General features: G+C 41.4%; 1 protein-coding gene across 19 annotated transcripts; it reads left to right on the top strand.

Annotated features, from left to right (window-relative positions):
• The first annotated feature begins 70,805 nt into the window (after positions 1-70,805).
• On the top strand, positions 70,806-240,379 carry Arpp21 (cAMP regulated phosphoprotein 21). Of its 19 annotated transcripts, XM_052722488.1 has the most exons (22): positions 71,709-72,382; positions 113,431-113,527; positions 116,378-116,547; positions 118,306-118,469; positions 119,392-119,433; positions 120,131-120,220; positions 124,567-124,708; positions 126,023-126,101; positions 126,727-126,786; positions 127,476-127,616; positions 145,414-145,522; positions 147,761-147,862; positions 153,976-154,013; positions 155,760-155,819; positions 159,749-159,978; positions 166,841-167,074; positions 176,134-176,312; positions 177,093-177,197; positions 178,440-178,700; positions 184,137-184,263; positions 238,292-238,440; positions 239,593-240,379. In XM_052722488.1, the coding sequence occupies exons 4-22, from the start codon at positions 118,344-118,346 to the stop codon at positions 239,848-239,850; spliced, it is 2,532 nt and encodes an 843-aa protein (XP_052578448.1). In that variant the 5' UTR covers positions 71,709-72,382; positions 113,431-113,527; positions 116,378-116,547; positions 118,306-118,343; the 3' UTR covers positions 239,851-240,379. The 19 variants fall into 19 exon arrangements, with proteins under 19 accessions (XP_052578429.1, XP_052578448.1, XP_052578411.1 ...); XM_052722469.1 differs by lacking the exons at positions 71,709-72,382; positions 113,431-113,527 and adding an exon at positions 70,806-71,056; XM_052722451.1 differs by lacking the exon at positions 113,431-113,527 and having other exon boundaries at positions 71,711-72,382.
• Positions 240,380-288,358: the final 47,979 nt, after the last annotated feature.

The following is a 288,358-nucleotide window of genomic DNA, read 5'->3' as shown; positions in this document are numbered from 1 at the left end:
CTAGTTTTTTAAAATGTGGGCATATACTATGCATATATGCACATACATTCATCTGTAAATGTGGATAATGCTGGGATTATAGACAGTTAGGTTAAGTGCCTGGTTTTTTTAAATGTGGGATCTAGAAATGCAAGCTCAAGTCTTCACACATGTGTGACAGGCATCTTTAATTCACTGAGTCATCACCACCCAGTATTTAATCTTCTTAAAGCCCACTCCCATCTGAATGACAGACTTGGTTATTGAATCTTAGAGACTATGGAATCTCTATTTTCTTCTCACAGATAAAGAGAATTCATGTAGGCAGGAGATAAACAAAAGAATCTCAGTCCTGGTCCCTCATGACATCAACTCTCTTTCCCTTGGGCACCCCTGACTGGCTCACTACAGTGACAAGAGATGTTACTTAAACACTATATATACCTCTGCCATCACACTGTCTGAGACACAGGGCACTGGGAACTTCCTGGCTGCTGTCTCTCCCTTCTATATAGTTCTCTAAAATTCACATTCTTGTCCATCCATTTCAACATCATCTACCCCAAACTACCCCTGTCCTTTCTTGCCTTTACCCTAAGTCAACACAGTCCCCTTCTATCAGACTTTAAAGACATGACAGTGACTTCTTGTAGAAGGTAGGAGAAGGATGTTAGTATCCTCACCTCTTTTATTATTTTATTTTGTAATAACCAATAAAACATGGTTGTGGCATAGTGCCTTTTCCTTGCCTTTGCCTGTAAAATCCTTGAGGCTACAAAAAAAATTTGATATACCTTAGGTTCCTCATCTCCTGTTCCTGGATCTATTGACTTCTCAATAAATTAATATTAAATAAAACATGGCAAAAAGTTTGCTATGCAGCCCAAACCCAGTATCTTTGCTCTGTTCCTGAGAACAGCTTTTGTGCAAAGGCATCAAAGTGCAGTGATGAGGGCATAGCATCCCAACCATGACTGTTGAGTGCATCTCAATAATTAAATTCTGAGGAACAATTTAAAGCACACATAGCTTTCTCTCAAACCTTCCCTAGAGACAGCTGGTGCTTCTTGGGGTTCACAAGCTTCATTACCAGTTCATTTTTGTATATTGGCAGGATGAAATGAAGGGAGTTGAAACATGGGGCTCAACAGGTGAATTCTGGAATGTATCAGGGTCTTTACATAGTTTGTTTAACAGTCATCTTGGTGTTCATTTGGTCTTGGCCTGGCCAGGCTTTTTGCTTTAAATGAAATCAAGCAACTTTTGCATGAAATTAAGTTGGCATTTAATGACAAAAGTTCTACAATCAGTGTAATAAATAGACTTCAACAAGTCTATTATGAATTTCATGCCTCATTTTCTCTCTCTGGATAATGGAGCTTATAACTGCTATCCTGGTGTAGAAGGAGCTCTGTGTTCTTAACAACACATGGAACACAGTAGAACTCTAATCCAAATGGAGATTTGGCTGGCATGAGCTGGAGTTTGCTTAAACTAAGCCTGGGCTATTTTCTCTTCTCACCTACTCCAGTCTTGGAAGTCTTGCCATTGTGGTAGAATCACTTGGAACAAATGCCCTCACCCACCCAAAATCCAACATAGGAAATCTTTCAGTCTTGAACTCCTCAAGCCTATCTTTTACCCCTTCCAAGAAATCTTTCCCCAGTTCATCATGTATAATGTTACTTATCATTGGGAGTATAGCATTGATTAATTGCTGACTTTGGAAAAAAACACTGGGCATCCCAGGTGCTTCTTAATCCTGAAGAGAGTGAGAATTCCTTGGTGACATTCTTATACTTTGTAATGTGGACAGTAGAAAAGGAACATGGCCTGGACATAGAAAAGCAGTGATGGGAAGGGTTACCACCCAGCTCTAGAAAATATTTCTAAGCATGCTTAGTAATTGGGGATGCTTAAATAAATTTCATTTGAATAAGCAGCACTCTGTCTTTAAGCAAATGCATAGAATTCAATGTCTCATGCTGTATTCTTCAAAGGACATTTCACAAGTTATCTAATCTGATGCTCACTGACAGAGCCCATCAGATGCTGGCAGGATGAGATGTTCAGAAGAATTTCACAAGGTGAGTAAACTTGGATCTCAGAGTTTCAAAGAAGATGCTATTTTCAGCTTTCTTCTTGTTCTATTGGGAACTGATACTGTAGGGTTTAAGTGCTTACATAATGTGCCTGAAGGCTGTAGGCAGAAAGATTGGCATGACCGCCACACCTACACCCACAATGGGATAAGAGGCCTGTGGGATATCTGAGCTAGACCTAAATTTAAAATATTTCCTTTTGCTTTTTTAAGACAGCATCTCACATAGTCCACGCTAAGCTCAAACTCAATACAGAGTCAAGGCAAGTCTTGAACTCTTCTCCTGTTCCTCCTTCCCAATTGTTAGGATTATACGGTGTGATCTTCCACAGCTACCTTCTAAAATAGAACACCTTGACTCAGGTATATTTCTTGGTGACTTGGTTGTGGTTGCTTCCACATAGATTTCTTAACTTTTTTAAGTTCAAATCAACTCAAATAGTAAATCTATGAAAGCAAAACAAAACAACAAATTGGGTAGGTCAATTTGTTGATACAGCCAATAGTCACTGGGGTATGTCAATTGATTGGCATGGCCAGTCTTCATGGCACTTCCCTCTTTCTGTAACACCATTAACTTCAATGAGTGATGTATGTGATTCATATCAGAGCCATAAAGGCAGAGTTATGGTCCCCAACAGGAAAATCTGCCTAGGAAAGGAAATTCTGGGGCTGGAAAGATGGGTCAGTACTTAAGAACACTTCTTCTAAAGGACCAGAGTTCAGTTCTCAGCACCCACATCATACAGTTCACAACCACCTGTAACTCTGATTCAAGGGAACCTGATGTCATTCCTTCTTCTGGCATCCATAGTCATCTGCACACACACACACACACATACACACACACACACACACACACACACACACACACACACACACACACGATAGATAGATAGATAGATAGATAGATAGATAGATAGATAGATAGATCTTTTAAAGAAAGAAAATCCTAATACCTTTGGATCTAGACATACTAGGTGTACATAGAAGAAACTTTCATCTTTGAGTCTTAGATAAATGTCTACTATTTTATTGAAAGGCTCAAGAAAATACAGAATTTTCTGTTGATGTAGAAGTTATTTAGGGATCAGTGAAATTCTATTTTTTATCCACAATGGCCATCCCGGGGTTCCAAATGTTTAGTGCCAAAGCAAACAGAGATGCACATGACAGCGATCCCTCATTTCATGTTTACTTGAAGAACCAGTTTGACTTTCATGTCTGTTCTGCTTTAATTGCAGACTTGTTAAAAGACAGAAGCAGAATACTAATATATTTCCTCTGCTTCATTCATTGTGTATTGTCCATGAGTATCTGAACTCCCCTCATATCCACTAAGGGGGAATGGTATCAAAATATGGATGAGGAGTCCAAAGTAACTGAATGACTTAAGGATTAATTTTTAAACAATTATTTGTGAAACCCAAAGAACAGCAAATGTAGTGGACAAAGGTGTTCCTCTATAGATAGGATTTTCCTATCTAGTTTTCCTTTAATTGTTTTTCTGTGTATGTGTCTGAATGTCCATGTATATATGTGCATGAAGGAGAAGGCCAGTGGTCAGTGTTTGTTGTCATCCTTAATTGCTCTCCATATTTTTTTTGAGATATGATCTCTTCCTTAAACTGTACCTTACTGATCTAGCTAGAATGACGGGCCAGCAAGCCCAAGGGGATTCACTTGTCTCTACCTCTACGATGCAGGATTACAGGTGCATGCTGCCATGCCCAGATTTCTCTTTGGGTTCTGGAAATCTAAAGTCAAATCCTGATACTTATTCAGCAAACACTTTAATAATCGAACCATCTTCCCAATCCCATATATTCATTAATTTTTAGATGTGTTGGCTAGAGTCATTGCCTTCTGAGGAATATCAGTTAGCTATGCCTTGTAAGCCTTTTCTTGTCTAAGACTAAAGTTTAAACACATAGTATAGTTGGTTGTTTTTTACTCTTTAATTCTTTTGACTCTTTGGGGGCCTGCCACGGAGCTACTAAGTAAATACACATAGAATCTTATTCTTACTTATGAATGCCTGGCCTTAGCTTGGCTTGTTTCTAGCCAGCTTTCCTTTCTTTCTTTCTTCCTTCCTTTCTTCCTTTCTTCCTTCCTTTCTTTCTTTCTTTTTTTTTTTTTTTTTGGTTTTTCAAAACAGGGTTTCTCTGTGTAGCTTTGCACATTTTCTGGAACTCACTGTGTAGCCCAGGCTGGCCTCGAACTCACAGAGATCCATCTGCCTCTGCCTCCCGAGTGCTGGGATTAAAGGCATGCACCACCACCGCCTGGCTAGTCAACATTTCTTTTTTTTTTTTTTTTTTTTTTTGGTTTTTCGAGACAGGGTTTCTCTGTGTAGCTTTGTGCCTCTCCTGGAACTCACTTGGTAGCCCAGGCTGGCCTCGAACTCACAGAGATCTGCCTGGCTCTGCCTCCCGAGTGCTGGGATTGAAGGCGTGCGCCACCACCGCCCGGCTAGTCAACATTTCTTAACTTAGATTCTATCATATACCTTTTGCCTCTGAGCTTTTACCTTTCTCTATTTCTGTGTATCATTTCTTTCCTTCTTACTCCGTGGATTGCTGTGTAGCTGGGTGGTTGGTCCCTGGGGTCTTCCTCTTATCTTCTTTCTTGCTACTAGATCTCCTTTCCCAGATTTCTCCTCCTATTTATTCTCTCTGCCTGCCAGCCCTGCCTATCCTTTCTCCTGCCTTGCTATTGGCTGTTCAGCTCTTTGGTAGACCAATCAGGTGTTTTAGGTAGCAAAGTAACATGGCTTCACAGAGTTAAACAAATGCAACATAAAAGAATGCAACACATCTTTGCATCATTAAAACAAATGTTCCACAGCACAAACAAATGTAACACATCTTAAGATAATATTCTACAACACATAGCTTGTTCCATATTCTAGTCAATGTTTCTTTGGGTATCTGGGATCTTCTGTTCATTATTCATTGGCTGTCACATAGGAAGATAGAATGTCTCTATACAAGCCAAAGAGATTCTCTGAGTATTGAAGTCCTGTCCTCTGCTGCTAATGTTATGAATCAGTGAGCTAAACAACCCAAAACACACAAGAATAAACTTTTCACTCACTGGTTAAAAAAAAAGTCACTATAGACTTCCTTGTTTCTAGTGTAAGAGAAGGTTAAAAGTGAAATGATCTACCTTTCAAAACTGTCTTGGTTCAACTAAATCAAGCACATATGAGCAATAGCCCAAGATCTACTTAAGCATGTATTGTGCCAATTTTTCTAACCAGCCACACTTGTGAAAGCAGCTTTCTTACATATTAGGTAGCATTGTATTCTATTGGTTTTACTAAAAAAATCCAAAGCAAAATAAACAACAGCAAAAATTATTCTGTAGTGAACACCTTAAAGACAAAGATGTCGAATGACTGCAATAAGAGAAGCATAGAAGTTCAGATGATTCTGGGAGTCAAATGGTTTCCCACAACCCCTTCCTGAGTTAATGGTGTTTCCTCTGTGATTCCACTGGCATACTACAGTGTACTCTGCATATGGGTCAGCTTCTCCACAATGTCAGGATGATGAGGGCATAGCCTTATCTTTGAGCGGCAGAGGGAAAGCTTCATTCTTAGAGGGGACAGAAAACAAAATGTGTTTGGCTCAGCTGAAATGTTTATTCTACCCAGTTGCTATGAAAGGATGACCCCTTTGCTGAACACATGCTCCAGTAATCACTGTGCAGAGCAAGTAGACTTAGGATTAAAGGAAGGTGTTCTGGGTAACTTTAATAAAAAGATAGGACTGGAGTTTCCAGCAGCCATCCCTCACAGGAACACAGATCTGAACAACTTTTGAACATGAAAACACCTTCCCTTGGAGTTAAGAAACCCAAGTGAACCTTGGTGGAGCACAAAAAGATGGCTGCATTGGATAGGGCAGGAAGACTAGCCAGGATGCTCCTCTCTATATACACTGTGCCATTTGCAGAGAGATAGCTTCTCAGAAGAAGGAAATTGAAGTGGGAAAAAGTTCTCCATGGCTTCTAGAACCAAGTCTGGCCTACTTGAACCTAGAAATGAGCCAACGGCCTCAGATTCAAATTCTCAGAACACCTACCATCATGGGAGTCCTGAAAACTAAAATTCCATATAAGCATTTGTGGGTCCAGGTCCAGGCTCCTGACAATGCCAGGCTAACACCCATAGTCTTGACAAATAATGATAACTGAGGCCTCAGAATCCAGGCTCAGTCTTGAAGACTCAGGCTTCAACCCCTCCCCCCATCAGTAGACCAACAAACCAGGGCTTGCTTCATTTTAGTCACAGCTCTGTGGACCAGTCCTAACTCAGCACCAGGTCATTCACTGGAAACCCAGGCTTCAGATCATCTCCTGGAGACCCAGGGTCCAGACTCACTACACAGAACCCTAGTGAGATATTGGCCCACTAGAACCCATACTCTAGCCCAAACTATATAAACTAAAGCACTAAAACTACTCAATCAGACCTAAGCTCTAGAATTGCCCCATAAACCAAGGCACCAGGTTCCTTCTGTCTACAAATGTTCAAAAAGGCTGTGACAAAAAACCAGTTTGCTTTTCTAATGACGATCTCAATGAGTTAGCTATAAAATAATTGTAACTCAGCAGAATAAGGTATGATAAGCTTGCTATGGACACCATATTCTTCAGGGACAGTAGCAAGATGAGGGAAGGATACATTTGGTGGTGTCTCTTCTCAATAAGTTCTAGATATTCTAGTCACAGCAATTATTCAAGAAAGAAAAGGGCTGGATGGTGGTGGTGACAGAGGCAGGCAGATCTCTGTGAGTATGAGGCCAGCCTGGTCTACAGAGTGAGTTACAGGACAGCCAAGGCTGTTACACATAGAAACCTTGTCTCAAAAAAAAGAAAAGAAAGAGAAAGAAGAAAGAAAGAAAGGGAGGGAGAGGAAAAAAGGAAGGAAGGAAGAAAGAAACAAAGAAAGAAAAAGGTACCCTATTCTGAACTACTTTGATTTCTACTGCTGTGATAAATGCCATGACCAAGAGCAACTTGGGGAGGAAAGGATTTATTTCAGCTTACAGCTTACAGTCCATTATTAAGAGAGACCAAGGCAGAGACTCAAGCAGGAACCTGGAAAAAAGAACAAATGCAGAAGCCGACAGATGCTTATTGGCTTGTTCCTCATGGCTTGTTCAGTCTGTCTTCTTACACAGTGCAGGACCACTTGCCCAGGGATAACACCATCCACAATGAGCTAGACCCCCCCACAGTAGTCATCAATCCAAGAATGTCCATAGATATACCCACAGGACAGTCTGATAGAGGCATTTTCTCGGTTGAAATTCCCTCTCCACAGATGGCCCTAGCTTGTGACAAGTTGACCAAACAAACAAATGACAACGAAACAACACATGATTGAAGCAAATATATAAAAATTCCTATTTGCAGATCAAATCTACCTAGAATCCTAAAGACTCTACTAGAAGACAGTTAGAAATGAGAGCAAGAAGCTTGCAAGTCACAACATCAAAGTTGCATTTCAATGCAATAATGATCAGTTGTATGTTTTTACTAAAAGTGATGAAAAAGAAATTAAGAAAGAATTCCTATCTCCAATGAGATCAACAATTGCAGAATTCTTGTAAATAAATATAATTAGGAGATGAAATATCTTTTCACTGAAAACTGTAAAACTTTAATGAAAGAGGACATATACGACTGGCCAGACACTCATGTCCTTAAAGCAGTATTAATATTTCAAATGTCCATGCTACCTGGAGTTAGATGAAGTTCACTTCAATTCTTGTCAAAATCTAAATTTCTATATTTTCATATAAATAGAAAAACAATATTTATACAAACTCACAAAGGACCTCAAGACACAGAAGTAATTTTGAGCAAAAAGAAAAGTTGAAGGTATCATGAAACCTGATTTCAAGATATAATACAAAACCATACAAAACCGCTTAGAGGACTTGAAACAGAATATGGAATCCAAAATTAATGTGGGCATTTACAGACAAATGATACTGGACAAATCAATATGCCAAGAATATGTAAAGAGAAAGAAATAGTCTCTTCTTATGAAAGTAGGCTTCCAGTTGCAGTGCCCTTACCCCACACCGTACTCAAAATGCTTTAAAAACATACATGAAAAACCAGAAACTAAAACTACTCCAATAGAAAGCATTCTGAAAAGAGTTCTCAACACTTTTCTTGGAAATTTCAAAATCATGTGCACAAAAAGAGACATATATAAATGGGATTGCAAGCCGGGCGGTGGTGGCGCACGCCTTCAATCCCAGCACTCGGGAGGCAGAGCCAGGCGGATCTCTGTGAGTTCGAGGCCAGCCTGGGCTACCAAGTGAGTTCCAGGAAGAGGCACAAAGCTACACAGAGAAACCCTGTCTCAAAAAACCAAAAAAAAAAAAAAAAACAGGATTGCATCAAACCAAAGAACTTTTGCTGTGAGATGTTCTGTATGGTAAATGTGTTGCTAATTAGTCAATAAATAAAACACTGATTGGCCATTGGCTAGGCAGGAAGTGTAGGCGGGACAAGGAGGAGAATAAAGCTGGGAAGTGGAAGGCTGAGTCAGAGAGACACTGCCAGCCGCCACAATGACAAACAGCATGTGAAGATGCCGGTAAGTCACGAGCCATGTGGCAAGGTATAGATTAATGGAAATGGATTAATTTAAGCTGTAAGAGCAGTTAGCAAGAAGCCTGCCACGGCCATACAGTTTGTAACCAATATAAGTCTCTGTGTTTACTTGGTCGGGTTTGAGCAGCTGTGGGACTGGCAGGTAAGAGAGATTTGTCCTGACTGTGGGCCAGGCAGGAAAACTCTAGCTACAAACTTTGGCTCAGTTTCTGCTCGGTGAAATAAGTCAAGCAAATACAGCTTCATCTCAATCTGCAGATTCTGGAAAAGTCAAACTCTAAGAAGCAGAGGAAAGAATGATGGTTGCTGGAGCTGAAGATGAAAAGCCTGAAACAGTGATGCTTGGTATACTGAGTCCTGGCCAGTCTGCATGGATGCGTTCTAGAGATGTGATGGACAATGTGGTGAATACAGAAAATATTGTTTTGTAGACTTGACATTTACTAACAGCAGATCTTAAATGCTATCACCATTATCAAAATAAGATAGCTGTGTGACAATGTGAGGTGGTGGGTGTGTTAATTAGCATGGCCATATTGATGATCTGCTTCTGGGATATCCTGCAGGCACTCACATTGTGAGTGTTCATAGTCATTAGCTGGTAGCGCTAATTTGAAGGTTATGGGTCTTTCAGAGATGGACCTGGTTGCTGGAAGAAGGTCAACAATGGTGGGCAAAAGTAAACTGGTTGTGGCTTTGAACTCTCTACATGGTCTGCCACCACGTGGGCAAGCTTCTGCTCTACTTTTCCTCTGTAAGGGACACTTTCACCATCCACTCCCATCACCCACTCCCATCACCATTTCTTGCATGCTATGAGGGACTGAAATCTCTCTGAAAGCATAAGCTTTCCTTACATTTTTTCTGTCCAGTATTTTGGTTATAATCTTGCAAAAATACCAAATATAACCATGGTAATCATCCACATGTGTCACTTTGTATACCTTATACATGTATTTAAATTATATTTGTTGATTATATCTCAGTAAAGCTGGAAAATAGATAATAGCATCATTCTTAGTCTGTTGCTGCACTGAACACAGTATAAATTATTAGCTGCTAGTTATACATAATAATAGCAGGTCAATTATATAAATTTCAATAGCATGCTATTATGTTACAAAAGTTCAGTAAATAAGATTTCCATAAAGCAAAAGTAACTTGAAAAATTATCAGTTAACAGATATAAAAAAAGCAAAGATCTAAAGAGTGTTGTTAAGTAGACCTAAGATACCAGATGATGTTTGTTCACATTCTAAGTGTTGTTGTTCAATAAGTGTTGTTAAGTGGTGGTTATACTGGAGAATTACTGTGAAATAAATAAATAAATACCTCCTTTTTAAAGATAAAATGACTCAAAAGGGTGCCCGGCCAAAGTCTGTGGACTGAAAATGCTGCTGGCCTTGGAGACTCAAGGGAGAGGCTTAAGATTAGGCAGGGCAGTCAGGGCAGCCTGGTGTGGTGGTGGGCCATACCTTTAATCTCAGTACTCAGGAGGCTGAGGCAGGTAGATCTCTATGAATTCAAGCCCAGCCTGGTCGACAAAATGAGTTCAGGACAGCCAGTACAGTTACACAGAGAAACTCTGTCTCAAAAAACAAAACGAAACAAGATTAGGCAGTCACATTTCTGTCAAATGTCCCACTTTATGAAGCTGGGCACAAATGTCAATATATCAGCCCCAGAGTCACTTTCTTAGAACTACATCCTGGACAGCAGAAAATTTCTTAGACAATATTGATCATGCTGCCAATCTTAGTCTCTAATGAGTAATTGGGAGAACCTTCAGCAAGAATTTGCCATTAATGTTGATTCATAGATGAGGCCCTGTTCTGTTCTTTAGTCACTGTGTTAAATGTTTGTGAAAAGTTTAGTAATTTGTAAAACACAACTGTTGTATCTATCCCTTGTATCAGTTGTGGTTAAGCATCCCATTTTGTAGAAAATGAACGCAGCTCAATAATGGTGTCTGTAGTAGGGGGTGGTATATGTTATCATCTGTGTGCATCTTATATTTTCAAAATTATTAAGAGTCTAATTTCTGATATGGGTAGGAAAAGTCTATTAAAATGTGCTTGTCTATATTTTTATAAAAATTCTATTTACTGTTATGCTATAAACTGTTCCCCAATGACTGAACATCCTTTGGCTCATGTAGTAACTTCGAAGTCTTTATTTTTAGCATGCTGATGTGTATTCCTAACTGGTACAGTTGGTGTTTTGATGGGATAGGCTCTTTTGAATTTTCTTTCTGAAGCCTTAGGTAGATTCCTTTGTTGATCACAAGTTATAAATAGATTGCCCTAAATTACAAATTCCTCTTTGTCATCCGGTCTTCTCTCTCTCTCTCTCTCTCTCTCTCTCTCTCTCTCTCTCTCTCTCTCTCTCTCTCTCTCTCATTAAATTTAACTGAGAGCCCTAGATAAGACTTTTTGAAGCTTAGTATATCTTAAATTCTGCTGTTTCAGTAACTCAGTTTGAGGATAAATAGCGCATCAGAGCCTAACACATGTTAGAAGATGTAATCTTTGGAAAGCACAACTGTGAGAACATTTCAGGGAGGATCAGAGAGCAGGCGGTGGAGCACTGCTTGCTTCGGCCTCCTTCATTTATTCACACAAGGAATCTGCTTGAGGCGAGTCTGTAGTGCAGTCATTCTTAATTGTTAACGTCCTCTGCATCCCCACACAGAGCCGCCATTGGTTGTCCAAGGTCAGGACTCCCTAATCTAGTCACCCCACTTCCCCTTTCCTATATCAGCAAAGATGAGTCTTCCTTCTACCAGTCCAGTCAAAATCAAGTGTTCTGTAGACTCTAGGGAACTCTGTCCTCTGTGTTCTCTCCTGCCAGGGAGATGCACAGATCAATCAAAGGGCCCTACATGTTAAAGGGAAGTTTTACTGAGCATGGTGACTCACACTTGAAATCTCAGCACTCAGGAGGCTGAGGCAGGTAGACCACTGCAAATTTGGAGGCCAGCACTACCTATTGAGTTATATAAGTCAGCCTGGGCTACAGAGCGAAGTTCTGAGAAATCAAATTTTTTAAAAAATGAAGTAACTGTCTCCATGTTCTCATTCTGTTTTTTTTTCCCCTCTGGATGTTGAAAATGTCTTCTTTGTCTACTTTAATATAAGCAATATGCTTCCCCCATTGACTTTACACTAATATTGAAAAATCCCAGATAATACAGGAAAGAAATAATCACAGACTTAAGAAAATTTCAGTTTTGTATTTGGACAAAGATGGGACCATAATGAAACTCAGCCTCTACCTACATGAGAAGAGGCCATTATCTGTCTGTCTGTCTAGGTTGGTTATATAACTTGAGGTCAAATAGTTTGCAGCAAAGTCAGATGCCCCTTATCCTATGTCAGACTACCTCTTTGTGGGGTGAATTCTTCTAACTCGTGTAACCCAGTCTCTCATTTTTCAATTGTAGCAGACAAGTCTATCATCCTCCCATGGACAGTTAGCACTATGGTGGATAGCTTCTGGCTGGATGCAATGGTATGTGTGTTGTCTTTATGTGTGTGTGGGGGGGGGGGGATGTCCTCCCATGTGCCCATGTGAGCCCAGAGCAGGAAGTCTGGTGTCTTTATTGTTCTCCTCTCTATTGATTTGAGACAAGGTTTTTCACTGAACCCAGAGCTCATCATTTGGCTAGACTGGATGGGTGCTCAGCAAGCTCTCAGAATCCACCCATCTCTGCCCGCCAATGCTGAGGTTATGGGTATGCCTGACCATCCCCTGACATTGTGGATTCTGGAGACTCAAACTCAAGTCCTCACGCTTGCAGAGCAAGCACTCTTACTCACTGTGCTGGCTAGTTTTATATCAATTAGTCCCAAGCTAGAGTCATCAAGGAAAAGAGAGCCTCAGTGGAGGAAATGCCTCCATAAGATCTGGCTATGGGGCATTTTCTTAGTTAGCAATGATGGGAAGGCACAGCCCAATGTGGGAGATGCCACCCCTGGGGATGGTGGTCTTGAGTTCCAAAATAAAGCAGGCTGAGCAAGCCATGGGGAGCAAGCCAGTAAGCAGCACCCCTCCATGGCCTCTGCATCAGCTCCTGATTCCAGGTTCCCACCCTGCTTGAGTTCCTGTCCTCATTTTGATGATGAACAGTTAAGTGGAACAATTCCTCTCCAGTTGCCTTTGGTCCTGATGTTTCATCACAGCAATAGTGATTCTAAGGCACCCACCACGGAGTCAACTCTGTAGCCCTGATGTGTATGTTTTCCTACATAATAAAATGCTGCTATTCTATCCCCAGAGGCAGCACAAGGTAAGCAGATCATAAAAACACAGATTGCCCAGTAGCTATGAAGGAAAGAGAGATTTGTGCTCAGTGGTAGGGCAGTAGCTAATGCTTATTTTACTACTTTTTTTTTCATTCTATCCCAATTGCAAAAATAAGCTTTAGTACATGTGCATAGTCATAATGAAATATGTGAAAGAATGAGGTTGGAGGACTGCGATACACCTTCCCTAGACCCCGCGATCTACCTATCCCTTAATTTGTAAGTTACGCCGTTAAATAAATCTCCTTTTAACTACATGGAGTGGCCTTACTGAGTTTTTTTTACAAAGGACCAGAATTCAGTTTCCAGCACCGTTTTAGGCACTCCATGCATGTGTGTGTGTGCATGAACAGACACACATACTAAACAAACAAATAAATAAATAAATAAAACCAAATAAATAGGGTGGTTACTAAGATCTTCAGAGAATCCTCTGCATAACTCTCTGAACTGGTTAGGACATCTATTCTCTCACTCTCCATTTAGTTACCCACCCAGTCAAAAAAAAAAAAAAAATCAGGCAGGTAACAGACAGACTGTAGTGGATAGCCATTCCAGCTTTGATCTGAAGTTCCAACCCCCATTGAGACTTCGGCAACTGTCACGCCTACAAGGCGGGGCCAAGGGAGGCGCCTGGAGACCCGAGATCTGAATGGGCCAGAGCTCTCTCTCTGTTCCGGGACCCTGGATGGTGGAGGTGGGCCAAGCAGAGCTCCAGAGAACACCACTGGACTGCGATACACCTTCCCTAGACCCCGCGACCTACCTATCCCTTAATTTGTAAGTTACACCATTAAATAAATCTCCTTTCAACTACGTGGAGTGGCCTTAATAATTTCACCAATAACAGACAGCCAGGAAATTAATTATATATCTACCTGAACCAAAATAAAAAATTCTCTCTGGGAATCTTATGCATTCCCAATCTCATTTCATCATAGAGGCTATGGTTCTAACCTTAGACGTTTTCCATTATCTGTATCACAATTCAGATGGCCCTGTTGTTTTGAAGATAGGTCACTGAGAAAGGAATAACCCAAAAATAAGTGCTGACACCACTGGAAGAGAGGTTTTGTGTCACACCTTCAATAAAACGTGTTTACACCTTTTCAGAGCACCAACACACTCCTATGGGTTCATTCCTCAAGGCTTAAGCGATTCTTAAATATTTAAAAAAGTATTTCTTCCAAGACTCTTGTACTCTCAGAAGGTCCATCCATTTTTAATCACAACAAACCAAAGCCAAAACAAATACCACATATAGAAAGGGGCATGAGCTCTCTGATGTCTCCTCTAGTAGGAAGGGGCATGAGCTCTCTGATGTCTCCTCTACTTCCTACCATCTCCTCACCTTTAACATGCCTTGTACTTGGGCCATTGAGTTATCCCCTCCCATGGAGCATCATCATGCTTTTCCTGAAGATGGACGCTCTACCACTAGGTCCTTGTGAACTAGTCTGAACTTACATTGCACCATGCTTTCTGCTAACACCAAGCTTCAGCCATATAAACTCCAGAACCCTGCTCACTTTTACCTCTAAGTCCTTGGACATGGTCCCTCTTACTGTACTTTGTAGTCCTCACCATCACTTCCTAACTCCATACATTCCTGCTGTTGGTTCCACAGCAACATTCTCTATCTACAGATGGGTTTTACATAAGCTGTAATCAGCCTCCTGCAAGGTTTCTAAAGACTCCTGTCTGCTGGTAGTTAGACCAATCCATGCTTTTCAGATTCAGCCAAGAATGACCTTTTATGACTTCCAGACTAACCATAAAGGTGAGTGGATTTCTGTTGTATTCCTTCAGAGTGCTTTCTGTAGAAGAAACAGATACCATGATGAAGGACAATTGGGAGCATATGTGGAAAATAACCCAAACCCCTTGGTTTCATTCAGTTCCACTTATAAGGCACATGAAATTGTTCTGTAGCCAGGCTCTCAGGTTACTACAAGCCCAGGCAATATCTCAATGTGTCTCATGTCAAATCTTCAAGCAGTGCTGTCCAGCCACATCTTTTGACTCCTGGTTCACGGAAACTGTGCAAGGCAATACATGTTTACTTTTCTTTTAAGCACTCATCTTTGGACCTATTTGTTATGCAACAGAAGATAACTAATATAGCACCCTTCACACAGCTGTAAAGACTGTCCTAGAAAGTGCAAAGGGCCCCTCACTGAACTTCAAAGCCTTGGTTTCTTCCAACCCTTGCATTGACCTTACCAACCACTAGTTCTAGTTTACTGAATTCCCTTGTCTGCTGAACTAGCTTCAAGATGTTTGAATAAGAAGCCAATGGCCTTATCTGTGAAAGTTGCATGTAACTGTCGCATTTAATTAGCATGGGGAATATACATTCAATACCAGCAAGAATGACAGAATGCCCTCAATCTTGCTATGTATTATAAAGGAAGAAAGATGAAGTATCATTGTCTTCTCTGGAATGTAACCATCCATGAGGACATAATGTCTGATTGGAGTTTATACCTGTGTGTTTCTTGGACCTCCTCTCTGCAATTTGCAGGAGATGTGCTAAATTACCACATGAGAACACAACAAGTAAGAACTTCACATCAAACATACTTTTCGATCTTTCCCCACAGAAGTCATTGCAAGACAAAGAGAAGCAGAGAGCAGGCTGGGGACAAAACACCATTAACTTTGGAACAATGGATCAGGACTGATCTTAGAATCAAGTCAGTCCTAAACCTAGAGGGTAATATTGCAGCTTGTGTAAAGGTGGTTTGATACTCAATTCCTCTCATAAATCACTAGGACTAACACAATTTCTGCAAAAATACTGTGGAGTGCTGGCCTGAAACTAAACAGGAAGGGTCAGTCCTACACAACAATGTGCATATAATGGTTCATTATCATCTCACCACTAGGATAAGACAATCTCCTTTTCCTTTGCTGTATACCCAGAAAGTCTAGTTAAGTGCATAGTGTCTCAATCTCCAATCAAAATAATCATTAATCAAAGATATTACTACAAGCTTCCAATAGTAGCAATATTGAGAAGCCCAGAAAACTGAGAAAAATGTTACAAAATAAATAAAAGGCTATGAGAGAAAATAGAAAAATGTCTAGGAAACTGGACAAACTATCCAATTAAACTTTCCTCATCTATAGTTTTTAAAACAATAACCAAGGTATTGCAGTTATGAAAGAAAACAAGAATATAAAAGCAGAGATCCCAGCTCAAGAAGACATGTGTAGAAATCACCAACAGCAAAGTGATAGTAGATAAATCAGCTAAAAGTCATCTCTTCCTAAGTTGAACAAAAATATAAAGACTAGAAATGTATTAAAGTATAAAATTACAGGATTAATATACAAAGTACAACTTAAACCATGTTAATGTGTAGAAAATGTGAAGAAAACAAAAGAAAGTTAGTAAAAGTCCCTCAAAATAAGGTAGATAGAATATCTGTCATTACTATAAAGTCATGTACAACAGTGGGAAAAAAATCTGACTCTCAAGATTTAACAGAAGAGGCCAGTAAGATGTCTCCCAAGGTGAAGGAGCTTGCCACCAAGCCTGATGATCTGAGTTCAATTCCAGGAGTCCACGTGGTAGGAGAGACCATCTGTGGCAAGTTATCTTCTGACCTCCACACAGCAAATAAATGAATAAGTAAGTGTAAAAAAACTTTTTAAAAAGAATTAACATGAATATTTTATGAAACTGAAGATAAGGCAGAAACCCTAAAAGGGGGAAAATGGAAAATTAAATATTGAAAAGTACATTAACATCAACTTCAACATTAAAAACTGAAAGACCAGAAACAGCCTTAGAAAGCATACAAGGCTGTTTCTAACCTGGATCCCTACATTCTGGCAAAACAATAGTCAAATACAACACAGCCTCTGAGTCTATCAACACTAGAAATACTTGCTTTTGCTTTGTTCATCTTAAATGCTGTAAGAGTTCACCAAAGAGGATGGTGTGGAGAACAAGAATTCTTAGGTAGAACAGAGCAGAGTCTAGAAACTTCAGAAGAGCAGTGAAGGACAGACATCCAGAGACAGTGGAGCCACAGCCTGGAGCACAGACTGTCCTTTCTAGCACAGGGTGCTGAGGTCTGCAGCAAGCTTTCACCATGCAGCATGAGAAGCTAGATAGTGGGATTCTGAGACGTGTTGGAGTCAGGCATGTGCATACAACATTACTAACAGACACTTGAAAACTGTAGCTTTCTTAACATTAGTAGATCTAAAACTTTGCGTATGTAGGCTTCTTTTATTATTTTCATAAATTAGAATCCATTTCTATTCATTTATAGAACTGAATATACATTTTTACTCCTTGGAATTTCAACATTCTTCCTATATAGTGTTGTACAGCATTCATTCCGTTCTGCTGCACCAGCGACAAGTGGCATTTAATGCTTTCTTTTCATTTTAATTTTGTTGTGTTTTCTTACCTAAACTGTGCATAATCCTTGACTGCAAAGAGAAATTTCATTTCCCAAAGATTCATGTCAATCCTTCCTGATCCTAGAGGCTGTTTCAGAAGAGCCTTGGTTAGTTCAATCCTCAGCACCCACATAAAAACTCCAGGCATGGTGATGTGCTCTGTAACCCTGTCACTGGGGAGAAAGAGACAGACAGATTCCTGGGACTTACTGGCCAGCCAACCTAACTATGTGAGGAACTCCCATCCAGTAAGAGACCTAGTCTCAAAAAGTAAGGTGGATGATGTTTGATGAAGATCACCTAAGGATGACCTCTAGCTACTACTTATGTGTGTTGCATGCATGCTCACACTTGCACACACACAATCTCTGTAACAAATATCCAAGTGCACAGAGGACACACCCATGCTCACATGTAGATGTCAGTAGTCCTGCTTCTTTGAGAGGCTCCTCATTGTCACACTACTTAAGACAGTTACTGACAGTCAAGGCTAACTTTTTCATAGAAACTTAGCAAATTAAGATGACTTTAATTTAGAAAAAAAACTAGAAGGTGAAATTGACTCGAATATATACTAAATAGGTTCATAACAAGAAATCTAACAAAAGCCAACAGCTATTAACAGGTAACTTATACTGAAATCTTAGATTCTTAGCAAATTCATCACAAACATTACTATGCACTGCATTGGCACATTGAGGATGGCAGGTGTCCTAGACCCTGTAATACTGAGGTCAGTCTCTGGCATTCAGAAGAGAAACCCACTGCCCAGCTCTGGGCACCATTGGGCTTTGGCTGTCACAGCTGACCATCTAAGTTTGCCTTCATCATTCACTCACAGCAATAAACAGAAGGTCTCAACTGGAGAATCTCAAATGCCACTTTAATTTTCTGGGTGCATAGAGTTTGTTTAAATCCAAACCCTACACTATTGGCCTCCAATACCACAGGAAGGTCTTGCTTCATGCTGGATGAAATACCATAATGGATCTGTGATGGGAATACCTGTGTCTCTCCACCTCAGAAATTATCAAAGTTGAACATGATAAAGTCAGATTGACCCAGCAATTCTCATAGGGAATACAATTTTGGTAAATGACAGATGTCACCGTTTTGGCTGGGATAGCATCAAGGGAATGTAGTCTAAGCCCCTTGACCTTGGTATATTCAGATTGTGTTTTTCTGTGAAATTTTTTTACCTCCAGGACTCTTTCTGTTTAGCAGAACATTCTAGTGCAATTGTTCAGTGCTCATTCTCATAGAATATCTGTGTGCATAAATACTTCAGAAAGCATATGTGCTGTGATACTGATGCCCCAAGTTTTAGACCCCACAAAGATAATGGGCTAGTCTGACTGGTCGGCTTTGTTTATAGTTCAGCACAGACCTACACAGATACTCTCTGAAGGACTCCAAAGAACTTTGAATATTTCCTGGAAGTGTGTCTAAGTACTTCAGATAGGCTGTCTGATGGAATGAGCGTTTATGATGGAACGGTCTGAACTGTGGGTTTTGCAGAGATGGCTCATCATGCTATGTCATTTATGGCTTCAAGTATGGACCAGTTACCATCTTGTCTTTTTGGATGAACTATTGTGGGAGTCAACTGGAGGCTGGCCAACACATGCTCTGTGACTGCCGAGGAAAATGGATTGTCAAATAAGCTGCCCCTGCTCTGACAAGTTAGCATGGGGTGTTAATCTGTGTAACATCATGCCTCATTGTTCATTCCCCTTCCTCCCCAGTCATCTTTTTGTGTATTTTTGTTTTCTTACTACCTGCATCCTCAGAGCTATGGAGATGGGTGCTTCATGTTAAAGATAAAGCCCTTCATTAATTTGTCAGTGATTCACCAGCTAGAACAAGAGAAAAACAAAAGAGTCCAGACAGTGTTCTCCCAGATTGCTCACTGCAGCTGGTACATTCTGCTGGCTCCAGGGGAATTAACTGTATGTACGTAACAGCCTGAGCAGGTTTACACTGGTCCATGTCCATATCAAATAACTGTGGCTAATGGGGAGAAGTTCAAAGACTTCCGAATATAGACTTCCTCACAAGGCACCAGCCAGGCTCTACCAAGTTAGCAACTTTGCTTATGAGCAGCTGGACCCGTCAATGCTGGCAGGAGAGCATAGATAACTTTTAGTTACCTGTAGTTCTTCCCACTTAGCTGTCAGTGACACCACCAGCCAATCTACGCTTGAGCCTTTGGGGGTCACTTCACACCCAAACTGAAAAACACGGAACTTTTCCGTAAATTTGTTGGTCATCAGAATATCTTTTATGAGAAGTGTCTATCTATAGACTTTGCTCAATTTTGACTGGATCATTTTTTGGTGTTGAATTCTGTAATGTCTTTCTGCACTCTGAATTCTAATCCCAAATCAGATGCACACTATGCAATTTTTTTTTTCTCATCATCTGGATTGTGTTTTCATTTTGTTGATTGTTTCCTTTCCAGAAGCATTTTAGTTAGGTATAACCTTATTTCCTTTCCATTATTACTATTATTGCTTCTACTTCTTTTGATTTTAGTGTCTTATCTACAAAGCAATTGCTGTCACTGTCTTCCTCTATTTTTTTTCCGATCACTTTTTATACTTTCAGGCCTTATATTTTAGCGCTTTGATGCATTCTGAGGATTTTGTTTGGTTAGGGTTAGGTTTTTTTTTTTTTGAGTGGGGGGACACTTTTAAAATGTTTTTGATTTATTTATCTTCATTCTTTACGTGTGTGGGTGTTTGCCTGTTTGTATGTGTATACACTGCATGTTTGCCTGGTGTCCACAGAATTCAGAAGAAAGTGTTGAATCCCTGGGACTGGAGTTAGAGAGGGTCATGAGCTTCCATGTGGGTGCTGGGAACCAAACCTAGGTCTTTTTCAAGGATAGCAAGTTCTCTTAACCACTGAGACAGCTCTCCAGCATTAGCATAAATGCTTAAGCAATATTAATCTGTTTAATCCTTGACCTCGAAGAGATTTTCAATCTCTTCATGTCTCTTTGATTTCTTTTCTCAAGGTTTTGTGATTTTTCATGGCAGAGATTGGTTTTTAACTTCTTTAAATTTATTCCTGAATATTTTATTTGGTTGGAGGTGCTGGCGATGGGAACTCTTTCATACTTTCTTTCCTAGTAATTTTGGTATTGGTGTATGAAAATGTTGCTGAATTTGTCTGCTAATTTAGTATATTTTAGCATTACTCTATTAATGTATCAGTTCTAAGAGTGATGGCTTATTTTAATAGAAATAATCATCTTCTCTCTTTTTATTTTAAGAATTCTTTGTGTATTTTTCAAAAGCTGCCCTTTGTCTCATATGTCTTTGAAAATGTTTTTTCTGAGTCTATGTTTTATTTACTTTAAAAATACTCAGTGTAAGTTGACTATTTATAATCATGTGGATTTGACAAGATACAAAGTGATCTGCATTAGAAGAATGTAGAATTAAGAGAATTTTGCATTTATTTTATTTTATTTTAATTAACCTAGTTGACAGATCAATCACTTCAAAGTCTTAAAAAAACCTTTGTGATGAGGAATTTGCTATGTAGCCATTGTGCAATGTACATTATGCTTCTTAATTATCATTAACATAATGCAGTAGACATTAAGAAAATATACAAGTTACTGGCCTGTTTAAGACCCTCGTGTGAAGGAAGAGAGCACATCTCTTTTGGTGGAACTTTCTGTGGAATCAGAATTTCTATTCCTCCATCTTATTGATACTGCCTCTTCACTGATTGGCTATTTGTCCTATTACCCTTCATGTAGCAGAAGTTTATTTTAGTGTGTGTGTGTGTTTGTGTGTGTGTGTGTGTGTGTGTGTGTGTGTGTGTGTGTGTGTGTGTATGTGTGTGCATGTGTGTGAGCATGAGAGTGGAGGAGAAAGGTCAGCCTCGGGTGTCATTCCGAAGAAACTGCTTATCTTGTTTTTGAGACAGGGTTTCCCACCAAGACCTGAAATTTCTAGGCCAGGCTGGGCTGTTAACACGCCCCAGCAGTCTACCCTTCTCCACCTCCCTAGTGCTGAAAGCCCAAGCACACATCTCCGCTCTTGGCCTCTGAGGGGACAATGAGGGTTGAATTTGTGTCCTTGCGCTGGCATAGCAAACACTTTACTGAAAGAGCTATCGCCTTGGCCACCAAAGCTTAAGAATTGTTTATGAATTACTGCTTTTCAATTACTTCTTGCATTGATCATGCTTTTGGAATTTCATCTGGAAATCATTGCTGTACCCAAGATCATTTACATTATGTCGTCTGCTATCTCCTACAACATGCATAGCTTTGCCTATGATATTTATGTCAGTGACCAGATTTTGCTCAATTTTAGTGAAGAACTCGAGAACTGATTAGATCTCTTTGTTTGTGTGGAATTTCAGTTGTTCCCACTCCATTGGTTGAAGAGGCTGTGTCTGTGCCATTCTGGAGCCTGATTCATCATAAAAGATCAATTGACTAAGCTGGGCTGGAGTGCACACATGTAGTACCAGCTACTCCAGGAGCTGAGGCAGAATGGTGCTTGAGCTCATGAGTTCAAGAGCAACTTAAGCAATGTGATGAGATTCCATCTAAAACTAAACAGTTGGGTGTATTTATGTATGTCTATATCTAGTTTCTGTTATACGTTCCAAGAATCAGTTTATCTTTTCTTCCACCACACTGCCCTAAATATTATAGTTACAGTGGATCTTAAAGTATGACAGTGTCTATCATCTATCCTTTGACTTTAGTTTTCTCCTTTAGTACCATTGTCTATTCTGTATTTTAACTCTTCATATCAGTTTTAGAGTCAATTTGTTGGATCCACAAAATAATTCGCTGGGAGTTAGATTGGAACTGAATTGAAAGTGGAGAGGGGTTTAGGAAGAACTTGACAGTGAACATGCACTTTGCACAAACATAGGGTAATCTCGCCACATTTTATTATTTGCTTTCAGCATGTTCCCAACTTTTCTACTTTTGATAATATAAATTACATTGTATTATAATTTCAAATCCCACTTGATTCTTTGCTAAGAAGTAGGAAAACAATTTACAATATATAAGATCAGTTTACCCTGTGTTAGGCAACCTTTCCATAATCACAATAGTTTAGGGAGATTTTTATTATTATTATTATTATTCTTTCGAATTTTGTGTGTAAGCAATAATATTGTCTTCAAACAGACACTTTTATTTCTTCCTTCATAAAAACTCTAATTCTAATTATTAGTTTACAAAGCAGGGAACTGAGACATAAAGAAATTAAGTCACTATCTCAAAGTCATCTGCCTATTTACTACAAGAACCAGGATGTAAACTCAAGATTCATGATCTATCCGGAGCCTGAGGTCTAAGTCATTACACTACCAAATGTTTACGAATGTTCCTGGAATCTTCAGATCATAAATTCACAATGAGATCAGTCTGTGCAGGGGAACACTTTCCTGCCGCTAGCATGCATTGCAGGAGAAGGCAGCTGGAGCTTATGGGAGAGGGTAGTTGAGGAATAGACACCAGAACACGTCTGCAGTGATGTATCGGTACTAGTAAAACAAGGACATCATCTTTATCATCTGAAATACTGCTCATATTATATTTTTTCTTTATGAAGGAAAGAGCAAAAATTTTGTCATTAGCCCAAATTCAAGGAATCATTGTGTTTTCATTGTGTTCTGAATCACTACAAATCATGTTGAGGACATGACACTGTAGTGACCCCAAAACATTAAGAACTAGACTGCCATCCCGAGTCCAATCAAATCATTCTTATCTCAAAACAATCCAGTAGAATGTAGCAACATACAACAGCAAGTGAATTCACTGGGGTCTACTCTTTCCTTTATTAAATGAAAAGTTATTTGGGGATATAATGTCTGATTTTATGCACAGTATGAGGAGTCAGAAATTACTTTGAAAGTCACCACCTTGAAATCAACATGGAATACTCTACAGTTACTGACTTGGTTGCCAGGCTTATTCCATGCCATTAATGAGGCATTAGACTTTCAGACATTTGTAAAAGACCTAGAAAACCCTCATGACTTCCAGCCTCATTTCATTCCACTAAAAGCACCCTTCAATTTGAAGCAAACTTTTAAATATATATAAAATTTTTCGTTTTCTTTAATAATTCCATATATGCATACAATGCATTTTGATCATTTTCATCGCCCCTCCCCTCCAACTTCCCCCACAACCTCATGTCTCCATCTCAACTTCATGTCCTCTTTTGTTTATTTATTTATGTATTTATTTATTCATTTATTTTTTAGCCCATCGAATCCAATTTAGTGTTGTCAATATATGCTTGCACCAGAAGCCACTCATCCACTGGAGCATGGTCAACCTGTAAGAGATCAAAGCTCTAGAAGTTACTGACTGTCTTTCCCCACTATCAGTCAAATATCAATAGCACTTCAGTTACAGGTGAGAGTTAATGTCCCCCTCCTCTATCCCTGGTGGAATGTTAATTGCCTTGATCCCATACTAGTCTGGTGCAGGCAACCACAGCTGCTATGAGTTCTTGAAGGCAACACCCCAATCTTGTCCACAAAACAGTTTTGCCCTAGTCCCCACCAACCTCCAGCTCTTACAACCATTTGGCTCCCTCTTCTGCAAGGTTTTCTGAGCCTTGGGGAAGAGAATTTGTAAAAAAACCAAAATTGTTGTGTCATTTATGACTGAGCAATCCAGAGACACATGTTCTCTACATTTGGACCAGTTGTGATGCTATGTAACCACCATGGCTGCACAAAGTTCCTCAGGTGAGACCAAGAGCTGCACTAATCTGCAGGTAAAGAGAAACACACTTAAAACCAGTTTGGTACTCTGTCTACTTGGCAAACTAATAGTAGGTTCTGCCCTAGGGCATATAAACACCCTAGCCATGGGTTCTTCGTCAGATTTGATAATACAGGCATGAATTTCTTCCTGTGGTGCAGACCTTAATCCAGCCTGAGAACAGTTAACCACACCCATAATATTCATTCCATGAAAACATCCATGCGTATACCCCGCCATGTCGGCCATTGCAGTGCTCAGCATTATGTAAGACAGTTGGTGACTTTTCTCCCCCAGCAGCCTGGATAGCACCTTCATCTTCTAGCACTAAGGAAGCTAGCCAGCATGGTGGGAGCTTCCAGGTCAGTGCCAGCTTGACTTCTTCAAGTCCTGTGACCTAAGTATATTGTGTTTTCAACAATAGAGTCTTATAAACCCACTATTTTCTTTTATTTTGATATTATAATATAAATTACACCATTTTCCTTCCTTTTCCTCCCTTCAAGATCTCCCACATAACCCTCCTTGCTCTCTTTCAAATCCATGTCCTCTTTTTTCATTAATTGTTATTACATGTATATATGCATATACATGTATATTCCTAAATATAACTTTCTCAATCTGTGTAATATTACTTGGACATGTTTTCATGGCTGACCATTGAGACTGGGTAACCTATTGGTATGCTCTTCTCTGGGGAAGACTACTTCTCCCACTCCAGACATTCCTTACTTGCCTGTGTTCTTTGTGCTGAGTTGAGGCCTCATGGTCTTTTTCCTGTCCACTTTGGCATGACTATTACTGTTGTCCTTTAGAGAGTCATGTTGCTGAGACTTTATGGGTGTAGCTTTTGACTTTACTAAGAGACACAATCACATATAGGACTCCCTGATCCTCTGGCTGTTGCAACCTTTCTCTGTCCCTTTTCAAAAGTTTTTCTGAGCCTCAGGTGCAGGAGTTGTTTTATAGATATATCTATTGAGACTGAGCTCCACAGCTCTGCATTTTGATTGGTTGTGGTTTTGTAAAGTTTTATGTTTGTTGTAAAGCAAAATTTCCTTGATGAGGGTGAGGACTACACTTGCCTGTAGGTCTAAGGATGAATATTTTGAATGAGGTTAGGAATTATGCTGGTTTAGTAAATTGGTGGTTATAGATTCTCCTACAAGATTCATAACTTCACCAGTATTGAAGAGTTGGCTCTGTTTCTAGTACCAGGCATTATTTCCCTTTTCTCTTACTGAGCAGGTCTTGAGTCCAACTAGAGAGCTGTTGGTTACTGCCGAGGTAAGAATGCAACTACTTCACCCTTGGGGTTATTGTGCCAGCCACATTGGTCATTGTTATGGCTCGTGGACATCATAGACAAAGTCCACCATTTTTAAAACTATCGAGTCCTCTACTGCTTTTTGATTAAGGATATGCCATTAGATTACACAGCTTTCAGAAAAATTAACAGAAAAAATTGATTTATACTAGTATATTATCTATTCAAAGTTAAATCCAAGTAATATTCCAGTAAGCTAAGAATCATGAAATGTTATTTTTAGCTACAAAAAATAGACGGGATTTAGAAACATTAGTCATTGCACTAAGTAAGATAATAAAGATAATAATAAATAGTATCGAAGATAGTCTGAAAAAATAAGAACTGGTAATCTTTAATAACATCTACTTTCCCTCCTCATCAAGGAAGCGTATATGAGAGAAACAAATTTTGAACACTAAAAACATTTGTAGAAAAGACCTGAAATGTGAGGTGGATCTAGATTAGATTGCATTTTGGACCAATTAGTGTGCAAATGAAGAACAAGGGTGAACAACTTCCAGCATCATAGAAGGGTAGAAGTGTTGGTGCTTTGGATCCAGAACATCTGCTTATAATTACAGCATTACAGCGGGAACCAATGCAGCACATAGTGACTATTATGGAGAGCCTGCACTGGACACTGTGGTAACAATTATATGCACAACAATTCAGAGTTATGTTATTCAATTATGCAGACAGATAAATGGGTTGAGTACCACATATTTACCTAAAGTCCTAGATGGAGTGTGTTGTATTCCTGGCAGTCTGATTCCAAAGCTGGGGCATTTAATACTTCTCTACACTCATCAATGGGCGAGTCCAATGCTCAGGTGACCAAATGATATGAATGAGTGGTTCAAATGGATGTATAAAAATTAGGCATGGTGGGGTTTCTGTGAAGAAAACAGCATTATGATTGTCCTTTATGAAGGGTTGTTGTTTTCCCATTTAAAATCATCTAGTGGTTAAAGATAGAGTCTGTCTGCTAGCTCACAGTCTCCTGAATGGGAACTTTGTAAAAATCAGATCCCTACAGCCAGTCTTTTTATGTTTTTCTTCTGAGAAATAAGTGGGTCATTTTCAGTAACACCTGTGTCAACTATGGGAAAATGAAATAGGTGCTATTGCTCACAGAGTTGACTATTTTTCTTTGTCCTGTGCTCAAATCTTCCATTTATAGATACATCCTATAAAAAGAAAAAAGAAAAGTGCCAAGCTTAAAAAAGTGCCAATCTTTATTGTTGAGATGTCGTCCTTTAAACCTGAGAAATAGGACACTGAGATGTAAAAACATAGACAAGACCCTCTCAAATAAGCTCTATTATTTGATTACACAGATAGTGAAACATTAAGGACAGCATATAAATTGCCTAAGCTAAGTCCCAGATGGACCATACTGTGTTCCATACATTCTGAATCCATAGTGGAGACCCCTTTATGCTTCTCTGTAGTCAATAGCAGCTGAAAACAAGTTGACATTGCTCTATCAATGTCTGATAAATCAGACTTTAAATCACATTGATGCCACCACACACCTGCCATGTAGCTTTTCCCCATCATTTATCACTGCTTGCAGAGGAGTAGACTAGGAAGGAAGAGTAACTCCATTCTCATCAATAAATAAATAATCAGTGGAAATACCCCGCAGTTCTAAGTGCCCATTACTTACATTCCATGCAACTGTGTGTAAACTGTTACCCTTGTCCCCAAGCCCTCCTCTCCATCACAAAAAAAGCAGTACAGGGGGCAACTGCTAAAATCAGCTTTCCTAATGAGCAAGCCATGGTTCCATGCCCACACCACTCCTCCTTTTATTGTTTTGGTGTTAATTAGTGAAAGAGTAATGGTTTCATGATGGTAGTTTCACACATATGTGTTACTGTGGTTTTGTCAAATTTCCCTGCACACTGCCCTTCCCCATGCTTACTCTCCCTCCGTTTTCTGAAATGTTTTCAAAGTATTTCCTAATGATTTCCTGAAATTCAATGGAATAGGCAATAATGTCCTCTTTCCAACTTCTGTTTTATTAATTTGGTTCTTCTTTTTCTTTTAGTTAAGTATATTTAAGGGCTTTTCCAATCTTGTTAAATTTTCAGAGATCCAACTATAATACACTGAATCTACGCATCATATTCTTAATCGGTACGATTTTCTACCATGATCATTATTACTTCTTGCTGTCCTCTGCACTTGAGTTTGGATTGTTCTTGTTTTTATAGGACTTTGAGATATACCATTAGGTTATTTCTTTGATATTTTTCTTAATTGTTAGTGTGGGCACTCAAAACTATAAGCTCTCCTCTTAAAACTGCATTGCATATCCTGAAGAGTCTGGTAAGCTATGATTTCATTTCTATTGAAACCTAGGAATTTCAAATCTCCTCCCCAGTTCCTGCAAAAACTCATATAGTCTCTGTGTATTTATGGAGTTTCTATACTTTTTCTCACTATTGATCTCTAGTGTCATTCATCTGTGACCTGTAAAGACACAACCAGTTATTAAGATGATTTGTATTTGATAAGGGATTTTTGCTGCATACATATATATGTTCCTCTCCCACACACACATATATATGTGTGTGTGTGTGTGTGTGTGTGTGTGTGTGTGTGTGTGTGTGTTCTACTTTAAAGAATGTTCTATGAACTATGATATTATATATTCTGTACCCTTTGAGAGGGGTGTGTGTGTGTGTGTGTGTGTGTGTGTGTGTGTGTGTGTGTTCTATTTTAAAGAATGTTCTATGAACTATGATATTATATATTCTGTACCCTTTGAGAGGGGTGTGTGTGTGTGTGTGTGTGTGTGTGTGTGTGTGTGTGTTCTATTTTAAAGAATGTTCAATAAACTATGATATTATATATTCTGTACCCTTTGAGAGGGGTGTGTGTGTGTGTGTCTGTGTGTGTGTGTGTGTGTGTTCTATTTTAAAGAATGCTCTATGAACTATGATATTATAAATTCTGTACCCTTTGAGAGGGGTGTGTGTGTGTGTGTGTGTGTGTGTGTGTGTGTGTATTCATCCTGGTTAGTTTTTTTACAATTTGGCACAAGCTAGAGTCATTTGCAAGAGGGGATTTCAATTGAAAAAAATGTCCCCACTAGATTGGCCTGTGGGAATGTCTACAAGGTATTTCCTTGGTAGGAGAGAGCCCCTATGATTGTAGATGGTGCTACCACCAGGCAGGTGGCCCTGAGTTGTATAAGAAAGTAGAGTGAACAAGCCACATAAGCATCATTCCTCCATGGCTTCTGCTTCAGTTTCTTCCTCCAAGTTCCTGCCTCTGAGTTCCTGCCCTTCCTTCAGTGATGGACTGTGAGTGGAAATGGAAGTGAAATAACCCTCCACCCCCAACACACACACTAGATGCTTTTGGTCATGGTATTTTACCCAAGATAGTTTTCATTCCATTTAATCTATACTATAGTTTAATTATTAGGCTTCTTTGTTGATTTTAAATTTGAATGTATGTAAAGGTTATTTCTGGTCTCTTCTGACACTTTATGTCTATTAGTATTTATTTTACTAAATTGGGTGATACAGTGTTTGATGCATATATACTTATATTTATTATACCCTATAGATGAATTGTTCCCTTTATTACTATGCAATGGCTTTCTTTACTTCTTCTAACTAATTTTGATTTGAAGTCTACTTCATCAGAAACTATAATAGCTACATTGAGTTATTATTGGCTCTCATTTGCTTGAATATTGTCTTGTACTTTTTGATGAACAGTTTGTGGTGTCTTTTCCAGTAAGGTGTGTTTCTTGAAGACCACAAACAGTTGGATCCAGTTTTCCTTAACCCAGTCAGCCCATCTTTATCACTTAATTGATAAGTTGAGGCCATATAAGCTCATTATTGAGATAGGTTATTATTTTTAAGGTTATTATTGAGAGATAATAACTAATTCCTCTAAATTTTTTGGTTGTTTCCTTGTTGATTGGATTATTATTTATTCTTTGTCTCCTGTTAATGTTAAGGTTTATTGATTTACTGTGTTGAATATGATGGATTACCTTCCCAAGTTGTCCTCTCATCTGCTTTTTCTCCCATGAAATCTGTTCTTTCTTGGGCTTTTGTGTTAAAGACTCTTTCTTTTTTCTGAGCATATAATAATCCATTAGGTATCATCTGCTGAGCTGTCTTGATGGTCTTGAACTTCCTTAGTGTGTGCCAGAAAGAGTCCTAGTGGTTTGTTGATGGGTTTTTGTTGTTTGTTTTTTAAGATATGAAAGTAGGAGGAAGATTTTTTTACTTCCTCCCTTGTTGGTAAGAAGAAGAAAGTGGGAGGGAAACAAGAGAGGATAGCAGGGCTGAAAATAACCAAAATAAAGTGTGTGTGTATGTGTGTGTGTGTGTGTGTGTGTGTGTGTGTGTGTGTGTGTGTGTACTTTTCAGAGAATATTTTTAAAGATTTATTTTAAGTGTATATTTGTGAGGGCTTAGGTGTATGTATATACACCACATGCATGAAGGAACCTGTGGTGATCAGAAAAGGACATCAGATTCCCTGGTACTGGAATTTTAGGTAATTGTGAGCCAATTGATTTGGGTGTTGGGAATGAAATCTGGGTCTTCTGCAAGAACAGCACATGCTCTGAACCATTGAGATATGGGTTCCATCCCTGTAAGAATATGATATTTTTTAAAGAAAAAATATCCAAAAATATCTGAGCAATAAAGGAATATCAAATTACAAAGACAGACAAGCAAGAAGTCTTCAGAAATGTAACTTCAGTAGCATTACATTAATTTTATCAACAATCAGTTGTTTGTACTAGAAAACAATGCCCATGAGTATCTTTGTCAAAAAAGAAAACAAGAATAATTTCTATGTGCAAAAATACTAAAAGCTAAGAGAAAAATTCAGTATGGACTCAGAAATTAAATTTTCATTAGCATTCTTAGAAAAAAATAACTTAAACTCCAGTGAGCGAAAACAAAACAAAGTAAAAGAAGAAGAGAGAAGATATAGCAAGCCATTCAGTGTGGGGACCCCATCATCCAAGTCAGAGGAGCAGTGGAAACTCACATTGCCATATAGGTTTCCTGGATGGTACATTTCCTTAGACAGAAAAACCAGATGAGGCGAGAAGGAAGAGAGACCTGTTCTCATCCAAACCATCCACATGATGCCAGTAACCATCCAATGTGTGCAGCACAATGTTTTTATAGTCATCTTCAAAGCAGAATTTTACAGACAGCTTTTTGTCAGCACCTAAACAACACTTTGTTTTGAAGTCAAGAAGCCACAATCCTATGTTTTTCACAACTCCATTCTGAGGTTACCTTTGATATAAATTTCACATCCTCCGGGATTTCCATCATTTCCTAGGTAATTCCATGAAGCTGATTTAATTTTTAAATCTTGCAACTTCTTTTTCCTTTTTCTTCCTGATCTTCCTACTTTGCACTTCTTTGATGATGCATAGAGTTGCTGACCAGAAGATACCGCCCATGCCTTCAGGTTCTATCTCTCTGCTTATGCACCAATTAAAGGAATCCAACTTTGACAAATATGTAACATTATCAAAACAGAGATGTGTGGGTTGTCAACAAACCACCCCTTGACAGACACAGCAGCAATTCCCATTGAGAGGGACAATGACAAGAGAAATAAAGGTGATGTAGGCAAGCATAGAGATGGCTCAGCAGTTGAGATGCCTTCACCGTTCTTGCCGAGGACCTGAGTTTGGTTCCCAGCATGAACACTGTGGCTCAAAACCATCTCTAACTCCACTTTAAGGGGACTCAACAACTTCTCTGACCACTTTGGGCACCAGGCAGACATAGGCATATATGCAAGCAAAAAAACCCTATATACATAGAATAAAAAAACTCAAAAGAGCATAGTTCAGCAACCTGCTACTGTGCTTGGCTTGGAAAACACACACACACACACACACACACACACACACACACACACACACACACACACAAACACACACACACACTGAGTTGTAGACATCAAAGAGCACTTGTCCAAAGTCACACTTCTACCAATTTATACTAGGAATTGAAACATTGCTTTTTAGTTAAAATAACTTTAACATTGTAAACCAAAACATCTTTATGATGACAGCCCCTATGCCAGTCAAATATTTCTCAGTACTTCTGCTGTCTCGATGTCTCCATCCATGCTTTGAATCTTCCAGGAACAACACCTTCAAGTGGAGGTGACTGAGGCTCACTCTGCAAGTGGTTCTACAGCAAAAACATCTTATAGAGCTCACAGGTTTTTAGGAGCCTTGAGCATCAAAATAGCTGAAAGGAAATAGACTTGTCCAATCAGATGGTCACATGGAGAGCCCTGGTTAAACTAAGTGGGTCACAAAAAGGAACCAAAGTCATGAACATGGCAAAGGATTGGTGGGGTGAGGGGTGTTGGCAAAGATGGAGAGGAGATGAGAGTATGTGGAGAGAGAAGTCAGAATACATTGTATATGTTTATGGAAACTGTCAAACAATAACATTACTTTTAAAAGAGATAAGTACAAATAGAGTGTTGAGTCATGGATTCTGAAGGAGAGAGGTCCTGAGGTAGACACAGAAAGCAAGAAGTTCAACTCCTCAATACCCCATCAGCACTGGCACCAGCTGTTGATTCTGGAAGTTTATGTGCCTCTCTGTGGGGTTCCAAGTATCTAGTGTGTGAGTCACTGCCTTGGCATATGTCAGGGCCTTTCGTTCTGGTGAAATCACAGCCTAGTGACTAAATCAGCACTCACATTCTCGATTTGTAGACTAGTATTCCACAATGGAATGGAAAGAAGGGAAAAAACACACACAGAAACTCCATCCATTCTTCCGTGCAAGAAGGTTGCTCAGCTTAGCTGTGTGCTCAGTCTGATGGCAGAGAAGGATAGGTTCAAGGGGAAGTGATCATGTGCCCCGTTATTATTTGAGTAAAATGTGAGTGATTCTTCAGGATAAGGAAGGAAACCTGACCCAGAGAGGAAATTACATTCATTAATCATCATTTTTATTTATGATTATCATCAGATACAGTAAAAACCCAGGCTTGTGGGTGACACATTCTTCCTGCGTGAGATGGATGAGATCGAAATGGTTTCAAGAGGTAAAATCAAGGATCAGTCGGAGGGCATTCCCTCTCCCAAAGCTGTCCGTCTCTGAGTGCCACAGGAGCTGTGAGAGATGAGATAGCATTGTCCAGCAGCCATAGGTAGTGCTCTGCCTGATCTAGCCACACATGTATAGCATGGTAAGTCATGGGTAACAATTATTGAGTTCTAATCATGATTGTCAGCTTGTTTCCTCTGCTCCAGTCATTCATTCTGATAGCCACATAAATCACTGGGAAAACACTGCTGAAAGTTATTCTGATGGAGCTGCTGTTGACTCCTCCACAACAGAAGGCCTGCCTGTGTTATCAGCCATCTCTCTCAAGTGAGCTGTTTCTGGGGTAATTCTCTCTTTAATGGCTGTTTGTACAGAACCACTGAGCAGCAGAGCCAGGATTGGAGATATAATTTCCAGACTGTTGCCACTAGAGAATTTCTTCAGACACAATCCTATTGGACACTGTAAACAAATCAGAAGTGAGTGTTGGACTTGAGAAGCCCTGGTATAACATGTTCTGATCAACTATAGCTCACACTTGTACCTGCACTGATCCCAGAAGCTCCTCAGACAGTCACATGACAAAAGAAAGTGGAAATCATCCTCTTCTCTAAACCAACTTCTTACAGGCAAGGAAACTGATAGCCAGGATAGGCAGAGAAGTTAAGCCATGATCTAAGGCTATGTGGTAAGAGTTGACACAACTACCCAAGCTTCATGTCATCTCCTACTGTACCATAGCTGTTGTCCATGTTCCTTTAGCAATAAAAATCAGAGACTGGGCACAGCATTGGCCATGTTTTTTCCTCTTAATCACAAGTGTGTGTGTGCAGGCATACCCATGCCAAGGAGGAGCGCATGTGGAGGTAAGAGGACAGCCTCAAATATTAGTCCTTCCCTTCTACCTTATTTGAGACAGAGACACTCGTTTGTCACTGTGATCACCAGGCTAGCTCTCTGCCTACCATCTCACTGTAAGAATACTGGTATTGAAGACATGTGTTTCTGTGCCCAGCTTTCATGTGGGTGCTAGGTATCTGAACATGGGCTATCTCCCTAACCCTCATTCTGGATTTGCTTGTTTATTTGTGTGTGTGTGTGTGTGTGTGTGTGTGTGTGTGTGTGTGCGCGCGTGCGTGCACGCACCTGTGTGAACTCTAGTACTTGTGCATGTGCAGAGACCAGAAGAAGGTGTCAGATACCCTCTTCTATCACATTCTTCCTAGTCCTCTGAGACCAGATCTTTCCCTGAAGCTGTGGCTCCTAGTTCCTCAACAAGGCTTGAAGTCAGCAATTGTCCAGTCTCTGCTCCTCCTTGGAGCTGTGGCTGTAGTTGTGCACACGATACCTAGCTTGTGATGTGGGTGCTGGAATCAGAACTCCATCCTCATGGTTGTACAGAAAGTGCTCATAACTGCTGAGCATCTCATCAGCCCACGTTTCAGCTCTTTTCTTCCTCATGTCAAATAACCTGCAGAACAATGAATCTCAAACCATCGGGAGTTTGCTAGAAGCATGCTGTTAACAATCTGGATCCCACTGCATAATTAATAAAATAAAATTTCCTGGGATAGAAGGTTAGATCAAAACCTTTGTTAGACCTCCCAGTTGATTTTATGACAGCCTGCCAAGCAAGGGCCTTGGGATTTGGAACTGTGATTCTGGCTCTGGTAGTGTTGTATCATATAAAATCTTGGAACTTAGAACTTCATGTTCTGTGCAGAAGAAAATAGGTTTGTTATTTGACTTATTACTACAGGGATGAGATGACCATATGTGTGGGGAACTGTTTATGAAATCCATCAACATAGTTTGAGTCATCTATGTACATTCCTACTACCCTCATTTTATAGATTTCTGCTCAAAGTCCATTCCTATATGTTATCATGTGACCACAACCTCCAATAGGAAAGTTGATGGAAGCCTTATTGATATCTTCATTCAATTATCTTTCCATATGTAAACATCTGCCAAGAAGAATCTGCCAAGAGACTTGGCCTGAATATTAAAACTGCTTTCTGAAAGTCTCTTGGAAAAGATCAATATGCATATTTTAACTTCATAATATTTAAATTAAAAAAATGCATCAAGGAGGCAAAGAAGGTATGCCTTTGATTATAAAATAATTCATTTTAGGGACTTCAAAGGATCTTAGAATGGGCTATTCCATAATTATTTCATTTTTTATTTCAAGGTTTCATACACAACCATGATGTATTTACATATTTTCCACACTCTCTCTTCCCGATCCAACTCCTCCCATGTCCCTTCAACATCTTGTCTCTAATTCGTGACCTCTTCTGCTATAACATTTTCCTATGTATGAATATACATATTATATGTATATATACAGTCTGCTTAGTTCAGTTAATGTTGCTCTTATTTGCATCTGCTAGTGACTGGCCCCTTAGGCTCAGGGTCTTGTCCCTGGTTCTTTCTTCCTCAGCAAACATTGACTGTCCATATTTCTTCAAATAATGGTAGAGCCTTGTGATGTTTTTCTCCATCAGTGTTGACATATCTATTGGAGTGGTCTTTGTGAATCTTCACACATGGTACTTGTGGGAGTTCATGGAGACAACATCCCTGTCCTATTCAGATAAAAACTATCAGGCAGCAACTATCCCAGCTTCTGGCTTTCACAGCCTTCCACTCCCGCCTCTGTAATGCTTCCTGAGCCTTAGGTGTAGTATGGTGCTGTAGGTGTCCCTTTGGGGGCTGGACACACCAACTTCAGGTTTTCTCTGCATTTTTGATTGATTGTGGATCTCCATAATAGCCTCTGTCTCCTGCAGAAAGAAGCTTCTTTGATGATAACTGAGATTTGTACAGATCTTTGGGTATAAAGATCAATACTTAAAAGGCAATTGGAAGCTATTACTTTAGTAATATGAGAGCAGTAGGTTCTTTTCCAGGGCCTATAGTCTCTCAAGTAATGGGTTCTTGGCTAGGTTTACAGTAGCAGGAATGAGTTCCTTCCCATTGAGTAGGCTTTAGACCCCCAAGATCAAAGTGCCACTATTTCACTGTTGAGGATCTCTTGCCTGTCCTAGTGCTGTGGTCCTCGGGCACTCTACCTGGGTTCGATTGTTGGTTAACTGTTCTCCCTTGGTAGCTTTCACAAGCCATTCCAACATTATGAAAACTGACAATTGGGAAGGAGACTTCAGGGTCTTGTTGGAGCAGGTGTGGCCTTATTGCGGGAGGTGTGTCACTAAGGATGGGCTTTTACTCAAGCCCAGGCCTTGTTTCTGCTTGCAACTTGTGGGTCAGATATAAGCTCTCAGCTACTGCTCCTCCAGCATCATGCCTGCCTTCTTGCTGCCTTACCGCCACACCATGATGATCAGGGAGTAACCCTCTGAAACTGTAAGCAAGCCCCAAATCAAGCTTCCTTTTATAAGTTGCCTTGATCATGGTGTTTCATCACATCAATAACTAAGTAACTAAGACAACGATGGAGCTGTCTCTTTAGCTCTTGACTCATAATTATTAACAAAGGTATTTTTTACACTTCGGTATAATGTAGCCTTGCTCAGCATTTCTCGCCCTGTGTACATATGAGCTGGCTATTGTTTAAGCTGCTTCCTCCACCTCTTCCCAATCCAGGAGCTCTGGTGAAAGGGGTATGACAGGGCCAGCTCTACTACCTAATGAGGATGCCTTGGTTATTCTTCCTGTTGCTGTGATATATTCCCTTGGCATACATACCTTGATGGAGAGAGAATTGATTTTAGCTCAGAGTTCAGGGGTACAGTTCATCACGGCAATGGGAGCGTGAAGCAGCAGGGTCAAGTTGTATCCATAGTGAGGAAGGAGAGAGAGTTTATGCTCAACTCACTTTATTCCTTTTGTACAGTCCAGAGGATCTCAACCCAGGCAATAGTGCATCTTGTAACTTCAATTAACCTAATGAAGATAGTCTCCCATGGACATACTCAGGGGCTAACCTGATCAGATAATCCCTCACAGGTGTGCATGGAGGCATGTCTCCCAGGTGATTCCAGGTTCTATGGAGGTGGTAAACAATACTAAATATCACAAAAGAGAATGAAAGAGACCTGGCTATCTGCTCTCTGCCCTGCTCCAGGCTGCCTCTTTTTGCTAGCCCTGTCTAATGCAACGAAGAAAGAATAGTGTGATGGTGAGATGGTCTCAAGCTGTTGGCCAATATAGCGAGTGTTGTCTCTGGCACCAATGTTGGTAGATGTGAAACCTCGATTTGAACTCTGGGACATCCTGAAGTTTAGTGTGTGGCACCCAGAAGTCTGGGTTTCCTCCTTTTCACACTGACAAAGGTGATACCGTCTCCCTTTCAGAGTGCTGAGTTCACTGTTGTCCTGGTTTCCTCTCTGCTGCTGTGACAAACGCCATGAGCAAAAGGAGGAGGGAAGGTTGGTTTCATCTTATACCTCTAGGTCGCAGTCCATCTTTGAGGGAAATCTGGGTGGGACTTCGTAGCAGGAATGATAAAGGAATGCTGCTTACTTCTCTCTCTCTCTCTCCCTCTATCTCTCTATCTCTCTTCTACCTTATTTGTTATACTCATCTAGAGTTCTTCTTTTCTAATTTTTTCTTTCACTCTCATTTTGCCTGTATGAGTGTTCTGCCAGTATGTATATTTGTGCACCACATGCATGCCTAGTGTCCTCAGAGACCAGAAAGGGTGTGCTGGATCCCATGGCACTGGAGTTACAGAGCTGTGAGTTGCCATGTGGATTCTTAGAATCAAACCCAGGTCCTCCAGAAGAGCCTCCAGCACTCTTAACCAATGAGTCGTCTCTCTAGCCTGACAGCCAGAGTCCCTATACAGCCCAGTCCAGCCTCCCTAGTGATATTCCATGCACAATGGCTTGGGCCTTCCCACATCAATTAGCAATCAAGATGATGCCGCACAGACATAGCTATAGGCCAAGCTGATATGAAAAAGTCTTCTAATTGATATCCCCCCATTAACTCGAGCTGTGTCAAGTTGACAGCTAAAACAAGAACTAGGAGAACTACTTTATACCTGGAGCTAAGTGAATTTCTTTCATGATTGGTTTTCTTAAGTTTCACAACAGTCCCCATGCCAAAATATGTTTCCCCTGATGAGTACATCCATCACCTTGTATTGTTAATGAGCCACCCCCCAAACGATGACAGTCACTGCCATCTCCTGAGTGCCTGCATCTGCAGATTGGCAATTTGGACTGGATGCAGCTGGCTGGTTGCTATGGTTTGGATAATCTTGGCTGGCCTTGCTCCTACATCTCCAATCAGCTGGGAAGTCAATAGGGCTGCATGGAACATCTGGGCCCCTATCCACATGGAGAGCCTGGGTTTGTTCCCATGGAAATGATGAGGGTACCAAGAAAGCAGAATAGAGGCTGTTAGATGCCTTGAGGTCTGGATTTGGGACAAATATGCTATAGAATTTGGTCCTTGAGCAAAATAGCTGTCATTTTCATCATTAGCTATACCTTCTTGCAAAAGATCATCTCTATTAGGCCTGTTGACTGTCGATGTTCCCTCAGAGAAGGAGTGATTGGGTAGGGTCATTGGATCCTCATGTGAGATTCCCACCACTCCCTCCTCTACCTTTCAGTCATTTGTGTGCAATTCTACCTAATTGCTCATGGTTTCCTAATCTTAGGAGACACTTGAATATGTAAGCAGAAAGCAGCTGAAGTTCTTCTTTTCTAATTTTTCTAATTAGGTCCTGTTTTTGTTTTTTTTCTAATAGGTAACTCTCTATACAGCTATAAGAAAACCATCATCTATGCTATGGTAAAGGTTTTCAATGGTACAACTGTTGTGGGGTCACCACACACCTGTAAGTGGTTCTTTACCCCTGCACTAAGTTAACCCAATGATCTCATTTGTGCTCCAGGATAAATGTGGATGGGATGTACTTTGGTTTGTTGTTGGGGCTGTAGGGAAAGGGTAGACATTGCTTATGTCACCCTGGGGGTGGAATTTGTACAATAAAATATAAAAATCACCTCTACCTTATCCTTTTGTTTCAGTCACATCATAAGCCCTGTCTAGGCTGAAAGGGCCAAATGAAAATCTTCCTTTTAACATAAGAACACTTATAATTGGTAAAATTTTGCCACATATCATAGCAGGTCAGGTCTCTCTGAAGATGACACTAATTGACAAAGCTGTGTGACCCATGGCTTCTATGGTTTCTACGCACCTCCCTGGGTCATGCTATCATCATCTACAAAGCAAGACAGTTGGAGACGGCGACCTATTTTATCTTGACTTAAAATTGCTTCTCCTAGTGATGAATCCCAATGCTAAAACCTGCAAGAACTGCCAGGCATTTATTTATTTGGAGGGTAGGGGCTCCTCTTCTTCTCTCCTTTCTGACAGGTGTCCCCAGAAATCCTCTAGAGCAGCAATCTGGCCCTTCCTGTTTCACCAGTCTGATCACCCTGGGGTGGGATGGTTTAACAGGAGTAATTAATCATTGTGTTTGTGACAATGGGAATCAGAGGAACATTAGCTTCATACCAGAGAGCATGTGTGCAAGTGAGGGGGTGATGAAGGCGTGTGTGTAATGAGAGAGGTGAGGGTCTTATAATTAAGGAGGAGCATAAATAATAATGAAAGTCATTAGTGCCACTTGGATGAAAGAATGTCATAAATGTAATTGGGACATTAAAGTGAAATCCATTATGACAACATTAACACATACAAAGGAGGGGAAAATGTGGTTATCTTGGGTCTGACGGATGGTGTCAGCTTCCAGTGGGGCCCAGATGGCATTCAGGAAAATGTTATGAGCAGTTTATTTTAATATTTTTGGTTATGTGATATTTGGGAATCGAATGTCATCAACACATAAGGAATTTCCGCATGCCTGGCCTCTAGGCGGCTGGCAGAGGGGGAAGGTGACCCAGGCAGGGACAGGTTGGAGGGCTTCCATGGCGGATGCTCAGCAAGCTTTCTGAGGTACCATAGTAACTCAACGTGTATGGTGCTGTTTGGCATGAAGCCTGTGAAGTTCCCTGCTGAAGCAGACACGCAGCTTGGGTGCCTTCTTTAAAAAATAGCAAAGTTTGGGGAGAGAGACAGAGATGAGAATGAGGACATTTAAACAATTATGCAGGAAATTATAGGATGCTAAAATTGAACGAGGACAGACTGCTCAATGGCAGGATTCCCACTCGTGCTGAGCTCTGCAGAGGGAACGGGTGTTGGCTTCCTCTACAGGACTGTAATTTTTTTGAGCATGAAATAATTCTGAATGCAAAACAAAAGAAAGAAATTAAATATGGCTAGAAATGGAAGAAAAGATTAAAAAATGAAAGCAGTTAAAAAATAATTAAGCCGAAGGTAATTGTTTGCATTTGCACACCTATGTGAGTGCATGAGCATGTGTGAGTGTGTGTATATGTGTGTGTGCACTGTGCATGTGCATGCACACACACACACACACACACACACACAAAGAAAGAAAGCTTGATAAATAAGTGGTTGCTTGAGCAGGGAAATGTTTTATCCTGGGTTTTCTTTGGGGGACAGCATAGAATCAGGAGTCTCGTGGTTCTGCCACACAGGGGTATTCTGGGGACACAATGAATCTATCTATATACATCAAGAGCTTAGTACACTGACTGGAAAATGGTAAGCCCTCAATAAAGGAGAGCTATAATAACTATCATTATAAACATTATTGTTATCATATATCAAGGCTGATGGAGCATGCTGTGTATTTGGAGATCTAGAATTATTCACACATGATGAGGGAGAGGGAGGGAGGAGTTCCCATGGGTATAGAGCCCACTGCACGCAAAGAGAATTAGCAAATATGTTAGTTCATTGAGCACACATTGCAAAACTGCTCAGTAGGTATTATTACCTACAATCAGGAAGACAAAGTCTCAGGTGGTTAAATACATACAAAACAGTTAAGGTGGTCATTGGTACATAAGTACTGAGTAAGTGTTAGTTCCAGTGGCGGTCATACCCAAAGTCATAGGGCAGCTTGATTCTTAGAAGAACTCAGATCGAATTCTTCTCTTTGGTTCTCATTGTACCAAGTTCTCCCTCATATGAGTCATCTGGGGCAAGGACCAACCCCAAAGGGACAGCTGTGATACGGTGGGAAAGCGTTGGAGCCTATAATCAAACCCTTATGTTGAAGTCTCTGCTGTCATGCTTTAGAAGTGTGGGTTTTGTAGTGCATGTGTGGGCATCGTGCCCAGAGTTGAATACAAGGAAGTGGACTTGTTCCTGCTACTAGGAAGGCTGTCAGTAGAAAGTCTTCCTTTGCCAGCCTTCTGGCTTGTTTTGGTGGCCAAGAATCATCTCGTACAAGGTCATAGCCACACCTGAGATTGACCATACTTGATGACAGATGGCTGTGGGATTATAGAGGCCTAGACATCTCGACTCAATAGGAAGAACTCCAAAAGGTGATCACAGCTCTGGGCCTCATGACAGGTAGGGAGTGGCACAGGCTTACTTACGCTGTCCTGGATCAGCATTTCAGCTCACCTCCTCCTGACACTATGCAGTACTTTCCATTTGTGGGAGCGAGTGCCAGGTGTTCTTCCAGTAAGCATTCATGTCATATGACTTTTCCTGGGGAGATATAAGCAAATATATCCTCACCCCTAGATAGGTGGAAGAAAGACAGACACAGGAAATAATTCCATTCAAGTCTAACTTGATGAGCTGATTAGTTTATTAGAACCACTCTCAGGAGTTATGTGTGACTCAAAGGCCACTGCGTCATTCAAAAGCACACACACACACACACACACACACACACACACACACACACACACACCCATGCACACACACAATTTCAGAGAACCTATTAGAACAAGCAACTCCCTTTTTCCTGTGGGACTGAAGGATGTGTCTCTCTTTTGAGAACCACCATCATGCTATCCATGATGACTCTCTTTCTTAATCAAGCTTTTCTTCATAACCAAATGATTTCTCCTACCCTTTGGGGCTCTATGGAATCCTTCTCTAACTCTTCCAAATAAGGTCCTTCAAAAGAGTGATTCATCTCTACTCCTCTCTACCAAATGTGTAACATCTTGCGTAAGTTACAACACTACCTACAGTAGGTAGTGATCTTCAGGTCAACACTCTACACTTCAAGAAACTTCTGGTGTGAACAAAGGGGCTTTTCTCAGATTCCCATTGCACAGATATGTCTGCTTTCTTAAATGCATGCATGTGAGTGTGTACGTGTGTGTGTACGTGTGTGTGTGTGTGTGTGTGTGTGTGTGTGTGTGTGTGTGTGTGTGTGCGTGTTCATGTATATACTGAGTCATGGATACCAGGAGACAGCCTCCAGTGTCATCCTCAAGAACGTCATCCACCTTCTTTGGATAAAAACTCTCGTTGACCTGGAGTTCAATAGTTAGGCTAGACTGGCTGGCCAGAGAGGCTCAGGGATACACCTCCCCACCACTGGGATTTCAGGTGCAAGATGAAACAGTTATCTTTTGTATGTAGGTCTTGGTGATTGAACTTGGATATTTGTGCTTATAAGGCCTCTCTGAGCCTGGCTAGAGCTAATTCTCACAGACTTGAAGTGGTCTGATATTTTCTATGGTTACATTTTTAGTCAGTTAATCATTAAAAATATGCAACTTAATATCCACATATTTTGGAGAGTATTAGCCATGAATACATTATTGATTTCTAATTTGATTTCATCAAGGTTAGCAGACAATCTGAATCTCTTCTAAATTAGAGCCAATTCCATATTTCCTAATGTAGTATCCGTATGTGCAATGCTTCAGGTGCTTGAGAAGAATGCAGATTTTTTTCCTTTGAGGTCATAAAACACTTTCTAAAGCTATTTGGTCATATTTGTTATTTTTAGCACTTAACCTCAGTGTCTTTACCATGTTTCCTTTTAATCTACCAGTTTCTCTCATGAATTCTTCCATTTCAGGTATGTGTGTGTTTCCATACATAAAACATTTTTGCAACTCTCTCTTGCAGTTAACATTTCATCCTTAGGCATGGATTCATTTGTATCCAAACGTGCCTTCATTTTCTGTTGAAATGCCAGCTGCCCTGAAAAAGGTGATATTTCCAACTAGTCTGGAGAAGGTGTGTTCATCATCTCTCTTCCCTCCTGGGCCTTTGCCAGAGATCACTAATTGATGACAGTCTTCCTCCCCACAGAGCCCAGATGCTCTTTGGAACACACTGATCCAACATATCTCTACTGACTGATCACAGTGTACCCTTCAAGTAAAGCCTTTTTGCCTTCCCCCCTTAAAACATCACTGAGTCAAGAAAAGAAAGTAAAACTGATTGTCTACCATGTTGGGATAGAAGCATCAAATCTGTGTTTTCTTAACTAATATATTGGTCAAAACAAGTTGTTTTGCCCAACACTGTTAAATGTAGAAATATCAATATATCTTTGTGACCTTTTAGAAATAACTATGTGACAGAATCCAAACAACCAAGGAATAAATCAAAATGAACAATCCTATATTAATAACCATGGCAAATGGAATCCATCCAAATCTAATTAACCAATTATAGTTACAGGCCGTAATGAATACAAGTTCTACTTTGTTAATAGATATTATAAACATTACTAGGAAGAAGTAAGCCAGCTGACCCATAGTCTATATATCTCTAATTATTGGAAGGATGTTGTCACTGACAAAAAAAGACTAGTGGCCCCATGTGTTGCTTGTAAACATATTGATAAATTATCAAGCTGAAAACATACTGAGAAGTTTCATAAGAAGGAAGGTCTTTATCTACTGAATATTCTAAGCAGAATATGCCTGGGTTGGAATTGTTTGGGATAATTTGGAATGGGTAGGACTACTGTCAATGAATCAGTGACATAGGATTTTCAAAACTACAGTAGTCTGTAACACCTAGGGGTTCAGGCATTAAGAACATCAGCCCCAAAGAGCATAGGAGTCTGAGAACTCCTGTAGCCTGTAACTTTTGGCTACCACCTGTTATCCACCTTGCAGGTGCAAGTGTGTATTGTGGTATTTGCTCTCTGCCCTACAACTGCCTCCAAAGGCAGGTTCTCAGGGGACAGACACCCTCTTCTAACACACAGATTCTTGGAACTATATCTAGATCTCTTTCTTGTCTTGATGAAGTGACTGCTACATGTTACTAGGGGTCATAGACTTTGAAGTAACTGCCTGGTGCTGAAGACAATCCCATGAAACAAGAGAGTGAATAATTTTAAAGAAGAAATGAGATGATAAATGCTGAGTAGTGGTAGAAAAACTTTAGCTACTTGACTGAGAATCAAAAAGCATCCACAACTTAACCTAATGATTACTGCTTGAATTTATAGGTGATGCTGAAAACTGAAGTTTAATTAAGTGGGTCACAATGTAAAGACAATATTTTATATGTCAGTGTATAATATTTGCTTTTCTTGCCCTTTCTTTAGGTAAAGTCCACAATTTCTTGTTTTGTGAGCTTTTCAGTTTGCCTTAATGTGGTAATTAAATTAAATGTAGTTAAAATATACAGTATAGACACATGTAAAGTATAATAAATTAGAAAATGAAATAAGTGCACAAAACTCAAAAATATGAGTGTGTGTCCTCATGATTGTCATTTTCTCTCCCAAAGTATTCATAATTTGTTATTAAAATCTATAAGTAAAAAAATAAAGAAAATAGAGCATTTAAATAATTTGTATTATAATATTTGTATGACTCAAATCAGTTTTTAGATGTAAAACTGGGTATAATTTAACCCTTAAATATGTTGATGTATATATATGAATATATATACATATCTATATCATCTAGATTTTACATAAATATGTGAAATCAGAAAGGGATCTACTTACTGAGGGATGAGGAAATGAGAGAAGGGATAGAAAGGAAGAGGGAAATAGGAAGAGGGAATATGAAAAGATAATGAGGGTAGAAAATAAATATTGCATATTCTTTTTCCCAATGGCATCTGGAATTTTTAATACTATAATCATGTCAATTAATACAATGATACATGCAGATAAACACCTAAGGAGTTACTGCTTGGATGAAAACAAACAGGTACATCAATAAAACAGACACTGGTCAACTCTGGTAAATGGATCAGCATTATGTCCAAAGCCCTGAATTCATACCCAGGGGAAATACATCTGACCTGCAAGAAGTCCCCTCTTCTCTTACATAGGTGCCTCCATGGCTCAGATCCTGCCTGCACTCTGAAGCACCACCCACTGTCATGTTCAGCAAATCTGACATTCTCGGGATGCATGAACATAGTTGTTCTTTATATCTAGGTCATAGGGCAAAAGTCCTGGGACAGGCTCTTCTGAATGGGACCTGGAATGCTACTAGTCATGCTCATGCATGTGGAGTGTGACTCATACCTGTCTGCAATAAGTCCCTGACCCTGCATAGCACTGGGCTCTTAGAGTCTTTGCTAAGTGTATGGGGATTTACATGCATGAGTTAACAAAATTCTGCTTGCTGTAAAGTCTGGGACCCAGAGAAGACATATGTTACATCTTCACATAAAAACTATGTATTTGTCCCAAAGCTTCCCAATTCCTCTAAAATTGCTTTTGATGCTACAAGCTGTGGTCAGTGAACTGTGAGAAGGATCTCTGAGTGCCTTGTTTGGGCCAAGGCATTTCTGAGTTAGTACAGCACAACTTCAACCAACTGCAGCCAGAGACCCTGTTGAAACCACAACAGTGCAGATAACAGAGCCCCCTTAACTAAGCAGGGAAGAACTCGGCACTATTCCACATGAAAAAGAAAAAGAGGCTTAAAATTTCCTGTCAAAGCAAATCCAGTAACAAAGTGACATCCTTGCTAAATTCTACCATTCTACCAGACATCTTAAAGAAGAACAAATACCAACTCCAGTTCAAGTGCTGGAAGTCCTTGCGGGAGAGGAGATGTTTCGAGTATGATTCTGAATTCCGAGCTACCCTGGGAACAGAGCAGAACGGACATGGGGAGGAAAGGGCGAGAGGAAGAAGGAAAGAAATGAAGAGCAAGCAGGGAAAGGGAGGAAAGGGCAGAGAAGAGAGAGAAAGGGATGAAGGGAAAAGGAAGGAAGGAAAAGAAAGAATGAAGAAAGGGGAAGTAAATGGAGGGGAAGAAAGGGTGAGAAGGGAGGGAGGGGAGGAAGCAGAAGACAAGAGAGAGGGAAGAAGGGGAGAAAAGGGGGGATGAAGGAAGGGATGAAAAAGGAGACACATAGGGAAGGAAGAGAGCACTGGAGAAAAGAGAAAGGGAGGGGGAAGGAGAGAGGAAAGGATAAAGGAAGGAAGAAAAACTTCAGAAGATCTTTGAAGAATATGTATGCAAACATCCTCAACTAAATACTAGCAAACTAAATCCACATTACAAGACTATTCAAATTAAGTGAGTAGGAATCATCTCAGGAGTGCACAGACAGTTGAGCATGCATAAACAATAAGTACAACTAAACACATTTCCTGTGTTCTGAAGTACCTACCGCCCATCATCCCAAGGACTGGGACATAAAGACATAACTATATCATTTCAATAAATTTAGAAAAACATTTAACCAAATTCATCATTTCTTTGGGGGATAAAATGCTCAACAAATTAGGAACAGAAAGACCCAATACAGGAAAGGCCATGTTTACCAACTTACAGTTAATGTCATACTAAATAAGAATTTCCTCTATGATCCAGAAGAGGACAAAGTTGTGTAGCTAGAGTTTTCCTGCCTAGCCCACAGTCAGGACAAATCTCTCTCACCTGCCAGTTCCACAGCCACTCAGACCAATCCGAGTAAACACACAGAGACTTATATTGTTTGTAAACTGTATGGCCATGGCAGGCTTCTTACAAACTGTTCTTATATCTTAAATTAACCCATTTCTATTAATCTATAAGTTGCCACATGGCTCGTGGCTTACCGGTATCTTAACATCTTCTCATGGTGGTGGCTGGCAGCGTCTCTCTGCCTCAGGCTTCCACTTCCCAGCATTCTCCTCTCTCCTTGTCCTGCCTGTACTTCCTGCCTGGCTACTGGCCAATCAGTGTTTTATTTATTAACCAATCAGAGCAACACATTTAACATACAGAACATCCCACAGCACTTCCCCTTTTCTTTTTCTCAAAAAGGAAGGTTTTAACTTCCACACAGTAAAATTACATATAACAAAATAATTATCTAGCAACAATTACAGTTACAATATCTAGTCTATTTGTATTTGGCAAAATTAAAGAAGATATCCTATCTATCTTATATTTGTGAGTCTAAGGTTTCATATCTAACTTGTCTTTTATCATAACTAAGGAAAATTATAACTATCTAGTCTTCAACTACATCAAAGATCTCAGAAGGATATAATATTACCTGAGAAATGGTAGAAAGACGCAAACAACTTTCGGGAGTCTTGTAAGAGTAGACAGAGACAGCTGGCAGCCTGGACAGTCATCCAAAGTTCTTTTGTGAAGTTGGGGCATCTGTCTTCAACCCACAGGCCTAGAGTCTCTCAGTCACTTCTCTCTGTGTCCTGTAGAATATCTGGCAGTTTCCTCTGTGAAGCAGTAACCTGAAGGACCATTTCACCAAGCAAAGTTCAGTGGTTACCTTACTATGGGTCCTGTATGTCCAGTCGATCAAGCAGTCCAGGCAAGAACAGTTTCTTGTCCAAACGGCTATTTTTGCCAAGGTGAAGATAAACTCCATATGGAGTGTCTTTGATGCCCATCCTCCTCTCTGAAGTAAATCAGTGCTGCCAGGAACAGCATGTCTCACTATCCAGAAAGTCTAAATTTTTAAAACATTTTAAATGCCATATTCTGTAGGTCTTTGAAGTGTTTGAAGATTACCTATGTATCTGAAATATATCTATGTATACCTAGAAAACTTAACTAACATTGATACAAGTTTGACTATCATAGAAGACTAATTATTAATATGTATTTCTTAATTATCCATTACAATCTAAATGAGTTACATAAACATAATACCTCAAATGTTTTAATAACTTAGAAAATTTTTCTTTTTTTGTTATGACTATGAGACATGTTGGCTCCTGGCAGTACCAATCTACTTCAGAGAAAATATGGACATTAAAGAAACTGCATATGGAGTTAACTTTCATTGTGGCAAAAGTTAGCCACTAGACAATGAAGTGTCCTCGAATCAACTGCTGACAAACAGAACAAAATGGACAGATAGGACACGAAGCAAAGGACTACCAATTCTTGCCAAAACAAGTGTGGTTGTGGCTTTAACAAAAGGCATCTTCTAAGGTCAGGACAATACAGCACCATCCCTGAAGTGGCCTTTGCAATTCAGAAAAGGTACAGTGTCCTTTTGTCCAAAGGCAACTGAACAGGCAGTGGGCCAATGGCTTCTGATGTACAGTGGAACAGCAGCTGAAAGAGTTATTCTTGAAGAGTAACTAAGCTCACACCTCTCAATAGTAGACTGGCATTTAATAGAGGGATATGGAGAAGAACGGGATGCTGAGATGAAGACACACACACACAGCCAAGAAGAATGGACAGCTGAATTAAAAAAAATTCAACAATTTCAAGAATTTAAAATCCTGAATCATGACATGACACTAGTGGAATTCAGGTGTTTCTGGTACATGGACTGCTCTCACCCAATGTGAGGTCAAACTATTGACCTTGTGTACATCCTACTTCACAAATGAGTCTGTCAGATATGCTAAGCCTATAGGTTGAAGATGATGCCCCAACACTGCAGAAAAACCTCAGGTGACTGTCCAGGCAGCTGGCTGTTTCTGTCAACTCACATTTTCTTTTTTTGGAAGCTGCTTGCATGCACTCCCTGTTTTTATTTTTTATTAGGTAATATCATTTCCTTCTTGGGTCTCTGAGCGAGTTGAAGATTAGTTAGTTAGAGTTGAAGATTAGATAGTTATAGTTAAATTTAGATAGTTGTAGTTTTCCTTGTTAAGAATTTTAGAAAAGAAACTCACTAAAGAGTAAGTGTATAAATTTGAAAGACGTTATACGATAGTTCTGTTAGTAATATAAGTTAGGATAGAAAGTGAATCAGGTACATTTTGGACTTACCAAAATAGGATAGATAATGGAATTATTTTCTCTGAATTTGTCAAATACAAATGGACTAGACATTGTTTAGGTATTTATTGCTTTTATATGTGGTATATAGTTATTGTACTTTCATATATAATTTTTCTTATATTAGTTATAACTTTTTTCCTTTTATTAAAATAGAAAGGGGGAAATATGGTGATATTTTATTTGTACTGAAATGTGATTTTATTTGTATGTTAATAAATAAAGTTGCCTGGGCGGTCAGAGCTAATAGCAAGCCATAGCAGAAGCCGGGCGGTGGTGGCACACACCTTTAATCCCGATCACATGACAGGCAGATCTCTGTGTGGTCAAGGATACAGCCAGCATGGAGACACACGTCTTTAACCTCAATACCAACCATAGAAGACCTGGAGGTCTGTATAGACAGGCAGTGACGAGGAGGTCATGTGGTTGGGTTTACATCCAATGAGAAGGCAGAACAGAAAGTCAATAAAAAAAACAGATACACAGGAAGTAGGTCACTTTTCTGAGGGGAAGGATGACAGTGGCAATGAAGGGTAAGAAGGGTTTTTAGTATCAGCTCTTAGCTACTACTCTGACCTCTTGGGCTTTTAACTCTGCATTTGGCTCTGTGTTTCTTATCTAATAAGACTTACATCTACAAAGTTGCCAACTTTAAGCACTTCTCTTCAACATAGTTTTCAAAGTTCTAGACAAAAATGATAGGTAAGAGAAACAAATAAAGCACATAAATTGTAAAGAAAGCAGTAAAATTGCCGCTTGTGGATAAAACAGTTATCTAAATAAAATACCACAAAGCTGTCAGTGAAAACCTGTTAGAACTAATGAACAAATTCAATAAAGTTGCAGGATACAAAATCAATAGGAAAAATCAGTAGTGTGTACATTTGCTAATGGAAAATCATCTGAAATACAAATCAAGGAAATGATCCCACTTAGAGTGAGTATAGAAATGTCTTAGGAGTAAATTTAACAAATAAGATGATGAGGGAACACAGTGACAATCATGAATCACTGATGAACAAGGTAGAAAAAGACACAAATGAATGGGACAATATACCATTTTGTGGACTGAAAAAGTTAATACTATTAAAATACCTAGTCCAAATGTAGTTATTGTGATAGTCTGAATGAGAATGGTTCCCATAAGCTCATGTATTTGAATGCTTGTTCCTCAGTTAGTCGAACTGTTTTGGAAGGATTAGGAAGTATGGCCATGTTAGAGGAGGTATGTCACTGGGGTAAGCCCACTCCAGACCCAGACTCTCTGTCTCTGTCTGTCTCTGTCTCTATGTCTTCTCTGTGTCTGTCTCTGTCTCTGTCTCTCTCTCTCTCTCTCTCTCTCTCTCTCTCTCTCTCTCTCTCTCTGTCTCTCTCATCTGTCTTTCTGCTGCTTGCAAGTAAGGATGTAAGGCTACTGCTCCAGTGCCATGCCTGCCTGCCTGCCACAATACTCCCCACAATGACGGTCCTGAACTAACCCCCAAAACCATAAGTAAGCCCCGTTTAAATGCTTTCTTTTATAAACTACCTGGGCTATGGTGTCTCTTCAAAGTAATAGAATAGTAACTAAGACAGTTATTTAGAAATCAAATATCCTCTCTATAAAAATATCAGTGAAGTTCAGCACTATATGCTTCTCCACAACACACACCAAAAACATTTTTCAAAGAAGTAAAAATAAATAAATAATAAACTTAAAATCCATGTGAAACCATGAAAGTAAAAACCACAAAAATCCAAATAATAAAAACAAGCCTGGAAGCATCATACTGCCTGGCTCCAAAACACAGCATAAAATTATTCTAGTCTAATGTATGATTCTGTATTAACAATGGTCACACCATAACAATCAGGAGAAAGTATTTATTCCCTAGTAACTTGTTTTCATGAATGGCCAAGGAGATGTTATGAAGAAAAGACAGACTCTAATAAATGATGTTGGGGGGCAGCAATATTCATATGCTGGCTGAAATTAGGCCCATGTAGCTCATCATCTGCAGATCTCAGCTCAAATGAATTAAGGACTTCTATTTCAAAAACTGAACTGAAACTTCTAGAAGAAAACATAGGAGGAATACTTCATCACCCAGACCTGAGCATAGTCTGCTTGGTAAAGACCTCAAATGCACAAGTAACAATGATAGATCAATATCATTTTTTCAAGCTGAATTGCTTCTATATGGCAAAGAAAGATCTGCAAAGAGATAAGCCTATAGAACAGGACAAAGTGTGAGTGTGTAAAATATACAAGAATCCATGATGCTCAATAGGACAAAGTGTGAGTGTATAAAATATACAAGAATGCATGGTGGTCAATATCAAGAAAAAAACACATTATTTCTTGAAAAGTGGACAAAGGACTTGAATAATCAATTCTCAGAAAGAGACAGACAAATGGCCAAAAGATGGATGTAGAACTACTTGACACTGCTAATCAGAGAAAAGGAAATTAAAGCCATGGTGAGGTATCATCTGTGCCTGTCAGGGTGGGTATAGACAAAGGTGGAGAAAGTGTGACCATTATAAAATGTTGATGATGTTAGTGAACACTGAAAAACCATATGAAAGTTGCCAAACAAGCTACCATAGGTTTTTATTTTCATTTTTTACTAATCTTTTTCGTTCGTATGTGTGTGTGTGTATGTCTGTGTCTGTGTGTCTGTGTGTGTCTTTGTGTGTGTATCTGTGTGTGTGTCTGTGTCTATGTCTGTGTGGCATGTCTGGAAGTCAGAAGAAATCCAGTGGGAATCATTTTTCTCCTACTATCTGTATTCCCAGGATGAACTCAAGTCAGATTGTCACACTTGGAAACAAACATCTCTAACCACTTTAACTCTACCCAAACTACTGTGATTTTTAAAACCTAGAATGAGTATTCATTCTATGTGAAACAGAGTCAGCACACAAATGCAATAATAAAAAGGAATAAAGGGGGCCATCAGGGGGAAGACAATGTGAAACATTTATGTGTCCATAAATGAAGCTCCATTATAAATATATTTAGTAAAATATTATGTTATTATATTATATTATTATTATACACATATTTAGTTAAAAAATGGTAAAACTGAAAGAGTTGTAATATAACCAAATTTCAAGACCCTCGTCTTGATAGTTGAGAGAATACAAGGTGGCCAAGTAAAGAAGGAAGTGGAAAACTTGGCCTCGGTTAACACATCTTCTTTATGAGTGTATATGAAAAACTGACCAAGATGCCCCACATGCTGGGTCATAAAGCAATTCTCGGTATATATTAAAGCATTCATTTGCCTTCCACTCCAGGCCAGCCTGGACCACACCATACCAAATCAAAGGCTTTAGAAATTCATGCAGAGAATAAAAAGAATGGATGTTAGGATGAGGAGCAAAAATAAGGAAAAATCTGAAAGTGAGTGGTATGATAAGGAAGCTGTTTCTGAACGATGTAGATGGGTCTGGAGAGAAGGAATTATAGGCTGTATTTCTGTGGATTGCATATTCTGTTAAAAATAATTTCAAGTGAAGAACAGAGATTTCCTAAAATTGCTTTACCATGCTAACATAAGACCGCATAGAATATCTTGCTGAGGCTGTCCCCATAGCATTTCTAAAGAGACTATAATATGATAAAGTCCAGTATACAACTACACTGTCTTCCACCATGTGCCAATTCTTGAAAATTTCACATGTGAGTGGTGGTATTTTCTCTCTTCACAAATTCTTCTCTAAGTTTCTTTCAGCATAAAAGTCTCTTCAGAATTTTCCCAGTCAGTTTCTTTATCTGCCTTATAGTTACAGCCAGGTCACATGACCTCCCCACCACTTGATTGCCAGATAAATTTAGAAAATGCCTGTTAGAAGGTCAAAAAAGTATCGTGACATTTGTAGATAAATATGATTAATGTTATGTATCCTAGCTACCATAAAATAAATCTGTTTCATTTAGAGCTTAGCTCATACAGGACTAAAACCCCATGATCATCCTCAGTATCATACCAAAGAAAAACAAAGAATAAGTGGATGAAATTAAATTAAGTCAGAGTTTGTGAAAACAAACAAACAAAACACTAAGCATCTGTGATGGTGTTTATACTGTTCTGGTTTGCTTTCTGTTGCTGTGGTAGAAATTGCAACCAAACTCAAACTGAGGAAGGAAAGAGTTCCTATGTCTTCAAGTTCACAGTTCATCATCACGGGGAGTCAGGGAAGCAGCTCAAATTAGGAACTTAGAGGCAGGAGCTGAGACAGAGACCACAGAGCAATGCTGAAAACTGTCTTGGTCCCTCTGGCTTGCTCATCTAGCTTTTGTATACAGATCAGGTCCACCTGCTTAGAGCTGGCACTGTCCACTGTAGGCTGTGCCCTCCCACACCAGCCATTAATCAAGACAATGTCCTCACAGTCATGGTCACAGGTATGAACTAACCATCAATGAACTCCACACATGTATTCCTGAAGAACTTGCTGAGGAGTCAGTCCCTGAGATTTAGAGTGGTGCTGGCAGAACTTGCTGCTAAAAACAGCCAAAACCAGAAACAAATTGATGTCCTCCACAGTAACAAAATAACTACACACAATGGAGTATTACATAACAGGTAAGAAGTACAGTCCCTTCCTTCTGTGTATGAAAACAGATATATCACAGAAATGTGATTCTGGCCACAAAAGAATATATTTGAGAAATGACATATAGTTTATGTGCACTGCCTGACTTTTCATACAAATCTGAAAGAGAAATAAGAGGCAAGGCGACAGCATATAATTCTGAGAAACATGCACACAGAAACTTAGACCGCTGAAGAGGAGACAGAAAGGAAAATGAAGACAGGGATGAAATTTGAGGGAGAAGTGATGGGATGAGATTTGGAGAATTCCAGATATAGATTTCAATGTTGTGGAATGTTCCTTTACACTGTGTGAAGAAGTGGCACTGTGATTGGTTTAATAAAGAGCTGAATGGCCATTAGCTAGGCAGGAAGAAGTTAGGCGGGACTTCTAGGGACAGAGAGGACTCAGAGAAGAAGAAAGGAGTCACCAGCCAGACACAGTAGAAGCAAGGTGGGCAGTACAGAGTAAAGCTGATGGAGCCACATAATATATTGTAGATTTTAAAATATGGGTTAATTTAAGTTGTAAGAACAAGTTAAAAATAAGCCTAGGCTAAGGCCAAGGTTTCATAATTAATAATAAATCTTTGTGTCATGATTTGGGAGCTAGCAGTCCAAAAAAGCCTGCTACATTTCAACACCTACAATAAGATTTTAGGGACTTTTCTGTATGTTTACTGGGTGATGGATATGTCATATTAAAACTCATTTTGTAAGTTATTTTCTACACAGCAAGTACTTTTATTCAGGGGCATTGAATGGCACTCTGGTAGAGTGCTTGCTTAGTGTATACAAGGCTATGGGTCAGTTCCCCAGTGCTTAAGAGATGGCGGAAGGAAGGTAAGAAGTCCAAGGTCCTCATCTTTGGCTATGTAGCAGCTAATTGGGTGAAGAATTCCATAAAGTAATAAGCTTAACACAAACTTTTGATGACTAAAGGATGAAAGAGAAAGAAAACTAGCAAAGCCTAGAACATTAGATTTGTGTACAGTGTTGAGTACGGAAGAGTCAAACAGCAGCCATGTCTGAGTTGATATCAGGGAGGATTTTGTACATGAGGATGCTAATGTCTTAAATTCTTCCTGATGCCATAACAAAAATACCACAGATCAGATAGACTCAAAAACAGTATAACTTTGTTTCTCAGATATCTGGAGATGGAAAGTCTGAGACTAGGGACCTGACATGGTGAGCTTTGATAAGGGCTGTCTTCCAGGCCAGGTTATAGACTGAAAATTTAATTTGTTTGGTTGTTGTTTTGCTTGTGTATAGATGTGTTTGTATATTTTGCATGTGTGGGGGAACACATGGTGTGGATGAGCACACATTTGTGTGTGCATTCATGCGGAAGCCTGAGCTTGATGTTGGGCATCATCTTTGATCACTTTAATACCACATTCACTCAGGCAGGGACTCTAGATCAAATCCAGATCTCATAAATGTAGCTGGTCTTTGCAAGCCAGCTTGCACTTGAGATGCCCTGCCTTCTAAGTTTAGAGTTATAAGTGAACTACCATGAACACAACCCAGCATTTATATAGATTCAGAGGATCCAAATTCAGTTCCTCATGTTTGTATGGTAATCATTTTAGCCACTGAACCATCTTCCCAGCCCCTCGACTGCCAAGTTCTCTCCACATTCTCACAGAGCAAAAAGAAGACAAGAAAGCTCTCTGGGGTCTCTTGCATCAGAGTACCAAACTCACTCATGCAACCTCCTCTTACATGATATATAGTCATCTCCTGAAGGCTCTGCCTCCCTATACTAATCTCTCGGGTACTGGCACTGAGAGGACAGAGATTTCTATTACAAACTTTCATTTTCCTCATTACATACAGGTGCTGCAAAATCTCCCTCATTCCCCCACATATCAGAAATACATCAGGAAAAAAAGCCACAGCCTCTGAGCTTTGGGGTTAAATGTCAGAGCTGTGTTTTCCTGGCCAGGAGGAATCATCAAAGCATAGTTCTTCTGTGTGTACAAGGAAGTGACCTTCCATTGCAACCACTGAAGATGGGGTACCTGAGACACGTACTGAGCAGTCTTCAATAACATTGAAAATGAGAGAAAAAAATTAATCAATGTCTGATATTTTGTTGACAGCTCACAACCAACTCCAGGATTTACCACAGCAGGGGCTGTATTCAATGTCACCAGGTGTCATGTACTGGGGCACCCCTCCCTTTAAATAGCTTATGAACAGCTGTGCTGGCTGCTGTACCTCAGATCAGCTCACATTCTCTCCCAGTTTTAACTCGTGATCTTCTAGAATTGGACTCTGTGGGACAGCTGTTTGGTGTCCACTAATCTCTCCCATCTTCTATTTATCAATGCAATAATTTAAAGTTGTTTCTATTCTTTGGATCATTCCATACTTCATGTGCCTGTGCATGTCCATGTGAGTGTCTGTGTGTGTGTGTGTGTGTGTGTGTGTGTGTGTGTGTGTGTGTGTGTGTGTGTGTAAGAATGTACAGGCCTGCACATGTGGAGGTCAGCAGACAGCTTTGGGTGTGACTCCTCAAATATCATTTACCCTGTTTTTGAGAATGGGTCTTTCACAGGCCTGGAACTCCTTAAGTAGGCTAGACAGGCTGATCAATAAATCCCAGGTACCTGCTTGCCCCTGTATCCCCATTATGTTGATATGCCAGGTTTGGGGAATGAAACTGTGTCCCTTTGTGTGAAGAAAGAACTTTACCCACAGAACCATCTCCCCAGCTCAGTCCAAACATCCTTAGTAGGTAGCCTTTTCTTTTGGAGACTCAGACCATGTAGAGTGTGTCCATCATATTTCTGAATTTTCATATGTCCATTCTTTTGAAATCGAGAATTTTGAATATACCACATTTGAAACTGGCTCTAATTTTCTTTGTCAACTCATTTCTCCTGAAGCTTGGAGCTAGATAGAGGTAGAGTTTCCCAACTCTTAAAAGGTGAAGTCGGTATCAGGGTATACTGAGATTCTTCTAGGCAAAGGAAACTTTGGTAGCAGCAAAAGTGGCTGTGGCATCTTTCCTTTGTGCTAGATTTAAGACCAACATTGGGATCTTAACATACACATAGCTGAACACATCCCTTCCTCTCCTTGGAGGTCTGTTGGTTCTGTTCAAGTTATCTATCCTCATTGATTTTTCTAATCATGATCTTTCTTTGACCACAGCTCACATGAGGACAACATATCTATTTATATGTTCAGTTTGTTATTAGTGTTCTTTCACATCTGTCCTTAATAATATTGATACCAAATACCTGCTGTCTGGTGGTGACCTTGTGTTCCTCACTTCATTTTTTGAACAGCCCCTCTGCTTAGGTGAGGGACTTGTGTTCTGTAGTAAATGAGACAAACTCCCACAAAACAGTCTTGTATGATATACCAGTTATGCACAGGATGAGGCATACACCAATTTCTAAAAATCCATTTTTAGCTTATGTGTATGAATATTCTGTCTGCTCATTAGTATATGTACCATGTGTGTGCAGTGCCCATGAAGGCCAGAAGAAGGCATCGGATCCCCTGAAACTGGACTTACTGTCAACTGTAAACCACCGGTGGGTACTAGGAAGCAAACCTGGGTCTTCTGCTAAAGAAGTCGGTGTTCTTAACTGCTGAGCCATCTCTCCAGATTTCCCTCTATTCTTTCTGTTCAGTTAAGCCTATTGATATGTAAGGAATTTGAATGGCAATGACCAGGAGAAGAATACATCAAATTTAATGTATTTTAAAAGCAATTCCAAAATGATGGTACCTAAGTAGCATGTCTAACAAATTGAGCAGAAAAACCAGATTAGCTTTTTAATCTTCCTTGAATTAAGAACAAGATCCAACAGGAAGATGTTAATTTTTTTTCTCAAAAGCCCTAAAAAGAACTTTTTCTGTTATAAATATTTAGTGTGAGATTTTTCAAGTGCTTTTGCTATAAAATATGCCAGTTAGCTACCTGGATGTGTCTCTTTTCTCCTCATCAAACTTTATGGGGTGTGTCAACACATGCTTGTGCTTCAGAGGAAGATTCTGTTTTCAAATTTCTGAAGAAATAGGATGCAGCAGACAAATTTAGAAATCAAAAAGGAGGTGGTAGATAAGACAACAAGTGTCTATCTCTGTCCCTCATATTTACTGGGGAACATAGGAAGGGCACCATGTATCTGTTTTAGGCCCCCTTACACACGGGTATGGTGCTGGGCCAGCAGGTATTAGGAGAGCCTGGAGCTGTCACCTCTCCCGTCTCCAGCATTAAAGACTTAGGTGTGAGCATTTTCACTGTGTCATCTAATTTGCCTTTCTACCTTTTTGGACCCAAGGTCCTCTTGAGTTCCCTTACTGGTGTGGTTAAGCAAGCCCCCAACAGACAGACACCTTTCTGCGATGCTAACAGTCAACTTTGGGGAATAAAAGTCAGTAGATGTTTGAAGGAAACCGATCCTTGAATCAGAAGAACATCAGATAAGAAGTTAAACATTTTCACGGTTTACAGTTGGCCAACCTTCTAAAGTGAGCTCTAGGTGATAGCTAAAACCCTACTCAAAATCAAATAGGTTTGATCACATGATTCATGGAGAGCAGTGGACGATTTCCAAAAGGAGCTGTTCATATGGAGGAGCCCACATTCGTCCACCCCATCTGAAATCTCAAGTGATCCAGATCCTGTGTACACTGCAGAGTGAAGACCTTGCTATAGAAGAGAAAGATAAATGATCTGAACTGTCAATTATTGAGTAGGAAACTTGAGCCCAGTTATGTTAAGTGTCTCCTAAAGCAAAAATATCCACACCAGTCACTGGGCCACAACAGAATAAAAACTAGATACGACATTCAGTCAGCTTATAATTTAATGCAAAATATTACTAATTCTCAACTAGTAATTGTAAAATGGCATGTAGGCTGACCTTCAGATTGTTCTGATTTAGAATTAGTAACTAATAACTTTAAAGTAGTTATCATAATTAAACCAAATGAGAGCAATGAAAATATATTTTAAATGAATGAAAAGATAAGAAATATGAGAAAAGAAATAGATGTGGGAAAACAACAAAATTAATTCTAAACTGAAAACATCCAAATTTTTAAATTACAGCTGTTCTGAGGCTGAAGAGAATATGTATTGTTCCTAAAAGGTTTGAGCGCCGCTTCTACAAGGAATATTGATAGCAGATGAAATAGTTTTCTCCCAGAGAAAAACACAATTGGCTATCCAGTACCAAATTTTCAGCCCTTAAAACATACATACAAGTATGTTATACAGACTGAGAAGGTCGCATTAATATATTTAGGCATACATGTACACACACATGCGCACACACACACACACACACACACACACACACACACACACACATACACGTACACATGTGACAACAATTAATTTTTTTAAGGCCACAAATTTTAAAGAGAGCAAAGAGGCAAGGAGGGGTACCTGGTGGGGTTTTGAGGGAGGAAAAGGCAGAGGGAAATGATGTAATTGCGATACAATCTCAGAAACTGAAAGAAATATTTTTAATAATATATACGGTATGAAAGTGGCAATACTACTAAACTCATAGATGAAATAAATTTTCCAGCCAACAAAAAAAAGCAGTCACAAGTTTTCATGTGTGTGTATACATGTGAATATGTCTATATAATCATTCCATATACTATATATATGCTATATGTATATGATCTCTGTTATATGTCATAATGCATTAAATTTGAATGCATTATGTTTAAACTTTTTGAACATTCATTTGTTAAATAGACAGGCATTTAAAACAACATAATTTATGAATTGGTGCTAGAGAGATAAGCTTAATGCTTAAGAGTACATGCTGCTCTTACAGAGGACCCAGATCCAGCTCCCAAAACACTCGTGGCAGCTCACAACTTGTCTCTTCAGCTCCAGGTGATCCAATACCCTCTTCTGAGCTCTGTAAACACCAGACATGCATTTGGCTTGCATCCATACATGAAGACAAAATACTCATGCACATGAAATAAAATAAATCTAAAAAACTCAAACCTAACACATAAAACACTGTATAGACATATATAGTATAACAACATATACTGTGTACAATATTTGCTACATTGTGTTGTACAATATACTATGTATGCATCTTACATACTGACCAATGAATTTTTTAGGAAGCACATTAGTACAACCAAGAAGACAATTATGAAGTTGGATATGAGTGTTCGAAGCTATCATACAAACCCACTGAAAAGTCTTCCTCTATATTATACTTCATGCTATAATATACTATATAATATATTGTACTATACAATATGCTATAATGTATACACAGGCAATTTAGTCTATAAGCCTATATGTAAGAGTATACATGTGTGAAAACATTGGTTTATATGAAATTTTTGTCTTATTGCTATAAACCAGCCTTGCATTATTGTTTTCTAAGGACAATCTATGAAAAGTGTTATGTGTTCTAGTTTGTCAACCAACAAGGACTATGGACAGTTGACAGATTCTGAGGCAGGAGAGTCAGTTTCTTTAAGGTTCTGACTCCAGTAGATCAGTTATGTTCTACACCAAAAAGTATATAAATAGCATGAATTGGAGTTGATGGGTTATTAAATTAAAAAAGATTAAGACATACTAATATAACAACATTTCTTTTGGAATAAGTATTTAGTTCATTTTTCTATGGCCTGCTTAGTTCATACTGATGCATCTTTTCTAGTCGAGTTCATAAAAATGGCAAATTCACAAAAGAAAGAGCATCCTTGGAGGCTTAGTAATTATGAGAAAAAAGTATAGATTGAAAAGAAAATTAGATTGAGGAAACCATCCAGGTCCTCCTAAAATAGCAGGAAAGAGTCCCACACAGGTTCAAAATGAAGGGTGCAACCCTCAGTAGTCAGTGTTTTAGAAGCCATGGGAAGATGACACTATTCATTCCCAAATATTGTTGGTGTTGTGGTTTAAATGCAAAGTGTCTTCCCTAGGTGCCCATTTTGACCCCTTGGTTCTCAGCTAATGTAGCTGTTTGGACAGGTATCTGTACCTATAGACAGCAGAGCCTTTCAGGAAGAAGTGGGTCACTAGGGGCAGGACTGAAGGCTTTACAACCTGGACCCACTTCCTGCTTCCTATCTGCTTCCTGAGTACTGAGCAACGTGACGAACCAGCTTCTTGCTGCCATGGCATCCCTGACTGCTGCCATGTCCTTACCATGATGGACTAGATTCCTCTGGAATTACAAGCCAACAGCCCCCTCCTGTTCCTTCAGTTGCTTTTGTTGGGGCATTTTGTCACACCGATGGAAAAGGAACTAAGGCAGGCAACCCAAGGAGAGATATTTAAAAGTATACAGAGTGGCAGTTCAGTTGTTTGCTATGTTTTCAAGAAGAAAAAGAAACTGAACAGCTATATTCTAATAGCCGTGAATATGCAAATGAAAATCAATTATTCTGAGATACATAAAGTTAAAAACAGTACACAAATAACTAGGAAACATAAATATATGAAAATATTGAAATGAAACTGATCCTTCATTTTTAAAAATCTATCAAGCACAGGTTAAAGCTTTATTTTTATTATGTTTTAATTGTGTGTAGGTATGTATGCTTGCATGTGTATTTGTGTGCATCAGTACAGGTGCCAACAGAAGCCAGAGATATTGGATTCTCATGGGCTGAAGTTACGGGTGGTTATGAGCTGCTTGACCTATGATGGCAACCAAAATTGTGTCCTCTGGAAGAGCAGCAAGTACTCCTACCTGCTGTGGGATGGTCTGTATGTCAAATGTGTTGCTGATTGGTCAATGAATAAATCACTGATTGGTCAGTGGCCAGGCAGGAAGTATAGGCGGGACTAACAGAGAGGAGAATTGAGAGAACAGGAAGCTGGGTGGGGGAGACACTGCCAGCCGCCATAATGAGAAACAGCATGTAAAGATACTGGTAAGCCCGGCTAACTCAGTCTCTAGCAACAAATGGCATCCAACGTGGTGGCAAGAGTTTCCACCTAAAAACTGAGAAAAAAGATTCTAAAATGGAGCTAAAAACAGCTTCCTAATTGTCTCTCTCAAATGAGCGGCAGCTGCTGGTTTGAGCTACTGGCTTGCGTGCATGCTCAACCTGCCTTATGGCGGGAATGAGGCCTCTGCAAGTGGCACATTAAGCTGTGTGGTGGATTTAGCCTTTGCTAGTACAAAAAAAAAAAAAGAGGTTTCTGGGCTACACGATGCTTTGATAGAAGCATAGACCCACTATTTCTGAGAGTTGATGGCTCCCAGAGCTGGCGGAAAACGTATCACCACCATGTTGGGAAGCTGAAGTGGGCGGAGCCAGCAGCGCCAGCGCCGTTTCAGGCTTAGGAGGCTACAGTTCAAAGCAATAGGCTCAAACTAATATAAAAAAATAAGCCACGTAAAGATGGCTACCACACAGAGAATCTGGATTATGTTCTCTTTGATATTCGTAACTAAAGAAAAACATTTGATTACAAAAGCTGTTGAGTTATGCCAAAATGTATATTTTAAAGGTACCTTGACTTCAAAATTTGGATGTAAGGATATGTTGCTTTGGAAAGGAGGCTCTGCTTTTGTTCCCACAGAAAGCAAGAAGCTATGGATTTGTTCCAGATTAAGAAACATCAGGTTTGACCAGCCAAGACCCCCTGAAAGGTCTCCAATGACACCATGACCCAGATGATCCAACATCCAGAACTGTTTCAAGGCAACTGGCTCAGATGATACACCCTCATGGACTACTCCATAACCCTAAAATATTCTTTGTGTCCCCATAAGATACAGCGCCCCCCTCCAGCAGGAAGTAGTAAGAGAAGCTACGCCCAAATTCCCAAATATACCAAGCTGACTTTGGAGATGTGTAAAGGTTAAAACCTTCCTTTTTAAGAAAAGAAAAGGGGAAGTGCTGTGGGATGGTCTGTATGTCAAATGTGTTGCTGATTGGTCAATGAATAAATCACTGATTGGTCAGTGGCCAGGCAGGAAGTATAGGCGGGACTAACAGAGAGGAGAATTGAGAGAACAGGAAGCTGGGTGGAGGAGACACTGCCAGCCGCCATTAGGACAAGGAAGATGTAAAGTACCGGTAAGCCACAAGCCACGTGGCAAGGTATAGATTAATAGAAATGGATTAATTTAAGCTGTAAGAACAGTTAACAAGAAGCCTGCCACGGCCATACAGTTTGTAACCAATATAAGTCTCTGTGTTTACTTGGTCGGGTCTGAGTGGCTGTGGGATTGGCGGGTGAGAGAGTTTGTCCTGACTGTGGACCAGGCAGGAAAACATTTAGCTACACCTACCTGCTGAGCCATCTCTCCAGCCTCTCAAGATCAGCTCTTTAAGATAAAGGTGATTCACTATATTTGCATATATTCACATTATATTTACATAGAAGATCAAGAAAGATGGGAAATTAGCAGTTTAAATGATTCTGCCTGGTCCTCTAATGCTAGGGTAGTCCATAGAAGAACATTAATAGATCATTCTAGAATATGGACTAGAACATTAGAAAATGAACGTCCTGAAGTGGAACTTCTAAAAGTGTATAAATGGAATTATAATAAAAATTATTTAAGTGATGTAAATCACAGATTGAAAAGTAAAAGAAAAATATCAAAGTAAGACATAAGAAAGAGATAAAGAAACACATACAGAAAAATGAGACAATTTTTAGTAGTAAAAGCCCACAGTTCATATCTGATATAAGCCTGGGGGGGTGAAGAAGCATAGTCAAGAGAAAATTTTTCAGAACTAAATCAGGAAGAGATTTCACATTGAAAGCAACAGAGTGTATAACACGTGTGGTCGTGTACAAACGAAGACAGATCTATCAGATTAATCCCCATATTGTATTTTTTTAAAGACCAGTGGTTGCCTACCTTTAAATGAAACATAACCACAGTATAGATTATATAGTAGTAATAATACTGAAGATGTGAAATGAATGTTGTATATGTCAACACTTGCAGGTCAAAAAGAAAACTTTCCTGACTACATTAATGACAGGCAAAATAGACTAAAAAAATAGTAAAAAAAAATAAGCATAGTTAATGATTATTAAAAACTAGCAGAAAAACACATAATTTAATGTTTTGTCTCATATTCAGAGTGAAAGAAACCAAAAACCACAATATTTGTACAGGAAAAAATTAGCAAGCTTCTAGGAATAAGAGAGCAGGTTAGCATTTTTTTGTTTTGTTTTTCAAGACAGGGTTTCTCTGTGTAGCTTTGTGCCTTTCCTGGAGCTTGCTCTGTAGATCAGGCTGGCCTTGAACTCACAGAGTTCCACCTGCCTCTTGCCTCCCAAGTGCTGGGATTAAAGGCGTGTGCCACCACCGCCCAGTAGCATTTTTCATTCAGAGACACAAGACCAATGTAATAGAACTAAGGGATCATCAGAAGCTTTTTCTAAATAGTGAAAATGGTATACTCTTGTGTAATTGAACTAACAGCTTTACACACAACTCTGTTGTGTCCTAACACATAAACTATTAAAGGAAATTACACAGAGGCTAGGGGACAGCTCATCTAACCAAAGCCACTGACTGAAATAAAGCAAAAGTAAGTCTCTGTGGTGAGGGGTGAGGCAGCCTTTAAAAACAAGTCATTCTATGTTAAATTTAAGTGGTATAATATTTCTAAGTTGCCATGGGATGAAAATGATTTATAATGCAAATTATGATGTAGCAAAAAATGTTTATAAAATTTCAATGGTTAACAACCTTGGTTTGCAGTAAATTCGTGCTTAGGTGAGTCTAAGTATATATTTTAAGTGTATCCAACAGGGATAAACATGCAAATTTAATGAGCTAAGTTTACTCTTTAAGAGGTTACGATAATAATTAAACAACCCCTAAAATGTTAAAATGAAAAACAAAATAGTAAATAGTGTTTTATGTAACAACTGGGCTAGTTGGAGAACTATCAAAAATTCTGATAATATTAGTAAAAATAGGTCAGAGGTTTAACAATTAAATCTGGAAATGAAGGAGGTTTTGAACAGAAGTAACAGGGATGAGTAGTGAGAGACACTGAAAACCCTCACCATAGCAAAAACAGGGGAGCTAATTCAGATTTTACATTTAGAAAGACAACAAAAACTGGCACCAGCTCTCAGCAGTTACTCTCCTTCAACTCAGTTCTAACGTAAATACCTTTAAGATTGCTTAGGAGAACTTTTAAGCTAGTTCTAGAATTCAAACAAGGAAAAGAGTAATGTGATTATATTTCTGGGGTAAGGTTAACATACGCTAAGAATGAGCTCCTTCGGGCAGGTGCCAAACCTTACTGTAAAGTGTCAATAGAGCAGTGTGGGATTGTTTTGATGAAAACAGTCTCTTCCTTGTACTTCAGAAATTATATATATAAATAATGGACACAATGGAGGAGGTTCACAGATAAAAATGACTTGTTTGAGTCTCATGGTGATTTGGTGACAGATTCTATAGCAATATTCTGGCTTTGAGAATCCTACTCTTGGCTCTGTTTACTGCAGTGCATGTGTCTGTCTCACGTTGTGTGATCAATAGTTTATAAATCATGACAATCTGCATGGACTTTGTAGCACAGGTCTCAGTGGCTTAAACTACAGTATTAGTCCTTGCTAACTTATATGTCTGATTGGGTCACCATCGAAGCTGGTTCCTCAGAGATCCAACAAGTTCATGAAGATCTCATAATCCCATGCCTAGATTCTCTGCATGTCTAACCTATGTGTCATTATGGAGGATGAAGAACCTAGAACAAGACAGAGAAGTGTCATTTGTCAAAGTGTGATTCAAACCATTCCCATGGTATTTGATCAGTCCATTTGTCATGACCTCATCAGACTGTGAGAAGGCTGGGGGTTGTGAGAAAGATACATGCAGGAAAGAGCGAAGGCGGATCTGGGGGAGCCTGTGTTACAATTTCAGGAAGCAAAGAGAAGACAACTATAGACTCTTGCCTGGGATTGTTCTCATTGAGCCCTCCTTTTCTCTAATGTATTCTGAGGAGCTGAGAATGCCTATAATGTAAATCAAATCAGTGTCTTTGACTCTGAATGACTACAGCCATAAGGAAAAGAAATGATAACTTTAGAGACCTCAGGATCTGCTTTATTTCTGAAGGAGAAGGGGGCAGATCTCTGGTCCACCAAATCCTCACTTCTTGATCTGAAAGTGTTCAGTTTGATTTAAAAGTGTTTACCAAAGAGAAAGTGAGCATTAGTAAACTCATATGATTTCTTTTGTTCACTGCATAAAAATGATTTTATCTTAATTTGAAACAATTTGTCCCAGTGAGACGGCTCAGCAGGTAAGGTGCTTGCTGACAAGCCTGATGACCAGAGTTCAATCTCAGAGACCCACGTGGTGGAAGGAGGGAATGGACTCTCACATGTTGTCTTCTTGACATACACACACAAGATAAAAGTAATTAAAAATAGCTTGAAGATCCAATTCATGCATAAAATGTATTTAAATATTTTTGTGGTATGCTTTCATTTAATTCTATATAATCAATACCAACAACAAAAGACCAACCAACTACTCTATAATAAATATTAATAATAAGAGCAGATGATATTTAGAAACTAGTATAATAACTTTAATTTAGGATTGTATGGAACATAAAATACAGGTACTTTTTTGGATGAAGAGCTCAAGTTGTAAGAATGCTTGCCTGGGCCGGGCGGTGGTGGCGCACACCTTTAATCCCAGGACTCGGGAGGCAGAGCCAGGCAGATCTCTGTGAGTTCGAGGCCAGCCTGGGCTACCAAGTGAGTTCCAGGAGAGGCGCAAAGCTACACAGAGAAACCCTGTCTCGAAAAACCAAAAAAAAAAAAAAAAAAAAAAATGCTTGCCTAGCATATAGTATGCTCTCCATCTAATCAGCAGCATTGTATATGCTGCGTGTGGTGGCACAAACCTACAATCTAAGTACATAAGATGTAGAAACAGGAGTGTCAATCCAAGGCTATCCTCAGCTGCATGGTGATTTTTAGGTAAGCCTGGGCTACAGAAAATCTCAGGGAGGTAAATTCACTTGCTTTAAAGAGAAAAATCTCCCAAGTTGGAGCTCATGCATTCTATCACTTATAATGTAGGTATATTCAAAGATTTAATGGACTATAGTGTTATCATTAACATATCAATATAGTCGAAGCCATATAAAGAACTCTAATGTCTCATTCTAGAGTAGAGAGGGGAGCAGGGAACAGGGGAGTGGATTATAAAATAGCACATATTCTATAATCCATATGTGCAAAACAGATCCATGGATTTATGAATACATATGCATAAAGATTAGCTAAGCAAAAAAGCCGTGGCAGTTTGGGTGGTTGTATTCTGAGAAATTTATTTATTCTGTTCCCTTTGATTTTGATATCCTCTTCTTTCCCCCCCCGAATGCCTCTATACATTGCATAAATGGAAATTTTATTTTGAAAAGATAGGGGAGATGTTCTTTAAAGAGTGACTTTGGAGAACAAATTGTACATTTATGCAGAGAACTCTCTGTAATGTTGTTCTTCTGGAGATGTTGGCTATGAGACAACAGCTAGGTTTTCAGTAAGACCTAAGTGTTGTGTGTGTGCTTTTTTTAAGTATCAACTGTACAGACAGACATACACACATGCACACACACACACACACACACACACACACACACACACACACACACACATCTGACTTGCAGATTTGGAGAATAGTTTTCAAATTCAGAAGTCCTGCATCTCATTAGAGGTGGGTTGAAGCTATTTTTGTAACACCTAATTGATAGCCTTATCTCATGGTCAAGAAGCCAAATACTTGCTTCTGAGTTCTAAATAACTTACTGTCCCTCCTCTGTTTCTGTGTGAGGAAGGAACCAATGTCCATCCTGGGGATCTGTGACCTCAGAAAAGACTATAAAAGAGGCAGGCCACAGACCTGGCTAGGCCCAGGTTAGGTACTCTTCTGTGTCCTTCTTGGGTACGATATTGATCTCTCTTTTCTCACATCGTCTCCTAGCGCTTCTGCTTTTTCTCTATGTCCACTTTTAGGCTAAGTTTTGTTTTTATTTTTGTCTTTAAATCAATAACATCTTCAGCTGGGGAAATGGTTCAGTGGATGAAAGCACTCGCTGTGCAAACTTGAGGATCAGAGTTCAGATCCCCAGAACCCGCAGGCTTGGAAGGCGAGATGCCCTGGGCAAGCTGGCCCGTTAGACTAGCTGTATTGGTGAGCTCTGGTTTCAGCAGGAGACCCTACTTTAATAAATAAAAGTGAAGACCAATGGAGGAAGACACCAATATCAATCTCTGACCTCCACACACATGTACATACAGTTCATGTGAACTTCAGGTACGTGTGTACCCACACACATGTAAAAATGCACACTTATACACACCACACACATACAAGCAAAATGGAAAACAGTAATGCCTTTAGTGAGTTCCCGGGGGGACTCTATTTCTAGAAGAAATGGTTGGAGAATAGTAGATGACAAGGGCATGCTACCCCTGTTCTGCAGAGAGAATGTCTTCCTGCCTTTGTCTCCATGCCAGAGCCCCATAAGAACTGGGGCTTCTCAGGATGCTGATGAGCAAACACAGTGCTCTGCTTGCCAGGATGGAAAAAAAAAAAAAGCAGGTATGTTTTGAGTGGCAATGTATCTGGCCAAGGGATGCTGAAAAGAAACACGTAACTTATTCAGCAGCCTTCCTGGTCTATTGTTGCTCAGATCTTTCTGTGACAGGTTTTCCAAACCTCCCTTTAGCAGATTCCTCCCATGCCTCTCCACTTCCCCTCCTCTGATCGGAGAGGAAGCTCCATGAAAACCCCCAAACGCATTTATTTTTAAGAAATGTCTTAAGCAGCTTTGGCAACAGAGCATCACTTCATGGGTGTTCAGGTCAGGGGTCATTTGTGGTCTGCCTGCTCACAGGGATAATTTTCTCACATGCACACAACCTACTGCAGAGGAGACAGAGCTGGCACCAAGGGATCCGTGCCATCCGAACATTTGGTTTCTAATCTCCCAAGTCCTCTTTGTTTTTGATCGTGACATTTCTTCACGCTCAGATGCATACATGATGTAACATTCTTTGTTGATGTTCTGAAATGTGTTTTTAGAGTTATTTTGGCTTAGTACAAAATAAGAATGGGCCTTTCAACTTTTCTGGTTGAAATGTTAATCTTGCCATCCCCCCACCCTTTGCCCCTCCGCATCTTTCTCCTCACCTTTCTTCCTCATGTATATTTCTAAGGCTTGAAACTCAAACCCAAGACTGATATTTAATAGACCCTAGCCAGTTTTGCTGGAGAGAGGACAGATGAGAAGTCTCTCCAGGGAATATGTGGGCCTTGATGGTGGAGGGGGTGTATGCCCTTAAGTGGAGTTCCTCACAGCCTAATTGTTGAGAAATGTTGCAAGTTCAACAGCACGGAAATCCTACTTCTCGCTTCAGCTGAAAAGGTGCTCATAAAGGTAGCTGGGTTATTCTAGCAATTCGCCTTATTTTGAAAATCCAATTTGAGAGCTTCATTAAAGGGCACTAATTTAGCGTCTTCAGGGAATATGTGTTTAAAGGAGCTTGTCAACAGTCTTAGATGTTTGCCAGTGTGTAGGTGAGCTCAACTCCCTAAGCTGAGGTTACCTGGTTACAAGCATGCTCCCTCATTTCAAACACAATGCCAATGAACACTCAAGGGCCCTCAGACCAGGAGTAACAGTACATCCTGCCTCCCCCACATGACATCCCAAAATTGAGGATATCACTGCCACTGGGACCCAGAGCTCCAAAACAGAAGACATTGTTTTAGAGACTTCAAGATCTGTTAACATGTCAGGCCAAGGGCTTAAATTGTTAGGAACCATTCAAATCATTTAAGGAAATGCACACTTTCTGAGCCTACAATAATAACATTGCTCACTACCTGCCTAATAGTCCCAAGAGGATATTCCAGTCCCACACTGGAACACAAATTTTTAAAATTGGATATCTGAATACCAATTAGCAACATGGCCTCAAATAAACTTGAGCTTTCTCAGGCCACTGATTTGTTGGCAAAAATATTATAGGAAACGATAGAAAATGAAATTGAGTTTTAATGCTTTAGTTCCAAGTGTGCTTCTTATTCTCAAACAGAGCTTAAAAGTCCATAAGAGATTTTGCATTAAGTCTCATCGTCCACTTTGTTCATATATTCTTAAGATTTAGAATCTTTTTCATTGGTCTAAATGCTGGATTTTTTTTTTTAAAGAAAAATCCTCACAGAATTCCTCTCCCCTTTTCAAAGGCTGTAATTTCCACTATGGTTTACAGAATTGAATTCTGGATGTGGGTGGGTGGGTATGTGTGTATGGGGGGTGTTCCAGTCTAGGAGAGATTACCCATTCTGACTACCCTTCTTTAAATATGGTTTCAATTAGACAGGTATATGACAACACAATTTAATATAATTTCCCAAGAAGAAACACAGTGTTTTGTTGTTAGGAAGTCACTTAATTTAAAGACCAGGGATGTGATAAGAAACATTTTAATCTTTTTTTCTGTTACATCCCAAATGGCTGGAAAACACTTACCAAGGTATTTTGAGAGGCCTGAGTAGGAAAAAATGGAGTTACAGCTCAAAGTGGACATCCTGAAAGCTTTAGTCTCCTTTTGTCTGAAAATTTCTGCTGTGGATTCACTCTGCCAGAAGAAGTGGAACCCCAGGGGCAGAATCTAACAGCTGGAAAATAATTATCTATTCTTCAAGGGCCAGCCCAACCTTCTACACCATAGCACTTTCTAGAAACACACACACACACACACACACACACACACACACACACAGTTGGAGCTCTATAATCTGTATCTTAGTACCTGGGAGCATGATTATGGTGCAAATCACTCTGCTAGAACTCCATGGAAGTCACATGTTTTTATAAGCCTGATTTTTGTTTGTTTGTTTATTTGTTTGTTTAAAGTCTACCATTAGAGGCAGGTATCATAGAAGTCAAAAAATGAGATTTTTCATGGCATAGTTTATGGTAGTTATATATTTGTGGTCTGTTTATGGGGTTGCTAATGGCCACTGATAAGAGTTGCAGTTTTTGTTTTTGTTTTTGTTTTGTTTTGTTTTTTTCTTTTTCAATGTATTGTGTATTGCAGTAGATCTACGGTTAACCACAGTCTGGATTTCAGAAGCTCGGGCTCGGGTGTTGGGTATTGTCAAAATGATCTTTGGTAATTCCACGCAGAAGTGCACAACTATAATTTTGCTACCCATTAATAACAACCTAGTCAAGACGCCTGGAATCCAATGCCTTGCTCTCAGTTGGGGGTAGAAAGCTAAAATGGTCTGTCTTGGCTGGTGACCTATACTGTCAGGAAAGTAGGATGTATAGTTGCTCAGGGGTGGGCGGTATTCCGGAAATGTATTCACTCTCTTCACTGTACTTTTTCCTCCTTTTGGTAGTGTGCCCTTAGACAATAAAAAAAAAAAAAAAATGAATTGCAGATAATAAAAATAGTACATGTCTCCAAACAAATGGGTAAACCAGCGCTTTTATTTCTTCAGGTGTCAACTCTGCTCCCTGCCCCAGCCCTACCCCTCAGGGCTCTGCAGGGCTGGGTTTCTCTCAGTCAGAGCACCAGCGCTCACTCAGCAGGCGGGCGGCCGTGATCTGGGCGGTCTTGCATCCAGAAGACCAGCCTCGCTGAGCAGCTGGACTTGTGGTCTCTCTCAGCTCCAAAGCCCAGGCATCTCTAAGAGCTCAAGGCTGGGAATCATTTCGTGGGTGGGGTGAAGTGTTGCTGCCCAGGACTGTTCTCTGCACTTGGCCCAGGAGAGTGAGCGCGGGTTCCCGGAGCGCCAGAAGCTCTGGCCAACCATCCCTGGGACTGGAGGTGGTACCCCGGCAAGGTAGGCAAGGGCTGGGAGCCGGGGCGTGCCCGATGGCTGGGAAGGAGAGGCGGGGTGGCGGGGCCGGGGCAGCGCGCCAGTTTCCTCTCTGATTAATGATGCTCGCGCTGCCGCGCGCGTGGCTCATGCGCTTTGTCTCCAGCTCAGGGGTGGCGAGAGCGGTGGGGATGGCAGCGCCCAGCGCATCGAGCAGGTGCCGGCAGTGCTCAAGCGCTCAAGCCTCAGCCTCGCGTGGTGGCACAGCGGCCGGGCATCGCCAAGCATCCCCGCAGGGTCACCTCCCTTCGCGGAGGGGTCAGGGACACGGGTCTAGGACTGGGGCAGTTGAGGGGCCACGTGCAGTGCTCTCGGTGCCCGGCCGGACACGTTCTCGGCTGGCGGGGAGGAGATGGGCGCCGCCTGGGAGCAGTGCCAGTCGCGTGGGAGGGCACTGCCGGGCGGGGCGGTCAGGAGGGCCCAGCGAGGCTGCTGACTCCAGCGGGACTGTGAGAGCGACAGGCAGGTGGACGCACTCACACAGCCCGAGAGAGAACGAGTAAGCAAGGGAGAGAGGAAGAGAGTGAGGGAGAGAGAGAGAGAGAGAGAGAGAGAGAGAGAGAGAGAGAGAGAGAGAGAGAGAGAGAGAGAGAGAGAGAGAGAGAGAGGAGAGAGAGAGAGAGAGAGAGAGAGAGAGAGAAGACAGGGAGCACTCAGTGGGCAGAGAGAGGAACAGGACAGCCAGCTCAGTACACATGCTCCCTGCAGTCACCTCCGCCCACCCAACCCCAAGAAGTGGCCGGAGCGCAAAGTAGCAGAGACGCTGCGGGTTCCGACGATAGGAACCTGGTCCCCGCATTGCTGGTGGGACCGCAGGACGTGGAGGGACAGACAGATCAGCGCACGGACTGGCAACCGGAGAGAGTGGCTACTCCCGAGAGAGAGAGAGGAGCGGAGCAAAGCCGGGACCCCCCGGACACACACCCTTCCTGGTGCGGACAGACTGACAGACAGGCAAACAGACAGACGGGAGCTCAGCAGCCTGGATTGGCATGCAAGCTCTCTAGCAGCGACGACCTCCAAGCGTCCGGAGCGGAGACAGTCCGCCAGCTGCAGCCACGCGGTGCCCACCAGTGTTGTGTCTGGGCTGCGCGAGGACCCCTGCCTCCAAGCCGAGGGCTCCTTTCGCTAGCAGTTAAATAAATCGGCCAAACAACAGAGGCAGGCGAGCCACAAACCAAACTGACCCAAAGCATTCACTGAGAAACAATAATTATTCACAAAAGCCCCAAACGAAATCCAGTCAGTCAAGGCACCCGGACGCTGGGTAACTCCACTCTGTTCCTTCAGGTAAAACGCCAACTCTTGCGACTTGAACATCGCACCCCTTTTGTGTGTCACTGTTGGGGCTTTCTGTTTCCACTGCCCCCTCCCCTTCTTTCTACCATCTATGTGTGCTTTCCCGTGGAATTGTTTGTCTCTGTTGTTTCTCTTCTGTTTCCATGTCTCGCCGAAGGCATGGGTGGACTTCCCTTCCCCCAAATCAGGCAGAAATTGAAAGCTGAGAAGGGGATTGAAAGGGAGGATGCTTTCTGTAACAGAAGTTTCCAGTGATTTTATGTGGGTTTTGTAGTGCCAAGTTTGGAAATTCTCTTAGTTCAGTTGAAAAAGAGCTGCAGAGAAAATGGAAAGTTTTCACTTTCTTCTTTCACCGCAGAGGTCCTAGGTCCCAAGAGGTTGGGGCAGGGGGTAATAATATTTTTGTTTTAGTTTTAAAATCTTGAAATCATTTTCATAGCAGCCTCCAATTTAAAGTTAGAAGTCTCAGGTGATAAACGTGGCAATAGGATTGACTTTGAATCAGGCTAGCCTTTAAAAAAGTTTCCTGGGAAGAGAAATTATGACTTGGTATTTATGTCTCGGATGTGTTAAATTCAAACCTTGGTCCCCTTCTGCAGATACAGAATAAGGCCAGCGTGTCAGTGTAGAGGAAAAGCAAAGAGCAAAGTCCCGGGATGGTGAGCTGGGAGGTGCAAGGCAAGGCTGCTAGGACTGATCTCCTTGAGGATGTGTTACAGATGGAGACAATCAGTTCACTGCCTGACTTCCCAACGTACTCAGTCAGCTCTGCGGGCAAGAATGACAGTCTCCAAAATTGAAATGAATCTGTATTTTTTTTAATTTTTTGCTCCAATGCAGAATAAATCTGAACTGTGCCCACCCCTTCCTCATCTGCCTTAGAGATCAAGTCTGCTGTTACTGCTTTAAGTAAGCAGGAAGGAGACATGACAGGGAGACATCCATTCTGTTTTAATTCTGTAAAAGTCAGAAAGCCTTTGATACACACTTCAGCACGCGTAGACTCTCTCCTTTCTTCTTCAGTATTATGTTGCCATAGGGCGGGGATGTCTGAATAGCATTTTAGCTAATGTTATTTTCATGAAACAAAAAACAGTCATTTGGAAGGCACATGCTCTGGTTATGCGTCGTTCAAACAGCGGAGTGATCTTAACGTGGGGCTGGCTGTGAGAGACCCTGTCTCTTCAGGGTTATGTAGCTCTTCAAGGTATGTAACTGCTTATGTTTGATTCTCAATTTCCTTTGTCTTCATCTTCTTTTACTTTTTAATTGCTTTGACTGGCAAGTTATTTTTATGTTTCTAGAGAATAAGTCTAAATGCATTTTAAGGTGATAGATACACTTTGGTTTCATTACAAAGATTGGAAAAGATAATCTCTTGCTGTCTGTGCTTGCCTATATTATTATGATTTGGTTTCAATGTTATGGTAAAGACATTGTTTTATACCATCATGTTATACATATCTTAGTTCCTCTCTGGGTATGATTTATGTCATCAGAATGATAAAGTAACTATTACTCTCCGTGAATGCTTTTTTAACAGTACTTTGTTTGGGTGAGGCATATTTAAAGAAACTTACCCAGCTGTGGGGAATGCCTTTAGCTTTCTCGGTGATTTAATGTCCCTACATTTCTTTTTGGTGATATTCAGTTCAGACCCAGACAAGTAAGTGTGTGCATGTGTGTGTGTGGTTCTGTGTGTGTGTGTGTTATTAGACTTACAAATTGCCAATCTCCCAGAGACTGTTGTAGTAGATCCCAGTTGAGTGTGGTTACCTTGTGAACTGTAGCAATCGCCCTGTTGGAGCATGCTGCACTGGGGGGTTCTTTGCAGTCTGTTTTTAATGCTGTTTAATGAAGGAGCAGGCAGCTCATTCTGCGATGAAAGAAGCATGAGAAAAGGTAGAGCCCTGTGAGGCTGTGAAGACTGCAGAGCAGAGGAAAAGGAAAGGTAAAGACAGGCTACAGAGGTGGTCGTTTGAATCCAATCCTCATATCTTATGACAGGGAATCCATTGGTCTGAGTGAGAGAATTCTCTCTGAATGGCTGGATAGGTCTTGCTTTGACTTCTGCACTGGTTCTTAGAAAGAAGACTCAATAATCTGAGTTCCTTAAAACTTGAAGGAGATGCTAACTGGGGACTTCCTGTGTGTCTACTATTTTTAATACAGACTGTGAGAATGTTGGGTAATGAATGCAGAAATAATTTCAAATTCCTTAATCATTGTTCTTCTGTGGCAGATGGGTTGGACCTTATGAAACATTCTGAGATTCAAAGAACTACCATTATCTTCAGATGCGGGTGGTAATCTGAATTTCTGCCATGGGAATTGTTTAATTTTTTGTCATGAACTTGAAACTTTGCTCCAAAATTATGACAACCAAGGGAAGTGGGGAGTTTTAGATGGGTGTGATAGAATATTTGGGTTGTTTCTTCCCTTTAAGTTGAGGTAAACAACCCACACTTATTTTTCTAAAGACTACATATTTTAAAATGTGCATCTCAGAGGTAGCATTGATAACCTTTAGAATGTTATCCTTGGGGGCAAAGCATCTTCACATGATAGCACATAGATACAAGAAGCCGTCTGTCTGCACTGCTGTTGCCTCTACACCTGTCTGAAGGTACCAAGTGGGGATGTTCAATCAGAAAGGTGTCTTGCTCATTTTAGCATTAACAGCAAGCAATCATCAGGTCACTCATTTTTTCCTCAAAGTGAAACTCATTAGATTAGACAAAACACTTAAGTAGTTTCAAAATTAATAAACACAAGAGAATGTGTGCAGTTTATATGAAATAGGGGGCTAAGTCATATCATTTTGTATTAATGGCTCTATACGAACTTAAAAAGTCAATATGACTGAGACTAAGTTTGAAATAAAACAAACAACTAAGAATAATACTTTGCATGAAGATATTGAAAATTTTGTTTGTTTTTGTTCATTTGTCTTCCAACTGGTATTTCTAGAGGGGGAAACTACCACATTGGCTGTTAATAATCCCCTTGGGTCCCTGCCTTTTGCTCCGGAGTACTGGTGCCTTTCTCAAGCTTCTCAACTCCGAGGGCATTAGAATCCGAATTCAAAGTGCATTTTGTCTTTGGACAAGATAATGATAAGCTATTTGAGCAGAGCTTAACATGAATCAGCTTCTGAAGACACAATGTAGATGGTAGCCAGGCGTGGATATGATGGAGAATTCTTTTAGGACAAGGAGGACAATGTGAAGCCCACAGAGCTGAACACTGCAAATTAACTATTTGTTCATCAGTCAGTTTAATTTGAATCTGGTCTCTGTCAAGATTAGGCAAGAATGGGAGACCTAGAAGTGTAGTTGACACGGGAAGCCATTTCTCCAGGGGTAAGTACTGACATCATTTGAATGGGGTTGTGCATTTAGGAATCTGTGACTCTCCTGATCACAGAAGGACCTGGCTTCCATAACAATGCATTGGGTCACCTGGGAAGTCTCCAACATAACTTAAATTGATGATGTTGTATTTGTAAAACATCTGCTTCTTTAAGACAAAAGATCTTTGTATTTTAAGAATTGCTTAATTCAGAGGTTCCATGTTCCTGTGAGTTTTACTTTTTGTATTGTTCACCTCTATACTTCACATATAATTTGAAGAACACATTTTAAGCACAGTTATAGGTATATACTAAAGGATTGTGTAATGTGAAAAACACACACATACACACAGAGGCAACACAAACAAGACTATGTGATTGAACTTATTTGCATCTTTGCTTCTAAGTTCTGAGTTTCTTTTAAGATGTTTTCATGGTAAGTTCTTAAAAATAGATTTTTTTCCGTACTCCAGTCTTAGATTAATTTGGATCATGTTAGATTATTGTTGGCCATAGATATTGAAGTGTTGATTATGTATATTTACATCAGAGACATCTCATATCTGTAAAGATCCAATATGAAATGAGATATGACATAAGTCACCATGCATTTACTAAGCTTGATAAAGAGTAAATTCCTTAAGTATCAAGCTCATGCAACAGTTTTTAATGTTGACAAGATTATTATGCTATGGTCCCCAATCCTTTTCTGTCTGGGGATATTTTCTTAGTACATAAAACATATGCATAGCATCTTGAGTGTGTCATTGCTGGGGCACATTTGTGTGTTAGAACAAAAGAGCAATGGAAGCAAGGCAGAAAGTAAATTGAAATAGTTACACAATCGAAGAGGCAATGAAAAACAGAAACGGGTGTTGTCTTGACTATATCTTCAGACTGGATCCTTAGCTTTATACAATGCTGCTGCTGCTGTTTCCTCTCCTCCTCCTCCTCCTCCTCCTCCTCCTCCTCCTCCTCCTCCTCCTTCTTCTTCTTTCTTTTCTAACTGCCAGCATATCTCCTGGCACTGCCAGGTGGAGAGAGGAGAAAGTTAACCATCATCTGTGGTCACAATAGATTGATGCTTTAAATTCCATCTATTCATTTTTCCCATGAAAATCTCTCCCAGAAGTGTTTATAACCATAACTTAATGCATATAACAATATGACAAACTTGCAAGGTGTTTATGCTCTGTAAAATCAAAGTTAGGATTAAATGGCTATTGTAACTTATTGAAATACTGATGATCACTTAATCTAGGAGTGTCTCATTCAAAGCATATATTCATAATTGTTCCCTATCCATAAATTCACATCACATTTAAAAACATTACCACCACTTCTTTTATTTAACAACAGATAATCATTAGCTTTTTCTTCAGGAAAGGTGAGACACAAATTGTCTCTTTTATAAACAGGCTTCTAGCACGTTCTCAATTTTCATAAGACTTCAAGATGATATATGCAGTTATTGAATTAAAAATAATTGGGTTCAATATATAAATTATTACAGTTCTGCTAATGTTAAAGTCTACAACCCCTTAAGTGGCATTCATTTAAAGGTAAAATCATGCAAAATTTAGTTCTATTTTAAAGAGAGGACTCAAGACTTTTAGGAAGACAACAGTGACATCATTTTCAATTTCAAGTATTTTAGCAAATTTTTTAGAGGTTCACTGGACATATCGTGGGCTATATTTTGATGCAGAAACACATAATGTGTTGAAATATCAAGTCTTCTCTTCATAGCTGTTTCCTAGAGACAAATTCACGAAGTTTATCTACCTAAATGAGTCTAGATTGATTTCTTGTTTGTTGCCCTCATCATCCAATTTAGTGTTGGTGTTCTTAATAATCTGCATTCTTTTATTTCCAGGTCACTGGTTGCTTGTTTATTATATACTAAATACAGGATATAGAAGCAGAAAGCATAACCTGAAAACAAGCCAGGACGGTGGGTTTTCTGACATGTAACAGATTTCCTTCGTATTGCCTAGATAACAAGCCTTACTTCAGAACATTCCAGCACACAAGATCTTTACAGGAAGAGGAAAATGAGCTTATTCATCCTGGCATTTTGATTTAGATTAAGAATCACCACAAAGAAGGGGCTGGAGAAATGGTTCAGTGGTTAAGAGCGCTTGCTGGTCTCACAGAGGATCTGAGATCTGTTCCCAGTAGCCACATGGCGGCCCACAACTACTCACAGGCATGCTTGTGGTGCACATACATACATATATACATACATAATACATACAGGTAAAACACTCATACGTACAAAGTAAATAAATTTGACAGTAATTTAAAACTATGGAAAAGGAATCAACATATAAGAGATAAAACATTTCAATGTCTTTAAACTAACATGGAACATCAATTTCTAAATGCTTTTGTTTCTCCCAGTTTAAATAAATTATCTTTTGATAAGTACAGAGACCACCCATATTCTCAACATTTCAAGTTGCTTTCAGATTTCCTCAATGTTACAGCAGTTTAGAAAAATCTAGACCTGGACCACAGAATTTAAAGGAGGGGTAGGTTAACTCGTTGACATTCAGAGGTTAGTCCTGGTTCTTTCATTTTGAATTTGCCTATAATAAGCTCAATGGGAAAATTAAAAACTGTCAATGATGTTCATGTTTCTAAAACCACAGACAAAATTCTCACAAGAAGTGCTAGCATTTATTTGTAGGAAAACACAATGAATGATGTCTTCGCTTCATGTTTTGCTTGTCACTATGTGTAACTTCGGTGGGAATTCCAGTGCAGCTGGCTGCTGTGGGGTGACTTAATGGCATCATCAGCTGAGGAGAAAACAAGCCGATTCCGTCCGCCGCAGAATGAACATTTCTGCAGCGCTTGCCTTAGCTACACACTGCTTCTCTGAAACAAATTCTTAAATGAATGTTAAGCAACTTTGTAGCTGGAAATGGTACACTTTACACTTTGATTTATTTATTTTTAGGAAATGAGTCTACACAGTTTATTGTCAGATCATGACTCCTTATGGTACAAAGTCAAAACTGGTGTTGAATTCTCCCAAATGAGTTGTGAGAATTATGAGGGGAAATGGCTGAGCTAACACACTCACACTGCATAGCTTCATAGCTTTATATGTTTATGTTTTATTTATTTTAAATTTATTTAGCTGTACTGGTGTTGGAAAAATTTTAGGAGGTCTGTCCAAAACTCCGCTGCACAGAGTTGATCTAATGATCTCTTATTTTATTCATTTCCTGACCCCTTTAATATTTCCCTTAACACATTTCTTTTATAAGGACTGAAATCCTTTTCAGTCTTGAGGTTTTCACATACTCACTACGAATGTTCTGGAAACATTCGGGAATGGAGTGTTTATCAAGCTGCAGGAGCTTGCTGTAGAAACCTGCTCGCCCCAGAATGTCATGTGTGTTGTAAGGAATGCATGTGTCGTCTCACAATTGCTGCTTTTTCCCAGAACTATAAATAACTTCTGCTTAGGAATTCTTTTCAGCATCAGGCAGTCGGAGACTAGACATGATGTACCGGTTCATGTGTCACAAAAATGTTAGGCTCAGTGAGATGACTCAGCTAGTGCAGGTCCCTGCCTCCAAGACTGACAACCTGAGTTCGATCCCTGGGACCTACACGTGGAAGGAGAGAGCTGACTCCTGCAAGATGGCTCCTGAAGGCCACTCACACATGGTGACATGTGAACACACATGTACAACATACTAAAACAAAGAATGTAAACATTTCTAAAAACTACACATCTTCTAGGGCCTTGATATAATTATCCTTCTACAAATGTTTTCTACATCTGTATGGAAGTTAGAAGCAAATATATTTTGACTTTAGTGGAGTTTGGGATTAGAATTCAGGTTAGAACTAGTGGAGAGGATGTGCTCACAGGTAGGCTAGGGCCTCCTGTGACAAGAGCAGAAATAGCTCCCCAGGAAGTGTTTGTGGCCTCCCTCAGATTCTGTAAACAGAATTTGCATTACAATCAAAGGTTCAGTGAGATAAAGCCTGCCTTCTGCACACCTCCAGGTATGTTCTCCACCTCACCTCCAGAAATGGAGTTGATCACTTGAATTGGTATTTGGTCTAGATAACTGGCTTCAGAATAAGGAACAAATTATGGGACCCTAGTTTAGTAGTGAACCCGTGCACTAGCTCTCTAATCTTAGTACACTAGTTAACTAACTTGCAATTTAGTTGGCTACTTACTGCTTCGGTTCCCCATTTAGAAAGTGGATTGAGACTCTGCCCTCCTCCCAGGCTCGCCTTCTGGGATTAACCATCCCTGACAGGAAGCAGAATCCACTAAAAGGAAACCTTTATCCTTTCACATAAGAACACTAGACAGATTCATTTCATTTCATAAATGAAACACAGCTCTCTTATTTATTTTATTTTTTATGTGTATGCTTTGCCTGCAAGTATCATTCTGCAGAGGCCAGAAGAGGGTTTCACGTCCCCTGGAACTGTGAACTGCCACATGTGTGCTGGGAATTGTACCTAGGTTCTCTGGTAGAGCAACCAGTGCTCTTGATCTAACACACTCCCTTTAAAAAATGTTTTAAAAGGAAGTTAGGGTTCAGAACCTTTCCATTAATAGCTTTCTTTCTTTCTTTCTTTCTTTCTTTCTCTCTCTCTCTCTCTCTCTCTCTCTCTCTCTCTCTCTCTCTCTCTCTCTCTCTCTCTCTTTTACATTTTTGGTTTTTCAGACAGGCTCTTAGTATGCGTTACAAGCTAGCCTAGAACTCATGATCCTCATTACTCCCAGATGCTGGAATTGCAAACATGCCACCATGCCCAACTGCCAAATGTGAATACCAATTTTGGTGGTTAAAATTAATGAGCAGCTTAATACTTCTGTCTACGACTCGTCAAAGCCAAGTTAGTAACTAAGTCTCAGGGTGTTGATTGTGGAAAGAGCACAGTTTTTCCTAAGGTCCTATCATTTATCGGTTCCTAAGGGAAGGGATGTCTGCCTAAGTGTTCCCCAAACCTATTGTTTGTTCAGGGCATTTTATTTGTGCAATTTCTAACAACTAAAACAGATGGCCCAATTTTCAAATCCTTGAGCAGGTTGGTGGTTGGGATGACCCCATGAAGGCATAACTTTGCAGTCAATCCTAGGTAGGGGGAGCCAACTCAGCAGAGTTCAGGTGTCATGGGAGATAAAAACAAGTTTCTAACCTAGGAAAAAGAGAATAGACTATGGGGGTTTGCAAGCAGCTTCTGTCATTCTCCCAGACTCTGGCTTCCTGTCCCCACGCTGTTTGGACAGAGCAGCTGAGATGGCCTCTGATCCCAAAGTGGCTGTGGATAATTTTGCTCAGTGAGTCAGCACTGGGCCTGTGAATATGGCCAGAGTAGAAAGGACACTGCTGTCATGACGGGGTTCCCACTTAGTTCCCCTAACAGGAAGCAGAGAACCACAAGCAGCACTCAGGATAGAAAAATGAGGGCCTCACAGAGCAGCAAATACATCTGATAACTGCACTGTATTTTCTACTGAAATTTGGATATCTTACATTTTTCTGGGGAAATAATATGATCTGTTATCCAACGAAAATTCTCAGAAGCCTGAGGGTATGCTTACAAACCTTTCCTATTACAAGATTTGCTGTGAAACAAATAAAAGAAATACATAGATACATAGATGCATACAAATACAGAGAGTGTGTGTTAAAATCAACAAAACACACTTAACCCCCAAAAGCTAACTCCATCAAATATTTTTTTTCATAGTCCTAAGCAGTTTCAGGCTAGTATAGTGATTCTAGATGGTAGTTACTTAACCAAAGCTTACTGAATTAAACTGAATTGGACCTTTGTTATTATTGATTGCAGCTCATATTTGGGGGTTTCTAATCAGTCCCACATGAAGTTTTAATTGTATTTCCTTCATGGAATTTCAGCCCTAGCAGATCTGACAGCTATCTTTCTGTAAAAGAACACAACAATATCCTTAAATGTAACATATAGCTGCACTAGAGATTTCCTCTTTCCTTTTCAAACAAGTAGGAACTCTGTGGCAATCATAAGGCCCTCCAGTGTCAGCATGTTTGAACCCAATGAGTACCTGCATGGGAGAAAGCTACAGTTAATACTCAGTTACCAAGTACTGGGAGATTGTGAGGCAAAGGCAAGCACACCATTTTGAATTCTTGGCTCACAGCGCTGGAGACATCTGGCCTTTCTCGGATGTGTGCTTAGGAAGGGATTAAGTCTGGCTTCTAGGGGAAGGGTCAATCCCAAGGACTGGGCAAGTGGGCAACCGCATAGCAGAAGGCAAGCTCAGTGGCAGAGAGCAGAGAGCTTTGGCCAACCAGGGCTTCCACAGGCAACACCACCTTTTCTAAACCACAGCAGAGCTGATCTCGATAGAGTTCACCTGGCTTGAATGCCAAGGGATGTATTAATCCTCCCAGGACCACTGATGACTTCTTTACTCTCAGCTGTAAGGGTGATCTTGCGATAGAGAAATACAGAGATGGCAGATAGATACACATGTGATAGATAGATATAAATGATTGCATATTTATATATAATGCATGCTTATATATAATAATACACATATATGTACATATATGTACATGTATACATATGTATGTGTGTGTGTGTGTATATATATATATATATATATATATATATATATATATGAGACTATTTCAAGTTAAACTGTAGGTTGCTCTAAGAGAGCTCAGTCTTTAAATTTGTTGCAAGTTTTTATGTCCACGTGTTTGAGAACAGACATTGGAAAAATGGGTCCACCAAAAAATTGTCTAACTGCTCTCAATAGACAGCAGCTTGCTGTCTGTGGTTAAAAGGAGGTAGAATTAGATACAATTCTGTAGGGAATCCCAGAGGAAAGAATAGTCTAACCTGCAGGTTACCTGCCAAGCACACAGTCACATCAGATAATTGCATTGTATTTTGTACTACAATGTGTGAATTTGACATTATTCGTTTTAGTTTTTGTGTATGTGTTCCTATGTGTGTACATGTGTATTGCTGGTATGCTGTGGGACTGAGATTGGCACTGGGATGGCTGATGTTTTGAGACGGGGTCTCTGTCTCTCACGCTGAGCCTCGAGCTCCCTGATTCAACTAGATTGGCTGGCCAGCCAGCTCCTGGGACCTGCCAGTCTATCTAATCCAGCAGTGGAGTTGCAGGTACCTGCCACCATGCCCAGCTTTTCACTGGCATCTGACTTCCTGTTTGCCTCACCTTACCTCACGAAGGTCCTCACACTTAAACAGCAAGTACTTGACCAGCTGATCCACTATGCAGCAGCCCCCCCCAGACCCCCTCCTCCTGGTTGTCCTCATAGTTGTTGTTGTCCTAGTCATCATCCTCCCCCTCCCCCTCCTCCTCCTCCTCCCTCTCCTCCTCCTCCCTCTCCTCCTCCTCCCTCTCTTCCTCCCCCTCCCTCTTCCTCACCTCCTCACACTCCCTCTCCCTCTCCTCCCTGTCCTCCTCCCTCTGCCCTCCTCCTTCCTCTTCTCTTTTAATGCAGTTCTTTCCATAGGTAGAGAGAAAACATCCAAGCAGGAGTCTCCTTCCTGAACTCATTCTCTGGGTAGAACTTTAGGGTGATGCTTTATTGATATGAGGCTCACAGGATCAAGTAAAAGTAGTGACCAAAACAAAACCTGGGAGTGGGAGTCTCAGATGTCCTCACAGGAAATGGCATCTTGATTCACTGTTCCAGCTTGGTTCATGTCCAAGTCCTTATCGCAGAACCTTACGCTGAAGAGAAAAACAAACAAACAAACCACGCACGCACCTATTTTGAGGAGTACCTATAAAGCACTTCGTGATTTCTAAGATCTCTTTTAGTTTATCATTTCTGTGACTCAATACCACTTCTTGTTGTAATAAGTGTGGGTCTGTTTTTATATCATATTGTTCATGAATTTTTATTGTAGTTTTCCCCTTTAGGCTGAAAGCAAGCAGAGTGCTGGGAAATAGGAGTAATAGTTTAGGCGGTACTCTTATCAAGATAAGTCAGCAAAGAAATCGGGAGGTGAGGTCCCAAGAACTGGGCTCAGGTCCAACTCTCAAAGTTACTTGTTCATTTCTTAAGCATTCTGCATTGGCTACATCATTTCTAGAGTGGGATTGCTGTGAGAATTAACTATATAGTGTTTATCCCAGTGATGGGCTTACTTATTTCTTTCCTGATCCTCATATTTTCGTGCTTTGCTTGGGTGCTTTGGTCATGCCTAGCGGGAATCCATTTTTAATACAGCCACACTCACATGTTAGGGGCTCGGGAGTCTGTCTTCTGTGGCCACCTGAGGTCCAAATCATCTTTCTAGCAGACCTCCCCGCCCCCTGAGTGGATGGCATGCCCTGTCCTTTTAAAGCCAGCTCGACAGAGACATCTTGAAAAAAAGATCCGGGTGAGGATGATTCAGAAATCCCGACCCACACAGAATTCCACGCAGCATTTCATTACCTGCTAACCTGACTCATCTGAGGTGAGACCATGTCTTTTTGTTAATTTACAAAGGAAGTTAACCAGGCTTCCTCCCAGACACATCTTGTGATAACATTGAGTTCAATTCTAGTACCCTTCCAGGAGTGATTTGAGTTACTATCTAAGAACTGGAAACGATCTCAAATAAAACAGGCCATAGGTTTGTGACTCATGCCATGGCAGAGAAAACCCATGAATCTATCTAGCACAAGTTGTTTGTAAAATCAGATTCATCCATTGGATTTAGCCAGACAAGAGAGCTCTAAATTTATATTTTCCTAAAATCACCAGAAAACATGACCTCATTGTGTTGACCTCACTGTGCAAAGAGACGTTCTGCTGTCTTAAGATGAGAAACGGTTGCTTTTTTCGTTGCTGATTGATTAGATCTTTGGGTCTACACACGGATCAGTCAGTTTGCTTGCTTTGCCGGTATGTGTGCAGCATGGAGAGACAGACCCCGACCTGCAGACCTGGGTCTCAGGTTGTTTTTCACTGTGTCTACATGAATTTATTTACACTTGGAGTATGGAATCAACAGAAAGCCCATGAAGTTCATGGATGAATACTGGGGAAGATTTAAAAAAGAGAGGAAAAGAAAAGGAAGAATGTGGTGTTTTTCTGGGCTGGTTAGAGGAGCGAGCTACCTGTGGCCATTTGCAGTGGCCATCACGCTTAGCTCTGCATTGACTCGCTCATTAGAAGCATTTGTTCTGCTCTGTGGGAACGGCTTGCCTCTGTGCTCTGAATTACCTTATTGCTCCAGGCAAAAAAAAAATCTTGCCAATATGGAGAACCAAAAAATGTTTATAGGCTGTTCGAATTGCTTACTAAGGTCACATGGACAAAAAAAAGAAAAATTCCGTGTTTTTTTTATTGATTCTGAATTTGCTTTTTAGTCATTTGTGGTCACATCTTTTTACAGAGTCATCACTTGGCATAAATCATTGCCTCTGTTGTTCTGTGTTCAAGACTCTGTGTGTGTGTGTGTGTGTGTGTGTGTGTGTGTGTGTGTGTGTGTGTGTTGTTGCGCGCATGCGCACAGGGTTGGGGTAGATATCATAGCTGCCCTGCCTTCTGTTGGGATCACAAAATACTAGTATCTCTGGTGTGATATTTTTTTTTGAGGTAAATAAGACAAAACCTTGTTTTATTCCTTTAATGATCTTTCTTTGTGATAGGAACTATACTGTATTATATAACTGTCATTTAAAACACACACACACACACACACACACACACACACACACACACACACACACAAACACTTATGTGGTATAATCTAGAAGGGAGACATTGAAAATCCCAGGGTCAAGGAAGGTTATGTAACAGAATTTTGGTACAAAAAGAAAGCAAAGAAAACAAGTACAAGTGGGTTGCCTTTGCCTGGGGTGGCTGCCATCCTGGACGTGTGTACTGTCCTGTGCCATTGGCCGCTAGTTTCACCTGTCCTTCTGCCATGGTTTTTCCTGAGCTTGTGGACAGGTCATGTGCCCATCTGGATTTGAGTCTCAGCCCCTCCTCTTCCTCACCTGCCCAAGATGGCCACAGGGAGCCTGTGGGTCCTTCCACAAGTTTTGTGTATAAATACTTCCCACGTAGTTAGGATTACAAGCTCCTCTTTGGTTTTACTGCTCATGGATTGTCTGCCAGTGAAAGCAGAGCAGCATGTAGCTCCACTTGCTGAGCATGTTCAAGGCCACCTTGGATTCCATCCCCAGCACCACACAAAAGAGGAGAAAAAATAAACTAGAAGATCTGAGAACTCAGAGAACAATGTGATGTTTTATTGTTTTAAATGCTATAAAGTTATAGTTTGAGAATGCTATGCGGTTATCTGTCCATGGATAAGTGAAAAAAGGAAGTGAACTTAAGGAGTGGCCAGAGCTTTGTTTCTGAAAAGTGTTAGCACTGTATTATATAATTGCAATGATAATAATAATAATAATAATAACAACAACAACAACAAAGGAGAGGGAAAAGACGCTTACACTCCAAATCAACATTTGAAGTTGTCCTAAATACTAACTTGACTCAGGCTTCTGGTTTAGGGATATAACAGTTTGTACTTAGGAACAAATAAATGCCCACAGAATAAGGAATTATAGAAAAACATTAACTTTTCAGGGGGGGAAATGAGCAAAATTTGAAAATAAATGGTTTTGTAGATTTGTATTAAGTAATATTTAAAGAAAAATGACCTTTTCAATTTTTCTCCCTAAAGGGTTCTCACACTTAAGACTTTCAAGTTCATGCCTTGAGGTACCACATTTTGGTTCTTTCCAGTGAAGGCATGTTGCCTGAGCCTGGAGATATACATTTCAAACAATCCCTCCCTCTAGTTTGAAAAAAAGAGCTGGGCTGTTGATCTCTCACCTGCCTTCTGTCCCCTGCAGGTTGATGAATTTATTTTTTCTGGGTACCAGCATGTATGGATGCGTTTTATTGATACTGGGGGTGAAGATACCTGTTTTAGATGACCTCCTTCTCCCAACGTTATCCTCCAGGACATTAACTGAGAATTAACCAGCACGATCCTCTATCAGATGTTGTTGGTCCTCAGTGTGTTTACTGCCAAGCAAGCCCCCCAACACCTGGGATGCACCTGTGCTTCTACAGAGCAGCAGCCTTCTGCCTGTGTTTGGCACCGGGTGACGGTTACTCTGCAGATGTTCAGGGTCAAAGTGGTATTTTTCTCTCCCTTTCAACCCTCAGGAGTCAGTTTCTCAGACAAAGGAAGTGGTGAGGCTAACAGAAGTCACAGCATGACCCTGAAGTAGAAGTTAAGTGTAATGGGTATGGTGAGCCTGTTTATCAAGTATTTGCGAAAGGCAGTGTTATTAAAATAGTCTAACAGGGAAATTCAAAGACAGTGCTTAATTTTTGCTAATGAGATGTTAAATCTTATTTCATGACCTGAAGCAAAGGAACAACTCAAATAATCTTATTTATTTTTCCCACTTAGCTAAGCTGAAGAAATACAGAACTGTAGAAATATTCATTAAGGGTAAATAGATTTATTTTCTCCAATATACTTAATAAGATATACAGATAACACATTGCTTCAAAATTTTTCATTTGTCTGTTTCATCTTGGCATTAGCTAACACCGCTCACATAAGCATCAACCCAATATGAGGAGGTTAGTTTAATTTTAAAGTAAAGAAACTCTTTTTGAAGGGAGAAGAGAAAACACAATAGATATATATAAACGGATAAACACACATATGTTGATATCTACACACGCATGTGTAGATATGTAAATTGCATATAAACTACAAAGTAGAATTTATTTATATACATGTATAAATTTTAAACTTCATTATATTATGGACATATTAATCTCTGCTATTCTAGAGTCTGTGGTATAGAGCTCACTGAATTTCGGTTCCTTTTGCATTTATTTATGTGATGACTGATGAATAATAGCCCATTAAGAAGAAGGTCACAGAACAGAATCAAGGAGGGTAGAGAGTTCGCATGTTCCAAATCCTCAGCCCAGTAAAGTGGAAAACCAAATAGAAGGTGGGAAATTTCACACAGCAGCTTTGGGTTATGCCCACATGCCATGTTTGATTTTACATCCCCAACCCCAGTGACCAACGCGAATACCGTTCTGTCTTTTATGCTCACTGCTGACCTGGGGGCATATTTTAGCCCCTGTGAGCTATGCTTTTCCTTAAGTGAGTCCTAGTGCAATGGACCCATGTGTGTTTCCTTCTGTTGTCTCCAGGGGAAAACTCAGACTGCAACACTTCGTCTTCTGTCACACTCATGAGAGTTCTTGCCAGAAGCAGTGTTTCTCAAACCTGCACAGACGTCAGCAGACACGAGGGGCTTTATAAAATACAGGGCATTCTATCTCAGTAGGTTGGGCGGGACTCAGAGCTGAGCTTCTAACAGGATCCCGAAGGATGATAGTGTTACTGGTCCAGGAATTACAAGCTGAGAACAAGTTATTTAAAACTTGAAGTTTCTTCACAGAATGCAGAGTTTGCATAGCCCATGGAATCCTATAACTTCAGGGGCTGAAAACTTAAAGAAGTAATGTAAAAACCTCAGAAACAGACCAGCTTCTAGCCTGGCATGGTAGCTCATGCCTGCAAACCCAGGAACATTCAAAAGACATTTTCCAAAGGAAGCTAATGCCCTTGTGAAATAACTGCAGTATATGAAGCCACTGGGATCTCTAGAAATGCCTAGAAGGTAGGATCTCTTCAAATTGGAAGGGTTTGAAGTCCATTGTAACCAAAGCTGTAATTACGGAATGGGGACACACAACTGCTGAATGGATGCATGCAGTTTTCTCGGTGAAAGACAGGCTGTGGCTAAGCCGTATGCAATGCTACCCAGGCAAGATAGGAACTCAGGGTTCCCATCTTCAGATGAGCAAGTTGAGGCACAGAGGGCAACTGCTAAGTCAGAGTTGGAGTTAGGCTTCCGGTCCTGGGTGTCTCACTTGAGGTTTGAAACTGACATACAACACACATTCTCTGCATTCTTCTCCTACGACTTAAGCCTGATATCCTTGTTAATCTCCCTTCCAGTTCACACACAGTCCATCAGATCTGATGGCACCTGTAAGCCCTTGTCCAGAACTGATCTTGTTGACGCCTTGGGGGGAATTTTCAGACACTCTTGTTTGAACCTATCACACAGGAAGCTGGTGGACAAAGTGGGTCTGCCCGTGCATGCACCTGTGTGGCCACAGCTACAGCTGTGACAGAAGGAAACACCCAGTAACGAGGGGGCTCCACGGTGGAGGAGCAGACGCTACAGGATGTCCTGGGATGCTCTGTCTTGTATAACCAGCAGGGCACTCTCTGCCAGCCACAGCAGACGCTCCATGACAGAGTAGAGAGTACATCCTAGAGGAAGCTGGGCAAGAGACCTGTGAGGCTGCGTCTTCCTCTTCACAATTAGTGATCAGGTGGGACCTGAAGGCACGAGACAAGAAGGCCCAGCTCTTCACTCCCTCTGACACATCTGGTGGAACAGCTAGAAGGAAATGAAGCAGCTATCCAGATGTTAGTGTCAGACAGTTTCTTTAGGCTCAAAGCAAGCCAGTGGTTTCTCTTACGGTCCCACGGAAGCCTGTTCATCAGACACAGCTTCGGTCAACCCAATCCTTGGGGATGGCTATGGACTGAGGTCAGCTCCATCTTAGGGTCTAACTCTTCAAAGAAATCGTCAAGCTTGGTGGTCAAGGTAAGACATGGTGAACCTTAGAAAATCTTCCCCTAAACATGGTTGCGTTTTAGCCTAGAGGCTCTGCATGCGTTTAATAGTAGCAGGTGTTTGTGACTGACAACTTCTTATTGTTACCCCCTTCTACAGGAGATGCAGGTGTGTGCTTCAGGTGTGTGTGAGAGAGAGCCTCACTCGTAGAAGCAATTGTGTGTTTCTTTAGGTTGCAGAAATGACACTGGTTAATAAGACATTGTGAGGTGGCTTCCTCTTTCTGTAGTACGTAATGATGGCTGTGTGTGTGTGTGTGTGTGTGGCCATTGCATTCATTTTGAGAAAATACACCCCAGGTATGTACATGGAAGGAGGTGGTGGAAAGCAGTGGACAGAGCATGGGTTTCCAGACCACAGTGGGTGATGTCAGTTTCTTTTGACCTTGAACAAGGACTCTTACATTGTAATCTCAATGACTCCTTCCTTTTCTCTCCTTTCCCTACCTCCATTTCTCCCTCACCTCCCTCACTCCCTCTCCTCCTTTCTGGTTTCTTCTTCCTACCCTCTCTACACATTTCTTTCCTTTCTACCCCCTTTCTTTGTCTTAAATTATATTCATTCATTCATTCATTCATTCACTCATTAACCAATTAATTGATCTGTGTGTGGCATAACCTATGCATGCCATGCATCATGAGGAGGTCAGAGGACAATTCTCAGGAGTCAGTTCTGTCCTTCCCCCATGCACTTCCTCAGGATGAAACGTGGGTCATCGGGCTTGGCAGCAAGCCTCTCCACCCACTGAGTCGTCCGGTCAGCCCTCTTTTTGTTTTCTTGCTCTTTTTCCATTTTCCTTTCTTTATTATGTATAAGTAAGTTGTACCAAGCACTAAAAGCATCGTATATAAAATGATCCTTTGGGCACTTGGCACATGAAATATAAATGAAGCCACAATAGCTGTTATTTTTACGGGATGTGTAAAGGCTTCTGTGCTGACGGTGAAGCAACTATGAACAGTCATGGGGGTTGTGATCACCACCGTCGAAACACTGACCAGACGCTGTGGTTCACTTTGTCACGGATATGCAGCATCCTTTTTTCTTATGTAGGAAGAATGGACCCAGGTTTCTTTTCCTTAGAGCAAGCACATCAATGAGTCTGGTGAGGAACAGAAGTGACCTAGTCGAGCTTAATTCCAAGACTTCCATAGAGGTAAACGCATATCTATCTCTGAAGGCTGAGAGCATCTAAAATGTGGTCTGTTTTGAAACTATCCTTGGCTGTGACTCTAGTATGCATGGCTCATGTGTTCTGTGCTGATGTTCAGGACTCTGCAAATGTTGGTCACAGTGTACGTGCTGAGAGAACACCCAGCCAATCTTCTGCAGCTGGGAAGAGCAATTAGCAGCTTCGTGAATTAGGGTCTTGTTGATGCTGCTGTCCAAGATAATCATCTGTTTGTTTTCACTAAGATGTTCTGCCTTCATCAGCAGCATCCAGCCTCATAGTTTAATGATAAGGCCTTTGAATCTCACAATAGTGTTTGGATTTCACGGTGGGAACCCCAACATAGTTCGCATTTTCTCTTGATGACTCTGGAAATCGACACACAATGTGCATATATATCTTCCATCAATTTGCCTTCATATCAAACAGAAAGGGAAACATGCTGAGATCTACAGCGAAAACTCTTTCTGGACACATCCGTTAAAAACAAATCTTTCATTTGGAATCCCGGCACACACACACACACACACACACACACACGTACACACGTATGTGAATCAAAACCCTATGACTCACAGCCTTAGCATAGGTTAACATACTCTAACTCTCATTCTGTGGTCAGACTCCCTCTATATCCATATGTGGTTTCTATTTACTTCATTGTAAATACCCAGCTGGGGATGTAGCTCAGTTGGTAGATGCCATGAAAGAATCCCCGTTCTGGAATCTATCCCAAGCACCCAGTAAACAGGGCATGGCAGTCCCAGAACTTGGAAGATGGAGGTAGGAAGATCCAAAATACTACATCAACCTCAACCTCGGGTTTAAAGCTGTTATGGGATATGTGAAACACATTTTTTGTTTTTTTGTTTGTTTGTTTGTTTTTTTTTTAAGTGAGTGAGAGAGAGAGAAAGCAGGGATGTAAATTAAAACATAATTAAGTAACAGCCAATCTTCATGGCATGTTCACAGCCACACCTAACTGAAGCACAGTGACCCACACATGCGTTTGCTCAGGGTCCTTCTGGTCTCCCACAGTTTTCAGAACAGAACTAATCTGGTCAGAAGAGGATCTTAGTCTTGATCAGAATTGTTATTTTCTCAGGGAGTGAACACCAGTCTTTAAAGACAAAAGTCACACCTAGTCACTCAATCAGTATTTATTGATGAGACTTAGTAGGACTTATTTGGGGAAATTTGGGTGCAGTAAAGGATTTCTTGTGTGACTGGGTCCACACATGCCTGAAATATATTTCATGCTTCCAATTCTGTTCTTCAGTCACAGCATCAAGCTCAGATTAGTTTATCTCTTTAAACTCCGTCTTACTATGTGACAGCAAAAATTACAAATAGCCAAAAGGTAAACAAATGCAAAACCTTAATTTTTAGAAACATCTAATTTCCTATTAGAGTCCAGATTCTTCTCAAGTCCTTGGCACCCAGATATAAGAAAGCCTGGTTACTGGCCTTGGGAAGCCTATGACCTCCCTGATGACTCTAGAGCCCTCTCTCTGAAGCAAAGTAGAGATGTGAAGCTTGGTGGAGACATTAGGGTGAACCCAGGGACAGGCAGGGGATTTGTTAGGGAGGTGACTCCTGAGTCACTCTGTGGGTTAGCATAGGTTCAGAACAGCCATCTGTCACAAACAGTGGGATGGATTTATTAGAGAAGGGCAAACTGGAGGTTGGAGATGGATGGGGTACAGTTCTACCTGGCACAGAGACTCAGTGCCTTTCCCCAAAGCCTATACCCTCCAGGGGCAGCTCAGTCAGGATGCCCTGGGGGACAGGGGGACAGTGGGGGGGCACAAGGACATTTGTGTATATAGAGACTCACTCATGTAAGGTCTTGTAATAAAACAAGATTGCTTTATGACAGGTGTGTATTGCTCCATCTGCTGGCACAGGAAAGCAAGAGACTCATTGCCAGGGACAGAACAGAGTTCCTGCCAGGACAGGCCTTCCTGGCTTCATTCTCCCAGACTCGGGCTCTGGACCTTCTTCCCTACACAGCCTTTTCAGAGATATTTTCAGAGGCAGTCATGATGCATCGCTCCCACATGAACAAAGATTCTGTGAAACATTTGCACGGAAATGGTTGTTTTCATTTTCTCCAGGGGACATGGGACACTAGTCAATTCGCACCTCTGAAAAAGGAGCATGGTGACATCTGTAACAGGTGGCAGGTCACCAGAGGACCTCCTGCTCTTGGCTTCACCTTGCTGCTGGCATAGTCTTTCTGGAAGCCAGCAGCCTGAGCTCTGACTGATTCTTTCCCACAGACCCTAAGTTTGAGTGTCAGCTTTGACCTCCTTTTTTCTCTTTAAAGCCATCTCAGACACTGCATGCAGCCTGTGCCCTCACCACAGGACGGCCACACCATCTCGAAAGAAAGGGCTAGGGCAGGAGATTCACACTTGGACTAGGTGTAAGGGGTAGGAGGATGGACACCACCGACTATTCAGCATATAATAACAGGTCACACCATTTTCAAATTCTCTTTCCTGGTGGGATTCCAAAAACGAATTACTAACCCCCGACTAAGGATGCTGAGTAACTGTTCATGCTATTAGATGTAAGAGAGATTCTGTTTTTATTTATTTGAATCATGGATTAGTCTGTTTCCTTGAATGTTGGGAACTATATATGTGTGTGTATGTGTGTGTGTGTGTGTGTGTGTGTGTGTGTGTGTGTGTGTGTGTGTATAATAAGGATTTATTTAGAATTTTTTCTACAATACTTATTAAAAACAAAATTAGTATGAGCAAAGTTGTGTAATTGTTTTAAGCTGATTTTATTTTTGAAAAAGGACTCATTTTTGTTTTATGTGTATAAGTACTTTGCCTGCATGTACACATGTGTACATGTGTGTGCCTGGTGCCTCAGGTGGCCAGAAGAGGACATTAGAATTCTCTGGAACTGGAGTTACAGAGAGTTGTGAGTAGCCATGTGAATGCAGAGAAGCAAACCCAGTGCTCTTAACCACTGGGCCATCTCTCCAGTCCCGAGTGCAAATTTCTTAAAGAAAGCATGCCCCTTACAACTTGTGGGACACTCACTAGGAGCTGATTTCGCAGCCACTTTTCACTGCTTCCCATATTATTGGAGTCTGTCTACATACATACCGATGGGCACACGGGCTGCCCTGATGGTTAAAGCCAGGTCCTTCTCAATGCAGTCTAAAGGTGAACCTTCTCGGCCTTGTAAAACACCAAATACTGCCTCCGACTTATTTTTCTGTGAGTTCTTTGCCATGTTCAGGACATCAGTCATTGAACTGTGAGGCTGAGCAAGATGACTAAACTGGGTGCTAAAGCTTCCTCACCCCTAGGGGGAGCCACAAAGAGAAGGGTAGCAATGAGTGGGAAAACGTGAATGTGGAGAGAGAAAGAGACTCCAGGTCCTTAGCAACAGTGTCATGATCTGAATGTCAGTTCTGCTCAGCGCCCAGGAATATGGCATAGTAGATGCTATTAGAGTTACTTAGGCCATTTCTCCTGGGGAATTCTGGAGTGGTTCTGTGCATATTTTTCATGGAATACTGAAACTTGGAAATGCATACAGAATAGAGGGAAAAAGAATACATTAATGTCAAATTATCTATTACATATTTTAAAAAAATCAACAATATTCAATTTACGTTTGTATACCCTGTTTCTTCCTGGTAATAACACTGGTGTCTCCGGAGAAAGGGTGCTTTGAACTTGTCATACCTTTGTTGGGAAAGGTATTGGGCCTGGCAGTGTTTGTGTGAACTCCTGTAGAATGGAAAATTAAAGCTCTAGAGAGACTAAATGAAATAATTCTATAAGCCAATGATCATTTAGAGCAGTGGTTCTCAATATATGGGTTGCAACCTCTTTTGCAAATCTCTAGCTCCAAAAATATTTACATTACGACCCAGAACATTAGGAAAATTACAGTTACAAAGTAGCAATGAAAATAATTTTATGGTTGGGGTCACCACAGCATGAGGAACTGTATTAAAGCGTTGCAACGTTAGGAAGGTTGAGAATCACTGCTTTGGAGTATTGATGGTTCTTCTTAAATGTTGACTTGGTTTAGAATCACCTGAGAGATGGAGAGAGCCCTTTGGTTGTGTCTGTAGGAACCTTTATTAGCTGAGAGACAAAGACTGTCCTGAATGTAGGTGATGGACCATCCCATGAGCTGGGGAGATCAGAGTGAACAGAAAAATAAAAAGTGAGAAAGCTAGCTAACTGCAGGCACTCTCCTCTCTCTGCTTCCTGGGCAGACACGTGGTGACCTGAGCAAGGCTGCCACACTCTCTCTGCCGGGAAGAACTGAGCTCACCAAAACTGTGAGCTGAAATGTACCTTTCTTCTGTAAGGGCGGTTTGTGTGGGAACCTCTGACCACAGTGATAATGTTAACTGCCATGCTCCCCAACAGGCACTAACTCATGTCATTCTTATTCCTCTCAATCTTAGGTTCCTGTTATGTTTTTAATGGAGTATTATCTGCTGGTGGTTCGGAATTGGGAGTGTAATTTTTGAGACATCTGAAAGAGCAGGGTTTAAATTTATAGTTAGGGCATTAAATACCCTCTGAATGTTAAGGTGAAAACAAATGAAACAAAAACACACAAACAAAAAACCAGAATAACTTTGCATATGTAGATAAGAATTCATACCATTAAAGGAAACCATACTTTCTATGTGTTTGCTTGTTAGTTTGTTTAGAATTAAATATGTAGTCACATGAGAACCAATAGCCAGGAATTATGACAGGCAAACAGGAGCCTTCAGTGTTCCTTTTGGGACCCTTATAGACAGAGTACAACTCCTGTGTTTTATAAGTACTGAAGAGTCTTTGGAAGGGTATTTTGAGAGACCATAGATAGGGTCTCTGGAGCAGGTTTTGAAATGGAGTTCAGTGTGCAGTTGTTTACCAAGGAACATTCTAGAGATAAACATGGTCAAGGGGCTGAGAGGAGAATGAGCTGGAAAGAGTGAAAGGGCAAGCTGCAGACTTAATACGAAGAACATGACCTCTTCCAGGCCCACAGGAAGATATGGAGCTAAAATGGCCTCTGGACTGCGGATTCCCAGTCTCTGGTACTCGCTACTGGATTAGTTATTTTTCTCATTGCTACGACAACAGCAACTTAAGGAAGGAAGGATTCAGTTGGTTCACTGTTGAGGGTGTAGTCCATTCTGGCAGAGAAGGTGTGGTGGCAGGCTCAGGAGACAGCTGACTTTACTACATCCATAGTCAAGAAGCAGAGAGAGATGGCTGCCATGATTAGCATCATTTTCTGCCTTTAATTCGGGGCAAGACTCCAGTCCATGGGATGGAACTGCTAACATTCAGGATGGGTCTTCTCCAGTCAGGCAAACCTTTGTGAAAAGCCTCTCACAGAGGTATCTCCTAGGTGATTCTCAATCCAATCAAGCTGACAACAGAGGAAAAGTTGGCTTGAGGTGAACTGACTCAGAGTTGGAGAGGCTCTTTCAACAGACACAACTCAGGAAAGAGCTGCTGTGCAAGCCTGAGGCTGGTCATTTGAACCCCCAGAACCAAGTAAGGAAGAGTGGGCACTGTGGTATGCATTTGGAATCCCAGCACTGGGCAGGTGGAGACAGACATGTCATTGGGACTCACTGCCCATCCGACCTAGTCTGATTGGCAAGCTCCAGTTAGTGACCTTGTCTCAAAAAAAAAAAAAAAAAAAAAAAAAGAAAGTGAACAGCACTTGAAGAATGAAACTCAAGGCTGACTTCTGGTCTCCACATATGATCACACTTGTACAAACATGTACTCACATACATAGTCACACATACATTCACTCACATGCACATACACACACACACAAGAGCACACATGATCACACATCTAGGGACACTTGTCCTAGAAGGGAGATTTGTGTCTCTGACCTGAACTTCACCAGAAAAGAGAAAACACCAGGTATTTTATGACATCTGAGCACAAGCATATCTCAAGCCAATGTTAGATAGCACTTCCTTTACATGGTTACCAGGAAGAACAGCCTTGACTGGGGAATAGCAGGCTTCCAGAGCACCTGTCTATGAGAGGTCCCCAAGACTCTCACACTTCCCCCGAGCATACTCACTCACCTGCAGAACAGGGCTTCCCACCTGGCCTGCAACTGAGCATAGTGTATGAATCTCTATAATTTAATCTCAAAGATTAAATCCTTTTATTGTGGAAAATGTCAGCACATGCACAAAATAGGATTATCTATTCTGAATGTCTGTATGCACACAAGAGTATCACTATTTTGCCTCTCTCTGTTCTAGACCTATTTTTAACAGCACCAAGCATAGCCACCATGTTGCTGGCTGAATGACACACAGGGTGTGGTTTCAGAGCAAGGAGAGGATTGCCAGTGTCTGAAATCAGGCATGTCTCTTAGTTGCATTGACCTGAGTAAGGGTAAAGGCGTGGGGGCCACGGTTCCAAGAATTGGGAAGTCTACCTCACAGCCCTTGGGCAGGGCAAGCTGTCTACTTTTGTTTTCAAGGTTCAGACTCTACAGGAGCCCTGGGAAGTGGATCTGACTGTGACACTTGAGGCTGCCTCAATGTCCTGCGGCCTCCAAGACATCATGCTCTGAGTCTTAGAGTGCACAAAGGCACAAGACACCCTGTGTGTTTTATTTTGACTGTGTGTGCATGTGTTCTTGTCTGTGCGCGTGCACGTGTGGTGTGTGTGTGTGTGTGTGTGTGTGTGTGTGTGTGTGTGTGAAGGCCAGAGGCAAACCTTGGGTGTCCTTCCTCGGAAACTGTCAACCCTCTTTTTTAAACAGTCTTTCTCACTGACCAATAAGTCACTGACTAGGATAGACTAACTGACCAGCCAGCATAAGGCATCTGCGCATCATTACCCGCCCAGCAGTAGGATTTCAAGAATGTGTTGCCATGCCTACCTTTTTACATGGCTGCTAGGGATGAATTCAGGTCCCCACCATTGCAAGGCAAGCATTTTACCAACTGAGCTATTTCCCCAGTCCCGTGTGTGTGTGTGTGTGTGTGTGTGTGTGTGTGTGTGTGTGTGTGTGTGTGTGTGATTGTGCTGCATAGTAGAGAGGCCTCCTTTTGGAAATAGATGAACCTAGAAGTGACTTGAACAGCCTCCTATGTTTCTGGCAGATTTTCATCCCAGCACAAAACCAAAATGAAAATTTCTGCTAGGGAAAGGAGTGTAGTGTGTTATGGAAAAACCGCAGGGAATATTGAGAGCAGTGTTTGGAATCTCACATGAGCCCTAGCACTTGAACACATAGTTCTGACTCCCCACAATTCAAATCCACAGATGTTTGGCCAAAGTGTTCAAGATGACCTCCCATGCCCAGCTCTGTCCTCACTGCGAAGGGCCCAGGCATGCCTCCGAGGGAACCAGCAGCTGCTGTACCCATGAAAAGGGAACAGGCTGCTGCTGGTTGGTCCTCTGTAGAGCAGGTGGCCTGGGGTGGGGGGCAAGGCTATTGCATTTCCTCTTTAAGGTGGGAGCTCAGCTGCTTCCTTGGTCATGTGCCCCAGTGAGTGCCTGGAGGAGGCAGGAGGCCAGGAGTACAGCTGAGACTCTGCAGCCAAGCCCCAGCAGCTGCTTCTCTGTTCTCTGAGCGGAAGCAGCTTCAGGCCTTCATGTGGCCTGATCTGGCATTTGGGGAGGGGCAGCAGAGGAGTGTCACTGGAATACTATGACTTAAGCGACTTAACCCAGCTGTTCTCCTGTTCTCTCTCTCTCTCTCTCTCTCTCTCTCTCTCTCTCTCTCTCTCTCTCTCTCTCTCTCTCTCTCTGTATGTGTGTGTGTGTGTGTGTGTGTGTGTGTGTGTGTGTGTGTGTATGTGTGTGTGTAGCTTAAGTAACACTACTCAATATTCAAATTCTTGAGAAATTTCTGACAGTGAAAAACAGAAAGGACATTCAGGCTGGTGGAGGTCAGTGAGTCTGCACATCCTAAAAGGCTGCTTATAAAGAAGAAACTGAGTCTTCCATCCTAACCCAGAACATGTGAGTTTAACACACACACACAGCTTAGCTTCTGTCTGTCTGTCTCCATACAAGCAAAAGCAGCTTGGGAAAAAGCTGGGCCATCAGTAATGAAAAAGAGACTGTGACTCTGGACAATGACATTGCTTTTTTTTTTTTTTTTTTGTCTTTTAAGAAAAATATGATTGTGTGTTGTGGGCAGTGGGCATGCCAAGGCAGATGTGTAGACACCAGAGAGAATTTTGTGGAGACAGATGTTTCCTTACACCTTCATGTGAGCTCTGAGAATCAAATACAGGTTGCCAGGTTTGCCTGACCAGCACCTTTAGCCACTTACCTCGTCTCAAGGGCGAACACCACTGTCCCAAACAGTTCAAGCTCGTCAACTGTCTCACTTATCCAGAGGGCCTGGTCCAGTTCCACGGAGGCTCCTTAGCCATTGGTTCACAGTTCATGCGTTTCCACTAGTTTGGCTATTTGTCCCTGTGCTTTTTCCAATAATGGTCTCAATACTCTCACTCATACAATCCCTCCTTCTCTCAACAATTGGGCTCCTGGAGCTCCACCTGGAGCTCGGCCTTAAATCTCTGCATCTACTTCCATCAGACACTGGATGAGAGTTCTATCAGGACAGCCAGGGTGTTCGGTCATCCAATCACCAGAGCAGGTCAGCTCAGGCACTCTCTCGACCATTGCCAGTAGTCTACAGTGGAGGTATCTTTGTGGATTTCTGGGGACCTCTCTAGCACTCTGCTTCTTCCTATTCCCCTGGGGTCTTCATTCATCATGGTGTCTCCCTGTCCATTCTCCCACTCTGCTCCTGATCCAGCTGGTTGTGAAAGAGTCCTTCAACCCCAAAGGGGTTGTGACGCACATGTTGAAAAACCACTGCTCTAGAAGAAGAGTGATGGGAAAAGGGGAGAGGACCAGAGGTCAACACTGCAGAGAGAGGCTGGACTGCCTGTATGTTTCAGAAGAAGGGACCAGCCATTTTATATGTTTAGTTATTTTAAATCATTTAACTGCTGTACACAGTATTAACTTTCATTATGGCATGAATCTAACAAAATACGTTTTCATTAATTCTCATCCCTCCCTTCTCTACCGGACTCCCCCTCCTTTGTACACCTCCGTTTTCCCTAGTCTCCTTCCTACTTTATGTCACTCGTGTCCCATTGCACAATCCCCCATGTTCTCAACACCTTTTCTGTTTGGCATCTCATTTGCATACATACGTAGAAGCCTTCCTTGCTGGCTTCATCAGGTTGCTGGAGTGGTTCTGGGTCTGGGGTTTTCCCATAAGTCATAAGGTTGGCATTTTCCTCATGTAAGATACAGATCAGTCAGCAAGTTTGTCCTTGGAGATGTCATGCCTCTGCCCTGCACCTGGTGGGTTTTATCTTTGTCATAGGGACAGAGACAGCGACCAGCGTTCCAGCATTCCTGTGATGGTGCATTCCACACATTATTAATGAGAAAGGATTTTCCTGTAGTGAGGAACAGATTATGACTGAAGGGCTGGAGGACCTATTGTCTTTTGTTCCTGTTAGGGTTTGTGTCCACTTCAATAAAGAGGTAGTCACCCTTTTATGTGTAATTATGAAGCCTTACATTAAAATGTATATAAGTGCATGTGTGCGTGTGTGCTCATGCACTGTGTGCCATGATACATATGGAGGTCAGAGGGCTTGCAGATTTGACCCTCTCCTTCCAGATCTTCAAACTTAGCTACAAGCTCCTTTACCTACTGAACCATCTCACTGCCTCCAAAAACTTGCTTCTAAAATTAAAGAAACTAAAGTAAATGGTGAGCTCCAGGCAAAGATCCCATTCATGGATGTCTACAAACCTCTGCAGACTCAACATACAGTCTTAGACACACTTCCACGTATTGTTTCCACTCAGCAACAGTTAATACATCTCGGGACATCATGCCTTAAAGCTGATTTATGTGGTATCTACCTCATTTGGAGAGAAAGGGTTACATTAAACGTCTGAGATTCCCTCTGCCTTTTGTTGGAGATGACTCCACAAGTCCACAGGCCCATCCCCCAGTCAGAAATGCTTCTGTCAAGGAAGAGGTGTTTAATCCGCCCAACCCATCTTCATAGAATTAATACAACTCCTAGAGGCCGTATTCTAGTCGTGCCTGTGATGTCTACTCCCGCCAAAGTCCTTAGCTTCAACTGGTTACAGGTGCCACATGTCTCTTTCTTCTAAATATGTCACCATGTACACTTCTAGAAGCTTGTTTTTCTCTACAGTTCTTACATCTGTATCTTACAGAAGGAAGTCAACTTAAAATATTCAGATCACTGGCCAGTCACACTCACAGCAGCTCTCCTTGCCTTTTTCTTCAGTGTCCGTGCGTTGTTCTGGTTTGGATATTCACTCCAAGCACAAAAACATATTTTATGTTAATTTAAGTGATTATTTAATAACTATGAATATTCTTTGGGCATTTCATTAAATAACTCAGTTTGTGTATAAGGCGTTTTCCTTTAACAATTATTTAAAACATTGCTTTCTATTAACAAAATTTCTTTTCTTGAACATTTGATTACATGCACTTATATTTCACTTTAGCTCTATTAATGTTGTTTTAGATTGAGCTCAATTTATTTCTCTTCTTTGTTTTGTGGGGTGTGTGTGTGTGTTTATTTGTGTGCACACTGGTGTGTATGAGCACAGGCACAGGGAATACAACTGTGCACCTCCACACCTGGACTATTTTCATGGGATCTGGGGCTTGCAAGCCAAGCACTCTAACAACTGTCACTACTTAACTTTATTCCTATGTCAAGTATCAAATTGTACAAAATAAAGCCAGTGTGTTTACAGATGTGGTTTTGGTAGTGATAATGACAATTGGTTTGGAAATAAGATGACAATGGATCATCTATGGTTAAATTTCATAATCTCATCGAGAACTTTACCTGTTAATTCACTTAGTAACTTAACTAGCCATTACTGAAGGTCAGGTACTCTATTATCTGCTTCAGAACAACAATATTAAGAGTAGTCTTTGCTTTAAAAATGACTTTATGGCTGGTTGTGATGGCTTATTCTATAATTCCGGCATAAGTGGGAGTTTGAGGCCAGCCTGGGCCACATAGTGAATTCTAGGCCAGCTTAGGCTACATAGTGAGTTCCAGGACAGCCTGGGCTACATAGTGTCTCAAAAATCAGCCCATCAGTCAAGCAATCAATCAGCATGGGATAATTATTTGAAAATAGCCTAAGTCATCCTGAACAAACAGCAAAGGAGTTTGCTATGGTTGTTGGAAGTTGGGCTCCATCTGTGGTCGGTTCTGCTTTCAGCCTCCTATGGCGAGGCAGGGGACGAAAGTGAGAGAGGAGCATGGGAAATGCCTTGTAGCCAATTAAAGAAAAACGTGATTTTTCTTCAATAGGCTTATATTTCCTGACAATTTCATTTCTAATGGCATTTCAGAATAGCATTATCACAGGACTACCCAACAATGCACTTCAAGAGTTAACTGTGGCACACACCTCTGGACAACATGAACATACCCTGGCTTAAAACAAACAAAAGCCGTACTAAATAGGCCTTCCTAGGATGGCCTTCTGGCTTTAATATACCAGTGCCTGGACCTGAACCCGCTCTGGCAAAGCGAAATCACCTGTAGCAACTCCTTTCTTAAAGAAGCCTGAAGTCAAGCAAAGTAAAATAGAGTCTTCTCTCAAGGGATTAATGATGCTCCTCCCTAGAATGCCCTTCTTTGTTTTCAACCTTGTTCAGTGACCGTGTCTTAAATACTGAGGTACATGTTCTTAGAAAAGGAATCTATGAGTCTAAACATCTGTGTTCAAGGAAAACCAAACGCGTCACTTGCTTATAAATACTGTATTTGTTACAGCCTTTATTTAGATCCCAGGCGTGAGGATTTGTCGATGGATATCTGAAAAGGAGGGCTATATTAAAATGTCCAAAGGTTATATAGGCGAAGGTGATGAACACTGTTTCAACAACTTACTGGTGTTCTTTCAAGAAAAGACCAGCTATGCAAATATCTTTCAAAATCTACCAGAGAGATGCCAAACCAAAAAAAATCTACTGTTTTAAAGTCGGGGACATCAACAAACAGTAAAGTTATTCCTGATTTCTGTGTGCTGATTTAAAAAAAGAAAAGAGGGTTTGGGAGGTGGCTCAGTGGGTCAGAGCAATTACAGCACAAGCTGGAGGATCAGACTTGAGACCTTCAGCGCACCCACTTGATAAACAAAGCCAGCAGGGCTGCAGCTGTGGTGTGCCTGCAGCCCCAGAGCTGTTTGCTGCAGGGAAAAGGCAGAGACAGGAAGATCAATGCAGCGTGCTAGCCACCAGACTAGCAGCAGGTTTCCTGAGTGAGCCTTTCTCGAGGGAATAAGGCAGAGTACCAGAGCAAGACCCAAGACATCAGACGTTTTGCTCTAGGCTCGTTGTGTGTGTGTGTGTGTGTGTGTGTGTGTGTGTGTGTGTGTGTGTGTGTGTGTGTGACTATACATGTGTGTGTGAGACTCTGTGTGTGTCTGTGTGTGTGATTGTGTGTATGTGTCTCTGTGTGTGTTATGTATGCTGCACACACACAAATGTTGCAACATAATACCTTATAAGAGGAAGCATCCTAATTTCCCAGCTAGTTTCCCTTCAGGATGCAAAATTCAGAAGCAAAACATACCTGTTCATCCGGCCATGAAGAGAAAGCACTTTATAAAGTGAATTTTGTTTAAATGAGGGTATTTTTAAAAAATTATTTTGTAAACATTAATGGGTTTGTGGATGCGGAATACACCAGGCACTGTACATATTTGTTCTTAGTTCCACAAAGTAATCTTGAGTTTGGTGCCTTAGGAACTCAGTGGCCCTCTGGTGGCACCTGTAGCAGATGTGCTCCTCTGGTGACCTGCCCTCATTCCTCTTGCCCTGCTGAGGCTCTGATGTTTAGAGAAATCTTGGTATGAGCTGACCCTCATACCATCGAGCATGCCCAAGTCCCACAATGAGGAGAGTCAGTGACCCATGCCAGTTACCTTCACACAACTGAAGCCAGGACATGCCAAGCTCTGAGGACAGTTTTAGATGACACAGGATTCCAAATACCTTAAGTCTGACACATCTAGGTTTGCAAAATAGACAGGATTCAAATTTCACCCACATTTTATGCAAATCCAAATAATTTAAACTAGGATTCCAATAATGGCTTATGAGCAAACTGTAGTCATCTATGTAAAGGAGCTTAAAATTCTTCAGTACTTTTAGATTCAAATTGCTTCCCTTGTCGTCATGGAGAATCCTATTATGTTCTTTGTTTCCCTCCCACGTCAATCTCTTCATTAGTAATAAGTGAATTATCTAAAGTGCCGGACACATGCTCCTGTATCCTATGTTTTAATAGCTCGGTGGCAACTGAGTTCCTACCTCGCTTCTTATCTATAATTATGAACGGTGTCTTTTCTGCTGGGTGGTGGTGATTAGGCCCGATGGCTTCCTTTGTTGTCATCATTTTAAATCTCCATAAAAATTACATTTGGGGACTGGGGAGATGTTCTGTCAGTAAAGTACTGCATGGGCTGAGGACCTAACTTCAGCTTCTAGCATCCCTGTAAAATGCCACGTGTGGTAGTGCGTACCTGTAACCTCAATGCTGGGAAGTGGAGAGAGGCAGGTCCCTGGAACTCCCTGGCCAGACAATCAGCCTAATCTTCAAGCCACAGGTTCAGGAGGGACCCTGTCTCAAACAGAAACGTATGGAATACTGAAGATATTCACCTCTGACTCATATACACACCAATACGTACACAAATATACATAAATACACACACACTACTAAGTAAAGACTAACAAAATTTAACACTATTAACAAAAGTTAAACAAAAATTTTTGAGACATGGTTTCACTAAGCAGCACTGGGTAGATTGGAACTCACAGAGATCTATCTGCCTCTGCCTTTCCCTCTGCTTCTCTCTGCCTCTGCCTCTGCGCTGGGATTAAAGAGTTACCTGGCTTGATGAACTTCAGTTGAACTTAGTTACAGGTTCCATCACAAATTCATCATCTAAATATTCCTCGTTCTACTTCTCTGTAGGAACTCTGCTGGGGAAGTGGGCCAGCTGCCCTTCCTGCTCCCCTTCTTTTTTCCTCCCTTGTGTCCTTCACCTTCTTCATTTCATTGTTATTTCTCTCCCTCATCACATAGGTTTTCCTGTGTTCAGACTTTTCAGTTAGGATATAGTAAGTCACAAAACGGCTCCACATTGGGAAAAAAACATAGATTGGAGACTTCTCTTTTTTGATCTATGCTTAAAATCTCAAAGGTTTTACAAATAAGCCCATAGTCTAAAAACTGAGCTTTGTATATCCTTCAAGATTGACAGATAACTCATTTCTGTGATGTGTCTATCTGGGTAATCTAGCCCTGGAACTTTCCACTACTGTAGCCTGGATATGAGGACTTCCAAACTTTAAAAATTGTGCTGTCTTACGTACTGCTCCATGATGGAGGGTCAGCTGCTCAACCTCTACTGGAGAGGCCGGGAGGCCTTGCCTTATGGCAGGGATTTCACATCACATTTGGTGAGAAAGGGCATGATGGCACATTATGGATATGGTAGAGAGAGAGAGAGAGAGAGAGAGAGAGAGAGAGAGAGAGAGAGAGAGAGAGACAGACAGACAGACAGACAGACAGACAGACAGAGGAGAGACAAGTACATGTATTTCTTCCTGAAATATTGGTTTTCAGAATCTTATCAGCAGATTATTTTAGTTGAAGACTTAGAGAAAAAAATAATACATCATAACTATTTAATTCATTTATGCCACATGTGTGCAAGGGCAATAGTTCTTTCTAAGCCTTTAGCTTGGGCACAGTAAACTCTGTGATTACATGTCCTCAAATATTCAAACTTATCATCAGGAAAACCCCTAGAATCCCTGAACACATCTTAACTTGTCCATCAGTAGTCCTAGGACCATTTAGCCATAACCTGGACACCAAGATCTCCAATACAAGGCCTGAATTTGAGGTCCCTGGCTGGGTTCTGTCAAGCCATTGCTATCACTCACCCCAACAGGAATAAAAATAAATCTGATGAAAAGAAAACAAATGAATTGATTCACAGTGTGGTCAAACTTGGAGAGCAGCTAACCTGACCTTCCCAAACTCAGACACGTTTACAGGAGGTAACCCAAAAAGTATACATAGAAAAGCAGTTCAGCCTGGCTGTGAGCGGGAGTCTAAGGAAACCAGACATTGAAATTCTAGTTTTGTGATTTCATTAACTGAATTAACCAGTATTTGCTGTGATATGTGTTGCTGAACTCTCTTACCAGTTCAGGTGGCTGTGGAGCCCAAAGGTTGACCTGGCTAGCTTTCTCAATCACTTCTCCAACTTTCTAGTTCTGAGACAGGGTCTCTCACTAGACCTAGAACCTCATGGATTTGGCTATGCTGGCTGGCCAGCAAGACTCCAGGATCTGCATGTCTGTGCCCTGAGCTCCTGACCCAGTGCTGGGGTCACAAGCATGTCCCACCAGGCCTGGCTGTTATGTGTGTGCCAAGGATCTGCACTCAGGTCTTCATGCTCGTGCATCGAGCATTCGACCCCCTGAGCCATCTTCCCACCCTTGGCTTTGTGGTTTCTGGGTGTGGTAGCAAGGATCAGAGAGATTTGGGGGAGCAGTTTCTACTCCTGGAGGGATATTTCTTCTCAGGAACTGAAAATGACATTTTTTTTTAAAGTCCTAATTTCAAGGAAGCTACACACTACACACACTCTAGAGTCACACACCATTTTCCGTTGCCCAAGGCCAGGCTGACCTTGTGCTTCCTGGTGTTGTCCTGACTTTTGGCAGTTCCTTCATCTAGAACAAAATGAGAGCCAGCTTTCCCGTGTCTTTAGTACCAGGTAATGCTATCGGGTTTTAAAAGCTTACAGAGCTTGTGCAAGCTGTCATTTCCTAAGGTCATTAACGTGCGGTGTTTAGTTTGAGACATGGAGAAGAGCGAAGAGCAAATGTCCATTTTCCTAGGCTACACCTTGTCAGGATAAAGGAGCTGCTCAGAAGTGGTGCACCTATTTTCACGTGCAAACACATCAGCTTTGAATGCCAACTCTTAAAGCAGTAACATTTGCTTAAAGAGAATTACATAAATTCAGGCTTGGAGAAGGGAGGGAATGATGTCACCACACTCAGTCTTGGACCATGTGATTACAGTTCTGGCACAGAGCGACAGGAAACAAACCAACTTTTACTAGGAAATGACAAACCAAATAGCCCTCTTGTGTGACTTTCTAAACAGGGCATCTAGGAGCCTAGCATTATCTCCAAGGACAGCTTCAGGGTTCAAGTACTAATTAACCCCAATAAATGCACACCATGTAGCACCTGAAGTAGGAAATACCTTTTGGTTAGGCCTTGGGTACATGATGCTGATCCTGATTCTTCTCCATGAATGTGCTGCATATTTCTTAAAAAGGTGTCCTTACAGAGCTGTATCTAATTTTCCTCTCAGACAATTGGTATCAGCTGTGGTCCTGCTCAGTGTGAAGCAACAGTTGAAGGATACACTGGCCAGAGTACCTCTTGTCCAAGGAACTTAGAATCCAATGCCCACATACGTCATTGGGAAATTTTATTACAACGTTTATATTTAAAGAGCAATACAAGTATAAGCTAAATGCTTAATGATGTAGAAATGAGGACTTAGAGAAATTCTTCTGCATATCTGCTTTCACAAAATGTGCCCACGTCCCACCAGAACATCTACATCACAACCTCCATCCGAAGACACAAAACTCTCCTGCCCAGCTATCTCCTAGGACAGGCAAAAAAAATGCCCCATACACCACCCCATAACCTTTTCGCCGGAACTCAAGGTCTTGAACTGAACCTTTTCCTTTAGTGCATCCATAGGCATTCTGAGCTAGCTCTCCTACAACTGTCTTGCAGCTACCACCTGAGTAGATTTATAGAGGTTTAACTGTGATGGAAAAATTCCAACATATGCCGCTACCCATCGGAACAAAGTTAAATATATAAAGCTAGTCAATGACAAGTACATCCAAGTATCTTGAATTTCAAATTGCACTTTCTTATAGGATGTCTGAGAAAAGGAATGACTTTTGAATATGATTTATTAGTACTTAAGTTATTTCTAAAATTTATGTTGATCCCAGTACAATGGCTTATGCATTTTAATGACCATGTATATAGTATCATCAGTGTGGAATTTTAGGCAATGGTGCATTGTGTGGTATAGAGAAAAAGGAAAAATTACACAGAAAGAAGAAAGATGTTTCTTATCTTCCATGCTCTTATTATTGCCTCAGCCCTCCAGATTGCTTTCTTATTTGTTCAATGACCCCTTCAAGAGTACACTGTCTCTTCCTTTCTCTGGTGTCCTCTTCCAGGGCCATATAATTCTCCATGCAGTGGGTTCCTATGAAATACACTTTTAAATCAGTGCCCAGCACTACAGAGTTTGCCAGATAATGCATCCATGGATCCAGGAGCATGCCACGGCTTTGTCTCTGAGTACATTCCAGTGTTAGTTAAACTCACCAAGTTGCTTCTCAGGTGTCTGAGAGTGACCAGAGATCCTCACTTACAGGTTCAAGAAGCACAAGCATGGTCCAAATATGCCTGACCATCACTGACTATGTTGCCAGGAAAGCTTTGGAGCCTTGCTTTATTCACTAGGAGAGCAACTGCTAATGTGTGCCGGGCACTATCCCTTTGGCTAATGTAGAGGTAGACAAGGCAAGTGCAAACCCCTGTGACTATCAGCTTACATAACAGTGAGATGAGAAGGATTTTATGCCTGAGTTCGAATTTTGAAATTTGCTACAGAGTGATCATGTGTATTGGGACCCAGAGGGGATCCAAGTCACCTGAATTAGGACTAAAGAGTTAGGGTATTTCTTCATGGAGACTGGCAAAAATAGATGGGTTGATACGGGATAAATTGATTGTGAACTCAGTCGAAATTGATCATGTTATAACACTGAATCAAAGGTAGTTGCTTCTGTTGGTATTGAGACTGAATTGTTTGCAAAGAATTTTCTGTCTGTCTGGGAAGATTGTTCTGTGGTTAAAGATTTGCCATGCAAGTGTGAGGACCAGAGTTCCAATTCCTAAAATCCATGCTAATGCTAGGTGCACATCCTGGTCCCTCTGTAATTCCAATACTCAGGAGGCAGAGAAAGAGCAAGCTGCCTTACCTAGCTAGCCTGACTAGCCACATTGGTGAGCTCTCACATTGAATGAGAGATGTTGTCTGAATGAATAAGGCATCAGAGAGTCAAAGAATATTGTCCACATGGGTTTTCCACATACACATGCATACATGAATGCATACCTGCGCGCGCACGCGCGCGCACAGCGCGTGCACACACACACACACACACACGTACACATGCAACATGTACATAATAAAAAAAATTGACTGACTTTCAAAATGCTAACACAAAACTTAGTAAGAGCACCCTATGTGATCATCCAGAAGTCTCATATGATATGCTGTTTGTGGGATGGTATCCTGCATCCCTCTGTTACACTCAGTACTCTCACTCTCTGCCCTGCCCCTTCCTACTCTGAGAGTGGATCCCATCTCCACCATGAGAGCTTCCATAACCAGAAGAGTCCCTTTGACCTGCACTGCATCTGTTCACTTCACGAAGATGCCCTTTCATTTCCTCGCTTCTAGGGAACCTTCATTACTTTTGCTGTGGGGATGCGGATGAAGGTTTTGGGTGCATGGTTTAAAGTCCCATATTGAAGCTTTGCAATGATATTTAGAAAAGACATGTTTGTTGATACTAATTCTGAAAATGCAGCATTGAGGCACAAACAACTCATTTGTGATACTGAATGCTAAGTATTGCCATAGCAAAAACATGACTGCATGCTAATGGAGTTCTCCTATTTCTTCTAACTTACAAATGTGGGGAAAAAAAACAGGACTATTGTCATTTCAAACCTCCAACAAATAACAGCTCATTGTGGCTTTCTTGATTTTGCTCATGCTGTAGAAGTCTCTCTTCCTTCTTTTTCATACTGCAAACGCCCCGCCCACTCCCTCTGGAGCAGCATCACATGTCCCAGGCTTCATTGTTCTGAAATGACAGGTGCTTTGCACCTTATGTAGAAATGCAGGAGAAAAGAGTTCATGTCAAACATGCTAATGATTGTTAAAATTAATACTTCTTCTCCTTTTAAACTGCCTTTCCTCTTTGTGATGATGAATTTCATATTTTGAACTCTTTAAGCCAGGATGGAAAGCATAGATTTTATAATAAATCTTTGTTCCAAGATAAAGTATCACCAATAAAAATAACAGAAAAACATTTTTTCTTAGTCTCTATATAAAGGGGGTTATTTTAAATGTTGTATTGGTCTGAACTTAGGTCTATGACCTAAGCGGAAGCATCCTTTCTGGTCCTCATCACCCCTTCCCATCCCTAAGGTGACTGACGCTTTGTGCAGGAGATCACAGTACAGTGACCCTGATAACTGTTTAAGAAAATACTTGTTTAAGCAAGGTCATGTGATAGCATTAGACAAGTTTTTAGGAAATTTGTTTATGTTTACTCAGAATAATAGGGTGCCACAGAAGTCTGAGATCCTAGCATTTTGCCTCAAGATTAGGTTGACACTCATTTCTAAATGGTGCACATGGCCTGCCGATATAGAGTTTAATGTTTACATTAGAAAAGTGATCATGTCTTTCTGAAACCTCTGTGCCTACTTGATCTGGATATCAGGTAGACATATGATTTCCTACACGACCTCTAGAGAAAATGGTGTTGGGGTTCAAAAGATGACTTACTGCATAAGGGTGTTTGCTATGCAAGCATGAAGACTTGAATTCCAAGTCCCAGCACCCACTTCAAAAGCTGTGTGTGGCCCAGGTTCATGCCTGCAATCCCAGTGGTGTTGAGGGCAGAGAAGGGAATATTGCTGAGACTTGCTGGCTGCTAGTCTAGCTCCAAGTTCAGTAAGAGAACCTGTCTCAGGAGAATAATGGTGGAGAGTGATAAAATGGAATGCCAACCATTCTATTCTGGCATCTACACATATATAAGCATGTGTATTTACTCATATATGTATGCATGTATTATATACATGTACTACATGTACATATCACATACACACCCACAGGGAGAAAGGGGAAGAAAGGAATGAAAGAAGGGAGGGAGGGAGGAAGGAAAAAAGGAAGGGAGGGAGGAAGGAAGGAAGGAAGGAAGGAAGGAAGGAAGGAAGGAAGGAAGGAAGGAAGGAAGGAAGATGTTGTGGACTCTGGACATGGAAGGAGGGAAGTAGGCAGGTTTACACACAGACATTAGGGCATTCTGATGCCTGCGGCATATGGCTTCCAAGATAGTCAGAAAAAGACTGAGCAGAATGTTTGGCCCAACTATGCCTGTGAACTCAGGACAAAATAATGGAAGAAACTGCTATTATCAGGAGCTGAGGTGCAGTGTCCATGTGATGTTGAGTAGCTCACTTATGAGGTAGAAGATAATGCCACAGGGAAAATATATGTGAGACTCTCTGTTGCCATATCCTGTGAGTGAATTGTTTTGCTTGAGTAAATATGGCTTATATTGCCAAGGCAGCCAGCAGTATAGGAACAAAAGTGATTGAAAAGATCTCTGACACCCCAGGTCAAATGATTGATGTTAACTCAGTTCTGTTACTGTTTGGTGGTGAGTCCTGTCTAAGCCCCTGGATTTGATGTCTGTTAGATGTGCTTTGTAGTATCTCTATTACTTTCTGTATAATATAATCTTTTAATGAAAGATTACATTTGCTTAGAAGTCAATGGACCAGTGCGTCTATGGATATGCCATGCTTACACTCTTTTTTTTTTTCTTTTTTTTTTTTTTGGTTTTTCAAGACAGGGTTTCTCTGTGTAGCTTTGCACCTTTCCTGGAACTCACTCTGTAGCCCAGGCTAGTCAAACTGAACCCAGCCTCAATGCTGTCAGAGTCTTGATAGCAGGGCCATTGATTCCAGTTTTGTTTCAATAATTTTTGTCTGCAATTAAAACAAAAACTATTTTTAAAAAAAAAGCTTGGGTCACAGATATAACAAAGCTACTGATCCGTTGCTTCACTCCACCCAGCTCTGTTTGCCATTCCTGACAGTTTGCACTACACCAAGACCCCTTGGATTTGGAGGAGAAGGGAACTGCAGAGCTGTCTTTTTTGTCAGAGTAGTGCTTGGTCCCCTGGGTAGGTAAGAGCACAATCTAATTTGCTTTCTATTGATGTAATAAAACACTAGCGAAAAGCAAGCATGGAAGGAAAGGGTTTATTTCAGCCTGCAGGTAGGAGTCCATCATTAAGAGAAGGCAGGACAGATGCTGAAGGAAGGAACCTGTAGGCAGGAACGGAAGCAGAAGGCATGGAGACCACTGCTCACTGGCTTTTCTTGATGGTTTGCTCAGTTTGCTTTCCTATGCAATTCAGGACCTCCTGTCTGGGAGTGGCACTGTCTACAGTGGACTGGGTCAATCATTAATCAAGAAAATGCCTCACAGACTTGCCTACTGGTCAATCTGATGAGACAATTCCACAATTGACATCCCCACTTCCCAGACGACTCTAGCTTGGGTCAAATTGACAAAGAACTAAGAAGCATAGCACATGGGCGAGATGGCTAAGGTAATGAGGATGATATACTTTTCAAGTCCCAGGCAGGGCAGGTTACACCACAGAACTGTTTTATACATTTTTGTCACTCAGATGCCTGAGGGAACTTTGAAAGGCAGGACGGCAGCTTTCCCTCTTGTACTTGGTTTTCTGCCTTTGATCTTTCATGATGGATAGCAATTTGCTTATTGTTTATCCATATCATATCCAAAAAGAAACAAAAAAAAATTTTCCAAGGGAACCTGCATCATTTGACTTGAATAGCAGGTCTTACTGAAGATTATCTGCAGACATAGTGGGAACTTGATAAAGGCTTGTTTGATGTGAAGAAGTAAACACTCCATACTTGACTTTGCTCCCCCTAGACACTTTCATTGACAACAGATCTTCCTCATTTTTTCAAGACATCCATGTGTTCATAGGGCTACATTTTAGTCTCCAAAGCTTTGGCATCCACTCCTTTCTCTCTTAGGTGAACATACCCACACATGGACATAGATCTATACATATGATGTTGTATGAAAAAAATTAATAAAAATAGGTTCATGAAATAAATCCTTGCAAAAAGGATATTTGTAGAACACTTCAATTTCCTAAACTTCTAGCAGGAACATTTCTTTTCTTAAATGTAGAGGTATTCTTCTAAGTTTATTTTCCAAAATGTTTTCTCATTTGTGTGCAAGCTTAATCATCTTAAAATATTTTTTGTGTTTTGGCTCAATAATAACAACAACAAAACCAAAAACAAACAAACAAAAAACAAAAACAAAACAAAACAAACAAAAACCATTTAACCAAAGGCTCACGTTCCTGGTCTAGTGCCTCTCACACGTATATTAGAACTTAGGTCTATCATTGGGAAGTTAAATTTGTGGGACAATTGTTAAATTTATGAGACAATTCCACATTTCTTTCAACTTTGAGAAGATTTTTCAGACTTTCTGAAGATATTGATATATAAACAGCTTCAATTTTGAAGTGCTTTCATTCCAAAATTTAATCATCTTTAAACTTAATCTGAAATGCCAAAAATCCTTTATAAGCTTTAACTAAGTGAGTCTTTGGAGAGTGGATCATGTTTCAGTCAGTCCATGTTTCTACCCTACAAAGGAGACCAACAAGTTACTGCTGTCACTTCCAAATGCAAGTCGTCATTTTTATTTGCAGATCTGGGACCCCGAGAACCGGAGCCTGTGGGAGGGACCGTTCGTGCCACTTGACTGTGTTGTCTTGTCATGAAACACTTACGCTAATTTAGCCTCAGGTTAGTCATCGCTGGGTTAATTTGTCACATATTGGGAAGGAGTGACTAATGAAGTGAGCATCGCAAATTGTAGACAGGATTCAGCTTTAATTTCCCGTTTAGATAGACCCTGACATGGAAGATCCTACAGGAATTCTATGTGGTTCTGCAGTGATTAGAGTATGTAACACAAGGATACATACAACAGGACACATGCAATTTGTTGGTGGGGATAAAATACAGAATACACATATGCCTTGAATTATATTATTCTCTTCTCCACCTCTTTTTCTCCCCCTTTGGATCCCAAATGCTATCATTTTTTTTTAATTCTAAAGCAAGCTTGAGACATAAGAAAGCAGTATTAAGACAATTTGAAATGATCATTGTTTTATTTGATGTTTTCTCTATAAAATAGTTGCGAGCCTTGTGCCAGTTTCTTATAGGTTCATTACACTGATGGGTTCTACTAAGGAATACTTCCAAACTCATGATTAAAATAGCATTTCTGGGCCTCTGAGATGACTCAGCAGATAAAGGTACTTGTGGCAATCCTGACAACCTGAGTTCAGTCCCCAGCTCACACCTAGCGGAAAGAGGGACTCAATGCCAACGAGTTGTCCTCTGACTGCCCCAGGAGTGCTGTGGGACATGCATGTCCATATACACACCTTTGCCTAAAAGTTATTCAATGTAAAGTAATAACAATGGCAATAAAAGAACTCCAGTAACTTGTCTTTTGTGTATTATATATACTACATATTACATAACAAAGCCCTTTTTGTCTTTTTATTATATAAATTAAAATTTGATAAAATTTATTAACAAAATTTTGCCAAGAAAAATATATTTGTTAAATATAGTTTGAGTTCTTGATAAAAAGGCGAGCACTTGGACCCGATCCGCATGAAATGGCAATGCATGAGTGGGGTTGTTTGGCCCGCAGGAAGCTGGAGTAGGTCTGGATTGCTGGCATTGCTTCCTCAGCAAAGAGAACAGTTTTAATCAGTTACAAAAATATTTGCAATCCATATGCTCCTCTCTGCTCACTCCCATATGCCCATATTCTCTTTTATCTTGGGAGATGATGACTTCATGATTCAGCCGTGTAAGAATAATACCTCGCTGACTTTAGAGTTCAGTTCTATTTCAAAACACGTCCTGGAAATTACACGCACACACGGAGATCCAGGCTGTTAGCACTTGGGTAGTTACGTGAACAGGAGTTTGTTCCGTCTTCTTGGGAAAAATTATATCTTACATCCTCCTACTGAAGCCAGGGTGGGTATCTGAGGCTTAGCGTTGAAACTCCATTGTCATTTGCCTGCTGGTTTAAATGGCCCTGTGCAAGCTGTGAGGGACAGGAAAATGAGGCAAAGCCTTGTGATAATTCACAATAACTTCATTCACTTTGGGAAAAGGAAAACCACACAAAAAACACTTGGTAACTTTTTCTAACAGGAGTGTTTGTTCTAGATAATGGGCTTGCAAGCCATCGATCACTTCTTAGTTTTTATTTAATTAAAATTGGGCATCTGTCATAGTAGCCATGGCACAGGAGGTCAGAACAGAAAAATGAAAACTGACTCTCAATTAGTGATCTATTTTGTGGGAGATGTGTGCTTGCCTACTCCAACAGCTATACGGTTTCTAACAAAAAGGTTGATATTTTTAAAACCAAGATATCCATTTGGTATAAAAGATGAATAAATCAGAAACCATCGATGGGATGCTTGGTTGTATTTTCAACAGTTGTTTGCCACTGTACAACAAATGGCTTTGTAACCCGATATGCCATTAACAGGGCCACTACCAAATCTGAAAGGAACCAGCCAGGCTCATCTAAGCTCGTGGGGAGGAGGTGGCAAGGAGAGAGGGTTTCTAACCTTGGGTGCAGGATTTGGATGCAGCTTGTGTTTTCACAGACTACAGGACTCAAGAGGTGTGTCTGCTGCTGGACTCAGCGGGTGTACTCCCCCCCCCCTCCCCGGAGGCTGAGTTTGGGCTGTGGTTTGCTTTTGGCAAATGCTATCAGGAGCCCGACTCTCTGTTTGCATTCAAGCTGTCTGTGTAGCTGCTCCTGTAGGAGTTACTAGAAAAGAAAGTGTACATTAGAGCGTGGATTGTTTGCAAGGGGCTTGGAGTGTGCCAATCTGTTGCTTGCTGCGACAGCGATTCTTTGCTGTCACAGGGAATGCTCAGCTGGCAGAGTTGTCCCGGTAGGGAGGGAAGGGAGGGAAGTGGAGAGTTGTTCACCATGAAGGGGGGATGTAAGGGATGCTTTGCAAACTGTCTGGAATGAAAAGTGCTGTCTCAACTGCGCCAGTGCGAACGTTTTCTGCTTTTTTCTCTCTCTCTTAAACTTTACAGACAAGACCTCTTTAAAACAAAGCCTCTACATACACTGCATGAAGATACCTCTTACAGAAGAGTCATAGACAAAGAATTAAAGCATATCACATCCACCTATAATTTAGACAAAGGCTTTGGTTTAGAAATAAAAAAGACAAACCTTTGGCATGTAGGTGACTTTGATTCTCATTGAGGCAAACACACAAACTTGTTTTTTTTTTATAATACAAAGTGCGAGATTTCACTAAAAAAGGTTAAAATTGAAGTGAGTAATCTTCGGTGCATAATTCAGTTGTTAATTTTAGCTCCTTGCGTGGGTGCCGCTCTGACTTGAACAGCCGGCTGTAGCCTTCATTGGAGAAGAAGCCGGCAGCTTGGGACAGGTGGAGCTGGAGCAAGCTGGGAGAGGGATTTGCTGGAAGCTGGTCATTAGTGTTAGAAACCCAGTCTTACTTATTGTGTGCTTCTCCCGACCGCCACAACTGTTGCCATGATGATTTACTGTTGCTCTTTTTTCAGGTTGTCGACCATGTGTCAAACCGTGTAAGGAAACTGCCTGGAGATGGACATTCTGAACTGCTAATGGGGACATGGGACGGCGGTCACCTCTGATCACTTGTGTGGATTCTCCTGGGGCAGAACGACAGAAGCCGCCAGTCCAGACCTACAGCTGGAATTCTGCGTGAAAGGTAAAGCATTTGTGGGGCTGCAGCTCCATATTTTCTTGTTGCTCCCTTTGAACTGCCATGCCTGTCTGCATAGACTGGTTCACCACATGCAGCCCTTAGAGTCAGGACCTGTCTGCTGGGGTGTCATTGGGCTTGTAGTTTTGAAAATTGGAGCTCAGTTTCCTCACTGTTGTCTTTTTTTTTTTATTTTCTTCTTCTTCTTTTTCTAATTGAAGCACTCTGAAAATTGAGTTAGGACAACAGAAGTTCTCTGTCCTCCTGTTCTAGACACTGTTCAGAGAAAGCAAGCTGTTCACCAATGGGAAAACGAAACTTTAATTTTGTTAGCCACACACGCTGGCTGACACGGAGATAGAAGAAATGTACCCAAAGGCGGCAAATCCTAAAACTTTCCCAAATTTAAAACCAGCAAACTAACCAGCTCAAACCTCTGCCTCCTTTAGGGAGCCTTTTCCTTCTACAATCCCACAGTCCTCTGCCAAATAGGTCCACGTACTTGAAAATTTTTGTTACAGGCCATCTGCTCTGGCAGGGTAGGTTTTAGCAAATTAGCAATGAATTTGCTACGGTGTTCATTTGTCTTCTGCTTCTAGCAGAAACTAAAGTTACTGAATGAGCAAGTGCTAATGCAGCCCCCCTCAGAGACATCAGAACTTCGGCTGTCCAAGGCCAGTTACCTGTAATGGCTAGGATGGGACAGTGAATAGTGGGGACATTTGCAAAGAAAGGACTTTCTGAGCTGCCTCTGCCCCTACTCTGCCCCTCTCTTCCCTTCCTCCCTCCTTTCTCTCCCTCTCACTTTTTCCTTCCTTCCTCTATCCCTCTTTCCTTCCCTTTACTTTTTCATAGTTAAAGAAAGGAGCAGGAAGTAAATAAGTAAACAATAAGTGATTTGTGAGCACATCAGAGGGAAAGAAGTGCCAGGGATTTTTAGGGTGGGGGAAACAATAATGGAATTAATGTCTGAAAAGCCACTTCCTGTCTGGGGAGCAATGTGCTGTGAGTGTGGAGAGGCAGGGGGCAGCAGCAGCAGTCCTTAGTACTGCCTTGCAGGCAGCTCAGGAGCTTGCAGCAAGGGTACCTGGCAGGAACCTGAGCAGAGGGGTGGCTGCTGCTGCTGCTACCACGACTACTACTTCTGTTCGTTGTTAATTTGAAGCCTAAATGTGCTGACCCTGGGAAGTTCTTGGTTAAAAGTAGATCCCAGGTTTATACCAAATCATAACTTTTCCCTCTGACTTTTGTCCACTTATTTGTCCCTGAATATGGTGCACTGTATCCCTTGCTGCTAGGGATGTGTTTCCATAGTTGAAACTTAATAACAATTTTCTGAATTACATGTGAGGTACCACCTTCCATCAGTAAGACCTCTTGACTCAGAAGTTAGAGGTTACCTGTTGAAGCGCTGGGGGACTATCCCCATTTTCCTTCTTTCACTCTGTTAGCAGAATGTGGGGACTAACCGTTGGGTGGGAGCAATGTGTCTCAGCTAAGATGAGTTGATTCATGTTGACAGAAGGTGCATGCATGTGTGCCGGTGTGTGCGTGGCAGGGCTGAGGCTGAGGTGGCGCGCCTGCGTCCTGTGTGTGCATTTGCTGTTTGATGTTGTCAACTGACTCCTCCTGAGTGTGTCAAGTTGGTAGGGATGCTGGGCTGCACCTCTGGATGTGAATTCGCAGGGAGGCACAAGAGAGCTCAAGAATAATTGGAAACGCTTCCCTGCACTGATACTGTTTTCTGATACTGTAATCTTTTAGGGCCTAAAACCTCATTGTTTCAATTTGCATCTGGGAGAATGTCTGAGCAAGGAGAACTGAACCCGGCCATAGTGGAGGAAGGACGGACTGAGCCAGAGTCCGCCCCAGAAAATGGCATCCTTAAATCGGAAAGTCTGGATGAAGAAGAGAAGCTGGAACTCCAGGTAAGCCAGAGGGACCTGTCTTGGCCTTTCACCTCTAGGATGTATCTAAAACTGCTTTAGGAATTTGGTAGTTAAGGATCCAGGAGATCAATGGAAAAATCCTCATCCAATTGTTTTTTTAATGATGCCATAAAATGCCTTTAGAAATGAAAACTAATATCATCAAAGGAGTGTATTTAATTACTGAATTTGCATACAGGAGCCCAGTATCCCTTGCTAGACCATCACAAGCTGTGCATGCAGGGCCTTTGCAGATGGGGCTGGAGGCTCTTGGAGTCTTGACACAGATTCCCTTTCTCATGGAAAGATGGAGATAGAGCTCATAGCTGAGAAATGTCAGAGTCATGTATTCTATAAACCATAGACATGTTAAGGTTCATATCTTCTTATACCAGTCTAAGCTCAAGAGTCCCCAGCTGAAGAGTCAGGACACTAAAAAGGATTGAGGGAGGGGTGGGTACTGGCAGCAGTTGGAAGAATCAGGAGAGAGACAGGATTAAATATGGAAGTGAATTACAAAGAAAAAGTATTGGTCCAGGGAAGGCCAACTGAGCTTGAAAATGCTACAGGTTTTCCTTTAACTGATTTACGAATGTGTTAGCATTTTCCACAATCCAGTCTTGTCCAAGGTCAATGATCCCATCGTGCCCCATCAGCCAGGCTGTCTTCTCTTCTCGCCTGTTTCTGCGCTGGGGAGAAAGGGCTCTGTCAATGACACATGTCAAAACACTGGGACTTTGGCCAGGAGGGTGTCCTTCCTAGTGGTCAGAATACCTTTGCTTCCACTGAGGAGATGTCCCTGGTCAATGATGGTGTCTCCCCCGCTTTCCTTTTCTCTCCTCCGCTCTCCTGCATCCCTCCCTGGCTTCCTCCCTGCCTCTCTGGAGTTCACTGTTTGTTTTCTTCTGTTTCTGCCATGCAGCGACGACTGGCGGCTCAAAACCAAGAGAGAAGGAAATCCAAGGTAGGGATCTTCGGGTTCCAGGAGTCGCCATCAGTTACAGTAAATCACACACTGCCCATCAGAGCTGCACATGTGCCCACAGCCCAGAGGCTGGGGTGGGTCCTGCTGTCCTCTTACAGTGTGGTTGCGATCCTCAGCCTTTCCTTCTGATATGGGTGCTTGTTGTTCACAAACCGAACACCTGTAGTGTTGTAATCTCTCTGTTTTTTACACCCAAAGGTGCAGTGGTGCTTTACACAATTTACGTCCACTGGAACTTTTGTTTGTTTGTTTGTTTGCTTGCTTGCTTTTGGATAAAACTTAGAGTAGACATTTCAGTCTTCCAAGTGATTTCTACCTAGAGATAACTGGGCAGTGTTGCTCAGTGCTTGGAGCACCTTCTTAGTGGAATCTTTTAATTTAGTTTTAATGGAAATTCATCGTGGGGTGTTTCTTCTGATATTTTCACAAATGTGACATCCGTTCACCCTTCATGCACATGGGTCAAGATAGTGAAAAACTGTTGCATAAGTTTGTGTTTTCTCCTTTGGCATGGGGCTTTCTTGTTCTTTCTTAGCCCTTTGCACACAGAATCACGCAGCACTTTCCATCCTGTCCTGAGAAATCTGGTTTGGGAATGTTTGTGCAAATGTGGTGGCCATGCTTTGACAGACTGAGAATGTTTTCTGTTTTTTTACCCACCTTCCTCAATCTCCAGTCAGGAGCAGGCAAAGGGAAGCTGACCCGAAGCCTGGCTGTCTGCGAAGAGTCTTCAGCTAGACCTGGAGGGGACAGTCATCAAGACCAGGTATAAAGTCTGCTTTGAGAAGGACTTGCATGACTAGATCTTGGTGTGAATGACCAATCGCTACTTTGACATTAAAGGAGGTTTCAGGGGAGAAAATGGAAATTGGAGAAAGATAGCATTTTCTTGCTTCATCCCCTGTTTCTGAGATATTCTGCATAGTTAGACATTTGGGGCTGGGTCCATAACCTAGCAGGTAAACTGCTTGCCACATAAGCATTTGGGCCAATGTTCAACCCCCAGAATGCACTTAAGCTGGGCATGGTTTATCATCTCAGTATGGGGGAAACAGAGCCAAGTAGATAGGTTCCTGGGGTTCAAGAGCCAGTCAGCCTGAGGTCCAGCCAGTGAGCCCCAAGTACCAGTGAGAGACTGTATCAAAAAGAAAAAAAAGAAAAAGAAAAATGATAGATGGCACCAGAGGAGAAACAGCTGCAGTTGTCTTCTGATTCCACGTGCACATGTACCCATACACCCTGGTGTGCCTCCCACAAATATGCAAATATACCCACACCCACATACACACCCACCCACCCCCATACACAACTAGTTTAAATGTATAACACAGGATATTGCATTTGTTTCTTTTCCAGACTCTCTGAAAACTGCAAATGGAAAGGAACTCAAAAGAATTTAGATTAAAACTTAATTTTAAAAAAGATAAGTAAGCACAATAGTGCTGGATGTCCACCAAGGCTCTCTCTTGATAAGGCTGAACCAAATATACCCCAAACACCCTGTCTTTAGGGAGACAACTTACCTCTCAGCTCCCCAAATGCACCTGCCTATAAAAACAAAAAACAAAACACACCACTGTTGGCTCCTATGAGACTTAAGAAATAGTGGCTAAGGTGCCCTGAGCTTTGGAGAAATACCCTTATGGCCTTTGCAAGAGATTTTTTAATTTTTTTTGGGGGGGAGGTGAATACTGCAAAAATGGTCCAGAAAAGCACCTGAGCTGGTGGTGAGTTGGAAACTGATCAGTTGCTGCATATCTTCATCCTGATCTTTGCTCCTTTCAGCAAGATGAGTAGGCACCCCAAAATTAAAAGTCCAGGAAAATGCTTCGTGACCAAATGAAGCCCTTCATAGCCTTTTTTCCCCTTTAACCATCATATTTACTTCTGAAAATCACAGTCTTGATGCAGAAATGTTACTTATTGTATCAGAGGCCAAAGGCAGTTAAGACAAAAGTCAGATGATCTGCCTGAGCCCAAGAGAGGGAAAATTGATTACAAAATCATTAGTTTTTGTTGGGATTTTTTTGCCTCTCTTTCATCTCCACCTCCCTTTTCACATTAATTGAAAGCCTCTACATTCTCCTTACTGACACAGAGAACATGGAGAGCACCTTCTTTAAAAGAACCAAAAAAGAAATTCCTTATAGATTTTTGTTCTAAGAGTGTTTTCTTTTCTAGTCTCATTTTCTTAACACGCCACTCATGTGGAGAGGCACAGGTGAGCTGTCATTCAGTAGCCATTACTGTGTTTCATATACAGCCTTTTTTTTTAAAAAAAAAAAATCTTGGGCTCTGAGAAACATGTGGCTTTTCTTCAGCATTTTATGTGTGCATCTATTTTTAATGGAGATGGAAAAGGTGAAATGATGTGAATATTATGCCTTGTACTATCAATGTGGATTGATGGCTTCTAATGTACGGCATATGATTTGGGTGAAACCCAGTAGAATGGCAGACTCTGGGAGAATTAATGGCCCAGTTGTCTCTCACTCCTAAGGCCAGGCAGAGGAGGCCAGCCTCGTTAGACTTCATCTGCTCTTTGTCTCCTTTGACAAGGAACAAGAAGAGTTTTGGTAAGGGTCACCTGTGTCATAGCACCCATTCCAGAGGCAGGTCTAGGTACTCTCACACAGTGGGTGCAAACGGTGCTTTGTTCCTGCTGGCTCTGAACCCAGAAAACAAGGTTAGTGTTGGAGGAGAGAATTAGGGTCCTCAAGCTTTCTGTTGGCTAGCCAAAGGATGGTGGGAATAAGGGGTTGGTAGAAAACCAATGGATACATGCATAAGCAAGTGGTCCCATCTTAGAGTTTATATGCAATGCCTTCACTGGATACCACCGGACACTTAGAAAGTGTGTGGACTGACTCCCAGAGAAGTATACAGTATATGGAATGTATCGCTTCCCCCATGTTTGTATATTCACAGTATTTGGAAAACTGCCTTCATTTTCTTGTGTGGGGAAAACTCTTGTTCCCTGTATTACTTGATCTCAGACCCACACCAGATGGATGGTTCAGTCTGTCTTTGAGTTAAAGGAAGCGTGCTTTTCTAATGTTATATTATTTACTGATCAGTGTGTTACTGCAACTTGAATCATTCTTTTACTGTTGTTGGGTATAAACTTATCCTGTACCAATGTATTTATTAACACTTGTATTTTAATATTGAGCATATCAATAAAAATATTTAAAAAATAACAGATTGTTTTTTACCAACTCTACAACACTTTTTGTGTGTTCTTTCTACACCATACTGTATATTTATGTGTAGAAAATATATTTTTTTATTCTGAATGTAGCATTTGTCAACACAAAGCATCGATTTGTACATTTTTCTCCAGTGGATGTCTTTGACCTCTGTTTTTATGTATAGAATATATTGCCAACATGATGATTTTTAGATTCCAACTTAGAGAGGGTTGGATGGTTCCAACAGTTCTGAAGAAGGAATGGGACCATTCTCTTATGACTCACATGCTCACTGCTTCTCTCTGAGTCTACTGATGGACTGACTCTTCTCATCCCATCCTGAGACACATCTCAGCAGGAAATGTCCCAGGGATTTCCTGAGAAAGTAAAAGTAAAATCAAAATCCTAGATCCTACTTGAACCCTCACTGATTGCAATAGTTCTGTCCTTAATCACGCAAAGAATGACCATAATAGAATCTCTCTCTGCTTTACATATCTTGTATATATCCACCCACAGAATAAACTCCTGGGAATGAGAAAACCCAGCTTAGTTAACAATTTATGATGGTAGAATGTTTTATCTCATCTTCTTTATTGTGGAGGTTAGAGATCTTTTTGTTTTTGTGTTTTCTTCTGGCCACCATGGTGACTTCCCTCCAGTTATCATTTCCAGTGAGGTCCCTCCCAAAGCATACAGCTCACTTTGAGGAATGCTACCTTGTGCTTATTCAATTAGCCAGATTTGATCAGAGCCATTATGAATCCCAACCTGGGTACAGCTAAAGGCCAGAGTCACAGGTCACAGGTCAGGTGAGCTTGCAGGAAAATTTCTGTGAAAAACACTCTTCTTCACTGGAAACATTATCCACCCCGTGCCCCACATCATGAAGCAGAGCCACCATGTGATCTCTCACATCTGCACAACCTAGCCTCCTCCTCCCTAAGTCACTGTAACTCCAGTCAGCATACGCTTTGCAGAAACTAAAATCCCCAACAAAATGTCATTTGGCACACTGTGCTTCAAAGAAGCAAATGTGCAATCAAAGCAATGGCTACTGCGTGGTTATCAATACAAGCAGATTGGATTCCAGAAAAAAAATAATAATAAAATGAGGGAATGCAAAAGTAGATCCAGCTCAACACTACAATCTGTATCAAGCAGCTGCTTCAGAGAATCTGTTTGGGAAAGAGTTAATGCAACTAAATTGACCCAAACATAGATTTATAGATGACTTATGAAAGCATAGCAGGATTCACCACATTTTCTAAAAGGCAATGATTTTTGTGACTGAATCATAATAAAATACTAATGGCATCCATAAGCAATCCCCATGACCCTAGGCCTAGGATTCACACAGCTGCAGGGTTCAGTTTTCCACAGCATGGGCATTCTTCCTGACCTGGCTCCCATGATAGGATTTGTGCTGTAAATTGGCTATTGGGTGTGTTCTTTCTCTTGGTTCTAACTGTAATTATGACTCCTGGAACCTGTCTGTCTGTATGCACGTTTCTCCTTATAAGGAACTCTGGAAGGAAATTGGAGAAGCCTTTTTTAGACATGACAGTGCCTCCAATGTGAGTAGATGGAGGAATTTTTTCCCCTACACATTTAAAAATACACCTGTAGAGAAAATGAGAGTTGTGATCTACATGAGTTTAGCTTGATTAAAGTTAATACTCATGAGGCAAAGTTTAATACCAGATGTGTCTTCTGACCTCCTGCTGACTCCTGGATTTCAGTTCACCTTAAAGGGCAAGTGTTCTTTTTATCTGACAGGCTTAATTGTTTTTAACCACTTAAGAAACAGGAATTCATACCTGGCTCTCATTTTCCAATACCTACTAACTTCTGTGCAAAATGGAAGCCACGCAGAGGGAATTACATCTGGCCCTAAATTATTATATTTTTTCCCCAACAGGAATCTATTCATTTACAGCTTTCCAGTTTCCCCAGCCTGCAAGAGGAGGATAAATCTAGGAAGGATGATTCTGAGAGAGAAAAAGAAAAGGATAAAAACAGAGATAAATCTGAGAAACCCAAGATCAGAATGTTATCAAAAGGTGAATTTGAAAAACATTTCCTTACCTTGCTTAATTTGGGCACATGCATCGCCAGATGACATTGCAAAGGGAACAAGTCTTAGAGCCCCGGACACTCTGCACCTCATTTTCTAAGTGGTCCTGTATGTGCTTAAAAAAAAAAGTGACCCTCACTGTCTTTTTATTCCTGATCTCTTATTTGTAAAGCTAGAGAGGTTATTTTTAGAATCACTTGTTTCTTTGAATTCACTCTTGAATCTCCTGTTCTCCATGACAAGCTGAGGCAAAAGAGGGAATTCAAATACATTCTTGCATTCAGGTTCATTGACAACTGACTCAGATTAGTGAACAACGGTGACACACAGCTTTATAGTTTCATTCACTCTTACCTCAAAAGAAAGACAGCAAGGACCTCAGCACCTTCCCACAGTAAGCCACACATGTGTGTGCAGGGCAGTAGACTCCCTGGCACAGAGGACTTTGATCTGTGCATTTGTATACTATTTTGTGTTGTTTCATGTGAAAACAAGAATCATATTTCCATTTGGAAAAGAGCCCATCCTTCTAAAGCCACAGGCCTACAGTCTAGAACTTTGAGACTGCTGATACACTTTTAATTGCACAAAGCAGATGTAAGTTAAGCTGTAATGAAGAGAGTCAAGCTGGAGACAGCTCAGGGAATTCCACCAGCCTAGGGATGGCAGCTACTCTTAATGTTATGCCCTGCAAATATATCCCTGCTTCAGATGGTTAGCTTTTGTCTGGATGAAAACCTCATGCTTATGGTGTACAAGAAGAAAGAAGTTAAAATTTCTAAAATGGCTGTATAAACCTGGATTTATCCAACACCTGGAGATCAGAAAGACTTGAAAATATTTATCCCCTGCCATATTTTGTAGTGATTAATTTTTAGATAGCTTCATTTTTTTAAACTGCTTTGTTTGAACCAAAAAGGTTGTCACGGGATGGAAAGCTCTTGAGGTCTCTGTGGGTTGGATGTACCTGTCATGTGGAGGCAGTGCCCCACTGGTTTTCAGCATAGTGAGAACGCATGGAGTTTGACACTCCACCACCACCAGTGTGCACACTTCCCCTCCCCTGACACCAGGATCTTCCCACAGTCAAGAACCTCTCAACCCCCAAGTATCATCTTCATTCTGATGTTATCCTGCCAGGTAGTGGGTATTTTCACACCCGGGGGCTGGGGGGGGGGAGGGCTTCCTTTAAAATTGACCTAAGTGGGAAGGAAATCAGAAAGGTTGCAAATGCTTTCCCACCCCTGCATTCCCATCATCACCAACCTTGACAGCTCAACTTTGTCCTGCTCTGTTTCAGACTGCAGCCAAGAGTACACGGATTCCACCGGCATAGACTTACACGAGTTCCTGATTAACACTCTGAAGAACAATTCCAGGTAAATGGTGACACAGGCCCTTTGTTTGGGGGCAGGAGATTCAGATAGAATGTTACAAAGTGATCAATCAAAATACCTCTAAGAAATCAAGCATACAACACAGACGGCCTTCCCTGATACCTCCGCTCAACTTTCCCTGTGGATGGCTAGCCCTAATAGTTTCATAGTTACCCACTGCCTAAGTTAGAGTGTGCCAGCTCTAGCTCCCTAAACCCAAGGAAAGATTGAAGGAAAAGGAAGATAATGGAAATGATCAGTAGTACATCAATCAATCATGCCTCAGTGCAGGCACATATCCACGTATATTCAGTACTCCAGCTTAGCGTCATTCCAGTTTCTTTTGACTTTAAGTTTTTATCAGTTGTATTTTTATTATTAAAAAATTTACTTGTCATAATTAGCATTAAAATGATAACATTTAACAATACCAAATACTTAACAAGTGAGATTAAAACAAAATCCTAAGTTCAAAGTCATGGTATGTAAACCAAGGAGTTGACATAGCCTGAAGATGAATTAGATAGACATTGGCCTTCTCTTTTTTCCCTTGCATTTGATGAACTGTATTTGCCCTTTGGAAACTGAAAAGTACATGAGACCTTTCCTTTGAACGTTTATTTTTCAGGGACAGGATGATACTCTTGAAAATGGAGCAGGAAATGATTGATTTCATTGGTGACAGCAAGTATGTTCAATGGCAATGCTAGCTAATTTGATGACATGTCTTAGTTCAGTATCTGAGTTAATGATTCATGCCAGAGAGAGTTGTGAAGAGATAAAACATCCGTTCATACGGTTCTTGGTATATTAAATGGAGAGGTCACTGGATTTTCGAGTGGTCATTGCTTGGATCATGTGTGTTCCTGCCTGTTAAATTTGTGACAAAATGGCCATAAACAGGGGGACACCGATTAGCGTGGAGGAGGTGTAACAAGAAGCGACCCTTTTCATTTTTGTTATAGTTTTTTAATGGGCTCCAGCTGGCTGCAGTCAGTTATGCCTGGAAATAATTGTGCTTCATTTGGTGTCAACTGGGTAATGACACATCTCCAGATAGACATCTACAATCTCTCCTAAGTCATGTAATCTGTCCTCTGCCTGCCTCTGTTGATAAGGTATCATGAACTAAACCAGAACACTTTGTAACAGATGAGACAAATGTGGGGCTGCAAAACAGCCAGGCCTAGTGCAGCTTGATCAATAAATCTATGATAGCAGAAATTTGTCTGTGGGAGAGAACATCGGGTAATGCTGAAATGAAATGCGGCCAGAGTTTCTGGATAAAAGGAGACAGTGACATGTAAAAACCTATAAAATGTGCTACAGACATACAATGAAGATGCCGATTTCACTCCTCCTGTAATCCTGTTCCAGTAACCACTATAAAAAGTTCCCGCAGATGTCATCATATCAGAGAATGCTGGTCCATCGGGTGGCAGCCTACTTCGGATTGGACCACAACGTGGATCAAACTGGAAAATCTGTCATCATCAACAAGACGAGCAGCACCAGAATGTAAGTCCCATATTGGAGTTTGTTTGGAATTTTCTTTTTCTGTCAGGGATTGGTTCATAAGATCACAGTATACATTCCAAAGTGTATGACATTTAATACGTACAGCAGTGCTGGTTATCTTTCTGTGCTTGCAGCAGTGGGGTGACGTAGATCAGTAGAAGGCTGCATGAGAACCAGCCAAGTGTGCAAACTCTAGGCAGTGAAGCAAACACATTTCCTGTTTTTGTTTTTGTTTGTTTGTTACAAAGCTCATGATTTTCTTCGTTCTATTAGCATTCTGTGAAATTACACATAAAAATGGTGGGGATTGATTACAAAAATAGCATTCAGATGAAAATAACAGGCATTGCGCTGGGAGTGTAGCTCAGTGGTAGAGGACTTGATAGATAGCACGCACAAAGTTCATTAGGTTCCCAGTACTGCAAATGGATAAAGTCTAAGTAAGTAAATAGATAAATAAACCCTTCCTGCAAAGCCAGGCAGGGTGGCATCACCTGTGGTCCCAGCACTCTGGAGAGTGAGGCAGGAAGATCATGAGTTTGGGGATAGTCCCAGATACATGGAGTGATTCTGTCAAAAAGGAAGGGAGGGTGGGGGGAGGGCAGAAAGAGGGAGAAGGGATGGGTAGGGATAGGATTCTTAAAGCCGTGACACACAGAGACACAGAGACATTTGTCCTTTTCTTCTTTCCTTTTTTCTGATGCGGAGACATGAATTCTGTAAAAGCTCTGAACAGGATACAGAAACCCTGCTTCTAAACCCTGTCCTGCTGCCTGGGCCAAGCAGCCTGCTGCATTTGCTATTTGCCACCTTGGTGTCTCCACCTGCGAGAGGTTTAAGCTTGACAGATATCTAAGTTTTAGCCCTAAGAAGACAATGCTTGCTTTTTCTCAAGATCATCGTAGTCTTTCATTTTCGCATCTTTTCCCGTTGTCCCATCGAGTCATCAAGAACATCATAATAGGAGATGAAATTGCCTGGACACTTGCAATTGTCTCCTTTGAACTCATGTAGCTTTTGAATAGAGCTGAAGCCACTTCTTTAACAGAAGGTGTGGCATCCTCAAAAAAATAGTAAATCATCTTTTAAAAAAAACTTTCTTCCTTTGAGGTGTTCGGTGAGCAGTGAATCACATGGTCTTCGTGTCTGGATGTTAGTGCGGGGCACTTTTGTGTTGAACAGAGCTCTCACGGTTAAACCATTTTTATTTTCTGCTCACCACAGGTTAGGGCAAGCGGGGTGGCCTCAAGCCTCCTCATCTCCTCAGAGATCCGCCTGAGCTCAGTAGAGGCAGAGAGACAGTTAGGAGGAGGAGCACAGAGTAAGGAGCCGAGACCAAGAGTGTCTATTATCTCAGGGACACTGAGTGCTTTGCTTTTTTACTCTGAGTTTCAAATTGCTTATATATCTGTAGAACAGTTTGAAGTGGATAATGTTTAAGGGCTCTTGAAGCTGCAGAATTGTTGGGTCCTGCAGTTGCCTTCTACTGCGCTGGCAAAACACATCTCAAAATTTAGCAACTTTCCACTTCAACTGATTGTTGACTCTAGTGCCTCCTGTTTTGACTGTCATGGAAAGTAAAGGTCACTCTGCTTTAAGCCACCACATCTTTGTTTTCCATCAGATGTACCCAGCTGGTTTCGGTGTACTGTTTACGTTTTTCACTCTCCATTCTAGCTTTTCTGTGGCTTGAAGGTACCATAAAACAGGGACAGACTCACTGAGAACAAAATAGAGAAGTGATTGACTTCCTCTTTTAAGTGGTCTCTTATACTTCCCTCTGAGGCCAAGGGAAATGTGGATCAGTACATAGATGGAGCAGATTCTGCCTGATAGATTTACAGCTTGCAGATAGTGGGTTTGTGAATAGTTCCAATGGTTTTACAGTCTCCTAGTCATGAATATCAGTCCATGTTTATATACTAGTTGCTGGTGATGTTGAGCCTCTGTGAATACTCCCGATAGCTGTTTAACAAAGTGGCCTTTTTCACTGTGGTAGCTCTATATGACCACTTACATTTAAATTTAGATACAATTGGAGTTTTAAAATTCAGTTTCTTTATCAGGTTAGTCATATTCCAACTGCTTCCAGAGTCAGAACACATCTAGAACATTTCTATGACTCCAGAAACTTCTTAACTCTTCAGTAGATCCTTGTGTTTCCTTCAAGTCCTCCAGCACCACTGCAGGATATAATCTGTCTTGAAGGCTTCCATTAACTGACTAACAGAAGTCCTAGCACTAAATCTTTTCTCTTCCAGAGAAGCACAAACTTGGGTCACTTTTAGAAAGTTTTCTTGTGTGTGTCTGTGTGCTTGCAGAGGTGTGTGTCTATCTATGTGAACCACATGAATGCAGTTGCCATGGAGTCCCGAAATGCCATCAGATCTCTCTTGTTCAGGAGTTGTGGGCAGTTGTGAGCTGCCCAATATGGGTGCTGGGAGCTGAACCTGGGTCCACTGCTAAAGTAGCAAGCACTGTTAACCTCTAAGCCCTCTCTCCAGCCCCCAGCTTTATTTGTCCTGGGCATTGTCAAATAGACTGTGCATGTTTACACCTTCAGAGGAGTGCACAGTGAGTGTGGGCGGACAGCACCTCTTGAGGGTTGGTGACTGCTTTGGTGGCAGCACCAACAAATCCTGTCTGACAAGCCCATCTGCCCTTCCACCGTCCATCATCCTTCCCTGAGTCAAGCCATGCCAACCCCACTGTAAGCTGTGGAGTTTCTAGGCATTAGCCGGAGCATTAAACCCTCTTGCTTCATCCCAGTCACCATGTTTCTAACCCTCTGTCATTTAAGTGACTCTTAGAGGGAAGGGGGCTAGTGGCAGAGTTTGAGGGTAAACTGCTATCCTTGGAAAAGGAACAAAAAGGGAAGAGGATGAAATAAAGGCTCTCTCAAATAGGTAGCATATTGCAATTTCCAAGACATGCATCATATTAGTGGTGCTGGTAAAGCCTGTTGTTTCATGAGGATGTATGTATGCTAGAGCTGTCTACTGGGTTTGAAGGTAGACATGGGCCATTCTCTTCACAGCACTGTGTTGAAGATCTAGGTGCCTTGATGGGGAAATTTGGATTCTCTGCAAACATGAAGAGCTGCCTCACCAGAGCAACTGATAGTCAATAAGAGCCAGGCTAATTCTGAAGTATTCTTGGATTCAAATACATTGACTCATAGAAGGGAGAGAGCTGGGATGGTACCCTGTAAGTGGTGTGTTTGAGGAGTATTTTTCTAATGTGTGCAGGTTTCTGATGCTCCCATGCAAATTCCTGAAAACAAACAGTTTAATTACCATCATGGCTTAGGAGAACAGGTCCAGAATGTGACTGATTGGATGGATTATGGAAATGGGTTAAAAAGTTAAAGAAGAGATACGCTTTATTTATTTATTTATTTATTTATTTATTTATTTATTTATTTATTTATTTATTTATTGGTTTTCAAAGACAGGGTTTCTTTGTGTAGCCTTGGCTGATTCTCACTCTGTAGATCAGGGTGGCCTCGAACTCACAGAGATCTGTCTGCCTCTGCCCCCAAGTGCTGGGATTCAAGGCGTGCACCACCACCGCCCAGAGAAAGCCTTCTTTGTGTTAGTTTGTTGCTTGTTTTCTTCAGTGAGTCCTTCCGGTTCTGCAAGGTGCCCCTGTCACATCGGTGCCTGCATTACCACCACACTACGGTATCGGAGAAAACACAGTCAGCAGCTGCCTTCTGCCTTAGCTTTCTGGACGAGGTGTGGTTTAAGATGTTCCAAACAGTGACTTGAGACTGTTACACTTTTCACAGAAAGAAAATAGTTCTATGTGAAATTCAGACTTCTTAGGTCATAAGTACAATCCCTGAGTACCATGTGGGAGAATGAATGGCCTCTGTCTGCCAGTCTCTGTCATATCCTCAGTTATCATCCATTAGCTCTCCCATGACGGAAAGAATTGGTCTCAGGCCACACTCCCGAGTGAGTGAACTGATACCATCTCCTGCTTAGAATCATGACACTTACTATGTGTTCACTGTACCTTGCACTTTAATTCTTGGTTTATTTATTACATCACATCTAATCCTACAAAGAGAATTTCAGTTTGGGGCCTACAGAGAAAGAATAATTAACAGGACTCAGATCTAAACCAGTGTGTATAATGTGATGATTTTTTTCAAGCTGAATCATCTTAACTTTTGAGCCAAGTCTTCAAGATGTGTGCCTGGATTAAGTAGGGATCCAACTGTTTAATTCCTTTGTTATCTGATAAGAAATAGGTATTGAAGAGCTGTTATTTTAAAGATATTTTGAAGACTTTCTTACTCCTATCAGTAAACATCAGAATCTTCTTTAATTTCATAGTCCCTGCTATCTTGTTCTGATAAGAAATGGGTATTGAAGAGCTGTTATTTTAAAGATATTTTGAAGACCTTCTTATTCCTATCAGTAAACATCAGAATCTTCTTTAATTTCATAGTCCCTGCTATCTTGTTCTGGTTTGTCACTACTAACATGTGCGGCTTGTTGAACGAGAACATCCATGAGTTATGCTTATCAATAATGTTAGTACAGAAGGTAATCTATTCATTGTGTTCTTACAAAACCTCTGCCACCAGTAGCCCTAGACTCTCTTTAGATGCTCAGGAGCCTCAGCTCTACGGGGAACAAGAAAACATGATGTTAAGAGTTGGAGTCACGTCACTAGAGGCTTTGCATTAATACTTTTTCAGTACTCTTGAGATCCCCAGAGAACATGTGGCTTTGTAGCAGAGAGGTTGTGTTCTCCATGCCCTGTAGCAGTGGACAAAACTGAGGAGAACCAACAGTCAAGTAAATGCAGGGAAGGGAGGATTCATCCAGTATATCTAAACAAATTTCTGCTAATACTCTTCATTTATTGAGCAGTGGCAAAGAGCTGAGCTTTCTGCAGAGATGGTGGCATCTAGCTCATATAGCCATCTAACAAAAGACTATTTTAAACATCACACTAGTGCCTGGAATAGAGAGGAAATCTGCTGAGAGGGAAAGAGAGAATCAGCCAAGGTTATGCATTAACCACTACCATCAGGAATCCAGCTCTGATCTTGTGCCCTCCAGGCTGAGGACTTTGCAAAGATTCTTTGCTTCACAGAATGTCACTGGGAGATCCCCTGGCATGTTATATAAAGGGGACTTTGAAGGTAGAGAGCCCTTAAGGCTTTAGGAGTGTTGATAGGCAACCTTGATGCTTTAGGGAAGTCAGTGTGGTGTGAACAAGAAGAATGTGTTCAAGAGAGGAATAGTGACAGGGATAGGAAGGCTTGGCCAAATGTTCCCATCACCAAGTTGTAGGGCTAGAGTTAGGAGACCTAGGGAAAGTAGAGAGTTATCATGGAGTTCTTGTGGGAGACAGTCCAAAATGGCACTGCTGTCTGAGCAAAACTATGTATATTAGAGAACTATAAAATAATCTTGGCCTGTAGTGTTGCAGGTTTTCTAAACCTCAGAACTAACCAAGAAAGAACATGTGAGAGTATGTGACCAATTGCTGCTAGGCACACTTTTTGGTACATCAACTGGGTCTCCAGGGAGGCCTCCCGTTACAATTGTCTGGATTTTTCTTAAAACAGCAATTTCTGTGTCTGAAATGAGGCCCTATATTTTTGTAGTTGTTGTTATCCTTGTCTTTTTCACATTCAATTGGTTCCATTGCCCCGCCCCTCTGAATTTTGACAGCAACACTTTGTATTTCCCACTGTTGGACTTCTGGTTGACTGTGAGGTTCAGTAGTGTCACCCACTCAACATCCATGATGCAGATCCTGGGGTCTGTGCTGCTTGACTACCACCAAAGATCTTATAATGTGCTTGTTCTCTATAATGCTGCTTTTATTCTTCTGTGATGTTTGAGGTGGAACCCAGAGTCTCATGTTTGCTAGGGAAGAGCTCTGCTCCTGGGCTACGGTAGGCCCCGTCTCCAGCCTCTTTCTTTCTTCCTAGTATTATCTTTGTCTTTAGACAAGATCTCACTGTGTGGCCTCAGCTGAGCTTGAGTATGTGAGCTCCTGCCTCAGCTTCCCATGTAGCTGCGATCATAAGCATGAGACTCATTCCGGACTGTTAACTTCTGCACATTTAGGCAGAAAACTAAAACTCTGAAAGTGATTTTGTCAAGTTTTTCTATGTTACAAGTATGTGCCTGTTATATTAGAAGTTTTGTACTTATCTTTGTCTCCCTGATCTCCATTTTCTCTCTTTCAATTATTTTTCTACATTTAGCACAAAGATGTTCATTGTTCTTTTTCTGGAGGTTCCCCCTGCTCTTTTATTATCTCCTTCTTCTTTTCTTCATCCCAGAGATAGAATGTGGATCTGGAGTTTACCATTTGGAGACTGGAAACCATCTGCTTACACTAACATTTCCCACAAACAATGTGATTATTACCCATGCATGCCTGGGTATCTTTGCATACTGCAGATCAACTTTTAACTTGTCTCTGATAATTTTCATGTTAAAAGGTTGTCATCTCTTCAACAATTTCCATTTCATCTTTCACATCCGCCCACTCGCCTTGCCTCAAATTCCCTACCCTTAAGAGTACAGAGCAGAGCATGGCAGTAGCAAATGCATTGGAGGACTGTACTTCACTCTCCACAATCTGTGAGATGGGGTAGTGGTCCAAAGGATACTCTAAATCACTGGAGGATTTCCGTGAGCTTGAGGCCAGCCTAGGGTACATAGTGAGTTTCAGACCAGCCTGGCTACAAGATGAGTTTAAAGGTAGCATAGGCTGCAGACTGAGCCCCTGTCTCAAAAACAAATCAAAGCAATACAAACAAAAAGAGAATTAAGTGCTTAGGATTCAACCCCAGGATTCTTGCGGTGTGGGGTGTGGGATGACTGCTCCAGAAAACACAGTTAACTGAGACATCTGTTCAAGAAATCAACAACAACGAACCCTGTTCTAGCTAGAGAAAGCTTCTCTAAAAGGTGACATACATGACATAAAGGGCCTTGGCTAAGGATCCCTGAAGAGAAAGGTCATTACTGTCCTAGCCACAGGATGCTGGGCCTTCTACCTTCTCAGGACACAGACCCAGGACAGAGAGTCTGGGCACAGGCGAAGGACCATGTGCTCTGCTGAGTACCCTGAACTACTGAGACTTAACATGGGGGTTCTTGGGTGTCCACTATGGGGAATTTCATACTTTCCAGGTGACTGTTTTCACTGAAGCACAACAAAACAAAGAACAGACATGGGCTTCCTCCCATGTTCATGGAGTTCTTGTCCTTGGTTTAGAGCTGTAAGGGGTGCTGTAAGCACACTGGCAGCATGCTGAATCCATATTTACTCGGGGTCTCTGTAGAGAACCAAGCATCCATCTATTTAAGTGCATCTTGGAGTGGTTTGTTAGCACCCTGCCCTTTCTAAACATGGTGAATCTACTGTTAAGCTTTTTGTTGGGATGGTGCTGCCAGTCATCTGACTAGAATCCAGAGATTAAATGCCTAAAACTGCATTGCTCTCAGTAAAACCCTGAGGCTTGTGGACTGAACACATTCCACTTCCTGTTCCTTATCTGATTGGCAGAGATGCTGTGCTGTTTGGACACTTGTATCTATTGTTTAATGATAGAATCAGAATCATTAGCATATTCATCTCCCTAAACATTTTACCCTTTCTTTGGGAAGACACCTAGGTCCTTAATCATCTCTTAAGCTCAAACTCAGAGCTGTTTGTTGACCTTGGTCCAACTCTGTGCCAACTCCTTGAAACATTATGTTGTCTCCATAGTATTGTCTTGCTTTTTCCTCTGAGAGTATAAGGTTCTGTGCATGAGAGAGGGATCTTGGAAACAGCAGGAGGAAAATAAGTTTATTGTGTTCCCTTTTCCAATTGTATGATAGAGTTTACTATTGAATTTTGGAAACAAAGTGAGCACAAACCTTGTATACAGACAGAATCTGTATTATGATTATTTTAAGGAGATTTTACATGACACAATGATGCATCCCAGGCATTCATTTATTTATTTATTTATTTATTTATTTATTTATTTATTTGACTATTTATTCAGTTAGCTCTCAGCATTGTAGGATGTCAAGCCGGTCCACCTCATAGGAGAGGAACCAAAGCCCAAGTCTGTCTTACCTGGTCAGTTCACAGAAGAGCACGGTCAAAGGTCTGGAGCTCCTGCCTCTCAGCTGTTAACCTTTCAAAGGTTATGGGAAGAAGAATTACCGTTCATAGAGTCACTAATGTCAAGTTATGCTGAAAAGCAAGAGAGTAATTAAGCAGTATTCTTTCACTGCTAGGCATTGGTTCACTTTCAAACTCCTAATTTGCATTTGATTATTTTTAAAGCCATGCAGAGGCATTTGGAGGTGGCTCAGGCAGTAAACTGCTTGCTAGGCAAGCATGAGTACCTGAGTTTGATCCCCAGGATGCACATAAAAAGCCAGCCTTGGTGATGCATGCTTTTATCCCCAAACTGGGAAGATATGGACAGGAAGCTCACTGAGGCTCACTAGACAGACAGCCTGGCCAAAATGGAAATTTTTAGGCCTGTGAGAAAACTGTATTAAATAAAACAAAACAAAACAAAACTCCAGGTGGATCATGTGCAGAGGAATGATACCTGAGGTCGATCTCTGATCTTCGTACACACATGCACATGCAAATGCACCACACACATACACATATGCACATATACACACCACATTTGAGTATACATACAAAAATGTTAAAGGAGCCAAAATAAAAAATGTTAACAATAAAGTCGATGGTAAAACTATGAATTGTCTTAGCATACTTATTAGTAAGTTAAGGCCTGACTTCATGTCCTTAAAATGTTAGGAAAAGAATTACTTTCCAGGTTTTCAGTACTGTGAGTACCATGCTTTGAAAATCTAAGTACTTAGCCATCTTCTGTTCACTGTGTGGCAAGTCAGCTTCACTAAGATTGAATGTGTAAGTGTGCAAGCACACCCACAGGGCATAAATCTAAGACTGTATGTGTGTGTGGTTTAATACATAATGCATACTAAGTGTTCAGGACAGCCACAGAAAGTATACCACACAATGCACACTACCTATAATATTGGCCCAATTGTATAATAGTTCTTGAGGAAACTAAATTGCTCTGACTTGACTCTCAGAATGCACAGATGTTCACTGCAGACAGAAGGAATAGGCTCAATACTGAGGGCTCACCTTGCGGCTTCTAGATTTGACTACAGAATTGACAGTTGTGTCTTGAGTGATTTGGGGGAACACTTAAAGACAAGCGTGTCATGGATGTGGAGGTTAAATATGCTGTAAAGCTCAGGAGACTCTTCAAACAAATTGGAGTCGACCAAAAGAAATGAGCACATACAATATACCTTCAATCCCATGATCTGACTTCTCACCTCAGCCCCTTTCAGATCCCACCATGAATGCAGAGGAGCACAACCCCAGACTTCCCAACCTCTATTTCCCCTGCCCTCTCCTTCAAATTAGGCAAAAGAAAAATCATAGCTTTTCTTTGTATATGCAAAAAGCAAGCAAACAAGAAATATGGCAGTTCTTTGTCAACTGAATCACAATGCCAATTCTTCGTTAGTGGAAATACAATATTTACCTGTAAGTTTTAATGGGCTAATTCACACAAACATTATAATGTACAAACAAAAAGCCCTTCATTACAAGAAACACCAATTATTTTTCACACTTTTCAAAGACAGAATTATTTTCATAATCACCTGACTGGCCCATTTGGACACTCATGAATCAAACATTATTCAAATATCACAATACAGATCGGATCTATCATAATTTATATTATCTCTAACCCCAATGAGAATGTTTGTTAAATATTTTTGGTGTTCTCTGGACTGAAGGGATATCTCAGTGCATAATGACACTCGCTGCCATGCCTGACAACTTGAGTGCAAGCACCAGGATCCACACAGTGGAGTGAGAAAGCCAACTACTACAAATTGCCCCATGACCTTCACCCACATGTGTACACATACACATATACATACACATACACACACATATGTACATACACATACACACACAATAAATAAACTGTAATAAAACTCAAAGTATAATTTATTGACATGTCTACTAATTTTGCATATTTATAAAATATAAACAGTATAATAAGATTTTCTAAACTGGTATTTTAACCCTCACTAGTACTGGGCAAAGCACTTCAGGGTTCACCAGGATTGCTTGCATCTACTTGTCCCTCTTATGCATGTCAAAGTATGTATTATATTTTTCAATTTATGCAACAAAGCAAATGAGCAGGACTCCTCCTTTATGGAGAGTGTATTAAATTGTCAAGTAATAATAATAATAACACAGTCAATAAGATACACGACTGAAAAGACTCAGGATGTGTTAGGCTTGTTTTTTCAGTGTTGTCTGTACAGTAAAAGCATTTTAATATCAACGATACCCTACAGTAAATATGTATGATCGTTTCTTCTGCAGCCATTGGTGCATTTTCCAAAATGCACTGGGATTTTGTTTTAGGGAATGGAAGTTAGAGTCATTGGATATATTACTATAACAATATTTTTAAAATGTATTTATTAAATCTTTGAGAATTTAGTGCTGGCTAGTTTTATGTCAACTTGATACAAGCTAAAGTCATCTGAGACAGGGAACCTCAACTGAGAAAATGCCTCTTTAAGATTAGCCTGCTGGGCCAGCCTGTAAGGTATTTTCTTAGTTAGTGATTGATCAGGGAGAGTCCAGTCTGTTTTGGGTGGTACCCCTCCTGGTATGGTGGTCCTCGGTTCTATAAGAAAGCAGGAATGAACAATTCAGTAAGCAGCAACCCTCCAGGGCCTCTGCCTCAGCTCCTGCCTCCAGATTCCTGCCCTGTTTGAGTTCCTGTTCTGACTTCCTTTGATGATGAACAATGATGTGGAAGCACAAGTCAAATAAATCCTTTCCTCCCCAAATTGCTTTTGGCCATGGTGTTTCAGTACAGCAATAGAAACTCTAACTTGAACAAATTTCAGACAACGTAATTTGATCATATTTACCTCAAGTTCTTCTCCTTTGCTCCTCCCAGATTCTTCATGTAAGACAGAAGTGGATGGATAAGGTACACCCAGGGTCTAGGCATCTTATAAGTCTATTACCACTGAGAAAAAGCTTAGAATTAGAAAACTTTCAATAAATTAATGTGATGGAACTGAACAAAAAAAGTATCATTAATGAAGTGTTGAAAGGAAAAGCATGTCAAAGTCACATGCAGAGGGTGTCTTAGGTCAGGGCAGAAGCTGGGCGAGGGAGGAAGGACAAGTAGATTGAAGCATGTACTACATGTGTCGGTGGACATTACCTGATTGTGTCATAGGTTTACTTAAAAAAATACCACTGAAATTTTTGAAATAAAAGAATCCTAAAGTTATCTTCAGCAAATCCTGAATCTGAACCAACAGTAACCCTAAAATTGGCAATTTTTCCCAGTAGAAGTCATCTTTGCAGAGTCTTTGGTACTTATGGGATAAAAGCGTAGGAGTGGATGTATAGTGTCAAGAACCTGGGTGTGTATTGCAAGTTGCCTTTGTATCTGAAGATAGTAGTTGACAATACTTCATAGACATTGCATGTAAAATCATCCATGTGCCATTTTTGAAGGACTTTTTCTTCTGTATTATAGATATTATTTCCCATTTGTGTAAACCCTTGATTTCTAGATAAACTTGAAGAATGATACCAATGTCTTTAAGCTCAGTGGTCTGATTGTATCCCTATTTGGCAGCTTTGAAATTCCATGCTCAATACAGTTCATGAATAACTAGCCACACAAACTAAGAATACCATATCAGATCCTAACTGTATGTGATTTATTTCACTTTTTAAATTTTTTTATCATGTCCTTCTGAGCCCCTTAAGTCTTTTCCTATATTATTTTTTCTCTTCTTTATAACATCTTTATAAAACACACACACACACACACACACACACACACACACACACACACACACACACACACATACACACACACACACACACAAAATCTTCTTGGTGACTGTTACATTTGCTTGTTATTTTGTCATTGGTAAAATTTCTACTCATACAAATCAAGAAGAACATACCAATAAACATGGGAATTTGGTAGTATGAGATGAGTTTTCATGTACTAGAGGATCTTAGTGTAAGAAATCTGACTGGGGCAAAGAGCAAAATTCAATCTTACATTTCTAGAACCTTGCATTACAATAGAAAGATTAAAAAATAATTTGACAAAACAAACCATTTAAATCCCCAATTCAGCAGATTATTAAATAATACATTTAATGAAAGAATAACATATTCAAAATATAAGAATAACTTTTTATAAGCCAATGATTTGGTATGAGTCACTATTAAGTTGCTGAATTGTTTTGCTATCTGTCTGAGATAATAGCTTTCATTATTTTGTTGTTATAAAATAATACGTGATTATTATAATTACAAATCCATGAAAGGTTAGAAGTAAAGCTGCCTGTCAGCTCACCATCCATGGATAAGCCTCCTGCTAATGTTATTCCTGTTGCCACGTGTTGTAGTTTTAACATCAACATAGTCAAATTGTATTTGTGTTTTTATACAGTGTTTTTACTTGCTGGTCAATATTATTGGATATTGTTTTAGAGGACTTCATGTTACTCTAACAGGCCTCAAGTTCTTCATGCAGTATAGGACAGATCTTCACTCCTCTATTGTTATGAAATGGAATTTGGTGTTCATTTACACCCATTTCCTTTGGATTCCTTCTTAGAAATAGAATCACACTATCAAGGCAAATTGGCATGTTTAAGCTTCTTCATCCATATAGCCCAGTAATTTTGCCAAAGCAAAAACATCAACTGAAGAGTCTTACAGACCCAAGTTGCCTTTGAGTAGTTTGCTGTGTCATTTGTGGCAGTCCACGGTACCTTGTTAGCCTGCATGTCCATTAACACTTAACCACGCTAAAAGAACTTGGTAGAAAATGGCTAGCAAAATGGTTTGATCTACAAAAAGCAGGAGAAAATCACTTTGGATCTCCAGAAGTCAAATAAAAAGACATGAATGGTTCCATACCTATAGTCTCAGTGTTGGGGAGCAGGAGAATGGAGGACCCCTGGAGTGTGCTGATCACTGAATGCTAGATGCAGAGAGAGATGGTGTCTCAAAGTATAAGGTGGTGAGCAATTGAGGGAGATACCCAGTATATACCTCTGGCCTCCAAAAACATGTACATAAGTGTATGTGTAATCTGCCACACATGAATACACACAGACATGTATATACCTACACTATACATATATACAAAAGAAAAAAATGATTTTGCAAAAAATACAAATTCTAAACACAAATTTGAAAAATTCTAATAATAAAAGGTACAAAAAGCTGGCAAAATGATTCAGTCTGTAAATGACCTGAGGGTGATTGCCTAGATCTCACATAGTCAAAGGAGAGAAATGACTCCAGCAAGTTGTCCTCTGAGCTCCACACAGGCACTGGGGTACCCACGTGTACATACAAAGGAAATAGTAAATAAGTGCAAAATACGTATAAAGCTAACTAAAAATACTTCCACTCCTTGTACTAAAGTATAGCATATAATATCATTCAAAAGGAAATGAAGTGGAATAAAATGACAGACTGATATGAGAAATGGTGAAATCTACTTATTCAATAAGGGCACAGGACTTGTTTATTTATTTTCAGTCACAGATCCACCCCTGTGAACATTTTAATGGACATGTTCACAGTTTTCTTAGGTTTATTTACATTTGACAATCAAAATCCTTTACTGTTTACTTCACTGTCCAGCCGATCTCTCCCTCTGTGCAATGGTATTTATCTCCTGTCAGATCAGCTCAACTTTTCCTGTAGGCTAGGTGACATGCCAAGGCCTCTGTTATCCTACCCTCACTACTGACTGTCACCCCCTACCAACTATCACCCCCACTCCCACCCCCATTCAAGAGAGTTCAGTGCTTCCTTTCTGTGTAGGGAGGGCAAGATTCAGCAGAACTATTTGGAAGAAGAGTGACAAGTTTGGTCTTAAGAGCCTAATAGTGAGGCTAAACTTTTTAAAATACTTAAAGATAAGCATAAGATTCAAAAGAGGAGTAACAATGAATGTTCACTTTTTAAAGCTTCTTGGAAAAAATGTTTAACTAAGATTAGAATTGACTGAGTAGAAGAGAAATTTGGTTATCTTCACCAGCTATCCTCTTTTCCAAGAGTTCCATCTAAAGGAGGAACAATGTAGAATCAACTTAAATATTCATTTTTTTCCCCAGAGGCCAGGATGATGGCAGGAGATGAAGGCATATTCACTATACAGGAGCAGGGGATCTGCCATATGTGCTATAGATTGTGGGAAAAGTTTTTTTTACCTTGTGATAAGGAAGTTATTACTCATATAAACTAAGGATTAATTTTATTTCCTATGCATTTTAGCAATGATATATAGAAAGGTAGACATGATATCTCATGAAGCAAATTCTAAAACAAGAGACAAATTGACACATGTCCATGAGGGACATAGCAAAGTCCACTTATCATCATTTAATAAATGTGTGGCCTTTTTTTTTTTCTGTAGCTTTGAGAATTGTTTTTGAACTGCATCCCTGTATTCACAGACTAAAAGTAATTCATTACCATTTGAAATACCATCCCTAAATGTATTACTTTAGTGTCATTCATCTTATGACTCAGAAATAATACTTGTTCAATTGGTTGTAAACGTGATTTTTTAAATAGCTGTGATTCAATGGCCCATTGTCAGTAGTTTTAATTCAATTACTGTAGCATTTCAATTTGTACTTTGGTTAGGTCTAAAGTCATGAACAGTTCTCCATAAAGCCAACCTGGAAAAAAAGTTACTACACTTGCTTAATTATTCTTAAACAAATTTCAATATTACTTTATGAGCATTTAAAATATTTTTCAAGAAACCTTACAGAGCTAATATTTTTCTAACTTTTGAAAATATAATTAAAGAAGATAACTTTCCAATCAATCACTGAGAATACATTTTGTATAATATATATCAAAGTATGAAATATTCTTCATATTTGTTATGAATAACAACACACCTTCTGATTAAGTTTTGTCATGCTATCAAATATTTTTCATCACACATACATATATGTGATAAATGTTGCTATAAATAACAGCACTATGATGAAATGAGATTTCAGAAGGAACGCTGAAATAGAACTCTGTCACACTTTACACTAAAATGTTCTTGGAATAAGGAGCCAAAAATGAGGAGGTTTGAGATTTCTTCCCTACCCAAGAAACTCGGACTTTTGTAAGAAGATTTTAATGATTAATAAACATAAATTCAATGTTTAATGATCTTTCTGTTTTCAATTTGAATTTATGCTCCAGTGAACCAAACTCTCTGATGTCCTGTTCTATAATTACAGAAATTGTGACTTCATATCTGACTGAGTGACTCTTGATCAGTCCCTGAGCTTTAATGATTTGTACACAGCTAAGCGAAATTGTCTCTCCTCCATACATTGATTGATTGATTCATTCAGTCAAGTGTTTCCCTGGCACCAGGTTTGGATATGGCCACTAAGGATTATGGTTTGTAAGGAAACAGTGTCCAACCCACATAAGCTACCTACCAGCTAGCATTCTGAATTCTCACTCAAATACATTTTATCTTGAAAGAAGAAATTAGACTAAACAAATTTACCTTGTGACCATGCCTCAAAATGTCCATCTTCTCAGGTCCTCTCATTTGGGTGTGAATATTTGCAGGCTGTTAGAAGCAAATCCAAAAAGGATAGCTGTAGATTTAGGTAAATAATTTCATTTATTAGGGCTTAACAGACTAGTGCCTGAGGATAGCAGAAGAGATTAATTAACATTGATATGATGTAATCAACATTGATGTAATCAACATCTTTATTTAAGTTGACATCCTCATTTCAATTTCTATGGGGGAGAAAATGATAGAACAGCCAAAGAAATGTTGGTTGGAAATGCCAGGACAGTAAATCATTTGGGGAAGTTGTCATTTACCCCAAACTGTAACTGTAACATGTTGCCATCATAAGACTTCACTGTACAGTAAGGGACCCATGTATTCATTGACTACCTTATATTAGCTTTGTTCATTCCTAATGTCCCATTTCCACTTCCGGATTATTTGTTATATTTTATTATATTTTAAGTTTGGTGGAAAATGTTTACATTGATGGTCAAGATGATGTGATGAGGCTCCTTGGTTCTTTAAGTTGAGGGGTGAGACCTCCCCCCTAGAACTCACTTCCAGCCCCTTGCGCACGGTATAGTCAGAGGGACTACACCATCATGTCCATGGGGATGTAACCACACAGTTCGATGACTGTGGTTTCATGGACAAATCTATAGTTATGGAATCAAAATAATCACTGAGGGATGCTTTCCTCATCTTAAAAAGGCCATCTCCTTCTGCACTCCATTTTATCAACACAGTGGGACATGAGGATGGCATCATTTCATAAATCTTCTGCACTGTAGCTGGCACAAGCTGAGCTTTTCTCCCCTTGCCTGCTTATCACTGCTGTCCTAATGTATGGACCAGTGTCGAGGAGAAGGTGCTTCTCATTCTGACTTGAATTAGACACTTAATTCCTTTTGTCACCAAAGTGCTGTTTGCGAGGAGAGATTTTCTTAATTGCTGGTCACCCATTTTAGAATGTAGCCACTATAAAGTGGCTTCCTCTGTGATACTAGGAACCCAGCAGAGGCAGGAACTCCAGAAGTCATGAGACAGCTGTTCTCAACCCAGAGACAAACACTTCAGGAAGTCCTCTGTGATGACCCCCAAGCCTCAACTCAATTGTTGGGTGTAGTGTGTGTGAAGTGCCAATCATGGGGAACTAACCCATAATAATTAAGAGATTTGGCAAAATCAATTGACCAGTCAGTAGTATGCAACTACTTAGAGCCTTCTCTGAACACTAATCACAAACAAATTGTTTAAACAAAATGTCGTCAGTTTTCTTAATTACTGACCTGATCTAGAAAACATGGACCAGAAGGTCAGGGGCTAAAGAAGCCAAATTTCAGAGCATTCATTATCAGGAGAAGAGGAACAGCTGTAAACAAAACTCTCAGAGTGGACCCCAAAGATTCTCAGTGTGTGCTAAGAGGCAGTGGCCAGATGTGAGTGAGAGGACAGATGCTGTGTTTTAAGTCTGTGTAGTTAGCTGGGCCTGGTGGCACAACCTGTAATTCCACCTACTTAGGAGACTGAGGCAGGAGGCCACTGGCTCAAGATGAACTTGAGCTACAAAGTGAGTTCAAGACCAGTCTATGCAACTCAGTGAGATCAGGTCTCAAAATGAAAAGGAAAAAGAAGGCAGGGGATGCAGCTCAGAATTAGAGACCCTGCAAGAGTCTCTAGATTCAATCCCCAATACCAGAAAATAGGAGCACTAAAAATAACTGCATATTTGCTTGAGGGTATGCATGGGGAAATTCTATGTGTTGGAGAACTACCAAAGGTCAAAATAACTAAGAAAAGCATCAAAGCGCTGTATGTGTTGGGAGCTTTACTGTTTCTGTAAGTTCATCCCTGGTGATGGGCATGCAGCAAGCAAGGTTCTGAATTGGAAATAACAAAAGGTATTGTAACCCACATGTAAAGTGACATGTTATGACCTACCTGTATATTGCCAGCAATTCCAATTTCACAACCAAGTATAAACCCCTGTCCTCTCTCTCCTTCCCTCTCTTTCTTTTAAGTTAAATGCCACTGTGGGGGAAAACACACTAAGAACTAAGTTTAATCAGATGGGAAAAAAATACTTTTTTTTATTGATATGTTTTACTTTGCTGGCAGACCAGAGCAAAGGTTTTGTGAACATTTAAAAGATGAAAAAAGTGAAGAATCCCAGAAGCGGTTTATCTTGAAGCGAGATAACTCTAGTATTGATAAAGAAGACAATCAGGTTGGTTCTCAAGTTTGAGAGTGACTGACGTTGTTGTTTTTGAAGGTGGGCTGATTGATGTTCTTGTTGTCCCTCTGTGGTCCCCTCCTGCTTCCCAGCCCTCCCCTCTGCCTCTGACAACTGCTGCCCTCTCTCCAACCCCTTGGCCTCCATTGCCTCCCCTTCTGGCATTCAGTGGGTAGCCACATGGTGTTGCCCCAGTTGCTTAGCAGAAGCTCTGTGTTGGGCTGCATGGGTGGTGCTTGGCGCAGTCTTTGCTGCATGTTGTGGTGGGGGTTGGGATGCCGCAAGCTCCGAGCTGTGGGGATAAGCTTGTCAGCTGCATTTCCAGATGTCTGTGTAACTCTGCCAGTCGCTCCACTCCCTACAGCTCTGTCCTTCCGTTGTGCACAATTTGAGCTGGATTATCAATGAGGACGGATGAGCCACCGCTGTAGCTGTAAAGAACATACCTTGTTATGGTGAGGACAGGAGGATTTTGCAACTATCCTAAAAATAAGTCTTCACAGAAAAGCATCATGTTTACGTTCTAGTCTCCCACCCTTCTTCCCGAGTTTTATGGTCTGTGTAATGTGTTTGCTCGTTTGCATGAAGTGTAGCAAAAACTGATCCCTGTGTATTTTGCCTGTGACAAAACACTATGTCATTCTATCTATCAAGAACCCTAATCATGGTCCTTGAGCAAAGGTAAAGAGACCTCACTGGATCTCTCCTCTGCGTGGGTAGGAAGGAGGGAGGTTACAAGCAAGACAACTAAGTAAATGACAGAATCAAAAAAGAAAACAATAATAATGACAATAAGAACATCAGAAAGTCAGGAGAGTGCCCTGACAATTGTACTTGGTGCCTGACAATCCAAATAGATATTTTTGAAACATGCCTTTGCTTTAAAATTCATAAAGGTAAGACAATACGTATCTTACTCAAGATCTCATATTAATTACTCAAAGTGAGTCACCCTGAGCCGGCGTGTGCATCTCTGAATGTGATTTTTTTAAAAAATAGATATATGAAAAGTCTATTCCTCATTTGTACCTCCTTGTCTCCCACCACTGCTGCCCCCAGCCCTGAGCTGCACCGGGGCTCTTGTTGACTCCGAAACATGCCTGTGTTGTATTCTCTGTGGGTGTCTGATGAATGCATGGATGAATGCACTGAGTGCAGAGAGTGTTTTGTCCAGAGTGGGTCAGAGAGGGTGAGGACGCGTGGTTCTCAAATAGGTGGGAGGGCAGCTGAGATGCAGGGAGTGGTGGGTCAGAGAGGGTGAGGACACGTGGTTCTCATGCTGGGTCCTTTGGATCGTTATTTTAGCTTTCTTTGCACTGGCATTGACCATTATCAACAAACAGGTTTTCTAGGCCAAGCTTATGTTCCCCAGGCAGTTCACAGGTCAGCCACTGAGTGAACAAAGAAACCTTAGGAGCCAGAGACTAGCCACAGGTTCCTTTCAGATTCCCACTTTCTCTGTTTTCTTGTTCTTTCTTGAGATCCCAAATATTCACAGCCACTTCATCCCTCAGGCCCCCTGTACTCACTCTTCACTCTTTCCATCAACAATTTGCCTCCTGTTGTGGTCAGATACATACAACAAAGGGAAAAAAGACTATTCCTGGCCGTCCCATCTCTGGACCAAGGCATATGCAAGGCTGCTCATTTTTATAATATTCATTCTGCTTTCCTTCATAGAGGATTAACCAGGAGTAGCACATCCTTCTTATGTCAACATGTCACACACAGATATTACATCCACACACATATACACACAGACATATCTGCATACACACATACAACCACACACACAAACACACACATACACACATCACACATACATGCATACACACATACACACAGGTCACACACACAGATACACTCACATATATACACACCATACACACATCACATACACAGATACATACACATATGAACACCACACACATGCATACACACACACGTATCATACACAGATACACACAGGCATACACATACACACACCACACACACATGTGCATACACACAGGCACACATAAATACACACACACACACACACACACACACACAACACAGTCACACAAACACATGCATATGTAAGTTCATATCCCATGGCCTAGCCTCCTCAGGGAGCAGAGGGAGTGGGGCTTGTCAGGCTCCAGTTATCTAAATGAGCATTTATTATTCTCAGTTGACAGTTGCTTAACAGCTCAACATGGATAACCCTCCTGATTTCTTTTCTCTGTTCAGCAAAACAGAATGCATCCATTTAGAGATGACAGACGAAGTAAATCAATTGAAGAGAGAGAAGAGGAATATCAGAGAGTGAGGGAGAGAATATTTGCACATGATGTGAGTAGTTGTTTTAATTGCCTCTTGAGTACGGTCCTTCCACTAGCAGAAAGGCCCCTCCTTTCTCAGATAGGAAGTTGTCAGGGAGTACAGAGGCTGGGACCAAGGAGAGAGTCACAAAGCAGAAAACACAAACATTTCTGGGAAAGAACCTGGTTCAGGGATGTGATGGAAACAGGCCAAGAGTCTGCGTGTGCTCCCGGGATAGAGGTGGGATTTGGGTCACTGAAAGAGACAGTCAATGTAGAAAGGGTTGTCAGTTTCTGAAATTCCTTTACATCCATAGTAGGCAACAGATCACAAGGAGGTACAAAAAAAAAAAAAAAAAAAAAAACCCGTTAGGGACACAGATATGGCTCAGTGAGTATAATGCTCACTGTGCAAACATGAGAGAGCCTTAGTTTGGATCCCAGCACCCCTGTTAAAGGCAGGCATGGGAGCAGACTTCTGTAACACAAGCACTAGGGAGGCAGCAACAGGTCAATCCTGAGAGCTCATCGGCCAACCAGTCTAGTTAATTTGTAAGCTCCTGGTTCATGGAGAGACTCTGACTACAAACAGCAAGGTAGAGAGCAATGGAAGAAAGTATCTGTGTGCATCTCTGGTCTCCTCACGAGGACTCAGGCATACACATGTGCAAATACCACACAGGCTTGCTTGCACAGATGCCTGTGTGTGTGCTCATGAGCACATACAGAGTATCTTCTGAATTCTTGGCAAATATGTACACTTCATTATGCAAGAGCTAGATGATAATGTTCACTCCCCCTCTTGATTTCAGATCAAATCAAATCTATGAACAATTTGTCAAGGGAATAATCACAACAATCACAAAACAACGTCTTTTAATTCAAAACAAAACAAAGAAAATGTGGTTAGGATTTTAAAAAACTGTTTTTACCCATTATGCTCAAGATCAAGTACAATTTAGTTAGATAAAAATTAAAATATAAAAATTAAAAACTGGATTTTAATGCAAACAAGTTAAAACACTGAGAAATTGCCACAGCTTTCTATTCTATTTCTTTCTATTCTTGAGAGCTTCCTCGGGTGTTAGGGAGCCAGATCTCTGTAGGCTGTAGAGGATGCTCCAGTGTGGTCCTCTGTAGTCAACACTTCCAGCATGCTCAGTCAGGCCGAATCTCTGTTGCTGTGGCTTGTTGCTGGAGGACACACCAAGGCAGCAGGACACTTGGACTTTGCTCCTCAGTTTTGGGGAGACTGCTTCAAGCCAGGGCAAGTGTCAGCAACCCCCACTTGCGGTAATTCTGTAGCTTGAAGCCATAGAAGAGGCAACATCTGCCATTTAGGTTTCACCCTTATATCCCTACTCTTCTTGAAACACCGAAATAGAAATTGAATGATTGCATACTCTGGTCCAGAGCTCTTAAATTAAGAGAGCATGAGAGAGGAAAAGGAAGGTCAGCATAGCTGGAGGGGTGGGTGCAAGTCTAGAAACTATGTGTGGCCTACTTACACCCTTGTTATGGTCAGAATGTACCACGAGACATATTCTCCCTGGAAGAGAAAATAAAATGATGGAAAGTTTTGCCCTTGTCATGAGAGGGCAAGAGAATGTAGTGAGCTGGGCGGCAGCCCATCTGCTTCTGAAGACCTTCGTAGAGACAAGTTCTCCAGAGTGTTCGTTTGACTTTCAGTCTTTAACTCCCTCCTCTTTTACGTGTCCTTACCTATATACAAGCAGTTTTCCCTCACGCTCTGGTTCTGACAAGTCAAGGGTTTTGACAATGTGTCAATATATTGAGAAGCAAATGTCCATCATACAGACATGGCATAAACAACCTTGTTTTTGTTATTATCTTAATAAAGTTATGCTCCATTGTTGGAGCTAGGTACCAGGAAACACCATCTCAGATGCCTGTCTGGAATAAGAATGGAACCCATGATTCTTAACTCCTCTTAATAGTTGGCCAGGAAGATGGCCACAGGGAAAAGGGGCCTACATGACTTTCTTTCACTGGGGAGAGAGAGACCAGGAAAAATATTTGAGGCACTCTTGGCCACATTAAGCTTCACTGGCCACAGGGATGGATAACACTCTTTTCAACTAAAAAGTAGATCTAAGTACAACAGAGCTTTGGTGCAAAGCTACTGCCGGTCCCTCACTAACCCTCGACCCACATCATTTGCCAGTCTGTTTCTGGCACTACCTGCAACCTGATAATGCAGGGCAGGGTTTTAAAATGAGTGTCCTTCAGTCAAAACACACTCACAGATACTATATAGTTGAGTGACACCCTTAATATCATTAGTAAAATGATGTTGTTTGTGTTTCTAAGGGGGAAAAAAATCTTCCCATTGTTTAATACCTTTCTGTAAGTTCTCTTGATCCTTCAAAGCCTAAAAGGGGAAAACTTATGCCCACTGTCATTCCCTTAGCTCACAGAGATACTCCTGTCTCTGGCACTCTGTGGTTACCTCGTTACTGAATAGGACAAGTTAACCCCAAATTTAGCAGCATAAAGCAAACAATAACTACTTAGGACCCCACTGTCTCTCTGGGTCAGGCATCAGGTGCAGCTTGGCAGGTGGTCGTAACACCTAATCTGTAACAGAGGTCTCCCTTCAGCTCCTAGCTGAAGGTTTGACTGAGTAACTGCCAGCTGCTTTCAGATCTACTCATGTGGTGACTGGAAGGCCACCCTTGTTCCCTGGGACCAGTCTATAGTTGGTCATTTTCTTTGAGATGAACTTCCCTGGAGACTGCTGCATGTCTCCAAAAAAGGCAATTCACTTCCCCAAGAGAATGTGAGTCATGAGGCAAACGGAAACAACAGTCTCTTACGATGTCATCGTGGAGGTGACCGTTTCCCACTGCATACTGTCGGATACATAGACCAACCTCAGGTCAATGTGGGAAGACTGTGAGTGTTAACAAGGAAGAAGAGGTGACTCAGTAGTCACAAGAGGCTGTCGCAGCATCTATCAACTCAAGATTTCAAGGAAGGAACATGGCCAGACAAACTTTCTTGAACACATATACACCTTAACACATCTTCCTCACCACTCCCACATTGACAGCCCACTTCATGGGGCACTCATCTATGTACTTGCAGTTCTCTAGCTGACTGATCATTATTACACTCAGACTGTTGATCGTTTTTCATGAAAAGATCATTTTTCACAAAATAATAGTTACTTTACATTAAGCCAACTATTAAACCAATACAAAGGATCCAGCATAAGGACCCTGTGTTTTAGAAGTCTAATCTTTATTCCAACTATTCTTTGATTTTATTTTCTTATAATTAAAAAAAAGCAGAATGAGCAAACTAGTTTTGTTCAGCAATTATTACTTAAATAGTGGCTACTCAAATATCGAATATGTGTATACATTTTCCAGAGCTAACAATAGAGAATTCAGACATCTTATTTACACTTTAGCAAAACTCAAGTTTATTTTAAAATTAGAAATGTTCTCGAGTGTTTTGAGGAAGTGTTTTGGTGTCTCAGATGTGAGTGTGAGTGTTTGAGAAGCAGTGTGCATGTGTGTCTGTGTGTGTTTTTATATATGCAGCCACATGAACAAAATAGGCATGTTACCAGAAACAATTTCAAATACGGTTTCCAAAGCTTGGTATCTTGAGATAAGACTGCTACCTGAGAGCCGAATAGTTGTAAGTGTGCAGACAAATTTAGCTCTAGAATAATAAAGCAATGTATCTCCATTGTCAGTAATATTTGAAGATATAATGATTTCTTTGGTGAGAATTTAATCTCATTTTTCTGGTCCTTTCCACCTGATGTTACTAACCTTGGGAAGACTGGTTAACAAAGCAGGGTATTTGAGCAAGGCCTGTCTTGCCTGGAAGGAATTTTGCTGAAGACATTGGTATGTTGATAGGGCTCCCAGAAGGCTCCTGCTGGACCCTCCAGCAAGTGTGGGGTCTGTCCTCTGAGAGCTGCAGAGAGGGCACAGGCTGTGAGCACAGTGGGGGTGGGATGTGGGGGAGAACTCTAATCCATTAAGCAAAAGCATTTTCTTCTTTGAAAAAAAAAAAAAGAGTCTTTTAAATATTCAGGTATGCACATAAGTGACAGCTTTAAATGTTGTACTTAATTACTGTGACACTTTCATCTTTCTCTGCCATTAAATGTGCAAGTTATTAATACTCCCTTTTCCAAAGTTTATTTCCACCAGCCACTGAGTCACAGCCCATAGCTGTCTCACTTATGAGAATGTGGGGACCCTGGGGAGGCTGCTTTTGAGGGTCTTTCTAAACACTCAGGTGCAGACTCTTGAAGGATGTTTGGGGGACAAGTGTCTTTGACGTGTTGGTGTCTTGCTTTTTCACTCAAAGAACTGAAGTTGTTGGATTTCTCCTCCCCAAATACTTGGTGGTTAAAAAGTCTGAAGATGTCAGACTGTCTTTGATCAGCTTCCTCAAATAGATTGACTCTCCAGTTCCAGGCCCCTGTGGTAACATTACAGAGCCCACTGACTTCTTCCCAACCATTGAGGAGACATCATGTCTAAACATAACCTTTGGCTTAGTGGAAGAAAGTGGTTTCACTGTCAGAATGAGAGCGGGAAACAATATCTGGCTTGCCTCTCTGAGTGCTGGCTTCATGAACTGCAAGTTTAATTTGAAGAATTGCTGACAGGGACTGGGGAGATGGTTCAGTGGGCAAAGCATAGGGGCATGAGTTTGACCCCCCAAACTCAACCAAGAAACTGTGGGACATGATATCACATGTTTATAACCCCCCTGGGGAGGCAGAAACAGGTGGATCCAAGGGTCTCCGGCCAACTAACCTAGACTTCTTGGTGAGTTCTAGGTCAATGAGAGACCCTAGTTCTAAAAGGCAAGGTGGAGATCTGTGAGATGGCTCCCAGGTACAGGCACCTGTCACCAAGTCTGACAACCAAATACACACCTGAGGAAAGGAAAGAAATGGCTCCTGCTAGTTGTCTTCTGAACCCTACATGTGCACATTGGCATGCACACAGACTCGAAAATTCACACACACACACACACACACACACACACACACACACACACACACACACACACAAAATAGTTTTTAAGCAACAAGCCAAGAGAATACAACATAGACAGCCCCTGAGGAACAATGCCTGAACTTGTCCTCTGGCTTCCACAAATGCACATACTTATGTGCACAGACATACATGGATGTGTGCACACATGCACAAAGAGTTGCCAAAGAGTCATTGCTATTTCTGTAGTGCAGCGGATCTCTTAGGTTCCTATTTATCCCTTCTCTAGGTCACTTATTCATTTTACACACAGAAAATGGTGCATAAACAGATAAACACCTAACACTGAATACAGTTCTGAATTATTTCCCAGGCACAGTGTGCTGTTACATGAGCACGTCCCTACTCTACATAGACTTCTCTTCTTTGTTTAAATTTAACCCAATTCATCTTTTCTCAGCAGATAAAAATGGTAGAACTTTATCTTCCCTAGAGTTGGGTCAGTAAAGGAAGTAAAACAAGAAAGCTGTTGGCTTTCTCTGTGAAAAACCAGAGAAAAAAACACTGGATAGCATTTTTTAAATTAGTTTCTATTGGCCAATGTTTGTCTTCTGTTCTGCTCCTTCCCTCTAATTCAGAAGAATAACTGATGACATTTCTCCAATTTTGAGAGACTTGTAGTCTCTGTCTTCCATGAGGATGTATCGCACTGAGACAGGGATTTCAGGATTTGGTTTCCCAGCTCTGCCGTCCCTAGGAGGGTCATGTTGAATCTGCTTCTCCTGTCTTGATTTGAACCTGCGCCCTTGACTGGTATATGATGCGGCACGGCTGCTCAGGACTCAGCCGTCTCCTGTCTCTCCAGCTGCTTCACTCACATTTCTCTTTTGACCTTGATCCTGACCTGGAACTTAATCTGTTCATTCTTGAAGAGTTCCTGATGGGAAAATACCCTGTGCTGCTGAGAGCTGGTTACTCTGCCAACAACACTAACCTATTTTTCTCCCTTTAAAATACTCATCTTTTGTACATAATTTTCTTACTCTTTTTCCCCTAGGAAGGGAAAGTAGTTTTAAAATCAGGCAAGGATTTGAGAGAGTTCGGCCAATCCAGCACATCTGACATGGTGCCTTTTTTTATTTTTATTTTTCAGTCAGTTTGCTCCCAGGAAAGCCTATTTTTGGACAACAGGTAAAATGAAATTTATGTTTCTTGTGTCTTTAGAGGAATGGTTTGTCATGTGTCCTATACATTCTCATGTTCATATGTATTGCATATATAAGTGTATACTTGAATATATGTATGAGAACATGCATATATCTATGTATACACGCATATATATCACATATATGTTACTTGATATGTTTAAAAACAGTTTGATTATGTGGAAGAAGTTTTCTCAGTTACTTCCAGACAGAGGCGGAAGCATTTTCCATCAAAGTCTCTCTTTCCGGCTCTCCCGATGATGTAATCCCTGCAGCCTTGAAATGAGATAAGAGCTGAGACCATGTGGGCATTCAGCTCCTCTGGCTTACTGGCCAGGCTGCTGAAAGTGTGTTCAGCCATTTTGTATGTCTTATCACCTTAAATAGCTATGAAAGAAAGAAAGAAAGAAAGAAAGAAACAGATTACTATGGTTTTAAATTTCAAATTATAAAAGTCTCCCTGTCTCCCTGAAAGGGCTGATATGAAAAGTTCATCTAAAGCACTTTCACATTTATCGGTCAGGCTTGCTTAAGCCTTAGCCGGGGAGGTGCTTGATAAAGAGAGTGTTATGGAGTTTATAGAGTGTCTTGGGGTCAAGGGCAAACATTTTAAATGTAACCTTTCAGAACGTACCCCCCTGAAACATTTTAAAACTGTCACAGCTATTAAAATGTCCCCATGATTCAATTTTTGGAGTTCAGACAAATGAAGGAAGTGACATGAGCTTACTAACCACGTTTAACATTAATCAAAATCTGAACTTGATTTAGAAACACAGGATTCCTAAATAAAGCAGCTGTTAATTGTATTTCAGGTGTCAGCATAATGGGTGTCCCTATAAGACTGATTAAAATTGAAGCTGATTAAATGCTAGTATTCAGAATTTAAACCCGACATTAGAGATAACTAATAACTAAAAGAAAAAAGTCACTGTATTAGCAGTTGGCAATGTTGAGAGAATTACATCTTTCAGGTGGAAAAAAAGGTAAAATACGTTCATTCTAAATTAAAACATTTTGAGCCACCTATTTCCCATTTTTAGTAAAACTGAGAGTCCATAATTTGGTTATCTTGGTGATGACCTAAAGCATTTCAAAATTTTACATCCATACCAGAGACATTGAGTATAGACAGTACACTTCCATGGAAACATATTTCTAAGTCATCTAACCGATCATTTCCCTACAATATTCCCTAATCCTAGTCACAGATTCTTAAATGCCCTAGATAATCTAGTTGGATCATAGTCAGCATTCTAATAACTGGTCATATATGTCCATTGCCTATATGAACATGTCCTGATAGTCCAAGAAGGAAATAGCAAGTTGAATGTCCCTTCAGGAAAAAATAAATTGTATTTTGGACACTTACTTCTGGAACATTTGTATTTTCCATGAATCCAAATGATTAACAAATAATTTTATACTTATCTTAAGGAAAATCTCAACCAATGTGTCTAATAAATTTCTATCCTGGGTCTACCAGGCTCTTGTATCCCCTTTTCTGTTTCCACATTTCTCCCTTACCCTTTATCTTGCATAGGATAGGGGCGACAGCCTTACATGCTGCCATGAATTCATTCATACAAACTTGAACATCACACAGATAAATCCTAATTTGTGGGATTGATTTACAAGCAAAGTGTGCTGCGGTGAAGTGCACACCCATTCCGCACAGGGCATTGCATACCTTTAGGCTTTGTGTCATAAATATCATGTTTTTCATTCCCAGTAGGCTCCAAGAAGGCGTTCACATATGCAATGAGACCTATAAGAAAAGACAGCTCTTTCGGTTGGTATGGTTTCCTTTCGTAAACTGTGTTTTCAGACGATGTGACAGAATCCGTGTGAAATATAAGTGTTAGTATGCAATAGTTCTGTTCATGGAATAAAACTTGTTCAGTTCTCTTCTTGTAGCGTTTGATGCACAACTAGACAGGGTGAGAAGTAGCACTGGGAAGCCATAACTCTGTGTATCCTCCTTCTGGGTTCTTCTCAGAAGTATCTCCATGTGGATGATTCTCTGTTTAAACTGGTTGAACACTTTCAAACCCACTTTGAGAAATTAAGCAGAGTTAAAATTTCTCTGAAAGGCTATAAATATATGTACATTCCCAATACCAGAAACTAATTGATGATAACTCTGCTAGGGTGGCTGGTGGTTTTCAAACATTATCTTAAGCACCTACTTAATTTCTAAAAGGAAATTATGAGGTTTCTTTCAGTTATAATAGACTATTTAAACCAAGATCTGTGGAGTGAGGGGAAGGAATTAATTATTATTTTTTTATGTGTGTTCTATGTTAGGCTGACACCTCTGTGCGAGCAGATAAGCCATCCCCTTTTTCACCACTGTCTTAAGTGTCTTCCTGACATGCTTTATAAGGCCAGCTGTAAACAGTGTTATTAAAAACATTCATTATCTGGTCCTGCAAGATGACTTAGGGAATAAAGGTGCTTACTACTAAGCATGATTACCTGAGTTCAATCCCCAGGACCCGCATGGTAGAAAGAGGGAACTTACTCCTGTATGTTGTCTTCTGAGTTACACACACAGAACTTGGTACATGCACACACACACATGACTTAGTACATGCACACAAACCAACTATAATGAAATATTTCAAATAGTCAGTATCTATTGTGTATATATGGATACACTTCTAAATACAGGGGTCAACTCTGTTAGAAGAAAGCTAAAACACCAAACAAACTCTTACCAATTTCAAAAAAGAAGAAAAGTGGACTAACTGTGTGCTTCTGCTAAGCCTTTTGTTAGGAGTTTGAACTGAGGTCTTCATCATTAGTGGAGGTATCTTGTTCCATCACGCATTAGTGGAAAAAGAGAAGTGGAACCTTGTTTTCTCAGTTCTAACTTTCCTAGGCTGAACACTGCTCTAGCAAATTCCTTGCACATCATTAAATATTCCACCTTTGTACTTTTAAATGTTTAAGAGAGTGACCTTGAATTTTTCCATTGGAAGCCCAGACCCTGAGCTCACACACTTTTCAATACAGCTTAGACACAAACCTTTTAAAAGCCGATTCCTTTGACACAACTCCCAAGTTACCTTGTAGCAGAGCTCTGGTATAACCAGGGAAGCAACCGCAATATGGAACCCATCACTTACCCCAGTCACTAAGTTCAAGAAACTCAGGGCACATAGAGCCTTGTAAAGGTGATTCTGAGTACATATTACCCCTCATTTTGAGAAAATAAAAACATAATTTTCACAAATGAAGGAAAATATAAGCAATTATCAATAATCAGAGAAACAGAATATAAAGTGTATATCTGCTTTATGACTATTGTGGAATAGAATACTAGTTATCTACAAAAGGACCAGCTCCAGTGGCCATTATTTTCCTAGAGGTTGATTAGAAAAGACCAAGCTGAACTTTAAAAAGTGGGAAAGCATTTGAGTAAGTGCTCTTCTGTAATGTTTATGATTCCAAGTAGACTTAGAATTCATTTTAGAACCCAGGTTGCTATTATTGGGATAAATAGCCAATAGATAGAAAAAATAAGAGTTATATTTATATTTGTACATATCTAAAAACCATAAAAGATTATGCATCTTAATTTGAGTTCTATTTATGGGATTTCCTAAAAGCAGAAACTTAAATTCCCCCCTCTAAAAAATGTGTAGATCCTGGCTTAGGATGATGCGTTGAGCTGGTATCGTAGAAGAGTATCTTAGGTCACTTTGTGAATTAGGGGATGTAGTTCAACTCTGGTGAGCTCATAGAGTTGCGAGAAACAGCTTTACCATGCCAAAGGGTGTCAGCTGCAATCCAGGAAAAATGGAGGTCTCCTCCTTTGAGAAGACACTCTCAGCCACAGTGGCACTCTTGAAAGTCTACATTGCTGCCATGGAGGTGCAGAAGTCACGAATAGAAGGGTCAGTGATGGAACAAATGATCACCCCCATCTGGAGGGTTTCTTTCTGCCTCATTCAGCATGTTGAGGATCAGGAGCACCCCAGAGTTTCAAGCCAATGTTTCCCTATAATGAATCTCCCAGATCATCTACAGAAGAGGTTATTGTCCCATTCCTGGTTCATTCACAGTTGTTAAGGAATGGTTTGTCTGTACTTTGTCAAAGATGTGTCAACATAATCAGAATTATACAAGAAAAGAATAGTTGAATTTGGATTTTTGAAAAACAAACTGGACTGGAGAACCAATTTCTGTCCAACAGCTCTAATAGCTTTCTTACATTTCTAAGAGTGTGTAAATTAAAGGCACCTGGCCATTGATGAGCAACTTCCTTTATATATCATGTCTCCTCTTTGGTGCCTGTTACTTCTGAAACCAACTATCCCAAGACTCTGACAATAGACATTGGAAGAAAACATTGATGAGGGGTATTTTCATCCCCCATGCCTCATGAAAATGCTTTTTATTCTCTGATTTCTCTATTCATCCCCTCCCGTGCTTCTCAAAGCTCCTATTTGCCCTGACTAATTCTCAAATACATTTCCCTTCTTAATCTTCCCAGACACAAACCAAAGTTTCATACGTTGAAACAGGAGCTAAAACTTGGGTGCTACTTCTGCTCATTGGCCAGAGTATTTCTATCAGATATCTACACACACTGCTGGTGGCTCCACAGGACATTGTTGGCTTAAAAGGACTGTTTTTAAACAGAGCTTCTGACTGGGGATTGAGATTTGATTCAAGCATTGATTGCATCACATCCCATACTGATGTGAGGTTACAATTACACTTATTATCTGTGACTAATGTCCCCTTCACTCATTTATAGCCAGGAGAATTCCAGGGTACTTTAATGATGCCTTATTTCCACAGGGGGAAAAAAAAAGCAAAAGCTTTGTAAACACACACAAAGGTATTCCTTAAGGAGATTGGGAACCAATGAAACTCCAAATTTCCTCACAAAACAAGTGCCAATTTGCATATTCCTTGAAGAAACTCTGGAGTCCTCGAAATTCAGCTTTAGCTGTTGGTTAGCTTTCATTATATTAGCTGCATTTTGAATGAATGTGTGCCCTCACTTCAAGAGGCATTTGAAACTTCCGCTGATGCCCTTGGAAAACGTCATGCCAAAGTAGTGTCAGCTCTGGTGTTTTCATAGCCTTTTCTACCCGAGAAGGATAACAAGTTGTTTCCTTAGACTTCTATGGCCAAACTCTCAAAGCAAATTCTTAGTGTGTGTTCATGTGGTAATTCTGTGATAGCTCTTTTGTCAAAATCTTGCTGAACAAAGATATCACACAGAACATAAAGTTAGAAAATGAATTAATAAATAGCTTTTCTCCAAGGCCAATTACCTAATGCTAAAGAAGAAAAAAAACTTCTTTCCTGGGAATTATTTTTAGAATTATGTAAGATGATAATTACTTCTGAATATGAATTCATTATTGATTCGAGTCAGGACAGCATACCCACTTTCCTCTCAGAGAGAGAAGCTAGCAATTATATTTTATAGCACTTGTCCTCAACTGTGTCTCCTTCACTGGCAGAGGGATCATGGTGTCTCTAGGTTTGGTTTTCCCATGTATAATGTGTGCCATGTGTCATATGTTATGTGTCTTTATGTCATTCAGGTATTTGTCACACTGTTGAAGGTGTGGGGGGGTCTGTTTAAAGAGTCAATGAGAAGAGTGTAGGAGACAATTCTACTAAGGGCCCCTATGCCCACCCACCCCATCATGATGCGTAACTCTGTCCCCATTAATCTCTCTGATGGCTGTGCAGGGGTAACAGAGACAGTTCTGGAAGAACTTCTGGGAGCCGACAGAGCAGTTCAGAGACTGAGCTCAGGTGGTCCGACCAGCAGCGGGCCTGGAGCAGCACAGATTCTGACAGCTCCAACCGCAATCTGAAGCCCACCATGACCAAGACAGCAAGTTTTGGGGGCATCACGGTGCTGACCAGGGGCGACAGCACATCCAGTACCAGGAGTGCTGGGAAACTATCCAAAACAGGTAGGTATTACTGCACGGGTCCCTGCCCTGGTGCTTCTTGGATTCTACACAGGCCATATGCTCTCCATTTCTCTTGACTTTGAATTAACTAGTGGCAGGATTATGAATTCCATTCCATTCTAGGAACCAGGAGGTGTATTTAAGTGGGTTACTGTGTCTTTCTAGCTAGCCACACATCATTAAGCTTCTTACTGCTTACCACATGTTATCACAGGATGTTCTTGTAAGCCAGTTTACTTATTTAAAGGTGATTACCTTAGCAAATACAGATGACAACTGTGTAACAAAAATGTTTTTAAATGTAGTGCTATGACATACCCATTGCAACTGCCTTGTAAGGTCATTATAATAGTAATAGATTCAGTTCCTGTATTAACACATTGTTCCTCTGATCCTGGACCTGCTATTATTTACACTGTATGTACCTATTTCCTCCTCCGAGGTATATAAATGATAACATCCCCACATTTAATGGTTATTAGAAAGACAAAAAGCTTCAATATGTGCAAAGCAATTTGTATAACTGGCATGTTGCAAGTGCCCAAGTGCCCAATCAGTGCTCATTTACATTTATTATGGCCATGGGATGTTTGTGTCCCTAATTTGCAGATGAGGAAGGCCAATCTCTGGAATGTTTAGTGTTTCCAAACTTCACTGAGAAGTGAAGGTAATTTTTTTGTTTCTTTATGATTTCTCCATTATTCTACCTCTGGGGGAACAATGGTTTTTTAAGATAGACAACTTAAGGAACATGCAAAGTGCTTTGGAAGTGATGATGAGTGACCTAGAAAATTCACTTGAACCATAGCTTTAGAATGCGTAGAATCACAAGTTGTTTCACTCCAGAAGAGCAGACTCTCAGCTGGGAAGACTGGCTTCATCTGTGAATTGCTTATTGTGCAAGCATAAGAACTGGAATTTGATTCTCAGACCCAGTAAAAAGTGGGACTGGTGGCCTGTGCTGGTAATCTCAGCAGTGGGAAGGAAGAAACAGGTGGCTCCCTGGGGCTCAGTAGCCAGGCAGCCTAGCCTGCTTAGTGAGCTCCAGGACACAGAGATACTGTGTGTCAAGAGGATGGTGGATGGTGCCTGAGGAATGATAACAGATACTGATTTCTGACTCTTACACTCAGAAAAAGAGGTCGTGTGTGTGTGTGTGTGTGTGTGTGTGTGTGTGCATGCTCACTCTCACACACACACATGTGTGTACATGCACATGTGTGCAGGCACGAGGCTGGGGGAGGGGGAGTACAGCACTGCCACTTGAACTGTCACTGGGACTTGAACTGTGATTCCAAAAGGCCCTAGGTGTCAGGACTGGGGTCCAGGAGTGGAAGATCGAGGCAGAGGATGGAGAACCCCAGTTGAGACTTAGACATTGCTGCTCTGCACTGACTGCTTTTCCACATTCATGCGGAGAAGGAGTTTGCACAAAATGTGGGTCCCTTATGCTGATAGTTTAGCGTAATTACGTTGTTGACAAATTCCTCCTAAGAAATTATCTCATGTTTTCCTACATAGAAGGCAAATTAATAGCGTTTATTCAGAGCTGTTAGTATATACATATCATGGTGTTCCTTGGAGAGCGCAGGTGGGTGGGTGCCCTCTTCCTGAGAGCTCTGTTAAGCTCTTGATTCCGACTCTAATTAATTGCCCTCCTATCACACTATCACAGCATCTGAAATCCACACAAACCACTGCGGTGCACTTGAACTTTGGTAAACTAAGAAAGGTTAAACAGTTTCAGTTCTTAAGAAGCAGAAAGCAAGTGCCTTAAATGGTGCACTTAAAAATTCCAGCACCCCAAAAGAGCTCTTACCATTTCAAAATTAATCACCATTTTCCACGAACCAAACCCCCATCACTTCCAAAGCGTGGCTCTTCGGAAGCATTTAAGACACTTCAAGGATGTTAAAGCGCCACACTCTTTGGAGAACCATTAGTGATTATAAGAGCTTCAGACGTTTTTTTTCTTCTTTCAGTTTAAGTGTCTGCCTTCGAAAGCTTGTCAAGGTACAGGCATGGAAAGGAGAAAGGGATTTTTCTTTTTTTAAGGAAATCAAGAGAGGATGTCAAAACAATCTTAAAACTTCCCAGGATGGTTTGATGAAGTAAACCTGCCAGTTTGGCTGTGATCAGCTTCAGCACAGGTTTCCGATTTATTTTCTCATTGTTGTAGCAGAGCTGAAAACTTTTAAGGTCTTTCAGAGACCGAATGTGCTTTCTGAAAATGGGACGTTGAAGTTGCTCTTCTCCTTGCATAGGTTCCTGCTCTTTCTAGGTGATAAACTTTTTCCATGCTGGAGACATAGTCCTGCATCAGCACACAGCATATTACTGAGTGCAAACACGGGGTCGCTGGAGGCTGGAGCACGAGTCTACGGAGGTTGAGGATGCTGCTGTCACACTGACCCTGGGTATATTCTTGTGATGGCCCTTGTACTGCAGCCTTGTTGTCCCCTTGGCTTGGCAGTATGGCTGAGCTTAGGCACACACTTCCTCCTGGCTCTGTCTCTGACAGACCACACTGGTCGTCATTCTCCCCCATTGTTGAGCACCACAGCGATGGTTGTTCTCAACTTCGGCATAATCCGAGACAGAAAGACTAGTTACATCACAGAGCATGCCTCCTCCAAGGCTTTTGCATCAGTAGGTGTCAAGGTGTCCAGTAGAGCCTGGCAATTTGCCTTTTTAGCAAGTTTCCAGGTAACAGTTGATACAGCCATCTATACTTTGAAATAACCTCTCTATAGACATAAGACATCCTTTCACTTTTATAATTGGAGTGTCTGCATGACTTTATTTTCTAGATGTCATTCACTTTTGCTGCTGACTCCATGTCAACCTCCAAGAATTGTTTCTGATATTCTTATATTAATTTTAATGCCCTACTTTTGATTTTCTAGTTCAAATGCAAAATATCTCCTCTTTCCACCACCTCCTCTTCTTTATTTTGGTTACTCCAAGGAACAGCCTGAGTATTTTCTTTCTCCTAATAATTTTGGAAGTTTTAGATAATTCTGCTGAACTCTGACCCCCCCAAATCTAGAAATATTTTTCTAGAGTTATTAACTAAGAAACAAGACTTTTGTGGCTTGGGATGAGAGGAGGAAAGTGCTCAATGATGATTGAGAGGAGGTTGGTCATTATGATGAGGTCATCCCTGAGACATGATTATTAATTTGTACTAATTGAGGAAATGTTCTACCATCCCTTACATCTTGATTTGAAATTTGGGGTACAGAACACTATTAGTTAGAACACTATTATTTACTTATTCATGCTTTTGCCCATGTCTGCAGTACCAAGAAGTAATTTCCTCCCATGGAGTGAATCTCAAATCCAACCACAAAGTGGTTGGTTACTTCATAGTAGTCATGCCACTGTTACACCAGTTGGTACATCTTGCCAGGTGTGTTGGTAGTATAGCACACAGGATGAAGAACTGGGTAGGACACTCAATATCTTCTCTCTGTTAGCATCCTGTATAATGCCTTCCAACCCTATAAAAAGCTGGCCAGTAGGAAGAGACTCTCCAGTTCACTTCCAGTTTGTCTTCTCCATGGCCTGCAGCTAAAGTATGAGAATATCATCTTTCTTGATGACTAACATTTATGTTAATTATTTACATTTAATCATTTCACAGTGTATCAGAACCAGCCTCACAGTGTATGCCATACATACATATATCTACTCTATGGTTTTTATTTTTCACTCTGACCTTAATAGAGCCGAAAGAGGAAAAGAAATGAAGTTTTGATGCATAATACAGTGTGTATGTGCCTTGATCCTTATTCTAACTGCATCAAGGAAGATGTCTATACATGTTTTACGATTGTGTTTATGAAAAATATCCAAACAAACAACCTATAAAGGCAGGCTTTAGATCAGGCATTATGTATGTAGAGTTAGGATAAGGATTTGGAATTGACTAGTGACTACTAAAACCTATTGACTTCCTTTAGGGTAATGAGAATGTTCTAAAATGGGGCAGTAGTAGTGTTTGTACCACTTCAGCAATATACTAAAATGTATGAGATTCCCCACTATAAAAGATGAACTGTATGGTACATAAAATATATGTCAATAAAGCTGTGGACAAAATAACCTGATGGAACTAAAAGGAAGTTTTACATTGTATATTGTAGGTTGGTCACTGGGGAAATGTTCGTGTGTGTGTGTGTGTGTGTGTGTGTGTCCATCTGTCTGTCTGTCTTCATTGAGCAGCTAGAGCACTTCATTCCCTCTGTCTCCTCCAATCTCTCCTCCTCTTCTTTGTTAATCTTCCTCCTCCTTCCTCCTTTTCTTCCTTCCTTCCCGCCCACTCTCTTTTCTTTATTTTCCTCCTCTATCACTTCTTCTTCCTCCTTCTGCATTGTCCTCTGCCTCCTCTCCATGTTTTCCCTTCTTCTTCCTCCTTCTGCATTGTCCTCTGCCTCCTCTCCATGTTTTCCCTTCTTCTCTCTCCTTCTGCATTGTCCTCTGCCTCCTCTCCATGTTTTCCCTTCTTCTTCCTCCTTCTGCATTGTCCTCTGCCTCCTCTCCATGTTTTCCCTTCTTCTCTCTCCTTCTGCATTGTCCTCTGCCTCCTTTCCATGTTTTTCCCTCTTCTTCTTTCTCCTTCTGCATTGTCCTCTGCCTCCTTTCCATGTTTTTCCCTCTTCTTCTTTCTCCTTCTGCATTGTCCTCTGCCTCCTTTCCATGTTTTTCCCTCTTCTTCTTTCTCCCCTCCTTTTTCTTCTACTTTTTCAGGTTTTTAAGCACAATAGCTTCAAGTCAGTCTAATATTTCAAAGCATCCAAATGTTTCCTGTTTTGTGTAGAGTAAAATTCCAACCTTCAGTTCCTGCCGATCTAGCCCCTCACTTCCTTGCAATGTTTTCTGAAAATGACTCCCCCATCTAAGAAAGGCAGCCTGGGTTGTAAAGCAGGAAGAAACTGAGATTTACATCTTAAAGGCACAGAAACACTCTGAAAATGAGATTAAAAATAGAAGTCTGTCCGAAACTTGGTCAAGTATGGGAAACAACGCCATCTCCCCCATCTTGCTCCCAGCCATCTCCCCCATCTTGCTCCCAGCCGGTCTGGAGGATTTACAGCAGAGAGCTCTGAGGTTGAAGCAACAAGCACTTCCTGGAGAGCTGGGGTGTGTTAATGCAGACTGGAGCTGAGGCCCCTTCCTCCTGTGCTTACCCTTCTGCCGCATACTTCCAAGTTCTGCATTTTGCTTTGCTTTGTGGTTTTCCCTTTTCTTCTTCCCAAATCTCTCTAGATGGGAGGGTACACCGAGTTTCTCTTCCAGCTGTCCTGCTGTCTATTACTTCTCCTGCTTCCTGGGTGCTGCTACACACCCCTCTGGGACTAACTTTGTATCTAGCATCTTCTAGAACTTGGCCAAGCTTGGTCAGGGCCCAACACTACCTGGCTGCCACTTGAGCGACACGGGTGAACTGGATGTGTGGCCTGCAGGCTTAGAGCTTAGACTACATGGGAAGTCAGGTTGCCTCAGTTGGACTCAGATCATTCCTACACAGTAATCAGGCTCTGGAAAATGTATCTGACAAATCTGGGACCCATTCTGATTTCGAGCTCCAGGTTTCTGTAGAAATGAGACCACTCACAGTGCTAAGCACAGTGCTCGTCACACCAACATAGTGTTTAAATAGTTGCCCTACCTTCCTTTAAGCCCCTGGAAAAAGGAAGCCAGAAACATTTTAAACTCTTGGAACCTAAAACTCTTAAGTCTTCAAGTAGCAATTTCAATATGATTTGAACCTTGGAACACTTCTCACCCTGTGCTTTTATCATTCCTGTGAATGTTCATTTTTAGTCAGGTATTTCAGTGGTGCAGATGTGTAGACTATCACTGAACCTGTTCCAGATGACCAAGGCTCACAAACTGGCCCAAGCAAACAATAAAGCTAACCTTAAAGAGCTTCTAACACTCACTGGCTTTGTGGCTAATTTTCTATCAGTTTATTTTCTCATGGCTGTGAACAAATATTTGGACTCACAATCTGAAGCTATGGTCCATCATGGAAACTGATTGTTTCGTTGAAATAATTAACATTGAAAGTTGCTCCCAGGCAGAAGGTTGGAAAGATGTTAGAATCCAGGTGTGGCTGTTTCTCCTCAACTCCCGATTCTATACCTGTTCTCCTAAGTCACCCCTTTCCTTATAGGAAATACTATTTTATTTTTAATTTGTTGTGGCTACAGGTTTAGTTCAGAGCTACAGCTCTTCTGGATTCGCTCTCCAACATCATAAAAATAATTCTGACTCGTGCAATGCTGCGTTCTCAACAGTAATTGTCCACTTCTCTACTTATATAGGGAATAAATATCAGTTTCTATAAGTCCCCTTCAAATTTAGATGTATGGGGGCTTGAGGAATGGAACTTCAGAAACATGCATGGGACATCATGACCTAAGACCCCCCCAAATTGACATCTCTTTGTCTTCCACCCTGTCCCTGTTTCCTACCAGTCTCACTAAGAGAAGTATTTCACATAGCATTAAATACTCAAGAGACGGGAATTTGTAGGCATAGCTTGAGTCCCATGTACCAGTTTATCTTCTAGACTGTACATGCAAATATTGAAGGAATGTTTGTCTTTAATCCACCCTTCCCTAGAAAAATTGGCACACCTGAGAAATAGGAAGCAATTTCTTCCTATTATAGGAAAAATTTCCATAAATACAAGCTCAAGATGTGGAATAGACACTGGCTAACCCTATCCTTCAGCACACATCTCAAACTCTCCAATGTCCCCTTATGAAGCAGTCAGTCTTTTGATGTCTGGCTATTATCTCTCTACTTCTCTGGGTACCAAATGCTTTGTTGATTCCTCTCTTTCTGCCAGGTTCTGAGTCTTCCAGCAGTGCAGGCTCCTCAGGATCGTTGTCCCGCACTCACCCGCCTCTACAGAGCACGGCCCTGACCTCTAGTGTGGCAGCTGGTTCTCCTGGCTGTATGCCCTATTCAGAGAATGGAATGGGGGGCCAGGTCACTCCCAGCAGCACCAGCTACATCCTCCTTCCACTTGAAACTGCAACTGGCATCCCACCTGGAAGCATCCTTCTTAATCCACACACAGGTCAGTCCTCTGCTCTACTGTGGACACGAGTTATTAAAGGTTTGTTCTTCTGTTTGATAATTGAAATCTGCTATCAAGGTTTCTGAAAAATTCTTGAGTAGGGGGCAGAGTGTGGGGACCACTTGGTGGTGACTTTGGGGAAGTCTGGATTACAGCTATGTGTGTAAAGGCATCAACACTCATATAGATCAGAGACGTCCCAAGAGTGACCCTTTCTCAAGGGTTAGGACTGGGGCTCCATGGTGGATCACATGCCTGACATGACTAAGGCCTTGGATTTAATTCCAAGCCCTGAAAAGGGAGAGGAGAAGGAGGAAGTGGAGGAGGAGAGGAGGAGAGGAGAAGAGGAAAGAAGGAGAGGACAAGGGAGATGAAGAGAACACCAGGCAGCAGCTGAGGCAGCATCCCCTTCTCTGGATCCCTTCTGCCTTGGCTATGGAGAGTTTTATCCCATTCTGAGGACCTAAGATCAGAGTCAGCACTGTCCTGAGCTGGTATATACCACCAAAAACTTGGTGTTTCTCACTCTTAATGCTCAGTATTACATCTGATATATTTTTTACTCAACGGCATTCAAGAATGCAAGGCATCCCTTGAATCCACCCCAGCTCCCTGATTATAGAAGATTAGAGAACTTTACCCAGTTCCTGCAGAGTTAGAAGAACCCACATAAGTAAAGAGAATAATGACAAGCCATTAAATAGCTCCTCGTGGGGAAAATAGACCCAGGCCACTTATAGTAGGGTTGGGAAACTGTCCCTTCCATAATTATGGCTCATTCTATGATGAATAGCCAATTTCCCTAGGGGACTAGATAGTTCCATGTTAACAACAAAAAACCTAGGACATTGAGGATCCAACCTCAGTAGATAAACTGAAGAGAATCCTGAAGGAAATCTGCCTAGGCCCCCTCCAAGACCTCATTGTCAACACTCTTTAGGATCTCAGGAGAGAAAAGGACTCTTTTGGTTGAAGTATGCCAGCCTCCCCAAGAAACAGACCAAAGTTCCCCCAGCACAGAGAGCTGGGAGTCCAGAATGTTATTAGAGCTACGCTGGCACACTTAACATTAGGAGCTTTTTATTTGTGACTGGAAAGAATGGAATTCTCTGGAAAGGAGTCTGAAGTTTAGCTCTGGTATGTAGAGTATTACTTCAGTTATCTAAGCTTGAAAATACAACAGCTGAACATCTCACGAGTGATCTATCTGGCTGGGTCTGCTCACACAGAGAGTGGTACTGGCAATTAGGATCCTCGGTGCAATATGAGAACTATGGTAAAATAGCTCCTGGAGTAACTGCGTGTCCTCATAAAGCATATGGCCTGTTCTCCGAGCATGGGATTTGATGGAGACATTCTAAAAGTGCTGTAAGTATGAGAGAACAGAAACCATAACCATTTTATCGAAAGCCACTTGAAAGCCTCCGACTGGCTTCTTCTAAAGAGCATTTCTGAATGGCTCCAGTTTTATTGGGATTATTGTAAGCTTCATAAGAGAAATTAAAGGACACCAATATCATATCCACTACTCTGCGCTCTGACTGAAGGATGATCTGATTGTTGGAGAATAGCTTTTGCTGTTGATTAGATAGAGGGCTTTCAGAAAGGAGTGGGAACGAAATTTTCGGGGTTTGTGTGTGTGTGTGTGTGTGTGTGTGTGTGTGTGTGTGAGAGAGAGAGAGAGAGAGAGAGAGAGAGAGAGAGAGAGAGAGAGAGAGAGATTTGTTTTAAGCAGAATTTCAGAGTGTCTTTAAAAAGGCACAACAGTATGTCTTGTAGAGTATTATTAGCAATGATAGCATGGCTTTGCATCTGTGTATATATTATCATATGTAATCTCATTTATTTAGCAAAGACATAGAATTCTGCTTATGCCAAGTTCTGATTCTTATTCATTGGCTGGAGTCACTTAAGGCTGTTATCAAAACATCTCTCTTTGAGAAAGGCTTTGAACTAGAGGGAAGGCACTGCGGAATGGCCTCTCTACAGGCCTTAGTCTGCTCTGACAGATGCTAGGCATTGAATTATCCCTCAGGAAAATACCACAGTTATTGTATTTTATAGTACAGCTGAGTGATGGGCGGTGAGAAATCACGTTTCCTGGTGAGGCAGATGGCTCAGTGGTTAAAGTACTAGTTTTGAAAGCCGGGGACAGGAGTGAGGATCCCCAGAATGCCTGTGATTGCCTGGAAGGTGTGGAAGTTTGCCTGCACTTTGAGAGTTGAGAAAATGGAAACAGGAGATGCCTGAAACACACTGGCTAGCAAGACTAGCCAAACTGCCTTTGAGTTCAACTGAGATATCTGGTCTCACTGAATAAGGGGCAAGTGATTAAGGAATACTCCCGACATCCACCTTGGCCTCCACCAGCACATGCAGTCATGAACTTGTACTTACACACATGTGAGTGTGTGCACACACACCTGTGCCCACATATATGCAAACACAAATATGCACATACCACATACACATAAAAAAAGAAATTATATCTCTTCTTTCTAGAGTGCCTTCAGTTCCATTGATTGAAAACATATACATGCAGGGTTGGGGAGATGGCTCAGTGGTTAGAAGCACACATTGCTCCTGCAGAAAGTTTGGTTTCCAGCACCCAGGTCAGGTTGCTTGCAAACATCTGTACATCTGCCTCCACAGGATCTGACATCTCTGACTTCTGTGGGCACACACACACACATATATACACGCATAGGCACATGTACACACACACACACACACATATACACATGAAAACTAGTAAAAGGAAAACACATGCATGTGTTTAAAGTATGTAATACATAATGCACACCTATCGGTGGTATGTGTATGTGTGCCTGTAAGTACACAAATGATACATACCATGTGATTCTTCCATGACCTCTACTGTACTCCATGTCTTCTGGGCTGAAACCCATCCTTTGCTGCTGTCACCATGGGCGAGGAATCTCTCTTCATACCTTCCCAAGTACATGACACAAGTACTTTCATGTTAAACACCAGCGGTACCTTGTTTCCCATGCCCTTGGCAAGTTCCCTTGTTAGCATATTTGGAATCAATTTGTGGGGAAAGACTGTACTATTAATTAATTAATTTGTAAATCCCTAGAATGAGTGACAGACTTCTAGGTACAATACAAGTACTGGATGGTTACTGGTGAAATAATATCTACCAGCCATCACATGTGTTTATCTAGATAGCAGAGTGATTTCCCACCCAATGTCATATATTTAAGAATGGGCTTCATGTATGAAATTAGAATTGGCTGAGCTTGCAAGTTTGGGTCAGTGGGCAAAAGTGCCTGCTTCCAAGCCTGACCATCTGAGTTTCATCCTTAGAGCTCAAATGAAGGGAAGGAACTGACTCCTACAAGTTATTGTCTGATTTGCTGATGGATGTGTGGTATATGTGTGTCCTACTCATGTGTCTACTGCATAAAACAGAGTAGAACATCCTTTGCTTGTATAATGGACTGAACTTTTGCCATATCTTAGACATAGGGCATACTAAGAACTCTCCTGTGTGTTCCTGTGGCTCCCCCAGGACAGCCACAGCTATGGAGGAATTTCCTGTGTATATGGGAATACAAGGTCGTATGTGTGTGGGAGGGTATGTGTGTGTGGTGTGTGTACCCATAGGTGGACAGAAGTCAGAGGGGATGTCAGATGTCTACTCTATTGATCTCCACTTTATTCCCTTGAGACAGAGTCTCTCTCCCTGAGCTATGGTTAGACTAGGGGCCAGCAAGCTGCCACCATCCTCCTGTCTTTACCTCCCAAAGCAGCTGATGTAAATGCAAGCACGCAACCACCCCAGCTTTTTGAATGGGTGCTAGGGGTTCAAATTCAGGTCCTCACACTTGTTTGTCAAGTGCTCTTACCTACTGAACCCTCTCCCAAAGCCCCCAGAGATTTGAATTTTGTCTTGACCACAGACATCTCTCATTCAGCCTCACTCAGGTGCTTTCTGATTCCTCCTGGCTATTTTCAGGTACCTGGATGAGTGGGTAGTCACAAAGTGACTGTCTCTGCCAGGCAAGTCCAGATCTTTGCCATGATCTTCCTTTAGCTGTCCTGAACCCCAGCTTCCTTTGGTTGGTTCTAGCAGAAGCTTCACTGCAATCTGAAAATACCCACAGGCAGCCTCACTCACACTCCAGCTGATGTGTTGTCACACTGCTTTCTCTTCATCTTGTGCAAAACCACGACTGTGTAAGGGCGCAGCATTTGGGGAGATCCTCACTCTGGAGAAGCTCTCAATACTGTCTCTTTCAGATGCTCCTCCTGGGCTTCTACAATCCTAGAATTTCACCAGGATTCCCAGCTTCTGTTTATCCAAAGTGCTTCTGCATTGTGCTCAAACGTGCCCTGAAATGTTGGTGCACTGTTTGTCAAGATGTCTTGTAAGGGCTGAGTTAATCCTTACCTACAGGATTTGTCAACATTTGCATACACAGCGTTCTACACAGTAGGAAAACAAAAGCCACCCCGTTACCATTCTATGAAGTGGAGAACAGACATGCTTTGGTTTCAAGAGCTGATGACATTTTTCTCTCTTATGTGACTTTCCTTGTGTTTGTTTCCTTGTTACTAAGATATTTATAACTCTTTCTATGGAGGGGGCATTTGCATTATGTTTTACTTCCTAACACTACTCGGGGACACAAGCATGCCACACCGTGCCTATGGAGGGCAGAGGACAACCTGTGGGAGTCAGCTTTCTCCCTCCACTGTGGGGATCCTTGGGACTGAATTCAGATCATCAGGCTTGGTGGCAAGAACCTTTACCTGCTGAGCCATCTCATTGACCTATCGTCAGTTATTTTAAATGTATTTTTGTATTTTTTGCTTTCCTGCAATAATAGCAAAGTGATCTGCCTTATGTAATTATCCAATAATTACCTAATATTGAAATAATAGCTGATATGTTGATGTGGACTGTGGAAAACTTGCTAATATTATGTGGTTGAAAGAAAATATATTTTACATCCAGTCCCTTTCTCTTCCCCTGCTTTGAACTAAAAGCACTCCAGCTTATCTCCGACATCAAGCATTTCCTCCCTGTGCCCAATGTGCATGCTGTGGCCCACTGGGCCTGCTCCTGAGGCTTCTGCCACCATCGCTTCTATCAGACTGAACAAGCTCAGGCCCAGCCGGGCTTTTCTTTCCCTTGCAGTCTGCAGCAGCTGTCACTCAAACTAATTGCTTGTATCAGTGTAGTTTTGTATCTGGATTGATGGAATTCGTCAGACACAGAGGAGTTACTGTCGCCTGACTTGAAAGCCAACAGCCGTCTGGCCCAGGTGTCTTTGGGAAGTCTCTTTGGTTCTCTTCTCTGGCAACCACAGTGACTTTCCCTCAGCTCTGCCACCTTTCCTTGGTGGGCACCTGGGTGCTTTACTTCTCCTGCCCTGTCCAGGCCCGGCCATTTCTGTCTCAGGGATCATTAGGACTCTCGTAGGCAGCTATTTTGAGCTTTCTCTTTCTTTTCACCATGGTGCGCTGATCACATTTCAAGCTGAGACTGTAGAGTTTATCTATCACAAAGGACATCTGAGCATTTGGGGTCATATTCTAACTGGAACTATAGGTAAATTTTCATATGTCTCAGACATGGTGGCTAAAAGCTAGGTCATAATAAAAAAAAAAAAAAAAGGATCCATTCACGTGTGTGTGAGAGAGAGAGCTAGTGTATGTTCATAGATGTGTACTTTGGGTAAGTGTTCCTATAGGGACACATGTTTGTGCAGGTGTAGGCCCATGTGTGTGGGTGAATGTGTGTGTGTTTGTGTGGGTGTGGGTATGTGTCCTGTGAGACCATAGGTAAACAGCAAGTGTATTTCCTCAGTGGCTATTCATTTCGTTTTTGAAACAAGGTCATTCATCGGCCTGAGGCTCACCTGACTGGTCTAAACTCACTGTCCAGGGAGCCCCAGGAATCCTCCTGACTCCACCTCCCCAGCACTGGGGTTACAAGAAAACTGAGTGAGAACATTCAAAAGACTGATAGACATGTTTTTAAACTGAAGTAATTTGTTTAGCCTTTTCCAGATTTCTGGCTTTGGGGAACAATGGATTACATGTCTAGAATCTAGAAAAAAAACTTAGTTTTTAAGAAAAAAATCATATAACAAAATGTAGCTAAAACTAAATGGAAATAGTAAGAATCGTGTAGTAAGCCTTCTTGTCAGACTGTCTTTGGACCTTCAGCCCATAAGTAATGACTCGGAGACTTATTGCTATGAAAGCTTGGTCTTAGCTTAGACTTTTCTTCAATAAGCTCTTATAACTTAATTAACACATACATTTTTGGTAATCTTCATTCTGACACGTGGCTTGGTTAGCTCTTGCTAGTAAGGCACATCTGATTTGCTCTGAGTCTGCTGATGAAATTGCACACCTAGATTCCTCCTCCCAGTCTCTCCCTCTGCCCGGAAGTCCCGCCTGTACCTCCTGCCTAGCTATTGGCCATTCAGCTTTTTATTACACCAATCACAGCAACACATCTTCATACAATGTACAAATATTCCATAACAAAATCAGGTTCCTGGAACATTAAGAACTTAAAAAATGTTAGGCGGATCTGGTGGTGCATTTCTATAATCCTAGCATTCAGGAACTTGGACAGATTCTATGTCCCAGTTTTCCAGACCCAAAAAGAAATCACTCAACTTAATCAGCATATTTTCTGTGAGTGTATTCCTGGTTCACTTTCTGTAGCAGTCAGTGGTTTCATTATGAGACTACTGTCATAACTTCTTTAGTCCTGCAAGATATACTGGTTGATATGCCATGATTCAAGTTTCCAAGTTAATTTGTTTACTCCTATTTCATAACAGTACATTGTTTTATGGGGGTCATATGTATACTCCCCACCTGGAATACTCTGCTTCCTCTGAGTCAGTTTTTAAATTTTATCTCCCATCTGCCACCCCCCTACCACCACCCTGTCTATCTTGCTCTCTCTCCTGCTCACTTCTTGTTGGCTAAATTCTCTCCCATGAAACTGCCAATCCTAGCTTGTTCTGCCTATATATGACTAAGACTGTCAAGGCAGAGTTCCTATATATGATGCTTCTAGTTTTGAATAAGCATGCTCCTGAAAGCCTTGTGTACTCAGTAAAATGCACAGACTCAGGCTTGGCATACATGCTGCAGGGGAGCTCAACTTTCTGCTTGCACTGTCTGCCAACACCCAGTGGGGAAGGTTTCTCTCCAGAGCACAACACTTGTCCAGGGCATCTTTCTCCCTCTAGGCATTTTTCTTAGGTTTTTGCAGTGCACTTCTGAGTTCATCTCGTAGAGAAGCACACACCTCAGCTCTCTCTTCCCCAGGGGGCTGCAAGGTATGGGAAAGGGAAGCAGTCGCTTTCCTCCTGTACCATTTCTTTTCCCTCCTATTTTGGCAATATTGCTGTGGCCCTGCATGACAGTAGAGCTTCCATGGCTTCCACCTTCCCTGCCTGGATCCTTGTGCATTGGCGATGTCTTTCACTTCTCACTGTTACTGTCATGGTTCAGGCTGTGCTGTGAACTCTTCGAGTATATTTGATAAGTCAGTTGTATTGGGCAGGTAAACTGATTTGGAGTTTCACTACGCAGAGGCACCTCCTGAGGGCTCTCTCCCTTACTGTTTATTTGTTGCTGCTGATGCTGCTGTTGTTTATTTTGCCAAATAAGTTGCCTGGTCTCTCTGAGTCTAACTTTATTTCTGCTGAGGTGGAACTGAGAATGCATATTCACAGGGCTGTTGAAAGATCTGTGTGCAAGGCTCCTACCTGCCACACTGGAAATGTGTTCTCTGTTCACCCCTCATGTCCCATTCCCTCAACTCCTGCCTTCTGCTCTCCACAGCATGACTCTCACTTCCATGTCCTTCTTGTGAGCCTCCATCTTTTCCTAAACTTCAAAGCCACATAGTCACTAAGCAACCAACAACATCACAGTGAACATGCCATTATCTCAAAAGATGATTCTGTGAGTTTGGATCCAGCCTAAGATAGTTTTGGTCACAAGTCGTAACACTGTGTCTCCCAAGCTAGGTCCACATCACTCTAGAAGTATAAAACTTTATAAAGAAAAACAAAATTACAAAATCTATAGGAAAATGGATGGAACAGGGAAAAAGTATATTAAGTAATGCATCCCAGGCTTGGAAGGATAAATACTGCATTTTTTTCTCTCATGTGGACCTGGCTTTCACTTGTAATATGTATATATCTGTGTGGGAGTAAGTGTGGGTAGATGTCTGGCAAGTGGAAAGGGCCCATGAGATGTGAGAAATGATATTTTAAGAGAGGGAGGTGGGTGAGGTAATAGAATACATGTAATTTGTAACTAGAGAGGGGAATAAGGAGGACAGGAGGGTACAGTGGGGATGAGCATAAGAGAGATGAGGGATCGGTCAAAGCTAAGCATGTAAGAAAATGCTATGGGGAAACTTGTTCATTGACTAATTAAGTAAATAACAAAGAACCTCAGGTTGTATGTGCTTAGAGAAGTGAGTGATGGATCGTTTCATTCCCTTGCTTTGTGTATGCATTTGTGGGACTATAATAATTCTTGTTCGGTGGCCAGACCGAGTAGAAGCAAAATCAGTGTTTTGGCAGATAGCTTGTGACTGGATGTAGTGTAACTGGAAAGTAGCTGCTGTTGCTCAGTGTACGTTATCTCCCTGACGGCTGTGAGATACAGGGGCAAATCCTAGGGCTGCATGAAGACTGCTTCTGCACAGGCCTTTCTACTGGTTTCCACTGTCCACACTTTCCTAACCTTGCCAAATCGCCCTAAATGATGTGAATTTATTTGTGGCTTCTTAAGTCACTACATGCTCACCCAGTCATCCAGTTCCGACTAGTTTGGGTCACAAGCAGTAACACATTGGCTGTGGAGCAGGATCCGTGTCTTGAGTTCCTATTGCACACCCTTTCACTTCAGGGTATTTTCAGAGATCTAGGAGAGTGCTTTCTTTTCTGCAAGAAAAATGGTGTCTAGGAGAATGCTTTTTTATCTGTGGGAAAAGCAGCGAGACATTCATCTGAGCCAGACTCTGTATGGCTTCATTTCAGGTCAGCCCTTTGTGAACCCGGATGGAACTCCTGCAATATATAATCCTCCTGGAAGTCAGCAGACGCTGCGTGGCACTGTTGGTGGGCAGCCCCAGCAGCCCTCACAGCAGCCATCGCCTCAGCCTCAGCAACAGGTCCAGCCATCACAGCCCCAGATGGCAGGGCCACTGGTCACTCAGGTGAGGAGCTGGCTGGAAGGAGGGAGAAGAAGGGATGGAAGATGAGACCTGCCTAGGCTTCAGGTCAGCAATCCATCTTGGAGACAGGATGTCTTGTGGAGGCTCACTACCCATCAGGCTTTGGGGGAAATCTTCCAGGGTATAATCATTGGTTGACACAATATTATGAGCTCATACCCAATTCAAGTGTCTACTGAGTGAGAGTAGGTACTAGGGAAAAATGAATGGACAGTGTTTTAGGTCCAAGTGCTGTTTGATGTAAAGCTACAGATGCAATTTATAATCCCTTCCTGGACTTTGAGTTAATTCATTCCTATCCATCACAGATCAAATGTTCATGTCTGTAGAATCAGTGCAGAGCTCTTCCTCAGTGAGAAGAGCAGATCAGCCAAGTCGCAAAAGACCTGGATTCTCATCCCTGGGCCCCTGAGAAAGGTACCGAGATGCCTCCTTCCCTAGGGAGGCACAATAGAACCTGGTGTTCTGAGCAGGCTCCCTGGGTGAGCCTCCTTTTTATATGCTTTTACTTCTTAGTCCTTGAACAATGTATGTAGGTCCAGAGCATCTAACAGACATCAAGTGCCCATCACTGATTTTGTAAAGGCGTGCTTTCTTGAGCTTCCTCGAGACCAAGGCTACCTGGCTCTGGCGTACATAGCCTTAGGCTTGCCTGTGTGGTTGATTTGCCTCTCTGCAATGAGTGATCCGAGAGAACCTGTTAAGTGTGGAATTTCCGCCCCACACTCTCCTGTTTACTGACCAGTGTTTTCTTCCCTCTAGTCTGTCCAGGGCCTGCAGCCATCTCCCCAGTCTGTGCAATATCCAGCGGTCTCTTTCCCTGCCCAGCATCTCCTGCCTGTGTCGCCAACACAGCACTTCCCCCTGGTACTGTATCATATGCATAACATACACACATGTGCACACACAGAATTTTCATGGCTTCTGCGGTTTTCCTGTTCAGCTATAGATAACACTGGATGCATGGCCTGGACTGACTGTGAAGTCATTGAGTATGTGTAAATGTCTCATGCCTGACTGACAGTCCATCCCTCCAAGCAACTTTCTTTCTTTTTTCACCTGTTTTCCCTAAGTTAAATGCTTCTGCAATCTGATACCTCTTTTAAAGTTTACTGTGGAAATGACTCAGTCAGTAAAATTCTTGCTGAGCATGAGGAACCAAGTCCAGATACTCAGGACCCATACAACAAGGTAGGCATGTGATGAGTACCTGTAGGCTCGGCGCTGTGGAGACAAAAATTAGGAAGACCCTTTCGGCTTCCTAGACAGCCAGTCTAGCCAAACTGGTAAGCTCCAGGTTCAGTAAGAGACCCTGTCTCAAATCATAAGCTGGAGATATGTCAGGCAAAGACACCCAATATTGACCTCTGATTTCTCATGCATGTGTACACATGTATACCCATAGCCATACATGAACATGGACACACACACACACAAAGTGTACTAGCTAAGCATGCTTGCCTACATTATCCTTAGAGTTTGAGGTCATTAGCAAACAGGTTATATGATCTTGCTGCAAAGTTGTCAGAATCATCTAAAACTCTGAGTCAGGATACAGCCATCACTACCCCCAGTTCCTGATGCTGGTCCCCCTGGGAATCCAGTCCCTATTTCCTTTACTTGTTACCCTGACTAACAGTGGGTCCTTATGGAGACAGCACACATCCATAGGTATCAGGTTAGGTTCTGTGAGATGGGTATGTGGATCCCATTCCCATTCCGGAAGGAGGGCTTGTCTTCTCTCAAGCAGGCAGATCTAGGTTTGACACTGGGAGACCAGCTGACAGCCAAACCTCCCCTTACTGCAGTGTCCCCTCTTTGGAGCCTGACCCCTCAATGATAAAGGAATAGTCTCCTTCCATCGAAGGAAGAAGATTCTGGCCAAATTGCTTCCCATCCCTGGACTCTCCAGCTGAACGAAACTTGATTTCTTGCATGATTTTTCTTGTTATGTCTGACTGAGGAATTCTTTTGTTTCTTTTTTTCAGTGTGTGCTTCCTCCTTCTTCCTCTTCTCTCAAGTGTGAATGTGTGACTGTCCCAGTTTGCTTTACTCACGGCCAGGTTCAGTTTGCCTCACCAGCGGCTCCTTTATTTCCCTGGGTCACAGAGAGAAGAAGTGGCCGCACAGTTCAGCCAGCTGAGCATGAGCCGGCAGTCCTCCGGAGACACCCCTGAACCTCCCTCCGGTACAGTCTACCCTGGCTCCCTCATGCCACAGCCAGCTCAGCCACCAAGCTACGTCATTACTTCTGCAGGCCAGCAGCTCTCCACCGGGGGCTTCTCGGACTCTGGCCCTCCAATCTCCCAGCAGGTCCTTCAGGCCCCACCCTCTCCCCAGGGATTTGTACAGCAATCTGCACCTGCACAGGTAAGTGTGGGCTTTCCTTCCCTTCTTCACCACAGATGGCCCGTGGCCCTCTGACGTCTGTCACTTGTTCTGTCATCTTGGTCACATTAATGTCACCATCACCAATACGTTTTGTCCACTTCACCAGATAGGCAGTCCTGGGGTCCAGAAAGTGAGTCAAATGAACCTCACAGAGGGTATAACCCAGAGATGACCCATTTTCCATTCTGCTGGCCTAAGGCTATGGAAAGAATTGACTCGGGTTAGGGAGATGGCTCACTTAGAATAGTACTTTATGCACAAGGATGAGGACCCGAGTTCAATCCCCAGAACCCACATTAAAAAGATGAGTGTGGTGGGGTACACTTGTAATCCCAGGCCTGAGTAGGCAGAAGCAGGTGTATCCCTGGGGCCTACTAGCAGCCAGTCTAGACAGATCAGCCAGTTCCAGGCCAGTTAGAGACCCTATCTCAAAAAAGATAAGTTGGATGACTCCTGATAACTGACACTTGAAGTTGGCTCCTGGCCTCTATATGTGTATGTGTATACACACACACACACACACACACACACACACACACACACACACATACACACACACACACACACACACACACACACACACACACACACAGAGAGAGAGAGAGAGAGAGAGAGAGAGAGAGAGAGAGAGAGAGAGAACATTGGGTTCTATGTGATGTCGTTTACATGGGGGAAGCCAGAAAGGGAATATCCTGAACCAAGACACTTTAAATTCTCTCCCTTGCTGCTCAAAAAATTTGTTTTCCCTTCTCATCAATTCATACCCACCTTCTGGATCTAAGCGGCAGACAGACCTGTCTCTGTGAGTACAAAGGACAGAGGAAAGCCAATACCCACTGTCCTTTCCTCTTCCCCAGGGGAGGCAGAGCCCATACCCAATCTCACAGGTAGCCATTAATCATATTTAATTGACTGGAGCATGTAAGACACCACAGATCACTGCTTTTTACTGTCTTCTCTAAGACTGATTACATGTTCCTTTTCAGCCCCAAACATCTCTGGGACTCTCCTGGGTATCCCTTGCAGAATATTGGAAGTGATTACTGTCAAGATGGAAAATGCACACCAGCATTTTCTGGTCCATTTTCAAGGCATACACATCCCAACCAGCTTCCGTCCTAATTATGAAGTATAGCCTGGGAGGTGCTGTTTAAAGTGCATGTCACCATGGTGCCGTTTGTTCCGCTGCCTTCACGTCTTGAATAAATTATTTTCTCTTCAAGCCACACAAAATCCTACACCAGAAAATGATTTTCCCTCAGTTGTTCATTTTGAGTGGTTAATTAACAGTGCACCTCCAGTCACCATCTCAGGAATATTTCTTCCCTAGTGGGATTTAAAGTGATGTTTAAAACAATTTTAAGTAATAGAAGAAATGATTTCATTATTATATTAATTAATTTACTAATAAATTAAATATTTCAAGCTTTATTATTGGGAACAAACAGACCCATAGATACAGATGTAGGTCACAACCCATAGTGACTTCCGATGTATATTTTAAAGTCTAGCTAGTCAACTGTGCAACATTGGGAAGAGTTCAACCAAGTCAGTCTATAGATGTTTATGGAAATGTGTTCAGTTTCTTCAGAGGACAACCTCTCAATGTTTGTTTCCTATGGCTTGTATATTATTCCTTAAGGCCACTAGAAGGATTCATCAAGATGTAGGAGTGAGGCTAAAAGCAACCTAAGGACCAGACATGGAAGAAGAACTTGTTACTCCTGGTTACTTCTTCCTACGATTTATTTCTTTCCTATTTTTTTGTTTGTTTTTGTTTTTGTTTTTCGAGACAGGGTTTCTCTGTGTAGCTTTGCGCCTTTCCTGGGACTCACTTGGTAGCCCAGGCTGGCCTCGAACTCACAGAGATCCGCCTGGCTCTGCCTCCCGAGTGCTGGGATTAAAGGCGTGCGCCACCACCGCCCGGCTTCTTTCCTATTTTTATCCACTTTTGGATTCCCCACATCTTAACAGGGTCAGTTCAAAATGTACATTTATACCCCTTGAGGCCATCTTTATTCCTTTCTCCCTTCAAAATATTTCTCTGGGCTCAGTTCACTTTCCTTCTGCTAGAATGGAGGGATCAGGACTGGTCAAGTGCTCATTAGCTTCTCATGTTTGATGTCACCATTCCTAAGAAGTAAGCAATGACCTACCCACCATGGAGAAGTGCTAGGTACAGCTGTCCAAACTTCTGCTAGGTTCAGAGAATAAGAATAGGAAGAGGAAGAGGAAGAGGAAGAGGAAAAACAATAACAATTCAACAACAATAAGCAACAACCAAAAACAAGTAGCTTCTAAATATTACACATGTGAAGTTCAACGATTTTCAAATTATGAATGCTCTTTGGGAATTTTTCAAGCATTGGACCTCCATCCTTTATCTCTGAAAATGTTTTTGTTTCATATTGAATGCTAGAAGACTACAGAATAGATATCGGCTGGCAAGATAGCTCAAGGTGTAAATGTTCTTTCCACCAATCCAGACTGAGTTTGATCTGGAGACTCACATGCTGGGAGAGAAGAACTGACTCTCACAAGTTGTCTTCTCACCTCCACATCCATGCCATGGCATGCAGATGCCCACATCATTCTCTACTTTCCCGCACACACAAGCATACTTATGTATACACAGTAACAATAAGTGTTTTTAAAGAATGGAAATTGTATTCATGAGCTTATATTTAAACAACACAATCTTTTTTCTAAAGAAACAAAAATGGAAGAATAACAGATGGGTACATACAATGATGATGGATAAGTTCGATAGTGTTGCCCTTGTTCTTAATATTGTGGGGGCATTTATATAATATGTAGTATGTGACAGTGACTTTTAACTGCATCAGTTTACTCAGGAATTCCTTATGTTTTTATTGTTTTGAATTACCTTATAAAAAAGAGCAAACAGCTGTGGAGATGGCTTAGTTCATAGCATGCTTGCCATGACAGCGTGAAGACCTGGGTTGGGGTTACCAGCACCTGTAAAAGATGGGTGTGGCTATGCGATCCGTCACACAGTAACTGGGGAAAGGCCAAGGGCAGGAGCAAGTGGGTCCCTAGACTTTACTGGCCACCCAGTTTAAATGAGCTGTTGACCTCGGGGTTTAGTGAGAGACCCTGTTTCAAAGTAAGGTGGAGGGACTAGAGAAATGGTTCATTGGTTAAGAGCACCTGCTGCTTCTGCAGAGGACCCGGGTTCAATTACCAGCTCCTACATGGTGGTTCATCACTATTCATAATCCCAGTTCCAGGAGATGGGATGTCCCCTTCTGATCTCCACAGATACAAGACACGAACATGGTGTGCATACACATATGCAGGCAAAATGCTCGTATACAAAGAGCAAAATAAATATTTTTTTTTTAAATGAAGAGCTGCTGAAGAAGATACCCAACATCACACTCTGGTCTCCACATATACGCAGGTACTCCCATTCACATGTGCATGCACACACATCCACACACATCCCACCACCACTACTACCATACTCCCACACAGAGGGGGCGGTGGGAGGAGAGAGAGAGAGAGAGAGAGAGAGAGAGAGAGAGAGAGAGAGAGAGAGAGAGAGAGGCTAAATCACCCTGCACAATGCATGCAATTAGTAAGTTGCCAGTTGGGGCTCAGTCACTGAGGCAGAATAGTTCCAGGCTCTTCCAGCCCCTTCCTTTGGTCATCTACAATACTAGAAAGTGACAATAAATTTCATGTTGATTCCATTACATTCCAGAACCACAGTCATACAGTGTTTTCTTTTCTTCTACCTTGAGATAAAGATAGGGTACATTTGACACACTCTAGTAGAAAGATGGAAAATTGATATCTCATTGACATAAGCATATCAGAAAATAAAATAGCCATAAAAATCAGAGCTATGAAACAACTGGTTCATAATCTTTTTTGTTGTTGTTGTTTTCCAAGACAGGGTTTCTCTGTGCAGTTTTGGTGCCTGTCCTGGATCTTGCTCTGTAGACCAGGCTGGCCTCGAGCTCATAGCGATCCACCTGGCTCATAATCTTATTCTACATACACAGCTTGTAAACTCTTGGGTGTACAGTGGTCAGCCACTGTTCTTCCTTTAAGGAAGATGATAAAAGAAAAGCCAGAGGCCTGGGGATAGAAGAAGTTAGCTGAAATCCATAAGAAAACAGCATTACATAGCATTAATAGGTAGGCAAAGAAGTCTTCTATATCAGAAAACATTTGATCCCAATGGGGAGATTTAGGATGTTTTCACTAGCTATCAGGCATTAAATGGTATATGGAAGGTAGATAGGCCTAGGGTTACAGACCAATATCCCCACCCTCTGAGGGAATGAGGCAGGAAAATTGTGAATTCAAAGCCTGTTTGGGCTACAGAATGAAACAAAGACTGGGCAACTTAATCTAAGACTCTCTCAAAATGAAAAGTATAAAGATCCCTAAGGACAGCTGGGGAGATCAGTCAGTCAGTAAAACACTTACCAGGCCAGCATGATGGCCTGTGTTTGATCCCCTAAACCCACATTAAAAAGCCAGACATAGTGACTCACTTTGGAATCTCAGAGCTGGGCAAGTGGAGGGAAGTAGGTTCCCTGGATTCCTCTTGCCAGTCACTCTCAATGAATTAGCGAGTTTCAGGTCGATGAGACTCTTGTCTTAAAAAAGATGAATAGTGCCTGAGGAATGACACCTAAGGCTGACCTCTGGCCTCTACACCCATGCTCACACACATGAACATGTATGTATACATACACACCTGTAAGATGCCTGGGGATATAGCTAGGTGATTGCTAGGGCTCTTACTTGGCAAGCATGGAGGCCTAAGTTCAATCCCCACTACCAAAAATAAGTTTGCAGAAGATACATAAACAATATCTTAACACAGGTTCCATTTGTGTTATATATGCTGCATATTTTGAGACAGGTTTTATGTAAATCACTCTTTGAAGCCTTTGCTAGACATCAAGTGGCCTTTTGCTGCTCATGACACAGTCATCAAGTGGCCAGGACTCCTCCCAAGAAGCTCATTTCTATTCCATAAAGACTGAGGGTCGCCAGTAGTGGGGAGCCTCTGGCCTCTTCCTGCTGCAGGGTAGATATGTGTTTCCCTGGTGACTACATCCCTCCTCCAGCAGTCAGATTGCAAGCCTCCTTCAAGATCTGGCTTAGGAATCCCAGACTTTACATCTGCCTCTTTGCAAGGATCAAAGCAGGTCATGGAGGTTCCTGAGCTTCCAGAGCATGGACAGGAGCTGTCTCCCATCATGGGAGAAAGAGACTGTACATGGAAACAGGTGTGAAAGAGGAAGATGATGGCCTACCTTTACCATCTGCCGCAGTTAAATGACACTGTATAGCAGAAGTAGGTTTTATGATAAAAATATGTTTCCAGTGCACAGCTCTCATCTCTGCTTTCTCTCTCATCACTTCCCACAGATGCCTGTATATTACTATCCATCCGGTCAGTACCCTACCTCAACCACACAGCAGTACCGACCCCTGGCCTCAGTCCAGTACAGCGCTCAGCGGAGTCAGCAAATACCACAGACAGCACAGCAGGCAGGTACGTGAAATCTGTTTCCTTTCTGTTCTCTGGCTTGGTTATTTTTGATGGTGAATTTCATAGATGTACTCATTGGATGAGTACCCAAAAGAGACAATTTAAGTCACATGTTTTTCCTACCCAGGGAAGCTAACAAAGCATTTGATTCACTGTGTGGGAAATTAACAGGTACGAGGAGGAGACAAGGTGTATGTCTGTCTATGCATGCGCAGTGATTCCCCACAAGCTATTCTTACATCCTCTGAGTTTATTTTCAAGCAGCAAGACAAGTGCATCCCTATCTTCCCAGCCTGTGCATTCTTGTTTCCTTTTCAATTTAAAGAGAGTATTTCTCTAGTTCTCAACAAGCCAATTAGGGTGTTTTGATACTGTCCTAAAACTCAGCACCGTCTTTAGAAGAAAGCTCCTGACTATGCAGCATGCATTGATGGAAACTCTGACTCCGTGGTTCACTGTCGCGATGGCCACATGCCTGCCACCCAGAGCCCCGGCAGCCACTGTGCAGTGGGAAGGGGGGCCGATGCACTGTAAGAGAGTGAGTAGCAGGTCTCACAGTGAACCGGTCTCTTTCCCTGCTGTGTCGCACGCCTAAGGAAGGCCGTTATCCAGAGAGCAGCAGGCGCCTGGCAGGGCTGAGGGAATTGCCACTAGGCAGAATTCTGTATCATTCCTGCTGACCAAACTGCAGGGGGAAACTGCTAATTGTCATGCTGAGGATGCCTGCTTGGAGACTCTGCCTCTGTAAGTAGGTCACACTAAAGAGCTGGCCTCCTGCTGTGGTGCTCCGGTGAATGCCTGCTCTGAGATCTGATTTCTGCACTGGATAAATGGGTACACAAATATGTAATACATACAGACACATATGGGTGACATGGATAAGATATGTGCCATTTTTATAAGCTAAGAAGCCAAAAACTTCATAATCCTTGACAAGGATTAGTCACAGGCACAAACATCCCAAGATCTCCAATGCTGATGATGTTAAGGCATTGCCGGATCCAGATCGGAGACAGAACTCTTCTGCACCTTGGATGGCCGTGTGTTCTTAAGTTCATATAATGACCTATTTAAAGTCTTTGAAGAGAAATTAGAGGAACCTACAACCACCAGTTTTTGTTTAAATGCTGTATTCCTTTGAAACCTCTGAGTGGCCCTTGTACTTCTGTAGAAGTAAAAACTGAAGAGTTTGAAGTTATTTTTAAGGGGAAGCCTTGGATCATGCATTTTTTAATTGCCAGGAAATCTCCAGGGTTAGGTAGGGACTGTGCTGTCTGTCCTGCTCAGTCCTGCAGAACTGAACTGCATGCTGAACTCTCCCATCTTCCTCTCCTAATGTCTCCTAATGTTTAGTTTAAAATTATGTGTTAGGGCTGTGAGAAAGCTTGGTTGTTAAAATACTTGCCATATGAGCATAAGGACCTGAATTTGATCCCTAGAACCCAGGTCAAAAATAAAAAAGTAGTGTGATGACTTGAGTTTGTAATCCCAGCCCAGGAGAGGCAGAGACAGAGATAGGTCGATCCAGGAGGCTCACTAGCCAGCCAGCTTAGTCTACTCAGCAAACACCAAGGCAATGAGAGACCCTGCCTCAAAAACCAAGGTGTGTGGCACCTGAGGAATAAAAAAGTTGTTCTCTAGCCTCCACATGTGCATGGATGGACACCTACACACACCCCGCACTTGCACTCATGTGAGAACACATATTCACACATAGTTACCTTTAATCACCCAGAGCTTAGTTCAGAAGGTACCACAGGGAAGGTTGCCTTTGGGTCAGGGATGTATCTGGAGGAGGCACAATGCAAGTCATTAATTTTATTGATCTCATGTTTATTTAACATAGTGTCAGTGTGTGACTTTCAGATTCTAAAAAATTATATTAGTCCCATGATAGCGTGTCATGGTAGAAAGGGATTGTAGCTACAACCATGTTGGACTCTGCGGAATGCAGAGTTTGGGTCTGTGTCCCGGTGCCAGGGAGTCAGGTGCTGCGCTGTGCTAACAGGGCCCCAGAATTAGGTTTATAACAGTCACTGGTCACGCCTTGTCCGTGCCTCTTCTCCACTGTCTGCTCTGATGACTGACAGCATATGAGAAAGTAGCTGTAGCATTTTCATTTTTTTGTAAGGCCTAGTGGGAATATTGAGAGATGTAGAATTTGCTCCTGCATCTCTAGAAGATACATGGAGATGGTCTTTAACCACATAACTTGGTAACCTGGTGCCTTCGACTTGTCCCAGGTTTCCAATAGCACCATGGATACGCCATCTTTAAGGAGAGATGGTAACCCTGTGTAATAAAGAGCAAATCCTATGGAAAGTTCATATTCAGAGTGGTGACAGGCAGGTTCTAGGTATCCAGGGCATAGGTGACAGTAATTGTGGTCTGAGAGTGAGACCAATGATTCAAAATGATTCAAAAATGGTGTAGTCCCCAGAAGGGCCACCAACAGCACACAGATGCAGAACAAGATCTTTGTGCTCCTAGGTTTGATGATTGGTTGCCCCTGACACCTGGTCTATAACCCCAGCAGAGCTTCCTGCAAGGCTGAATTTACTGTGGACTGGGGAAGCCAGATGTTAGCTCAGACTCACAGAGACTCCAAGTGACCAGCCTCCCACAGCTGTTCTGTGATGAAGCATGTGTGTTCTACATTCTGTGGGTAGGAAGACCTTTGCTGAGCCCAGTGAAGCCAGCAGAGCTACACCTGCCGTGGTTGGTTTATTTGTGGGAACAATCCTATTATTTGGACATAGTACCTTTAGACCAGCAGTTCTCAACCTGTGGGTCGAATGACCCTTTCACAGGGGTCACATATCAGGTATCCTGCATATCAGATATTTACATTACGATTCCTAACAGTAGCAAAACTACAGTTACAAAGTAACAATGAAATAATTTATAGTTTTATGGTTGGTGATCACCACACAAGGATCTGTATTAAAGGGTCCCAGCATTAGGAGGGTTGAGAACCACTGCTTTAGATGATTTGTGGCAGCTGTGTTTTCTGAAGGAGCTGTGAAATGCCACCCTGGCCCTCATCCCCCACTGCACCCCCACCATCTTTGAGGAAAACTCTGGACTAATTCTGACCTAGTGCCACTCTACAGACATGCTCCCTCACCCTTCCTCCTATCTTCTGGGCACTCGCATAATGGAACATTTTGGTCCATTAAGGCCAGCGGGATTCATCCCCATTCTGCTTCCGGATACTCTGCCACTCATATTTAATGGTAATAAAATCATCTCTCTCCCTTCCACATTCATGGATCCTCCTGACAGTTACTATGTCTTTCCTAGGCCTTGAAACTCCATGTAGTGATTTATTTTATCTTTTCCCACTTACGTGTGTGTATGTGTATGTATCATACATGCATGTGTTTATATGTGAACATATGCATGTGTGTGGGCAAACTGGTGTGTAGGTGCATGTGGCAAGCAGCGACTCAAGGCTGATGTTGGGAGTCCTTCATCACTCTTTTGCCTTATTCTCAGATATGGCTAATCTTGCTAGCCAGCATCTGTTGGACCCCACATGCCAATGCTGAAATTACAGGCAGGCCTATATGGCATTTACTGGAGAATTGGGCATCAAAACTCTGGTTCCAATACTTGCCCGGCGGGTGTGTTCTGCACTGAGTTATCTCCCCAACACAGGCAATGAATTCTTATAAAGAGAACTGGAGTCCTTACAACTGGCTGAGCAGGACACTGAGTGCACAGATGTTAGTCACACTGGGGACAAGATTATTCTTGGTGATTTCCCTCATTTTGCCCTGTTGATAGGCATGATTAAAATGAAGAATCCCAGGTTAGCCATGATGAAAAAGGCAGACCAGGGACAGTGAGCAGTTTTGGAGAAGACAAAGGGGATATTTGCCAAATGACATTTGGATCTCACAGTTATTTATATTGGAAATTATAAACCTTTACTATAGACTCTCTCATATGGGAATATTATGTGTTTTGTGCATGTTTGTAAATGGGCATTTGAAAAGAATCTGAGTTCGGCATTTGAGGAGCATTGACCTGCTAAAAGGAATTGAGAACTGAACCTCCTCATCTGTTTTTGTTGTTGTTTGTTTATTTGTTTGCTTGGGGCTTTGTTTGTTTGTTTTGAGGAGACTATGTGAGTTTGGTGTTATGTTTTCTTCAAATGTTGACAGAATTCTGCTGTGAAGTCAACTCAGTCTACAGGTTCAAAACTCATTTCATTATCTTTTCCTAATAATTTTATGAGAAATTCCAGAGCATTTAAATTACAAATTGTATCTCTTTTAAAAATTTTATGTATATGTTATGTGTGCATGCCTGAGTGTATGTATGTGTACTGTGTGTGCACACAGAAGCCATAAGAGGATGTCAGATCCCCTGAAGCTGGAGTGATTGTGAGTCTCTGATGTGGGTGCTGGGAACCAAACCCAGGTCCTCTGCAAGATCAGCAAGTGCTCTTAACTACTGGGCCATCTCTCCAGCTCTGTAATTGTATTTGTTTGTGATTAGAGGGTTACTCAGATTGTCAAGTCTTTACACACTTGATTTTGAGCTTGGGAAGTTTATTCTCAAGGAATCAGCTCATTTCTTGAAAGCTATGGAATTCAGGAACATAAAATTGACATTGTTATTTGTATTCCATTATTATTATTATTATTATTATTATTATTATTATTATTATTATTATTATTATTATTATAGTTTGCAGCAGTAGGGATTGAGTCCAGGGTCATGAGCATGCTGAGCAAGCTCTCCAGCCATGAACTATATCCTCACTCTCACTCTCACCGTTCTCGTAGCTCCGCTCATTCCCAACTCCTCTCTTTAGTTTTGAATATTCTTTCTATATTTGCCAAATTGACCCAACTTGTCATTGTTTCATTGATTTCTTTCTCTATTATTTTACCATTTCAATTTCTGCTCTCTCTGTTTCTTTGCTCTGCTCATGTCAGGTTTGTTCTGATGTTGTTTTCTGTTTTCTTGAGACAGGAGACTCAACTAATTGGGCACATTTCATTCTCTTTACTATAAGCATGAGGTACTCTGATCCCCTCACAGTGAAGCACTACCTCTGTGTTCCTGTTTTCATAGGTTATATTTTTCATTTTCATGGTTTGATTTGGTTTTGGTCTTTCTGCATGTTGTTGGGATCAAACCCAGGATCCTGTGAATGCTAGACAAGCATTCGATCAGCAAGCTGTACCTCTAGCCTTGTACAAATTTTTAAAGTTTCTTTAAGCCGGGCGGTGGTGGCGCACGCCTTTAATCCCAGCACTCGGGAGGCAGAGCCAGGCGGATCTCTGTGAGTTCGAGGCCAGCCTGGGCTACCAAGTGAGTTCCAGGAAAGGCACAAAGCTACACAGAGAAAACCTGTCTTGAAAAACCAAAAAAAAAAAAAAAAAAAGTTTCTTTAGTATTGCCTCTTTGACCCATGCATTAATTTGTGTCATATTGTTTAATGTACAAGGGTTTGGAGTTCCTTCTTGACTTTCTGCTACTGGTTGTAGGTTGATTCCATTACAGTTTGGTGGAGATTTTGTGTGATTCTGCTAGAATTTTGGGGTGGCTTTGCTATGTTTTTCCATACTCTGCCTTCATGATGCTCTGTGAACTCTTGGGAAAACTGGATAGCCGATGTTTAGGTACCACGTTCTACAGATGACATCTAGATCTTGCCAGCTTGTTTTGCTGTTGTGCTCTCTCCCATGTGTTTCGTGTTTCTTGGCTTTGTGTTTGCTAGTTCTGACAGTTCCTGGAAGGTGGAATCACACAAGGCATAAAACTTCCTACAGATCTGAAATAAACCTCCAGGGGAGGGCTACCCCGTAGCCCCAGCATCCAAGCACAGGGGAGAAGCCTTCAAGGTACACGGGGCTTGCTGTCAATTGGCTTCTTTCCCAAACACATGAGACGTGCTTCATCCCCTTCAAAAAGAACATGAGAATATTCCAGGGAGTCTAGAAGGGAAAGGCTCTGGTCAGCGAGGTTTGAGAGAGCAGTTCTTTTAAACTGGTCTCTCTGTATGTGTCTCTCTCTGTCTCTCTGTCCCTCTCTGTCTTACTCTTAGTATGTGTGTCAGACTTTTGAAAATAATTTTTATTTATTCTTCAAAAATTTCATACATTTATACAACATAGTTTGATCATATCCAACCACCACCACCTTTCTCCCTCATACCTATGTTCTTCCCAAGTTAATATCTTTGTTGTTTTTATTCATGAAGCCCTGACACCAATTAATGCTCATATACTAATAGGTATAGGGCCATCAACAATGTGGGAGGGGAATAGCATACCCACAGCACATCCCCAAAGGAGAGAGACCCTGCTCCCTCAGCTGTCGACTGCTAATAGTGCTTCACCATTTGTGGGGCCCATCCATGTTGCCATGTTCAGGTCTTTTGCAGACAACCATTGCTGCTATGAGCTTATGTGTTAATCAGCCACGTCATGCCCAGGAATCAGCATTGCACAGCTCTCCACCTCAGTCACTAACACTCACATCTTTCCACTCCTTCCATAGTGTTCCCTGAGCCTTGAATGGGAACTATTGAAAGACATAATTGATCTGCAGCTGAGTACTTGCAGTGACTTAATCTCAGTACTTTGAACTGTTATGAGTTGCTACAGTAACTACTGTCTACTGCAAAAAGAAGCTTCCCCAACAGAAGCTAAAGGGAACCTAAATCCGTGGGCACAACCATAAATATTTAAAAGGTAGTCCGACAGAATGAACACTTAGCAAAACAAGTCTCTAGTCTCTCATAGGCTTTTACACACTGTTGGTTAATGGCAGTAATGTGCTTCAGGGTTAGATAAAATAATAAAGCTGACAACAACAGACAGTCCACAGTTCTGCCCACCTAGTAGACCAGGAAAGCCTATATTCTTGCATGTGATGAAACACAGGCTTTCCTGGTTGCAGAGCAGAAAGAGAAAAAAAAAAAAAACCTGAGAGATTCCTAGATTATGTTAATATCCACTGCAGGTGATTCCCCTTGGATTTTCACAGCTATGGAAATGATTCTTTTTTTCAGGTTTATTTTTGTTATTTTTAATTATCTGTCTGTGTGGAGTATGTTGCATGTGAGAGCAGCTCTCTGTGGAGGCCAGTAAAGGGTGTTATTGTGATTTCCCTGATGTGAATGCTGGGGACTGAACCTGTGTCATCTACAAAAGCAGTATATGTTTTTAGCCCTTGAGCTTTCTCCCTTGGGAGATACTGCCTGCCTGGTTTTTATTTTGTTTTTATACAGGGTCTCACAGATCTCCACCTCATTCATTAGCTCTTATATTTTTTCATGCCTCACTTTCCGTGATGCTCCCTGAGCCTTGCATGGGAAGTATTGATAGACATTATTTATAGCCTAGGCTGATTCCAAACTCACTCTACAGCCTAATATGATTATAAATTCCTAATCCTCTTGTCTCCATCTTCCAAATGCTGAATTCTAGATGTGAATCATCACACACACTCTCACCTCTGTTCTGTAAAATCATTTGCTTTGTGCACTTTCCTTATCGCCAACTATTTGCTGAATGACTTTTCTGGGGCCAAAACTACCCTGCAGATAGAGATCTGTCTATGAAAATGCCTTTTATTTCAAATTATAGTTAAGATGTAAAACATGAAGGTAAATCCAGTAAATATCTCCCCACATAGGCTTACACTCATATAAACAACCATAACCAATTTCAGTAGGTTAAAAAAAAAAAAAAGATGAGCTGGAGAGATGGCTCAGAGAGCACTTAGTGTTTTTGGAGAGGACCTAGGCTCCATTCCCAGCACCCACATGGTGCCTTTGTCAACTCCAGTACCAAGGGATCTGATGCCCTCTTCTGGCCTATGTGGGAACTTCATGCACATGGCGCACATACACACGTGCAGGGATACACATAAAATATAAATAAATGTATTTTTTAAAGATATCAACATAGGAGGGGCCTTTCTGGGAAGAAAAAAACTCGGCAAGATGAGCGAGGAGAATAGAAGATTCAAAGCTCAAAAAATGTATGAAATTGTCAAATAATTTAAAAAGAGGGAGAAATTGTATTGTATTCCAAAACCCAAGCAGATTTGTGAGAATTCCTTGTGTTTATTTACTGCATTTCTGCTTTGTTTTTAAGCATTTTTGTTTTCACCATTTGTGGGGCCCATCCATGTTGCCATGTTCAGGTCTTTTGCAGACAACCATTGCTGCTATGAGCTTATGTGTTAATCAGCCACGTCATGCCCAGGAATCAGCATTGCACAGCTCTCCACCTCAGTCACTAACACTCACATCTTTCCACTCCTTCCATAGTGTTCCCTGAGCCTTGAATGGGAACTATTGAAAGACATAATTGATCTGCAGCTGAGTACTTGCAGTGACTTAATCTCAGTACTTTGAATTGTTATGAGTTGCTACAGTAACTACTGTCTACTGCAAAAAGAAGCTTCCCCAACAGAAGCTAAAGGGAACCTAAATCCGTGGGCACAACCATAAATATTTAAAAGGTAGTCCGACAGAATGAACACTTAGCAAAACAAGTCTCTAGTCTCTCATAGGCCATTGGTCACTGCATGGTCCCTCATTCCTCCTCCAATCACTCTGTGTTCTGTGGGAAAGAGAATGATGGATGGGACTGTCTTAGTGACAATTCTGGCAAGAACATCCAATTACCTGTTGCATGAGTATGTTTGAAAATAGACCAAAGCCACAGTCCCCTTCCCAATAGGCCTGCATGCAAGCTCTATAAATAAGGATGTGTTTAGCTTTATTGGTCTCTTCCTTGAGGTGTGCTATTCTATTGTAATGGCATACTGTTAGTATTATCAGCCCTAATAAGACTGTTACTACCTCACTAATGTTCTGAAGCACATTTGCAACTGGGGAAAATTACATCATCATGGAATCTATGTGCTTATTTAAACCAGGGCTGACAACAAATCCTGTATGTTCAGTCTAACTTATTTAGCAGCTGGTGCCAATGTCATTCGGGAAAGGTTTTGCCTTTAAAGAAATCTCTTTCCTCATTCTGTTTACTCACCGCATTTCATACCTGGGCTTTCCGATCCTGAGGTTGGATGGAAATGGAGAGAGAGAAGAGGGATCTACAGAGTGGCAGAAGGGGGTGTGATCTGGTGTGATAAACAAGATGCAATCATTTATGGAGTTGGCATGGTCATACAATGCTTACCATGCAAGCATGCTGACCTAGATTCAACCCCTAGAACCCACATAAAAAGCCTGCCACAGGAGAATCTCTGGGGCTCACTGTTCAGCCAAGCTAGACAAAGTGATGAGTTTCAGTCTCAGTGAGAGACCCTGCCTTAAAAAATAAGGCGGAAAACAATCGAAGAAGATACACCAAGTCAACCTTTGGCCTCCTTGTATGCACACACACACACACACACACACACACACACACACACACACACACAGTAAAAAGACAAAGAAAATGATACTTTGATGTACAGGCATTGGGATTTTATTTTCCTGTTTTGATTTTTCCTCCCTGGGATTTGATGATTCTAAAAAAGAATTTATTTAATTATTTTATCTATAATCTCTAAACATTTTAATTTTCAAAACTCAATTTATATCTATGTATATACATATTATATATTTAATTTGAGAAAATAGTATGTTCACAATCACTCAGAGAAACAACGGGAAGGCTGTCACACCTGACAGCCCTGGGGACGTGCTGTGTGCTTTTTGTACCTGCCTTGTGCTATCAGAAGCAGAAAGATAAATGACAAGAGAATAACATGAGGGTTTAATGGTCTGTCTGATTTCTAGTAACAGCCATGGGAGTCACATGGATAAATCCTTGTGGAACATACTGTTCAAAAAATAATAGTTTGGAAAGGTTTCTATGGAAATATCCCCATGTTTCTTTCATTAATTGCCCTAATTATTAGATTTGCAGGAATGGGGTTGAGAAGTATCACATTGGGAATAGGGGACAGGTTAACAGGTCTCGGAGCTGATGACAGGGATCGCCATTTTTAGGCATGAAAAATCCTACATGTTTCTACATGTAAATGTCTGGGTTCCCAGTACCCTAATAGGAGTTTATAGTGAAAGGACTTTGTTGGGTAAGTGACAACCGTTTTAGCCCTCTGCCTTTGTCTTATCTTTCAGATGCTATATTTGCATTTGTTAAGCATTTCCTATCATGGGTGTGGTGATGTTTTCCTGATTTGTGTGTGCGTGTGTGTGTGTGTGTGTGTGTGTGTGTGTGTGTGTGATGTGTGTGTGAGTGTGGTGTGTGACGTGTGCATAGGAGTATGAGTATATGAGTGTGTGTGTGTGTGCGTGTGGTGTGTGTGTGTGATGTGTGTATATTAGTGTGTGTGTGATGTGTGTGTGAGTGTGGTGTGTGATGTGTGCATAGGAGTATGTGTATATGAGTGTGTGTGTGTGTGTGTGTGTGTGTGTGTGTGTGTGTGTGTGTGTGGCACAGGACGACAAACCAGGCAGTTTCTGCTTTTTAATTAAACAGTAGAAAATGCCGAGCAGCAGCTTCTTGAAACAAAGGCGGGAGAGCTGGGGCGACAGGAAAGGAAACGCAGCAAGGGAAAAATGAACGTGTTTTTACGAGTGAGTTCGGAAGGCTTCATCGACATGTGTTCGTTTGAAGAACCTGGTTTACTAACGACTTTAATGGAAGAATTTCAGGGAAAATAAGCTATTCTGAGCACATGCAGCCTGACCATCTATTTCTTTTTCCTCCTCTACTGGATTCTTGGTAGTTTCTTGCCCATGCCTTTGGCTCTGTTACTACCTACATTACGAACTTTCAGTCCCAAGGGTCTCTCAAAATAGCTTTTTAAAAATCCCTCATAATCATCACTTCCTCCTCCCACCCAAACCTGGACCAGTTCATCAGAGTTTCGCTTTCTCTTTTTTATATTAGGTAAGATTTTCACTGGAAACTCTAGACACTCTCTGTATTATGTCTTAATCACCTCTCTCTCTCTCTCTCTCTCTCTCTCTCTCTCTCTCTCTCTCTCTCTCTCTCTCTCTCGGTTGACTATGTGCCTTTGGAGCCCACGTACTCTCCCTCACTTTGAGAATTCTGCCCTGTCACACTGGCTCTGAGTGTCTGGCCATTCCTAGAGCCAGCTGAAAAGTGGCCCTTGTGTTTGTGACTGTATTTAGAGAGCCACAGTTATGAAATGGGAGGGGTGAGTTTTATCTTTCTTCCTACATTCAGAGGTGTCAGGTACCCATGACAAAATTGTTAGATTTGGGGGAAAGGGTTATATGTTTGTCATTTCCCCTGAATTCACTTCTGCTTAAAATTATTGGCGGTCTTCCCACTTTGAGTATAAAGTAGTATGCAAATCACTAGATGTAAAAGGCTGTTCCTTAGAATTAAGTAGTTCTGAAAGATGCATTTCTTTAAAATCCTTTTCATCCCACTGTCTTCAGAGATGGCAGGTGAGTGTGCACTGAAGATGAGTGTGCACTGTAGTGAGTGTGCCCTGCAGGGACACAAATGTCACCTCAGCAAAACCAGTGAAAAAGGACCCACTTCATTTCTCACATCCTAGCTTGCTCCTTCTCCACCATTAGAATGGCACCCAAGTGTTAACCAGTCCTTCCAGGTTGGAAGTGGAATAGCTGTCTTTCCACACCAGCAGAGACAGTTATCAGTCACTGTCACCCAGGGAGACCACAGAATTGCATGTGAGTCACTGACAGAAACACCTTATCTCACACACCCTCTTTAGCTGGTGAGCCCAGGCCATATGGTCACCTGAAGAAAAGCCTAACTGAATTGTTTACACCCAGAGCCCTGCCTGCCCACCAGGGGGGTGTGGGTAGCCTGTACAGCCTCCACATTTAAGCTTCTACTTGATCCCGGAAACCTCAACAGGTTTTCTCCATGGCTTTCTGCAGGGGCCTCAGGGATGACTATGGTGCCCAAAGATTCCCATCAGTCAATAGTGTCTTGATGACACATTGTCCTTGGCTTCCAAAACATTTTCCTTAAGGTTCCTAGAGATCCATTAAAAATGGATTTTTAAAGTTCTTCCAAATATTCCTACCTCTTTTTTTTTTTAAAGTTCTTTGTTGTAGCACCATAGAACATTTTATGAGCCATTGGTTTCTGCTCATTAGAAAAACCTCAGCTTTGTTGTCCTGGACCTAGGGAGATGTAGATGAGCCGAAGAGAACAATCCACGGCTCATAAAAGATGTGAGTTATAAGCCATAACATCATAACTGTTCTGGGAATAAAAAGTAAGTATAGAAAGAAGGGGGCAGAATATAGCCCTAAACACCTTACAAAATTCACAGTGCTTCAGAGAAACCCAAGTCTTGCAGCATGGTGAGAATGCCCATGGCAGGTCAACCTGGCTCCATGTGGTTTTTCATTCTCTTTTCTTACCTAAGAAAATTCAATTCTAAAGGCTTGCCATTAACCTAGTCTTCAAAGTCTGTGCAGCCATGTGAGAGGACAGGCCTCAGAGTTCTGAGTGTTTGATTCTTCTCCAGTGATGTGAGATGGAGACCCTATCTGAGATTGGATAGTTCTGCCTGCTAAACAAAGGTTCAGCCCTGGCTGTCCTGAACCCCGGGTGTGCAGAGATGAGTCAGGATCATCTATACAAAGCAATACAAAGACAAAAAGCAAATTATAAGAACCTCTGTATCCCTTAAAACTGTGCAAGAATTAGGAGAGAGAGAAGATGACCCAGATGGTACTGTCTGTAGTGTTTTGGTTGATGGACAGAACATTTTATACATTGTTGGGGGGGGGTTGGACACTTTTAGTAAAGGACAGAAACCTCCATCTTAACAGAGCAATGGACTTCTTGTTGTCTCTTCCTTTCTGCCTTTGAGCCTGTGTGCATGTCATAGATCGGAACCTGCTTTTAACAATAGATTGTGTCACTTAATTATGACACTTCTTGTTGATACAGCATTCCTTTGTTCAACATTTTACACTTTATGTGCACTGACTCTTCCAATGTTTCTGACTCAACTATTTAATAAATGAAACTATATTTGATGATTCCACCAAGGTGTGTGCAAAAAAAATTCAAAGTGATCTACAAATAAGTTTCTAGAACTAGTAAGCGTAAGTTGACAGTGTTGCAGAGCACAAGGACCATATATGAATATCAGCAGTATGTTGTTTTTGCACTAGTGACAAATAGGAAGGATTTGAACCCATTTATAACGCTGGCATGCTTTTATTGGCAGGATTAGTGACAGTCCTTCTGACTTGTGGTCCAGGAAGGTCCTGTTCAGATGAGGACCACTCAAGGGAACCTCCCCCACCCCCAGACTTCCACACAATAATCTTAAGGAGTGAAAGCAGTCCTGCTGTGAGATGCTTGTCCAGGTGGCCTTTGGTTTTTTATACCACTACACACAGTATAGTGTGTATATGGAGATACTTGAGCTTGGAAATCTTTTGTTTATGATTCTTCAGCTTCCAGTTTGAGCGAATATTTCATAAAATGTTTTCATTGCTGGCTTGGCAGTCTCCCCTCAGACAGGGAGGACTCCATGGAAGTTACAGGGTAATTTTCTAGTTCTGTCAAAAGCTATTGTTTTTAAAATCTTTTTATTGTTAGGATGGTAGCATTTGGAATGCTCACACTACTCCAAGTGCCTCTGTGCATCTACTACAAGAAGGTGATTTTCTTGGCACAGAAATGTACACACACACACACACACACGTGCACATGCACGCACGCAGAAACATGTGTGCCTACCTCCTCACAATGCCCTTCTGTTCAGCAGGCTCAACACTTCCCTTGCTTACATGGTCCTTGGCTTAGCCACTGACTGAAAGATTCTCCTACAAATCCCTGATTCTGCTTTGTTCCTTAATGAAAACAGTTCAGTGGTGGAATTGGCATTCTTTCATCAATGCCTTTGGCTTTCATAGTGTTTAAGTGGAGAGAGAAAACTGGGCTCAGTGAAGTTTGTGTGTGTGCACAAATCTAAATGTGATGGTCCAGCTTTTAAATGATAGATAAAATTTGTTTTTACAATTATTTTCAGGCCCTGAAATTTGTATAAAAGATGTTTTTTACTCTGATGGGATACAGTGGCATGTTTGATGACTGCTATGGAAATAATGTATTAATTTGCCAATACTCACAACATACTTATTAAGCATGCTTCTAAATGAGCTCTAACATTTGTCTCTCTCTATTAAAAATGACAAGATGTGGTGCTAGGAATGTAGCTCTATTGGAAGAATGCTTGCTTTGCATGCCCGAGGTCCAGAGTTCAAACCCCAACATCATATAAACCAGGCATGGTGGATATACAATAATCCTGGCACTCAAGAGGTGGAGGCAGGGGAATCAGAAGTTTGAGGTCATCCTTGGCTATGTGGAGAGTTTGAAGTCAGCCTGGGATATAGGAGACATGGTAAAAAAAAAAAAAAAAAAGATAAAATACAGTAAGACAAACATAGAAAAGATAGACATGGAATGTTCTTAGCAGGTGAACCTACTGAATTACAATTCTACACAGCAAGTTCACAGATCAATGGAGTGATCTGGAGTGCTCAACTCCCAGGGAACACCAGGAAATCAATAAACCCACATCATTGGGATCTGAAGTTCAACTTCATTCTAGCATATTGATCCTTCTTACCCTGATTGCTTCCTTCCTCAGAAGATGTGCACGCAAGGCTGCTGGCTTCTCTGGTACCCCACTGCTGAGCCTGTCAGTCACAGAAGGGGGTGGTATGGTAGCTTGAATGTATCTGGCTTCCATAAGCTTATGGGGAGTGGCACTATTAGGAGGTGTGGCTTCCTTGGAGTGGGTATGGCCTTGTTGGAGGAAATGTGTCACTGTCGGGGGAGCTTTGAGGTTTCCTATGCTCAGGATACTATCCAGTGGATCAGTCAACTTTCTTTTGCCTTTGAGTCAAGATGTAAGACTCTCAGTTCCAGCATCAAGTATGCCTGCATACTGCCTACCATGATGATAAAGGACTAAACTTCTGAAACTGTAAGTGAGCCTCCTCAATTAAATGTTTTCATTTATAGGAGTTGCCGTGATCATGGTGTCTCTTCACGGCAATTAAAATCTAAGACAGAAGTTGGTACCAAGAGTGGGTATTGCTGTGATAGGCCTGACCATGCTTTTGTTTGGAGTGATAATGGACTTTGGGTTAGGAAAGCAATGGAATACTTTAAGCATTGCTTAATGGGCCATATGTGTAGGAGCATGGAAGACAGTGGTGCGGAGTGTGATCAGATGAGCTGTGGGGGCCACCTCAAGAGGTGTCAGAGGAGAAGAATTTCAGTGTGTTGCCTAGAGACCATTCTTATGATATTTTGGTGAAGGAAGTGACTGCATTTTGCCCTTGTCTGAAAAGTTTGCCCAAAGTTAAAGTGAAGAGTTTTGGATTAATTTCATTGACAGAAGAAATCTCAAAATAGCCTAGTATAGACTCTGTCCTATGGTTTTTGGTGATAACTTTTAATGAAGATTTATAATGAAAAGAAACTAAAGAAAAGCTTTGAGCTGTGTGTGATGGTGTACACCTTCAGTCCCAGCACCCAGGAGGCAGAGGCAAGCAGATGTCATCCAGCTAAGTGTCCAACTTGTGAAAAGGAATTTAAGAAAGGCTTAGAGCAAAGTGAGGTAGTGCACACCTTTAATCTCAGCACTGGGAAAGCAGAGGCTGGTGGATCTCTGAGTTTGAGGCCAGTCTGGTCCACAGGGCAAGTTCAATAACAGCCAAGCTTAGGTAGTGAAGGTGGAAAACAGAAAGCTGGTGAAGATGTAATTGAACAAGGGGGCCGTGTTCTAGCCCCAGGAAGAGGCAGAACTTGGCAGCTTCAGCCACGTGGGTCTGGTTTTAGAGTTAAGAACAGAAGAAACAGGTTATGGAATCTTTCTCTGTGCCTAAGGAATGCCATTGGGGCCAGGCATGTGTCAGGGGTGTCCCTGAATGGAGGCCTAGTAGAGAGGCCATTGCATGAGCTGTGAAGGTGAAGCCTGGATTGTGTTGGAGAGCCCAAGATGTTAGAGATGCCAGAGTCATGGGATACCTGCCATGGAGAGCTGTTAACAGGGACTAAAACCAGGCCAAGATAAAGAAGTGTGTTGCAGTCAACAAAGATGAACAGAGTTGGAGAGCTGAAGAGCATTTCAATGCAAACTTTGGAGTCTGCCCAGCTGGCTTCCTGTCTTGCTTTGGTCCAGTATTTCCTCACCAGGCTCCCTTCCCTACATTTTGGAAAGGCAATATATATCCTATGCCATTATATTGTTGGAAGTACGTGATCTATTTTTTTATTTGATTTTATAGGGTATTATAAATAAGAGATTGCATGAATCTCAGAAGAGACTTTGAACTTTGGACTTTTAAACACTGTTGAGACTGCAATAGACTAGGGGGACTTTTAGAGTTGGATTAAATGTACTTTTCATTTTAATATTGTTGTGGGGGTTTATAGGGGCCAAGGAGTGGAATGTGGTAGTTTGAATGTATTTGGCCCCCATAATCTCATAGGAAGTGGCACTATTAGAAGGTGTGGCTTTCTTGGAGTGGGTGTGGCCTTGTTGGAGAAAAATGTGTCACTCAGTGTGGGCTTTGAGGTTCCCTATGCTTAGGATACCATCTAGTGAGTCAGTAGACTTCCTGTTGCCTCTGAGTCAAGATGTAGGACTCTCAACTCTAGCACCAAGTCTGCCCTGCATGCCACCATGCTCCCACCATAGTGATAATAGCCTGAACCACTGAAACTATAACCAAACCCCCTCAATTAAATGTTTTCATTTATAAGAGTTGCTGTGGTCATGGTGTCTCTTCACAGCAATAAAAGACCTAACTAAGACAGGTGATAAACCCACTCCTTCTCCTCCCTTCGGTGGAATTACCACCTGCTCAGGTTGCCACTGTAGGACTTTGAGCTTGCTGACACCTATTGCCTCTTTTGCAGGATGAGCTCATTCTTTGTGAATGAAGAAAGATACTCAGTGTAGAAAAATCAATGTATTTTGGCCAAGTATCCTTCCAATGTAGTCAAAAAGGACTTGTTCTTTGGATTAAAATGTCAACAACTTAAATTAACCAAATAGAAAGAGTGAGTCCATGTCCCCTCTTAATCAGTAGCACTGCAGTACTGTAAGAATCACCTTCCACCTCAGTTATTTACAAAAAAAAAAATTCCTTTCAAGCTTGTGTACTGCAGATTTCAGAAGCCTACAAAAAAAGATACTAAGTCAGGGTTTGTCAAAGAGACTATGAGAAGCAGGCTAACAAGATTCCAAGCCCCCTCCCTTTGCTCCTTATTATTGGTTTGCATGACAGTAACTGGGTATAAATTATGTAGTTCAGTAATGCCAGCTCCCAGCATCACCAAGAGCTATCCTCCTGCCTCAGCTCCCAGCCCCGAGGGTTTGTGGCATTGTTCTAAAGATTTGTCTACTTGAATTCTTTCCATTTGCCTCTGAGTGACAGGCAGCACTTGTAAAGGGACAGCTGCCATGTGGCTGTTTCTGTTATATTTGTAGCAGAAGCCTGGGTTGGATTTGGAAAGCCTGTGGGGAGGCTGAGCCTCTGAGGAATCACGACAGATGGCTTTATTGAGGAGCTAACAGGCATGGGAGTAGAAGCAGGAAGTAGAAAGACATACCAGCTGGGAGCTGTACGTCTGCTAGTCCTAAAGGGACTTGATATGAACTTCATGATTGACTGGAACTATATTATGTACGTGGAAGAATTTGGAGACGTTGTGGAATCAAATTAAAACTATGAAGACTTTGAAATGAAAGAGCGTGTCACCACCCTGCAGACAGGAGACGCATCCTCTGGCAGGGCCCATTAATGGAATACCAATTAGCCAAGGCATAACTGGGCATAAAGCTCAGTAGTAAAATGTTCACCTAGCATGTGCAATGCTCTGGCTTCAATCCACAGTGCCAGCAAACAAACAAATACATTAGAGGGCTGGGAAGAGAACTCAGCTGCTAAAGTGCATGCCATACAACTATGAGGACTTGAGTTCAGATCCCGAGAAGCCACGTAAAGACAGCCATGGTAGAGTGCATCTGTAATCCCAGTTTTCCTCCAGTGAGATGGGAGACGGAGAAAAAGAAATACCCAGAAGCCTGAGAGTCAGGTACCCTGTCTTACACAGTAGCAAACAAGAGTTCCTGTCTCAAAATAGGTGAGGACTAACCCCAGAAGTTGTCCTCTGACCTTCAGAGCAAGGCAAACAAGCCAGCTGATGGCTTACACACACAGTCTCACTTCCCCACCCCCACCCCTGTACCCCCATGCCCATCAATGATTAAGGAAATTAGTTATGAGAAAAATGTAATCTGATGGTTCCTAAATAACCGCTCCTCAGAACATATTGCATCTGCTTTCAGACTGGTGTGTGGAAGGATTATGAGGAATATTAATAAATGGGGATTTGGGGAATCCCAAATTCTCCCAATTACCAATATCTAACCAAAAATGATTTAGTTTGGGTGGGGCAGATGCATTCTTTCACTCTTTTCAAAAGCTTCCTTTCTCTTTAAATTAATGGATTCTAAAACTCACACTGGTCAGTTTCTCTAAAATGCATTCTTCAGCAATTAATATGGCATTAATATTTAAGAACCACTGGCCTGAAGGAAATCGACTTTGAAAAGTCTTCTGATTTTTGTTTCCTTTCAAATGTTCAAAGGGAACCCCCATTGGAAGGAACGCCATGGGGATCAAACTGAGCATGAATTTTCACCCACGCTTTCAACAGCGTCTTTCGGTTGCCAAGAATATCATCTGATACAGCAAATGTTGTTTTGTCTTCTTGCTTTAGGAGTGTGTTCAAAGACACTGGTGAGTAGGAAGGTGGGCAGTCAGGTAGAAGCAAAGTACAAAGTAAGTAAGAAGTGAGATCTGCTAGCAGGCTTGGGCTACTAAGATGCAAGTCATTCATAAGCTATCGTGTCTTCACGGGCACTTCCTTATACAGCATCACCACAGCAGGAAGTCCAAGAACTGCCTGTCACATCTACTTCTTGGGTTGGGTTTCTGGGTGGAGGACCCTCAAGGAGGCTGGCAGCAAAGCTGGGTTCCACTCTGTTGTTTTTTTCCTTACCCAACCTTTAAGAGGCATATTTTTATAACTCCAAGTGAAAAATAATCTCAGTAGATTTAAGAATCAATCAAGTTCTTTATTCTTAGATGATAGCAAAGGAAACCTATGGGAAAATGGATTTCTAAGGCTCAGAGCCAAGAAAGACTAGAGCCGTTAGAACTATGGCGACTGGCCCCTGACGGTGTGCACCCACCAAGTAAAAAGTTCACTCGGGCCCCTGTTTCTGAGGGTGTTATTTCTAAATGAAAACATAACACCAATTTTGTACTGAGCCCCAAATAGTGCTGGGCAGAAATCCAACGGTGGTTGCAGAGAGAGCCCCAGGGGTCATTCCACAACTGAAGCTATTCCCACCACTCCTCCAAGAATCCTTTTAGATGGACTAGGATTCCACAGCATGTTCAAAGAAGGAAGAGCTTCTTCCAAATGGAGAAGAGTCAGCTTTAAAGTTGAAACTTGCAATCATCACCCACAGGTACATGTGCTCATGCACAAGCACCTGCACTACCCACTCATGCATCCTTGTGGCATCTCTTTCTTCTGCCACTTTGCCCGTTCTAGCTCAGCAGTCAGTCGCCAGTCCTTCCCGATGCTCTACTCCTTTTTGCTTGGTTTACATCTGTCCAGATGTCAAAGGCTAAAGCAGGACCGTCTCCCATCTGTCTCTTTCTTTCTACCATAGTTTGGGTTGAGAGAGCCGTGACAAAGCCTGTTAGACCTGTGTCTGAGGTGGGTTCTGAGTGATAGCTAGGAAGTTTAGCTATGAGCAGAAGGCATGGGGCAGTAACATGCACTTAACTGGATCTTCTTTTGTTTATCGCAAAAGCAGGCATCTGTGTACTGAAGTCAGTGGGGAAAACTTGTTGGTTGAGTATAGCTGGGATATAACTTCACTCATGCTTTCTTGCCAAGGAACAAAATCCAACCATTCCAAGAAGCAAAGAGGTGACATGCAAATGTACAAATTCAGCAAAGTGCTTTCAACGCTTATTAAATTAAATTGCAAGTAAGTAGTTACCTCCTACTGAGATAAAAAATGAGAAAGACAAAAATATGTCCTTTAGATAGGTTGGCCTCAATAATTACTACATACAAATTATTTACCCTATGTAATGGAATAGTTAAGCTAAGAACGAAGGTATTAGATTACCTGAAATAAAACCTGTGCCATGTACAACAGTATGACCTTGAACAAATTAATCTCACTTTGCCTCAGTGTTCTTACACATAAAGGAGATGATCCTAAGACTCTCTCATCAGCGCTTAAATGCAATAATGCAAGTGAATTGCTTAGTTAGATTGTTGGCACATAGTGCTTGACATAGAGAGCGAAATGCCTAGAGAATAATGAAGCTGCAAATGCCCCAGAACATCTGTTGAAGAGAAAAAGAGGAATTCTGAAGACCTCCCATTCCAAGGCCCTCTTTCCTACTTACAAAAATAAATATCCACTGACCAAAAAGCTTAAGGTCCTAAGATCTATCCCCAAAGCCCACATTAAAAAAAAAAAAAAAAAAAAAAAAAAAAAAAAAAAAAAAAAAGCCAGGCATGTAAGCACACATTTGTAATCCCAACACTCAGGTAGCAGATTCCTCAGCCAAGAGTCCTAGCTTGCTTATTTCCAGGTCAGTGAGAGACCATGTTTAAAAATCAAAAGTGGCCGGGCGGTGGTGGCGCACGCCTTTAATCCTAGCACTCGGGAGGCAGAGCCAGGTGGATCTCTGTGAGTTCGAGGCCAGCCTGGGCTACCAAGCGAGTCCCAGGAAAGGCGCAAAGCTACACAGAGAAACCCTGTCTCGAAAAACGAAAAAAAAAAAAAAAAAAAAAAATCAAAAGTGGCCGGGCGTTGGTGGCGCACGCCTTTAATCCCAGCACTCGGGAGGCAGAGCCAGGCGGATCTCTGTGAGTTCGAGGCCAGCCTGGGCTACCAAGTGAGTTCCAGGAAAGGCGCAAAGCTACACAGAGAAACCCTGTCTTGAAAAAACCAAAAAAAAAAAAAAAGTGGCAAGGTAGAGATGGGTGGTCCCTTAGAAACACATTATGAACTAACTTCTGGCCTCCACAAACATGCATGTACATAAGCACGCATACCTTCACACATGAGTATCTGGCTGCATATGTGTGTTCACGAAGAAACATACATACATATATAAACACAAAATGATAACAAAAATTTAACTTATGGTCATTTAAATGTTTAGTCATACAACTAGAGTTTTAACTTTATATTTTGAAAAGGAAACTGGATGTTTTGGGGTTTTATCCACTGGATAAGATGTCGCCACGGCTCTGCCAAGTTCCCACCTGGAACTAACATGTATTTGTCTACTAGCTGGGGTTGTAGTAGCCTGAAGGTGATGTTGAATACTGTCAGAGGTGCCAGTCTCCTTAAGGATGGAAACAAGAGCAGTTTTGCTACTACAGAGGAAGCATCACTGTCATGAAATCAAACAATCACAATCAGGCACTAATTTGTTTCCTGGCCTGCCCTAGATGTCTCTGCCTGTGCCAGATCACCATGGAACATATATTCTTGTTGGAATTTGGAGCCTCCAGGCCACCGATGTGCCAATTGCTTTCACTTGGGGTTCTACTCTGTAATTTATCATTGGAGTGTCCTACCCCACTCAAATGTGCCCTTTGTGGGCAGAGGAAAAGCTAATATACTTTCCAAGTGTGTTTGAATTGCTTCAATAAATCACTGCTGCCAGTGTAAGCAGCTTTATCATTTGGCAGGACAATAAGTTATCTTCATGCTTTGGAGACACAAGCTCTCCAAGACTTTTATTTGTGTAAATTATAATGCATCATAACCCATTTCCTAAAATGAAATTAAGAAGCCCACGATGTGTGTATTTTTAACACAGAAGAATGTACACCAAAGATAATGTCTGAGTCAATGAAGGAAGAGAACACTTTATTCTGCTTGTTTTATAGCAGTATTTTCTTCTTTATTATTACCATGGTGATGTGAACATTAAATGCCTGTAACCGGGGTTAAATTTTGTCTGGCTCTTTATTGCCCCAGTGTTTCTGTGGAAACAGCCGACAAGGAGAACTAAGCACGGGGCATTCCCCTTAGAAAATGGGGAAGTAGCTCTGTTCTTCTCTGGAGCTCTGCCTTCTGCGAGGATCTAGGATCAGATCCCTAGCACCAAAATAAGGAGTGAGGTATGGCGTGCATACCTGTAACCCTGGCCCTGGGGAGGTGGAGACAAGTGGACCCTTCATGCTCACTGGCCAGCTGAGCTCTGGGTGCAGCGAGAGACCCTGTCTCAGAAAACAAAACAGAGAGTGATCGAGGAAGGCACCCATCATCAACTCCTAGTAACCACGTGCACGAGTGTGTGTGTGTGTGCATACATACACACACAATTCACTTAGATATGCTGTGTTGAGAGATTGAAAAACTTGTGGTTTGTCATATTTTTACCCCTTGTCAGTTCTGTTAGACAACTTTGGCAATCAATCAAGTTATAGAATCAAATTATTTCCCATGGTGTTATCTAGAACCATCTCTGAATTTCTCAGTCCTTTCCCATTCACCAAACTTAGATTCAGAATGCATCTGATTTGAATCTTTGAGATCACTGATTGGGAAGATAAACGTATTACATAACAACACAGTGTCTGAGCTTCCCAATAAGGAAAATGCAATCTACTGTTGATATTGTTTGGGGACTCTATTCAGGATGATGGACAATAAAGTCTGTTCTTTTTATTGGATTGACTGGGAAGCTGCTCGGTATCTGTAAACTAATCCGCCGTCACTTTGTACGTGATAAGAAAGTGTTTTTGCCTGTAATTGCACCTATAGTTCACTGTGAGAAACGAAAGAAGCTAGCTTTTAGAATGAGCAGCAGCTGCATCTGTTCTGAAGCCATTCGCTCTGTTGGTTTGGTCTTTGTTGTTTTTGTTTTGTTTATTTTATACTACTGAAGATGCCACTCAGTGTAAGAGACTCAAGTGTTAGAGACTTGACTGGCATGCATTATCTCCTGAGTTCAATCCCCACCACTGCAGAGAGAGAGAAATAGAGAGGCAGAGAAATAGAGACAGATAGAGAGTAAGAGAGACAAAGAGACACAGAGATAGAGACAGAGACAACAAGAGACACAGAGACCTAGAAGTAGAAGGAGAATCAGAGACAGAAAAAGAGATAGAGAGACAGATTGGCAGAAACAGAAAGAGGTGGAGAAATAAGGGTATTTCCAGTCATAGTATGTTTGAATTACTTCGAATTCTTTCTACATTTGTTAACGAGATGGACTCATGTGGACTGACAGAATTTCAGGTCTTGACACTTCTTAATATACAGTGGTTGTTTATTTTTACATCAAAACACTCAGTGACCACTGTGAAGAACTTCAAAGCCTCACAAGCCTTCCCCTGCCTCATCTCAGGATTCCTTGAGACAGACAGGGTGCTGCTTTTACCTTTAAATGGCTAGACTATAAATGCCAGCACCACAGCTCCATGGAAGATCAGAATCGTCCTGTGACTTCTATCTTCCCATTTCTTTTGCTTCTTTGGAGAGTTTCTGGCTCTCTCAGCTGCTTCCTATCTCTGAGATCTAAGTCAAACAGAGCTCATATTCCTGGAGACTGCAGGGTACCGTGTGTGTGTGTGTGTGTGTGTGTGTGTGTGTGTGTGTGTGTGTGTGTGTGCATGCTGTGGTTAGAAGGATCGAGCAGAGATGTGCAGTGGAGATGGGGATGCAGACTCTACAGGTTCTGAAAATGTAGAAACCCCCTTTTTCTGCTGTATCTCCTCTTTCCCCAAATCCTCACCTTACTTGTTTTTCTGTCCCTGTCCATGAGGAGGAGGGGCTGACTTCCTGTTTTCTAGAAGTTATTCAATATAAAAAAACTATCCCAAACATTAAGAATTATTGTTTTCAATTTTTAATTACAAATAACAAAACATGCCATTGCCCAACATTTTTTTTTGGATTACCACTATTTTATATCTATTGAGAGAAAGGGGGGACTGATATTTAGTTCATGGTAGTGTCATTAATTTTAATAGGAATTTATCTTTGCAAGAAAGAGTAGAAAGAGGAATGTTCCATGCCCACCCTTGGAGGATTCATTGCAACATGTCTAGTAGATAGACAAAATCATTCTTCACCCCATAGAATTGGTATCCCTGCCTTAGACCCATACCCGTGATAGAGCTTAATGTGTAAATTAGCTAAACATATCACCTCAGCCAGAAACATAGCATTGGCTTCATCAACAAACAGACCCTATGCAACCATTTTTATAGTGTGAGTAGTTGAAAACCTCTTTCTGAATCTGTGCAGAATGGCTTCATCGCACTAAAGGGATTGCTGTCACTCATTTCAGGGACCTCTGGATAGAGTCTTCTCTAAGCTGAATGCTTTCTCCCAAGGTTCTTGTAACAGAAACATGTCTTCTATTTATGTCTCTCACCCACAGATATCATGTCTTTCCCCTCCTAGTAAGCACTGTCGTGCATCCTAGTGGGTACCTTTTGCAGGTTCAGGTGTGCAGTATAACCACAAGGACTTCCTTTTCCTTCCTAAGAGTAGCATGGATGGAAGAGTCCTTTTACATGCATCTTAGCAATGTCAGCATAATGACTGTCTTTTCTTACTGGGTCTAGATCTTTGCTTATTTCATATGGAAGAAACACTCCATGGCTTCTGTTTGGCATGTCTAAATCTCAGGCTTCACTGCTCTTGCATTTTGGGGTCATGTCTTAGTCAAATGCAGGTCACTTGCTGTCATGGTAATCTTGGTTGTCAACTTGACATATGGGGAGAGGGAACCTCAATTGAGGATTGTCTCCATCAGATTGGCTTATAGCCATTTCTTGATTGCTAAATTTATTTTGAAAGGCCAAGCCCACTGTAGGTGGTATCATTCCTAAGCAGGGAGTCTCAGGCTATACAGGAAGGGTAGGTGAACATGAATCTTGCAGCAATATAATAAGCAGCATTCCTTCATGGTTTCTGCTTTAAGATCTTGCCTGAGTGCCTGTCCTATCTTCCTAGGTAGTGAACTGTATGTAACCTCTTTGCTCCCCAAGTTGGTTTTCATCAGCGTTTTATCACAGCAACAGAAAGCAAGCTAGAGCACTTGATCACAGATCCTGAACCACCACTCCTGGCAATACTAGATCTGATCAACAGGAACTCAGCTAAGAGACTGACAGACATGCTGGACATGGGACAGGATGCAGCAGTGTAAGTCTGTGTCTCTCCACTCAGAACAGTAGGCAGTTTAAAATGCATGAATTATGTATTCCTGGGACTGTTCCATTTAACAGTTTTGAACTTTAATTAACTGTGGGTGACTGAAACTATGGAAACTACAAAAAGGGAGCCTGTGGGTAAAGGGTGAGAATTATATACTGAAAATAATGAGGTTACTTCATAGATGATTGTGGTCTTCAATTAGGAATCCCATCCAAAACTTGGCTTTAGGGGCTGAAGGTGCAGATTAGTGGTAGAGTGCTTGCTGTGAGTGCACATGGCCCAAGGTCCAATCCCTAACTCTTCTGGGGGTGACTATTTTGCTAATAATGTTATTTGGGCATACTGAGTTCTACATTTTGTAAGTGTTTAACTGGGCATGACTAATATGGTTATCATTTAGAGGCAGTACAGGTGGCCCTTTTGTGAAAAGACAAATTATAGTATTATTACAAAAAAGTTTTTATCATTAAACACTACTTATTGTCAAATTGTTGGCATATACTTTTTTGGCATGGCATTTTTCAATCCTAAATTCATTTTTGAAAGAAAGTTTATTGAAGTTTATTATACATCACATATTATAAGTAAAATTCCAAAGGGATAAAATAACAAAATTTGTGTCTTGCATGTCAATCTCTTCTAAGCCAAAATGGAAGATAGAGGCAAATGATAATTGGGGCCAGAAGAAGGCTGAGTGGTTAATAAAAGAATTCATCTTTTAGATCAATGGAGAATATAAATAAACTTACATAGTATACTTCACTGCGCAACAAACATATCATGAACAGCAGAACCACCTACGGCATGAAAAAAAACTGCTGGAATCTTCATTTGTAATGAGTACTGGATTGATTTGGGTAAGCTGTAAGTGTATGTAATTCCCCATCATGTAATTCCTGGCTTGCAAATGAAAGCAGCTCTGGGGTGTCATATTGTAACTTGTTTGCTTGGCCTTGCCATTCCTCTGCTCTGCTCTTTAAGTAGAGTGGACCAAGGTTTTTGTTTGGGGGTGCTGTATGGACCAGTTTTGTACTGGGGACTTGTTTGCATTCTGACCTTTGAGTCACAGCCTTTTCTCCACAATGATCAGTGATCTTGAAGAAACCCTTCCCTGACACACATACTCCCTCTCTCTTCCTTTCTACTTTTCTCATGTATTCATGTGAATGTGTGTATGAGACAGGTTATACAGCTGAGTCTTGAGGAAGGAAAAGCCTGCACAGCCATTCTGCAGGTGGTGGCCAACAAGGATAATGCCTGGAACACAATGAGTGAGAAATAACAGTTCTCACAAGAACAGGTTTCAGCTCTAGGATACCATGGAAGTGTGACCACCATCCCACCCACCCATTCACTAAGAGAGTCTGCCCTCTTATCACAGAACTTCAAAGTGGCCTGTGTGGAGTTTCATCATCTAAGGACACAACATCTGGAAGAGAGTGAAATGGTGTAGCATATAAATATGCCTTAAATCTGATGACCTGAGCTTAACTCCTGGAACTTACATGGTAGAAGCAGAGAATTGATTCTTAAAAGTTGTTCTTCGAGCTTCATATGTGTGTTACATATACACACACATACACACACACACACACACACACACACACACACACACACACACACACAATATAATAAGTGAATAAATCACACACACAAATTAAATAAATAAATGTAAAAATTTTAAATGGAATACAACATCCCACTCCAGCTTGGAAAACTGAAATTACTGTAAAGAGCAGCAGCTGCCTCATCTATAAACTGTGGTGGTGACATGTAACAGGACTTCCTTTGGACCACCAGCTCCCAAATAATGAATGACACAGAGACTTCTTACTAAGTATGAAAGCTTGGTCTTAGTTTAGGCTTGTTTCCAACTAGCTCTTAAACCTTAAATTAACCTGTTTCTATTAGTCTACATTCTGCCACATGGCTTGTTACCTCTCCTTAGTACAATAACTTCCTCTATATCTTGCTGGCAAATCTCCTGCCTCAGATTCTTCCTAGAGTTCCTATCTCTGCCTGGAAGTCCCACCTATCCTCCCCTGCCGAGCTATTGGCCATTCAGGTCTTTATTAAACCAATCAGAAGGTGCCTTAGGCAGGTGAGGTAAAACAGAGACACATCTTCACACAGTGTGATCAAATATCCTACAACAGTGACATGACTCAGTATCCTTCTCCTATCACAGTATCTATTCCACATCTCTCTCAACTTTGAAGTTCCAAAAGAAAGAGACCCCAAATGTTTTTCATAGTCAAGATGGAATATTGACTTCTTGGCACAATATTGTTTGGTTTTAGTACGTCCAAGGGCCAACTCACTTAAATTCTCAATTTTGTACCATCTTTGGTTGATGAGATACTCTGTGGCTGGCCTCATGCCTTCCCTCATTAATGTAAGTGACAGCTGTCAGACTGTCACTTTGTTCTTGGTAGTCATGGTCTAGTGGTGCTGAGACTATCTCTAGGTATCCTTTCAGGTTCCTTGTTGTAGTTTTGGGCCAACTCTCTTTGCTACAGGCAAGAAGAGTACATTCCTGTAGCTAAGCCTTGTTAAGAAACAGAAAGGCAATTCGATCTGGAAGCACATTGTAAGAGTTGAGTAATTGCCTGGAAGGGTATATGGTGGTTTGACTCAGAATCACTGGCTTCTAACCACAAAAGTAAAAGCATACAGGTCTTTTGAGAATGCTTGGAAATGTGACCTCTGTAACTGGGGAAATCTCCAGTCCCACCTGGGCCCACAGCCACTCAGACCCAAATAAACACACAGATTTTATATTATTTAAACTGTTTGGCCTAATGGCTCAGGCTTCTTGCTAGCTAGATCTTACATCTTAAATTAGCCTATTTCTATAAATCTATACCTTGCCATGTAGCTCGTGGCTTACCAGTATCTTACATGTTGTTTGTCATGGCGGCAGCTGGCAATATCTCCTTGCCTCTGCCTTCCACTTCCCAGAATTCTCCTTTCTCTTTGTCCCACCTATACTTCCTGCCTGGCTACTGGCCAATCAGCACTTTATTTATTAACCAATCAGAGCAACACATTCAGAGCATACAGAACATCCCACAGCAGACCCCCAAGGAAGAGGTTTTAAATTCTAAGCCTTGATGACTTACTACTCAAAGTTCCCATGCTTCCCCAGTTAGTAAAACTTAGCAGAACCCCAGGCAGATCTGAAAGAGTCTACAAAGCTTCTTGACTATGTAGTGGGTTATAAACCACTCATCTGAAAACCACTCATCTGGGATTCAAGTTAAATACTTCATGCTTTGCTTCCTAGCATAGTCCAAACTAAGCGTTTACTTTCTCTTAATGTCACAGTAAAGACTGGGATCCACCCCTAGGTGGAAGTATACCATTGTCTCCCCTAAGAGTTAATCCAGTTGGACCAGTCAGTCACCTAATCAGGGGATCATCCCTCAGGAAAGTGGGCTCACATTAAGCCATGCTAAGGAGATGAGAGGAATAAGTATCCCTTTAATGAGATAATATGCTTTTCCTACCCAGAATCTCTACCCTCAGTGCAGTGGCTCCAGAGTCACCACAAGGTTCTATTCAGTCTTTTCTGAGTCCTAATAAGAAAGATATAACTTTTCAGGTTTTTTTCTCTTCTGTCTTTTTATTTGAGATGCTGGCTTGTGTCTAAGATATTTTAGGCTTTTCCACTTTCTCTAAAGCTCCTCTCCCTACCATGTAGCTGCTTGTCCCCCATGTAGCTGACCTCTGTGTAAACTTAACTCAAAAGGCCTGGTTCTTTGTCTCTTCACCATCTTTCTCCTCTGGAGAGTGTTGAGATTTACAGCTTGCCTGCCCTGGAACGGGAAGGGGGAGTTCTTTTAAATTAATAAAATTGTCTTTGAGCTTCATTTTGAGTTCATTCCTAAATTTCCTTATTAACAAGACTAAGAATTCCAGAAGGACCCTTGATTTCCTCAGTAATATATGGTGACTCTACTGGTACTCCCCAAGATGTCTGGTAACATTATAGGGCTGTAAATTATCCTTGAAGTTGGGAAACTGAGGCAGGAGGATGGCAGTTCTTCCTACCCTGGCCTTCAGGTCAGTTTTCTTGGCTCAAAGGCATGTTGGTGTCCTATGCCCCCTCCACCTGCTATAACCAACTTCTCTTTGATAAGAAGTTACTGTTCAGGAAGGGACTCTGCTTCATTTGTGAACACTGTTGTTATGCAAGGCAAAATATTTATATTCATCAGCTCCATGCCAGTCTTATTCTACTTGGCAGGTATGGGTAAGCAGAAAGGGAATGGGAATAAGAAGCCACATGGGAAGGGAATTAGAGTCAAGAAACTTCTAAAAATGATTGGATAGCCAAATACTAGCAAAACATTTTTAATGTCCTCCAGGCTATATATAGTTCAGATCAAAGTTTTTTGTTTTGTTTTTTATCTGATGAATGATACTGATATAGATGAACTTCAGTAGATTCCAAGAAAATCCAGTTTATATCAGGAAAAAAAACATTTTTAAAATGACTTAATATCAAATTTTGTTCAGGTAGGTAACAAATGTATATGCTATTTAAATCATTATTAAAGTTCTTATTTTGACGGTGGCTGTTATCTTCTCCCATTCACAAATGGGATCTTTGATGAGTTTGACAAGTTTAAGTTTTAGCATTGAGGAAGGGGTGGGCATCTTTTGATGTATCAAATGTCAGCATATATTCCTAGATGTAAGCAAAAAAAAAAAAAAAGATTCTTAAGTGGAAAATGACTTCTAAGAGTGTAAGAAATTTATTCCAATTTATTAGTAACTAATTGTCCAACTATTGTGCTTGGACTTTATGAAGTTCTAATCAGAAGTGATCACAAACTGATTCATGGCCCAGGTACTTGGATTTATATCCCATTGATGGTGCGGAAATCAACCAAAAAGACCCACACAGAGACATACCCCTAAGTCAGGTGTGAGATGACACTCCGGTTGACAGGTATTTGCTGAGTGGCCAGCTCAATGATGCAATTTCAGCAGTTTGGTGCATATCTTCATTCATAGGGGATTCATCACCTTCCTGAGTGGCCATTAAATCTCAGGTTCTCCATATCACTGCTATCATGCCTTTTATAAAACCATGCTAACCTATAATCACAACACTCAGTTGCTGAGGCAGGAGGATTACCAGAAGTTTGATGTCAGGCTTGGCTATAGAGCCACTGTCTCAAAAAGAAAAAACATCCAGAGCTAGCATGTTTGTATTCATCCAGTGCCCCCGTTCTCTAAGAAATAATCCCTTCTTGTTATTCAGTTTACTGTAGGCAATCTTCTACAGCGCAGTCACGGGCTTCCCACATGCATGCTAATTAAAGATCTTTGGGTACCTGAAAACAGCAGCCTGGGCTTTTCCTGAACTCCTGGATTGATAGCAGCCTCAGGGTGCAGGGCACATGCCAGGACCTTGGTAGGTTGACCTCCCAGTACTTGAGTGCTGTGACTGAGGCTGGCATCAGTTAGTTTGTGATTGCTTTGCCTACAGCAGTCTGCCCTTCATAAATACGTGAGGTTTTATTGAAGCTAGCTAAGACAGGATTCTGGCTTTCTTGGCATGTCCTCACTATAAGCATAGCACTGCTTACTATTAGGGATTCTGAAATGGTACCTTGAAAATCCCCTCAACTGGCTGTGGTGGTAGCTGGAGGCAGAGACAGGAGGATCACCAGTTTGAGTGCAGTCTGGGCTCCTGGGAGAGACACTGTCCCACAAAACCAAACTAAGGAGCAAACCCCTCAAAGATAAGACCTATTAGTCAGAATGGAGCCTGACCATGGTACACTCTTAGCTAAAATCAAATTCCTAGTTTCAAAGCATGGGTGGGGGGGGGGGAAATCTAGCAGGGATGAAGAAACAGCTCCAGGGTTAAGAGCACTTGCTGCTCATGCAGAGGACCCAGGGTTTGTTCTCAGGCCCCATGTGACCTCTCATAACCACCTGTAACTCCAGTTTCAGGGGATCATACACCTTCCTTTGGCATCTGTAACCAGTACATGCATGTCATGTGCATACATATATGTAGACAAACCTTCAAGCACATTAAAAAAGAATTAAAACATCCTAAGCAAATTAAGCACTTTCTGTATAGCTGATAGTACAGGTAAGAGTGCTACCTTAGTTGATTCTCACCAGACCCTATCAGATTGGGGCCATCAATTGTCTGAGTATAGATCATGGAAATAGAGATTTGGCCTAGAGTGGTAAGTCATAGCCTCAGGATATGAAAGTTATCTGTTTGGAAGGCTGAGTCTTTAACATGTTATCTCCCATAAGGACAGTTTGGGCCTTCAAAAGGCAAACAAACAAAAAAAACCCACCAAACCAAAGACAGTAATTATGCTTGCCCTCCACCCCCCCCAACAAACTTCAGCCAGTTCATAAGATACTTGCGTCCTGGTGGACACCATTAGACACACCATGGTGGCTCTTGAGTATCAAGTAGCTGCACTTACTCAGAGGAGAAGCTGTTGCTGCCAGCATTTATTTTTAAACTACCCCACCTTTATCATGGTCTTGTTAATAATGCCAGGCCACTGAGGAGTTGCTGTTGATGAAATTTTATCATCTGAGCCTTCCAAGGGGCCTCACCTGCAGAAATACTAGCTTTCCTTAATTAAAATTTGATTCTCAAAAGAAGCCACTATATGTGTTTTAGTAAGATAATAACACAGGTAATTATTATGCTTCATCTCTGGCTACATCTATTTAGATGTGGACACAGGTAATTATTATGCTTCGTCTGTGGCTACATCTATTTAGATGTGGACACAGGTAGCTTTGTGTTGTCTCAAGTCATTGCCAAGGCAGTATCTGTGAAACAGAGGTTCTTGTGTGTGTGTGTGTGTGTGTGTGTGTGTGTGTGTGTGTGTGTGTGTTTTGTCTCTATGTGCGTGTGTGCTCTATGTTGAGTGTTACATGGTATATGTACATGTAGTGTACATATGTAAGTGCTTGTGCTCGCATTGGTAGGCTAGATCAGGATATCCTCTGTGGCCCTCCAGGCTGTTCCCGGGAGGCAGGGTCTCTCACTAGACTGGAAGTGCCAACTTTTGGGGGAGGCTAACTGGCCAAGGAACTTTCAGAATACTCTCTACTCTTCTGTGATGAGGTTATAGGCACATGCAGCCATGTATGGCTTTAAATGGGTGCTGAGGATCTGAACTCAGGTCCTCATGCTTGACAAAGCAAGCTCTCTTACCCACTGGACCGTTTCCCCAGTTCCCTAAGCTAAAGTCTAGCTCAAGATTCTGATGTCTCCAGTAAAATATGTATAGCCCAGATGGCAACCAACTCTCTATGCAATTGAGATTAGCCTTGAAATCCCCATCCTCCTGTGTCCACCTCCTGAGAGCCAAGATTTCAGGCATAAGGCAGGGTGTGTATCCTGTCTCCACTATAGGTCAGATTGATGGCGATCTATAAAAGCCTAACTGCTCAATTATGTATTCTTTGTAAATGTAGCTTCAGGAAGAGAGAAAGCATTCCTGGAAAAGTGCTTATAGATTTAATAACAGTGACTTCTAGGAGAAGGGATAGCTCTAAAAAAATAAAATAAAAACACGCCTGAAAATGTTACTAAATGTAAAAAAAATGTCAAGTGATGTATTTTGTATTTTGAGTCTGTTTTCTCTCAGGAAAACTCCCCGTATACATTTAATCCACTTTGTTTACTGTCACTCCTGAATCTCATAGATGCCAAAACTCGTCTTGGTAACAATGAGTTGCTCTTCATGGTTGCAAATGTATTCCTGCTCTCCTTGGCTCACTCCTTGCCTCCATCCCTTACTCTTTTTCCTCACTTTCTCCTCATGCTCTCTTTCCCACTCCATTCTAACACTAAGAATCTTGCAAGGGCTCATATTTAGATGTGGGAGTCTCCATTGAATTATGTTACATTCCCCTCACATGACTGCTGCATCCAAGAACTCACAGCCACATGCATGAGACCTGCCCAAGACTCAGGCCAAGTCAAGTCAATAATTCATCACGGGTAGGAGAGGGAGTCATAAGTCCCCACCCCTCCCTAAGGAGCTATAGGCAGTTAAAGGTTATAAATAATAACCTTCATTATAAATTTATTTAAGGTTATAAATAATAACCTTAAACAAATAAACACCACTCTTGTTTATGCAGGCAATGCCAGTTAAATGCAAAAGAGCACAACAAAAGTAATCAAGCATGAAAGTAGGATGACTTGGGAAGAAGGGGTTTGGTGGGAGAGGGTGATGGTAAGACAGGATTAAGATAGCAAAGAACAGTATATGCATATGAATGAGATTGTGAAAGAATAAACAAAGGGCTGTAGAGGTGGCTCAGTGATTAAGAACATGCACTGCTCTTGCAGAGGAACCAAGTTGTATTCCCAGTCCCCAAGTCAGGTGACCTCCAAGTGGCCTCCTCTCTCTATGTATATACAGTAAACAATAAAAGTAAAAAATAGTTTAAAATAACATTTTTTTAAAAAGAATTATGCTACATTTGAAAGGTACAAAATGTGTACTCCTCATCTTTCCTTTTAGATTAGATGTTCTGCATTCCAACTTTGACACCTGAACTTGTGGGGTTCTCAAAGCCAGGGAAAGGTCGTGCATAGGATCCAGAGTGTAACTCATAGAGAAAGGTGACACTTCCCAGAGCTCACTGACACCCCAGGTGCCTCCCTAAGTATTCAGTGTCAAGGCTCTGCCCTTTCTCACTGGTACCTATTGTTTAATTACTCTGTTCTTCTCTTTCAAAGATTAGTGAGAAAACTAGGCAGTGATTACCAGCCCCATACTTAAGGCTTGCTGGGAATTTTTGTTCAATTCAAAGTGGATTAACACATTAAATTAGTACAATGTCATACAGTCAAGGACGTTGTTTTTGAAGATGTGTTCTTAGTGAGCAGCCCAGTAAATGGAAGTCAGATGAGCCAGCACTGACTCAACCACTTAACCTTCTTGGCACTGTTTGCCACCTAATCAGCCACCAAACATGTACATGTGTATGTGTGCATGTGTGTGTGTGTTTATGTGTGTGTTTGTATATGAGTGAGTGTGCGTATGTGTGTGCATAAGTGTATTTGTATGTGGGTATGTGTGTGTGTATATGTGTGTTTGAATGTGTCTATGTATATGTGAATGTGTGTACGTATGTGTGCATGCTGTATGTGCACACACAATCCTGAGTGTGAGTGCAGATGCACACTTGCCAGGCCACACACTAGTGGTCGGAGGATAACTCCTGCTGTTGTTCCTCATCTCCTAACTTGTTTGATACGGGTTGTTTGCTGCCCGGTGCATAGGCTAGCTGCCCCACAGGGGTCTGTGGGGTCTCCTGTCTCCATCTCCCACCTCTCCACAGGAGTGCTGAGATCACTGACGTGCACTACTTATTTTGCCTAGCTTGTAGGTAGGCTTAGGAGACTCAAAGGCAGGTCCTCCTACTGGCACAGCGAACATTTTAGCCACTGAGCCATCTCCCCCCACCACATATTGTTTGACACACTAAATAAAGTAAAGATAGAAAGAGAGCTTAGTCTAGTGTCACATGATGGCAACCTTGGCTGAGGCAGAAGGATCATGAGTTTGAGATCAGTCTAGGCCAGTGGTTCTCAACCTTCCTAATGCTGTGGCCCTTTAATACAGTGATGACCCCAACCATAAGATTATTTCATTGTTACTATAATTTTGTTACTGTTATGAATTGCAATATAAATATCTAATATGCAACCCCTATGGGGTCATGAACCACAGGTTGAGAACCACTGGTCTAGGCTATGTAATGAGATCCCATCTCAGAAACACAAATAAATAAGTGGATAAAGGGAAGCAAATACTGTAATGTAACTTATGAAAATCACAAAATGAATAACATTTCAATGAATTTTTATCATATTCATATAAGCATATGTATGCATATATGTAAATACACTTGCATGTGCAAGTATGTGCATATGTATGTGTGATGTGTCTACATGCTATATAGTAACTATGTAATTTATTCTCTGAACTATACACAGTTGAGAGAGAATTTTAAAAGACATATTTTTATGTGTATGTGTGTTTGCCTATATGTGTGTCTGTGCACCACATGTGTGGCTGGTGCTCATTGAGGCCAGAACAGAGCATTGGATCCCTGGAACTAGTGTTACAGGTGGCTGTGGATTGTCAGTCTGGTTGCTGGGAACTGAATCTGGGTCCTCCACAAGAGCAGCAAACTTCGAGTCATCTTCTCAGCCCCAAGGCGGGGGGAGGGGGCTACTGATAATTACATTAAAGTATCAGCATTAACAGAGACATGTGGGCTACTCTATAAAAATGTACCTCCCATTTAAATAAAGCACCAGAACCAAGATATGTAGATTCTAATCTCCCTTTTATGTAATGTATCTTTTAATGTATTAAATCAGAGGATAATGATTAATATTAAAGAAATGTTCAAGAAGTTCAGGAGAGAAAAACAGTAACACAATCATGTGGCTTCTCTTTAGAAGGAGTGAAGGCTGTCTCTAAGTCATAATGCGGCATGAGCGGTGCAATGAGCAGCATGGATCCTTTTATCTTCGCTTATGAATCAGGAACAAAACACAAAATCCATCAGAATCAACCCGTTGGCTTTTCTAATGCACAAAGCATAGCATTTCCAAGTGCCTTGTTTGGGGCTGGTATTGTTCCTTGCAGCTCTCATCCCAGCACTCAGGAGACTGAAATACATGGACCAGGGTGAATTCAAGGCCAGCCTGGGCCACACAGTGAATTTCAGAGTAGCCAAGAAAATAGTGAAATCATGTCTCAAGAAAACTGATTTTAAAAAATCATATTTTTATTCTTCAAAGTTCTTTATATTCATTTATTATTCATCTGTTCCCAAGGCCAACATTTCAAAATACATCTGCTCAGACTTCATGATACTTTTAAAAAAAATAAGAAGTAAATTAAAACATCACAGATCATTTGCTAGATGTGAAAAAGTAAATCTGGTTCATGCAGATAATGAGTATTATTTAATGCTGCATTTGCAAGTAGAATAAAAGAGAATGTACAACATGTTAATTGAAAATATTATGTTTTCTTTAAAGATTAATTATTCCTCTCACACAAAACTTTACAAAGGGACTAGATTAGGAATGGCTTGTGAAGTGAAAGTCTGACCTTGACCCAGTTCTCTGGCAAGCTAAGTGACAAGAAGCATTGCAGAAGCTGGAGATGGCTCCTTGGCCAGCACAGCTGCTGGAAAAGCTGAGGAGAGGGTGTTAGAAGTGATGAGAGGGATCCCATTGAATTAGACACCAGGGACATATTTAAGACGTCTGATCTGCTTGCATCTGGAGTCTGCTCATCATCTTTGAGATCTGAGAGGCTCTTTCCTCTCTCTCTCTCTCTCTCTCTCTCTCTCTCTCTCTCTCTCTCTCTCTCTCTCTCTCTCTCTCTCTCTCTCTCTGTGTGTGTGTGTGTGTGTGTGTGTGTGATTTAATGTGTGAATGTGGGCATACCACGGCATGTGTGCATGTGTGGAGATCAGGTGATGACCTCATATGTCAGTCTTGGTCTTTCATCTTAGGGTCTCTTTTTGGTTTTGTTTGCTTGTTTGTTTTCCGCTGACTATGCCAGACTAGCTACCCATGAATTTGTGAGAAGTCTCCACTGCCAGCATTTCACCCATTGAATAATCCAGCTGGCCTCTCTACGAAGGCTCTAAGTGAGGTAACTTCACCTTTCCCAGAACACTTCACTGTGGAAAAGCAGAACTATAGGATGGGCAAGCTCTGGTTAGGAAACAAAAGACAGAAAACTGGATTGGTCTCATCTCGTCTCGTCTATGCTGGCAAGAAGTCTCCAGTTCTCTGGGTCTTTGCTGATACTGGTGACCTGACCCTGTTTGGAAGTTGATTGTTATGACACTGCAGCCCAGAAATCGGGTCCATACCGGCACTTGGTGCCTGGGCTGCACAAGTCTGTCTAAATGACTCCCACTGGCTGGCTGCTCCCAGCTAGAACCAGTTTGTTCTTTCTGGTCTCCAATGACCTAAATGCTTAGCCAGTGTTCACCACCCAAGCTGCTTTGGCTCCTAGAGATTAACAAGTTCTTTATAATTCATAAACAAAGCAACACATCTATTGAATTCGTCACAGCCCCTTCCTTCTGTTGGCACTGCTCTGTGTCCCATGGAGTTTTTGTGGGCTGAAACCTGGATGCTGGAAACTAGAAGGAACACTTACAGGATTTTTGCTGGTTGGTTTGTTTTTGGAAGATGAGGTCCCCCACTGGATACTCCCGATACCCAGTTTGATTCTCACTAAAAGTGTAATTATGGAGTGAGTAAAAGCACCTCCACCAACTCATTTGATAAGGCCCATCACTGTGGCGTAAATGCCATGTGTTGAGGAAATTACTTTACTCTGCATTCTACCCTGAGTTTTACGAAAGCCCCAGGAAGTGGAGGTTGGGGAATCATTTGCTTTCTGGTTTATGGAAAAACAAAAAACAAACAAACAAACTTGGGAATTAGGAAGCAGTGGGCAGAAGTGCTGGCATGCAACTTCTGTCCAATTATGGAGTCTGTGACTTTTTCCAATGGTAAACACGTTATCTTGGACGACAGAGTCAACATGCTGCATGCAAGGGTTCTTTCATACAGTCTCACCTTGCTGGTGGTTGATCAGGGCTGGAAGTGCAATCTGGTGGTAGAGCATGTTTAGCACATGACTCTGGGGTCTAGCCCGAGCACCAGTAAATAAGTAAACAAGGAACAAATTTTGGCTAAATGTATTATAAGCTTAAGACTAAGTTACAGAACATCTTCTTAGCCAGAGATACAGAAATGAAAGAATGGGTGGAGGCTGGCAGAAATAGAGACCATGATCCATTCTTTCTTTACCTCGCCCACTGCTAACATTTGCTCAGCCCTCTGCTTCTGCGGCAAGTGAAAGAAAATGTCAAATTTAACAAAACAAGTGGCGCAACTTGAGTTGAGTCATAATATATTTTTTCTCTTTCCCCTAGGATATTTAGACAGTGACATTACTTAATAATGCTCCCTATGTTTTTGTCAGTTCCCTACCAATGTTGCCATTTCCAGAGGGAGAGGCAAGCTCTAGGGCAAGAAGTCAAACATTCTACCCTAATACCTAATGACACATAAATGTGAGAGTTAACATTTATTTAATTGCTGAAGCGGTCATGCTAAGTACAGTCTGACATATTATTGGATGGATTTTGAGAAAGGGAAAGGTCTATAAAACCAAGAAATAGTGTACAGAGAGATAGCTCAGAGGTGAAGAGCACTTGTTATAGTGCAGAACCCAGGTTCAATTCCCAGCACCCATATGGGGGCTCAAAACTGTCCACACATCCAGTTCCAGGGGATCCAACTTCCAGCCTCTATGGGCATCGGGCATGCATGTGATACACAGACAGACAGACAAGCAAAATACCCATACACATAAGATGAATTAATCTTTAATTTTTTGAAACAAAGAAAGCAAATACGGTATGCTATTAGAAGTGTGGCCCAACTCACTTTTAATACCTTCATTTGTACAGACCGGCCAGTAGCTTGGGAAACACTTCCCCATGTGGCATTTCTGTGCTTTCTGAAGGGAACAAGTGTGGTGGTTACCCCATTTGCCAATACCTCCTTCTTCCCTAACCTCACGGAGTGCCTCTCTCAGTTTACTTTGCCATGTGGCTTCTAGGTAAATCATGCTAGTTTAAGGCATGCCCTGACAGAGGGCAGAGGGCAGAGGAACAGTGAAAGGCAGCAGAGCTTCTTGCAGTGGATGCTGCTCATTCTCACAGGCAGCCCTTCCTCCAGCTCTCACTTTGTTCTAGCCTTTCAGTTGCCTGGCAGGGTCCTGAGGTGAGAGAAATAAGTCACTGTTAGTAGAGTCCTCTGCTCAACTCTTCATGACCTTAGCATTCTAATCTGCATCATTTTTATTTCCTGTAAAATGAGAAAAATGACCATGCCTACTTCATAAACTGTGTAAGCCAGTGAGGGCGGTAAGGCACATGAACACATATCAACCGGGATACAGAAAGGAGAATGCTTAATTTCCCCATAGAGTATATCCAAGTGTGGCTTCTGCTCACCTACAATATGATCACCTCAGATTTTCTGATGGCAAATAGCTTCCACAATTCAGGTTCCCAACCAGGGAATGATGCTTCCCACAGTGGGTAGTTTTCCCACCTTAATTAATGCAATAAAACCAATACCCAACAGTCATGCCCAGAGGACCATCTCCCAGGTGATTCTTGATTCTGTCAAGTTGACAATTAACAATAAACCATCATGTTAAATGAAGAACCAAGGCCAGGCAGGGAGGGAAGGATATAGTTCTTTGTTAAGAAGGCTAACATATCCCTGGGAAGAAGGAATATTTCTCCAAGGAAGTGAAAAAATGGTTCAAGACCATGCACAGTGGGAACACAGAAAGGAAAGCAAGGCAGTGATATATGTTGACCACTGACCATCATTCACCATTGGCCCTGCCTCACAATAGGGCTGAAGTCTACCCGGATCTCCTCAACACAAAGACTGGGCCTATTTTACAAATAAGTGAAAGGAAATTAGAGAGAACTGAGCTGTTCTGTTTGTTTGGGTTTTTTGTTTTGTTTTGTTTTGTTTTCAGAAAAGTAATACATAGTAGGAATTCAAGGCAGAAGTGTGTATTGGAACTTAACTGTTTTCTCAGTCCAGATAACTACTAACTATATACTACATGAAGGTTCAGTGAATATCAAAATCAGATCTTTTTGCTTCTTTCTCTCTTTTTAAGGCACATGAATGTTCATAGATGTAGATGTATATAGAGGCCAGAGAACAACCTGGGTGTCATGAACACCATCAAACACCTTTGAGGCAGGATCTCTCATTGGTGTGGAACCCAACAATCACTTTGGCTGGGCAGTGAGCCCCAGACATCCTTCTGTATACATTGCCCCAGCATGGGGATTACAAATGCAGGCCACCATGCCCGACATTTTTAATGTAGGTTTGGGGTCTCAAACTTGGGTCCTTGCATTTGTGGGGCAAGCATTTTTGAACTATCTTCCCCAGCCCTCAAAATGAGATCTTAAGATCAACATCAACTTCTGAAAAAACAAATTTCAGGCTGTACCATAACCTGACTGTAGTAGAATCACTAAGGTCCAGCACTTTGTAGTTTGCCCTTCAATAGGCATTTGAGGTTCTGCAGAAACAGGCCAACCTGCAGACCACTGGCCCAAGGGAAGCAATGTTCTAGCCAGGAGAGGCAGAAGCAAACTGGGGAGCCTGGCTCAAGTAGTAAATGAAGAACTGCTTTGAGAAGTCAGTCTCAAGCCTCTGGATGGATGGGCCCAGCACAGTAAACCTCACCTGAATACCTTTGGGTGTGGCCTCATGGCCCATCAGGGAGGGGCTGGCTTCTGCCGCCCGCCCCCATGTTTGTATTGCTGCACTAGGCTGATGTAGCAAGAATCTGGACCGAGAGGCTGCCTCTATTATCCTCAAGATTGATAGATCTGCCTGTGCTTTGTGGAGAAAGTACTCTGCCATCTAAAAGAAAACTTCAGGCAATGAGCTTGCAGCCATCTTTAGAAGCTCCAGTTGGAAGCTTATAAATCACTTTTAACCATGATGGAAGGCTGGTGTTAGCCTTAAATGCCTTGGGGTGACAGCAAGAGTTAACAAGTGACTGATCAGAACAGTTTCTCTCCCTACCCTGGAGCAGGCCATTACAAAGGGAGGCTGCTCAGAATGCAGTAGAGAGGTCCTGCGGGGGTGTGCTTGTTGCCGGTGCTTGCATGCTACAATGCATGAATGGAGGTCAGAGGACAACATTCATCAGATGGTTCGCGCCTTCCACTATGGGCTCTAGGGACCGAACTCAAGTCATCAAGCTAATATGGCAAGTGTATTTACCCTCTGATCCATCTCACCAGCCCAAGACAAACTAATTTGTATATGTGTGGGCAAGTCTGTGGGTTTCTGATGATTGCCTTGATCTAGATAAAAACTCGACACTTGTAAACAACAGTCCCTCATCGGAAGGATGAAAGATCTCCGTTACTGCTGTTCTATCAATGATGGTTATGAGTTAGGTGGTTATACAGAAGAATAAAAGTTGTCTCCTGACTATTGTTTGAGTGTATGACATCATCTGGTGTCCAGAAGCATTTGCTTTGGGGTCCTGTCTATTGGGATATGGATGTAATTACAAAATCATGAGGAATCGGAAGTCATGTTCCCATCTGTAACTGTAATGACAACTTTAAAAATGTTTAGCCTTGGCTTGGGGAAAGAGCTCAGGAGGTAAAGTGCTTGCCGTACCTGAGTTAAACCTTCCAGAACCTATGGGGAAAAAATTATCTCCCTGAACCGTGACAAAAAAAATGAGAAGAAACCAGATTCTAGTTAGCATGGGGTATTTTGCATATATGTACTCAAAGAAAATGTCTGTACCATAACTGAAAACATATTCCCAGTTCTTTCTATAGTTTCTGTTTGAAAATTAACTGGACTATCAAACTTCATAGCAATTTCAGAATGTCCCATCAAGTCAAAAGCCCTGTCAATTGATTTTGAATGAAGAGTTCATCTGAAAATGGACCTTCTCGTTGATCTGTGCTCAATATTTGGGAAGTTATCTCAGTTTCATAAGAATCAAAGAACACTAATCATATCCCCAAACTAGACAAAAGCATCCTTTCCATCATATTCTTGCAAGGGCTTGTCTTGGGTGCTTTGGGTTGGCTTCCCAGAATTATCATGCAGCACTGTTTTGTGCTCCTTGTGAGTTTTTGAGTTGTCTAGTGTCTTCACCCAACCTGGCAGAGAAGAAAGACCCAGGAAAGCTCCCTGCATGATTGAATGAGATCCATGATAGTAACAGGATGAGACTGAGAGTTCAGATCATTCAGACAGAAAAATGAAGGTTCTCTGTTGCCCGCCCCCAACCTTCTTGGTTGTATACAGCCCTTGGTGTGTAGTGTGTGTAATCACAGAGAGCCCATAGAAGAGTGTGATCTATTCTACTCTCTCCTTGATTTTTAACCATTTCCCATGTATCCCCTTTTCAAAATAAAAAGACCCTTACCTTTATCCCATGTTTCAAAAGCATGGAAAATAAGCCTTCGAAGTCCAAACAAGCCCTCGTGTCTAGCTCTGCCTGGCCCTCTGCCCTGTACTTGACCTCACTGCGATTCTTCTCATAGGAACAGTTGTCTTCTACTGCCTTTGTTTCCATCCAGGTCACTAGATTTGCTGAACTCAGGCTTGACACTTCTCTTTCATGGTAGCTCTGCAGCTCTCTTCATTTCCCTGTTCTCTGTCCTCACACCCTCTTCCCGCTCTGCTTTCTGGATTCCAGTCTTTTCTGGTTCTCTAGCTTTTCTACCTATCCTCACACTTCTATTGAGTTTTCATCTCCACAACTCAATGCTTGAGTATGACCACGACTTATAGGTCCATTTCAATCACCGTTTTGGGTGGCAGTGACTCATAAATGTAGTATCTCCAAGAGCAGTCGTGTCCTAGTGACTTACGAATCTATGTCGGATGACAAATGGCTTTGGAGCCTTTTGCTCATTTGTTTACTGATAACTAATATGCACTGGTCCTTCTTGTGCCTCCAACTAAGGGGCTGCCAAGCCTTATGTACCCTAGGGCTGGGGTTCCTTCTCTGTGCTTTCTGCCCCTGAATGGCAGGCTACAACAGCTGGCATTCTACGTATTTTGGATGTGCTCTTTATCTCGACCACCACTACCCTGGTTCAGCTTGTGTCTTCATTGTTTCTCTTGGGCTGTTGTTGTTGTCCCCAGACTCCCAGCTTTCACCTCTGCATCTTTGATGAATTCGGGGGTATCTTTACAAAACTGCGCATCATTCCACCACTCCATTTGTATCTACATGACCACTTTGCAGCTGATCAGATCTTTCAGCACTAAACCTCATTTTATAGGATAGTATTTAAGGCCCTACAGTTTGAGCCTGATTCCACTTCTGTCATCTTCTACTATCCCTGCCCCCATCTGACTACCTTTGAACTTACTTCTCACATCTCTGGCCTTTGCATATGTGGATCCTGATTCTTCCCATCTCATACCATTAACATTATCTCCTCATCTTCCTATTGGAAGCTTTTTAAGTTGTGGATCATGTCATCACGTAAGTGACTATGATGGTGGATTATGAAAACAATGAGCAGCAATAAAAGGATGAGTGCATGAGGACAAAGGTGAACTCAACATCAACTATGCAGTGAATCCAAGAGTTTCCTGAGCGTGCTCACCCATGTTGCCTCACACAACTTCACTGCAGCCTTGCTTGTCAATGGATGACATTTATACTTCACACTGTGAACACCATCACCCCATCCAACACCAATCACACTGCTACACTTTGGCTCCAATTCTAGACCATGGCATGTTATGAGTGGCAGTGTTTTGCCTATATATACAATATTTTCAGCTTTTTTTAGAAATATGATGCTTTAATTATAGAAAACAAAGACTTTGAATATTTTTTGTTGTCATTCCTCAGGTTACAGGTATGGCATTAGAATATCTTTCAATTGTTTTCATAAACAAACACTCCATATCATCAATATGCAAGTTTTCTCTCATCTGTAATCCACATTAAAGTTGTTTATATAATGAATAATTTTAAAGAATTATATTTATGGTTTGTTATCAATAGATGTTTGGTGTACTGACTTTATATACCTGTAGGTTCTGAGTCAAGTCTGGAAAAAAATTCAGATGAAAAGGACATTCCAGGGGAACAGTTTTAAGCCTCCATGTATCAGGGCTTGCCAACAAATCACCTGGAAGCCTTCCATTCACTGCCTTCCATCCCCACACCCTGCTTGAAGTAAAAATGCCTGAAAGAGCAGTTTCTTCCCCCATGCTCTCCAGAGCCTAACACATGCTCCCACTTGTCTTCCTTTCCCACTTGCTCTGTCTGATTAGTGCCTTCTCCAGCCTGCACAGAAGCCCTGGGATGGCTGTTATGGTCACTCAGATGTTAAATGGCAAAGAACAAAGAACACATTTGAGGAAGGAAGATAAAAAGAACAGAAATTAAAGTGAAGGGCAGATGAGATTGCTTGACACTCACTATTCGCTTAGGGGTGAGCCAGAGGTATCTCCTGTCAGCTTAAAGAGCCACTGCTAAAACACCAGGGACCGTACAGCTGAAGAGACACATGAGCTCAAAAAGTGCTCACTCCATAAGCATGGGGACCCAAGTTCAAGCTTCCAGAACCCAGATCAGAAAGCCAGATGTCTTAGCATAGGCTTGGTATCACAGTCCTGGGGAGAGAGAAATGGGTAGATCCCCGGAGCTCAGTGGCCAGCCAGAGTGACCTTATTGAGGAATTCAGGTCTTTGAAAAATCCTATCTCAATATAAGGTGGATGGCTCCTGAGGAACTATTCTTGAAGTTGTCCTCTATCCACCACACACATGTTCACACACATAAGGTGTGCAGTGCACATGCACCCCCCACCCACGAATGCAGACATATATATGCATATATGCTCAAGAAATAATCATTTTTTAAATAATCGGAAACTGTGCCAACTGGTTTCTAAGGCCTTTGTAGTTTAAAACCAGCAACTATGAGAATATTTGCACCACAGAAATTGGCAAGTGAGGTCCACAGGGATTTCCCTTTCTTGACACACAGACGCTTCCCAGCTGGGAGTGAGGATTTAGTTCAGTGGCAAAGCACTTGCCTAGCAAGCTCAAGGCCAGGTGTTCAGTCAATCACCAGCACATGAGAGAGAGCGGGGGCAGGGTGGGGGGAGAGCTTCCTAAAGACCACTGGTAATTGGGATTAAAACGACGCCGGTTAGTCCTTTTCCATGTTCCTCAAGCATACAACAATGACGGATCTTACAGATGATTGTTCCTGATCAGACACTCCCTGAGTGTGTCTCTGTGTCCCCTCCCCGATTAGTGCCATCTCTACCTTAGCTCATATCATAATTGTCTCTACCCTTGCTCATTGCTGGGGCTGCCCAGCAAAACTAAACCAATGTTATTGCTAAATCTAAGTTCAGCATTTGGGACCAAGTCCTCTTAGTCTGGAAATGAACAAGGTGGTCTGTTTGATTGCTTGCAAATAACAACGTACAAAGATTCCTTATATCAAAAGGGCATTTTTTTGCATATGTACTTCCACACACATGATGTCCCTGTGTGTGTATGTATCTGTGTTCATGTGTGTGTATATGTGTTCGTGTGTGTGTGTGTGTGTGTGTGTGTGTGTGTGTGTGTGTGTGTGTAGACTGGACATTGATGGCAAGTGTCATTTTTGGTTGTTTTCCCCTTTATCTGCTGAGGCAGGGTCCCTCACAGAGACTGTAGCTTCTGTCGACTTTGCTAGCCAGCTTGCCTAGAGAATTCCCTGCCTCCAAATCCTAAATGCTGGGATCGCAGGTGGGCTGCCCATGCCCTCCCAGATTATATATGGGTTCTGGGGATCTGAACTCTGATTCTCACACTTGCACAGAAAAAGCTTTATCAAATGAGCCATCTTCTTAGGCCCAAAGGGTACTTTTGAGACATTATCTGCTGCCTATGAAGAAGTCTCTCAGTTGTAGTCATAGATAGCTATCTACAGATTGAATCTGCAACTGCAGTACTTATCTTGAGGTGGCTGGCCAGGCTTGGTTACACTCTTACACCCTGTAGCCGTGCAGAAGGTTGCTAACGCTGACTTCATGGCTTGCAGCCTCCTGGTGAAATAGATTAAACCTGTGGAAATAGGCACCAAGAGCCCGTCACCATAGCCTCCTCCATCTCCCTCTTGGCCCTGCTCCCAGCTTGTTTGTGGGAAATGCTCCTTCTGTCTGGCTCAGTGCCCTGCTACCCACCAGGTGAGTTTGCAGCATCATAAAATTAACGGGGCCAGGTGAGGTACAGGAATGCCACGTTGTCCTCTGAGCCCCTACCCTCATTAAGAAAGTAAAATGTTGGTGAGCCTTGCAGGCAGCCTTCCTCCCTCCAGATTGTTGGAGATCTTCGGCTGTCAGCACAGCACTCTGGGCCAGGAAAGTTCAGAGAATTACTTCAATAATATGACAGCCTCTTCCATTTAAAATGGGATTCAGCTCTGCTTCCCTCAGAGCCTTCATTGAAATTCTGCACATGATCCACTCCTCTAGTCATTTAACAATGTCTCTCATGTTTGCCCTGATTTAAAAAAAAAAAGGAAAGAAAGAAAGAAAAGAAAAGAGAGAAAGGAACCCAGCTTTGTATTTGTGATAACGCGGATCAGGGTAGTGTAATTGCAGTGAGGAGGCCCCCAGGCTGGCAGTAATAGGACGGCTCCTCTGATGTGAGCTGCCATCAGACAATGACCTGTGCATGGTTGTTCTCAGGGGACAGTAAAGAGGCTTTTAAGAATTACTCACTGTGAAGGATGAAAGCTAATGAGGAAAGGAGCAAGTGAGGAGAGAAGCAACTCTTCAGGAAGTCTGGCTCCACTTAGACCTGTCATGGCTCCCTTCAAAGTCATTAGGACGGGTGGGTCTGCGCAGGAGTGTGCTGAGCATCGCACATTCCCATGCAGGCTCCTCCCAGGCCAAGGCCCCCACTTCCTGAGGAATTAAAGCCACTAAATAATAAATATCAAGGGAAAAGAAGGGGATGGATGCAGAGATTATCAATAAGTAAGGTGAAAGAGGGCATTTCCATCAAAGAAGAACCCGCTCCTAATGGGCTTCCACAACAAAAAAGAAAAAGGCAGTCTTGTATACTCTGCTTCTGGTCTTAAAGGCCAGGCACGGGCTTTGAATCATGTGCACTACCAGCCTGGCATGGAGCAAAATGTCTTAGAGAAACTCAAACCTTGCTTTTCACTTGGACTAGCTTGCTAGACTGGGGATCGACCATCTGGAGCTTGTGTTGGAGTTGTACAGAGCCATCAAAAACAGTGAAATCAGATGCATGGGGGAAGCTCAGGACTGCTGACCTCCTTGCAGGATGTAGGTGGAGATGTCTGTCATTGAAGTGCCAAAGGCTGCTCTCTGAGGCCTAAGGTGGTAGTCCACTTCAGGAACCCACAGCGATGCTGCAATATAAAGCTACATACCTGCACTCCTCCTCCACAGCCCCCTGCAACAACAAAGGCTGTGGTTCCTGAATCTGGCAAGGGCTTCATGTCCTAGAGACGTAGCCACTGCAGTGAAAGGAAACTAAGGAACACACAGTATCTGCACAGTGAGAACACATAACAACGGCACCTGCTCCAAACACAGAGCTCTTCAAGTGGCCTGGGATAAGGAGACTTTTGTTTTTTTTCCAGCCCTTCCTGTAAGCTCTTAGATTGCTTTCCAGATGAATATACTATGAATATATTATGAATATTATATAGTCCACTATGGTATACTATGAATACTGCCTCCATCTCCAATAGCCAAGTGCTCTTCGCAGGGTCAGCCAGTTGTCCAGGAGAGTTCTGACTGAGTTGATATCACATAGAACTGAGCTATCTGGGATAGTCTTAACTATCCACTTGACACAACCTAAAATCGCCTAAGAAGAGGGCCTTAACTGAGGATTGCCTAGATCAGTTCGGCCTGTGGGGAGCCTGTGAGAGATCATCTTGATTGTTACCTGAGGTAGGTAGACCCATCCTAAATATGGGCAGTATCCTTTCATGGGCTGTTAAGAATGCAAAAGCTAGTTAAGCATAAGCAGCAAGCAAGCAGGCAGCATGGGCGCATTCACTTCTCTTTGCTCTGACTGTGAGTGTTATGTGACTAGTTGCTGAGTTTCTGCCTCAGTTTCCCCTCAGTGGTGGCTCTATAAACTCCTTTCCTTGAGTTGCTTTTGGTCAGGGTAAGGGTGCAAGAGAGTGAGACTGAAGATGGCCCTGCCTACTCTTCCAAGATTTTCAGACAGTAAGCCATTTATTTGAACAGCCACCAACCTCATTCTACACCCTGAGGGTCCACCCACTGTCCCACCATTTGCACAACTATCCTTCAGGGCAGTCACAAGGGGTAAGAGTTGGCTTCCATGAGGCAATCATGTTTCAGCTTTGATTTTCTGTCTTTCATAGGAAGAGAATCTTGTTAAAAAAAACTGTGGGCCATATTTCTTCACCTCTTCATCTAACCATTTTAACTATTGAGAAAACAATTAATGTACTAAATGGTCATTGAATACCTGCCACATTAGAGAGATTATATTAGTTACAAGAGAAGGGGAAGCCCGTGTAATAAATAGCATTTCCATCGAGAGAGAGAAAGCAAGAGGCTACAGGGTGAGAAGCGTGACATAAATTCTAGTTGTCTCTCCTAGTAGCTTTGACTCTTTAATGATTCACTGCATCCTTTAAAGTTATCATTTTCCATAAAAGGCATACTTACTACTTCTCTGCATTCTGCAGCATCATGCAAAAGCACTTAATTTACACTGAGTCTGAGCCAGGGTGATCAACATGTAAGACTGGCTTATCACGGATGATTTCTAAGCACAGGAAAACTTAGAAGAGTCTATCACAACCAAGAACCATCAGATAATGGTAACTTACAAAAGGAGGGGCCAGTTCTGGATCAGCAATCAGTCTTCATGTTCCTAACCAGCTTTGCCATAATCAGGAACTGCCATGATCCTAACTTATACCTTAGACAAAAGAGCAGAGTTTAAATTCAGAAGCAAGCTATTCCAGAGGTAATTACTTGGGAATGCAGGGATATATGTACCTTGGATCCTCTGGATAACTGTGTAGTATATGTGCATGAGTATGTGTTTGTGTGGGTATAGGTGTATGTTTGTGTACATGTAGAGGCCTAAGGTCAACATTGCCAGTCTTTTTCAATTGATCTCTACTCTATTCATTGAGGCAGAGCCTCTCAGTTGAACCCAGAGCTCATTGATATGGCTAGTCTCAGTAGCCAGCTTGCTCCAGGGATCCCCTGTCTCTACCTTCCCAATGCTGAAGTTATAGGCAGAATACTGCCTACCCAGCATTTGTGTGGATTCTGGGGATCAGAACCCTGGTCCTCACACTTGCATGGCAAACACTCTACTCACTGAGCTATCACTCCAGATAGGAAAAATCATTATATTACACAGACTGTTAACTAATAGTGGAAAAAGACATCTACCACATTAAGAATGCTTCACTGATAGCTTAACATGTAAATCACACTGCTCGGTTAGATTAAGATAGCCAGAACTAACTTTGTGAGAAATCCATTCTCTTGCCACTCTCCTGGTTTTCAATTTCCACAGCCAACAGCAGCAGGTTTACCCTAAATCCCCAAATGATGGCTACTGTTACCATCTCACTCTTTCCCAAAGTGTTATCTGGAGCAGATCCTTTAAGTTAGAGTTAAAATAGCAGTTGCAACAATGTAGCACGTAGATCCTTTACATTCTGAGTTTTCATTGTATTGCATCAGGACAAACTTTTGTTGTTGTTTGTCTATTAACCAAGTCCCTCAAACTACCCACAGCATTCAACCTTTCATGTACTTTAAGCCCAACTTTCTCAGATTTACAAGGACCAGACATTGTACATTCTGTAAAGTCTCCACTTAGTAGAGTTGGTTCTTTAGTGGCCAGGAGGCATCCATCCACCCTTAACCTTTTCACTTTCAGAAAAATAAATGGCACACGTGACTTGAAAATTGAATCAATCTTGACTGAGTATGAAATAATAAAAACAGCTAATGTCTTCATCATTTCCTGAGCAAGCCCATCAGGCAGCAGGGTGTTGCTTTTTTCTATTTTGTAAGATGTATTATAGCTGACTAATCCTCAATAAATATGAAAGAGTGATCATTTCACAGCTACCAATTGACAAACTGGAACACATTTTTCATTTGAGCAGGCAAGATAAGCAGGCTGCCAGGGGCTCTGCCATCTCTGCCTCAGACAAAGGCTGTCCCAGGCAGAAGCTGCTGGTTCATTCTTGGGTCACCACTATGTTATTTTTAGTTCTCTGCATCTGCACGGGAGCTCAGCTCACATTCCCAGCAGCCTCCTGTCTTAGGGACCCCTCTGTAGCCCACCTTCCCTGGCATAATTTAAAGAAATGGGTACCTCCAATTAAACCATTCCAGATGTAAATTTCTTGCCTGGAGAGCGAATTGAGAAACGAATGGGATTCATGAATATAAATTGAGCCTCCCTTACACTTCAGTTTTCATCTTGAAATTGAAGACTATTCGCCCCCTCCCCACATAAATCCTTATTTGCCTTAAGTGTGTTTACTGTGGGACCCCGGTGCAGAGCTGGTAGCATATTGCTCTGCATAACCAATGCTAACTCTCACAAATCATCCTGGGATGAGGCCTGGGGAGGGAGAGGCTGTATGAAGCTGCACCTGTGCACCCAAAAAGGATGTATTGCGCTGCAGCAGGCTGTGCCCTACATGGAGATGAGGCAACTCATCTCCATATAGGGCACATGCTTTGCCTGGCCTTAAATATTGCCTTTATTTTTCTACAAAGGAATTCCATCTCTCTGTCTCTCTGTCTCTGTCTCTGTATCTCTCTGTGTCTCTCTCTCTGTCTGTCTCTCTCTCTGTCAACATTTTTATACTCCTATTCTTTCCCCTTCACCTTAGTTTGGTTTAGATATTGTGCTGGTACATGAATTTCTTCTCAGCCATATCACTTTGTTAACACAATGACTCCTCGGAAGGATGAGCGTTCCATCAGCAAACATGCAAATGAGCTTCAGACATCAGGCCACCTTCTCCCTCATTCTCCTCACCTCTTCTTTGCCTCTCCTTTCCTCTTCATTTTTTTATATGATTTGTCTAGAGCAGCAGTTCTCAACCTTCTCAATGCTGCGACCCTTTAATACAGTTCCTCATGTTGTGGTGACCCCCAACCAGAAAATTATTTTCATTGCTACTTCATAACTGTAAATTTGCTACTGTTGTGAATCGTAATGTAAATGTCTGTATTTTCCAATGGTTTTAGGCTACCCTTATGAAAGAGTTGTTCAATACCCAGAAGGGGTCATGACCCACAGGTTGAGAACCACTGATCTAGCAGCTACATGAAGTCAGTAAAAGATCCATTGAGATCCCAAATATTAAAAGATTGCCCTCAGGTTTCAGGCATAAATACTCCTCTCTATAATACTCCCAGTGGTGTGACCTTGACAGTGAGTTCACATTGCCTGCTGCTCTCTGTTACAAAAGCAAATGGTAAGAGAGAATCCAGCTCAGAATTGTAACTCTCCCACAATCATATCAAGTTATTTTCTTATGTGCATAACAGTGCGTGCTACAAAGAACTCAGATGAAATGGTGAAATAGTCTCAGATTTTCTCTTCAGCATATACGTTTCTTTTGGGTATATGGATTCTCTCTCTCTCTCTCTCTCTCTCTCTCTCTCTCTCTCTCTCTCTCTTTCTCTGTGTGTGTGTGTGCATGTGTGTGTGTGTGTGTGTGTGCATGTGTGTGTGTGTGTGTGTGTGCATGTGTGTGTGTATGTGTGTGCATGTGTGTGTGTATATGTGCATGTGTGTGTGTGTAGAGAACAGAAAACAACTTTGGGTGTGATTCTTCAGGTGTTACCACTTTTCTTTTTAATTTAGGGTCCCTCACTGGCCTGGAAATCACCCCTTAGACTAGGCTGGAAAGGCAGCAACACCCAGGCTCTTCCTTTCTCTGCCTCCCTAACACCGAGATTACAAGCATGTGTCATCATAGCCAGATTCGTATGTTTTAAACAATAGTTCTATGGACAGAACTCAGGTCCTCATGTTTACAAGGCAAGCGCTTTGCTAAGTCACCCACCTCCCCTGCCATCTTTGTGATGGAAGTTTCATGGTGGTTGGATGTATGGATTAGAATGGAGGGTGCAGACGCTAACAACCAACAGAAACCATTTAAAAGAAAATGTATTCAAGCACCTCTACATCCAAGACCTTTTGAGAAGTAGTGTTAACAATGGCAAGGCCTTTGTGGTATTTCTTAACCCAAGTCAGGTGGGTTTGCCTTTAAACTACACACACTATAGCTGTGAGCCCTTCAAGATGCTAACTCAGCTTATGTGGGACTCTGAGGCTTACATGGGACTCTGAGGCTTACATGGGACTCTGAGCACTTTAAGGAAAGCTTTGAGCATGCATTGTGGTGAGGACAGAGCAGAAAGGCAGCCATTGCTTTTAATTATATTGGTGATATGCGGTGTCCTTACAAGAATTTAAAATAACCTAATAAATTAAAAACCTTTGTAATAATGAACAGGCTGTGCAGTGGGAATAAAAACTGAAAGTACGTACAAGACAGGTTAAAAGGTAACTTTAGAATAGACACTGATTCAACCTCTAATTGTAGCCATTGGCCAGACCTCCAAACTTAACCTATCCCCAGACTTGCTATCTGCTGCCTTCCATACTAGCAACTTGCTCCAAATTGACTTGGAGAACACAACTCAGTGACTCTCTGTGACCACGTTTCCAGGGTATTTCTGATATCAATGAAGATGCATATTTATCCAGCCAAGTGTTTTCTTCTGTGAAGGGCTATCACTTTCTTTTGCTCACTATGAAGTCACAGCTTTCACAACTACTCAATACGTGATGTTTATTAACAATGTATATACATCCTGTGTTATTGTTGCATTTTTAGACTCAGGTTGTACAACTTGTCTCAGTGTCTGTGGCAAGATTCTCTTCTCCTCAATTTCTCAGAGCAGTATATTATATAAGCTCTGGACACACCTTGTTTTACAGCAGGGGCTGAAGTGTTTATTTACTACTGTATCATCTTATCTAAGTCGTAACTTTCTTTGACATTTATAAGAACAGTTATCAATATATTTTTACAATGCATTTTAAACTACTTATTTTGAGGATAAAAATAAAAGAATCAAATCTGCTCTATCACTTCAGAAAAAGAAAGAAAAGGAGGCCAACCAACAAATGAATAAAAATGTGTAAATTTAAAAATTACTGTATTCTATACTATTTAATATATGTTCATGACTATTTATTGAGTATTTTACTGGAATGTTCTCTTAGGAGCTAATTGTTGAACAGAATAAAAATGCTTTTCTCCTGCTGACACATTTTCCCCAGTGGATGTTCAATTACTCAGCATAGGGAGTCATCTTGTTCACTAGGACATGGCCAAGCAGAATCCATACTATGTAAATAAACTGTTTTGTGGTCCCTGCATACATAAAGCTAGTTCAGGAGAGTGGGAAAATAAGTGAAGCAGTCATTTAAACTAAAACATCTGTAATCATCTGAAATTATTGGGACCACTAAGGAAACCAAACATGAAAGCTATAATTTATGATGTCAAGAGAGGCCTCTGTGTAGTAAAGAATTAATCATAGTCACATATGCTCATTGGATGAGTCTGTGTGACAGTAGAAATACCAACTTTTCTTTAGTCCATTCTGTGTAACAATAGAAATGTCAGATTTTTTTTAGCATCCTATGCAGCGATTGAAATGTCAGAGGATTTTCATTGGACCATTCTTTGTAACAATAGAAATATCAGAAGATTTTATTAGACTGTTTTACGTAGCAATGGAAATGTCAGTAGACCTTTTGAAACCATAATATTGCCCATACTTCAATATTTCTTTTAGAAAACTTTTCATTCTTAGGAAGCAAACACCTGGAGAGCATATTCACAGCATGGAGACTGAGATGTCTGAGACTCACTTTGAAACAAGTGCTCACACCCAAAGCATTGCCACAGTTTCTCTCTGTTACAACTTCTTACATTCCATTCAGAAGGGTCTTTTTTTTTCCTTTCCTTTACAGGCTACCAGCCAGTCTTGTCTGGTCAGCAGGGTTTCCAAGGCCTGATGGGAGTACAGCAGTCACCTCACAGCCAGGGTGTGTTGAGCAGCCAGCAAGGAGCCCCAGTGCAGGGCGTTATGGTCTCCTACCCAACCATGTCTTCTTACCAGGTTTGTGCCAGCATCAGGGAAAGCCCGGCCACAAACTCACACTTTTCCAAGTAAACACTATAGAAAGTTCCCTGTGTTAGGTGGTTAGTAGGGCCATGGATGCTTGACCCATTAGTTGACTTTGAATTGAGAAACAGAAGGAGAAAATAGTGTGCAGGTGCTGTTCCAAATGTCTGGGCTTTTAAATGCTATGCTGAATTTACTTCCATATAAACTTCCTATTCATAGAAGAAAATTCTTTAATATTCTACACAAGAAGACCCTTTGAGCACTCTATTGAAATGGTACTTGGTAGCAAACCAAATATATTTTGTATTCACTCAAGTAAACTTTATTCTACCATAATTTCAAGTTACCATGGATTTTTAAATGGCATCTCAGATGCATCTCAGAAGCCCAATAATGCAGGCACAGTTCAATTCTCCAGATCAGAGCAACTTTAGTCTTTAACACATATCATATATGCGTTCATAGTTTGTAACCTGAAGCCTTCTAGAAAAAGAAATGAGGAGTGAGTAAAATGATTCAGTCATTCAATTTAGCTGTACTGGGTGCTTCTAGCTTTAAAGAAACTGTACTCAACCCATCTACCTGGACAAAACCCTCTCCTTACTAAAGTAGGCTCCAAGCTACTTCTCATGAAACCAGAAAGGGGCATGGTTTTCCATGCTGAGAGAAAGCTAGAGGGGCATCCAGATGCTGTCCTGGGGCAAAGGAAGAAGACAGAAGAGGGGAGGAGAGGAGGAAGGGAAGGAGACTCTCAGAGTCCATGAACCTAAATATCTGCTGCATCCTGGGATCTCTCTCTGCCATACTTCCAGTGGGTCTTTGGTTTGTTGACAGAGATGAACTTATCCAAATGATATCCATGCATGTGTAACCTATGGCCCAGAGGCTACCTGCATCCTGGGATACCTGTAAATGTAGCACAATGATTCATAAGCCATGACGCCATGCAACAATATCAGAAGTTGTACAGTCAGGCAGAGCAAATGACTTTCTCCAAGTGAAATAGCTGATAAATGATAAGTATAGAATTAGGGACCTGTTATGTCCAACTCCAACACTTGAGTGATATTTATGATATCATACACTTCATTGAAGACATCAAAGAAGCTTTTTCACATACACTTTTGCTTGTGTCTTGCACAGGTGCCAATGACCCAAGGTTCTCAAGCAGTGCCCCAGCAGACATACCAACCGCCAATCATGCTGCCCAATCAGGCAGGCCAAGGGTCACTCCCAGCCACCGGAATGCCTGTGTACTGTAACGTCACGCCACCAAGCCCTCAGAACAACCTAAGGCTGATGGGTCCACACTGCCCTTCCAGCACGGTCCCTGTCATGTCTGCTAGCTGCAGGACAAACTGTGCAAGCATGAGCAATGCGAGTTGGCAGGTCAAGTTCTGAGAACTCAGGCTGCCTGCGGTCCACTTCATCAGATGTTAACTCATGGCCTTCACAGGAAGAGGAGGCTAGGGCGACTGGCCAAGGACTTCTGTATTCACTCAACACTCAAATGATTGCTGCTGGTGTTCTGTACAAACTAATCAAAGACTAATACACACATTAGCTGGTTAATGGTGCATATTTCTGTCATGTCTGCTAGGTACGCCTTTCTAGCTTAGCTAGTGACATGAGTTCATCAAGGTAAGATTTTCTCCTACCACTGAATACCACTGTGTAGATTACAATATCCCTGATTCGGATTAGTTTTGTACTTTGTGTTGAGTTTGTGATGCTAAAGTATTTAAAAATATATAAACTAAATCACACTGTACCAAAGCTGTAATGGAAAAGAAAAGAGCTAAGGAATGGAAGGAATAATTTATATACACTATAGAGTTTTCTTTTTTAAATGGATATATATGGTATGTAGTGTTTAATCAAAATAAAAGCTTATTTGACCTTGTGGAGGAAGGTCATGTTTTTACCACCAGTTTGTTTCAGTCTCTCTTTCAATATGCTATTTACTTGTTTGTTGAATATTTTTATTAGCAGATGTCAATTATACAGACTGAGCTTCATGGTAACATTTTCATACTCGTAGAGAATGCATTTTGGTCACATTTAACCTCAGTGATTCCTCACACTCTCATACGCTCTCTCTTCTAAATCAGCTCCACTACTTCCATGGCACTTTTTGCTTGTTTGTTTTTAATGGATCAATGGGTTTCATCAGAGCTTCGTACAGAAGCAAAGATAGGGGACTGTTTACAGGAGCTTGCATGATTAATCATCTGGGGGGAAAGTCATCCTCCCATCAACCATTAACTTCCTACAAATCCTGGGGGGGCAGGGTTTCATAAGCCTCACTCTCCTGTGATAGTTTGTTGACAGGCCCCATTTTGTACAGGTAATCATAGCTTCTGTGACATCAATTGTGCCCCACTTTCATGCCTGGAAAATAGTGTTCAGGACACTCCAGCTCTTCCTCCAGCTCTTACATTCTTGCATCCCTTCCTCTGTGGTGGTCGCTGTGCTTTGAGAGGAATGATACAGAAGTTTCATTTACACCTGAACATTCAATATCAGCTTGTGTCTTATTAGTGTCACTATTGTCCTTTGTGGGCATCATCTCATGAACGCTGAATGCAAAAAGTGCCTCCCAGGCATGTACAGCTGAATGATGTCTCTCTAAGAGATGCTATCGGCAAACACTTTACCAACAACAGCCCCTCACCTTGAGATTATTATAAGGGTTCTGAACATAAGATGATATTAGTGCCATTACTTTTAATTATAGGAATATTGGAGGTGTATAGATATACTGTACCTACTAGGAAATTCTAAATGCTAGTAAGAATGCCTACTCTATACCTAGTCTTGTTCTGTCTTTACTGGAGTTCGACCATGTACCTAGAAGATCAATGTGTTTATAGTAATGTAGAAGAGGCACTAGACCGTGCACTCCAAACTACCACTGGTTTTGACAGCAAGCCAACAGCTCCACGGTGCTGACATTTGTCTTGGTAACTGAAAAAGAATGTACATAGCAATAATTTAATCACAAAGGCTAGAACATCTGCACGTAGATACAAGATGGCTAACCAGTCTCTTAATGTGTAATTCCCTATGGGGTTCATGGTAAAAATTGAGTTAGGATAACATTTCAAAACTAATAACTGAACTCTGAACTCTGAGGATTGACCCTTGGGAAAATGTTTATTTGAGGGAATAAAACCTCATAGCTTTCATCTTAATACCACTGTATAATATTTGCTTCATGGTTTATATTTCCTGCCCAAAAAATAAGTTATAGGAATGGTATCAGGAAAATTCTCATTGGTTTTCATTTGATCACATTTTCTACATTGGGTTTTCCATTTTCATGTTGTTTAGCTGTGGGTAGAGTCAAGCACTTAAAAACCCTACTTAGAAGATTACCATTTCTTTCTGTCTATTGTTGTTTTCTTTTTCCTTTCAAAGGGAGCTTTTGTGATATTCTAATTAAGTTCACTCCTTGTGAAGTCTGTTCCATTTTTCCATATCTGGGTCTACTTATTTTTTCATCGGCTAATCCCTGACCATGAAAAGTGTTTTAGATATATATATATATATCTTTTTTAAATTGAGCCATTTGAACTTATAACCACACTGAGGACAGTATATTTTCCCAGCTAATCTCTTTTCCTAATGGAAGGAGGGTCTTGACCAATGTGGATTCATTTTTTAATTACATTTATTTATTTACTCTGTGTGTGTGTGTGTGTGTGTGTGTGTGTGTGTGTGTGTGTGTGTGTACACGCATGCACACACATGCTATGGTGCCCATGTGAAAACCATAGCATATCTTCTTGCAGGAGCCATTTCCCCCCTTCTACCATGGGGGTTCCAGGGATGGACCTCAGCTCCCTCACCTTGATAGCAAGCCACCTTTACGTCTGAACATCTCACCAGCCCAGATTCACTTTGCAAACACATCTCCTTTAGCCTTCAGACATGCACATTGATCCTAAAGGCCAATACTCTCATTCTGAGTTGGAATGTTTACCTTCATTCCATACAACTCTAGGAAATTTAGGCCTTTGTTTTATGGTTCTTAGAATTGCTGAGACTCTGTGGTTCTGTGGATTTAAACCTTATACATGCTAATAGTATAGACAGGTTTTGTATTTATTTATTCTTTTTACAATATTGTTTAACGCCAAACCTTCTTTCCTCCTGTCTTCACTAATTTTTTTTTTTTGAGACGAGTTTTATTATGTAGCTCTGGCTGTCCTTGAACTCACTATGCAGACCAGCTGGCCTCAAACTCACAGACCTCTATCTGCCTCTGTCTCTGCTTCTGCCTTCCTTACTAGGATTAAATGCGATGTATCTCCATGCCTTGCCTCTATTTTCCTGCATTAGAATATTTAAATTGGCTATGTAGGATAATGATTTTGTAAGTGAAGAAAATTCAGAGTTTAATTTATTGTCAAGAGAACATTCAAAATGTTTTTCAGCTTGGTTAATAATTTTATCATCATCACATTTTAATTATAGATTATTCGGTTTATAAGTTTTAGGTGGAGATATTAATATACAGATACTTAGAAAAATAAGCACATGGATAGATAATTAAAGGCATCTCTAATGATCTCCTACACCTCTATGTGAATGTAAAAGGGCCCACTGATGACTTATGCAAACTTTCATTACATGGTTGATTATATCCTAGTTATTCAAGACCATTTAAAACAGGAGTACAAACACATTGAGGTGCTTTGCCTTACACTTGTGGGTTTTGTCTTCACTGTGCTCTAATAGTTGGTAGTAAATGTTCTGACTAGCATATTATGGTGCTGTTGTTTTAATATATTTCTGCAGGATATGAGGTGGGGCAGGAGAGAGTGTACCAGCAATACAGAAATAAGATTACATAACCGTGAATATAATTTGAAGACTGAAATAGAGCTGTAAATCACCATTAAAAATGCTAGACCTTTGTGAAAAACACTTTTTTTTAAAAGAATGACTTAGAAAAATCAAATACAGTGAGGGGGAAGCAACAGAAATGGAGTTTTGAGCTTTCATAGAGGGCGTATTTAGATTCTGAACCCACTTTTGACAACAGTCAAATTGTGATGGATATGTGGGCACTCCACCCTCCTCCTCCATCCTTACCACACACAGGTCCATGAGGTGTACACAGCTTGCAGCTTCACCATTCACCTGTTCCCTGGCACTTATATCATAGGTGCCTTGATCATTTACAAACCAAAGTTAATACTAGAAATGCCTCACCTTCAAAGTAAAGCTAAATAGATCTTTGGGGATTCTCAAAATGTAGTAGACACAATATTTTAAATAATCAGAATGTAAGTTTCTGTGTACATGTGATGTTTGAGGTAGGGGCATGCATACATATTCCCAGTTTTAACAAGTTACTCATGTTGGCTCAAACGAGGCACTGGAGGAGGCAAAGGCAAGCAGATCTCTGAGTTCAAGCCCGACCCAATCTCATACATCTATATAAATTCTAAAATAATAAAATGGGCACATGCACTCTGGCACATGTGTGGGGATCAGAGGGCAACCTCAGGGGTCAGACCTCGCCTTACATATCAAGCCTGGCTCTCCAGCTCCTTGCTGAGAGTGGCAGGCTAGCTGACCTGAGAGCTCCTGAGGACTCTCCTGTGCCCACCTGCACCCTTGCTGTCTAACTGTCCAAGTGATGCAAGTATACATGTGCAACACCACATATAGCTCTGTGTGGGTGCTGTGGACCAAAACTCAGGTCCTCACACTGGTGCAGTAAACATTTCAACCACTGAGCATCTCCTTGAGCCCAGAACATTTTTTTTGCTCCATGCTACTTACAGCTGTTATGTGAAATAGGTGGTTTCTAGGGCAATTATAGGGAGGAAGGGGTGATAAAGGCGAATTAATATTGTTAGAAGCTACATGGTTTCTGGAAACATTTAATATATTAATTTATATTAAGAATTTCCAAAAGGCAGCCATAATTTCCATAAATTTGCCAAAAAGTCACCTTCAGCCACAGACTATATCAAAAGACCAGTTTTATGAGGAACTAGTTAAGAAAATACATAGGAAGGAACTGGAAAGATGTCTCAGCAGTTAAGCACACCTGCTGCTCTTCCAGAGGATCTGGTTTTAGGTCCCAGTGTCCACATGGCAGCTCACAACCATCAGTAACTCTGGTCCCAGGGAATCTCATGCTCTCTTCTGGCCTCCTTTTAAATAGGTGTGTGTGTGTGTGTGTGTGTGTGTGTGTGTGTGTGTGTGTGTGTGTGTGTATGTGTGTGTGTGTGTGTGTGTGTGTGTGTGTGTGTGTGTGTGTGCAATACAAGACGGCATGGTGGCTCACACTCAGCACTGGAGAAGGCAGAGGCAAGCAGATCTCTGACTTCAAGTCCAACCTAATCTACATAGTGAGACCTTGTCATGTGTATGTATGTATGTATGTGTAAGTATAGATAGATAGATATAGATAAATCATTCATATTTGCATCTATTATTATATATTTGCATATATACTATTCACATATTATATATGTGAAAATCCTAAAATAATAACCTATTTAGAACTTGCTTTAATTTCAGTAGGAACAATGTTCTATGTCTAAACGCGATACCACGACCCACTTCTGACAGCTTTTGGCGTTGCTGCATTTGCACCGTAGCATGGAGTATGAGTCTGGAGGGAAATGTTGTAATGTCATAGTTCTGAAGGTCACTTTTGAATTCCTAATGTTGAAGGACTTTATCTCTACATTTATATCTATGAGTGTGTGGTCACACAGGTATATAAAGTGTGTGAATGTAGTTGTCTCTGATGAGTCTTCCCCCCTCTATGTGATCAAATGCAATGACAGAGATTTATGGTACAATTTATTCACCATGTTCTTATTGCATCCTCACTGCCCTGGTCAGCTTTTGTCAACTTGACACAAGCTAGAATTATCTGGAAAGGGGAGTCCTAAACTGAGGAAATATGTCTATCAGCTTGGCCTGTGGGCCAGTTCTCTATGGAGAATATTCTTGGTTAATGATTGATATGAGATTGATATCAGCTCACTTTGGTTAGTGCAAGCCCTGGGCAGGTAGTCCTGGCTGCTGTAAGAAAACAGGCTGAGCAAGCCATGAGGACCAGTCAAGTAAGCAGTGTTCCTCCACGGTTTCTGTTTCGGTTCTTGCCTCTAGGTTCCAGCTGGAAGTCTGGCCCTTACTTCCCTCAAAGATGGACTGTGATATGGAAGTATAAGCAAAAAAAAAAAAAATCCTTCCCAGGCTGTTTTTGGTCATGGTGTTGGTCACAGCAATAGAAAGCTACCTGGGATGCTACTCCATAATTTCAAGACCATGAGCCACTGCTCTTGGAGCCCCTGCCTTTAAGAAGCTTGTAAAGTTTTAGAATACATTGTGCTAGTGTTTCAATAAATAAAAATGAATTATCTATGGGACTCATCCAAAGAATAACATACAAATAGCAGTTCAAAGAAGGGTACAAGTTATTTAGCTGTGGTTCTATGAGCCTGTGCCATGTTGGCTATGTGGCATTTGGGTTTGCAGAGATGGGTGTGAATGTGTCATAACCCCAGGTAAGAGGAATGCCTGTAGAGAAAAGAAACACAAGAAAACATGAAATAGGATTTAGGGCGTTTGGAGTAGGAGGTGACTGAGCGAAATCTATGGAGGGATGAATCCTGGGAAATGCACAGTGGTTCTGGCTGGCTTGACCAAGAATGGCAGGCAGAATAAACAGATAACAGGCACCTTAGGAAGATCTTCCAATATTAAACAATATGATACCACCCATGGTTCCTAAAAGAATATATGCCTCCAAAGATAAGAAGGGATACATTTGAAAGGTGTCTTCATTCAGAAACCATAGATGAATACAAACACCTAAAGTCTTCCTTCATGCCACGGCTACCACTGGTATCAAGGAACATACCAGAATGCATTTCATCTCCAGGCTTGGAAGCCTCAACAGTTTTATCATGGGCACAGCAAAGCTTTAGAGCCTTCTGAATCAGCACATAAAAATGCCCTACAATTGCTTGACTTTTCATAGAGAGACACAAAGCAATGTCTATTCACCCACAGAGCACAGAGCCCTGACAGACCATGGAAATGATTCCATCCAAGTCCAGCTTAATGACCCAGTGAGTTTATTGCTGTGACCTACAGGAGAGTGGGTGACTCAAAGGCATTGACCCCCTCCCCAATGGGAATGTTGATAGGACTGATCTCCTGAGGTTGCCATGCCTGTGATTCCAGCTGTTCTCATTCAAGATGGGAAAGAACATATCTGACCCAGAGGGAACCGCAACAGAAAATCTACCTTCGGCTGCATGTCAGAGCACAGAGAACATAAGTTGTCAGAGTCTGAGACAGCCTGAGCCAGAACTGGAGACATCATGGGAGGGTTGTGGAGCGTCCAGCACAATTTGATTATTACTGACACACAATGAAATCTAATAGCCACTTCCTGTGATCTTGTATTGGAAAATAATGAGAACACTTACCCATCACGGCTCAGGATTTTGCCTCTTTACTCCTATGGGTACAACTTCTTCCACATAAAATCAGGGCTCTTTGCTTCATTCCAATCTCTCCTCACCCCTAACACCCCTCTCGACTGGGAGGGACTGTTTTGCTAGAGGTTTGGAATTCTTTTCCAATAGTTCTTATTATTAATGTTTGTTTCCCATTTAAATCTCTACCAACTTCTAGCCAGGTCCCAAACCTCAAATAATTTCTATAGAAAGAGTTGCCACTATTTATGTGTCATCAGTGGCCAAAATCGTGACCTTAGGAGCAGGTCCCCTGTTGCTCTTTGGCATTGACTTACATGACGGTGGGAGAGCTGCTGGTCACCTTCTGTAGAGTAAGATCCCTCCTCAAAGCCATCTTCATCACTCTCTTGTGCTCTGTGAGGACTCCTCTGAGACAATGTGCCAGTAGCTCTGAGGACAGCATCAAGCAGAGTGCCCTGATGTTTACATTTGCTACTTGATTTGTTTTGTTAGTCTTTATTGAATTTTACTCTTCAGGATGAAAAGAGGTCAGACTTGGAACAGACAGGAGTTGTCAATCAGGAGGGGATTTTATTTGCATCTGCCATGCAACCTAGGAACAAACCCAGATTCATAGGGTGCTTAAAGAATGCACAGAAGGACTGTGAACAGGCCTAGGCTACTTGGGCTGAGAACAGAACCACATTTTATATCTTTGCTTATTAATTAATTGACTAATTAATTAATTTGTTCATTCATTCCCTTATTCATTCATTTTATTTGTTTATTATTTACTGTCAGTACTAAGAACCACAAACCCAGGATCTTGCAGGTAATGGGAAAGCCCTGTACTCCTGAACTGTACCTCCTTCAAGAAAGGCCATTTTCTTATTTCATCGGGAGGCCTCATCCTTTCAGGTTCTGAGGGTACATGTAGGGATGGGATGGCATTTAGACACTGAGAACACAGAGAACATGGGGAGGGAGAAACTGGGAGCCAGATTCACAAAGGTCCTAAAACTAAGAATAAGATAGCAAGGGACTGCGGGAACATCTCAGTGAGCAGAGCATTTGCTGCAGAAGTATGAAGACCTGAGTTCGCACCCCCAACTCCCATGTCAAAGTCAAGCATGGCAGCATGTGTGTGCCTCTAACTCCAATGCAATGAGGCAGAGACAAGAGGATGCTGGGGTTGCTAGCTGGCCAGATTATCCTAAATAGTGAACTGCAGGCTCAGTGAGAACCCCTGTCCAAAAAATGAAAGACAAAGAAGCAATTGAGGAAAATACCAGTGTTAATCTCTGGTGTCCACATGACCTATACAGGCCAATGCACCTACACACACTCATATACACTACACTACACTACACACACACACACACACACACACACACACACACACACACACAATGAATGAATAAATAAATAAATAAATAAATAAATAAATAGTAAAGAAGGCAGCTTACTATTAAGTTCAGAATCATGTTTCTACTTCCAACACACCATTAAAATGTCCCTAAGTGACAGATCTATACGCATGTAAAAGACAAAGAGACCTTCAGCTTAATCTGTGTGCCTCAGAAGAACTTGAATGTGGTAAAAACTTTGAAGTCCTCAAGCTTTGGTTGCCATGGTGCTGCCCAAAGACTCCCAATCTCCCTCCACCTTAGTTTCTGGTTTCCCTTTGCAGCTGGTCCTCCTGCACCCTGGGAAAGCAAAGTAGTAGGCTGCATTTCCTCCCTTCGTTGGAGGGCATGAGTGGAGGTTAACACAGGCTCAGGGTGTTTGCCTCGCTGTTCCAGCACACTCAGAAAAAGGCCATGTGCAAGGCATATGCTTGACTCCCTGCAGCACCGCCATAAATTGCTTTCAAAAGTGGGTGAAAACTCAGAAGCAAGAAAATCACCTGCCTTTCTCACAGACCGCACGATCCCCTGTTACTCTCCCATGCTGTCCATTTTTTGTCTAGCAGCATGAGGCCACATTTTCAAATGAGATGTGGGAGCCAATTTCACCCTCTCTGAAAGGGATAGGAATTACTAAAGGTGCTTAATAGTAATGTAATAGAGAGCAATGGCCTGAGACTGAAAAAAATAGGCCATTTGAATTGGACATTAAGAAAATTTCACTTGAAGCAAGGGCAATTATACAACGAAATAATTTCCTAAGGGAGACACAGTGAGATGCTTTTAAAGCAGTTGTTTAAGTGGGAATAGATGAAAACCCTGGCAGCTGAGTCTGCCAGAAGATCATTTTATGATTGATTGCCTTAGCGGCCTGAATGTCATCTGCCCTGGAGATTTACCGGACTCAGACAATATCATTCCTTCCCTGATGTAATAATCACAGGGATTGGTCACATCAGGGAACACTCAACTAGTCTCTGGAAGACTCAGATGTCTGTGATCTACTCTTTTCAAGGCAAAATCTAAAGCTTTCAGACCATGCTAGGAAAAGGCAAGAGGTGATGTGGAGCTTGCATTTGTGACGAAGCTGTGCTGATGGTATGGTAGAATACTCTGGCATGACTGCATACATATGAACACAAATATGTAACATGAGCATTCATATTGTCTTACATAATATCTACTTTGATTGGCTACTATGTCTATGTGCAATCTCATTTAAATGCTCTCACAGGCAGTACTGATGGATTGTTTTAGTCACTGTCGACTGTTCCCTGCTACATGGAGGAGAGACGCACACACACCTATTCCTTCATATCTCTCTACGTCACATCCTTTCCCCAACAGCCGAGATCCTAAGTATCCTAGATCTTCACATGCACTGTGCTAGTTAGCTTCTGTTCTTTGTTTTGTTATTTGGGCAATGGACACATTCTATAGTCATCTAAGACAAGGAATACCAATGGAGAAAATTCCTCCATCGGCTGGGTCTGTTAGCAAGTCTTTTGGGCATTTTCTTCATTAATGATTGATGTGGGAGGACCCAGAGCACCATGGGTGGTGCCACCCTGAGCAAGTGGTCCTGGGTTGTATAAGAAATCAGGCTGAGCAAGCTGTGAGGAGCAAGCCAGTCAGCAGCTTCCCTTCACAATGTGTCTGTTTCAGTTCCTGCCTCACACACACATAATAAAAATACATCGTAAGAGAAGTGAACATAAAAGGTAATCCTAGAATGAAAAATAAACTAAATTAAAATTTTCTTGTTGAAGAATGCTATGGTAATTGTTAAGAACAAACACCAATACCAGACTTCCCAGCAGCCAAAGCGAAAAGGGAAAAATGATGAGCCACATACAGCTTATGTACACTGTAGAGAAGAATGCCACTTCCTTGGGAAGAAAAATTAAATCTTCCTGGTAGCTTATTTGAGAACAGTTATCTATGAAGATTAATCAGAAGAAAAGAAGGAATCATAGAGCTATTTCATCTCAGAGTCAGAGGATGAAGAAGAACCACAAGACAAACGTTCAACCACAGCTGATTATCCTGCTCATACACTGTGTTGAAAGGAACAGCGAACACAGAAACTGGATTCTGGAATAGAGAAAATATGCCTGGAAACCATGACAAAATTAAGTCAGGAGATGTGGAAATGTAACATGGTTAATGAGGACATCAAGGTTTCAAACTAGCAAACAAAAAAACACCAAGAATAAGCAGGAGTTAAAAGTCATCTTAGCCATGAAAGCCTACTTTCTCTCTATAGAGGAAGTGCAGAGATACGTGACCTGGGCAGGAGGCTCTACTCACTACAGGCAGCATGGACAAAGACAGGCTCTTTCCTCCTGTGGCCTGAATCAAAATGTGCAAATCAATATGCAGCATGCACTTGACAGTCTTGTACACGGAAGTGCAGAGTAGGGTAGGTATTGTGACCAGTGTGTTTGTTTAGTTTATTTTTAATAAATACTGCCTGTATGTACTAGAATTTTACAAATCTGTGGGTTCACTCAGTGGTTTTGGATCTAAGAACTGGGTTCATGTCCAGGAACCAAGCAGAAGCATGTACCCTTTGCTGAAGTGAGTGCCTTCAGCTCCACTCTTGCTGTTTCTAATGGTAGATTAGTTGGTCTACCCATTTTTCTCCAAGAGACATCATGTTCTAATGACCATTTTCAAATCTCCCATCAGACAATGTCCTGGGTCTCCCGCATATACCTGTCACAGCAGCATCTATGGCCGTTAACTTCTGGGAGCTAAGCACCATCACTTGGCACTATCATCCTAGAATACCATTATTCTTAAGTTTGTTCACTGATACACCTAGCTCTCTACTGCTCCTGCCATCTGCCAGCCACTGATGGTCTTTTGACGGTGATATCTTCTCAATAGCCCAACCTCGATGATGATGATCTTCATTAGCCACTGTGATATCTCACCCCAGGATCTGCCCATGGAAAGTATCTTTTGCAGGTCTTCTGTAAGATACCCGTGCCAACTAGCTATTCCCTTACCTGACCTCCTCCATTGACTCCCTCTCACAGTAAAGTGAATTTCCTCCTTCCTCATGCCAATCATCATGGTCTCTGAGTCTTTCTCATACTGCTGAGGACCAGTCACATAAATACACTTCACTACAGTAAATTCTGGGAGACACATGCCAGGGTAGAGAGCTGCTTGGACACCATGACTCTACAATGTGTAAAAGGAAACGCCAAATTTCAGTGATCTTTTCTGTCTCTTAAAATAAACTGGGGCTAAATGAACAGGTTAATAAAATGTCTTAATTATGATAGAATTGATAGAAAAAGAAATGTTAACAATACTTGAAAATAAATGAAAAGTCAAGCATAGTCACAGACACAGAATATTCAAATTTTAAATATCAGACACTGGTAACTGATGTTTAATTGCAGCAGCTGGAGCCATCCTGCATAGCTGAAATCATAATTTGAGATGCATTGTCAAGAAACTCTAAAAGTGTATCTTCAGGTTTATAAGGAATTGTCATCAGCAAAGAAGATGAATTTTTAGAAACAGGATGAGGAAATTATTTTATTAAATATATAAAGACACTTTCTAAGATCATATGGTAGGGGTGGAGTGTAGCATATTGGTAGAGCATTGGCCTAACATGTGCAAAGTTCTGGTTTGATCCTTAGAAGCGTGCATGTACACACACACACACACACACACACACACACACACACACACACACACACACAAGCTTCACAGTATCAACACATTAGCAAAGTAATATAGGCAAACAAATAAATCACAGTATCTAGAAATAGATGCATATGAAAATGTTTCAGTTCAAACTGTAGAAATAAAACTACCTACCCAAAGGAATGAAACAATATTGAAAAATTCTCTATGAAAAATAAAATTAGACCTCGATCTCACAAAGTATTGGGAAATGACCTTGAGGTGGAGTAAATTGTAAATGAAAAAAGCAAAGCCATGCAGTGTCAGGAGAGCAATAAAATGGTATCCTCACAACCCCAGGGTATATATTGAGTTTTCTAGAGAACACACAGGATAAGAGTAAAACAAAAAATTTTAATAAATTTTGATCACCATGAAGTTTAAAGTTCCTTTATAAAATATCACCATGGCAAGGTATAAAAAGAAGATTGTGATTAGGAGCTGCAGCATGTACACATGTACATACACACAAATGCTCATATATGTAGTATATCTATTAACATATGTAAAGGATATTGGCAAATCAACAAAAGGGCCTTCTTGCTGTCATGGGCTTGTAGAGGCATGCAATCCATGTTCTGAGGGTGTGTAGGAGAGAGGGAAGGAGGGCTAGTCTTTACTACAAGCCCATTCCTGAGCAAAGAAGCTCACTCTTGGGGTGACAGTATGAACCCCTAGGGCTGTGTCCCTATGAACTGCCACCTCTGAGGACCTCCAGCTGTCAGCATGGTTACATAGATTAAATTTCAGCATGACTTGTAAAGGACTCTCAAAGCATAGTGATGAGAGGTGTTACCAATGTTGAAGGAGAGGACAAATTTTCAATGACAGATCTTTACATTAGCCACAAATAACTTGGGCAGCACAAACTTTGGGTGGGGATGCTAGATGATAGAGGATCATTCAGAATTGGTGGGGTGTAAATTAGAACTACCCTTTGGGAAAAGAAGGCAATAACTTATGAAGTTCAAAATAAGCACAACCCAAATGTGCCAACCCCACCTACAGGAAAGTTTCCTGATTGAATTTTGCAGGAGGGAGTAGCAGCATGCTTGCAAGAATGTTTAATGGGGGAATGAGCCAACCAACCTCAATGCCAGCTAGTAAGAAAATGGGTAAATTAATATAGTCACACAATGAAATATAATTCGACAGTAATGATTTTTAGAATCTGCGATTGCAACTAGCACAGAACACTATCAAAAAATCCTGAGTCTGTGATGAAACACACAACTAGAAGATGAATATTTAAAATGTGATACTTGTATAAATTTGAAAACATTCAGAGTAACTCTACAAAGGGCTCATAAATATTGATACGTAGCACATATTTTAAAATAGGCACTAGAATATGCATGGAGAGAATAAGTATTGAACACCAGGCCAGTGATTAATCCTGAGGAGATAAGAATGAAGAATAGAGAGAGCTTTTTAATATACAGAAGAGTTAAACGAATAGGAAAGTTAAAAAGTAACATGAAATAAATGTGAAAGTAATAATTTTACAAAATTCAGATGGTTGAATTCTTTCTAAACAGCTCTTTCCAAACCTTGGTGGTTCAGCCCTCCTTCTCTTCCTCCCTCCTTCCCTCCCTCCCTCCCTCCCTCCCTCCCTCCCTCCCTCCCTCTCTCCCTCCCTCTCTCCCTCCCTCTCTCCCTCCCACCCTCCTTCCCTCCTTTCTTTCCTCTCTCATCTCCCCCCTTCTCTTCTCTTAGATACAGGGTCTCCCTCTGGAGCCCAGGCTGCCCTTGACCCCATGGATCTCAACCTCTTAAGTGTTTCCCCAATAACTTCCCAACCTCATGGGCTGCTAAACCTTTGTCCACGGCATTTTGGCAGACAACTAACACGCTAACAGCCTGAATTGTCAGTGTAGACAGCTTCTGAGAAAGCCTCCACCTATTCCGGTAAGGAGAACACCCCGAATTACTCCGGGGAAGGCAGAGGTGGGAGAAATAGTAGATGGCGGAGACTCCAGAGCCTAGAGGCGGCCCTTTGCTTCTGCAGCCTACCTTTGTCCATTCTCTTCTCTAGAGGTTCCCCTGCAATTGCTTTCTCATCTGCCGGAAATAAAGCTTGATTACTTCCTGGCACTGGTGTGAATTCCCCTTCCGGAGTATGAGAACAGAGATAGTTGCTGGTTGGGACCTGAGGGAATCCTGCAGGAGGCAATGCCTCTTGGTTACCCCATGAGCAGTATTTTAACATACACATAGCAAAACAGGTTGCTTTTCCTTGCCCCCTGCCCCTCAATGTGGTGGACTGCTCTGAGAAATGGCCTCCTTCTCTTCTTGTAAACAGGATAGTTGATTAAAAAGAAGAGGTGTGGGGATCTGAGGGTTCACCCAAGGGCACTGCCAACTTTTACTTTATTTCATATCATTTTATTTTTGCCTATTTTCGAAGAAATGCTGCTTCTGATAGTGACTATTTCTTTTGGTATTTGAATGTTTAAAAGAAAGAAAATTGTGTGTGTGTGTGTGTGTGTGTGTGTGTGTGTGTGTGTGTGTGTGTGTGTGATATTTCTTTTCACTTTAGGATCTGGTTTATTTGATAAGGTGAATACTGGACTTCCCAGAACCTTCTCTTCATTGGTGTACTGTTGGAACTTTATAACCAGTTATCACAAATCCATGAACATGTCAACTTCAGTTTATTGTTGTTGTAAATAGTATTTTTAACATTTATCAATACAAGTTTCACAACCTAGATAAACACATCATAGGAAACAACACAAACTCAAATCCAATGAGCCATATGGAGGATTTTCTGAAAAATTAATATATAGTTTGAAGCATTTCTTCGTTTGGCTTTTTAAAAAGAAAGGAAGAAAAATGCATATCCTTTCACTATGTAAACGACCAGTCTGCCCTCTAACCCCAAAACGTTCCTTCTCTGCTTCTCTGATGTCTGGATCATTTCCCTTGCTGACTCCAAATGTCCACTGGTGAAGTTAATTGGACATTTCTGCACCATTTCCACAATTCCAAGGAAGTTAATCTATTTGGAGCTCAGATCTCCTTATCTCAGAAAGATGCTGGTCTTGAGCACAGTGCAGCTCTCCTTCCTACATTTTGTAGTTTCCCAAGTCCTCAGAAATAATTAAACTGTACATCCTCATACCTCACAAGATAGTGGAGAGTGGTTCATTTTAGCTGAGATGCCTTGAGGGTAGGTTTGGAAGGCTCCTAGTGAGAGTCGGACTGGAATGCTGATGTCCTGTGCTCGCTCTCAGTATTCATTCATTCCAAAATGAATTTGTCCCACCATCCTCTCAGAGAGAAAAAGCAATGAAATAGTCTCTACACTTTTAATTGAAAATGCCAGCTTAAAGATTAAAAATCCTAAGAGATGCAAAGAAGAAAAAAATTACATTGAGGAAAAAGTCAATCCAAAGATAATTAATATGCAGGTGTTGATAGATAAGTTTATAATGACCAAAATAAACAATCTAGGCCGTGACACCCTCCCCTGCCCCTGCACATCCCTCAAAGGGCTGTACCAGAGTCACTGGCCTAATGTAGATTGTTTAAGCAGCTGGCAAGGTGAAGACTATTCCCTGAAGTCTGAGCCCTGGAACAACAATTAAATGGATGTCAAGAATTGAAATGGAATATGATATCAGCACTTGAGAGCTATTGAATGGGTAGAAAGAGATATTTGGGAAAAGACGGGATTGGTGAAGTCAGAGAGAGAGAGAGGAGAAAAGAGAATTGAAGGGGTCGGCATGAAGCGGATGGCAGAGCAGAGTAGCCCAGGAGACAGGCAGGCAGATGTTCTGCATGGGAACCAGGTACTAGAATAGGATGAAAAGAGTCAGCAGTAAGTGGAGCACCAGCACTAGGTATTTGTAAACAAGCTGAAATTATCAACACAGTGAGGAAGCTCATTAAAAGCTAATGAAGATTCCTTTAAAGGTTTTATGATTGTTTGGGTTCCAGGCAGATCTGTTTTGTCAACTTGACACAACCTAGAATCAGCCTGGAAGGGAATCTCCGTGGGAGGTTGTCTAGATCGGGTTGGCCTGTGGGAATGACCCAGAGGGATTGTCTTTATTGCCTCTGTTGATGTGGGAAGACCAACGTGAGGGAGAAAGTGGCAGCACCATTCCCTGCTTTGAGGTTTTGAGTTGACTAAGAGAAAGCCAGCTAAGCAGTAAGCACCAAGACATTGTTCCCCTCTGCTCTTAGGTGTGACTGTGACAAGCTGCTTCAAATTCTCCTCACCTTAACTTCCCTCAATAATAGACTGTCACCGAGAACAGTGAGCTAAAACAAACCCTTTCTCCCTGAGCTGCCCTTTGTCTAGACATGTTATCAAAGCAAGAGAACGGCACTATCACAAGCTGTGTGGGGAGAACTCAGCTGCACTCCAGTCGCTGTCGGTCAGGCCCACTCATGGATCTGCATGACCAGCTGCTGGGTCCCCTGAGTGGCTGATGGCCCAAGTGATCTGAACTGGGGTGGACTGTGGCTGCTCCACGTGCATCTTCATCTTCAGAGAGGAAGCCCTCTTGCTTTTTATCCCAGTAACAACTCAGGATTCACAAAGAGGAAGGCACAGTATAGGCAGCTCTCTGTCCTTTCTAGCACATTCTGTCAGCCATAGAAAAAGGCAGGGCCCAGGCCAGACTCTGAAAGTAGGAAAACAGTCTTCACTTCTTGGTGTAATGAACTACAGAATTACATGTATGGACTGGATATGGGGATGAGAATAATCACAGTTTTTGTGAACACTGTACTGATGTTTAACTAGGGAACCCAGAGCCCTCTGCAGATACTAACTTTAGGGTTCACTAAGGGAACAGAACTGATAGAATGTGTGTGTGTGTGTGTGTGTGTGTGTGTGTGTGTGTGTGTGTGTGTGTACATATGTATGTATATATCTATATATATATATATATTTGTGTGTGCATATGTATGTATATATCTATATATATGTGTGTGTGTATATATGTATGTTTATATGCATGTATGTGTATATATGTACATATATGTGTGTATATATGTGTGTATATATATGTGCATATAAAATATTAAATTAGAATGGCTTACAGGCTGTGGTCCAGGTAGCCCAACAATGGCTGTCTCCTAGTGGAAAGGCCAAGAATATGGTAGTTGTTAAGTCCATGAGACTGTATGTCTCAGCAGTACCAATATGGTTCTGGAGTCCCAGGGAAATCCTAAAGAGCTGTTGGTCTTCATTACACATTGGAATCCCAAAGAAGTAAGTCTAACACCAACAAAGGAATGCCTCACCATCAGGACAGATGAACTTGCCAGCAAGAGTGAGGGCAAGCAGGCAAAAGCAAAAGCTTCCTCTTTCTATGTCCTTTTATATGACCTGACACTAGAAGATGTGGCCCAGATTTAGCGGGTCTTCTTCCCAGTGATCGGTGGTGGTTTGAATGAGGATGATGCCTCACCCCACACCCCCTGTAGTGTCATATGTTTGCATGCCTAGTCCCCAGGTGATGAACTGTTTGGATTGATTATGCGGTATGGCAGAGGTGTGTTGTTGGTGGTGGGCCTCAAGGTTTCAAAGGCCTATTCAAGGCTCACTCTCTCTCTCTGCCTGCAGTCTGTTGGTCAAAATATAAAGCTCCAGTGCCATGACTGCTTCCTGTCAGGATGATCACTCCACTAACCCTCTAAAACTGTAAGCAAGCCTTTAGTTATCATGGTGTCTCTTAACAGTCAAGAAAATCTCACATAAGAGTGCCTCATTGCTTGGGTTCTGGTTGATTCCACATGTAGTCAAGTTGACAACCAAAATTAGCCAGCACACTGACCATTTCTCATCTCATTGATGGCTGGAGTGGATGCTGTTAATAGGTGATCCTTTCTATTCTGTAGAGCCAGGCTTCACCAACCCCCCCCCCCCAACTCCTGAGCATTGTTTCTCAGGCATTAGAATCCATTCTTATGAAAGAGGTCCCATGTACTTTGCAAAAGAATTTACTATTATGCTTATTGCAAAGCCATCATTTCTAGACCCTTATCCTGAGCATTGTTTCTCAGTCAATAGAACCCATTCTAATGGAAGAGGTTACAGGTGCTTGGCTAAAGAGATTTATAAACTTTGTTGAGATAACTGTCCCAAGGAAACTTTTTTTCCCCAAAGTTATATTGTCCTTAACTATGTCAAAACTAAACTGCTCTGGACTTTAGACTCCTGAAGTTTGAACCAGCCCGGGTAACTGTCATGCTGAGTCTGCTTTCCTTCTTGCCTCTCATGGTTCATTTCTCCACCAGCAGCAGAGCTTGCAGGAACTCCCACATGTGGCAGTAGTTTGGGATAGGTTTTGATGAATGAGAACACCAATGGCAAAGGATGCCATATAATCAGAGTTCAGGAGATGAGGTTAAGATTCAACTCTTGGGCTGGCTTTGTAGAGAGCACTTGTCTAGCATGCTGGAGCTCTGGGTTCAATCCCCAGTACTGTATAAACCACATATGGCAGTGCATACTTTTAATCTCAACACTTTGGGGGCAGAGGTAAAGAGAGAAGAACTAGAAATTCCAGGCCAACTTTGGCTGTATAGTAAGTTCAAGGTTAACCTGGACTACATGGGACCCCATCTCAAAAAAAAAAAAATGACTTCAACTCAACTCTTTTCTAATATTCTGCCTTTTGAATTCTTACCTCAAACATTTATTACAAAGCTTCTCATGAGTGATAACTCACTTGTTTTATTTGATTAAGTCTTTCTAAAGTTTTCAAAGTTGTTGGAGCTTTCAATACAATATTTAAACCCTGTCTTCTCTTCAGACTCAGGCCAAAGTGGTACCTGTGATGAACCAGCCTGCCTCCATTTTAGGCTTAAAAGCCATCTTATAGTAAAGACAAATTAGACTCTTTCCTGTTTATGATTAAACCTCTGTTTCTCAAGGATTAGGCTATACCCCATGGGTAACCTTAGCTACAAATGGTCTGTACGGTCCATTTCAGGAAATGACCATCATGTCTGTTTCAAATTTTGATAACAATCTTGCAACCCTACCTTTGTTTCAAAAGGTTATTTGACCACCCATGACTACCTTGTTATGACTGCTTTGTTATGCTTTTCTTGCAACCAGGCCCACCTCTTGTTTCAGGCCCATTATGACCAACTTGTTCTGCTTATATTCTGCTCCTCTTAACCCTGCCTAATTTGCCTGCCAAATCCCCCTTTTGGAAACTGCCTACTACCCCTGAGCTCTCAAACCCTGCCTTAGAGGCCTCATTCTGAACAGCAAAATCCTAAGGTCCAGAACAAAGTTTGGAGTATTCATCTCAATATCCCCTGACACGACAAAGTGACAGATGGTCCTGGAGGTGGGAGGCAGGTGCAGATACTATCGGAGACTAGAAAGGAAGAATTGTCCATAATGGAGAGCAGACCTCTGGCCTGGAAAGAAATCTCTAGCTTGGAAAGATGAGAGGAGTCATCTTTCCCTGGGCATCATGCTGATGTTAAGCATTGTTTAAAAGGTTGTTAAAGTCACTGCTAGTGTTTATGGTAAGTATTTTCCAGTTATAGCATGAGCATGACTTCTGGTGTGCATTTTCTTCTAAACAAGCAAAGACTCAGGGATAGAGCAATTTGACCCCTTAATTAGCAGTTGTTGCTGCCTGGGATGCCTTGAGTCAAAGACTATGAATTTAACAGTCAGTTGGACTGGTCTTCTAGAACATTCCATGAGAGAGCCATACAATCAATGATCCTGAAGGTCCACTCATAATCAAGGTTATGTGAAACAGTTTTAAACAGAGATTTAACCAGCAGTCAGAGCCTCATTGAATAATTACCTGGGTAGCCAGAGAAAGAGAGAGAGAGAGAGAGAGAGAGCACTGCCCCTGTGAAGTGGCTTTGTGACTAGTGCTAATCGGCAAGGCTGTGGTTGGCCCCCAAATCCCACCTCAGGCTGGACAGAGGCACTTTCCTGTGTCATTCCCCCTGGGTTACAGTAGGACCCATACAGGCTTCTCTCCCATTGTTTTGTGCTTACATATTTCAGTAGTGTGGGCAAAGCACTTAACACTATTAGCTGCAGCTGTTGTGGTGAAGGAAGAGTAACAACTGAGGGTCTCTTTAGCACCACCTATGCCCCAAAGGGCAGACCTGGAGTCATAAGGAGCAAGCTCAGCGGCATGGAGTTCTTCATGCCCAGGCCTGCTGTCTCCACAGCAACCCCCATGGGCTGTGACCGCCATGCTACAACAGCATGGCTTCCTTTCCCGAACTCTGGGTTCCCTGACAGCCTTACTTGTTGCACACCCCAGCGCAGAGCATCAGCAACAGCGCCTTACTGTTCAAGAAGCGTTTAAGGCCGTAGACCCTCCTACCATTCACACTCACAGCACTGGCCCTGCCTACTAATGTGGAGTGACAGCCATAAACTGCCTACTGATCCCTCCCATTTGCCCACCGGCCCCACCTACCCATAGGTGACTCAGATGTCCTGTGCAGGAGGAGTACCAGAGTCTCAGTTTGTAACGTGAATTGCTAAACTGTCTTATTAATAAAAACAAACCCGGAGCCAGGTATTGGGGTGAACGCTGAAAGATCAGAGAAACAGAACAGGCCACAGCTAACCTCACCTTGCCAACTTCTAAGCCGATCCTGTTTCCTCAAACTGGAAGCCTCTGAGTCCTCATCTGGAATGAATCTCAGCTGAACTACTGCTAAAAGCTTAAAAGTTTAACCAGATTCTAGTTCCTGGTCCTCACGCCTTATATACCTTTCTGCTCCCTGCCATCACTTCCTGGGATTAAAGGCATGTGTCACCATGCCTGCCTGTTTCCAGTGTGGCTTTGAACTCACAGAGATCCAGATGGATCTCTGCCTCTGGAATGCTAGGATTAAAGGGGTGTGTGTGTGTGTGACCCTTTTCTGGCCTCTATGTTTATCTAGTGGCTGTTCTATTCTCTGACCCTAAATAAGTTTATTAGGGTGCACAATATTTTGTGGGACACAATATCACCACATCAATTCTTGAGGCCTACCTGGTACCCTGGCTCCTAAGCAGCAGTGAAGCCTGGACTCAGACCACAGTCCCCTAATGCAGTACCTTCCCACCCCAAAGACACAATATTGGTCAACAGAGTTCATTGAAAAAGCAGTCAGGGCAAGAAGACAGGGCAAAAAGAAGCAGAGGCTAGGAGGGACAGCAAGATATTGATGTTAATAAAAGGCAGTAAGAACCAGAGGAGAGAAGCCAAAGGGCCTGGTCCTCAGAGGAGTTCCAGAAAGCTGCCAAGTCATCAGAGCCAAGGGTCCCAGACCTCAAGCTGAAAGCTGTGACACTGGCCACAGCAGAGAGCCAAGAGTCCCAGTACCTCTGGCCTGCACAAGGACTGTGACATGAGATCTGCCTCTTGTCACTGTTCCCACCTGCCTATGGCTGCTGCATCTCACTGTTGCCAAACATGGATGGAAGCAAAGGATGGCAGGCCCCGGCACTGCAAGGGCTTATTGCCTATCCACGATATCAATCTAGATATAGAAAAAGAACCCCCCAACCAACTGATTGTTGACAAGCTCATTAATCTTATAGTTTGCATAGACGAGTTTCCATGGAGAACAGACTCTCGGGGTTCACAGGAACACTGTCAGTGAGCAGAGAAGTCACAGGGCAGACTTCCAAGTCACACAATCTGCCCAAGGTTCTCGGCATAAATGGAGTTGCATTAAGTTTAAAGAGATGCCATGCTCATCATGAAACTCCTTTTAGTTTATGTATTTTTATTTCTATGCATTTATTTTTCAATTATATATGTGGGTTACATGCATGCATGTGTGTGACTGCTCACATGTATGGGAGAACACCTGTGTGAGGGTGTATGCATGGGTGTAGAAGCCAGAGGTTGATGTTGCATATCTTCTTCAGTCATTCCCCACCTTGTATATTGAGGCAGGGTCTCTCCCTTGAACATACTGCTAGCTGACTCACCCAGACAAGCAAGCCATGGACCCCATCTCTACTTCCTGGGTACTGGGATGAAAGATGATGTTGTGCCTACATCTCGAGACTCCCAAGCAAGACCACCACAGAGCCAATATCTGCTGCAAAGCACACAGAGGTTTATTGATAATGAGCAAACCCAGGCTTGGTCCGTGTCCAACACACTGGCAATCCAGGTGAAGGAGGATGGCCCTCAGCTCTCAGGGTGAGGGGTTTTTAAAGGGAAAAACCACAAACAGGGTGGCACAAGCCTTTGCATCATATGATTGGGTGAGGGTATGTAACCTTTGAATTTACTGGTTGAGGGTTACAGTTATCATTTTTGAGCAGGCCTGGACAAGTCCCAGGCTTTGTCCTTGAGCCGCTATGGAGGCTGGCTGGCATCACACATTCACATTGACCCATGCACACAGCTCTAAGTTGGTGAGGGGTCCCAGACAGTAAACAACTTGGAACAGTCAGAGTACGTGCAGAAAGGGAGCTACTGCAAGGACTATGTCATAGCCCTCCCAGAAACTGCTTGCTCAAGTCTCAGGAAACTGACATTGAGGCCTGATCTCCGAGAGAAGACTGAGCAGCCTGTTATGGTGTCTGCCTGGTCCTTTCAATGGGATATGCCTATGCTTGCTAAGCATTTAAGTGGGTTCTGAGGATCCAAACTCTGGTCCTTATGCTTGTATATCAAATGCTTTATCCACTAAGCCATATCCCCAACTTTCCCATTATGAAATTATTTTCTAAAAAAAGAATTTTTATTTATTCACGTGTGTCTTTGCTTGTGTGAGTGTATGTGCAGGTGTGTGGAGAGGTGAATGTGCCTGTGTGCCTATGGGAAAAGAGTAAAGGGCATGTGTCCTTCAGAGCTGGAATAATAGGCATTATTAGTAAATTACTCAGCTTATTATGCAGACAATCAGCCCCTATCATGTCACAGCAAGAACTCTTAACGGTCTCTACACACACACACACATACACACACACACACACACACACACACACACACACACATACACACACATACACACACACACATACACACACACACACATACACACACACACACATACACACACACATACACACACACACACACACACACACACACACACACACACACACACCATGAAATTCTTAATCAATTAGAACCAGGGCTTTACTCTTTGTTTTTATTTTACATCCAACTTAATAAATCATAATATGTAGAGCTTCCTAGTTGTGAGTCACCTCAACAGATGTGCATTTGAGAGGAATAAAAGAGAAGCTATTCATATTTGACAGGTGATTCCTGAGTTCCAAAGAGCATTTAAGAGCCTTACAAAATGACTTTATATTGAAGACAAAACTCTCCCAGTCCCACTCTCCCAAACTACCAACCCATGAAAATGCATATAATTCCCAACAATATTCCCAGAAAATGGAAACCACTAACGGGATTGAGTTTGTGTTTCTTGTTACCCAGAAAAATGCAAATTCAGAATGAAATGGACTTTGATTTTCATATGTAGTGGGACTTTTCAGAAGATTTGTGTGGTGAACTCAGAAACGTAAGCCCTGTTTGTGTTTAGAAAAACAGATCAATATGATAAGGAATTTCACAGACAGTCAAGAATGCTCACACCTCCATGCACATGTAGCCCAGAGGATTCGGTGTCAGCTAAATTGATTGACTGCTAAATGGAGGGTGGTCTGTGATTACATCTGCTCAACAGGCTCTGTTGTATCCACACCATCCAGGCAATGTTCATTTGGGCCCTGAGCCAAGAAAGGGAGAGAGCTGAGATCTTGGGCCCAGGAGCTCACGTGGTGTTCATTAAAACCGTATGCTGTCAGACATCTTGCGTGACGAACTGGGAGAGAAAGCAATTGACATTTGTTCACATCTTTTGAGGGAGATTGGATGTGTGAACAAGCAGAGTTTGAAGATCTTCATTAGTGAGGAAGTGGAGCATCAAAGCTTGCCAGGGAGGCTTTGATGCCCACAGGCCCAAGAAAAATACATGTGTCAAAATCAGAAGTGAAGTCCATGTTGATTTTTTTCTCCTCCTTTGACATCAATTGCCTCGCTCATGTAAAATTAATCTCACAGGGTCTAGCTATCATATGTGCTTAGAAATTAAGACACAAGTGAGACTGTCTGAATAATTTAATGGAATTGAACTGTGTGGGTTTTTTTTTTCTTTTCCATCATACAATGAGCATGGACTCTATCAAATAACTTGCCTTATTAAGGATTTGCAAATGGTACAATGAATTTTTACAAGGATTTATAAAAGACAAAGATGAGTCAGTCTTTGGTGTAGAAATGGGGCTAGAGAGATGGCTCAGAGGTTAAGAGAATTTGTGCTTTTGCAGAAGACCCAGGTTCAAGTCCTACCACCCAAAGTGTCTATCACAATTGTCTGTAACTCCAGTTCCAGGAAGTCTGATGGTTTCTTCTGACCTGTGCAGGCACCAGGTATGTATGCAATGCACACACACACACACACACACACACACACACACACACACACACACACATACACACACATTTTTTTCAGGCAAACCACTCATACACATAAAACAAAAATATATAAATTTTACAAAACAAAAAGAATGGGCATGTAGGTGTGGTGAGATGGGTCAGTAAGTAGCAATTTTTGTTGCCAAGCCTGATGGCCTGAGTCTGGTCACTGGAACATACACAGTAGAAGGAGAGAAAAAAGCATCTCTTCCAGGTAGTCATTTGACCTTCACACATAATATATACATATGTACATGTGCACACAGGTGCATTCATACACACACACACACACACACACACACACACACACACACACACACACACATATTACAAGTTATCTAGAAAAAAAGAATAGGGATGTAGCTCAATGGAAGAGCACCTGACAAACATGTATGAAGTTTGGGTTTTATCCCCAGTATTGTAAAAAAAATTGTTCATGTATAGACATACACAAAAATGATCTAAATGTTGTGTAATGAATACTAAGAGAGATATTAACAATTTCTCTGAATTGCTATGTTCTCTTGGGAAGGCTTGATGGAAAAATGATGAACAAGTGAATAGAAGAAAATGAAGCATTCTTATTTGGTATTAAGAGACTGAGGAAATCTTGATCCCTTCATTGCTTGCTGTGGAATAACCCTTTTGTACACTGTGAAGGTGTGTTGCTCACATTGGTTTAATTAAGAGCCAACTGGCCAATAGCTAGACAGTAAGTGATTAGGTGAGAGAGCCAGACTGAGAGAATGCTAGGAAGATGGAGGGCAGAGTTGCCAGAAGACTCAGAGGAAGCAGGAGATAAATTTGCCATGCTCAGAAAAGGTACCAAGCCATGTGGTAGTACCTAAATAAAAAATTAATTTAAGTTGTAAGAGCTAGTTAGTAACAAGCCTAAGCTATTGACCGAGCATTTGTAATTAATAAGAAGTCTCTGTGTGGTTATTGGCAAGACAGCTGTCCCAACAAAAAACTCTACCTACAACTGCTACTAAGGAAGACTGTTGTAAGTCAAAGACCAGTGTTGATAAAGGTGTGAAGTGAGGTCAGAGTGAGTGTGAAAGCTGAAACACATACACACAAGTAACATTACAGAGACTAAGCATGTCCTATTTGTGTATTTAGGTGAAAAACAACAATTAAAGGCAAAGAGGCCATGAACTTGAAAGAGAGCAAGGGGTAAGGAATACCTAGGAGAGTTTGTAAGGAGGAAAGGGAAGACAAGGGAAGAACAAAAGAAATGTTTTTTAAGTTGTGTTAGCTATTTCTCTGTTGTGATTAAACACCTGACATAAAGCAACTTAGGACAAAAAAGGGTTTGTTTACTCTGACAGTTCCAGCAGGATGGAGTCCATCATGTTGGTGAAGCCATGGCAACCAGCAAGCATGGCAACAAGAGCAGGAAGCTGGCTGACTGCTTGTTAATCCACACACAGGAAGTGGGGCAAGGCTATACACTCTCAAATCCTGCCCCCAGTGATATACTTCCTGCAACAACCTCCACCTACTGAAGTTTCCATGACTTTCCCAACTGTGCCACTGATTGGGGGCCAAGTGTGCAAAAATACAAGCCTATCTGGGACATTCCTCATTCAAACCGCAACAAAGACCACTAAGGCAATTTAGTGGACTGTGAGAGGCACCATAAAATATCATAATACAGAAACCTGAAAAAACCCTACTCATTTTGATGATGTTCATGCTTCGTCTTTTGCTTTATTTACTTTTGGAAGAACTTTTCAAAACTTTCAGTGTTTTTATGGTCATGCATCCTCTCAAAAATAAGATCCTACCCAGCATATGTGTGTATGTGTGTGTGTGTGTGTGTGTGTGTGTGTGTGTGTGTGTGTGTGTGTGTATGTAGGTGTGCTGGCTTATGTAGGCTTGTGTGGATGTCCATGTCATCAGGTGTCTTCCTCACTCACTCTCATCTTATTCTTTGATACAGGATCTGTCACTAAATCAGGAGTTAACTGATTTGCCTAAGCTCACCAGCCAGTGAGCCCCCCTGGGATTCACTTGTCTGTTACCTGCAACACTAGGGTTATAGGCACATATCACCACACCCAAATTTTAAAGGGGTTCTGGGGACCTAAATTGAGCCCACCCCACTGTGTTTGCCAAGGAAGCACTAGTCTAACTCCATGATATTTTCATTATTCACAAAATAGCTTTGTGGAATTTTAATTGGAATTATTTTGAACCTGTAGGACAACTTTAGAAGAAGTGACACCGTTTCCCCAGCCACTAACCACAGACTAGTTCTCAGTTCATTTAGATCTTCCTTGATTGTTTTTCACAGTGTTTTACAGTTTGATGCATGAAGACTCTGAGTCTATTCTGATGGGCTAATATCTAAGCATGTCATTATGTGATGCTGTTGTTAGTGGCATTTATACTGTGTATTTCAAATCCTGATAGTCCCTATTATGTAGAGAAGCAAAGAACTTTGTGTATTTGCCTTAAAGCCTACAACCTTTCTATGTTTGCTGATTAGTTACAGGAGTGACTTTTTGTTTGAGTTTCTGGCATAGATTATCATGCTATCTGTAAGTAAATATGATTGCATGTATTCATTTCTGGTAGTTGTACATTTCCTTTCCTTTCTTATTTTATCACACTATATGAGAGTTCACATTTGGAATTGGTGTGATGGAAAACTATTGTGGAATTATTCTTAATCATAGGTAATACATAGATTTCCCTCCCACCAATAAAACATCAGCTGTAGAAATTATTGTACAAGTTCAATTTAAAGTTCAGAACATTCTCACAAATTAATTGTTAGATTTTGTAAAATGTTTTTCTTCATCATTCAATGTGATATTATTATGATTTTTCTTATTTAGATTGTTGATGGGATGTTTACATCAATTAACTTCAAATATTGAACCAGTATTACATACTTGAATAAAGTTTAAGAGCAGTATAGAATTTTCATGTACCTTATTGTATTTGATTTGCTAATGTTATGTTATATTATGAGCATGTGAATGCATTTCAGTGACAGCTACTTGTCTGTAGTTTTCATGTAACATCTTTACTGGCTGGCTTCGTAGGATAAGTTGGGAAATTTTCTCTCTGACCCTATTTTCTGGATGAATTTATAGAGAAATGGCATCATGTTGTTTTCCTTAAATATGTGATATCATTTAGAATTAAAATCATTGGGTCTGGTGTTTTCTTTTGGACAAACATATCCTATAATTGTTCGAATCCTTTACACAGAGCACTGCAGTGAATATGTAGTATCCTGTAAAAGTCATTATCTATCCAGAACTTCAGGATGTGGCTCTATTTTAAAATATGACTTCTGCATAAGTAATTCATGTAAAGAACAAGATGAGAATGTTGTTTTTAATGTAAGCATTCTTATTAGAAAAGGACAAGCAAATGTATGCTGGTAATATGATACTATGAAGACTGGTAGAGCAACCAAGTAATGTTTCCACACCCTGGAATAGACAGGAAGAACCTTCCTTTAGAAACTGAAGGGAAGGATGCCCTGTACATACCCTGATTTGAGACATCCAGGTTTGTGAATGAAGATGTCCCCATAGGCTAATATATTTGAATGTTTAGTCACCAGGGAGTGGAACTGTTTGAGAAGGATTAAAAGGACTATGAGGTGTGGACTTGTTGGAGAAAGTATGTTCCTGGGGGTAGACTTTTATGTTTCAAAAACCTTTTCCAGACTCTCTCTCTCTCTCTCTCTCTCTCTCTCTCTCTCTCTCTCTCTCTCTCTCTCTCTCTCTCTCTCTGTGTGTGTGTGTGTGTGTGTGTGTGTCTCTCTCTGTCTCTCTCTCTCTGTCTCTCTCTCTCTGTCTATCTCTCTGTCTGTCTCTCTGTCTGTCTCTTTGTCTGTCTCTGTCTCTGTCTCTCTCTCTCTCTCTCTCCCTTTCTCCTGCCTGTACAGCAAGATGGAAAGCTCTCAGTTACCACTCCAGTGCCAAGCCTGTCTGCTTCCCACCCTGATCGTCATGGACTAACCCTTTAAAACTGTAAGCAAGCCCCCAACTAAATGCTTTCTTTTATAAGAGTTGCCTTGGTCATCATGCCTGTGTGGGGGACTAGAACAGTAGCTAACACAGGGTTCTAGCAAGTGGAGAGAAGGAGCATTGTTGCTGCCACCAAGTTTATGATCATTTGAAATGGCAACCCTTCGAAACTAACTAAAGTTCTATTAAATTATCTGTGGCTCCTAAATTTTATAACATATTATATTCGGGGAATTTGTTCATTCACTAAAAGTATCATCCATATGGACATAGATCTCTTAAGAATATTTCCTTACTATCATATCAATGCCAGTGGAGGACTTTTATGGGGTGAAAGCCAGTACTGAAAAGATCAAGAAATCAAATACCCAGGGAGAGGTATAAAAGAATCAAGGGCTATAGATAGCACCAAGTGTGCCACCGAAGTGGTTGCTATTCCTCTTGTAACAAAAATCCCGACAAAAGCATATAAAAGAAGGATGGGCTTATTTTGTCTCACAGTGAAAGAATATAGTCCATCAGGAGCACAAGGTGGCTGACCACATGGCATCCACAATCAGGAAGCAGAGAGAGATGGATGCTGGTGCTGGGCTCATTTTCTCTTTTTTATTCAGTCCAGAACTCCAGCTCATGGAATGATGCCACTCACATCTAGGGTTAATCTTCTCACCTCAGCTAACCTAACCTAGAAACTTTCTAAGGAAGTGACCAGAAGTGTATCTCCTAGATGCCTCTGCTCTCATCAAGTTGACAGTGTTAACTGTCACACCCAGAAAGGCCACCATAGTTGGTACTGGTCAAACCAAGAATGGAGAAGATGTTGGCAAAGTTGGATGTTAATGAAGATGGACAAAGACATGTGCTATGACTTTAGAGAGAATGAACTTTAGAAGATGCTGGGGTCAGAGTGATCCTGAGCTGTTGATTGATAGAACCTCTACAAGAACCCTAATACTTGACTGAGATTCATGTGTATTAAATGACATTTGATGATGTTTTCTACTGTATTGCAATACTTAACCCTCCTTACTTTGAAGCATTTACAAAGGTAGACTGACTAGAAATTGTGGAAGAAAATTATTCAAAAATGTCTTTTTTCCCCAACAACATAATCCTAAATTTCTAATAACCCTAACTACTTGTGTCACCTGACGAAGACAGAGTCAGATAAAGGCAAAAGGGGCATATATGTAATCCTAAACTTTTTTAAAGCATCATTTGCCCCCTTCCTGTAGTGGTTTGAATGAGAAATGTCCCTCATAGGCCCATGGATTTGAACACTTGGTCCCCAGTTGGTAATGCTGTTTGAGAAGATAGTGGAACCTTCAGGACACATGGCATTGTTGGAGGAAATATCACTGGCTTTTTAGTGTTTATAGCCTGGACCCACTTTCTGTTCACTCTGCTTCCTGTGTGTGGATGAAAATGTGACCAGTCAGCTTCCTGCTCCTGATGGCATGCCACATCTTTCCAGCTACTGTGGACTATAGCCTTCCAGAGCTATACGCCACAGTAAACTATTCTATAAGTTGCTTTTGGTCATGGCATTTCATCATAGCAACAGAAAAATAACTAATACTCCTCATTTCCATCTTCTTCCCTTTGTCCTTCTCACATCTCCCTTCTGCTTTAAATTCAGCTGTCAGTCTCTCCATCTGTCTGTCTGTCTGTCTGTCTATGTATCCATCATTTTCTTAGCTATGATCTATCACCTATATCTATCTCATCTACCTATAATCCGCCTGTATATCATCTCATATCTCATATTTCATAAATCTATCATCAGCCCACCAGCTATCTTTTATCAACTATGTATCTTTCATCTATCTATATTTATCGTCTTTGTCTATCGTCTCTCTCCATACTAATAGTGAACCCCTCTGCACTCGCTCACACTGTCTCTGTCTCCATCTCCGTCTCTCTCTCTCTCTCTCTCTCTCTCTCTCTCTCTCTCTCTCTCTCTCTCTCTCGCACACATATTAAAACATCTCCGAAAGCAAATCTCTACACCTGTATCTTCTATAGCATTAGCTTGACTAGTGAGACTCTGTGGCTCAGCAGTGAAGAGTTACTCACTATTTCCCAAATTCATCCTGTCCTGTCTGTTCACACTGCATCCCTTTCCTTGAATTATCACTGCCATGACCCCATCACACACAAATCCAACCAGTTCCCTAGGAGCCAGTTCAAATCCTATTTTTGCAATTCACTCTCAATGAGACAAAATGGAAAACAACTTCTGACCTATACCATATAAATCTGCACTGTGCCTTGGAAACATGGCTCTGACATAGGTGTGCAGAACAAGTGCATGACAAGGGAGCAGTCCAGCTAGTGAAATTTAGAAAACTTTATTTTTGAATGCCTGCGAGCTTTATTTTACACTCCCTTCAGTTTTTATACCTTACACTTTGGTTTCACAGGTGGTCAGTAATTTTATTTCTTGATGAGAAAAAAATGAGTTCTGGATGTTTGGTGGGGGAGGCTGAGCACCTATAATGATGATAAAGTCACTAGTTCCATCTCTGGAGGTGAAAGACTGCTATGTAACCATGTCTGTGTGCTGTGGGATGTTCTGTATGGCAAATGTGTTGCTGATTAGTCAATAAATAAAACACTGATTGGCCATTGGCTAGGCAGGAAGTATAGGCGGGACAAGGAGGAGAATAAAGCTGGGAAGTGGAAGGCTGAGTCAGAGAAACACTGCCAGCTGCCACGAGGACAAACAGCATGTGAAGATGCCTGTAAGCCACGAGTCATGTGGCAAGGTATAGATGAATGGAAATGGATTAATTTAAGCTGTAAGAGCAGTTAGCAAGAAGCCTGCCACGGCCATACAGTTTGTAACCAATATAAGTCTCTGTTTTACTTGGTTGGGTTTGAGCGGCTGTGGGACTGGCAGGTGAGAGAGACTTGTCCTGACTGTGGGCCAGGCAGGAAAACTCTAGCTACATCTGTGAGTTACACATATTCAATTTAGGTAGTTGCACTGGAACATGTGATGATTCTACTTATAAAAAGGGTCACTCGGGGGAAAAAATGGACTTTGTGAGCCTGAACAAACAAGCCACTCACCAAAAATTGAAATTTTCATTTTATCTCTGTGTTCTTGAGTGAAGCCATGCATATCTTTAAAGCCCTGGAGAATTCTTTTTTTCTTCTGTGTCAGATAAGATGTACTTTATAAATTAGTGTGTTTAGCAGATACCTGTCTTGCTCTTCCTGGATTGCAAGATGTACAGCAATGTAGCCTTTGCTGCATTTGAACCTCGGCAGCCTTTGTGTGTCCCCTGCTCTCTCTGCCCCACTTTTCTAGTCCAAGTCAATGATAATCAACACTTCCTTGGCAAGATAATTGCATCTCATGAACCAAACAAGAGGACAGTAGGGCTCTTTGGGGACTTGAATTAACTAACCTTGTACCTTTAGATATGTAAGGTATGATTTTTTTCCATTGTGTCTCAGTCAGTCAGAGTCAATCTGAAAGTACTTAATGTAAATCTTAAAGTACCTAATGCTTCTAAAGACAGAGTGGGCTGGGGAGATGGCTCAGTCATGAAGTGCCTGACACACAGCATCTGGAACAGAGTTTGGGTCCCCAGTACCCATGGAAAATGTTGGGCATGATTGCTGCATGTGTGAGCCTCCTGCTGGGGACAAGGGGTACACAGAGACCAGAAGATCCCTGATACTCACTGTAGCTAGAGTTTTCTCCAGTCCTGCTTGGGCCCGTAGCCACTCAGACCCAAGTAAACACACAGAGACTATATTACTTATAAACTGTATGGTCTTGGCAGACTTCTTGCTATCTAGTTCTTATATCTTAAATTAATCCATTTCTATTAATCTATAAGTTACCAAGTGGCTTGTGACTTACTAGTATCTTTACATCTTACTTCTCATGGTGGCAGTGGCTGGCAGTATCTCCTGACTCAGCCTTTCACTTCCCAGAATTCTCCTCTCTGCTTATTCCGCCTATACTACACTTCGTGCCTGGCTACTGGCCAATCAGTGTTTTATTTATCAATAAATCAGGGCAACACATTCACAGCATACAGAAAGACATTCCCAGCAGCTCACTAGTTAGTCTTGAGGAAGTCATGTTCAATTAATAGCCTTGTCTCAGAAAATAAAATAGAGAATTATAGAAAATAGATCCAACTTTGACCTTTGGCCTAAATGTACAAACACACACACACACACACACACACACACACACACACACACACACACGCATGCATGCACTGGCATGCACACATATGAACACATAGGCATTCACAAATGCACTACACAAACATGCACACAAAAATAAAAATCAATTCATTGGTTAATTAACTTAAAATCAGCATACAGCTTTGGTTTCTGGCATGACCACACTCTGATATACTTTTAGTTACTAAGGCAGCAGTTGCAGGCTGAGACTCAATCTTGGGACTAGTTTCCGTCACTTGTAGCAGCAGGTATAAAACAACAGTGATCCTCTGCCCTCACTAAGATAATTCTATGTTGCCAGGCATGGTGCTCAGCACTAGTTATTCCAAAATGTCAGAATCTAGGTCTTCCTATAGGTCCTGCATGTCCAGTTTATACAATATAGTGTCAAGCAGTCCAGGCAAGAGCAGTTTCTTGCCCAAATGGCTAGCCCTTTCATATTGTAAGCAAACCCCATAATATGGTGATATTTTATTTGTATTAAAATGTTATTTGTATGTTAATAAATAAAGTTGCCCAGGGGTCAGAGCTATTAGCAAGCCATAGGAAAGCAGGGCAGTGGTGGCATACGCTTGTAATCCCAGCACTTGGTAGGCAGAGCTGGGTAAGTCTCTGTGTGTTCAGGGATACAGCCAGTATTGGATACACACGCCTTTAATCTCAATACCAATCATAGAAAACCTGGAGGTCTATATAGACAGGCCGTGAGGAGGCGGTCATGTGGTTGGGTTTACAACCAATGAGAAGGCAGAACAGGAACTCTATAAAGACTTTAACACAGGGGTATCTCTGGTTCGGAGAGGTAGGACCACTGCAGGAGGAAGGGTAAGGTTTTAACTCTTAGCTCTGACCTCTTGGCTTTCTTCTTTGCATTGGTTCTGTGTTTCTTATTTAATAAGAAGGTTGGTTACATCTACACCATAACAAGTTTCTTAGATGCCCATTATCCTTTTTGAAGTAATTGGTGCTGCCAGGAGCAAATGTGTCTCACTGTCCAGAAATGTCTAAATTCTTAAAACATTTTAAATGCCATATTCTGTAGGTCTTTGAAGTGTTTGAAGATTATCTAGTTGAAATATGTCTTTGTATACCTAGAAAACTTAACTAACATGACTATAAGTTTGATTATCATAGATGACTAACTATTAATCTGTATTTCTTAATGATACATTACAATTTTAAATTAGTTGCATAAATATAATATCTTAAACAAGAGTAGAAATATACATATAGCATAACAAAATTGACCTTAAATTTATATTAATAAGCCAAAACCCATATCAATGTAAGCTATTTTGAGATTAATAGTTGTTTTTTGATCAAAGTTTATTCAATAATCTATCTTTTAATCATTTCTATATCATATCCTCCTTTTTTCTTTAGAAAGAGGTTGCATTTATAATCAACCCTCTTTAAATAAAAACAGACATTTATAAACAATATTTTGGGTATTTGGGCATAGCTTTTCATACTACTTCTTGTTGATTGGGGGCACTGGCAATCTTATGGGCATCCTGAGAAAATTTAGAATTATGGTCAAGTCCTGACTGTAGTAATGTGTGAGGCTGCATCATCTTAGCCCATTGCCTTGAAGCTGTTTTGGATGTTGGCTTTTCTGGGCCATAGATCCCATTGGATACCTCTCAGGGGGGTCTTCCTTGATGGAACCATATTAATCTGGACGGAATCTACAGCTTCTCATATTCTGTGGAACCAAAAGCAGAACCTCTTTTCCAAAGCAACATATCCTTAGACCCAAATTTTGAAGTTAAGATACCTTTAAGGTGTGTGTGTGTGTGTGTGTGTGTGTGTGTGTGTGTGTGTGTGTGTGTGTTGGTTTGACTTAGCAGCCCCTACAATTAAATGTCTCTGCAGTTAAAAATCCCAAAGACAACACAATAATACCCAGTATCCAGACTCTCTGTGTATTTTCCATCTTTATGTGGATTATTATATTTTTTATTACTCTATTTCATTTTACGAACTTTCTCTACCCTTTTTCTTTTCTCTTTTGAGCCTACATATATTTTTAACCCATTTAGAGGTTTTTCCCATCTGAGTCTGTCTTTATTGTGTATCTTTAATCCTTTTCTGACCAGGAGAGATTTTAAACTGTTAAGCTGCATGGCTAGGATGAAAGCCAGTTTTGACTGCTGGCTCCTCCCTGTTCAGCTTTTCAACATGGCACAAGGTACCAACAAGTCAAGCTTACCTCCCCAGTTCTGGGAAGCAGTATTAAGCAGCATCCTTTTATGCCCTCAGCTGTGTTTTCAATCCTGCAGGCAGCAGCTGGGAGAAGCCTCTCTGTATCACGGTGTGTGGGAGAGACAGTGGAAATCTGCCACACCACCTGGCTCTTGGCGACTGGTGGCCAGCTCCATCTCACAGGCAGATGTTGGGAGATGTGCCTGCACTGCTGATGGCATGAGACTACAAGACCAGGAAACCCAATGTGGCTCCATTTCTATTCATAAAGAATCCTTTTTAAGGTCTATGTGGATCAATGCCTGATGGTGAGTGTCAATTGTACCTGGAGACTTTTCTGTGTCCCATCAGTTCCTGCAGCAGCTTATAATATAATCACTCAGAGGCTTAATATTAATTACAAACTGTTTGGTCTATGGCTCAGGCTTATTGCTAGCTAGCTCTGGCATCTTAAATTAGCCCATTTTTATTAATCTATATATTGCCACATGTCTCATGACTTTACCTGTGTTTATTGCATCTTGCTTCTCAGGCAGCAGCCCTCAGTGTCTCCTGTGATCCCGCCTTTCTTCTCCCTATATCTGTCTTGGATTGTCATATGTCAAAGCAGCTTCTTTATTAACCAATGGTAGCAACCTATATTTACAGCATACAGAAAGACCATCTCACAGCAGTCTGCCTCAGCAATGGTGTGTTGCAACTGAATGAAGATATAGGAAGGCTCATGTTGTGTCTGCCTAGAATAAAAAATGAATATTGCTAAGGGCAAGGCCATGGATATAGCTGATTTCAATCAAGTTCAAGGCATCAATAGGTGTCAAATGTAACATGATAATTGAGATACAGTCTTTGACTCTAAGTACTTTTAGGATAAAGTCTAATAAATAGATTAACCAGATTTTGAACTAGATTGTTTAAAAAATACCATAACAAAGTTACAAAAAATGTATAGATTATCAGAAAACCATGGTTGCTTCCTATAATTAGAACATTGGATTTTGAACAGTAAAGCTATACAACATTGGAGATTGACAGTTATATGGAACCATGCCAAGAGGTATATATTGATATCAGGGACATGGGTAGGGAGTACACTTATGTCTCTAAGATACTGAAAAATGTACTTAAAAGAAATGGTTCTCTTTTTGACTCAGAGAGAGAATGGCTATGGATTGGGTGACTCAGAAATAAGTATGGAGGAGCTGAGAAGACAGCTCAGTGGATAAAGATCTTCCCATGAAACCTTGAGGACCCAAGTTCAGATCCTCAGAGGCCATGGAAATCCAGATGCAGAGCATGTAATCCCAGAGCTCCTATGCCTTAATGGAGGATGGAGTCAAGAGAGTCCTCCAGAAGCTCTCAGGATAGCTAGCCTGGCATACAAAGCAAAAACAACAGGGAGTCTTATTTCAGAATAAATTAGAAGATGAAAACAAACAGCTGAGCTTGTCCTCTGGCTTCAGTGTGTATCATGGCACACATACACCCCATTCATGCACACAACCCTCCCCCCCACACACACACATACACACTGATCAAAAAAGTATTCAACTAGGAGATTCTGAGAGACCTAAAGAGTGTGACTCAGTATGATTCCACCCACAGACATAGGATGCAGGCTGCTTTACTCCCAGCTCTCAACTGGTGATAGTTTTATGAACCTATTTTTCTTTTTTTTTTCTTTTTTCTTTTTCTTTGGGTTTTTTTTTTTTTTCCGAGACAGGGTTTCTCTGTGTAGCTTTGCACCTTTCCTGGAACTCACTTGGTAGTCCAGGCTGGCCTCAAACTCACAGAGATCCATCTGACTCTGCCTCCCAAGTGCTGGGATTAAAGGCGTGCGCCACCACCGCCCGGCAGACCTATTTTTCTAATGATACTGTAATCAAAGTTTAGGTCTAAGTGATCACCCTTTTTTTGGAGCCTATAAATGCCTCAAATTTAACAGCAACCAGCATACATTGGTAGCATTATTCTCAACAATGTCAGTATCTTTTTCCTGTCATTTAGTGGCCTTGTATCATTTTTCAGTGACAAAACACCATTCCTGAAGCAGGAAGATAAAGACTTTTGCAGCCAAGACTGAGGGCCTGAGTTCAATGCCCAGGACCCACATGGTGGAAGAGAACAGATCCAGAAAGTTAGCCTCTGTCTGCCACACAAGTAAATCAATAAATGTAATAAAAAATAATAACAAAACACCACTGCTGTGGACAAAGGTGGACATGTGGATAGTTTTTGTCAATTTGACATAAAGTCAAGTCACCTGGAAAGAGGGAACCTCCCTTAAGGAATTGTCTCCTTAGACTGACATGTCGGCATGTCTTGATGGATGATTGATATGGAGGGCCCAGTCCACTGTGTTCAATGGCACCCCTGGGCAGGTAGTCCTGGGTTACAAAGAAAGCAAACTGAGTAAGTCATGGGGAAGCCAGTAAGTAGAATTCATTGTTTGTGCTTCAGTTCTTGTCCCAACTTCCCTCAAGGATGAACTAACTGTAAACTGCAATATGTAATGAACACTTCACTTCCAATGTTTTTGGTCAGCATTTTATCACAGTGACAGGAACCAAACTAGAACAGCGAGGAAAGTGACCTAGATTCTCTTTCCCACAATAATTTCATACATGTCTGGGAATTATTGTTTTCTCTGCTTGCCCTCATGGAGAGTCTGGGTGCTAACAATAAACAGAGAGGCATAAGTGAATTCAGAGGGGACAGGAAGAGCAAGGTGCAGTGGCCTACCCTGGAAAAGATGCAAAGTAAAGGCAATACTTACATCTGCTGTCTCACATATGATAGCCACCAAAAATGGTTTCCTCAATGCCTTTTGAGACCTCAGGGATGGATGGCAGCTCTAATCAGTGATAACAAAAAAGTGTTTGAAGTCAGCAGTGAGAGCTATAGAAAGGGACAAGAGACCTGGATGAGTTTTCAGGATGGAAGTAACTAATTTTCTATATGCTGCCTTGAAAAATTGTCCCAAAAACATGCTTCCTATGCCCTAAGAGTGAGGAATGAAGTTAAAATATCAAGGCTTTCTGGGAACCAGTGACCAGTATGCATCTCCTTGGGACCTTGGAAGTGCTGTCTCTACCCAAGATAGGGACTAGAACACTCTGAGCTGAGCTAAATTCTCCATCAACAGTCACTGCTGCTCAAAAGATTCAGGCCCACATTTGAAATCTTGCCTCCTTAGAAAAAGTACAACTTTCTTCTCCTGCTACTACAGCCTTGCAAAATAGGTCAATGTATCCTCAACCTCAGGAAAATCAGTTATGCACCAATTACTCAGGCTATCCAACTGAACGCCTCATTCTTTCCACCTTTGCCAGATCTCGTGGAGATCCTGTGCCGTGTACTGAGGGGAAAATGCTGCAGAGATTGCCTCAGTGAACCTTAGGGAACCACTTCCAGGAGTAAGGCAAGGACATTAACCTTGTTCTACCCTATTTCTTCAGACCATGGTTTTCCCCAGTACACCTTTCCCAGTTGCAGTAAGTCCGGACCTAAAAGCCTGCGATGGTGAACCTGGCACTTTCATCTTTCCACTCTTAATAAATAGGACCTCCTATTCTGTACTCAAAGCCACTAGGAGGTAATTAAGAAGAGGTCTTGTTGTTGTTCCAATGGAAATAAAAGGACACATTTACAAATGGCCTTGGAATTAAAGAGTGCTTGGTCATCATTGATTTTATTGAGGCTCATCAGTGTGCAAATGCCTGATCTGAGGATTGCTGTTTCTCCAAGGTCATTGAGCTTATTTTAATATGTTGTGGCATGGGGAAATAAGTCTGCGGAGACCAGAAAACAGCTATATCACTTTAAACAGTGTGTGTTTTCACATACACACTCGTCAAGATAAACAGCTGGAATTTCTAAATATCAGACTATTTGAATGTCAAATTGGCTCAGGCTAAACTCAGATCTTTCAAGCGCTAATGGCCTTTGGTCAACACCTTCTACTGGAAAATGTACTGACTTATTGATTCTCAAGAGATTCTGTTTAATAATTCAAGGATTGTGCTTTTGTCTTTGTATATTTTCAAAATAACAGACTCTTACAAAAGTGATTCTTAAATCAGTACTGAATCAATAATAAAATAAGTAGATTTTATACTCTTAAGAAAAAGGCTGATGGTGGAGTCATCTTTTTGGATTCCTGGAGACCTCTCTAGCATTCTGCTTCTTCTTATTCCCATGGTGTCTTCATTTATCGTGTTATCTCTTTCCTTGTTCTCCCACTCTGTTCCTGATCCAGCTAGGACCTCCTGATCCCCTAAGCTCTCTTTTCCCGGACGCTTGCCCTCCATTACACCCCCTCACTCCCAGTTTGCTCATGTAGATCTCATCCATTTCTCCATCCCTGGGTGATCCCTCTGTCTATCCTAGGGTTCTCTTTACTAGCTATCCTCCCTGGAACTGTGAGTTGCAGTCTGGCTATCCTTTGCTTTACATCTGGTATCCACTTATGAGTAAGTACATATCATGTTTGTCTTTCTCAGTCGGGGTTACCTCACTCAGGATGTTATTTTCTAGTTCCATCCATTTGCCTGCAAACCTATAGACTACTGGCAATGGTCGAGAGAGTGCCTGAGCTGACCTTCTCTGGTGATTGGATGGCCAAACACCCTAACTGTCATGATAGAACCCTCATCCAGTGACTGGTGGAAGCAGATGCAGAGATCCACAGCCAAGTCCCAGGCGGAGCTCCAGGAGTCCAATCAATGAGAGAGAGGAGGGATTCTATGAGCAAGAGTTATTGAGACCATGATTGAAAAAAGTACAGAGACAACTAGCCAAACTAGTGGAAACACATGAACTGTGAACCAATAGCTAAGGAGCCCCCATGGTATTGGACTAGGCCCTCTGGATAAGTGAAACAGTTGTTTAGCTTGAACTGTTTAGGGGGGCCCCAGGCAGTGAGACTGGGACCTGTCCTTAGTGCATGAACCAGCTTTTTGGAACCTAGTGCCTATGCTGAGACACTTTGCTCAGCCTTGGTGCAGGGAGGAGGGGCTTGGACCTGCCTCAACTGAATGCACCAGGCTCTGCAGAGTCCCCAGGGGAGACCTAGCCTTGGAGGAGGTGGGAATGGGAAGTGAGTTGGGGGGAAGGCTGGGGGTGGGAGGAGGGAGGACAGGGGAATCAGTGGTTGATATGTAAAATGAATAGAAAAATCTCTTAATAAACAAAAATTTAAAAAAAAAGAACAAAGAAAAAGGCTGATGGTACCAATTAAAAAATATGACATTATGGGTGCGGGGAAGACAGCTCAGTCTGCAAAGCACTTGTCATATAAGCATCAGGACATGCTCCAATCTTCCAAAAGCCACGTGGAAAAGCTAGATGTGGTGGCACACACTTGCAAGCCCCAAAATGGAGATCCAGACAGAGGTGGGTCTTTTGGGCTTGCTGGCCAGCCAACCTCACCTACTTAGGGAGTTGTAGGCCAGTGAGAGATATAATCTCAAAAAATGTCCTAGTTAGGGTTTCTAGTGCTGTGATGAAACACCATGACCATAAGCAACTTGAGGAGGAAAGGGTTGATATCACTCTCACTTCCACCTCTCACAGTCCATCATCAAAAGCAGTGAGGGCATAAACTCAAGCAGAACAGGAACCTGTAGACAGGAGTTGACACAGAGACCATGGATGAGTGCTCCTTACTGACTTGACCCCATCCCCACACCTTTCTCACTCTGCCTTCTTGTAGAACTCAGGACTACCAGCCCAGAGGTTGCACCCATCACAGTGAGCTGGGCCCACCTACATTAATCATCAATCAAGAAAATGGAGAATTTTACATGTGTGCATTTATGTATCTCTGCAGTGAGGGTTGGGCAGATCCATTCTTCTTGTTACATAGGAACTCAGAAGTCACTTGATCAGAAACAACTACCTTCCTTTCTAATTTCTAAGCACTTGAGAGTAGAGCCAGGTATTTCTAATTTGTTTAGCACCAAGCTAAATGATCTGAAATGTGATATGAGATCCCCAAATCCTGATTCTGAAGACCAACTTTATAAAGAAGAAGAGAAATGTGATCATGGTGGGTACATGTTCAAGAACATTTTTAGATGTAGATGATACTCACATCCTAATGCCACATCTGTTGGTCACATACATGACAAGTTGAATTATGATCTCCCCACAAAAGATTATTATAACTCTCAGCACCTCAGAATGTGACCCTAACTTGGAAATAGCATCTTTGTACCAAAAGAGATGAAGTCATTAGGATAGACTGCAGTCTAACAAGACTGTGTCTCCAACCAATGGAGGATGTACGGATTCAGACATGAGGGGACATAGCTATGTGAACATGGAGAAGAATTTGGAGAGATGTGTCTGTCAGCTGAGGAATTCCAAGGCAATTATGAAACACCTTCTCCCTTAGTGCTAACCTTCTAACAGCTTGAGACTAGATTTCCTGCCTCTAGACTATTAGAGAATAAAGTGATGTTTTTCTAAACAGCGAAGTTTGGGTTGTGTTGCTATAGAAGCCCTAGGAAATTAATATCCTATGAAAAGATTAACTTGGGACACAACCTGAGGATAAAGACTTGCACTTTGTTTGGAAGTGTGCCAACAGTGATTCATGAAGGCAATACTTCTAGAGTATATATTTAAGTAGGAAAATCTCCAGACAGTTTAGAATAAATCTCTTTTATCCTGATGTAAATGCCACCTTTTAAAGAAGGGCTATAGCATTCTGTCTTTCTTTGATCATTAGAAAGAAGTGGTAGTCCAGAACTTCTGAGGCAGGCCCTATGAATTCAGGCAGTTTCTGCTCCCTCTTCTTTGGAGATTTGCTCCCGTGTCTGAGGAAAGGCAAGCTGGAATAAGTTTTAGAACATTTGCAGAGACCTTGAATGACAGAGCCCATCTGGGGCTTTTTGACCTTTTGGCTAAGTGTAGACACTTTCTTGAACTCAGTAAGCTTTGTAGACAGGAGAACTACTTTCTTGAGCCCCGCTCCAACTACTGCTCTGGAATGTTGGCAAAAAATACACTGGTTTTCTTCTACATCTCCAGGGTTGAGATTGTTTAATACATGACTGGCATGGTCTTGGGTCTTGGGAACTAGAGGTAGACATGGCAGGGGGAGGCTAAGTAACATGCTATGACACACATGAGTGGCAGGGAAGGCAGTTGTCAAATTATTCCCTACATTTTTTCATAAGACTTCTGGTCTAGGGATGGGAAGACAGCTCAGTGGGTAAGGTTCTTGATGTGAAAGCAGGAGGCCCTGAGTACAGACTTCTAGCACCTATGTAAAACACTGGGTGGAGCAGCACATTCTTATAATCCTGATGCCTGGGGATGGGGGATGTCTCAGTGGCTCACTAGCCAGTCTGTCTAAATCAACAAGTTCCAAGTTGAGTGAGAGACTCTGTCTCAAAAAATGAGATAAATAGAGAAAGACACACACACACACATACACACACACACACACAGAGAGAGAAAGAGAGAGAGAGATAGAGAGAGAGAGGGAGAGAGAGAGAGAGAGAGAGAGAGAGAGAGAGAGAGAGAGAAAGAAATTCTTGTCCAATTCAGAAAATCAAATTATAATTAGCATATTGTTCCAGCTACACAATTCTGTTTGGAGACAAAAGAATGTACAGAAAAAAATTGAAAAGGGCCAATTTCATGTTCTTGTATTACAGGATCAAGCCAGTAGATGGAGAGAAATAATAAAAACCAAAGTATCAATTAATGAAACATGGCCAAGATAACAATAATCAATAAGAAAAGTGCAAGGAAGCAGACTTTGAAAAGGATCAAGGAAGTAGAGTAGGTTCTTTGAAAAGATAAACATGATAGACAATCTCTTATCCAGGCTAAACAAAAGGAAAAGAAAAGAGACCCAAATTCAGAATTGTATTATTAGAGACAAAATGTCAGCAGAAGCAGCCAGAGAGAAGGATACCCACTTACCCAATACCCAGCAACCCAATAACAAAACAAATAGGTGGGAATGAAGGGCTCTCTAACAGGTCCAAGCATTGAAGACAGGTCTTGCCCACCCCATTCCCTCTCCCTTGCTAAAATGTTACTGTTGGGATAATCTTTTTGTGTACTATGTGAAGATATGTCTCCATTTTACCTCACCTGCCTGACTGGTTTAATAAAGAGCTGAATGGCCAATAGCTAGGCAAGAGAGGATAGACAGGATTTCTGGGAAAGAATCTGAGGCAGGAGATTCACCAGCCAGACTCTGAGAAAATCAGGTGTACATTACTGAGGAGAGGTAACAAGCCACGTGGCAGAGCATAGATTAATATAAATGGGTTAATTTAAGTTTTAAGAGCTCGTTGGGAACAAACCTAAGCTGCAGCCAAACTTCCTAATTAATAAAAAGTCTCCATGTCATTATTTGAAAGCTAGTGATATAAAGAAAGACCCATTACATGTTAGATTACATTCCTAAAGCTAGCCACAAAGGCCCATTTCCTTATTTGGTCACTGACTTATTCCTGAGACTAAACACCAAGATCCAGCAAACAAAATTCATTATTTGGCTACACTAGCTAACATGTCCAATCAGGACTACCAACTCACCCTAGCACAGACGTCCCCCTTCTCCTTAAAAACCCACTCTTGGAAGAAAAACAAAAACAAAACACCTGGTGTTTGCTGTCTGCCTTTGCCAGATCCAGAGATACCCCTTACCTCCCCCCACCTCCACCCGCTGGCCCTGCGCAAGTGCTTGCCCTCCAGGATAATAAATCTCCCTTGAGTTGAGAATTTGATGTCTAGGTATGTCCTGAGCCAACTCCATGGATCTCTCCAACCAACCTCCTACATCCACTCTGTAGGCTTTTCCCTAAATAAAGGCCTAAACTGTCTGAAGCACCTCCTTTCCTTGCCTGGTTGTCTTTCTCACTGATTTTTCAATATACATTTGGGAAATCTACCTGATAATCACAGGGTGTTCAGTCACACACAAAGGTGGGCAACGAAGCTCAAGGCACCAAGGTAGTTCAAGATAATTGTAATTAGGTTCTGGGCCTACAACATTCCAACATCTCTACAATCTAGTCTTCTCATCAATCAACCTTTGTAGAAGATTCAATGGACCTCAGCTTCTCTTAGAATCTTTAGTTCACATTAGCTTGTACTGGGTAGATATAGGAAGCCAGGAAGGACTGGAAATGACCTGAAATTTGAATGTGATCCCAGACCTACAAGCAAATAGATCACTTAACTGAGAACAAAAGCCTTAGTGGTTTGCTGTATGTGAGTACAACTTCTAACCAGTCTGTGGATGAATACCCAATGCACCCAAATCACAGAAGCAGTCACTACGATGTCAGGTGCATGTGTAAGGACAGGAATGTCCCAAGATAGACACTGGCAGGGTCACAAGGTAGAAAAGACATAAATCACAAATTTTATCCAGGCAAGTTGTTAAGTAAACAGTTGAACAACACCCAGTCATAGAATATGGAGAAGAAGAATTCAAAACTATTATCTAAAATTTCTGATAATTGAGGACAGAATATAAAAGCAAACTAAGCATGATGGTAAACACCTATAGTCCTTGCATTTGGAATTTAAAAAAATTGGGGGGATGCAGGCCAGAATCTCTTACACTTGAAATTAGCTCTCTCTGAAAAACACCCCCTTTCCCAAGCTCTTTATATAAACTTCTTATGTTGACCCTAACTGTTTAATTTATTTTATTAAATAAATTATCTCCTACCTTTTTCACTCAGCAGCTGTCAAGACTCCCCCTCAGCTTGAGGGAGATAACAGTTTGCCCCCCCCCCCGCCCCCTACCAGGCTGGAGGGAGCTAACAACACAGGTTGCGTGTTCAGGGCAGCGGAGCCAAGCAGCCGAACTGACCAGGGCATAGCTGGGGTCTCTGAGGACCGACTGACCAATCAGATTCCCCCTGATCCAGGAGAATGTCCAGCTGCAGGCAACCATGCCAGCCCTGCCTTTCAGTTTTAATTTTCCTTTCTTAAATATCAAAAAAAAAAAAAGATCCTTGAGGTTCTTAATTGAGTCCATTTCCAAATTCCCCATGAATAAGACTAAGTAAGGTATGACAAAAGAAACCTGGTCCCTGCTTACATATTTAGATAAAAAAAAAATACTTAATGCTATAAATGAATATATTAGTGAGTAAGCCAATAGTAAAATTATCCCATTTTAACATTAACAAGGTCTATTTCTAGACCTTGATCTAGAAATAACACAAAAGTATGTCTATATAGAAGCAATTCCTTAAAAAAAAGAACAAAACTGTTTGCCTAGCAGTTGTAGTTTAGAGATATTTTTGACCACTGAATAAAAGTTCATTTTAAAGTTTGAAGCACTCCTTCAGTGTAAGACATTAGTTTCTCTCTTTTTGGTAAGACTTAATGAAATAGGCCTCCTTATTGCACACAGAGTAAACTAACACAGAGCCTCAAAGTAACAGATGTGGTGATTTGTGTGAAAAATGGCCCCCACGGGCTCAAGCACTTGAAACCTTGGTCCCCTGTAGGCGGTGCTGTTGGTGGTCATGGAGAGGTGCATCCTTGCTGGGGCAAGTATGTCAGTGGAGTGAGCACTGAGACTTTAAAGCTTTACCCAACTCTGCTTCCATCTCTGCTTCCTGATGTGATCTCTCAGCTTCCGGTTCCTGCAGTGATTCCCCTCCATGACCAACTCTTAACCCAATAAATTCTTTCTTCTATAAGTTGTCTTGGTCATGATATGTTACCACAGCAACAAAAAAGTAACTCAACTTTTAATTTGAAAAGGAAATTTAATGAAAGGTCTTTAACAAGCACACACACACACACACACACACACAAACACACACACACACACACATATATATACTCTTGCTCATTCACACATTCACTGGCCCACATTTCAACAAGCCACAGCCACAATCTCTGTGTTCAGTGCACCATGATTCCAACGAAAGAAATGCAGAAACGAAATGGCCAAAGATAGCTTACTCTGTTATCTTTAGGAGCTCCAGGGCAGAGCTAGGTTTTACCCCATCCCTGTCTTAAAAATCATCTTAAGTTTGTAAAAGGCTAGCCTGCTACAACTCTCCCTAGGAACACTAGGCCTGTCCTTTCTGTAGTTTCATAAAGCAGAGCAGAGACCTCAACAATCTGGCCCCAAACTTCCCAGTCACACAGCAGACAACCTGGTTAGTGCAACACAACAACGAATTTGCTTGAAATACCTTACAAATGGACAAAGAGCGAGTGGTTGTATCTTGCTCTTCAATTTGTTTTACTTGACAAAAATCTCGCTATGTAGCCCTGGCTGACCCAGAACTTTCTATGCAGCCAAGACTGGCCTCAAGCTTGCAGCCATTCCTTCTCCTGCCTCTGCCTCCCGAGTATGGGATTACAGGCTTGTGGTATTGGGTCTGGTTCCCTTTTGACTCCTGCACGAGACTTTGGGGGGAAAGCCTGGAATAACAGTGTTTTCCTCTCTCAGTTTCTTCTTTCTCTAGGTATTCTTTTCTGGTAATACTTCTTAGTATTGTTATCAATTTGATATCTCCTAGTAGGCTTCATTTCCAGAGACTCTAATTGTTTTCAGAAAGAGCATTTGCCTAGTCTGCCACCTCCAGAAACAAAGGTCACTAATTCCCAAGCTGTATTTTTTTCTTTAATAAATGGTGAAAGTTTATTTGATTTATGGGGCAAGAACATGGCAGTGTCGTTCATTGAGAGCTTTAACTCTGCATCTTAACATAGCATGAGAATAGACAGGTATGTACAGAGAGAACATTTTCCTTCTAAAATGAGACTGAAATTTAGCTATAATTATAATGCTATTAGGAAGTGAAACCTTTAAGAGGTGATCAGGCTATGAATCATTTGGTTTTCAGAATATCTTGTTAAAGGGAATCATCATCCCCACTCACCACATGAGTGGGGCTTTCCAAGATCATAGCATGCAAGGCATACCGATCTGAAACAGCCCAGGTCTGAGCTTCGAATGCACTAGACTTCCGTCATCTGGGTGAAGAGTTCCTACAGGAACCATAAGATGGACTGGCTGTCTGATTAACCAGGGAATCATTAAGCTAAAACTCATTATCGGAAGCTCTCTTATCTGCAGGCACCACTTTAGAGTCAACAGAAAGAGCAAGGTCAAGGACCTCCAGGTTTGGAGGCTATTTGAGAGGAGAATTAAAAAGACAGGCACCGGAAGCAAATTTAACAAGCTTCAAAGAGCCATTTGAAAGAAGCTCGTTGAATGGGTGGGTGAATGGAGGGGTCATGGTCATGAAGGTCAACAGTGCAAAATTCAGGAATATACAGCTTCAGGAGAAGGAGGAGGGAAGCAAGGAAGGTAACCAGGTGGGTGCATAGATCAATGAATCTACATGCACATATGTATGGTTATAGTCATGTATTTATTTTCTGTGCAAGGCCAGATGTTAGGCCAGATGTTTTTACTCTTTTGTTACAGCCTTTCATCTCAGGATGTGTTACCATGGGAACATGAATTCAGGCAGACTTGTGAGATGAAAGCATTTTTCCATCCAGGGCATGAGATAAAGCCTTCAGAAGTTCTTCCTCTGTGAAGTGCCAAGCCACTATTCATTTATAACCTCAAAATATCACAGAGAGCAGACATAACAGGTTATGTTGAGGTTGTTGCCATCAGTAATAATCATGAGCTGTGTGATGGCCCGTACGGGCTTGGGATTCACTCCATGTGGCGTCTATCCCACCCCATCTTGACAACCTCATACCAACCCAAAGGCACATAGTTGAAAAACATCCAGAGAATTACTGTTATAATCTTGATCTTGTTCAACTTGAAAATACATTTAATCAATATTTATCATGCTACCTGAGTAACATCAGGTAAGCTGTAGAAATTACTCTGCTCTTTTATGGGGTCCACACTTAGGTACCTCATCAGCCAGATCTTCTCATTTTTAGCCCATGAGAACTAAAGTTCCCAAATGGGAAAGACAGACAAGAAGGAAGGAAGGAAGGAAGGAAAAAGGAAAAAAGGAACAAAGAAAGGGAAGGAGAGAGGGAAAGGAGGGAGAAAGGGAGGGAGGGAGAGAGGAAGGGAGAGAGGAAGAAAGATAGGCAGGTTGAACCTGTATTAAAGATTCTACAAGATCAAATGACTAAATTCAAGATAATGTTGAATTAAAACATTGCAGAACACAGATAAATTATCATGAGCAACTTTAGAACCTGTGAGAGCTATTCATTGTCCACACCTATGTCTGATCTAACATTCTTGTGGCTATCAAAACTTTAAAATTTGGCCTTAGTGGCCATAAGTGGCTATGAGTACAAAAGCATGAAACACCTGTAGTAGTTTTCTCCATTTCACTGTAACCACCTACCTGTGACCTGCACTAATGGGTTTGGTAAATGCCTGGACCAACTACTTTCTCTGTTCTGTAACTAATAAAACCTCATTTAATAACTTTCACAATGGAATATGGAATTGGGAAAACCAAAAATAGTGTCCCTAG

Source organism: Peromyscus californicus, unplaced genomic scaffold, assembly GCF_007827085.1.
Source record: "Peromyscus californicus insignis strain IS unplaced genomic scaffold, ASM782708v3 Scaffold_11__1_contigs__length_118956290, whole genome shotgun sequence".
NCBI lineage: Eukaryota > Metazoa > Chordata > Mammalia > Rodentia > Cricetidae > Peromyscus > Peromyscus californicus.
This window is presented reverse-complemented; position numbering and strand designations above follow the sequence as displayed.

Bases quoted from the DNA above. Each gene is read 5' to 3' on its own strand.
- Arpp21 (XM_052722469.1), top strand. From the start codon at position 118,344: ATGTCTGAGCAAGGAGAACTGAACCCGGCCATAGTGGAGGAAGGACGG. The intron at 126,102-126,726 runs GTAAATGGTGAC...TTTATTTTTCAG, and splicing joins ACTCTGAAGAACAATTCCAG to GGACAGGATGATACTCTTGA. The intron at 184,264-238,291 runs GTACGTGAAATC...TTTCCTTTACAG, and splicing joins ACAGACAGCACAGCAGGCAG to GCTACCAGCCAGTCTTGTCT.